This window comes from Trachemys scripta, chromosome 3, assembly GCF_013100865.1.
Source record: "Trachemys scripta elegans isolate TJP31775 chromosome 3, CAS_Tse_1.0, whole genome shotgun sequence".
Classification (NCBI taxonomy): domain Eukaryota; kingdom Metazoa; phylum Chordata; order Testudines; family Emydidae; genus Trachemys; species Trachemys scripta.
The window spans coordinates 136,483,943-136,763,546 of NC_048300.1; the positions used below are offsets into that span (position 1 = coordinate 136,483,943).

General features: G+C 42.1%; 4 protein-coding genes across 9 annotated transcripts in view; 3 read left to right on the forward strand and 1 right to left on the reverse strand.

The window, feature by feature from the left end:
- The window catches only part of ANKRD6 (ankyrin repeat domain 6), a 160,826-nt gene extending 117,072 nt beyond the window's left edge, over positions 1 to 43,754 (reverse strand). For all 5 annotated transcript variants that reach the window (XM_034766043.1, XM_034766038.1, XM_034766044.1 and 2 more), the window contains exon 1: positions 43,658 to 43,754. The gene's annotated coding sequence lies outside the window, so the exon portion shown is untranslated. The remainder of the gene's footprint in view (positions 1 to 43,657) is intronic.
- Positions 43,755 to 51,023: 7,269 nt separating this feature from the next.
- On the forward strand, positions 51,024 to 80,470 carry RRAGD (Ras related GTP binding D). 2 transcript variants are annotated; one of them, XM_034766047.1, is made up of 7 exons: positions 51,024 to 51,303; positions 64,887 to 65,182; positions 65,678 to 65,877; positions 66,668 to 66,782; positions 72,605 to 72,747; positions 76,112 to 76,260; positions 78,645 to 80,470. In XM_034766047.1, exons 1-7 carry the CDS (start codon positions 51,174 to 51,176, stop codon positions 78,794 to 78,796), a joined length of 1,185 nt encoding a protein of 394 aa, XP_034621938.1. In that variant the 5' UTR covers positions 51,024 to 51,173; the 3' UTR covers positions 78,797 to 80,470. The 2 variants fall into 2 exon arrangements, with proteins under 2 accessions (XP_034621938.1, XP_034621939.1); XM_034766048.1 differs by having other exon boundaries at positions 51,166 to 51,303; positions 65,081 to 65,182.
- Positions 80,471 to 100,939: 20,469 nt separating this feature from the next.
- UBE2J1 (ubiquitin conjugating enzyme E2 J1) lies at positions 100,940 to 162,005 on the forward strand. The gene is made up of 8 exons (XM_034766049.1): positions 100,940 to 101,091; positions 121,124 to 121,197; positions 127,472 to 127,603; positions 130,082 to 130,166; positions 133,174 to 133,279; positions 144,839 to 144,968; positions 148,859 to 148,993; positions 161,195 to 162,005. The coding sequence occupies exons 1-8, from the start codon at positions 101,061 to 101,063 to the stop codon at positions 161,462 to 161,464; spliced, it is 963 nt and encodes a 320-aa protein (XP_034621940.1). The 5' UTR covers positions 100,940 to 101,060; the 3' UTR covers positions 161,465 to 162,005.
- Positions 162,006 to 171,617: 9,612 nt separating this feature from the next.
- Positions 171,618 to 232,349, forward strand: LOC117875644 (gamma-aminobutyric acid receptor subunit rho-2). The gene is made up of 9 exons (XM_034767010.1): positions 171,618 to 171,745; positions 193,510 to 193,616; positions 210,968 to 211,035; positions 214,097 to 214,320; positions 220,562 to 220,644; positions 224,415 to 224,555; positions 224,898 to 225,050; positions 226,725 to 226,921; positions 232,041 to 232,349. The coding sequence occupies exons 1-9, from the start codon at positions 171,633 to 171,635 to the stop codon at positions 232,347 to 232,349; spliced, it is 1,395 nt and encodes a 464-aa protein (XP_034622901.1). The 5' UTR covers positions 171,618 to 171,632.
- The last annotated feature ends 47,255 nt before the right edge of the window (positions 232,350 to 279,604 follow it).

Here is a 279,604-nt window from a genome sequence, read left to right on the forward strand (position 1 = left end):
GTCAATAGCTGAATCCCCAGGGCCCATTAGGTTAAAGAATTAGGGACTCTCCAGCTGATCTGGTCAAGCAAGACTGGCTGAGTTGCTCCTGCAGCATCTCATTCTCTCATGCTTCAGGGAAGGGGGCTAGAACCAAGTTGTTTCTAAAGCATATCTAGCCAACCACTTAGAAATATTTACAGCCTGTTTTATCACATCAGAATTTGTAAATAATTTCTTAATTTGGTGTACCTAATCTTCAGCATATACCATATATAACATGAGTATCTGCTTCAAAAGTAACAAAATGTCAATACATTGAGAAAGAGAGAGATAAAAAGGTGATGTTTCCTTCTTTCACAACTATTTTTGTATACTGGAGCAGCATTATGAGTAGGATGACCAAATTTTCAAAGTGAAAAACCAAGACAGTTATAGAAAAGTGGAAGGAACGTGGGCAGCCAGACAGGAGACTATTTTGGTGAAGGGCCAGGGAGATGTGAACAGGAAGGCTTTGGCTGTTGGAGGTGCTCATGTACGGGCGGGGGGGGGGAGAGCAAGGGTTAAGAAGCAGGAGGCATCATCTAGACACTTTGTGGAGAAGACAGAATGGCAGCACACAACAATGAAAAGCTTGATGGTTCTTGAGGAACACACGTGTTTAACCAGCCTGTCAAATTTTAACTGCCAATTGGCTCTTTTAGGTGGTCCACAGCTTGCAGATAGATGCTTTACAAAAACAAGTTAGAACACCTTTTCCATAAAACTAATACACACTACAAGATAGGCCCTGAAAACAGGGACATTCCCATTTTCTGAGACACTTGCTCACCCAACTCATGAAATAAACTATACATTATTGGTGCTAGAACTAGGGGAGCTGCACCCGCAGTCTTGAAGTGGATTCCAACATATACAGGGTTTACAGTTTGGTTCAATGGTTCTCAGCACCCCCATATACAAATTGTTCCAGCACCCCTGCTATACATCCCACTGATTAAAACATTAGTCCATGCCGGGACACTGAGCTGGATTTCAATACTGTACTTCTTAAGGTGTAGTTGAGCTGGCAACTCATCATAAGAATGGGCAAGGCTTTTTTTGTTTTGTTTTTGGAAATGGAAATCGGGAGTTCAACAGATCATTATTCATCTGTGAATGAACACAATTAGTTGCAGGGGCTGGGGCTAAATGGAGAGCTAAAGTAAGCATGATTTCTTATTGTTGCAGCAGCTCTTTTCAACTACCATCCTGTCTCTAACCTCTCTTTCATTGGCAAAATCATCGGAAAGGTAGTGAAAAAAAAAATCCAACACCTGGCATCTGCCAATATTCTGTGCCATTTGTAACTGAGCTTCAGACCCATTGCAAGTCTCCTTTCTACCCTTTGCTACGTCTATATGTTTCTCTATACTAGGGTAGAAAAGAGAAGGTTCTCACCGCTATCAGGAAAGACACAATTGCATCAAATAGTAAAAGCTAGAGATTGTAGAGGATAGAGAATTGTGGATTTTAATGAGCAGGTGAAACAAACATAGGGGGTTTATCTCCATGAAAAAGATGCACTGGTGTAAGTTAAGGTATGACTTTAAACTGATTTAGTTAAAGTGATGCAAAAGGCTGCATGGACACTTGCTTTGGGTTAAACCAGGGTTATTTTGGTTTAACTTAAGTTGATTAAGAATAAGTTTAAGATAAACTATAAAAAAGACATTTTGAAAATGAAATAAGAGAGTTGGAATATGGGTTTGCACCAGTTTAATTAAACGCTGGGTTAAATTACTATTTAAGCTAATTCAGTGCAGCTTTCTTACATAGACAAGGACAATATAACAAAGCTTTCTCATTTCCAGGGGAAAAAAATCTGTGTACCCAAACGGGATCTCATACTTGTGTTTCCTGTGCTTCACCGTGGATCTTTTACATGTGATGACAGCAAGCGCTCATTTGCTGCTCTCTCCATATGATAATGCAGGGTCACAGGGCTGCTACTTTCTCTCTTTGTGAGTTTTGGGGCTTTTCCACCCTTCCTCCTCCTTTGTTTTCCCCTTAGCAAGGAGCAAATTAAAGTTTTGGGACATTATTATTTCCGTAGTCATTTTGCATATGCTCATGGGTAGGGCCCTACCAAATTCATGGTCCATTTTTGTCAATTTTATCGTCATAGGGTTTTAAAAATCGTAAATTTCATGATTTCAGTTATTTAAATCTGAAATTTCACAGTGTTGTAATTGTAGGGATTCTGAACCAAAAAAAGGAGTTGTAGGCAGTCGTAAGGTTATTGTAGGGGGTTGTGGTTCTGCTACCCTTACTTCTGTGCTGCTGCTGGCGATAGCGCTGCCTTCATAGCTGGGCTGTTGGAGAGCGGCAGCTGCTGGCTGGGAGCCTAGCTCTGAAGGCAGAGCCGCTGCCAGCAGCAGCACAGACGTAAGGATGGCATGATATGGTATTGCTACCCTTACTTCTGCACTGCTGCCTGCAGAGCTGGGCTCTCAATCAGCAGCCACCACTCTCTGGTTGCCCAGCTCTGGAGGCAGCAGCGCAGAAGTTAGGGAGGCATGGTACGGTATTGCCACCCTTACTTCTGTGCTGCTGGCGGGGCACTACCTTCAGAGCTGGGCACCTGGCCAACAGCCACCGCTCTCCAGCCACCCAGCTCTGAAGGCAGCACAGAAGTAAGGGTGGCAATACCGTGAATCCCCAAAATAACCTTGTGACCCACCCCACCCCTCTTTTGGGTCAGGACCACCCAAGTTGAGACATGCTAGTGTCCCCCGTGAAATCTGTATAGTATATGATAAAAGCACACAAAGGACCAGATTTCATGGGAAGAGACCAGATTTCAGTCCGACACACATTTTTTATGGCCATGAATTTCGTACTCCTGGGACAAAAGAATTAATTGTGATTAGCACTGTCAATTAATCGCAGTTAACTCGCGTGATTAACTCAAAAAAATTAATCACGATGAATCGCAGTTTTAATCGCACTGTTGAACAACAGAATATCAATTGAAATTTTGGATGTTTGGATGTTTTTCTACATTTTCAAATATATTGATTTCAATTACAACACAGAATACAAAGTGTACGGTACTCACTTTATATTATTTTTATTACAAATATTTGCACTGTAAAAATGATAAACAAAAGAAATAGTTCTTTTCAATTCACCTCACACAAGTACTGTAGTGCAATCTCTTTATTGTGAAAACACAACTTACAAATGTAGATGTTTTTTGTTACATAATTGCACTCAAAAACAAAACAATGTAAAACTTTAGAGCCTACACGTCCACTCAGTCCTACTTCTTGTTCAGCCAATCACTAAGAGAAACAAGTTTGTTTACATTTACGGGAGATAATGCTGCCCGCTTCCTCTTTATGTCACCTGAAAGTGAGAGCAGACGTTCACATGGCACTTTTGTAGCTGGCATTGCAAGGTATTTATGTGCCAGATATACTAAACATTCATATGCCCCTTCAAGATTTGGTCACCATTCCAGAGGATGTGCTTCCACGCTAATAAAGCTCATTAAAAAATAATGCATTAATTAAATTTCTGTCTGAATTCCTTGGGAGAGAACTGTACGTCTCCTGCTCTGTGTCTTACTCACATTTTGCCATATATTTCGTGTTATAGCTGTCTCGGATGATGACCCAGCACATTTTCATTTTAAGAACATTTCACTGCAGATTTGACAAAACATAAAGAAGGTACCTGTCATAACTATAAATGGAAGGGTAACAGCCCTCCTGTGTACAATACTATAAAATCCCTCCTGGCCAGAGACTCCAAAATCCTTTTACCTGTAAAGGGTTAAGAAGCTCAGGTAACCTGGCTGATACCTGACCCAAAGGACCAATAAGGGGACAAGAAACTTTCAAATCTTGGTGGGGGGGGGGGGAGGCTTTTGTTTGTGCTCTTTGTTTTGGGGGTTGTTCGCTCTTGGGACTAAGAGGGACCAGACATCAATCCATGCTCTCCAAATCTTCTGAACAAGTCTCTCATATTTCAAACTTGTAAGTAACAGCCAGGCAAGGTGTGTTAGGTTTATCTTTGTTTTCTCAACTTGTAAATGTTCCTTTTGCTAGAGGGTTTACCTCTGTTTGCTGTAACTTTGAACTTAAGGCTAGAGGGGGTTCCTCTGGGCTCTTTGAATCTGATTACCCTGTAAAGTTATTTTCCATCCTGATTTTACAGAGATGATTTTTACCTTTCTTTCTTTAATTAAAAGCCTTCTTTTTAAGAACCTGATTGATTTTTCCTTGTTTTAAGACCCAAGGGGGTTGGATCTGGACTCACCAGGAATTGGGGGGCGGGGGAGGGAGGAGAGGGAATGGTTAATTTCTCCTTGTTTTAAGATCCAAGGGTTTGGATCGGTGTTCACCAGGAAATTGGTGGAGAAGTCTCTCAAGGCTATCCAGGGAAGGGAATTAGTACTTGGGAGTGGTGGCAGCAAAACCAGATCTAAGCTGGTAATTCAGTTTAGGGGTTCACATGCAGGTCCCCATATCTGTACTCTAAAGTTCAGAGTGGAGAAGGAACCTTGACAGTACCAATGTGCGATTTCTAAAGATAGCTACTGCATTTGACCCAAGATTTAAGAATCTGAAGTGCCTTCCAAAATCTGAGAGGGACCGGGTGTGGAGCATGCATTCAGAAGTCTTAAAGAGCAATACGCCAATGAGGAAACTACAGAACCCGAATCACCAAAAAAAGAAAATCAACCTTCTGATGGTGGCATCTGACTCAGACGATGAAAATGAACATGTGTTGGTCTGCAATGCTTTGATTCGTTATCGAGCAGAACCCATCATCAGCATGGACACATGTCCTCTGGAATGACAGTTGAAGCATGAAGGGTGTAGGGAGCCAGGGTGGCTGCCCTCCGAACCTGAGAGTAAAGGGCCGCTCTCTTAGCCTGAGTGGGTGGGGCCAGGCCAAGCTTGCTCCACCCCCCGGAAGGGGAGGGGTGGAACAGGAAGTATAAAGGGTGGGGCCCTTATCTCAGGGCAGCACCAGGGAGGGAGGCAGATGCAGACTGCTCCCTTCAGATCCTGCTGCCACGCCAGGGGAGGCCCTGGACCAGTGGAAACCTCACCTGGAGGAAGGACTGGGGCTGCCAGGACTGCCCGCTGCCGAGTACGCAGAGGGACTGGAGGAGCCGGAGCGGGAGCTGGAGCTGCCAGCAGCTGAGGACTGGGAGGAGCTGGAGGAGTCTGAGCGCAAGGGGGAGCTGGAGCTGCCAACAGCGGACTACCCCGACGCATTGGCGGGACCAGAGGGATTCGGACGAGCAATCAGGTAGGAAGTAGCCCAGGGACAGAGCTGCACCGTGGTGAGTCTATATAGCGGAAGGACCCCGCTGACCCAATGGCGGGACCCTCATCCTGCCACTGTCAGGGCCCTGGGCTGGAACGCAGTGGTGTAGGGTGGGCCTGTGTTCCCCTACCCGGCCGACCCACGCCGGGACCTTTGCCGGCGCTCCCCTGCCTGAGGGGCGCGCTACAGACCTTTGCCGGCACTCCCCTGCCTGAGGGGCGCGCTACAGACACTGGCTGGCGTCCTTCCCGCCGCTAATTCCCCAGTGGCAGAGGTGTGACCCAGGCCGGCCGGTGACGTCCTAGCTCCCCACCGCCCCCTAGCAGGTAGGTGGACCGACACCGATCACAAAGGGACATATGAATCTTTAGTGCATCTGGCATGTAAATATCTTGCAACGCCCGCTACAACAGTGCCATGCGAATGCCTGTTCTCACTTTCAGGTGACATTGTAAACAAGAAGTGGGCAGCATTATCTCCCATAAATTTAAACAAACTTGTCTCTCTGAGCGATTGGCTGAACAAGTATGACTGAGCGGACTTGTAGGCTCTAAAGTTTTACTTTGTTTTACTTTTGAATGCAGTTATTTTTTGTACACAATTCTACATTTGTAAGTTCAACTTTTAAGATAAACAGATTGCACTACAGTACTTGTATTAAGAGAATTGAAAAATACTTTTTCTTTTATTTTTACTGTGCAAATATTTATAATAAAAATAAATATTAAGTGAGAATTGTACACTTTGTAATCTATGTTGTAACTGAAATCAATATATGTGAAAATATGGAAAACATCCAAAAATATGTCTATAAATAGTATTCTATTATTGTTTAATAAGACAATAAGACAATTCTCAGGTGTTTAAGGGGATGCTGTCAGAGGGGAAGGTGCCTGGGAGTGGGAGGAAGGTGAGAAGATTAATTGAAAGAACAGGGAGGGAGCAGGAGCGAAAAGATCTACCAGCTTCTGCTAGTTGAAGTACAAGAGAGGACTCCAGTCCCTCAGTAAAAACCACTAGAGATGAGTTTTTGATGTGGTAAGAGTTAAACTACTCACTTCTAGTGGATTATAAGAGTAACTCCATTTCCCAACTGACAGACTTTTTTTTAAAGTGTAAAAAAGCTATTTTCTCTAGTAGCTGAGAATCTGTGCCATATTTCCAATCAGATATTACAGATAAGTTAAATCCTTCTATACACAAGGATTTGTAACAGGCTGTCAGCCTCAAGTGTAGCAACAAGCAAAGCAGTATAAATTGGCTTTAGATAATAGAATGTTCAGTGTTAAAATGTGTTTGCTTTACTGTTAATAACAATTTGAACTAGGAAGGAACCTTTCACTTACACTTTAAAAGGCCTAACAAGGGAAACACTTTGTATACAATCTTGCAGTGCAACTACACTGATTTCAGTACTTTGGCAGATTAGAGTACATTTCCTTCCGCAAGAGACAAATCCACTGTTCAAATGATCCTTAGTCGAGAACACAAGACAAACTACCAGCAGGTATTATAAACACTAGAAAAAAGACACATCAATGACGGGGGCAGATGAGAGGTCTAGCAACATGCAGCGACCTTCCTTCCTCCCATACTTTCCGTTGTTCATCAGAATGGTGCACATTAGCATGAGAAAATTTGTCATATACTGAGGCAGAAAATTTTAAAAGACAGCAATATCCTTCAAATTTGTCTACTGAAGTTGGAGACATGGCTCTTCAAGCATCATAGGAGGAAACCAGACTATCAAAAATACTTATTTAAATTTTCACATCCACTGAGTATAGATGAATATGTAATCAGACAACTCTCTCAACACTGTAAAACTGATTCAATGTATTTATCTCTGGATTCTCAGTAGTGTATATATAGATAGAGAGAGAGACCTATTTTATAGAACTAGAAGGGACCCTGAAAGGTCATTGAGTCCAGCCCCCTCCCTTCACTAGCAGGACCAAGTACTGATTTTTGCCCCAGATCCCTAAGTGGCCCCCTCAAGGACTGAACTCACAACCCTGGGTTTAGCAGGCCAATGCTCAAACCACTGAGCTATCCCTCCCTCCATTATACCCATATGCACACAGCTAACAAAATACCTTTTTAGCATATGAACATCTGGATCCACATGAGCTTAGAACACAGCTTAGAATGAGTTTAGTAGATAAAGAATTACATAGTACAGGCTGTAAAATCATTGGGAGGTGGTAACAACTTGCATGCATAGTTACCGGAAAGGAACTGGCTCTCACATATCTGAAATCACTTGCATAGTAAGTATCTGTGCAAGGAGGATGGGAGACTGAGAACTGGGCTCGGCCTTTGATAAGCTGGGGCTGGTGGGGAGGCAGGGAGATTCCTCACCAGTAACCAGGGAATTTGGACTTCCCCAGAGGGAAACCCCACCCTGCTATGCCTAGTGCTTAGCTGGTTCAATGTGGAGCTAGCTGAGTCCAGAGGGGAAAGGGCAGGGGACTTTGAAGAAAAGTCTCCCCACATGGACTGGGGGGGGGCAGTAGCTTCTTTTGAGTGCTCCTCACCCACAAACACAAAAGATGGGGGAGTGGACCAGCCTGTTACCCCCAGAAGCCTGGGATAATAGGAAGGGAATCAAGGTCACCAGGCCACCCAACCTCATGGGATGTTCAGCAGGTCCAGTCTTGTTCTCAAAAATTGCACTGGGTACTAGTGTAATAAAAAGCTTTAGAACATTTAATGTTATTGCAGTATTCAAACCAAACAATATGGAATAAGAAAGTATAATTTTGTCCTTGTATCATTGGAACTACTGAAACCTAACTCTTCGAGAATCAAGGAAGTATTTTATGGAGATGTGCCAAAGTGTGGTGTTACCTATGCACAAGGCACTCTTGAATCAAACCAACTTCATCAAGGAAAGCTGCTCAGAAAGATAAGGAGGAGCAATGAAAATAATTAAGAAACACAAAGACAATTTTATGGGATGCCTCTTTTATTTACTAGGTGATGAACTGAAGCATTCCAAGAAAGCCAAGCTCCCTACTAAATCTTTTGGCCTTTACACTTACCTCTAATCTGAGGGAAAAAATTAATACATGAGCAATCTTCAAAATGTTCAATGACAACTAAAATAGAATGTAACTGTAATAGAACCTATGAAGAAAGTCCAGAATCTTTAAAACCTTAGCTAAGGTTAAGGAAGAAAGGAGAGTAGGAAAATATGGACCCTGGACTTCAGAAAAGCAGACTGACTCCCTTAGGGAACTGATGGGCAGGATCCCCTGGGAGGCTAATATGAGGGGGAAAGGAGTCCAGGAAAGCAGGCTGTATTTTAAAGAAGCCTTATTGAGGGTGCAGAACAAACCATCCCGATGTGGAGAAAGAATAGCAAATATGGCAGGCGACCAGGTTGGCTTAACAGTGAAATCTTCGGTGAGCTTAAACTTAAAAAGGGAGCTTACAAGAAGCAGAAACTTGGCCACATGACTAGGGAGGAGTATAAAAATATTGCTTGAGCATGCAGGGGTGTAATCAGGAAGGCCAAAACACAACTGGAGTTGCAGCTGGCAAGGGATGTGAAGGGTAACAAGAAGGGTTTCTATAGGTATGTTAGCAACAAGAAAAAGGTCAGGGAAAGCGTGGGACCCTTAATGAATGGGGGAGGCAACCTAGTGACAGATGATGTGGAAAAAGCTGAAATACTCAATGCTTTTTTTGCCTCGGTCTTCACAGACAAGGTCTGCTCCCACACTGCTGTCCTGGGCCACACAGTATGAGGAGGTGGTGAGCAGCCTCAGTGCTGAAAGAACAGGTTAAGGACTATTTAGAAAAGCTGGACATGCACAAGTCCATGAGTCCAGATCTAATGCATCCGAGGGTGCTGAGGGAATTGGCTGATGTGATTGTAGAGCAATTGGCCATTATCTCTGAAAACTCATGTTGATCGGGGGAGGTCCCAGACGATTGGAAAATGGCAAATATAGTACCCATCTTTAAAAAAGGGAAGAAGGAGAACCTAGGGAACTAAAGACCGGTCAGGCTCACCTCAGTCCCTCAAAAAACCATGGAGCAGGTCCTCAAGGAAACCTTTTTGATGCACTTGAAGGAGAGGAAAGTGATCAACATGGATTCACCAAAGGCAAGTCATGCCTGACCAACCTGATTGCCTTCTATGATGAGATAACTGGCTCTGTGGATATGGGGAAAGTGGTGGACATGATATATCTTGACTTTAGCAAAGCTTTTGATAAGTTCTCCCACAGTATTCTTGCCAGCAAGTTAAAAAAATATAGATTGGATGAATGGACTGTAAGGTGGATAGAAAGCTGGCTAGATTGTCGGGCTCAATGGCTAGTGATCAATGGCTCGATGTCTAGTTGGCAGCCGGTATCAAGCGGAGTTCCCTAGGGGTCGTTCCTGGGGCCAGTTTTGTTCAACATCTTTATTAATGATCTGGATGATGGGATGGATTGTACCCTCAGCAAGTTCGCAGATGACACTAAGCTGGGGGGAGAGGTAGATATGCTGGAGGGTAAGGATAGGGTCCAGAGTGACCTAGACAAATTGGAGGATTGACCTAAAGGAAATCTGATGAGGTTCAACAAGGACAAGTGCAGAGTTCTGCACTTAGGACGGAAGAATCCCATGCACCTCTACAGGCTGGGGACCAACTGGCTAAGCAGCAGTTCTGCAGAAAAGGACCTGGGGATTACAGTGGATGAGAAGCTGGATATGAGTCGACAGTGTGCCCTTGATGTCAAGAAGGCTAACAGCATATTGGGCTGTATTAGTAAGAGCGCTGCCAGCAGATCGAGGAAAGTGATTATTCCCCTCCATTCGGCACTGGTGAGGCCACATCTGGAGTATTGCGTCCAGTTTTGGTCCCCCACTTCAAAAAGGATGTGGACAAATTGGAGAGAATCCAGCAGAGGGCAATGAAAATTATCAGGGGGCTGGGGCACATGACTTATGAGGAGAGGCTGAGGGAACTGGGCTTGTTTAGTCTACAGAAGAAAAGAGTGAGGGGGGATTTGATAGCTGCCTTCAACTACCTGAAGGGGGGTTCCAAAGAGGATGGAGCTTGGCTGTTCTCAGTGGTGGCAGATGACAGAACAAGGAGCAATGGTCTCAAGTTGCAGTGGGGGAGGTCTGGGCTGGATATTAGGAAACACTATTTCACTAGGAGGGTGGTGAAGTACTGGAATAGGTTACCTAGGGATGTGGTGGAATCTCCATCCTTGGAAATTTTTAAGGCCTGGCTTGACAAAGCCCTGGCTGGGATGATTTAGTTGGTGTTGGTCCCGCTTTGAGCATGGGGTTGGACTAGATGACCTCCTGAGGTCTCTTCCAACCCTAATCTTCTATGATTCCATGATTCAAATAAGAAAAAGTAAATATAGCATTTGTTTAAAAGGGAGAATACCTTCTGTAGCTGTTCAGTTATAAATAAACTGTTCCAATTCCAATTATACAATGCCTGTAATTATAATTTTTTCATTCCAGCACTGGGTATTACGTATCTTTCTGGGTCAACTGCTGCATTTTTAGCGCAAAACAGAATCAGTATAATATATTCATCACTTTAGATACCACAAAACTTAGTGGCAAAAAAGCCCCTCAAGTAAAAGAATATTCTTATTATGCAGAAAGTCAAGTACTTTGCCTACTGACTACCTACACTTAATACAAGCAGTCCAGCACATCACTACAGGGAATAGTGAAAGCATTATTTTTGTAGATATGCTAAGATTTTGTTGCACAACTGGCACATTCATTTTGCGTTCTAGATATACTACACATTATGAATCAAAATGTTTGAAGACTATACATTGCTCCTATATTCTTATATGTCAGAGTTTAAATACATACTCAAAATAATTGCCAAATTACACATATTTCATACGTTATGGACGAAAATCGCATTTAATTACTTTGAAAGAACTCCATTTACACTTCAAAAGATTTGTTTACAGCAAAAAAAAAATCTATTTAAAAAGCAGTAGCTTATTCTGGTATCTAACACAGAATATATGGCATAGTACTATACTTCCCAATTTGCAAAGTTGTATTTTCTAGATAAAAAAATACAGCAAAAGCTGTGTTATCTGGCACTTTACCAACCGGAGAGCTCTATAAACCGGCATTTCTAATCTTCATAGAAAGTCCAGTTTATAGTCTGGTTGGTGCAGGGCCAGCAGACTCCCAACCTGGCTCCACATGGCTCCCCACAAGTGGTGACACGTCCCTGCTGCTCCTAGGCGGAGGCCTGGCTAGGTGGCTGTGCGCGCTGCCTCTGCCCACAGGCACCGCCCCTGTGGTTCCCGGCCAATGGGAGCTGCGGAGCCAGCGCCCAGGGCGCGGCCGGGGGGGGGGCAGCACGCAGAACCGCCTGTCACACCTCCATCTAGGAGCAGCAGGGACAGGTTGCAGCATGCGAGGAGCCGCCCAAGGTGAGCGCCCCCCCTGGACCAGCACCCCAAAACACCTCCTTTGCCCCAACCCCCTTCCCTGAGCCCCCTCCTGCACCCAAACTCCCCCCCAGAGCCCTCGCCCCACATCCCCTCCCGCACCCCAACCTCACACCCAAACTCCCTCCCTCTTAGTTAACTAGAATTTTTCCCTTACCAGCACCCCCCATCCTCCCAACATGGCAGATAAAAAAAAACTGCTCATTTTTGATATCTTAAGTTATATATAGAAGGCTTGAAATTTTGGTTTCTTTTCAATTTAAAATACAAAGTTTTCCTGTTTATGTTTTCCTAGAAATATTAGGAAAGTGAAATCTTGTCTTCCTTTCTCATTATTGAGGGTGTGGGAGAGGGAGGGAAATTAGGAAAATGTATCTGTACTTACCTGAAAATTTCCTCTCTTTGAATAAGGTCCACATATCTATTACAATGAGTACTTCAGCATGCTTACAAGCCTGGGGGTAGAACCAAACCTGTCAGTCACTGGCAGCAGGAGACTACTCTGCCTCCTGTTCCCTCCAGCTGAGATAATTTCCACAGCAGGCGTAATTCAAATCTACTTTCCTAATTTAGATTGTGTTAAATATACTTTGAGGAAAAAGAGAACAATTTCCTTTTACTGCAGAACATGGTAAACCCTCAAGACAACAAACCCAAATGCTTTATGTTGTCAATTTCCATCTCTGTTCTGGATTATCCACTTGTCCCCAGGGTGGGCCAGATCTATTGATGTTATTGCTTGCAGAAAGGAAATTTTCAGGTAAGCACAGATAACTTTTCATGTTCTTCTTAGCGCTAAGGTCTACAGTGCTGTGACAATGGGATTTTCATAGCAGTGTGCCTCCAGGTTGGGAAGAAGGATCATCCTTTACATACAGATAACCAAAACAAGACAAATTGTATATAAATATCTCCTCCATCTTCCCAAGGGCACTAAAGCATAGAGAAGACCTCTGCAAAAAGAAATGAAATGGCGGTGGCGAAGATTGGATGATCAGTAGGCAGAATTTGGTGAACTAATGGCCATGTAGCTGACATGACTAAGCTGTGCTGCAATTATCAGTGCTCCCGAAGACTGGACTTTGATGCTTTAGAGAAGGAAGAATATTTCTTGAATTAATTTTAAGGAACAAATGTCATGACAGTTGTGAGGACTACCTGTCTAAATTAAAAATACTATTACCCCTTTTGACCAGAACCATTAGGCACAAATTCTCTTGTAGGTTGCTCCAATTAAGGAGGAGAAATTGGTAATGATGGAGTCAGGTGTTTCTTTGATGCAATCCTGTTTATTTACAAAGAATATACATAAAGTCCTGTTTCCATGAACACTGCAGGAAATGAACAAGAAGAGATAGTTTCTTTGCTCACAGTTCCTTCCAATCCCCTTTTCCAGTTTGCACTTAGCCCAAAATCACTCTCAGATTTTCTCAGGGACACATTCCCAGTGCTCGTTCTGAATGCGTCCTTAGCTTTACTCTCTGCCCCTTCTCTGCCAAGTTGTCTGGTGTTTTTCCTGCTTCTCTCTTCACAAAACAATAGTCAGAGGAACTCCTCTGCTCACATGTGCCATGCGGGTGCCTTTGTCTTGGGAAGTGATGTGTGCCTGTGTTTGGGGTACAGGCCACTATTATTTCAGCTCTCTGGTTCCATAAAGGACCTGTTCCTTACAATGATCTTAAATGAAGGGCGGCAGTTATGCCCAACCTACATCATCACAGACACACCCTCTCCCCCATCTCAGCTTTGCCCACTGCCCTGGTGGAGCTTACAGTGGTGACACCCTAAACAGGAAAAAAATTAACAAATTACAGTCGATGCAGTCTTAACTATTTACATATCCACAGTGTGTGTTGGAATATATTCACATCATCAACCCAAGTTTTTCTTTCCCTGCCCCAAATGCCTAATAGGGGCCTTCTTTCGATGATCCCTGAGGAACATCTATTATTTCCATGGAATCTGCTCTGTGGAGCATGGCCCACCCTGTGATATTACACCCCATATGCTTCATAGAAATATTGTTATGATATGACCATGACATAACTAAGATATGTTTTATGCAAGATGGATCATGTGAGGTATCATTGAAAAAGTTATGATCACTGAATGTGTATCCAATTTTTATGCATGCATAATTTCTGTATCTGAGGTTAGGAATATTGACTTTGTAACAATTATAACTGTGTGTATATTAGGGGGAATGCCCACCAGACAGTAGGCAATCAGCCAGAATGAGCCATTTAAGAAGAACAATAGAACTTTGAAGATACTAATCTCCTACTGTCCTGAGGTGCTTCCTGAGATGTTGCTTTGACACTGTAGGGCCATTTGATGATGTCACCTGGTACAGAATACCAACTTGGACACTGCTGGTATTTTTCTACTGGAAACAAAGGGTTCCAGCCTTATGTAAATTCTATTTAAGGCTGGGGAGTAAGGCAATCAGATCTCTTCTTCATTGCCTCCCCATCCAGGAAGGAAGATTGCTAAAAACATCTGAAGGAAAAGGAACTAAGCTGAGGGAAAGGCAAGGGCTGAGTCCAGGCTGAGAGAGGGGTCTAGTCTGCAAAGAGAAATAACTAGAACTCTAAGCTACAGAAACTCTGCAACCTGCCTAAAATAACATTAAGGTGAGAAATTACATTTTGTAACCTGTTTCTTGAGTGTATTAAGCTTAGTTTGCATATTTTGTTTTATTTGTTCAATGATCTGTTTTGTTCTGTTTGCTATCCCTTATAATCACTTAAAATTTACCTTTTGCAGTTAAACTTATTTCTTGTTTATTTCAAAACCCAATTTATGCAATTCATATCGGGGGAGGGAGGGCGCCAAAAAGCTATAAATGTTTCTCTAGACATTGAGGGAGAGGGTGAATTTTTATGAGCTTGCGCTGTGCCGATCTTTCTATACAGCGCAAGACAATATTACTTTGGGTTTTATACCCCAAAGGAGGTGTGCACGTGAGTGCTGACCATTCTCTAAGCTAAGTCCTCCCACACAGAGCTGATTTCAGTCTGTGTCTGCAGCTGGGTATCGCGTTACCTTGGTGTGTGCTGGAGAAGGCTTGAGAGCCTAGCACAGCAAGAACAGGGTGAGGAAACCTGGGCTGGTGGAAATGGCAGGCTCAGTGAGACCCCAGCACATCAGGTGGCACCCCAAAACGGGGGTTCACCCCATCACACACTCATTCTGTTCTAAAGGGGAACTCATTACTGTCACAAATTTTCCAGCCTCAGTTTCCATAGCTATATTTCTAGTTTCAGGTGGCTGCCATGCTGAAATTTTGTCCACCTGATACCTTCTCAGATGGTCCTTATGTATAACTTAGGGTTTAGTCTTGGGACCCAACTGTATACACCAATTCATTTATTTCGGCCACTATTACCCATGGTCCCTCCCAAGGTTTAACTAGATTAAATCTCTTCTTTCCCCTACGATTGTGGAATCAGACAAAGGACCCTCTTTTCAAAGTTTCCCCATATGACATTACTAGGGTTACCATCCATCCGTATTTCCCTGGACATGTCCAGCTTTTTCATCTTTAAATAGCCATCCGGGAGGAATTGGTAATAAGGTTAAAAGGTCCGGGATTTTTCCCCCTCCCCTCCCATCTCCTCCCCTGCATGCAAAGTGTGGCGCGGCTGATTGGGCGGCTGGGCCTGATTGAGTCGCTCCCATTGGCCTCCAGCAGCCAGAGCCCCTCCCCCGCTCCCCTCCTCCCGCTGCCTCAGCGCTCTGCGGGGGAGGGGGATGTGCGTGCGGCAGCATGTTTTGCCTCCACATGGAGCCAGCGTCTGCCCGGCATGGGCATGGTAAGGGGAGTCCCAGGAGGCAGTCAGGGAGCAGGGGGAGGGTTGGATGGGTTGGGAGTTCTGGGGGGAGCCTGTCAGGGGGCGGGGGTGTGGAGAGGGATCAGAGCAGTCAGGGGACAGGGGGGATTGGATGGGTCACAAGTTCTAGGGGTCCTGTCAGGGGGTGGGGAGTGGTTGGATGGGGCGTGGAAGTGCCAGGGGTCTGTCTGGAAGCGGGGGTGTGGATAAGGGTTGGGACAATCAGGGGACAGGTAGGGGGTAGGGCAGTTAGGGTGGGAAGGTCCCAGGAGGGGGCAGTCAGGGGACAAAGAGCGGGGGGAGGGTTGGGAGTGGGGCGGGGCTTCCCCCGTCCTCTTTTTTGATTGCTGAAATATGGTAACCCTAGACATTACATCATTGAGTCTTTTCATTTTATCAGAGGGTATCATCAAATTTTCTCTAGAAAAGATTAGAACTTTTTCGGTTTTGGACTGTAGGGTTTCTATACAGTCCAAATGGTACAAATTCCTTTGTTCCTTGTCAGGAACTCCCTACCAGAGGTTCACTGGGGTCCTTTCATCATGCCCAAATGTGAGGAGTACTGGGGTACAATTTGTACTCTCTTTGATAGCTGTTCTATAAGTATTCAAAAGAAAGGGGTTAGGCTGGTCCAAGTCCCTTTTGTGCTGTTCTACAAAGGTAGACAGCTGAACCCCCCAAGAATCCAATTGAAACTTTCCACCATCCTATCAGATTGTGAGTGTGCTGGGGTGGTGAGAGTTTTGTGGTTCCTTAGAATCTCAGAAGCCTACTGAAACACTATGGATTCAAAGTTGCTCCCTTGATCCATGTGTAACTCATTCATGACACCAAATCTGGTGGAGAATTCCTTTAGTAGAACCTCTGTTACAATCATAGCATCTTGGTTCCTTACTGGAAATTCAGGCCACTTTGCAAAGTAGACTATGGCTACCAACAAATATTGATTGCCAGACTCCATCTCAGGCAAAGGCCAAAGCACATCAACAGCAATGAACCCTTGTAAGGATAAGGTCTTTTCCTGTAGCCATATTGTAAGGTCTGAGGCCTTTGTCTGCAGCCATATTAAGAGAGCAGAAACCAGAAAGTCACATCCTCACATTCCATCTAAATCACATTAAAACAATGAAATATTGGCCTGTTAAGAAGGTGATCCTGTCCTAATAGTACACATCATCACCGGATAAAGAAACAAATCTTAAGATGGTTAAAGAAAACTTTGTTTGATGGCATCCTTTCTGGCAAGAAATCACTTATCAACAAGTTGTGGTTGTGAAATCCCTACTTCTTTATTGTTTTGTCTTTATGGTCTCCATTTCTCTATTGTTTATCTGTATGGTCTCTGTCTGGTTCTTTGATTGCTTCTGTCTGTTACATAACTAATTCTGCTAGTCATAAATCAATTAAGATGGTGGAGTATGATTGGTTAAATAATTGTTTTACAATATGTTAGGATTGGTGAGTAATATTTTAGTAAAATGATTGGTTAAGTATAGCTAAGCAGGACTCAATTTCACTATATAAATTCAAGTATCAAAGGGGTAGCCATGTTAGTCTGTATCCACAAAAACGAGGAGTCCAGTGGCACCTTAAAGACTAACATTTATTTGGGTATTCTTCAGATGCATGGCATATAAACTGGAGTCCAAGAAGAAGGAGAAGGAGACCAGCAGAAGGAAGAGAAGAATAACAAGGAAAGAAAGACCTGAAAGAAGAACTCACAAGATCAAAGCTGCTAAGAATCCTTTATGACCGTGACATGCAGCAACCAGAATCCAGACGAGACTGACCTTGCCTGGCCAACAGGTAAAGTCCACCTGCATGAGGAGGACTGGTGAGCATACACATACTAAACATACAATGCTATTCTGCTTGGTAATTGTTAATAAATAGAGGATAAGGATATTATTGTGTAAGGCTTTTTCACTGGTAAAAGGTCTTGCAAACCCACAGAAGAGTACACCCTGAGCCCTAAGAATTGGGCAAGGGTGGGTATTTAAATTAACCAGATTACGCCCTGGGAAAAGTTAGGTGCCTTTCGCCTGGAGCCCTAGGAACTGGAAAAAGGTGGTGGTGCCTAAATTAGCAAGATTACACCTTGAGCTCACAGAAGGGTAAAGGTGGATGCCCTACAGTGTGTGTAACAGAGAATTTTGTGTGGGTAACAACTCATTGGTGTCCCCACAAGATACTGAAGTCTTAAACAAACCTCCTTTGCAATGTAAGCATCACATTTTCCCCAATAGAATTTTTCTCTAATCTTGAACAACGTTTTTACAACTTCAAAATGTCCAGCAGTTTTAAAATCATGACATAATCAAAGGACCTTTTTCAATGAATCTGATACAACCAGCTGATACCTGAACTCATCACCCACTGGTTTTTTCCACATCTCCTATAAAAAGCTCTGGAGAAAGAAGATCTGATTGAGCAGTTGGCCACTGTGGAGGCAGAAAAAACTGGTGGGAACTTCAGGAGGTTGGACATTTCCCTGCTGTCAGTGACAGACAAGTCAGGGTCTGCTCCCAAGCTGCCCATTGTAACAAATCTGTGGACCTTAGCATGAAGAAGAAACTTTTTGGAGGAGTCAAAAATACAGAGCAGCAGCTTTTTCAGCCATTAATTAGAGGGGCAATGATGGTGAATTCTTAACAAAATGAGTTTTTCTCCAAATGTTTCTGTTAAATAGGAGCTAACAGAAAACAAACAAACAAAGAGAGTTTTAAATAATGGAATAAAAATCACTTCTCCTTTTAAGGTTTTATTTCTTTGACCCTTACAATGTCACATAATCCTACTAGTTCTCCAGTTTTCTATAGTCTTCCAGGATACTGTTACACCTTCAAGAATGGAGTTTGAAAGATAAGTTTATTAAATTTAGTTCTGACCTTTGAGGAACTTACTTCCAAAGTGTGGTAGAACTTGCCAGTGTAACAGGCACTCACTTCTCTCAGCTGCCTGAAAACACTTGATACTCAAGTGCCCCGACCTGTCTTTAAAATAACAACTCCCATTTCTCTGCTTACATAATACTTCACACATCTATGAACAAAAACAAATACATTTACTACATATATTACATTTTTCCATTAGCATTTCACATCCATTGCACCATTCCCCTTTCTCCCTGGACTAAATCCATTAATCCTTCTGGTTTATCCAGACCAGAGCATAAGGAAGTGTCACAAGACAATAATTAACAACTTCTCCCCCCTACACGAAAGAAGGCAACAAAAGACTCAGTAACAAAGATTTAGTGCCTCAGTGAAAAGTTCTGATTTTACAAGATTCATCACAAACAAAGTCCTTTATTCAGTATCAGTCTTGGCATTTTTGTCTCTCTCACACACACAGACACTCTCTGGAATGTGTTGCAGACTACTGAGCGAGAAAGAGGATAATTGGTGACACAGCAGAAAAAAAGTGAAAAAAGCAGTTCTGAACCCAATCCTGCACCTACTGTAGTGAATGGGATTTCTGCTATTGATACCAATGTGGACAATGGTGATATAGTGTACTTAGAATTTCAGAGGACCTTTGACAAGGTCCCTCACCAAAGGCTCTTAAAAGCAAAGTAAACTGTCATGGGATAAGAGGGAAGGTCCTCTCATGGATCAGTAACTGGTTAAAAGATAGGAAACAAAGGGCAGGAATAAATGGTCAGTTTTCAGAATGAAGAGAGGTACATAGCGGTGTCCCCCAGGGATCCGTACTGGGACCAGTACTATTCAACATATTCATAAATGATCTGGAAATGGGTTAATAATGAGGTGGTAAAAGTTGAGATGATACAAAACTACTCAAGATACACCTCTACCCGGATATAACGCGACCTGATATAACATGAATTCGGATATAACGAGGTACAGCAGCGTTCCGGGGGGGGGGGGCGCTGCGCGCTCTGGCAGATCAAAGCAAGTATAATGCTGTTTCACCTATAACGCAGTAAGATTTTTTGGTTCCCGAGGACAGCGTTATATCGGGGTAAAGGTGTAGTTAAGTCCAAAGCAGACTGCAAAGAGTTACAAAGGGATCTCACAAAACTGGGTGACAAAATGGCAGATGAAATTCAATGTCGATAAATGCAAAGTAATGCACATTGGAAAACATAATCCCAATTGTACATATAAAATGAATGGGTCTAAATTAACTGTTACCACTGAAGAAAGATCTTGGACCCATTGTGGATAGTTCTCTGAAACATCCACTAAATGTGCAGCAGCAGTCAAAAAAACTAACAGAATGTGAAGAAAGGGATAGATAATAAGATAGAAAATATCATATTGCCTTTATATAAATCCATGGTACGCCCACATCTTGAATACTGCGTTCAGATGTGGTCACCCCATCTCAAAAAGGATATATTGGAATTGGAAAAATTACAAAAATGATTAGGAGTATGGAACAGCTCCCATATGAGGAGAGATTAAACAGACTGGGACTTTTCAGCTTGGAAAAGAGACAACTAAGAGGGGATATGACACAGGTCTATAAAATAAGACTGGTATGGAGAAAGTAAATGAGGAAGTGTTATTTACTCCTTATAATTCAAGAAATAGGGGTCACCAAATGAAGTTAATAGACAGCAGGTTTAAAACAAACAAAAGGAAGTATTTCTTCATACAATGCACAGTCAACCTGTGGAACTCTTTGCTAGAGGATGTTGTGAAGGCCAAGACTATAACAGGGTTCAAAAAAGAATTAGATAAATTCATGGAGGATAGTCCATCAATGGCTATTAGCCAGGATGGGCAGGGATGGTATCCTTAGCCTGTTTCCCAGAAGCTGGGAATGGGCAATAGGGGATGGATCACTTGATGATTACCTGTTCTGTTCATTCCCTCTGAAGCACCTGGCATTGGCCATTGTTGGAAGACAGGATACTGGGCTAGACGGATCTTTGATCTGACCCAGTATGGCCGTTCTTATATTCTTATGTTACAGAATTGCTAAAAGGTCTTTTTCTGCAAACTTTTGATACATCCAATAATATTGATCTAGAAATTATCTAGTGACGTGACTGAACAGTGGGCTCTACTATTATAATTTCAGGGAGACTAGAACCTGGACTTAATAGATTTAAGGAGTGGGACCAGGGGTGAAAGTAGAAATAGGGACTTACCGGTACAGGGCTGGGTTGGGGCCAGCTCTGGCCCCCGGACGGGGCGGGGCCTCGGGCGGAAGGGGCGGGGATGGGGGGGGTCAGAGCCAAACCCTGGCCTGCCCTGTACTGGAAAGTGCCCTCCCCCTCCCCCACAGGGGTAGCAGCGGCAGCCGGGGGCTCCGGCAGCAGTTTAAAGGGCCCAGGGCTCGGCCGCCACTACCAGGAGTCTCCGGCTGCCACTGCTACCCCAGGGCTCCAGCAGGAGGACTCCAGGGACTATTTAAAGGTCCCAGGACTCCCCTGCTTCTACCGCCCCGGCCCTTTAAATAGTCCCCAGAGCCCTGGGGTAGCGGCGGCGGGGCTCTGGCAGCTATTTAAAGGAGCCCCACCGCTACTCCAGAGCTCCAGCAGCAGGGCTCTGGCGGCAATTTAAAGGGCCTGGGGATCCAGCCCCTCTCGGAAGCACGGAGTCTGAGTGTAGCAAAATCCTTTTAATAAAGGAGGGAAACAATGCGGCATTATGTTGGGGAAACACCACAAACAGGATTCAGAACACAAACCATGCAAGTTTGACAGTGTCCTTTTCCCCTCAGGGTCTTAAGTCAAACAACTCAAAAGTCTCTGTCCCTGGTCAGTGCAGCCCCAGAGTTCAAAAGTTTATCTGCAGAGTTTTACCTCCCAGCCTGGGTGGCAATGGCGGAAGGGGCACGGGAGTGTTAAGGGGCACTTTACGTGGTCCAAGGCCGACTGCCCCACCTCTCTGTAGGGTTCTGCTGCAGCCTTCACCTTGAGCCACTCCGCCAGCCACTCCACACAGCTGTCCCGCGAGCCACTCCAGCCGTCCTGCAAACTGCTGTGCTCCGCCAGCCGCTCCGCTCCACCAGCCATCCCGTGAACTGCTCCGCTCTGCCAGGCGCTCCGCTCCACCAGCTGTCCTGTGAGCCACTCCTGCCGTCCCGTGAACTGCTCTGCCAGCCACTCCGCAATATATTTTCAGGCCCCCCACTACTTAACACAGCACTCAGTGATTTCAGCTCTTTAGTGATTTCAGCTTTTAGTAGGGGAGCCTCAGTGCTGGTGCACCATTAGCCCAAAGTGAATTCAGCTCAGTAGCCTGTAACTAGACTCAAAATTAGCTCTGATATTACACAGTGGAGAGAGAGAAGGGGGTGCAACTGGTGTTTCAGGGCCTCAAAAGGGGCCCATACTATCAGGTACAAATACCTGTCCCCAGCCTCTCTCAATTCACTGGGTTGTGGAACCCATGTCCCTTGTCTAGCAAGTGCTACTTAGTTGATGGTGAATCCCTCTGTCATAAAACAGTTCCACTGTACTTGATTCACATAATCAGGGTAACAAAAGTCACTGTCCCTGGTCAGTGCTTTATTCTTCCTGCCAAATAACAGAGAAACTGGGGATGCCACAGGAGCCAAAGTGACCATTTGGGCTGCTGTGGGCTCATGCTACGTGGGGTGGGTGTACCTATGCAAACAAGATCAGCCCCTGAAGTTCTTTTCCACAACTCGCCACAATTCACCACCAGATGTCAGGGTAGAGCTCATCCTGACTCTGCTTACAACTGCATAATCATTAACAACATTTACAGCTGTGCAAGCTACTTGACAGATTCTGACAGACATTTACGTTCAGCAGTACCTTCCTCTATACATTTCCATTTGTGGAGTAAGGTTCTAGTCAGTATGAGAAAGGGTGACAGAATTTGGGCCTTATATGAGTAATTCGAATCTTATGCTTCAGAATGTGAATTGATCATTTTCATATATTAAGAAGGATTTCCCATAAAGATCCTGCTTCCATGTACAGTGCTATAGTTAAGGTATTTAAATGGAAAATATGGAGAGGCACAGCTTATATATAGCTTTATGTGTAAGGCAAAGTCATGCAACAGAGAACATTAAAAGAAAACAAAAGTACACAGAAATGGATATACAAGAAAACACTCTATTTTGCTTTATGAATTAGTTGGTTATAATTACAAATGGGAAAGCTAAAAAAATATAGCTGTCAAAGTTCACTCTTGAAGGAGTTAAGTCAATGCTAAGTTTGAAAAGTCAATCACACAAAAATTAGGAACTGCTAGAATTAAGTGATTCAACTTTTAATTCTAGCAATCTTTCTCTAGGGTTTAAATTCAATGCCTCTGCATCATTCACTGTCCACCCTAGGCACTGAATGAGACAGGGGTCCTATGGAGCAAAGACTAACCAGCTATTAAAAAACTGACCTTTAACATTTTTTAATATGATTTCTAAGGATTTGTAAAAAGAAACCCCCCCAAAATTGCATCATGTGCAACCACAGTGACCCACCTCTAGGGTCATCATCAGGGTTTAAACCCAGGACCTCTGCCACTTGAGCGAAGGAGTAACTGATAGCTGTAGTGGGCCATTACCCTTTATATAGACCATGCACTCCAGAGGAATGAGACAAACATTTTGCCAGTACCTTACACAAGTATTTGCTAGACAGGAGGAGAATTTGGGGAATCGAATTCCTGGGTTCTTTTCTGGACTCTGGAGGAGAATGGAGTGTAGTAGTTACATGAAGCATAGCCAAGCACCTAAGTTTAGCACTTTCATCCTGAAAGGCAGTGTAGATGTAGACAAGACTTGGATCTCCCACTTTAGAGATAGGGTTCTAATTCCCAGCTCTGCCTGGGGTGACACTTTGCCTCTCAATTACCCCATCTGTAAAATGGGAGAAAAATATATTTGCCTGACTTCTAAGGTAGAAGTATAAAGCCTGGTTCAATAATAAAGGGTGACAAAGTGCATAGATTTATTAACACTAATCAGGTGAAGAGCTGGCCTATGTTGCTCCTGTGTCTCATCTGGAACTCAAGATCTGTGGAGCTTGGAGCATGCTCAATGGAAATGGAATTTTTCAGAGCTTTTAGCAGCAAGCCTCTAAAAAGTTCTACTGAGCATGTGCAAATGGAGATCGTAAGAAAGAGATACCTTGGCCAAATCTAAGGAGATTTTCATGGGGCAGCTAAAGACGCTACTCTGACCCCTGCAGTATCCCATTGCCAAATTTCAAGTTCCTGCTCCAAGATACTAAAGTCCTTCAAATAAACTATATGAGAAACTTTTAACATTAACCAAACTACCTCTGTTCACCAACCCTCATTTTCTGAGACAGCTGAGCCACTTTTGGTTGAAACTTTCAAAAAAATTAGCCTGAGGCAGAAAGCAAGTATGGGAAATTTCAGCCCAAACTGTTAAAGTTTGGCAAAGTTATAAACAACTGAAAACAGGCTTACAATGAAAAGTGTTAGGCAACCTCAACTACAGGTGTTGCTGCTATTTCCACCTGTAGTGAGCTCTTCAAGTTTCTTCTTCCAGCAGTTGACAGGCATAAATGAAGTGAGTGAATGAGAGACCATGCATTTCACATTGTTTTTCTTTAACTCTTCAAGTTTTATCCAACTCCCTTTCCTGCAGGGCTCAAATAAAGTTCAGTTAATTTCAGCCTACCTCTTGGACTCATTTCACCTGCATTTAACAAACCTTCCCTAGACTAGGCAAGAGGGCTTATTGACACAGCTGTTCACATGTTCATGGGATTGCACAACTGTTATGTTCTCAAGTGAGCAGAGATTCGTCATACTTCTCAAAAATACTTAAAATCCATATCCATTACATATAATGGTTTTCCCAAAGCAGTTTTCAATAGATTTGAAGTCTGGGCAGAAACGCACATGCCTTGTTCAGCCTACTGTTGTGAAACCTATTAAAACCACTTAAACTTAGTGTGTTATGCAAAAATCTCTACTTTTAGCAAAGTAAGGGGAACAGCTAAAATAAATTGATTTACAATTTTAGTTCTCACACAACAATTAAAGACAAGATTGCAAGGTCCTCGATATTTTTTTACTTCCTCTAAAATTTGGAATTAAAATCTCTGCTGGTGCATCTCTCTCTCTCTATGCATTTATAGTGCACTCATCTGCACTTTTGCAAAAGTCTATATACAGGCACCTCAAGCAAGAATCTAATTATATAATTTGTGTGCATGCACACGCACTAAAAAAATTAAACATACTATCCTGATATAGAATAAAAATATTTTTATAGTCAGATATCACCATAATAATTTTTTTCTTTTTTTCATAAATTAAGCCAGCTATTTTAATGCATTTTTACATTCAAAATGCCCCTTGGGTTCTATGAAGACACATACTAACACATGAGCTAGATCTGCACAAATGCAAATTTCTGTTTTGTTGTCTGGGTTTGGGAAAGTTTGGGGCTGGAATTGGATGGATTACGCAACACTGTCCTAGGAATTTAGTTCATTAGAAGATTTTTGCTTCATCAAGATGTACTAGAATGATTACATTATATAGGTAACATTTGCTGATTCTGAAAGTATGCCCTAATGAGCCTAGAATCAAGGTTCCACAGTATATGCAATGCACACTTATTTCAGAAGACAATCTTGATTCAAGGGTGAATAACCTTGCTAACAGAAAAAGTTTTGAAGAATTATATCTACTAAAGGCCTTAGGTTGCATTGATCTGCCCCACATTGTGTTCGCTCTTGTATCTTTCAAATGGAATTAGTGAAGCTTAAATCATTTGCAACAGTCTTTTCAAACTCCGTACCTTTCAAATGCCTTGGATGGTAGGCATTATGGGAGGTTCCTAACCACACACAAGACACTTTGTGATATTACTGACCTGTCTTTTGACCTCTCAGCAAACATTTTAAATATCCTTAGCACAACTATAAGGGAACAATGCATCATTAAACTGTTAAAAGAACCTGACTGTGTTTCTGCATTGCAGTGAACAATTAAAGGTCTTATGGGGCTTACTTTGGGAAAACCTAGTTTCAGGGAGTTTCAGCTTTAAATGTAAACTGCAAAGCCTAAATGAGAACTCAATTAAGAACAGATTTTTGTGCTAAATAATTACACTTTGTACTTACATGGCGCTCCAGAGATCTCAAAGTTCTTTATACAACAGATGAGAAAACTGGAGAGAGATTAAGTGACTTGCCTTGTGACTGGTACAAAGAAAGTCTGGAGTACAGCCTGGAGTACAAACCAAATCTCGGCTGCCAGTTCCATGTTCTAACCACTGCCCCCAGCACTCAGCAGGACACAGAGGGCATTCAACATTTTTAACTTTAATTCCTAAAATATTATTTCTCCTCCACACTAATTTTCTAGTATAGCCTGATTTGCTACATGGAGGTCTTAGTACCAGAAGATTTTAAAGTGATGAAAATTAAGTTTTAACTTTTAAAGCTTCCTTTTCTGCAGAACTCCCCCAGTTTAGGGAGCATTAAGTGCATAAGTCAGTGCTGAATTCATTTTTCATCTTGGTTTTGTAGTTCACCTTTAAGAGATCGTGCTGGGATAAAATATATATGGTCTTAGCCTAGGACCAACAACTATTTTGAAAGCTCAGTTTCTACACATGCAAAAATCAATTTAACTGAGTTGCCCTCCTGCAAATAGCTCTATGACTCTCTGATGAGAAACTACCATAAATTCCCCAGTTCCTTTGATCTTTTTGACACTATTTATTAAACCAATCTTTCCCCCATTAAGAGCGGCCATCTGTGGACCTAGTATTTGAAGTTTTCTAGGACTGCACGTCAGTGAAGCTCACACATAATTTTGCCTAATTGAACTCTGCTTAGTTCAAAAAACAAAAACATAGCAACACACACACACAAAATACCTTCATGTTAAGCATTCAGAAACCTACAGACACAGGCACTTGAATACATTTCAAAATGATTACTCGTGATATTCAAAAGCTCCCTCCGAATAAATAGGTTATGGATAAAAAGCCATCAGCACACATCTAAAATTCATTTACACTGGATCACTCCATATAAACTTATGATTACTTGACCATGCACATGCATGTCAGACACACTACAAGAGATGGCTGTTTATATAAAAATCATAAAATTCAGAGATGGAAAAAAATGATTAAATCATCTAGTCTATTCTTCTGATAATGTTGGATATACTCCTCAAACAGACATATAGCAAAGTTAAGAGCTTTGGATTGGAAATCTGAACTACCCCAAATTTATGAATAGGTGGCAAATTTAATTTGTAATGGGACAGTAAAACCCCAGTATGATGCTGTTTTAATTTTTTTTTTTTTACAGAAAAACATTATAAACACAAAAAGACTACATTAAAACAAAATTAAGTGTGCCAGAAAACTAATTTTAACACGAATGGCACACGTCCTGTTTCTGATCCTAAGCAATTATCTGACTATTTCATGTAAAAGCTAGCAGATTCACAATTAAGAGTGAGAAATTCACCATATTTCTTTCAATCTCTGTGTGAGTACTGTATATACTCTTGTCTACTTCCTTAATTTATCCCGGTGCCTTTAGACATTGGAAAAGTGGGAAAATTCACTGAATTGTAAATTTTGTTTTAGTTTTTTTTCCCCTTGGTCCATTGTAAATAATGTTACAATCTCTCATAGTGACAGGGCCTAGATACAACTCTGATAGGCATTTATAATGTGCCTAAGTTAGATACACCTTAAACACCATGTGACAATCCTGCCAGCTGTACAAACAAACAAAAGAAAAGTTAGGTAGATGTTACAAAAGGTCAAATCTTACTTCTAATGAGTGTTGCATAGGGGTTACCTGCAGGTAATGTTACAGAGACCCAAAGAAAATACTGCTGGACTTAACTTCTGTTACTAATGTGAATCTACAAAAGCATGCCATCTGCTATGCTGCAATATGACACCTAATCGGGTAGAATGAAAATCTGCTGTGCCAACAGGAACTTAGCATAGATAAAACATCATCACTAATGGGCAAGTCATTTTAGGAGATAATGGCTAAACTTTTTCCTCAGAAACTGAGATTCTTTTCCAAACTGATGTCCCCAAAAAGCAGTAATCTCACGTCAGTCCTGGTTTGAGAATATGTCCTAATAGTAACATACACAGGGCCCCATGCCAAGAAACACATGGAAGTGGAAAATCAGCAAATTTATACTCATGAATTTTCCTTCTAATTCTTCCATTGTGGAAGGAGAGGGTTGTGGAAGTGGCAAGAAATTCACCTGCAGTTCTGAGGGATCTGCCAAAGGCAAGGGGTATCTGTGTTGGTCCCCGTGCCTCACATTACCACCCAACTCCTTCACCTCCTTTATCACCCCTTGAAGATACCTTGGCTCCAACAGAATCCAAACTGCCAGGGTCTCCATAGACTGTCATTACCCTGAAACCCCCAACCTTGGGGACTGGGGTCCCCTCCAGAGCACAGGATGAATCTGTACCAAATTTGCTGATCAAGTCTGCTATAACATGATGCTTTGCCACATACATTTGGGAGAAAGAAGAATCTGGAGGAAAGGAGCTCTGATATGTAGGCCGCATTATCACAGTTCTTGTAAAGTCAGCAACACTGACTGTAAACACTGCATAGAGCAGCCAATTTTAAGATACGCAGTTCGTGCTCCAGTACCATTGCACCCTAATGTATCTCCATGTAGTCCTAGTCCCACTACACGAGGAAGGAGTATTACAACTGGTCATGAGCACCTGTGCTATGGCTAACACATAAATGCCCTGAGATTTCAGCATTCCTTGACCCTTTACCTCTACTATTGGAAGGAACCAGATCGAGAAGAGAGCTCATCTACACTGTAAAAATCTAGAATGGTGTTACAACACAACAGTATTCCAACATGGCTAAAACAGAGTTTGGTGTTGTGGTATAAAGAAGATTAAATCCTATACCTGGACTGTGCCTTGGCTTTGGACCTTTTCACACTGTAACATGATGCAGGAACATTTTGGTTTTGACCTATCAATTGTAGAAGACCGAACTATGTTTTACCTGTATTGGTACAGTACTGCTTTATCACCAGTTCCCACCAAAATAGTAAATTTCATAATACATAGATGGGACATTGGGGAGAGGAAGTATGGAGAAAGGAAAGGGACTTCTGGGTTCTCCTTTTCTTTGCTTTGCTTCCAAACTGTCTCATTTCTGCTTGGCTGGCTATAGGCCTGATGGGGGAGGACAGCAGGTTAAAAAAGAAAAGAATAAATAATTTCTTTGTGTTACTCTTGTTTTACATCCCTACATATGTCTGAATCAGTAATCAAATGAGAGCTTAGATTTTATTTTTATTCTGTTAACTAATCCAGTTATTGTAATGTATTGTGCAGTTACAGGTATGTCTCTATTCAACATTTCCATTAAGAAAGCACATTAAGATTGTTTACCATGCAAAGCTATTTTAGTCAGGCTCTCCTAGGGTGACCAGATGTCCCGATTTTATAGGGACAATGCTGATTTTTGGGTCTTTTTCTTATATAGGCTCCTATTACTCCCCATCCTCTGTCCCGATTTTTCACACTTGCTGTCTGGTCACCCTGGGCTCTCCTGATGAGGCCTTGAATAACATTACCATTAAAACCAAGTACCCTCTCCTGCTGATTAATGAACTTCTGGAACAGGTCAGCTCAGCTAAATTTTTCACCAAGCTCAACCTGTGCGAAGCATACAACCTGGTTCACAGCCAGGAAGTAAGACAATGTTCCACACCAATACAGCCACTATGAATACTTTTGACCTTTCCATTGCCCTGGCTACATTCCAACACTTTGTGAATGGCATTTGTAAGGACATTCTAGACCAGTTTGTTGTAATCTACTTGGATGATATTCTCAGCTTCTCCAAGAACCCGACACTGGACAATCACACATCCAACAGGTACTGGAGTGCCTCAGGGCAAATGGCTTATGTGCAAAAGGTGGGGTTCTGGTGTCAGCCCTGGGGTGGTTGGACTACAGCTGTCCCCTTTATTCCATCCCCCCACCTCCTAGGTGTGCACAGCCATGCTGCACAAGCCCCAGCCACCCAGGACTGACAGCCAGAGCTCTTTAAAAAAAAAAAAAAAAGAGGCACACAACTCACACCTCCCTTGACACATTCCTGCACCTCCCTTGGGAGGCCCACCCTTCAGTTTGAGAACCGCTGATCTAATCTGACCTCCTGCACCTTGCACACCACGGAATCTCACCCATGCTCTCAGGCACCTAACCTCTGGCTGAGTTACTGAAGTCCTCAAATTATGGTTTAAAGACTTCAAATTACAAAGAATCCATCATTTACACTAGTTTAAACCTGCAAGTGACCAGTGTCCCATTCTGCAGAGGAAGGCAACCACCCCCCCACCCCCGGGTCTCTGCCAAGCTAATGCAGGGGGAAATTCCTTCTTGACTCCAAATATGGCAATCTGTTAGACTGAGGGTGTGGGTGAGAACTCCACCCTGGATACGGACTCAGTAGTAAGGCTGCACCCAACCCTGATACAGTGCAAGGGCTGGGCTTGCCCCAGAAACAACCCAGGGCCCTGCCCCTCTGCGCCAGGTGCACCAGGTGTGGGTGGGCAGGTTCAGCCCAGCAGCATAGTAGTAGTCATCATCCCAGGTGGTGCTGGTGATTCAGCTGGAGCTGATGGGGGTTAAAATGTCTCTGGCCCAGGGCATTGTCATCCTGATCCTGAGAGAAGGCCCTGTGTCCCAGAACACAGCAGGCACAGCCGTCATGATGGGGAAGCCTAAGTCTGTTCTTCGTTTTGTTCTTTTGAGGTTTTCCTCTGTGATTCTGCACCCCATATTCTTCATAGTGATATTATTGTATCATTATAGCATAATTCTGATGCATTTCATGCAAGATAAGTCATGTGAGGTGTCATTGGAAAAGTTATGATTTGCTGAATATGATTATCCTATTTGCATGCATGTATCAATTCTTTATCTGAAGTTATGAATGTTGACTATGTATCTGTATTTCAAATGTAGTTACACCTGGGTAATGCCCACTAGACAAGATGTTTTCTGCCTAGGTAGTGGGTGAGGAAAAGCCTGTTCAGAGGAATGGGCCATTAGGAAAAAAATAGGCCTTAGAGAAAGCTTATCTCCCACTTGGGGATTAGCCTTCTTGAAAACACTCCAAACAGCCTGTGAGTAATAGCTGCTATGACCCTACAAGGACATGTGATCAAACCACATGATGCTGGACTCCATCTTGGGATGTAAGTATTCTTCCACAGACTGGTCTGGGAACCAAGCTTTGAAACAAAGGGTTCCCGCCCTATGCAAAAGCTATACAAGGCCAGGAGTGACATCTGGGGTTCTTCACTCCCCACACAAGAAGACTCCTGGAAACACCTGAGGAACAAAAGGCTGAACTGGGAGAAGGGCTGTACCCAGGCTAAAGGGATTTCTAGCATGTGAATGAAACACCTAGGGATTCCAAGCTGTAAAGCAAGTGCAGTTTGCCCCTTAAGAATCTTCAGCCTGCTTGTATCATTTCTTTGGATATAAATTAACAGATTCTCACCCTATCTATTGGTCTTAATTTATGTTTTTTGTTTATTTGCCAGGTAATCTGTTTTGATCTGTTTGCTATGCCATATAATCATTTAAAATCTATCTTTTATAGTTAATAATTTTGTTTTTTTTTAATCTAAACCAATCAGTTGGAGTGAAGTGTATGGGGTCATAGTGTAGGGGCAAAGGTTGTTGCATATTCCTCTCCACATTGAGGGAGGGGGTGAACTTTATAAGTTTACGCTGTACAGTTCCTTGTGCAGCACAAGATGGTGTAATTCTGGTATGTGCCTGGAGAGCTGGGAGTTGCCTTAGCTGTAGCCTTCCTATGCAGGAGCTGGTCAGAGAGCCTGCATGTAACTGCAGCTTGGTGTGTCCCTACACCTGTATGTATTCTGGTGAAAGTGCAGGTTGGAGGGCTCTGCAACTTGTCACAGCTGCACAATGTGAGAGGGAGCCCCAGCTGGTGGGTCAGGGGACTCAGTGATACCCCAGTTCCAGGTGGCACCCCAGGAGGAACCCATCACATCCCCACAAAATCTCTCTTTTAAGGACCCAAAAAGGGAACAGCCCATCCCCTCATTATTTTGTCCACTATTTAGGCTTAATATCCAACATATCAATTTTGGCTCATTAACTTCTGGCTCCACATCTCCTGTTTTGAAATAAGCATAATTTCAACACAGTCCTTCAATCATATCAGTAGACCTTTTAGTTTAGACTAATTCAATTTTTCTGTCTCCCTTTTACACTTTTTCCCATCAACATTTGTTATTATAGGTCATTGTAATATCTTATGAACTTTTTCATACTTTTTTACAATTAAGCTCACAATTTGGGTAAATTTGAGACCCAATTGTCACATCTCCTCCCCCTTCTGCCAAGGGCTATTCCAGCTCTTGGATGTCTACCTGCAACCAGTGTTCCCTCTAATTTTTCCCCACACATCACCTCCATATTGGTGCACATAACAAAATTCATGTGGTGGGAGTGGGGCCAAGGGGTTCGGAGTGTGGGCAGGAGCTCAGGGCTGGGGCAGAGGGTTGGGGTGGAAGGGTGTGAGGGCTCCAGCTGGGGGTGCAGGCTCTGGAGTGGGGCTGGGAATCAGGGGTTTGGGATACAGTAGAGTGCTCTGGGGCTACAGCAGGGAGAGAGGGCTCCCCCCAGCTCGCTCTCTCCCTGCAGCAGCACCTGGGCTGGGCAGGGAAGCGCCTCTCCCTGCCGTGGCAGCTCCGGGTCTAGGGCTGCAGGATAGGCATCTCTCCTCTGACAGGTCCGGGCCGGGTCCACGGCCGCCCCACACGCAGCCTGGGCTGGGCCGCCCTGGCAGATTTAGGGCCAGGGGAGGGGCGTGCTGGCCGTGGCAGGTTGGGGGCCAGGCTAGGTTGGGGCTGGGAGAGGGGTGTCCCATCCTCAGGCGGGTTCCCTGAGTGCCTGCACAGCACTAAGAAGGCTGCTGCACAGCTTATAGGGAACTTAGCCTGCAACCTCCACAACATATCACCCCCAGATGCATGGACAGTCAGAATGGGTGAGTCAAATTTTGGAGCAATATTTGTGTTTTTATTAATTATCACGAGGATGACTGGATCCTACTTTTACCCTTTGCAGAATTTGCATGTAACAACTCTGATCACAAATTCACCTGCTAGAGCCCCTTCTTTTCTAACTATAGCTTTCACCCAATTCCACCCATCCCTACAACCAACTTCCTACATCCCCACAGCCTTCAATCTGCTTCAACACCTCCACCACATCCAGGAGGAACTGAAACCCCAGTTGGATGCTACCAGGAAGGACTGTAAGCACTCCGCCAATTGCCATTGTCAAGTCAATCCTCCAATTACTGTTGGAGACAAGATATGGCTCTTCACACGACACTTGGACACTTTCCATCCCTCCCACAAACTGTACTGGTACCTTGGCCCCTTTCTGGTCTTTCAACACAGCTGGTGGCCTTCTGCCTCCAGCTTCCCCTTCCGTGTTTCATGTGTCCCATTTGAAGAAATGCACCCAACTCCCTCCCTGATGAACACAGACTCCTCCTTTCCCTCTGGTCATGTTGCAGGGACAAGAGTACCAGATTGTTTCCAAGATCCTTCAGGGAAAGCTCCTATACCTCAAATTGTAGTTCACCAGGGGGGCACTCTTTAGTGTAAAAAAAAAAAAAAAAAACACCTTTCTCCCCACCAAAGCAGTGTACTTGAAATGTACAATAATTCTTCCAGAGACATGTAGAAGGATAAAAAAATGTTTCAACACCTTACATTCTTAACTCTCACAAGAACTGGGAAAATAGGCAGAGCAGCATATGTGCCTGTAATAAAAAGAACCCATGCTGTAGATGTTTGGGTGTGAAGATTGTTCTGCCTAGAATAGGAAAACTGATCTGTAATTACCTGAAAATATCCTTGAACTACACTGTTCCACAGATCCATTACAATACAAACTTCAGTCTGCTTGCAGCTTGTGGGGTAGAACCAGACCTGTCAGTTCTACCTCCTGATGTCCCAGTTGAGAATTTTCAAAGGATAATTCAGATCTACTTTTTAAAAATTACAGATTGTGATAAATATATTTTGAGAAACACAACAGTTTCTACCACCTAATGACAACAAACCCAAATCCTTGGAATTGGATGTCATGTGCCACTAAAATGTTAAATTTCCATCTCTTTGCTAGATGATCACTTTGTCTCCAAGGTAGGCCAGATCTGTGCAACTTATTACTTGAAGAAAAGATATTTTCAGGTAAGCATGGATACATTTTCCTATTCTTAGTGTTAAGTTCCACAGATTCATTACAATGGAATTTTCATAGCACTATGTCCAGGCTAGAAAGCAGGGCCATCCTTTCAACATGGACATCCAAAACAAGGTAGACTATATAAATATCTCCTCCATCTTACTTGGCACTAAGGCTTTTCTATGGTGCCCATCACTACAGCAGCTGAGTGCCTCATAAATACTATGTTCACAAAATCCCTGTTAAGTGAGGTGGTATAGTTATCCCATTTTACAGAAGGAGAGCTGAGGCACAGAAAGATTGTCAAAGTATTTACTAATTTTGGGTGCCCAATTTTAGATGCCTATGGCTTGAGTACTCAGAGCACTTAGTATTATATAGAGTTTTGTGTGTTTAAAGTATGGTTCCCAATTATTTCAGTTGCAGCTGGGAGCGCTCCACACTTCAGCAAATCAGACCCTAGGACCTCAAGCTGTGCTTCCAGAAAGTGAGGAGAAAGTTAGTGGCCACATATGAAAAGTTTCGTTTAATTAACTTGACTAGCATCCCAGAGGGAGACTCAGTGGAAGGGATACAATCCACTTCTCCAAAGCACCATTCTATGCCTTAACTACAAGAGCATCCTCTCTCTTCCTGCAAACCACTGCCTCACTCACTTTACCCCTTTCAACTTCTGCAACAAATGAGGCAGTGGTCCTACAAGCTTAATTCTGGCATATCTTTACCTTTGAGTGCTTCACTTTGCAACCTTAATGTTCTCTTAACATAGTTGTTTTGGAGGCAATAACTAGACAGACTGGAGGGAGACAAGAAAAGAAAAGGAGGAAGCTGGAAAAGAGTTTGTTACAGTAATCAAGTGAGAGATTATGCCCCTAAGAGCTCCTCAGTGTCAACTGGCAGAGGGCCCACTATACAGTAACTTGGATGCACTCGCTATCCCACGCTGTCATAATATGTATCTAAAGGGTGTCATGTAAGGTATCATATGTAAAGTGGTGACATGCTGGTCCCCAAAAAAATCGTGTGATAGATGTATGGGTTATGTATAAAGAATTAGGTATGTGTACTAGAAATGTGTTCTTAAAATACACCTTGGAGGCAGTGCATAAATGCAGTCATCCCTAGACAAAGGAATGTGGATTTACCTGTCTGACAGGCTTGATTACAGGTTGAGGACAATTAAAGTACAATTACATATAAAGGTAAACAAAATTACCAAGCTAAGAAGCAACAGAGGAAACAATTTAGTGAGCATAGCAGGTGTCCAAGTCTGCACTCCTGGGAAGTCTTCCTGGCTCTTGAGACAAGATAATGGACGTGAGAAAATATGAAGGGAAGGAAAAAGGACATTCCTAGTTATCCATCATACAGGGGACAAAGGGAACAGCCCCCTCTGAGCATAGGAAGAATGGCCCCCCTCAGCCTGAAGGGCAGGAACTGCTGATAACTTGCTGTAAGTGACAAATGGCAACTATAACGTGCTATAATTAAGTTTTAGGCACTAGAAAGCATTTTTTGTATGTAAACAAGCCTGTCTTTTCCTCATTTAGTATCACTTAAAACCCTGTGCTTTGTTAATAAAAACTTATTCTTAGTTTTACTATAAACCTTCTGTGAGTGACCCATGAGGGACTGGACACAAGACAGACAGACACACACACACACCCCTCTGGGGAACTCGGGAACTGGGTTCACTGATTACCTTGCCTTGCAGATAACAAACATGGGCAGAGTCTTGAAGAAGAAGTTGTGAGTGACGCAAAGAGGAAGGGAGCTGACACAGTCTAATCTCCAGTAAAATTCACATTTGCTAAAGCAGAGGGGTAACAGTGGCTTACAGTTCTGGGTGTCCAGTGCAGATCATCACAGAGAACAGCAAGATGAGGAGAATAGTTTTATTAGGAACAGCAAAAAAAAGTCCCAAATTTCAAATGGTTTCAAGCATTAATCTCTAACTTCAAATGTTTATGAATTAAATCCACCATGTTGCAATTCAGCAACCATCAAAAAAGATGGTAACAACAACACTTTCACAATTCACAAAACCCAGATGATTGAAGTAATTTGTGCAAGGGCAATAGTAAGTCAGTGACAGAGCTGGGAACAGCATTTGTCTCCTGGTATCACCATAATTAGAAGCTATAAAAACTTTCAGGAACAATGACATTTTCTAAGCAGAGGTTCATTAGTTTAAGACACAAAGTTAATCTGTATTTGTATTCTTTTTATCCCACTGTGCTGGGCACCAATAATTAGAAAATACCAATTTTATATAGATAACACTTTTTTTTTATTACTATATTACACAAAATTATAAAGCTAGAGCCAAAATTCCTGGTCATGCATATTTTCACTGCATAGTACCTAAAGTTTCAGTTACTAAATGCATTACATATGAACTCGAATAAAAGTTCTAAGTCATTCTTTGATTATTCCAAGATCGAAAGCAACTGGCTAATAAAAGGAATGATACGGATTTCAACAGGCAGAAAGTGAAGTATTTCTTTTCATACTAACATCAAGATAGCTTGGCCTAATCCCAATAAAATATCCAGTTTAATTCCTGTAGAAAATGTCAAAGTCATTAGTTGCTTTAACAAGTTTTATTTTTAATTTAAACTTAGTCGATGAAAAAGTATATTTCCCTCAAAGTATTAATTTTAGGGAGGCAAACCAAACTTGGGAGTGGACTACATCCACCCTGATTGAATTGGCCCTGTCAACACTGGTTCTCCACTTGCAAAGTAACTCCCTGCTCTCCATGTGTCAGTATATAATGCCTGCATCTATAACTTTCACTCTATGCATCCGAAGAAGTGAGGTTTTTACTCAGGAAAGCTTATGCCCAAATAAATCTGTTAGTCTTTAAGGTGCCACCAGACTCCTTGTTGTTTTTGTAGATATAGACTAACACGGCTACCCCCTGATACTTGACAAACTTCAACTAAGTATTTTGCTAGAATGTGCAAACCATCTTAGATGTCAAGGGCTTTCACTATTATTCATTTCTGTCTCAGCCACTCCTTAGAATATTAAGCCTTTAAACACTAAATAAGTGTAAACAAAGACTTCAATGTTTTGTTCTGTATCATTAACTCCTAATAGATTCTGAAGATTAAGAACATTTTAAAGAATTAAAAAGATTTCAGCAATAAATGCAGTTGTTTCAGAATTTCTGCTCCATCTCATGTCATAACTCATCCTTGGCTTTAAGTTTTAGCTTGAGTTTCACTGGAGCCAAACACAAGAGAGGCACAAAACTAATTTTAATTCCATGTGAATTCCAGCAAATTCTGGCTTGTAATGTAAATTAGCTTCACATATAACATATGCATGTCAGTCCTGTTTTATTTATTTCACTTTGGCACTAAAGCAGTGGAGGTGTTCAATTGCTAACCCCAGGCAGCTGAGTATGATAATTTTTTTGTAATTATTCAAATAGTTCTACACACAGCTTACACAGTATATCTTGTATGAACATATCCACACTATCTAGGACTTGGTTGTAAAATGTCTTCAAATAACTCTTGGAGCCAGAGAACATGTATATTTTTGCCTCCTTTAAGGAGAGTTGGCTCACACCTGTGCTTAATCAGCTTCCTCCCAGCTGATGCCAGTGACTTGTAAACTGAAGCCCTGAAGAAAGAGGGTCTTGAATCCTGTGGAGAATGTTCTTTGGTGCACAGTTAGTCCGCCAGCATAAACCTACTTTGCTACTGCCCACTCTCTTCCAACTGCAATTATATTTCTTCTTTTCAGGGCTGGGTGATTTTGGACAAGCCACACATATGCCTTCTCCTTCCCCTCCCATCAATATAGAGAACTAAAATTACTTATTTCCATTTTTATTTGCCCAGAGGAATTACAATCCATTTATCCTTACAAAGGAAATATCACTAGGCTCATTCCACAAGTGAAATAAGGCATCTCATTTGTGGTTTTAAATAAAGTATTGCCTCTGGTTAGATGTTAATCTGATATACCTCTAAGGCCTTGGCTACACTTACCCGCTAGTTCGACGGCTGGAAATCGAACTTCTGGGTTCGACTTATCGCGTCTAGTCTGGACGCGATAAGTCGAACCCGGAAGTGCTCGCCGTCGACTGCGGTACTCCAGCTCGCCGAGAGGAGTACCGCGGAGTCGACGGGGGAGCCTGCCTGCCGCGTGTGGACCAAGGTAAGTTCGAACTAATTCGAACTAAGGTACTTCGAACTTCAGCTACGTTATTCACGTAGCTGAAATTGCGTACCTTAGTTCGAATTAGGGGGGTAGTGTAGACCAAGCCTAAGGAAAGATATAGCTATAGGCTCTCTGGAAGTTCATCTGAAGTCCTCATTGTTAATGGAAAAATAAGGAATTGAAGATTTGAATAGAATAGAAATAAATAAAAATTTAGCACTCACTTATTTTGCATTCAAGGATTTCAAAGTTGTTCAATTAAGTGTCACAACATCCCTACAAAGTCGATAAACATTATTGTTTCTATTTTACTGAGTTAAGCTCTGTCCACACACCAACCTATATCAGCAACACTTACATTGCTCAGGGGTGTGAATATTCAGCCCTCGAACAACATAAGTTACACCGATATAAGTGCTCGTGTTCACAGTGCTGTCAGCGGGAGAGCTTCTCTCCCTGACATAGCTACTGCCACTCATTTAGGTGGTTTTATAATGTCAATGGGAGAGCTCTCTCCCATCGGTCTAGAGCAGCTACATGAGTGATCTTACAGCAGCACAGCAGCACTGGTACAGGTGTGCCACTGTAAATTCGCTAGTGTAGACATGACCTAACCTTGAATTAGGCATACTAGATTCAGACCTTCGGTGTTGCCTGTGTATAGTCTGAAGGATCTAAGCCATTATCATACATAGAGAAATATCTAGTAAAGCTTTGTTTGTTTTTAGAACGACCATAATTAGTCTTGTGCAGTGTTGTTGTAGCAGTGTCAGTGCCAGGTTTTCAGGCAAGATGGGTGAGAATGTATTTTATTGGACCAACTTCTACTGGTGAGAGACAAGCTTACACATAGATCTTCTTCAGGTCTGGGAAATGTGGTGTCACAGCTAAACAGAAGATGGAATAGATTGTTTAGCATACATAGTTTACCTTGAATGGTCCTTCGAAATATGTGTAGGGCCCTTCATTTTCAGTTATTTTATTTTATTTTTCCCAGGATTTATCAGTGTTTATTACCACAAAACAGGTGAAAATCAGTGCAAAAATATTAATATTTTATAGGTAAATATTGGGGTTTATTTTGGTGGGCAGGAAGACAGGAGAAAAAAAGAGTACTTGGTAGATTAATACTGTTAATTCCGTTAATCAACGTGGTTTGCTGCAGAACTCAAAACACAATGCCACCTCTGAGTTTAAGAAAACAATATCTCTCTAATCCCCAAATAAAACTTTTCATTTGAACAAACAGTTTACTGTTGTAGACTTAAAACTATTAGCCTATAAATATTTACATTTAATAATTGGGACACATCATTTGCAACGCATACACTCAACTTCATCCTTTTTTCCTGTTTTTTTAAAAAACCTTTTGAATACTTCCTTGTGTTCTGAAATGTATTCTGATACAGATTTTCATTTTCTTCTCAGTTTAGTGTGTCAAATCTTTAAACCATTATCTGCTAACAGCTTGAAATGTGTATGTGGTGGGCGTGAGATTCATCAGTATGTTCAGTATGTTCAGATGCACATGCACTTCAGAGCTTATGTGCGTGCCTGTTTGTTTAGTGTGGGTATCTTCTAGACTAATACATAGCCTTACTTCAACAGGCAGCTTTGCATATACACACACAGACAAATGTATCATCATAATACATATATCTCATGCAATGTATTGTATTTTCCTAATAAAACAAGTTTTTATATATATATATTTGAATGATACAAAAGTAGGCTAAAAGGTCAGAAAAAAAATTAATATGTTTTGTAAAACTGAAAACGAAGGGGCTTAAATATGTGTTAAGTGACCCATTAACACCCCTCCTGTCATAGGGAGGAAAGAAAGGAGGGGTTGTTAGTGGGTTATAGATTGTTGTATTAAGCCATAAATCCAGTCTCTCTCTATTCAGCCCACAATTTTTAGTATCTAGCAAAGTTATGAATTTAAGTCATTAGTCTTGTCAGTACTTGGGCTGTGACCTTGTAAAAGGCGATGCCCTGATGTACTGTTATTCCCACACAGAGTCACATTGAAATCAAGCAATGTATAGGTTTCAGAGGGGTAGTCGTGTTAGTCTGTATCAGCAAAAACAACAAGGAGTCCTTGTGGCACCTTAAAAATTAAGGGCTTGTCTACACTACCGTGCGGGGTCAATCTAAGAGACGAAACTTCAGCTATATGAATAGCGCAGCTGAGGTTGACATACTTAGATCTACTTACTGCAGTGAAGCCACTGCAGTAAGTCGACAGCTGATGCTCTCCTGTCGACTCCGCTTGCGCTTCTCGTTCTGGTGGAGTACCGGAGTCAACAGGAGAGTGCTCAGCAGTTGATTTATTGCGTCTCTACTAGATGTGATAAATCGACCCCCACTGGATCGATCACTACCCACTGATCTGGCGGGTAGTGTAGACAAGCCCCAATAAATTTATTTGGGCAGAAGCTTTAGTGGGCTATAACCCACTTCATCAGATGCATGGAGTGAAAAATACAGTGGGCAGGTATAAATATACAGCACATGAAAAAATGGGAGTTGCCTTACCAAGTGGGGGGTCAGTGCTAACAAGGCCAATTCAATCAGAGTGGATGTGGCCCATTCCCAACAGTTGACAAGAAGGGGTGAATATCAACAGAAGGAAAATTACTTTTTGCAGTGCTAACGAGGCCAATACCGACCTGGGGAAGTGAAGAAACAGACTGACAGAGCCAGAAGGGTACCCAGAAGTCACCTACTACAGGACAGGCTCAACAAAGAAAGCAACAGAATGCCACTAGCCATCACCTACAGCCCCCAACAAAAACCTCTCCAGCGCATCCAGCATCTAGACAGTATTTGGTCCTGCCATGAGGGCAGGGGACTGGACTCTATGACCTCTCGAGGTCCCTTTCAGTCCTAGAATCTATGAATCATCAAGGATCTACAACCTAACCTGGTGGACGATCCCTCACTCTCACAGACCCTAGGAGACAGGCCAGTCCTTGCTTACAGACAGCCCCCCAACCTGAAGCAAATATTCAACAGCAACTACACACCACACAACAGAAACACTAACCCAGGAACCAATCCCTGCAACAAACCCCATTGCCAACTCCGTCTGCATATCTATTCAAGGGACCTAACCACATCAGCCACACCATCAGGGGCTTGTTCACCTGCACATCTACCAATGTGATATATGCCATCATGTGCCAGCAATGCCCCTCTGCCATGTACATAGAGACTGGACAGTTTCTACGCAAAAGAATAAATGGACACAAATCAGACATCAAGAATTGTAACATTCAAAAACCAGTAGGAGAGCACTTCAATCTCCGTGGACACTCAATAAAGACTTAAAAGTGGCTATTCATCAACAAAAACCTTCAAAAACAGACTTCAATGAAAAACTGCAGAGCTGGAATTAATTTGCACCATCAAATTAGGCCTGAATAAAGACTGGGAGTGGCTGGGTCACTACAAAAAGTAATTTTCCCTCTGTTGATACTCACACCTTCTGGTCAACTGTTGGGAATGGGCCACATCCACCCTGATTGAATTGGCTTCGTTAGCACTGACACCCTCCCCCCTTGGTAAGACAACTCCCATCTTTCATGTGCTGTATATTTATACCTGTCCACTGTATTTTTCACTCCATGCATCTGATGAAGTGGGTTATAGCCCATGAAAGCTTATGCCCAAATAAATTTGTTAGTCTCTAAGGTGCCACAAGCAATGTATAGTAAGTAAATGGCACTCCACCCGGATGCAACCTTCTTAGGATCTGGGCCTAAAACAGACCACCATCATGTATGTGTTAAGTCTGCTCTTCTGTGGAATATATCACAGCCATTGGCACATTCTTCCCTCTTTGAAGATAAACTGATTTACTGTAATTCAAGGGGCTTCTGTCTATTAAAGAACAATATGTACATTCATCAACATCTGAATAGCTCTACAGGTAACTGGAGTGAAACACACTGATCTTCCTTTCTGCAAGATACTTATTGAAATTGTTTTTTATCTGCCCCCCACCATCACTTTCCTTCAAAAGGAAGCAAATTCAGCACCAACCTATATGCACTGTCAAGTGTTGTCTGTGAATGATTATAAGCCATTTTATATAAATCTAAATAATCCATTCACAAATAACTTGAAATATGGATACTCTTTAAGATGGAACTCAGCCAATGCTTCCTGCTCTAATGCCTACACTAACTCACAGTATGCTAAATGTTTACTATGTTAGTGTTGGCAATAAAATGACTGCTGCAAGCCAATGGCACTCCAGATCATCCATTGATGGAAACAGCATATAGCCAATTATAACTGAACATACTGTAATCACAAGGTGTTAAATCCATGGGAGCAGTTACTACATGTAATAAACAAATGGAAACATTTGTCAGTTTTTATTAGATGTCAAGAAAAGGAAGGGTGACTTTGGGCCAGATTTCCATTTCTGAATAGAAGTCACTATAAAAGCTTGAAATGCTGACATTAAAGCCACTTAAGCCCTGATCTTGCAATCAGACCCATGCAGACAAACCCCCTCTCTCTCTGTGGAGCCACAATGACTTCATGAGGACTTTGCACAGGCATCACGGTCACTCACCTTCAGAGATCCAGTTGCAGGATCAGGACTTAGTGAGGAAATGCATCCAAAATTATCTTACTATTTAAACACTGCAGATGGTAAAGCCTCACTCTGTCCCTGGCGTAAAACAAACAGTTTTATAATATTAAGCATCAACTGGCTCCAAGCTCACTCCCATCCAAACACTTACTTAGAACATCCAGCAGGAAAACCTCCCTCACAGTTCATATCAACCTTTAATTTTGTTCCATGCCTCCAGGCAGCCTAAATCACATCCCAAACCAAAGACTGCTATGACTGACGCAAACTCCTGAAAATAAGGGCTTTCATGATGAGCGGGGCTGATAAATCATGGTGTAGTAGCAAATACTACATCTACAGCACAGAGTATTTACCAGAGAGAGAGAGAGAGTGCCAGAGAAGGGGGGGAGGGGGAAAGAATCACCAAACTATCTTCCTGCGGGGCTGGAGGGCGTAGATGGGTGTCCAGCTACCATGAAGAGGGACCTTTGTGTCCTGACTGCCTGTTTACAAGGAGCACCTCGGGGGGCACCTCCCATCGCTGCTGTCTCAGAGGAAGGAGAATGCAGCCACCTGGGACCCAATCCTGCAGTCCTCCTGACTCAACTCCCAATAGAGCCACTGAGAGTGGGGCTCGAGTCACCACTGCGGAACTTCGCCCCCGGGGGAGTCGAGACCGGGTTCTCCCTGCGACACGGAAACTAACTCCCGCCTTCCCCAAGGAAGGGACGCGGCTCTCCGGCCGCTCTCCCGGGGAGGGGACGGAGCCAATCTAGCTGCTCCTCGCTCTCCAGGTCGTGCTGAGGAAAAAGCAGCCCTGGAGGGACCGAGCCGCTGCTGCATTAACGCCCAGCGCCCCACGCCCTCCGCTTGTTTACAAGCAAGGACCAAGTCCCGTGCAAGGCGGGCGGGGGATTAGGCTGCAGTCCAGCTCCGTTAGCAGAGAAGTAATTCAGACACCTGCCGAGCTAGCAGGGCCACCACACGCCGGTCACTCAGCCCAGCCCCTGCTGGGGAAAGGTCCCCCCCGCAGAAAGAGTCACTCTTAGCTAGTAAATGGAGGGGGGGCGCGCAAAAAAAAGTCCTACCTTTTCCTCTGGCTCCCGGGAGTCGGCGGTGCGCTAGCCCCGCCTGCGTGGCCAATGCGGTCAGGCCGTGCAAGGGGGGTTTCCTGCCTCCTCCTCGGGGACCTCTCCGCTTGCTCCTCTTAGCTCCCTCGGGACGGCGTGAAGTTCCTGCGAGCTCTTGCTCAGATTCCCTCCGCAGGTAACTAGCCCCCCCTCCCCATTGCTTTCTGCAGCAGCGACACCCAGCGGCCGTAGCGGGCAAGGACAAAGGCCGCCGCAGAGGGTGGGCTGGAGGAGGTGGCTCTCATAGACTTGCGGGGGGAAGAGTGGGGACCCACTGACCACAACCATGGCTTGGGGGGACGGGGGGAGAGGAGAAGAGAAATGACATTTCAACAGAAAAAAAAGTGTTAAGAAACCCTTCCATTTCCCAACCAGCTAAATCCACCACCCCAGACTTATAATAGAGGATCTGCAGCTATGTCTACACTGGCACACATGAACAGAGTTACCAGCCTATGTACATGTTCAGGCATGCTCCCCATACACACATATGCTGTGCTGGTGTCCTGGAGTGCATTAGTCACTCCTCATTGTATCTGGGGATTAGCTCTGCCAGGCCAACATCTCTTTCTACAATTGCACTCAGTCACTCTCCTTGGGACTCCACTGCTCCCTCTTCATGACTTGGCCCACCAGCCACTTCACAGTAGTTTCCCCTTTTGGGGGTGGGGGCAATGCTTTCTCCATCTCTCAGGACCCACTGTCTCAGGCAGTCTTCTCATTCACTGCCCCTTAAGGGTGCCACTTCCTCAGGGGCTGGCAGGGAAACCCAGACCAGGGACCCTACAACAAGGTCTGCACAATCCTGAACCTTACTGGTGTACCCCTGGGCTGCTTCCAGGGCCGGCTCCAGGGTTTTGGCCGCCCCAAGCTGCCAAACAAAAACAAAAAAGCCACGATCGCAATCTGCGTCGGCAATTCGGCGGGAGGTTCTTCGCTCCGAGCAGGAGTGAAGGACCATCCGTCGAACAGCTGCACATGCCGCCCCAAGCACCTGCTTGGTAAGCTGGTGCTGGCCCTAGCTGCTTTTGGTCTTGGGTGGGTGTGTCCTGAGAACAACTGCTGCAGGCTCACACTGTGCTGTTCACTGCTACTGGGCTTTATACAGGCCCCTCCTAGTCCTGTCCAGCTGAGCCTGGTCCCTAATTAGTCCCCGCTCCCTGGCTCCTCCCCCCAGGTGCAGTATAGCTGGTTAATTGACCACCTGGCCACCTTAACCCTTTAGGCTTTGTATGGGGTGGACACCCTATCACAGCTGGACACAGGCATGATGCTGTGTACACACATATACCTTCATCCACACTGCACTGTTGTTATGCAATGTTAGCGCTACCATTTCAGGAGTGATATGCCAGGTTTTATGCCTCACAGGGGACACTTTAGGAACTAGTTTGTTGTGCATTGTTAGTACTGTCCCCCACCTTCACACATTGGTCAATGGTAGTTCCTGATCACATCGTCCCTCACTGTTATTCCCTGCCAAACTGGGTGGAAGACATGGAGCAATGGGATGATGTGGTTCTGCTTCTGCTCCTTGTCATAGGACAAAAGGTTATGCAGTGGAGTAGGTATAATCAGAGAGATGCTGGATAGAATTTGAACAGATTTTTATGACATGTTGAAGATGGCTGACCTGGAGGGTCAATGACAATTCATTCAGCTCATATGGCACAGATATAGTAAATGCTGGTGTTGCCACAATCTGCTCTTGGATGGATCGTCTCTTTGGATACAAGAGAACCAGTATGGGGTCATGAGATCACAGAGTTTTGGAAACCTGGGGTGATCAGCAGTGGCTTCAGAACTTCCAAATGAGGAAAGAGATCTTCCTGGAGCTGTGTGAGGAGCTTGTGCCAAACTCCCAGTGACAGAACATTTGATTCAGGGAAGACATACCTGTGCAGGAGCAGGTTGCTACTGCCCTTTGGAAGCTGGCAATACCAGACAGATAAATGTCCATTGCAAACCACTTGGGGATTGGAAAATCCACTGTCAGCATTGTGGTTATGCAGGTTTGTGAGGTAGTTAGCACTGTGATCTACTTATGGGTGTGGCAATAATCAAAGTTGCAGAAATAATAGCTGGATTTGAGGAGATGAGGTTTCTGAACTTTTCTGGGGCTATCAATGGCACACACATCCCAATACTTTGTTCACAAAAAAAAGGGCAAGTGAATATGTGAACCGAAAAGATTACTATTTGCTCATTCTGCAAGGTTTAGTGGACAGATTTAGAGGCAGATTCAAGATGTTGAAGAAATCAAGATTGTACTTGAAGAAGGGACTTTATTCCACAGAAAGGATATGGTTCTCTACAGTGTGTCTGTACTGATTGTTATTTTTGGGGACACTGCATACCCATTCCTGCTTTGGCTCATTAAACTATACCCAACATCATTTACCCTGGAAAAAGAGACTTCAGTTATAAACTCAGTAATTGCAAAATAGTCATGGAGCATGCTGAAATCTTTTTGGCGCTTCCTATCCCATCTGGATGCCAATTGGACAATGCTGGTTTGTATAATCATTGCATGCTCCACATTCCATAACATTTGTGAGAGTAAAGAGGAGTGCTTCTGTCTTGAGTGGGCTCAGAACAAGTCTGGTTTACAAACTGTGCACACTGGTCTTGGTCCCCAGCGCACAAGGGAAATCAGGGATGCCAGATGTGCCATCTCGGCACAGCAAGGAGACAGAAGATGATATATGACCATGCTGAGGGACATCTTTACATCTTATACAGCTGCTGGAAAAGCATATGGTGGAACATTGGCATGTACATATGGGGCTCCATACTTTATGCTCAACAGCATCCTGTGTGGCAGCAGGAGAAGGAAGAGGAGGTGACAGTTTACAGACAGGTGCAGTGGCCTCAGAAGCAGAGAGACCCTGAATTCATTTGGCTACCAGTTCTATGAGCCTCTTCATTAGGGAATGCTCCTTTTCCTTGTGGGCATCATCCTGTTCCTTATGGCGTGGCTCCTGCGCTATTAATTGGTTCATCAGTGTCTCTTCCTGCTGAAGAGCCCAATCCTCCCATGCCTTGAGGTACTAAGACTGCTGCTAGTTCCTCTTGTCTATCCCTATGAGCAGGTCTTCCAGCATCCTTCTCTATTTGCCTCCACTGTGTGTGGGGTGCTGCTCCTGCTCTCCTGGCAGAATGGTTTCCCTCTCAGGAGCCAAAGGACCTGCTGATTCAAAGAGAAGCACAGCATATTTTCTTTTCCTTTAGAAGTAACTGAGTAATCTCCCGACATAACATAACTATGCTGTAAAGGTTACAATTTTGTTACTTGTCAGCATTCCAGGAATGTGACTGTTAGATTTTCCTTGGTTCTCAGACAACTTTTGCAGCCCATGAGGAAGGAGCAGAGGCAAATAATGGTGCGATAAATGTACTTATGTTTTTCAAATATAAAGTTTTTATAGTGTCTCAAGGGGGTCGGGGTGGCAGTTCCTTCCAGGGGCTATGTTACCAGTTTGCAATCTCTTCTTTAAAGGCTGGGCAACATCTGGAGAACATAATGGTTTTCAAGGTACCAGAATGGAAAAGAGAGGTGGCTTTCCAGTCCTGTGAAGGAGATCTGGGAATCTATGCCAGAGAGATGTTTCTGCTAATGATTACCCCTACATATTGCTAAATGGAAGGGTTTGGTCAGCTGTGAATGTGGACCAAGCAGATTTGCACTGCCACTGAACCTCAAGACTCGGAGTTTCTACTACATCAGAAATTTGCTGAAATATGCTTACAGGATTGGGAAGTCATTCAACTGGAAATTAACTATATTCTCAGCAGCTTGAATGAGAGTGTCACTTAACTGGCTGTAGAACTGAGTCTTCATTTCTTCAGGAGCAAGTAGTGTTGGGGCGTAGGTGCTTGTTACTGTCAGAAAGTTGTTGTGGGACAATAGTATCTGCAATGTCATTAGGAGCTCAGATATTGACATAGGTTGCTGTGGTAGTTTATTAGCGATGGAGTTTGCTATTGCGAAACCTACCCTGTGTAGGCTGATGTTTTGATCTGCCTTGTAGCCTGACCAGTAGAAAGTGTATTATTTTTCTCTAAATGTACCACTGTCATTTAGTCTAGTCAGCAACATCTATTTGATACCAGTATACCTCTTTTTATACAATTGCAGTTCTTCTACAGGCTCAATTTTCCTTTGAGCCAAGTAGTGTGAGAACGATCCAGCATCCAATTGTCAGTTTCAGTCCGTTTTTAAAATTGTTTCTCTCACTTAAAATGGAGATCCTGATGATTGTGGGAAACCAGCCAGGAGTCGGTGAGAGGCGAGCCTTTTTTACCCCCAACTTTTATAGGGGCCTCCTTGGATTGAGGCAAGTGAGGCCTAGTTGCCTAAGTAGGACCTCTGTTTCCATCACCGAGCGAGAATCATGCAACCATCACACCTAGACCGCTCATGTGGAGATTGTTGACTACCAGCTTTTAGCTTCTCAGGCCTAACGGGAAACTCACATCATGAGTCTTTTTGTAAGGGTTTGATGAATGATGATGGGAGGGTGGAAACTGTTGGTACCAGTAGATTGTCCACACAGAATAGTTTAACATGCAACCTGTGGTGCATCGTAGCAGGATGCACGCTCTGGGATACCGCAAACTTTACCCAGAGGATAGCCAAGGCTCGAAGGCTGAAGGGTGCTGCATCTGCCCCGCAGTGCCTGCTAATTTGGCTATGTGGCTCCTGACATTGTCTAAAGAGGGTCCTCTGCCAGGCACCTGGGGTTTAATGGCCATTAATCCATATTAGGATTCTTCTGCCCATTTGAGCCCTAACTGTTCACCCTGCTACTTATGAAAGGTGTACACTTAGATTCACCAGTCCCAGATCTAGATACTGGACGTTTAGCCCAGATGAGGACCTATAGGAAAGGCAGGGGTGGTCTTGAGGTGAGGCTGTAGGTGGGAGATTTTCCCCTATGCTGCTATGGCACTATGGTATCACTAATTGTGTCTGTGCCTTCATGTTTGATTGCCCATGTGTATAAATGGGTGCAGCTCTGAATATGCATTGGTGTGCATGTGTGAATTAGTAGATGTAGATTCTTTAAAATATGTGAAAACTAGCTTCCACTAGTGTGTACATCAATAATTTTGTGTGTGTGTTGTGCATGTGTTACAAGAGATATCTTTCTCTGTAAGTACAGTCTATAAATGTGTGAGTATACAATATACCAGGGCCTGTATGTGTTCCTGAATATGTGTGAATGCCAAAGTGTATGGGTCTAAGAGCCATCTGTAAATGACATAGTGCACGACAGTGTGCACAGTATGGCAATGAGTATGTGGGAACAATGTGGGGTATGCTGGGTGGGTGGCTGGCCTGGGGCACGGCTCCGCATGCACAGTGTGGCAGTGCCTGTCTGTAAATAACGGGATAAGCTGTGGGTGTGACTGGCCTGCGGAACAGCTCGCTGTGCACAGTGTGGCAGTGCTCATCAGGGCTGTCCTTACCCATATGCAAACTACGCAGCTGTGTAGAGCACCAGGAAATTTGGGGCAATTGGGTGCCCCGAATTTCCTGGTGCCCTACGCAGCTACGTGTTGCTCCAGCAGCCAGCCCAATCCCCTGGCCGGCTGAGCCGGCCAGGAAATCTGCCCCCGCCCCTGTTCTGCCTCTTCCCCAGGGCCGGCTCTAGGCACCAGCGTAGGAAGCAGATACTTGGGGCAGCCAATTCAAAAGGGCAGCACTCCATCCGGTATCGGGGTGGCCCGTCCGCTGAATTGCCGCCGGAGAGGAAGAGAGGGAGGACCTGTCGCTGAATGGCTGCTTGGGGCAGCAAAAAAACTGGAGCCAGCCCTGCTCTTTCCCAAAGCACCTGCCCCTGCTCTGCCCCTGCCCCTTCCCACCCCTGCTCCGCCCCCACTCCACCCCTTCCCAAACTACATCCCGGGAGACTGCAGCAGGGGTCGGGCACGCCCTGCACTCACCAGGTGGCGGGAAGTGGAGTGACCAGGCCCCAGCTCGCTCCACTCTGCCAGCTCCCAGCCGCACCGCCGGTGAGTGCTGGGGGGCGGTTCCCCCATCCCCCAAGTCCCAAGACTGGGAGCCAGGGGAGTAGAGCGGAGTGGATTGGGCCCGGGTCACTCCACTTCCCGCTGCCCTGTGAGTGTGGGGTTGGGCCTGCCCTGCAATCACCGGTGGCAGGAAGTGGAGCGACCTGGCCCCAACCCGCTCCACTCTGCTGGCTTGATCTGGGGGAAGTTTCCCCCCTGCCCTCCAAACCTGCTCCTGCCGTCCCCCCCCCCCATGGAGTCCTGGGGGCCACACACCCCGCCGTGGAGGCCTGGAGACACCCTCCCTGTGTGGGGGCTGCACCAAAATGCCTAGGTACGGCCCTGGTGCCTGTGTCTGAATGATGGAGGTAGGCTATGTGAATGGGTGGTCTGGGGCATGACTTGGTGTGCAGTGTGGCAGTGCCTTTCTGTGAATAATGGGGGTAGGCTCTGGCCTGGGTGTGACTGGTCTGGGGCACAGGTCAGTGACATGTGCACAGTGTGGCAGTGCCTGTCTGCGAGTGACAGGGGGAGGCTGTGGGTGTGACTGGCTGCCACCTGGGGCACAGCTCGGTGTGGCAGTGCCTCTCTGAGAGTGACAGGGGGAGGCTGTGGGTGTGGCTGCCTGGGGCACAGCTCGGTGTGGCAGTCAGGGCCGACGAGACGGGGGGGAAGCCGGTACAAATTACAAGGGCCCAGCGGTCTGGAAGGGGCCCGGCTTCTCCCACCCCCCTCGTCGGCTCTGTTTAGCCGGTCCGCCCTTGCTGGGGGGCCCGGAAAATTTTTTTTCACTGGGGCCCGAACCTGCTCTCGGCAGCCCTGGTGGCAGTGCCTGTCTGTGAGTGACAGTGGGGAGGCTGTGGGTGTGACTGCCTGGGGCACAGCTCCCTGTGGCAGTGCCTGTCTCTGAGTGACAGTGGGGAGGCTGTGGGTGTGACTGCCTGGGGCACAGCTCCCTGTGGCAGTGCCTGTCTCTGAGTGACAGTGGGGAGGCTGTGGGTGTGACTGCCTGGGGCACAGCTCCGTGTGGCAGTGCTAGTCTGTGAGTGACGGGGAGGCTGTGGGTGTGACTGCCTGGGGCACAGCTCGGTGTGGCAGTGCCTGTTTGTGAGTGACGGGGTGTGTGACTGGGCTGGCTCGGCGCGCACAGAGTGGCAGTGCCCCTGTGCCAGTGCCGGGGGCTGGCGGTGCGTACAGCCGCCCAGGCGGAGCCGTGTGCCGAGGCAGGGTGCACGGCCCTGCCCTGCCCTGCCCTGCGTGTGCAGAGCGTGGCGGCGGTGCCTGTGTGAGTGAGTGAGAGAGTGACCGCCCGGCTGTGTCAGGTGACTCGGGTCACGCAGTCTCTCTCGCTCGCTCCTCGGGGAGGACGCGGGCTCTGGCTGCCTGCTCCGGTCCAAGCACCGCCCGGCCCAAGACCCGCGGGGAAGGGACCGAATCGGAACCTCCCGCGACAGCCGCGATGAGCCAGGTGCCGAGGATGCCCCAGGAGGAGGAGGAGGAGGAAGATGAGCTTGTTGGGCTCGCGGATTACGGGGATGGGGCCGAGTCCTTCTCGGATGGAGACCCGGAGACCGGCGCCGACGAAGCGTGTGAGTGCCCCGCCGTGCCGGGGAGGGCAGCGCCGCCGCCACCGCCGCAATGCCTGCGGGGCCGGGAGCCGACCCGGTGCTGGGTGTGGGGGCAGGAACTGATTGTGTGGGATGGGAAGGGGCTGGCGCTGTAGGTGGGATGGGAAGGGGCTGGCACTGTAGGTGTGGGGGGATGGGGCAAGGCAGGGGCTGGCTGTGTGTGGTGGGAAGGGGCTGGCACTGTGGGTGTGGGGGGATGGGGCAAGGCAGGGCCGTGCACCCTGCCTCGGCACACGGCTCCGCCTGGGCGGCTGTACGCACCGCCAGCCCCCGGCACTGGCACAGGGGCACTGCCACTCTGTGCGCGCCNGGGGTGGGAAGGGGCTGGCACTGTGGGTGTGGGGAATGGGGCAAGGCAGGGGCTGGCTGTGTGGGGTGGGAAGGGGCTGACATTGTTGGTGTGGTGGGAAGGGGCTGGCACTGTGGGTGTGGGAGATGGAGCAAGCCAGGGGCTGGTTGTATGGGGTGGGAAGAGGCTGACACTGTGGGTGTGGGGGATGAGGCAAGGCAGGAGCTGGCTGTGTGGTGGTGGGAAGGGGCTGGCACTGTGGGTGTGGGGGGATGGGGCAAGGCAGGAGCTGGTTGTGTGGAGTGGGAAGGGGCTGGCACTGTGGGTGTGGGGGGATGGGGCAAGGTAGGGACTGGCTGTGTGGGGTGGGAAGGGGCTGGCACTGTGGGTTTGGGGGGATGGAGCAAGATGGGCTGGCTGTGGGGGGCAGGGACTGGGGGTGACTGGCTCTCTCGGGAGGGCGCAGGGAAAGGTACTATGGCAATGGGGGACTGGGTCTAGGTGTGGGGGAGCAGGGAATGGGGCAGGGCAAGGGCTGGTTTTCTGGGGATGGGGAGGAGATGGCTCTGGATGGGGGGATAGGATAAAGCCATCGACTGACTGGAGAGGGGGCTGGGGCTGGGACTGGAGTGGCTCTGTGGGGAGGAGAAGGCAATGTGGGGATGGAGCCTGGCTGTGGATGTGTGGGAAGGGGCAAGGCAGGGGCTGAGTGGGGGGTGGAGTCATAGAATCATAGAATATCAGGGTTGGAAGGGACTTCAAGAGGTCATCTAGTCCAACCCCCTGCTCAAAGCAGGACCAATTCCCAACTAAATCATCCCAACCAGGGCTTTGTGGGAGAAGAGGCTGGCTCTTTGGGAATAGGGGGAGGGGCTGGCCCTGAGAATGAGATAAAAGAAGGTGTTGGCTGTGTGGGTATGGGATGGGACAGGATTTGGTGATGGGGGTATAGGATGGGGTTAGGGTCTGTTTTGGGAGGGTAAGGGATACTGAGTAGGGAGGTAGAGCAGTGATCCTGTATTGTGGGGTGGGGGAGAGTAAGCAAGTTTGAGCATGTCAAAGTTGGCTGTGTTATGGGGTAGGAGGCAGGAAGGGAGAACAAGGTAGTTGTATGGTGAAGGGAATGTATGAGGAATAGGGATATATTAGGAAGTATGAACAGGAATGGATGGAAGGACATGGGGACTCAGTGTTCTGATGGGGAGAGGAGAGCAGCACTGGTTATATGTTGGGGAATGGGAATAGGAGACATTCAAACAGAAAAACATCTCCATATAGTACTTGCCATGTCTTCTGCTGTGAAAGTTTTCCATGTATAATATAATGGACATGGCCTGGTGATGTTTCTTTAAAGTGCCAAGACACGGGGAGGACAGATGTCAGGCTATAAAAGGCAGCAGCAAGCAAAGAGCACTGTATCCAGGGCTGCTCTGCAGCTGTGAATGTCAGTCCCCAGACTTCCAGGCTCTGCTTAAATGTATGTGTGACCGTATGCATATATATGTTGCTGTGGGTGCCTGCATTGCCATTTGCTTTATCCATCAGTGCATGTAGAGGCAACAGTGATGTTACAAAACAAATGCTTGTTGGGAAATACGTTACAAAAGATTACAAAAGAGGTAGGCCAGGCCAACACCTGTTGCTTTCACTTAGAATGTGCACTGTTTTCCCCTTGAAACACTGTTACATTTTACAAAGGAGCTTGGAGAATATTGAATATTTCAGGGGGTTGCTTTTTAAGTACATAATACAAAGCCAAATATTCATTGATATACAGACTGATATGGTGTAATAGGTATTGTTGCTTTTAAAACCACTTAAAACATCCGAGTAACGGATTTTCTGTGTTAGTGTGTTTATTTTTTGAAACTACTTATTTATTTAGGAAGTTTTAAGAAGTTTACAAATCCTTGCCATGTAAATATCAGAAACAAAACAATTTATTACAACAGTTAGCTTTTGTTTAAAGAGATATTATACAGGACTATATTAATCCACTTTCTGTTTAACAGGGTATTACCATATTACAGAATGAACATCATTATAACACTTATGACATTTCTAGTGATTTTTATTATATTGAGTGAAATCTTTGTATACACATTTAACAGACCAGGTATGTCTATCAATATATATCAATATTCAAAAAAAATTAGACAGGTGTACTGGTGTTTTTGCAGGTGATTGTACTATGTCTGAATATTGAATAAAATGCAACCAAATAGCTCTGTCCTCTGTCTATTTTGCTGGGTACATAATTTGTGTGTTAATTTTTCCATAACCAGAGCCTTCCATATTTTTGAAACATTTCTCCATAGTTGAACTATTTTTCTTTTTACAATGAGATGCTACCAATAGCCTAGCAGCTACTAGCAGATGAGAGATTAATTCTTTATTTCTTTTGTGTGACCATTTCACTAGGAAGTCCCAAGATGATTACCAAAGGATCATTTGATAATAAATATCCAATAGTTTGTGATATGTGGCTACAGATTGCATCCCAATACTCTCTAATGACTGGACATGTCCTGCATACAATCTCATCTTTCACCACAGTTTCTCAACATTTATTTCCATACAGTCTCTCTCTATTTTTAACCTGACTGGTGTGAGGTACCATTGAAACAATATCTGAAGGACATTTTCTTTTGTTGTGCTACAGATGGAGGTTGCTGGTCCTCTTTGACAAATCAAACCCCATTCCTCTGGAGTAATTTGTCTATCCACATCTTTTTCCCAATGTGTCATATATGAACACTTTTGTTAGGAAAGCTGTCTGCAAAGATTGATATAAATTAGTTATAATTTTTTTGTTTTCTAATCAACAGCATGTTTATTTGTAAATAACTAAATTTGGGTAGAGTTTAAGACTTGCTGTAGACAAGTAATCCAAAGGAACTTACTGAGAAGAGAATGGTGATTATTTCTCAGTAGACCCTTGCTGTCACTGCAGCAGTTAAAAATACCCAACAACTCTAGAAAACATTTTTTCGTAGTAGCATAGTAATATTATATTTAACTGATGAAAACAGCTGTGTCCCAGAAACATCTGAAGGAGGCAAAAGCACTGAGGGAGGAAATCTCCATGAGGATCCCCTTATGGAATTTATTCTCTGTTGTTCCTTCAGGGTACCCTTTTTCCCTTGAATGAACCATGAAACCCTCTTCTAAACCGGATGGCTCTCTGGAATCCACAAGTGGGCAGGGCAATTCATAGAGACTCTATGCCTCCATGCAGGCTCTGGCCACCAACAGCTCTCTTGGAAATCCAGTGGATCTGGCCTGCCTGTTGCTTCTGAGACCTGCAGAGGGCAGAGTCTCTATAGAGGGAGCCTGGAGCTGTGTTATCTCCTTTACTTAACTTCCACTGGGCTGGAGGGAAAGATGTCTTTCTCTTCCCCTTGGCTTACCCTTACCATTCTCCAGGACTCAGGGAGCAAACTCTGCAAAGATCAGAGTCATGGATCCCTCCTTCCCATGAAAGAGGAGTGGAGGAAGATCAATATATGGCAGATAACTTTTTCCAAAAGTTATTAGTTTGCTTTGTCCCTGTACCCCACCATATCCACATAGGGGTTATGATTGTACATGCACAGGGAGTTTCTGAACATATTGTGGATCACCTCCCAAGACTAGTAGTTACTTGCCTTTTGGCTGAACAGTGGAAAATGTTAGTGCATAAAACACAGCAATCTTCCAGCTTTCCACATATAATCATTCTTTGTTCTTCCATTCAAAGACCTCAAAGCACTTAATTTTGTAAAGCCTCACAACCCACTTGAGCTGTATGTAATAAAAAATCTTCTCACTTGCAGTTGGGAAACTGTACTACAAAGCACCTACATGACTGGCCCAAAGTCATACAGGAGTAGAATGCCAGATCTGGAGGGTCTGTGCAGAGCAGAACCCAGATCTTCTGATTCTCAGTCTGTTCTTTAGCCACAAGAACATCATCCCTCCCCCACCCTCACTTCTAGTATGTATGAACTAGGGTTGTCGATTAATCACAGTTAATTCACGTGATTAACTAAAAAAAAATTAACCATGACTAAAAAAATTAATCACAATTAATCACGGTTTTAATCACACTGTTAAACAATAGAATACCAATTGAAATTTATAAAATATTTTGGATGTTTTTCTACATTTTTGAATACTTTGATTTCAATTACCACACAGAATACAAAGTGTACAGCGCTCACTTTATATTATTTTTATTACGAATATTTACACTGTAAAAATGATAAACAAAAGAAATAGTATTTTTCGGTTTACCTCATACAAGTACTGTATTGCGATCTCTTTATCGTGAAAGCTCAACTTACAAATGTAGATTTTTTTGTTACATAACTGCACTCAAAAACAAAACAATGTAAAACCTTTAGAGCCTACAAGTCCACTCAGTCCTACTTCTTGTTCAGCCAATCACTAAGAGAAACAAGTTTGTTTACATTTACGGGAGTTAATGCTGCCCGCTTCTTATTTACAATGTCACCTGAAAGTGAGAACAGATGTTCACATGGCACTTGTAGCCGGCATTGTAAGGTATTTATGTACCAGATATGCCAAACATTCATATGACCCTTCATGCTTTGGCCACTATTCCAGAGGACATGCTTCCATGCTGATGACACTTGTTAAAAAAATAATGTGTTAATCAAATTTGTGACTGAACTCCATGGGGGAGAATTGTATGTCTCCTGCTCTGTGATTTACCCGCATTCTGCCATATATTTCATGTTATAGCAGTCTCGGATGATGACCCAGCACATGTTGTTCATTTTAACAACATTTTCACTGCAGATTTGACAAAACGTAAAGAAGGTACCAATGTGAGATTTCTAAAGATAGCTACAGCACTCGACCCAAGATTTAAGAATCTGAAGTGCCTTCCAAAATCTGAGGGGGACGAGGTGTGGAACATGCTTTCAGAAGTCTTAAAAGAGCAACATTCCGATGTGGAAACTACAGAACCCGAACCACCAAAAAAGAAAATCAACCTTCTGCTGGTGGCATCTGACTCAGGTGATGAAAATGAACATGCATTGGCCTGCACTACTCTGGATCGTTATCAAGCAGAACCCATCATCAGCATGTACGCATGTCCACTGGAATGATGGTTGAAGCATGAAGGGACATATGAATCTTTAGTGCATCTGGAACATAAATATCTTGCAACGCCGGCTACTGTGAAATAGGCAAGGGATATATTGTAATTGTCTCCCACTATTGGGGTGGGACACAGGATAGGGACTTAAAGAGGACTATTTGAAAGAAACTTATCAGTTAGCATCTCCAGTAATGTGATGAAGCTAATATGGTATATGCTATGTACTATCCTCACTAGTAGAACACAGTAAAGACTACATATTGCTCTCAATGATTATCAACTCTCTGAGCAAGGCTTTTGTCTTGCTTTTTCTTTATAATGCAGTGTGTATGCCAGTGGCACTGTATTAATATGTGCAAAACTGCTGTTGATATCTGAAGTCTGTCATGGCCTAAAAGCATCTCCATTGTGTAGGAAAGTGCTTCTGGATAGGTTGTTTTGCACAAAACTTGATTTGTGAATACTTCCGAAGGGCACATAGTTTAACTAGCATGACTTCTGCAGTCTGGTTTTTCATGGTTGCAGATAAAAATTAAAATAAAGGATCATGCTGCCCTCCAGTGGAAACTGTTGACATCTTTAGGATTTGTTCTATGTGTAAACCTCACTTTTATAAATGTTAGCCTTTTAAGTAAGAAATATCAATAATTATACTAATTTTATTCTGTAAAGGGAAGAATAGATTTTTTTCCCCACTGCCAGAGTAAGTGAAATGTGTATATTAGTGTTTATCATATCATAACTACAATTCAGAACCTAGTCTGGAAAGTTGTAGTGACGTATCTACAGGCATTTCTGTGGCAAGCTGGGGAGGGCCTTGTCATGTGTGCAATAAAAAAGAATGTGGGCGGACAATGTATCGTCCCGTTCCTCTACATATAAGGAAATCTCTAATCTTCTCAAAGAAAAATGCTCTAGCAATTCTGCCATCTCGTCATAAATCTGAAAATATAATTTATCTGTCTCCATCTCTGAAACTTGAAAAATAAGAAAGATAAACTGCAGTCCTAAAGCAATAGAATTCACATCAGTTGTTTTTAAGTATAGTTTTAACATTAAGCAGTCTTTAAATTAGGATTCCAGAAAAAGTGTAGCAGTTTGGCAGTTTACCTAATATGACAATTCATTTAAAAATTCAAGTAATTAAGAATAATTGGTTTTGGACAATATAATTTTTTTTTATTCTTTGAAACATGCAAAAAAAGCACAGCCTAGAAGGAACACAAAAGACAGTCTTTCGTTCAAAGTGTTTTTTATTAAATAAATCATCAAACAGGTTTTCACTTATGATCTTGAGTTGGCCAAGACAGTTAGCAAATTGCCCTATATAGGTATAGCTACACTGTAATTAAAAAACCGCACTGGCCTGTGTCAGTTGGCTTGTGGGCTCAGGCAAAGGGGCTGTTTAATTGCAGCGTAGATGTTCAGGCTTGAACTGGAGCCTGGGCTCTGGGCCACTGTGATGTGGGAGGGTCTCAGAGCTTGGGCTGCAGCCCAAGCCTGAATGTCTTCACCACAATTAAACAGCCCCTTAGTCCCAAGCCTTGTGAGCCTGAGTCATGTGAGCCAGCTGCAGATATCTAATTGCAGAGTAGGCATACCCTATATAAACACATGTACATACACATTGATGCGACTGTACTGTACATTTTGGAGCACTGGGAATCTTTCAAACACCTTTTTTTCTTTTTCTTTTCTAGGAAAAAACAAACTATGAAGTCCCAGAACTTTGGTTTGTTTTATCCACAAGACCATATCTCCAGCAATGGAATTATCACAACACCATGCTAGGGCAGTGGTTTGTTATTTATGAAGAAGAAGGGGTCCCTTCCTTGGCCCTCCACTCTGAATTGCCAACACCACTTTTTGCAGCAGTTATGTTTTACTTGGAGGGCTTTCATCCATGTATTATCCAACCTGACACTGTTTAACTTGTGGTATCTAATGGGATCATAGTACAAGGTGGTATGAGTACAGGCCTTTTAAAATTATCTAAAAATCATGGGATCCAGGAGTTACAGCATCATCTGCACTTAACCTCAGTCATTCTGATAACACTATGTCACAATCAGCGGCTGCCTAGTCTAGCTGCTCTTGAGCCAGTAGGTGGTGCCAATGTGATGCTCTGTACCAATACAGACAAGATGTTAGTTCCCCTGGAATAACACTTGAATAATTAACACAAGACACATAACAGGTATGTACTACATTTTTTTACATGCCTGATGTGCACACCCCAAGCATGTGTACTTCAACTAACATACCCAATTTATGGAAGAACATATAGGCTTGATGACAACACATTGCTTACACGTTATAGGTGAAATTCACCCCAGTGCAGAGAATCTATACTACTTCAACCCCTCTTAGGTTCTTGTGTAACCTGTACTGGCATGAATTTTTCCATCTTGCAAACAAAACATCAATTTATATAACATTAGTCATCAAGAGGTGCCTGTACTTATTTAACTTTAATAGTATTTCACTTTGAACACATATACTTGTGTAGCGATAAGAGTACATTAGATGACTACCCTAGAATCTTTTATCATATCATACATAACTATCTCATACAGTACTTTATAGAAATGGGGCTGAGCTACAACATTTCTTTCTGGATTTCAAACCTTCCAAAGCTGGGAGATGGTTGAGTTTGGGGGAGTTAGTTCAGCTCATTAATTTTTCTTTGGAAATTGGAGCTGAGTTTGAATTTCAGATCCTCAGAGTTTGACTCTGGATCAAGAGTTTTGGATTCAGTCCCATCTCTGATTACATACTAAATGCGTGGTGATAAGAAGATGACGTTCAAGTATGCCAGTCATTGAGATAATTTTCCTTACCAGATTCACTTAAGAGTGCTTCCCTGAATTAAGTCAATTATGAATTATGACAGTGTCATTAGTTGTAAAATGTTTATTGGGGAATCAGTATTGTGAGTTAGACTGTATCTCAGGTTCATACAGTCCAGGACATCTTTTCTGAAAAAAGATCTCATAAACCTCTCTCATTGTCAGATATCTTGCAGGTCTCTCTTCCCCAATAACTTTATTTCTGCTGAAGGCAGATATATGGTCCTCATCAGCAGTCAAGAACTTGCAGGATCAAATCCTTCATTTGCCATTCCTGAATTCATTCATTTTGAATTTTGGTACCTTTTCATGAAGGTTGATCATTTGTCTAAAAAGTATGTTTTTTTGGTTTTTGATACAAAAGATGTTTCCACAGGAGTGAAGGAAGATGAGTGATTGTTATACATACTATACTTGAAGAAAATCTCTCTTTGTTGCTATAATATACAGTAACTCCTCGCTTATTGTTGTAGTTTTGTTCCTGAAAAATGTGACTTTAAGCGAAATGATGTTAATATTATTTGTTTAAAACTTATACTGTGTGTGTATATATATATATATATATATATATATATTGTTTGTTTAAAACTTATACTGTGTGTATATATATACACACAGTATAAGTTTTAAACAAAAAATACATAACATATACAATATATAATATATACAATATATAATATAGTCTTTTGTCTGGTGAAAAAAAAATTCCCTGGACCCTAACCCCCCCCATTTACATTAATTCTTATGGGGAAATTGGATTTGCTTAACATCGTTTCGCTTAAAGTCGCATTTTATATATACACAGTATAAGTTTTAAACAAACAATTTAATACTGTACACAGCAATGATGATTGTGAAGCTTGGTTGAGATGGTGAGGTCAGGGGGTGGGATATTTCCCAGGGAATGCCTTACTGCTAAATGATGAACAAGCACTCGACTGAGCCCTCAAGGGTTAACACATTGTTGTTAATGTAGCCTCACACTCTACAAGGCAGCACAAATAAAGGGAGGGGAAACAGCATGGCAGACAGAGACACACACAGCGAGAGAGATGTGCATTGCCTCTTTAAGTATGCTGATCCCACTCTAAATACATTGCCTTTTAAAGTAGATCAGCAAATTGAGACAGCAGCTGCTGCTAGCAAGCTCCCTCCGTCCTGAGCCCTGTCGTGTCCCGCCCTTGCTCTATGGAGATGGGATAAGCGGGGGGAGGGGGAGGAGGGGCAGAAGCAGTGGGGAGGGGGACAGCAAGCAGGAGGCTCCCGGGAGCAGCTCCAAGGCAGAGGGCAGGAGCAGCACATGGCAGTGGGGGGAGAGACAGCTGAACTGCCGGCAATTGATAGCCTGCTGGGTGGCTGCTGCACAGGGAACTTAGGGGAGTGGGGAGCTAATGGGGGGCTGCCGGTCCAACCTGGTTCAAAGCCCCCACCAGCTAGCTCCGACAGGCTGCTCTTTCTGCAAGCAGTGGACAAAGCAGACGGCTGACAAACAACATTATAAGGGAGTATTGCGCAACATTAAATGAGCATGTTCTCTAATTGATCAGCAACGTAACAATGAAACAACGTTAACCAGGACGACTTTAAGTGAGGAGTTACTGTATCAGTACACTGCGCCAACAGTGAACTAACATGTCTTTCATGGTGGGTGTGAGAGTTCCTAGTTGAGGTGTTTAGTTGTTGCCAGCATTGTTAGTCTGCTACAACATTTGTTTTCTGAGGCAGACCACTGTCTGCTGCTATCTTGATGGTTCATGTATGCTGTGCTCATGTGTCTCTTTCCTGTATGTGCTTTATGGTACAGACGAAATGTTGCAGAAGTGCATGAAAGTACTTTGTAATTATATCCAGTACCACCTTTCAGCCTAAGGTCTGAAAACATTTTAAAAACTCGTAAGCTTCATCTAAAGCTTTTTATCAATTTAACCATTTTGGTTACCTGTATAATTTACTGAAAAAGTTAATTTGTTATGTCCCTTTGTGTGGATACTTAGACCGGTACACAGGTGCTTATACTGCAATACTTTATTCCTCTAAATTTCACCTCTGATGAAAAGCAGCCACCTCTGGAGTTTAATACAAGCTGTCCAATAGCACACAGTAACATCTCTTCTGTTGGAGATGGAACTTCCAATAGCCCAATGAGCCTCACCGCTGTGCTGAGGCTTTGGTTCAGTACTGACCTAGAAGGAAGACTGCTGCCTGCTAAGTTGCCACCTTCACCTCCTGAAGCACCTATGGCATGTATTTTCTTTAGAGGCTTACAATCCTGCATAGGATGGTATGTAACTCTAGTAGACTGAGTCAGCAACAAAAAGTACTACCCTAATATTAAATATACTCTCCCCCCCACCCTCTCCTCTCTCCCACAAACTGGATAAAGCCAGTAACTGTCTGGATAACCAACAGTAATCCTTGCTATTGGATAAAGAGAAATTAGATTATTTTAAAAAACATTTAAAAGTATTTCAAGTTCAATTAGACAATAAAAGGACAGTGATATTAGAATCACATTAAAAAGCGACAAAGAGTTCTGTGGCACCTTATAAACTAACAGACGTATTGGAGCATAAGCTTTTGTGGGTGAATACCCACTTCACCCACGAAAGCTTATGCTCCAATACATCTGTTAGTCTATAAAGTGCCACAGGACTCTTTGTTGCTTTTTACAGATCCAGACTAACACGGCTACCCCTCTGATACTAGAATCACATTGTTGATGCTTGTGGCACCTTAGAGACTAACAAATTTATTAGAGCATAAGCTTTCGTGGACTACAGCCCACAGCTATATGCATCCGAAGAAGTGGGCTGTAGTCCACAAAAGCTTATGCTCTAATAAATTTGTTAGTCTCTAAGGTGCCACAAGTACTCCTGTTCTTTTTGCGGATACAGACTAACATGGCTGCTACTCTGAAACCAATAGTTGATGCTGTTCTTAATTCTTATCTTTTGCATAGAAATGCAAGGAAGATCACTAGGCAAGTGCTTTCTGAGTCTGTGTCAAGATCCACAAAATTATCCCTCTTGAATCAAAATGACATAAATGGAGGCTAAACTGCAGCCTGGTAATCCCTTTCTCTTTGCATTATTAATGGGATCATCTTTTTTCTACCTACATCAATACTGTGACAATCTGTCTCTGGTGTTGTTTTTGAATGCTATGGCTATTAACAGATAACATGCCCGCACGTATGCATAGATACATACATCATATACAAGTTTTCAAAGCTGGATTGCATGTGAGAGAATACTGTCAGTTTTTTTTTAAAATAAAACCAAATAAGAAAGAAGCAAATTGTTTAAAACAAAGCATTAGTCCAAAAAGAAAGATGCTTCTAACATTTCTTTGATAGTTACTGTGCATCACAATTGGGATAGAAGGGCTGAGTCATAACATGAGAGTGCAATAGAAAACTATCTTGGTTTGTTTTTTTAGTTTGAGCTGCAGTGGCCGGTGTTATAAGAATGAAGACTTTTAAGCTAGAGCTATGGACAATAACTCCTCCACACCAAAAACTACCTGATAATTTTATTATCTCTGATTCTTTTAGTTTGTGAGAGGCTCGCTGGTCTCCACCTCATGCACATATACCTGAGGTGATAGATCATAGTGTGTATTAAATCTGAGCGAAAAGAAGCACGTGCCCCAAAAGAGTTTATTATCTAAAGACATGGTATAACAGGTGTGTAAAATAAGCAATCAGGATGGGTGGATGAGGTAACAATAACAGAAGCATGTTTCATCATGTATTGGCTTATTACACCTATGAACTGTTCACACAGCTAATCAACAGTAATAGCAACCTGCTACCTACTGAACCATTTTCAGTCAGCAGTGACTTGTAGGCATTGCCGTAGAGGTGCCTTTTTAGGAAAGATCTGAAGGAGAATAAGGGGGTAGCCATGTGGATTTTGAAAAGGAATCTTTCCCTTGTGTATAGGTAAGCATAAGAGAAAGTGTGAAGGAAGCAGATAAGCAGGTGATGAAGACTGGCATCCTTGGCAGAGCAAAGGCAGGGGTTTACCTCATAATAGAACAGTTAATTTGGTAGATCTAAATTAAGAAAGGCCATAAAAAAATCAAGGAAAAGTTTGTATAGTATTTGTTGCAGTGGAGGAGGGAGAGCCAATGGAGGGACTCAAAGAGGGGAGTAACGTAGTTAGAGTGACGAGCCAGGTAGAGTATCTTAGCAAAAGTAATTTGAACAGAATTGCAGGGTTGCAGCATCAAGGCCAAAGGGAGTATCTATTCTTAAGGTCCTGCACTTCAAAACAGCTGATGCAGGTAGAGTGAGAGTCTGAAAGGTTGCTGGGTTGCAGACTTACTGTATAAAAATGGTTATCTTGCTATGGCTGTAAGGCTTCAAGCTGGGGAGAAATGAAAAGCGATTATGCTTCTGCCATTATATCAATTATGGGGTACATTTTAAAACCCTCTTTTTGTCATCCCAGTCACTGCAAAGCATGTTATCAATTTACACCGTGGAAAAATAAGTCCCTGCTGGGGACTTTCAACACACATCTGATTTCCCCTCATGCCCTACTGTACATCATTTTAAAATGTTCATTGAAGCTTCGGTCCTGCAAATGCACAGCACACAGAACTGTGATTTCTTCAGTGGGAGTTTTGCACATGATGATTTGCAATATGAGGTCCAAAATTGTCAGCACTGATAGGTCTGGTCTATTAACTCTGTTCTGATGCCAATTACAGTGTAGTACAATAGTAACACACCAAATTCTCATTCTAGGGCTGCTGAGCATCCTGGCTACATGGCGGGCATCAGTGAGCAGTAAGATAAATAGTGAAGTGACAGCAAGGAGTGATGGTCCTTAAAGAGTGTACATTCCCTAACTGGATGCTGGTTATTTCTATTACTCCACAAAAACACAGCTGAAAAAATATATATCTGATTATAATGGAGATTAGACCTAGATGTTTTTAGGTTGTGGGAGGCATGAAGAGTTCGTTTTTGGGTGAACATGTGTGTTTGATGCCACCTAATTGCTCTATACCCAGGTATCTTTTTTTCAGATGAGAAGTAGTAGGTTCTCAAACAGTAGTTTAGGAGGGGGAAGAAATTTTATTTTAAATATCTTTCTTTCCACTTTCTGAGATTTGGCAGTTGTAGTCTAGATGTAGATGTAAATGCACGTAAAATAAAGTAGTGTAATTAACACTGCAAATGTAAGTAAGTGTAAAGTGCATATAATATAGTATTTAATATAAATACAACTGTTGTAATTTATCCCTGCTGGAGTGTATCATTCTTCTTATTGTGTGGTTTATTCAGTTCTGGATTTCAGTGACCCCTTCAATACTGAAGTTAAGCCAAGAATCCTACTTATGGGACTGAGAAGAAGTGGGAAGTCTTCCATTCAGAAAGTTGTCTTTCACAAAATGTCTCCAAATGAAACCCTTTTCTTGGAGAGCACTAACAAGATCTGCAGAGAAGATGTTTCCAACAGCTCCTTTGTTAACTTTCAGATATGGGACTTTCCTGGGCAAATTGACTTCTTCGACCCTACGTTTGACTATGAGATGATTTTCAGAGGCACTGGAGCACTGATATTTGTCATAGATTCTCAGGTAAAGAGAATATTATAAGGGTAGTATTCAGGCCACCTGTTTGTCTTAGTCATTTTTCTCCTCCAGCTATAGGCAAATGGAATGCAAACACAGAGACAGTCAAATTTTCCAAAGCACGTAAGGCACTTAGAGCCTAAGTCCTATTGACTTTTAATGGGATTTAAGTGCTTTTGAAGATGATAGCCACCAATTACAATTAAGTTGACAGAGTTGGTTATTTTTTAACCTCTTTTTTGCAAATAAAGGTTCAAAACCTAGTTTTAGTTTTTATTTTAAATGCAGAAATAACTAGTCTGCTTTAAAGTCTCTGGTTCCGTGCATGGACTTGTTAGTGATGGCAATTGGGCTTTTGTGCAGGTATAGGCCTTTATGTTCACAGAAGTTTAAAACAAAGGAATTTTAAACTGTAGAAGTCTCTGCAAGTATCTTATAAAACTTAGCTTTTGTCTCATAACTGTTTGTCATAAGTTGTGGGTTTTATTTTTCCATTATTAGGATGATTATATGGAGGCCTTGGCTAGGTTGCATCTCACCGTGACCAGAGCTTATAAAGTGAATCCAGACATAAACTTTGAAATCTTTATTCATAAAGTGGATGGTTTGTCTGATGATCATAAGATTGAAACCCAAAGAGACATTCACCAGAGGGCAAATGATGACCTTGCAGATGCTGGATTGGAGAAAATTCACCTCAGGTGAGAGAAGCAACTGTGCACACAGTCTGCTGGAAAAGAATAAAAGCCATGTTTAATGCTAAAGTCAGAAACCAGAGCAGCCTATCTGATAGACAGTTTATCACTTTCTAATCTACTGAAGTAGCAGGCAACAAGAATTTATTAGATATGACTATTAAGGGAAAAGATAATGCCTTTGACTAATTCAGTCTGTAGAAAGAGCAGATTATTTTGGAAAATTGGAAATAATGCACTTCAACAAACTGGGAGCTACAGGACAATAGAAACTTTAATGCAGTTCTTGGGACTTGTTGTGAAATAAAAAATGCCATCATAATGATATAGTGCTTCACAAACATGCTAATTCATAGAATAGCTAATCACTTTGGTGGCACCTTTTCATTGTTAATTTCATCCCTACTATTTTCAAGATGTAAAGCAATACATAAAAGCTATGTAGTATTGCTCTCCTGGTATACAGAAAATGCTTTCCAGAGGATATTGAAGTGGGAACTAGATCATTAAATTCCATATATAGAACAGCTTTGCAGTATCTATGGTTTCATGTATTCATATTGTATACTGTCATGTTAAATATAGCCCTGAAAATATATGTTGTTGTTTTAATTATTGACTTCAGTTTGTTGAAGAACTGTGTTTTAGAAACATTATGCAACTTCTGATCACAAGGGAAAAATGCATAACTTCAAGTACTTTTTGTGTTTCAAAATATTTTACATGCCTCATTATGACAGATTCAGAATGTTCCTTTTATATGGCTAAAAGGAAAATATGGTGACATTTTTTCCAGCTTTTATCTGACAAGCATATATGATCATTCTATATTTGAAGCCTTTAGCAAAGTGGTACAGAAACTGATTCCACAGCTCCCAACACTGGAAAACCTCCTTAACATCTTTATCTCAGTAAGTACTTTTGTGTACTTTCTAGATTTTTGCATAGAACTGATTGAATACAAGAAAACTTGTGATTTATTCTGTAACAATTGAATCCTAAAAACTGCGAAGTGCCTTTTTGAGAGATGCTGTGCACACTGAGTTTCAAGTGAAGTCAGCAGGAATTTAGGGTGTCTACCTCATGCAGGATTTGGGCCCAAATCACTGCAAAATGTACAGAACAATGTAGCTGCATTTTTTCTAAATTGAAAATATTTTGAGATCATCAAATTATTTTTCAAGGTTAGATGGCACTTAGAGTGAGCTGACAGTCATCCCTCATCTGTTTAGACATTGGTTTGAATGTGACCTAGGTCTATGTGGTATGGCTTATGTTTGTTTGTTTTTAAATAGCACTTGACATTTTTATAAATTATAAGGCCAGAAGGGATCATTGTGATCATCTGCTAGACATCTCACCTGCTGCATAACACAGGCCAGAGGTCTTCCCTGGATTAATTCCTGTTAGAACCAGTGTATATTTTTTAGAAAAACATCCAGTCTTGATTTAAAAATTACCAGTGATGGTGAATCCACCACAGTCTTTGGTAAGTTGTTCCAACAGTTAGTTTCCCTCACTGTTAAATTTGTGTCTTATGTCTCATCTGAATTTGTGTAGCTTCAACTTCCAGCTCTTGGAACTTGTTTTATCTTAGTCCATAACTTTGAGAACAAATAAATGATAATTAACTGATCTTCCAGCAGACTAGCAGGGTGGGTGAGACTTTACAATTTGACAGGGTGGGGTGAGAAAACGGACACAGAGAAGTTAAGCGAGCTAGTGAAGCTGCAGCCAGAAATACTGGACTGCTGGTCAGTTAACGCCCATTCCCAATCTCCCGTTATCATAGAAAGTGATTGAAAAGGTGGTGGTTGTTCAGTTCCAGAGGCACTTGGACAACAGTACTAAAATACCTTGCTGAGCATTATACAAAATCTAAGACAGATAGCCATATAGCAGTATCCTGAATAGGTTCCCATTTGGGTGACAGCTTTCATTGGCGTTGACAACATGCCAGTTGCTAAGACTCGGGATCATAAATAATCTTATATTGGGATCAGCTGCCCGTTTTGGAACTAGCAGAGGATTTGTGCTGAACCATTCTGCAGCTCTTGAGATGATTGACCATAGGCTGTTTCTTCAATGACTAAGGGATGTTCTGGTGTGTCTGGAGATGCCCTGTAGGTGTTTTCAGTCATGCCTAGAATGCAGGAATCAGTTGGTAGTGATGAACAGTTCTTTATCAAGTCCTTGAAAAATGGTGTCCTTGAAGGATCTGTACTGTATCTCCCATGTTGCGCAGGGTATATCTTGCCAAGGAGGTTTGTCCAACTCGTAAACACAGGGTAAATATAATCAGTAAGTCAGTGACATACAACTGCCTATCTCTTGCCCTATGCACCTAGTAAGCTCTGCAACGTATGAACAACACTGTCAGCGTGATGGCTCAGAACTATCTTATCTTCAGTGTGGGGAAAATCAAATTCTTACTCCTGGGTAGAGGTAATCAGATAGCAAAATTAAGAGACTTGTTCTTCCTTCACTTCAGAGATGATAAATCAGATTCAGAATCTTGATATCAGTTTTGATCAGGCTTTTTCCATAGGAAGCCATGTGTTGGAGATAAAGGGTGTTTTTTCAGTTGAGCAATATGCACAGGTTATGTTTTCATTTATCCCATTAAGACCTTCCAACAGCAAAAGTGATCTATTGTTGTAATGATTCTGGGGTTGGAGCAGTTGGAGCAGAGTTTCCTGTCACTGGGAACTCTTTCAGAATGCAGTAATATATTTGCAATCATGATCATAGTATGCCTATCCTGTAGTCTTTATAGTCTACCTACCACTTTACAGATAGCCAAAATAAACTTGCACTGTTGGTCCTTAACTGTGTAGGCCTTTGCTACATACAAATTCTTCCTTTTGAGCCTTGGTCATAGGGATATTTGTTGTTTGGTTTTGTTTTTAGTAGGTGATTGGTTTTTGTTTATTTTTTATCAGTGTCCCCTAGGATGTAGAATTTGTTTGGTCCAGGGGAGATAAAAATCAATAACTTTTGAATTAAAATAAAAGTAAAGCTTGCTTTTGTTGTTCATATTGGATTTTGTTGTTGTTTAAATCTGACACTCTCTTGAAAAACTGAAATAGATTGTTGTAAATCCAATCTAAAAGGTTCAGCTCAAAATCAGTTTAATATGTTGGAATGGATCAATATGTAACAAAAAATGCAAAATACTAGCAATCATTATGTGTCCTGTACACTAGATAACTTATTGAATAAAAATCCTAAATACAGCTGTATGAAAACATGTTACAGGCCTGACTGTGGAATGACTTCTGATATTCCTTAAAACTCCATATATATTTAGGGACAAATCCTGACCCCCTTCACTTTGAGGATAGCCACACATTTTGTGTCTGTTCCTTGTTTAGATAAATGTCTTACATCTTAGCTATCCCATCAATATTAAGCAACACATCTTGCATTTCAGCTATTGAATATCTTTAATCAATCCATAGAGTAAAGAAATGTACCAGACATATTTGATTACTGAGGAAATGGTTATTTGTTTGTTTTGTTTTTTGCTTGCAGATATTCAGCAAGCAGAAGGAGGCTAAATGAATGAGAAATTATTCATTATGAATTACACAGCTATATTGAGAACTCTTGGGAAAATCTCAGTCCCAGAGCATTCTAAGGGGCAGGTACTGCAAATACTCACTACCGGACATAATCCATGTGAGTAGTTCCATTGAAGACAATGGGACTGTTACCAGGCATAGTGCTTGGTAGGCATTTTGGAGCATGGAGTATGTCTTTCCTTTATGGAAAACACTTAGCATGTTTTAGATTTTAATACAGTCTAAGTAATAAACAATTTTTAAGGATTATGTCCCAAATTACTTGTGAATGCTTAGATCCTTAGTCTGCTGCCGTTGAAGACAGTGGCAAATTCAGTGGAACATGGAGTGGGAGCAGGTATTTGCTTTTGTTCTGTTGTATGGCATCCTGAACACTTGAGAGAAAGTAACAATATCTATGTTTTAAATAGCATAATCCTTCATGTGACGGGAATGTACTGGTAATGTCTTTTTAACTTTCAAGCACAGCACTAAATATTTTGTTGAATGTAAAATCATAAACATAAAGCATTCATTTCTAACATGCCAAGTTCAGTGGTTTTGTTTCATTCTTACAACCAGGGCTTTGGAGCGGAGCCCAGAGCTGGAGCATGGAGCAGCTCCGGAACAGTGGAGCTGCAGGTTTTTACCTGGAGCTGGCACGGAGCCAGAGCACTGCTCCAAAGCCCTGCTCACAACCTAACTCACATATACTATATATATGTACTATATACCGATGAATAAGATGAGTAAAATTATCAAGCACCTAAGTGCAATTTCCAAAAGTGACGTAGGGTATGTGTGCAGCACAGCTAGACTCCCATGACTGGCCTGTACCAGCCAACTCGGGCTTACGGGGCTTGGGCTGCGGGGGGCTGATTCACTGTTGTGTGGACATCTGGGCTCAAGGTGGAGCCTGGGCTGTAAAACCCTGCAAGGTGGGAGTGTCCCAGAGCCTGAGGCTCCAGCCCGAGCACAGAAGTCTACACAGCAATGAAACAGCCCCGCAGCCCAAGTCCCATGAAGTTTGCAAACCTGAGTTGGCTGGCACGGGCCAGCCTCAGGTTTTTCTTTCCTGTGTAAACATCTCCCTATGCACTTGGGATCCTATGTCTCATTGGAAGTCAATGGGATTTAGGCCCCTAAGCCACTTAGGCACTTTTCAAAATTTTATCTGATATCTATGAAAATTAAAAGTAAATATTCTCCATTTTTACAAGAATTAATTTTGTTAAACCAGATGTCAGCATAAAGAGATGTACATGTTACCAAGCCAAAGATTTAGCTTCGTGGATAGGGAATATTTTTCTTCAAAATACATCAAACAGTTACTTGTTGTTGGCTCTAACACCTTCTGATGAAAGTGACGTTTTCGTTAAGAAACTTTAAAGATAAAAAAGGCTAAAATTGATTTTTAAATTAAGCTTCTCTACAATAGATTTAAACTGGTCGTTTTAATCGCCTTAGTTTAAATCGATTCACCCTAGCTTCACCCCTTTTAAATCCAGTGCAGCTGGATATTACCTCTTCCTTCCATTTCTTTTTCCTACTTATGTATTATCACTCTCTCATATTTGTTTAATATGTTTTCTTTTAAGGTGTGTTTACATTTTTGGATATATTTAGAAACTATTTTTATGTTGTACAGCACCTTTCTTGTCTGTGAAGTGTTGTGGGGTACTCTGAAAACAATAAAAGAAACCTTATTTAGAAGCAGGCCCAAACTAGAATCACAGGTGCATGTCCCTGAAACTTCAGTGCTGATTTTTTTTGAGGTAAAACAAACTTGATTCACTTTCTTAAAAGCAAAACAGTACACTAGGCACAATCCCCTCGAAGTCTGATAGAGTATTGGCAGTGTTTTCAACAAGGGCAAGACTGAGCCAATGAGATATTTCAATCATTCTTCCCACACTTTCCTAAAAAGTAACATAATGCTGATATTCCATGCACTTCCTATTATTATTACTGGAATATTTTAGGGTATTGACTTGTTTCTATACCTTACCTAAGTAACAATATATAATGATATTGATCCTTCTCTTTTCATATTTTCAGACTTCTTTCTCTGTGTATGTGTACCCTTTTTTTTTACTGTCACTAATTTGATCTGAGCAATTTCCTCTTCCCTTCTGAATTCTCTCATCCACCCTCTCCTTTCTCCACTATAGGTATACTGAAATATGAAAAAGCATTTTTCTAAAAGTCAGATTTTCTTAACTATGTTGATTATGCCCTCTTAGATTATAAAATTCTGAAGATTTTAAAAATCTATTTTACATTTATCTATATGATTTTTCTTTATTCTGTATTTCTCACACTTGGAAATACAAACTAGATTAGTCATTTTCGTTCTTGTTTATAGAACTTTCCAATTCAACTCATGTATGAAACTATACATTTAAGTTTCAAACACTGCAGGAGACTAAAATAATAGGGGAATTAGATAATTTTCAGTGAAATTAAAATCTTGTGTTTTTGTAAAACCTGAATTTTTAAATGAATTTTGACATCTGCTGAAGTTCATGAGGAATTTTTGTGTCAAAATGAATTTTTTTTTCTTTTTAAATTGTGCAGATGCCATTTTGGTCAGATATGACAATCAAATGTTATATTATATTTTTGTTCTTGGGTTTTGAGGTATTCTAAGATATCCAGAGTGTATAGTTTGTAAATTTCAATAATTGATTACTAGAAAGTGTTATTAAGAACAATCTATGGTCTATATTTTCCCATTGAAATAAAAGAAATTCAAGCCCATGAGACCAATTATTACTGATGGGAGTTCCCAGGATTAGTTCTCTTTGTGTTGATGGATGAATCAGAGGTCCTTTAAAATTAAGCTGCCCAAAATGTTATGGGATATTGTGCTGAACCATACCCTGGGCTGAAATCCCTTAATTCCTGGAAATAGGAGAAAGGTGGCAGGAAGGTCACTTTAATCTATAAATATTTGTTAAATAGTTCTTTTGAAAGAAAACAGTACTGAGTGAAATTTAACTGAGTTTGTCTCAACTACAAAAACTGTTCATCAGAGGTTTTCAAGGCTTCTGGAATTATGGAATTGCTGTAGCACCAGTTCAGACCCATATTAGGCAGCATAAATGGACTTATACATATACCTTTAAAGAATATTTTAAATATTAAAGAATATTTTTCTTTGTTTATAGAATTCTGGGATTGAGAAAGCATTTCTGTTTGATGTAGTCAGTAAAATTTATATTGCAACGGACAGTACTCCAGTGGATATGCAAACTTATGAGCTCTGCTGTGATATGATAGATGTTGTTATTGATATTTCTTGTATCTATGGGTAAGTAGATTGTTGTTAATCATGCTTGTTAATCTTCTTTAGCCACCTTATTAGGCTAGAATATATTATACGGTGACTAAAAACTGAATGTCCTACAGATTGGAATGACTTTGAAACATTGCAAATTTACAGGTAACACAGTACTGTATGTCAAAGTGAATGGGAAATCACCTAAAGTATCCCAAATACATGTAATCCCATGGAGACTTTAAATATGCTATGATAATAGCTATGGCCTTAACTAATTCACGGTCCATTTTGGTCAACGGTCATAGGGTTTTCATGGTCATAGGATTTTAAAAATCATCAGTTTCATGGTTTCAGATATTTACATCTGAAATGTCATGGTGTTATAACCATGGAGTCCTGACCCAAAAAAGGGTTGGGGGAGGTCTCAAGGCTATTGTAGGAAGGTTGTGGTGTTGCCACCCTTACTTTTCCGCTGCTGCTGACGGAGGTGCTGCCTTCAGATCTGGGTAGCCGGAGAGCAGCGGGCAGCACAGACATGAGAGTTGTTTGGTGTGTGTGGGGTCATCACTTTTTGGGGAGGAGAAAGGGCTGGCCTTACGGGTGGGTGACCGCCTTTGGCCCCATAGTCAGAGCGTGCTGTGGGTCTTCCCCCTCCCCCCCTCGACCCGCCAACCCAAGGGCCCTTTAACCGTCGAGTGCTGGGGAGGGGCAGTGCTGGGGACAAGGTTCCGGAACCTTTGTAGAAGTGGGTGACCACCAGTACCAGGAAGGCTGGGGGCCATGCACCCCATTTTTAACATGGGCGTAGTTTGGGGGTGGGGTGGTGTTGCCCCCGTAAACTGCAAACCTAGGGCAGACATGGATCGGCAGACACAGATCGGCGCTGGCAGCTGCCCCACTGTGAAGTGCAGCCCCTGCTGGCGTCACTCCAGGCCTGCCCGTGGCTTGCAATTTGGAGGGGCAATGCCACCCCTCCCCCCCCAACTATACCCATGTTAAAGTGGGGGAGGGACATGGCCCACTGGCTCCCTTGGTTCTAGCGCAGTTGGCTGGAGGCACCCCAGCCGGGATCTCCTACCATGTGCCAGACTCCAGCTGCTAGTCCCGGCTGGGCTGGGAAGGGACGCGTCTTCCTCTTCTCTTGCAGGGGCTGCTCCTGGTGCTGGGTCAGACCCACTTCCAAGAAGCTGCCTGGCTGCAAGAAGCTGTGCTCCTGCTCCCTGTACAGTGACCCCTCCCTCTGCGGTTGGGGAGCAATGGGGGCAGGAAACGGGGTGGGGGCGCAGAGCTTCCTGCAGCCAGGGAAGGTTCCCAGTGGTGCATCTGACCGGCCCCGGGAGTGGCCTCTGCAGGAGAAAAGGAAGTCCTGTCCCTCCCCAACCCCGCCAGGGCTAGCAGCTGGAGCCTGGCGCATGGTAGGAGCCCTGGCTGGGGCGCCCCCAACTCTGCCCTTCCCTGGCAGATTTCACAGGGGAGACAAGATTTCATGGTCTGTGATGCATTTTTCACAGCCATGAATTTGATAGGACCCTAATAATAGCCATTAAAATAGAAATGGGGAGCGGACCATCCTTTTAAAATGACATTATTTTGTGAATCTCAGTGTTGAATTTCACACACAAATGTTTGCCATTTTGTTTTAAAGTGAAGCTCCCATTACTATTGTTGTTTAGTTTGCCATCAAATGGTACTTGAGCATATGCTACTCCTTGCCTCCTTCCTCCCCATACTCTTGTTCTCAGCTATCTTGACTTTCATTTTCCCATCTCCTTTCATTAGCAATCATACACTTCACTGCTGTAACTCTAAATCTTCTAAGGTACCTGTTACAGTTTGATCCTGAGATGTGTGGAACATCCAGTGTTCCGACTGAAGTCAGGATCATAGTGAGGTAGAAATAGTGCATCCTGGAACACAGCCCTCTAAAGGTTAATCCATAAAATACTCAATAGAGACTGTGTGGTGGTCTTTGGTACCTGCAAACACTACAATAGGGTTTTTAACGATAACAAGTGGGCAAAGCTCTTTCTGAAAAAGACCCTATCTTACAGGTAGCATTTGAATCATTTGCCTGGCTCTCAAAGTTTTACAGCTCTGTTAAATGTACAAAGCATAGTTTTGGCTGAGGTAAAGTACACATTAGATTTTTAAAAAGGGAGAAAAAATGTAGAATTTTCTTAAAGTTTATATTTTATTACAGATTGCATGAATTCAGATGCTTAACTAATCTTACAAAAGCTTGTGCCTTGCAGATACATATAATAATTAAGGATCAGTTTCTGTGACATTATATTTTAAGGAAAAAGCTACTGCTGTGTACATCAAAAATAAACAGATCTAATTTATTACTTGTTGTGTACCATTAGTGGACATGGCACCTTATATACGTGTGCAAAAACTGTGACTGTCCCATGTGCTCTTTAAATAACTGTTTAGCATTTGTGACCAGTTAAAAATCTCTATTTGTCATCTTATTGAGATATAGTGTAGTTTAGAGACATAAGGTAAGACTTGAGTATACAGATTTTTTTTAATTGATTAGGATTATTTTAGCTTGCAGAAAGAGAGAAGTGTAAATGATCGAGACATTAAACTGCAGAGAAGCTGCTCTGATGCACATTTGACCTTTCCCCAAATACAAGACCAAGATGACATATAATAAATTGAAGACAAATGTAAAAGGAATCAAAGGAAATGCATATCCACAGAATGTGGAATCTTGAACTTGCTGCCCCAAGATATTGATGCAAATAGTTCATGAGACTGGGGCGCATTACCCATTTAGAGTAATAAAATTGCTATGTGCATTTACACTACTGGGATCAAATTACAAGGTTTATCACAGGTATTTGCTGATTATCAGCTTGAGTCAGGAAGAAGTCTCTCCTCTTGGTATACTGTTGCATAAGTGGGAGCGTTGTGGGGAATTTAATGTATTGACCTGAACTATCAGTCAGGTGCCACTGCCCAAATCAAGTTTCTATACTCAGAATTGTCAGGCCAGAACAGAGTAATTGTTTCACAGTCTTTATTTGAACTAAGGTCAGACTGTTGTATATTAATAAAAATGCAAACAAGTTTGTGGTAGATTGGTCTATAACAGACAGGAAAGTGTGGTTTACTTCAGATATGTGACAGTCAGGATATCTGGGTTCTGTTCCCAGCTCTCACAGACTTCCTATGTGACTTTAAACAAATCCTTTAATCTCCCTCTCTGTCTCAATTTTCATATTGTGTAAAATAAGGATAATACCTATCTCACAGAGAGAAGCTATGAAGCTGAATTTTTCATAAGCACATTTTGAAATATTTAGATGGAAGGTTCTATATAGACAGATAATTCAAATTTGTCCAGGGACTTACTACATGTTTTTTTTTTAATTTTGCCACTTAGGCTCAAAGAAGATGGTGCGGGAACACCTTATGACAAAGAATCAACAGCAATCATAAAACTGAACAATACAACTGTCCTTTATCTAAAGGAGGTGACAAAATTCCTTGCTCTTGTTTGCTTTGTAAGAGAAGAAAGCTTTGAGAGAAAAGGTATTTTTAATTTTTTTGTAGTAATCTATTTTTTTACTTCATATTCACAAGCTAATGAGTAACTGTGGAGTTGTCCCTTGATGATGTTATGACTTCTAGTGGTATCACAAATATAAAATAAAAGCATAGTTTGATATGTTTTTAATATCATTGTGCTTAAAATTATGAGGTGTTTGTGTTGCCACTCATATAAGATGAAATGATAAATATATTAACAACTTTCCTGTATGGGAAGAAAGCCATACAATTAAATGTCAAAAGCAATAAGACTTCCATTTATACTAATACAAAAATAATGTTTCAGCACATCTTCGCTAACTTTGCATTGCACTTATTGATATAAGAATATGTAATTGTAATATCCTATCCACAGAACCCAAGAGAAAATCGTTTGAGTCCTTACTTTTCAATAAGAAAAGATTTGTTTTGTTTTTGCCTCTTTGAGATTTTTTTTTTTAATTGCATGTTTGGAAACCAGGCAGTTTTCAGGTTTTGTATATCAGGTACGAAGCTTGTGAGTAACCACTCTGACTCTTGCCAAGGTGAGTATTAACAACTCTAGTTCACTGTCCAGCTGTTCATTGGCTAGTGTGCATTGAGCTGTTGGTCTTGGTCAGATTCCTAATGGAGAGGTGTCTGTGTGTCTCCCAACCCACCAGTATTGTTGGTTCTAATAACCATACTTGACAGTCTCATAGACTGAGCTGTGGAGAATGAACTATTGTCTTAGCCCTAGAATGCACCTCCTCCCTCTCAAGATGAATGTACGTAAGCAGGTCAGCAATACTGGTGCTATCCCTGTTCAGTGAATTGATTAGAGGACTTGTTTGTCTCATTTTACGGAATTCCAGTCATAGTGGGTATCTTATCAATATAGAATGAGTGATTGGTGTTGGTGTGACTATATAGCTCTAGTATATTTGGTGTTGTCAAACTGGGATATTTCCTCAGCACTGAAGCTGGAATTAGCTCTTATATTTTTAATATTATAAGTTGTGCTAACACTAATAGTCATGAAATTGTAAAGAACTCCAAAGCAAGTCTGCCAGGCTTAACCCAAATTTTGCTGTGCTAATACTACTGTGTTAAGACCTTCTCCATTATATCCTTTTATTATAGTGAATTTTTCTGTAACTATGCTGCATTATAGTGTGCAAGGAGTGTAATTTTGGGGTACTTATTGAAAAGACTACACGTTAGAAAACAAAGCATGTACTGAACAAACAATGCTTAACGGCCTTGGTGCTAGATCATTCATTATTTTATATAGTTTTATCATGTCCCCTCCTATTCATCTCCTTTCTAACAATCCCATTATTTTCAATCTCTCTTCATAAGAGTCTTTCCAGGCTCTTTATCATTTTTTTCCACTCTTCTCTGAACCTCCCTCTAGTTCAGCAATACCCTTTTTGAGATTGGATGACCAATACTGCATACACTATTCCAGATGATACTGCAACATTGATTAATATAAAAAGCATTATAAGATTAACCATCCCATTCTTTATGCAACCTAATGTCTTGTTCACTTTTTTTTAACATATTTGTACACTGATCAGAAGTCTTCACTAAGCTGTCTGCAGAGATGCCCAGGGCCCACCTGTGAATTGATACAGTTAATTTAGAACCCTGTTCGGTGTATGAGCAGTTTTACATTTTTTCCTTCCAATATGCATTACTTGGTATTTATAGACATTGAATTTCATTTGCCATCGTGTTGCCTATTCACCTATCTTGTTTAGGTCTCCCTGAAGTTCCTCTTACTGTTAGTCAAGACCAGGTAGGACTATGTCCAGGCTACAGTGGCACAACTGGGACTGTAGCTATAGTCATGCAGTGTACAAGCTTCCTATACTGGTGGAAGGGGTTTTTCCATCAGTGTAGTTGATTCACTCTCTGAGAGGTGATAGCTAAGTCGATGGAAGAATTCTTCCATTGACCTAGCTGCATTTACGGTGGGGGTTAGATCAACTTAAGTACATTGCACATGGCACAAAACATTTTCCAGCCCTGAATGATGTGGCTAGGTAGATCTAATTTTTAGGTGTAGACCAGGGCCAAGTTAAATAACTCTGTCATGTGCAAATTTTGCTACCTTCTTCTGTCTCCACCGCTTCTGCTTTTCAAATCATTAATAAATATATTAAATAACATGGAAATCTAGGACAGAATCATGAGATAATACAATGTAAATAATTCAGTTTTAATATTAAATGTGCTTTTGCAGTAAATGAAAAATCATTGTCCATAAGATTGACCCAGTTAAGTGAGTCATTAGTAAATAAAATATGGAAAATAAGTTAATTTGATACTGTATTTTAATATTGTATAAAGATTTTAGAATTTAAAATTCTTTTTTCCTTTTTGTCTCTCTCTGTTTCTAGGACTAATAGACTACAACTTCCATTGTTTTCGCAAGGCCATACATGAAGTATTTGAAGTGAGAATGAAAGTAGTAAGATCTAGAAAACATCAGAGCCAGATGCAAAAAAATAAAAGAGCCACCCCTAATGGCACACCTAGAGCACCACTGTAGCTGAAGTTCTAATGGCATTGTTGACAGCAAGGCTCTTGTTGCACTGACTGAAGGGGAAGAGAAATGGGACTGATATATTACATGGATTTTCCTCCCAACCCCTCAAAAAGGCACCATTTAAACATTTTTATCCAGTCAGTTTTTTCATATACAGTGAGCACTTTGAGCAAAATATTGTATATAAACATTGAGGTGAATATATGTTCTTGTAAGAATTCTCTTAATATATGCTGTAAACTTTTTTCCAGACCATGTTAAGAAAAATCAGCTGTGACAGAAATGTTGGGTACATAATTTGCACTATTTTCGTGTTCTCCTCGTGGAGTTAAACTTTGATAAACTTAGTTTTTTATGCTGATTTTCATGCATGGTGTCAGGTAAAATATATAGTGTAGTTTGTAGCATGTATATAAACAAATTGTTTACTAAACAATCAAGAAAACTTGATACAATTACTTTTTTAAAAATTATGACAGAATACATAACATTCATACAAATCTAACTTCATATTTTTTTTTTCAATTTGTAAGTTGAAGAATTCTTATTTTGAAGTATGATAGCAATAAGAGCCTTACCAACTGGTAGGTAAAAATTAGGTTTTGTAAAACAGGCCTTTGGCTAAACTCTACCCAAACTGCTCCATAACACTGGTAATGCCCTCTCAGTTGGGCTTTTTATTATAATTTACCTCAACATATATCTCTAAAATAACTTTCTATACAGCTATTATTTTGTAATACTGCTTTATGTTGCATTGGTGTTTTTATAACATTTCAGGAACAGGGTGTGTAACTGAAGGATTTTATTTATATGCTTAGTTTGAGAGTTGAGCCTCTACAGTTGGAGGAAGAAAAAGGTTGTATTTCATTTCTGCCATACCAATATAATATAAAGTTTCAGGTATATTAAAGCATTAGAGGAAAATCCTAAAGTTGCTCATGCTGGAGCCCAGTTCTACTTGCTTTACTTGGGTCAAATCTCCCTTTGATTTCAGAGGGAGTTCTTAAATAAGGACTGAAGTATTGGTCTCTTTTACTCTAATCTACATAGATGTAGCTACTTTCTGTTTTAACACTGATCACAGCGGCAGATCTGTTCTTGCAGCAATTACGGCACTACCCACCCCATAAAGGAGGGCAGGGAGAAGTAAAATATGCCTTCTCAATTCTGTATTCATTTTATAGTTGTAGCTTAAAGAATAGCTTTGCCAAATGAAAGAGCACACAAGGGAGAGCAGCTCCTGTACCCACGCCTCCCTACATAGGGCTTATGTGCACATGGTTCTAGAACAGCTGCAAGAGTTGACTGAATAACCTCATAGCCAGAAAAGATAAGGGAGAAGCACTTTTGAAAGTTTCCTTTGTTAAAAAGTACACATTCAGTTAAAACAAATTAGGGTGACCAGATGAGAGATGTGAAATATTGGGACGCTGGGTGCTGGCGGAGCAAAAAAACCCCCCAAGAGCCGGTGGCGGAGGAAAAAACAAAAGCAAAATGCAAAAAAAATCCAAGAGCCCCCGGAGCATAGGAAAAATTGGTGGGGTCTGAGCACCCACCGGCAGCTCCACGCCCTGCCTCTACCTCCCCTGAGCTGGGTGCTGAATCCTGCTTCTCCCCCCTCCCTCCAGCGCTTGCGCCACCATACAGCTGATTAGCGCAAGCCTGGGAGGGAGGGGTGAGGAGGAGGAATGTGGTGTGCTTGGGGAAGAGGCGGGGCCAGGGCGGGGATTTGGGGAGGGATCCAATGGAGCAGTGAGGGGGCGGGGCTGGGGCGGGGGGGCATGAGCACCCTCTGCCTGTGCACCGGGAGGCAAAATATCGGGACAGTTCACGTCCTGACTGAACATTGGTCGGGACGCAGGACAAACAAGTAAATATCGGGACGTCTGGTCACCCTAAAACAGATTGTAATGCTGCACTTTTAATTGTGGACTAAAAGCACCAGTATTTTTTGGCTTATGACAGAAATGGAGCGTTTTTACCAACAGCAAACATAGTCATTGAGAGACTTGCTGAATACATACACTGTATTCTGTTATAAGCCCATCTTGGAACGTCTTATGCAATTCTTTAGCTTTTGTTACTGTGCCCAACATCATGGTAGTAGAGTGCCAGCTGAGATGGAAGATAAGAATGCAATATGTCTAAGTGAATATTAGTCTAAGGAGAAACTATTGGCTTTTAACCCTTCATTGCTGCCTAATGTACATGATTTTTCTGTTTATCCTTTAGCCTTCAGTGGTTCCTTTGGTCTGAGTTTATTGGACAGAAATGGAGTATTTTAAAATAGGAATTTAATCAACAAATGGATACTTTCTAGTGTATCTGATAAATATTGTGCAAAATATGCCAAATGTATGGTTCTGAGAGCTATCTGAGTGCTTGGGAGAGATGGAGAGCACTTCTAGTACCCAAAAGTTGTGGAGGGGAGAGACATCAGTGTGAGGAATAGGGGCTGCAGTGGTACATTGTGGTATATTGGTTAAAAAAAAAAAGAAATCGGAAGCTCCTATACTAAACTTTATATTCCCCAAATGAGAAGTGGGTAAACCTTACCTGGGACTATATTATTGGCAGAGGTTCAAGAGGGGAGAGTGCTCCAAAAATACCAGGGAGAGTGAGCTCCTCCCATTGTTACCCCTCTGACACTAGGTGGGGTTTTTTGTGGCAGTGTTGGAGACAGCTGCCCCCAGCCTAACCAGTAATACCTTCTTTGGGAGTTAATAGTCATGTCAAGGAGCTAATAGAGGAGGTATCTGAGCCTCTAGCTATTATCTTTGGAAAATCATGGGATACAGGAGAGATTCCAGAAGACTGGAAAAGGGCAAATATAATGCCCATCTATAAAAAGGGAAATAAAAACAACCCTGGAAACTACAGACCTGTTAGTTTAACTTCTATGCCAGGGAAGATAATGGAGCAAGTAATTAAGGAAATCATCTGCAAACACTTGGAAGGTGGTAAGGTGACAGGGAATAGCCAGCATGGATTTGTAAAGAACAAATCATATAAAACCAATCTGATTGCTTTCTTTGATAGGATAACGAGTCTTGTGGATAAAGGAGAAGCGGTGGATGTGGTATACCTAGACTTTAGTAAGGCATTTGATATGGTCTCGCATGATATTCTTATCAATAAACTAGGCAAATACAACTTAGATGGGGCTACTATAAGGTGAGTGCATAACTGGCTGGATAACCGTACTCAGAGAGTAGTTATTAATGGTTCCCAATCCTGCTGGAAAGGAATAACAAGTGGGGTTCCGCAGGGGTCTGTTTTGGGACCGGCTCTGTTCAATATCTTCATCAATGACTTAGATATTGACATAGAAAGTACGCTTATTAAGTTTGCAAATGATACCAAACTGGGAGGGATTGCAACTGCTTTGGAGGATAGGGTCATAATTAAAAATGATCTGGACAAATGGGAGAAATGGTCTGAGGTAAACAGGATGAAGTTTAATAAAGACAAATACAAAGTGCTCCACTTAGGAAGGAACAATCAGTTTCACACATACAGAATGGGAAGAGACTGTCTAGGAAGGAGTATGGCAGAAAGGGATCTAGGGGTTATAGTGGACCACAAGCTAAATATGAGTCAATAGTGTGATGCTGTTGCAAAAAAAGCAAACGTGATTCTGGGATGCATTAACAGGTGTGTTGTGAGCAAGACACGAGAAGTCATTCTTCTGCTCTACTTTGCGCTGGTTAGGCCTCATCTGGAATATTGTGTCCAGTTCTGGGCACCGCATTTCAAGAAAGATGTGGATAAATTGGAGAGGATACAGAGAAGAGCAACAAGAATGATTAAAGGTCTAGAGAACATGACCTATGAAGGAAGGCTGAAAGAATTGGGTTTGTTTAGTCTGGAAAAGAGAAGACTGAGAGGGGACATGATAGCAGTTTTCAGGTATCTAAAAGAGTGTCATAAGGAGGAGGGAGAAAACTTGTTCATCTTAGCCTCTAAGGATAGAACAAGAAGCAATGGGCTTAAACTGCAACAAGGGAGGTTTAGGTTGGACATTAGGAAAAAGTTCCTAACTGTCAGGGTGGTTAAACGCTGGAATAAACTGCCTAGGGAGGTTGTAGAAGTTCCATCTCTGGAGATATTTAAAAGTAGGTTAGATAAATGTCTATCCGGGATAGTCTAGACAGTATTTGGTCCTGCCATGAGGGCAGGGGACTGGACTCAATGACCTCTCGAGGTCCCTTCCAGCCCTAGAATCTATGTCAGTGAGTGCCCCCCTGTATTCTCCCCTCCATAGCACTTCCAAAGGGAGGATTTGGGCCACAGTGTATGCATATTTGTCTCCCTCTTTTGTTGCAATGATGTGTCAGGAGTATCAGTCTTCACCACTTCACTTCTCTCAGTTGTATCTGATTATGTGGGGCAAGAAACATCTCCAGTGCTGCCCATGTATTGGACCAGACACTTCAAAGAATGCTACTGTTTTTTTTCCTGCCATAGAGTTGCTGCTGTGGGAACCAGGACTGAAAAGGTTAATTAAAGTATCTGGTTTCCTTATGTAAGCATCCACATTTTTCCACTAAACATGCAATCACAGTATCATATTTGTATGTGCACGTGGAGACACTGTCAACTTTTGTCATGACTCTTGCAGCTATCATACAAAACTTCCAATTGGATAAAATCAGGGTAAAAATCAAATAATCTTACCATGTTACAAATAATATGTTGGATTATTAAAGCTGAAAGATCTGAAAGAATGTTAAAATAAAACTACTTTTGTTGTTCACTTTTTGCATTCCTCAGCTTGGATGATGATTCATCTTTCACTTTTGATTAGTCAGTTACTAAAAAAAAACCCTGTTAGGTACTCATGTACTACCAGGAGTCTGAACTGTTTGAGCAGTGACGCATAAGGGAGATTTTTTTTTTTTTTTTTTTAAAGAACATGGGGTTTCCATTCTGTTTCTTTAAATTTCATGGTCATTTTACATTTTGTAAAAACAAGCCTTTGCACAACCTAAATTTAGGGCTATATTTGAACAGACGGTGCCCCTTTAAAATAAATAGCTTGAATGTCCTTTATACATTTTTTTACTTCCAGCTGCAGGAGTTGGTCAGTATTAACATACAAATTTCCATCAACTTGATTTTGTGGAGTAGGGCTATATAACTAATGCAGTAAGCAGAAGCCCAGAGTACATAAATGCAACTGATAGCACTATGATTTCTTTTAAGAAGTTAAAATCTGTCCTGTCTTTCTGGGACCGGGAAGATTTTTTAAGATTACACTATAGAATACCTTTCTATAATGCCGTGATTACAGGTGCAAAGTGCATTATTGAAGATGTGTGTTCAGCAAGAAGGTGCTTTAGTGATATGTAATTGAAAACACAGTCACTCAAGAGCAGGGTTGCCAACCCTCCTGGATTGGCTGGGAGTCGTCTGGAATCGGCATCAATCTCCCGGTGACTATTGAAAGCAATCCGGGAGATTTTAATAGATACAGTACAATTAATGACATTATGTCATATAGAAAAAAATCTCCCAGAATAGCTTCAGTCAGAATTGACTCCTTAAGAGTTGATTTTTTTTTTTTTTTTTTTTTTTTTTTTTTTTTTGGTGTTGGAACAAAATAGTTTCCAGAAAATATTAAAATTGTGACTTATATCATGAGGCCTGAAGCTTCACTCTGGAGAGGTGAAAATACTTTGTGAAAAGTTTGAGCCTAATCTGACAAGGTATTATGGGACAAGGTGGGTGAGATAATATCTTTTATTTGACCAACTTCTGTTGATGAGAAACTCAAGCTTACACGGAGCTCTTCTGTAGGTCTGAGAAATGTATTTGTGTTGCCAGACTGTAGAAGAGCTGTGTCTAAGCTCAGAAGCTTGCCTCTTTTACCAACAGAAATTGGTCCACTAAAAGATATTACCTCGCCCACCTTGTCTCTTTAATAGCTTGGGACCGACATGGTTACAACACTGCATAAGGCATTATAGAAACGTGGGGGTGGGGGGAGTCTGCACATTTTCAAGCTTACTAACAATTTTTTAGTTGTGTAGTATCTCAGAAATGACTTGCCTTATAAACCTCAAATCCATTTTTAAGCACTTTCAAAGTAAATCCACTATTTCAATAAATTGAGGAATTAGTAAAGTTAAATAATCCTATATAGGTCACCATGTACAGTATCAATTGTTTGCTTCTGAGAGACATTTCTTGGATCCTTTTCTTTTCAAGATCTTTTAATAGTAATCATTACAATTGTATTAAATTTGTTAGGAGATTTTAAACTTCTCAATTGTTAGCTAGCGCTATAAAGAGATAGTAAATAGCTTGGGCCTGGTCTACACTAGGCGTTTATGTCGAAGTTAGCGCCGTTACATCGAATTAACCCTGCACCCGTCCACACCGCGAAGGTATTTAGTTCGACATAGAGGTCTCTTTAATTCGACTTCTGTACTCCTCCCCGACGAGGGGAGTAGCGCTAAATTCGACATGGCCATGTCGAATTAGGCTAGGTGTGGATGGAAATCGACGCTAATAGCTCCAGGAGCTATCCCACAGTGCACCACTCTGTTGACGCTCTGGACAGCAGTAAGAGCTCGGATGTTCTGAACTGCCACACAGGAAAAGCCCCGGGAAAATTTGAATTTGAATTCCTTTTCCTGTCTGGCCAGTTTGAATCTCATTTCCTGTCTGGACATCGTGGCGAGCTCAGCAGCACTGGCAACGATGCAGAGCTCTCCAGCACTGATGGCAGTGCAATCTCAGAATAGAAAGAGGGCCCCAGCATGGACTGATCGGGAAGTCTTGGATCTCATCGCTGTGTGGGGCGATGAGTCCGTGCTTTCCGAGCTGCGATCCAAAAGACGGAATGCAAAGATCTATGAGAAGATCTCTAAAGACATGGCAGAGAGAGGATACAGCCGGGATGTAACGCAGTGCCGCGTGAAAATCAAGGAGCTGAGGCAAGGCTACCAGAAGACCAAAGAGGCAAACGGACGCTCCGGATCCCATCCCCAGACATCCCGTTTCTACGAGGCACTGCATTCCATCCTCGGTGCGGCCGCCACCACTACCCCACCACTGACTGTGGACTCTGAGGATGGGATAGTGTCCACGGCCGGATCCTCGGACATGTTAGCGGACGGGGAAGATGAGGAAGGAGATGAGGAAGACGAGGCAGTCGACAGCGCTCACAACGCTGATTTCCCCGACAGCCAGGATCTCTTCATCACCCTTACAGAGATCCCCTACCAACCCTCCCCAGCCGTTACCCCAGACACAGAATCTGGTGAAGGATCATCCAGTAAGTGTTGTAAACATCTAAACATTTATTTGTAACAGAACATGATTATTAACAATTTAAAAAATGGGTTTCTCATGATTAGTTTGATTAACTTAACGGTTCAGTCATGGGCAGTGCAACTATTTGAAAAAAATCTAGCAATGTCCGGTTTTGCATGATTGTCCTGCCCACGCCGCTCTACTGTTTAGTCCCTGCTACTGCAGCTACAGTAAGATGCGGTCTATATGTCCGGGGATGGAGCAGAAATCCTCCTGGGACATCTCAAGGAAGCTCTCCTGCAGGTAATTTGAAATCCGCTGCATTAGGTTCTTGGGGAGAGCGGCCTTATTGGGTCCTCCGTAGTAGGACACGTTGCCGCGCCACGAGACTAGCAAGTACTCTGGAATCATTGCTTGGCACAGCATGGCGGCATACGGCCCTGGTCTTTGAAGGCTTTCCCGGAGCATTCTCTGTCTGTCGCTCTCAGAGATCCTCATGAGGGTGATGTCGCTCATGATGACCTGCTTTGAATGAGGTAGGGGAATGTTAGTGTTGGGACTGCTTTACCGTTCCTTTACAGAACTGTAACCGCTGGTTTGCAGCCACGCGGTGGAGGCGGGAGAGGGTCAGCCGAAAGGGATCGTTCCCGGGGACAGCCGCGAGGGTGTGGGACAGGAGCAGACTTCCTGCTTGCCGGATTGCTGGCAGCAGGGACCGACATTGATTTCAATGTGAAATGAGGCCATTGCTAATATTAAAGTTTTAAGCTGCCACGAATCTACGGCTTACCATGTCTGCGTGCAAGAGCAATTCCGTTGTCCTGACAGGGTTCTCAAAAGTGCTCTGCAAAACCCCAGACACTGAATGCGAAGGCCGAGAATTCGACCTTGTGCTGAGTGCGCATGTGATAGGTGCTGTGCATGGTCCTGTTCACAGAGAAAGACTATGTTCTTTGTTCACAACTACATTTATCTTTCTGAGGAATTCACTCCCTTTTTCCCATTCCCACAGCCCCATCTGCGACTGTCTCACAACCTAGCCTGTCATCACACTCCCAGAGGCTAGGGAGGATTAGGCATAAGAAGAAGAGGACACGGGAGGACATGTTCTCAGAGCTTATAGCCTGCTCCCGAGCCCAGGCAGCACAGCAGACCCAGTGGCGGGAGAACTTGTCCCAAATGCACCAAGCCAACATGGATCGGGAGGAGAGGTGGCGTCAGGAAGACCAGCAGGCGACTCAAACCCTGCTTGGACTACTGAGGGAGCAAACGGACACGCTCCGGCGCCTTGTGGATGTTCTGCAGGAACGGAGGCAGGAGGACAGAGCCCCGCTGCAGTCCATCTCTAACCGCCCTCCCCCGCCACCAAGTCCCATACTCCCTTCACCCAAAGTGCACAGAAGGAGAGGCGGCAGAGTCCCTGCTAACTCTCACTCCACCCCTGCAGAGAGCTCGAGCAGCAGAAGGCTCTCAGTCCCCAAAGTTTGACAAGTTCTTTCCTTCCCGCCTGACACAAGCCCCCGTCCAAGTTTCACTTCCCAGTCCCATGTGTAGTTGATAATAAAAAATATGTTTCTGTTAACTACTGTTTCCATCATGTTCTTTTGGAGGAGGGGGGGGAAAGGGGGTTGGTAATTGGACAGGACAGTCACCTTTGGCAGGGTACATAGTAGGGGGCAGGCACAGCAGCAGGGCACATACATAGTGCAGTGATGCAGTGACTACTTACCCTGGTTAGTCTGGGAGGTTCTTTTCATGTTATGTGGTGGGGGGTGGGTTGCTCTGTGACTTTGTGTCAGGGGAGGGCAGTTAGAGATCTTAAGCGGCGGTCCTTAGGCAGGATCACAGAGCCACACAGCAGGGGATCTGTAACCGTCCCACCCCTGCCACAAACTCACATAGACCCCCCATACACACAGTCCGTATCAGGAGGGGTGACAGGCTCCGTTGAAAGAACCATCCCACCGCAGCGGAGCCTGTCAGTCCTTGAGTTTAGAAGCTGCATTCGCGCGACTACACTACACCCGCTCCGCACCACAGTCTGCGTCCCAGTTTTAAAAAATTCCCGCGAAAACAGTATTAAAGAAAACGGTGTGCTTTAACAAAGTAGAACTATTTTTATTTTGAAACGTGTGTTGGAAGTGGGGTGAAGGCTTCTCTGTACACAAAATTAGAAAGTCACAGGTTACCCTGCTCACTCAGGAACTTTGCTTTCAAAGCCTCCCGGATGCACAGCGCTTCCCGCTGGTCTCTTCTAATCGCCCGGCTGTCTGGCTGTGAGTAATCAGCAGCCAGGCTAATTTCCTCAACCTCCCACCCCGCCATAAAGGTCTCCCCCTTGCTCTCACAGAGATTGTGGAGCACACAGCAAGCTGCTATAACAATGGGGATATTGGTTTCGCTGAGATCACAGCGAGTCAGCAAGCTTCTCCATCTCCCCTTGAGACGTCCAAAAGCACACTCCACCACCATTCTGCACTTGCTCAGCCGGTAGTTGAAGAGTTCTTTTTCAGTGTCCAGGGCACCTGTATAGGGCTTCATGAGCCAGGGCATTAGCGGGTAGGCTGGGTCCCCGAGGATGACTATAGGCATCTCCACATCCCCAACAGTTATTTTGTGGTCCGGGAAGTAAATACCTTGCTGCAGCCGTCTAAACAGACCAGAGTTCCTGAAAACACGAGCGTCATGAACCTTGCCCGGCCATCCGACATTGATGTTGGTAAAACGTCCCCTGTGGTCCACCAGTGCTTGCAGCACCATGGAAAAGTAGCCCTTTCTGTTAATGTACTGGCTGGCCTGGTGGTCCGGTGCCAGGATAGGGATGTGAGTTCCATCTATGGCCCCACCGCAGTTTGGGAATCCCATCGCTGCGAAGCCATCTATGATCGCCTCCAAGTTTCCCAGGGTCACTACCTTTGGCAGCAGTACATCAACGATTGCCTTGGCTACTTGCATCACAACAACCCCCACGGTAGATTTGCCCACCCCAAACTGGCTCGCGACTGACCGGTAGCTGTCAGGCGTTGCAAGCTTCCAGAGGGCTATGGCCACTCGCTTCTGGACAGTCAGGGCTGGTCGCATCCGGGTGTCATTGCGCTTCAGGGCAGGGGACAGCAACTCACAAAGTTCAAGGAAAGTTCCCTTCCGCATGCGGAAGTTTCGCAGCCACTGTGATTCATCCCAGACCTGCAGCACTATGCGGTCCCACCACTCAGTGCTTGTTTCCCGTGCCCAGAATCGCCGTTTCACAGCATCAACATGACCCATTGCCACCGTGATGTCCTCGGCGCTGGGTCCCCTGCTTTCTGAGAGGTCTGTGCTACTCTCAGACTTCAGGTCATCACCGCGTTGACGTAGCCTCCTCGCCTGACTTTTCTGCATCTGCCTCAGGGCAACCTGTATGATAAGCTGCGAGGCGTTGAGAGCGGCCACAACTGCAGCGATGGTTGCAGTGGGCTCCATGCTCACAGTGCTGTGGCGTCCGCGCTGTCAATGACTTGAAAAGTGCGCGAAATGATTTCCCGCCGGCGCTTTCAGGGAGGGAGGGAGGGCGGGAGTGATGGACGGATGACGACAGTTACCCAAAAGCACCCTGGCCCCTTTTTTTTTTACCCAGAAGGCATTTGCGGCTCCACCCAGAATTCCAATGGGCGGCGGGGACTCCGGGAACTGTGGGATAGCTGCCCTCAGTGCACCGCTTCCAATGTCGACGCTTTCCCCGTTAGTGTGGACTCACAAAGTCGAATTACTGTCCTTAGTGTGGACACACACGTTCGACTTTGCAATATCGATTCCAAATATTCGATTTAAGTAAAATCGAACTACTCTCGTAGTGTAGACAAGGCCTTGTTTCCTGTCACAGTAAGTGTGTTTGAAAATATCTTGTTCAACTGTGAGAATTAAGGGCCAGACTGCGCACACTGAGCAATATTCACAGGGGTAGTCCCATTTGAGTCAATAGGACGATTCGTGTGTAAGAGGTTCACGGTCTAACGTAAGTGACTATTCTGGAGATGATAATGCTAAACTGAAGAACTGAATGATGGCAAACCTACAGCTGTAGTTCTGGCTAATCTTCCTGTGTGAAAGTTAGAAAACTGTTCCCAGAGAGTAGTTATCAGTGGGTCACAGTCATACTGAAAAGGCATAATGAGTGCAGTCCCTCAGGGATCAGTTCTGGATCCAGTTCTGTTCACTATCTTCATCAATGATTTAGATAATGGCATAGAGAGTACACTTATAAAGTTTACAGACAAAACCAAGCTGGGAGGGGTTGCAAGTGCTTTGGAAGATAGGATTATAAGTCAAAATGATCTGGACAAACTGGAGAGATGGTCTAAAGTAGATAGGATGAAATTCAATAAGGACAAATGCAAAGTATTCCACTTAGGAAGGAACAATCAGTTGCACATATACAAAATGGGAAATCACTGCCTAGGATGGAGTACTGCAGAAAGGGATCTGGAGGTCATAATGCACCACAAGCTAAATATGAGTCAACAGTGTTGCAAAAAAGGTGAACATCATTCTGGGATGTATTAGCTGCAGTGCTGTAAGCAAGACACGAGAAGTACTTCTTCCTCTCTACTCCGCGCTGGTTAGGCCTCAACTGGAGTATTGTGTCCAGTTCTGGGTGCCACATTTCAGGAAAGATGTGGACAAATTGGAGAAAGTCCAGAGAAGAGCAACAAAAATGATTAAAGATCTAGAAAACATGACCTATGAGGGAAGATTGAAAAAAATGGGTTTGTTTAGTCTGGAAAAGCGAAGACTCAGAGGGGACATGAAAATAGTTTTCAAGTACATAAAAGGTTGTTACAAGGAGGAGGAAGAAAAATTGTTGTTCTTAACCTCTGAGGATAGGACAAGAAGCAATGGGCTTAAATTGCAGCAAGGGAGGTTTAGGTTGGACATTAGGAAAAATGTCCTGTCAGGGTGTTTAAGCACTAGAATAAATTGCCTAGGGAGGTTGTGGAATCTCCATCATTGGAGATTTTTAAAAGCAGATTAGACAAACACCTGTCAGGGATGGTCTAGATAATACTTAGTCCTGCCATGAGTTCAGGGGACTCAACTAGATGACTGCTCAAGATCCCTTCCAGTCCTATGATTCTATACTGTAGTATCGTAATGCCATATGTTCCCCTCACTAAGGAAAGCCTATGAGTAAAAGTTTAAAGCTAAGGAAAACTGAGAAGTCTTCACATAAGGGAAGGTGACTACAGCATCTTCAGTAGCTTAATCTAGGTCCCGGAGCGCTATAAATTGTGAACAACTGCAGTACAACCTGAAAAATAGGATGGAAGTGGGGAAGGAACAGGAGGCCAACTACACCTAGCAATTTTCCTTGCAAAGCAGTTATTAGATCCAATAATATTATTAACCAAAATCAGTTCTGGCTATGAAACTCTTATTTCTGCTCTCTGCAGTGCTCTGGATACATACCAGAAACATTCGCTATTATTTCCATATCTGGAAGATGCGAAAACTAGAATATTGAGAGACCTGAAAGCAAGAGCACCCAAATGCAGCCACCCAGTCAGCAGTATGCAAGTCCTAACACAGGCTTTCATAAGCTCCTTCTGTACTTTTGAACCACTATTCAGTTAATTCTCTGGCTACAACCTTGTCCTCCCAATGTGTGTTGTAGGTATCGGTGGTGCATGTTTCCATGCTATCAAAAGAAATAACAGTTTTAAAAAGGAACCCCACAAGATGGTACACCACAGCTTAACACAAGGCATTTAGTTGGAGCATGGTAGATATTTTTCTCCTTCCATGTTGTTGCTCTATGGGAGATATAAATCTGACATAGGTCTTTTCCATCCCTAATTTCTATCAGGTTATCTTATCTGTTCTGATCAATGTTCCTTACACTATATTCTCTCTTGCTGTGTTCAGTCTAGTTCTAAATTGAAAATAAAATGTCTTCCACTGCTAATATTTGAAAAATTGTTTTATAGTTTCATAGACCTCACTAGCAGGAAACTTTTTTCTAATATTTATCCTAAATGTTCTTACACTTAGCTTCAATCCTTTTTATAATTTAAACTGATTTAAAACTATGGTGAAAAGGGAAAACAATATCGTAATTTGATATAATTCCTCCCTCTTTGCAAACAAAAAACAATTTTTTCTTAATTTAGACTTCAGACAATGAAGACTACTCTAAACTACTCAGGACAAAGTTCTGCTTCAGCCAACCAAATCAAACAAAGCTTGTTTCTTAGTTCTTTGTTTCATTTATGCGGTACCACTAATTACAAAATGATTTGGCAAAGCTCTCGGTTTCATGACACCATAGTTTTAGAATTAAACTCAGTGGAAACACAGTAATCTTTCCCCTGGAAAGAAGGAGCTGTGTATCTGTATAGTTATTATTGAAGCAGATGTACCAGGTCTGACTTCATAGAGAGGACTTCAAAAGCTAAGACTACTAGTTTGTCAATAATAACAGTCACAAGAGTGAAATGTCTGCAAGCTGCATCAAAACTTTTAAAAACACCATAATAAAGGCTCAAATTAAATATACCCCAAATTAAAAAAAACAGAAAGAGGACCAAAAAAATGTCACCGTGGCTAAACAACAGAGTAAAAGAAGTGGTTAAAGACAAAAAAGCATCCTTTAAAAATTAGAAGCCAAATCCTACTGAGGAAAATAGAAAGGCACATAAACGCTTGCAAGTCAACTGTAAAAGTATAATTAGGAAGGCCAAAAAAAAATTTGAAGAGCAAATAACAAAACGCTCAAAAACTAACATCAAAAAATGTTTAAGTACATCAGAAGCAGCAAGCCTGCCAACCAATCAGTGGGGCCACTGGACCCTAAAGAAGCACTCAAGAAAGACAAGGCCATTTCGGAGAAGCTAAATGAATTCTTTGCATCGGTCTTCACTGCAGAGAATGTGAAGTAGATTCCCACATCTGAGCCATTCTTTTTAGGTGACAAATATGAGGAACTGTCTCACATTGAGTTGTCAATAGAGGAGGTTTGGAACAAATTGATAAACAGTAGTAAGTCACCAGATCAGATATTATTCACCCAAGAGTTCTGAAGGAACTCAAATATGAAACTGTGGTATGTAACCTATCACTTAAATCAGCCACTGTACCAAATTACTAGAGGATAACTAATGTGACGCAATTTTTTTCAAAAGGCTCCATAGGTGATCCTGGCAATTACAAGCCAATAAGCTTAACTTCAGTACCAGGAAAACTGGTTCAAACTATAGTAAAGAACAGAATTATCAGACATATAGATGAACACGATATGTTGGGGAAGAGTCAACACAGCTTTTGTAAAGGGAAATCATGCCTCACCAATCTATTAGAATTCTTTGAGGAGGTCAACAACCATGTGGACAAGAGTGATCCAGTGGATATAGTGTATTTGGACTTTCAGAAAGCCTTTGACAAAATCCCTCACCAAAAGCTATTAAGCAAACTAAGCTGTCATGGGATAAGAGGGAAGGTCCTCTTGTGGATCAGTAACTGGTTAAAAGACAGGAAACAAAGGGAAGGAATAAATGGTCAGTTTTCATAATGGAGAGAGGTTAATAGTGGGGTCCCCCAGGGATCTGTGCTGGGATGAGTGCTGTTCAACACATTCATAAATGATCTGGAAACAGAGGTAAACAGTGAGGTAGCAAAGTTTACAGATGATGCAACATTACTCAAGATAATTAAGTCCAAAGTAGAGTGAAAAGAGGATCAAAAGGATCTCACAAAACTGGGTGAGAGGCAACAAAATGTCAAATGAAATTCAATGTTGATAAACAGGGCCAGCTCCAGGTTTTCTGCCGCCCCAAGCGGCGAGGAAAAAAAAAAAAAAAAGCTGATCGCGCCGCTCCATTCTTTGGTGGCAGTTTAGCGGCGAGTCCTTCACTCCCTCTCTTCCTCTTCAGCGGCACTTCGGCAGCAGCTCAAAGAAGAAGAGAGGGGCTGAGGGACCCACTGCTGAATTCCCGCCGAAGACCCGGACATACCGACCCAATAGCGGACGGAGTAACGTCCCTTTGTATTGGCCGCCCCAAGCACCTGCTTCCTTAGCTGGTGCCTGGAGCCAGGCCTGTTGATAAATGTAAAGTAATGCACATTGGAAAACATAATCCCATCTACACATACCAAATAATGGGATCTAAATTAGCTGTTACCACTCAAGAAAAAGATCTTGGAGTCACCATGGACAGTTCTCTGAAAATATGCGCTCAGTGTGCAGCGGCAGTTAAAAAAGCTAACAGTATGTTAGGAACCGTTAGGAAAGGGATAAATAATAAAACAGAAAATATCATAATGCCACTATATAAATCCATTGTATGATCACACCTTGAATACTGCATGCAGTTCTGGTCACCCCATCTCAAAAAAGATATATTAGAAATGGAAAAGGTACAGAGAAGGGCAACAAAAATTATGAAGGGAATGAAACAGCTTCCATATGAGAAGAGAATAAAAAGACTGGGAAAAGACGACTAAGGGGGATAAGATAGAGGTCTATAAAATCATGACTGGCATGAAGAAAGTGAATAAGGAAGTGTTATTTACCCCTTCACATAACACAAGAACCAGGAGTCATCCAATGAAATTAATAAACAGCAGGATTAAAACAAACATAAGGAAGTAATTCTTTACACAACACAGTCAACCTGTGGATCCTGTTGCTAGGGGATGTTGTGAAGGCCAAAACTATTAACTGGGTTCAAAAAAGAATTGGATAACTTCATGGAGGGTAGGTTCATCAATGGCTATTAGCCAAGATGGTCAAGGATGCAACCCCGTGCTCTGGGTGTCCCTAAGCCTCTGATTTCCAGATGCGGGGACTGGATGACAGAGGATGAATTAATTGAAACTGCCCTGTTCTGTTCATTCCCTTTGAAGCATCTGGCATTGGCCATGGTTGGAAGACAGGATGCTGGGCTAGATGGACCATTGATCTGACCCAGTATGTAATGAGCACAATATAATAATCTATCAATATGTATTCCAAATAAGAGATAGCTGTTCAGTTTTATAAGGGGTACATGTTATAAAAACTATATAAATTAATATATTAGTTTTTAAAAAGTTTATTTTGGTTATTTAAATTCTTTCAGCCAAACGCCTGAGTTGAAAGGCTAGAAATTGTAAATCAATAAAGCAATGTGTTTTAAATGTTGTGGTCCTTGGTGTCAGTGGGGGATACTACTTTTTAAAAGAAACCATTATACTTTTCCACAAACTTTTGAGATCTCATAAAACTCCCTCTGAAGAAATTATTTGCATGTACATTTAAAAGATTAAAGTATACCTCTACCTTGATATAACGCTGTCCTCTGGAGCCAAAAAATCTTACCGCGTTATACATGAAACCGCTTTCTATCAGTATTCGTGTTATATCAAGGTAGAGGTGTATATAAAAATGCAGTTATTTATATAGGCTCTAGTTAACAAGATGTTATATTGCAATTCCTCTTGAACAGACCAAATCCCTGCTGTATGAAAACCTGAGTCCTGTGTTGAGCTGGATCAGCCCTTGTCCCCACCTGCTGGGAGCTGAGAGGCCGGGAAATGGAAGGGATATTTTTATTAGCCATTCTCACATAATTACTTGACCTGCAGGAGAAAATGAACAGTGATTCAATTTCACATCAGTTAGTTTAATTCACTAATATTCACAAGAGCACAGAAAAATGTATCAAACCTAGATACAAAATATGCATTAACCATGCCACTTTCCTTTACCAGTATCAGAAACCATGTGTTCGTGAGCTGATTGTGTAAAAAGTAAAAATGTGATTAATCTCTTTTTCTGAGGTCTGATTCATGATTTTTTTTAATATTTGGGGTCAGCAATAGTGGTGATCCTAAGTGTCCTGAAGGAGGTCACTATTTATGAAGAGCTGTCAAATCTTGTTTCTTTCTCTGGTGACTTCATATAGAAGGAAATATTTGTTTGCTGTGGCAATGTAAATACAGGTACATTTTAGTTCTGCGTGCTACAGCTGAGCACTTTTAGTTTTACAGCATGGGAAATAGCCTAGTTAGATCATGTGACAGCGTGTGCAGGTCCAATGCAGTGTTGCCAACATTTGTGGCCTTACGACAAGTCTCATGATATTTGATGTTTTTACTTAAAGCCCCAGCTCAGTCAAGTGATTATATGAGAATCTCACCTTTCATTTAAAAAACAAAGTTTCTAGACCTCCAGGTTGCAGAGAAGCTTGTAATGGTGTATGATGAAGGCTTGGAAACAGAAGGCAAATAATCCCCTCCCCCTCTAAAATGTAATTTAAAAAAAAATCATGATATTGGGGGCCCTGACTTTTGAGGTTGGCAATATTACCTATGGAAATAGTGAAGGGGTGCTTTCAGCCCTGGTACACACGGTCCTTCAATGGGAGGCTATTACAAGCCAGCAGGTAGAATGGAGAGTTGTGGAGTTAAAACCTAGCTTCCTACATGTATCTAAAGGTAATCAAGATGTGCAGTTAAACCTAGTATGGTTACCCATGTTCTCAAACTGGCAAAGATGTAATTTAATCAAATGGAAAAAACTACAATGGATTCCTACTTTTTAAAAATTAAGACTGTATTTGGATTGTTTCCGAAATATTTAGTCTGATGTAGTTATGATGACTGTGTATTTCTTCTTCTAGCTAGAAACTAATTGTTCATATTAAGTGCAGGTGCTTCCTTTGTGAGCTATATTAAGTGATGCTGTAACCGCTGTCAAGCACAATTACCATAACCCAAACAGAGACAACAGTCAACTCATCTAAATATTACTCTATTTGAACTACACAAGTATTCACCTGATGACACCTTTATTTAAAACGCCCTTCAGCAAGGAGGATTTTAAATTTCTTTACAGATTTTGGGCAAAATACTGCCCTTATTATAGTGGAGAGTGAAAGGGTCTGGCCCTGTAGTGAGTCCCAGAGCCATTCGACTAGTATGTGGCAAGATGACTCAGGATAGCCAAGTGAGGGAGGATGGGCAAGTTTGTGTGCTGTGCCACTCCTTACTGATCCTTTAAAAACAAGTGGGACAAATTCACATGCACCATTCCTAGTGCCTGCAACATACCATCTGAAGATGTCAGACCCCTAAAATGCTGATGAGAGAGATTGGAGATATTTCAGAGGACTGAAAGATGGCAAATATAGTGCCAATCTATAAAAGGAGGAACAAGGACAACCCAGGGAATTACAGACCAGTCAGTTTAACTTCAGTACCCTGAAAGATGGAGCAAATAATTAAGCAATCAATTTGCAAACACCTAGAAGATAATAAAGTGACAAGTAACAGTCAACATGGATTTGCCAAGAACAAATCATGTCAAACAAAACTAATAGCTTTCTTTGACAGGGCAACTAGCACTGTGGATGGGGGGAAGTGGTAGATGTGCTATATCTTGACTTTAGTAAGGCTTTTGATACAGTCTTACATGACCTTCTCATAAACAAACTAGGGAAATATAGTGTAGATGGAGCTACCATAAGGTAGGTACATAACTGGTTGAAAAACCGTTCCCAAAGAGAAGTTATCAGGAGTTCACAGTCAAGCTGGAAGGGCATATCTAGTGGAGTCCCACAGGGATCAGTCCTGGTTCTGTTTCTGTTCAATATCTTGATAAATCATTTAGATAATGGCATAGAGCAGGGGTCGGCAGTGGGGGCCGCGATTGGCCGAACCTGCCGCGACAGCAGGTAAATAAACTGACCCGGCCCGCCAGGGTGCTTACCCTGGCGAGCCGCGTGCCAAACATTGCTGACCCCTGGCATAGAGAGTATACTTATAAAGTTTGTGGAAGATTATCAAGCTGGAGGGGTTGCAAGTGCTTTGGAGGATAGGTTTAAAATTCAAAATGATCTAGACAAACTGGAGAAATGGTCTGAAATCAACAGGATTAAATTCAATTAGGACAAATGCAAAGTACTTCACTTAGGAAGGAACAATCAATTTCACACATACAAAATGGGAAATGACTAGGAAGGAGTCCTGTGGAAAGGGATCGGGGGCTATAGCGGAGCAAAATCTAAATATGAGTGAACAGTGTCACATTGTTTCAAAAAAAAAGTGAACATCATTCTGGGATGTATCAGCAGGAGTGCTGTAAGCAAGACATGAGAAATAATTCTTTCACTATTTAGCACTGATGAGGCTTCAACTGGAGTAATGTGTCCAGTTCTGGGTGCCACATTTCAAAAGAGATATGGATACATTGTAGAAAGTCCAGAGGCGAGCAACAAAAATGATTAGAGTTCTAGAAAACATGACCTATGAGGAAAGATTGAAAAAAATAGTTTTGTTTAGTAGGGAGAAAGAAGACTAAGACTAAGAGGGGACATGATAACAGTTTTCAAGTACATACACGTTGTTACAAGGAGAAGGGTGAAAAATTGTTCTCCATAACTTCTGAGGAGAGGACAAGAAGCAATGGGGTTAAATTGCAGCAAGGGAGGTTTAGGTTGGAATTTAGGAAAAACTTCCTGTCAGAGTAGTTAAGCTCTGGAACAAATTGTGTAGGGAGGTTGTGGAATCTCCGTCATTGGAGTTTTTTAAGAACAGGTTAGACGAACCCCTGCCAGGAATGGTCTAGTTATTACTTAATCCTGCCTTGAATGCAGGAGACTGGACTAGATGACCTATTGAGGTCCCTTCCAGTCCTACACTTCTATGTTTCTATGATGATTATGCACCCAAGATTGGGCCATGTGTTCTTGGACATTACCTACACAACAATGGGTCCTTTTGTGCACCAGCTGATATAGTAGCTAATCTCTCAGCCTAATGCACTTCTGTGTTCTGTATTTGAATCCTGCCCTCCTGCTGTAAGGGTGAGTCATGGTGAGAGACAAGGTTATATACGCCCTGTTCCTCCAACTACTGCACCCTGTATACATAAAGATCACTTGTCTACTACTGAAATGCAGCTAACTCTTAAATTGCCATGCTATGCCAACAACACTATGCAACAATTTTAGGAGTAGAAAGTGAAGAGTAACTTTTGGAATTGAAACTAAAAGGTAATTAAGTAGGCAAAAATGTACAGGTGTGTTTAACCATTGCAGTGTTCAAACTTTCTGCTTGAGACTGGTTTTCACTGCTGATGGTTTACAGAGGGACATAGGATATGAGAAAGGTGAGATGGGAAGGAAAAGATATGGAGGTAGGGACAAGAAATAGGGAACAATAACATAAATGATAAACCTGGCACCAAGACCAACATTTTCAAACTTAAGTGACTAAAATTAGGCATGTCAGTAAAAGGGGGCTGATTCAGAGATGCTGCTAGCCCAGAGCTCCCACTGAAGTCAATAGGAATTCAGTCGTGCTGAAAATCAGGCTACTTTTATAAATGTAGGTGCCTATTTTCTTATTATTTATTTGCATTATCATAGTGCCTAGGTGTCTCAGTCATGGACCAGGACCCATTGTCCTAGGTGTGGTACAAACACAGAACAAAGGACAGTCCCCCTCCCAAAGAGCTTTCAATCTAAGTAATTAGGTCAGTATCCCAGGTAAGGGTGCATAAGCACAGGGGAGGTATTGGGAAGGGTATGTGGGATGAAGGTGTTATGCAAGGTGGCACTGACAAGGGTATAGGTGATGGGGATGTAACAAGGCAGGGAAAGTATTGGGAGAACTATAGGGAAAGTATCAGCAGTGGGGATGTATCAGGGTGAGAGAGGTATGATAGGGGTATCAGGGAGAGGGCAATATGGGCAATAAGGTGGTATTGCGCAGGATACTGGGGATGGAGGCACTACTGATAGTGGGGTGATTGGGGTGGTATTGGGGATTGGTATTGGAGATCAGAAGGGATCAGGTATGGGGCAATGTCAGCAGTGCGGGCTGTATGAGGATAGAGGTGTTCTTGGCAGTGGGGTTGTACTAGGGTGGGGGAGGTATTAGGAGTGATATCAGGAATGGGGGCAACATTAGCGGTGAGGTTGTGTCAGCAATGTAGGGCCTGTATTGGCAGATTGTGGCCAGTATCAGTAAGGGTGCAGGAAGTGTATCAGGGTAGGGGCAATATCAGGAGAGGCATCGGGGATGAGAGGTTGTATTCTTGAGGGAGAAGGGGAATCAGTGATGAGGACCGTGCTGGGGTGGTAACAGAGATGGGGGCAGTATTAGCAGAGGTATCAGGAATAGGGATGGTATCAGGAAGAGGATCGGGTATGGTATCAGGAAGGGGATCTGGGATGTGGGAGGTATCAGGATGGGGGCCAGGCATGGGGGACTTTATTGGGGGTGGTGGTATCAGGGATGGGGCCAGTATTAGTAGGGGTATTTGAGATGGGTTAGTATCAATTGGGCTATCTGGGAGGGGGCAGCATCAGGAGGGGGATCAGGTAGGGTGACCAGATGTCCTGATTTTATAGGGACAGTCCCGATTTTGGGGTCTTTTTCTTATATAGGCTTCTATTACCCCCCACCCCCTGTCCCGATTTTTCACACTTGCTGTCTGGTCACCCTAGTTGATCAGGGTGGTATCAGGAAGGGGATTGGGGGATGAAAGCTGCATTGGAGGGACAGAATCGGGGATGAGAGTGGTATTGGGAGGGGGATTGGGTATGGGGGGGCTGTATCGGGGATAAGGGACTGAGGATAAGGGGTGCGTATTAGGGAGAGTATCAGGGAGGAGGGTAACAGGGATAAGGGGCAGAAAACGGGGATGGGGCAGTATCAGGAGGGTTATTGGCGGTGGGGGGGGGCTATCAGAAGCGGGATCGAGGAGAGAGGCGGGTATTGAATGAGGATGGAGGCAGCGTAGGGAGCAGCACCGGGACCGGGGGCGGTACGGAGGAGGGGGGGCGGGGTATCAGGGCGGGCAGGGCCCCTCCCTGCCGGAGTCACAGAGCGGCCGCTGCCACGTCAGGGCAGTTTCCTGCCGCGGCCGGAGCCGAGTCAGCAGTAGACGTGCGAGTCCCCGCCCCCGCCGCTGCACAGCGAGGAGCGGCCGCCGGCGGGCCGGTCGCAGGGAGCCGCCGTCCGTCGCTGGCCCAACGTCCCCGCCATGGAGTCCCGCTACAACCTGAAGAGCCCGGGTGAGCGAGCGAGCGAGGGGCCGGAGTGGGGAGGGGGCAGCGGGACCCAGCAACGTCTTCCGGGTCCGTCTGCCTGGGCGGGAGTCGGCAGCCGGCTCCCTGCCGCCCTGCGCTGGGGCAGCGGCTGGCGGCCTCCCTCGAGGCCTCGGCGGCCCCGGGTTGGGCAGCGGGAGGAGCGGGCCGGGAGCCCGGCCCGGAGGCGCTGATAGGCCGGAGCGGGATCTGTGGCGGTGTTGGCGGCTCGGAGCTCCCTCAGCCCCAGGGCGACGAGGTCGGTTCATCGCCCTGCCCGCGGCGCTCTCGGCCCCGGGGGAGACGCTGACTTGGACCAGCAGCAGCAGCGAGCCCCTTCCCGGGGGCGGGGAAATGGCTGAATCTCATTCCCAGGCGGCCCTTCTCTCCAGTGGCAGGGGCTCTGGGCGTTCACTTTCCCCCCAGGCCACAGCCTCTGTGTGCCCGCCACCCTCGCGTACCAGGCACCCCACTTTCCCTCTGCCCACCTGCGTCCCCCAATCCCCTTCGCCAGGAGTTCTGCCCCCCATTTCCCCCATTGATGGCCCCCCATTCTCCCCACTGTGCCAGGGCTCCCTTCCCTCTTCCCCGCACTGCAGGGTCCCCCATTCTCTTCCCTGTTCCCTTCACACCAGAGTCCTCATTCTCCCCCCATGCCAGGGGCTCTGTTTCCTCCAACTCTTCCTCATCAGGATCCCTCATTCTTTACACCAGTGGCTCTCAACTTTCCAGAGTACTGGACCCCTTGCAGGAGTCTGATTGTCTTGTGTGCCCCCAAGCTTTACCTCCCTTAAAAACTATTTGCTTACAAAATCAGACATATAATATACAGAAGTGTCACAGCTCACTATTCCTGAAAAATTATGCACTTTCTCATTTTTACCATATAACTTAAAATCAATTGGAATATAAATATTGTATGTAGATTTCAGTGTATAATATATAGAGTAGTCTGGGTTGCCAGGTGTCTGGTTTTTTACCGGCATGCCCAGTTTAAAGGGGACCCTGGCAGCTCTGGTCAGCACTTATGGTGACCAGATGAGAGGAAGAAAATATCGGGGGGGAGAGGGGGTCGCAAAAAAAAAAAAAAGCCGAGTGTTGCTGGCGGAGCAGGAGAGAAAAAAATCTCACGTCTCTTTTGAGCACCCTCAAGCGGAACCTGCTGCCTCCCCTGCCAAACGTCCCAGCCCCGGAGTAGCAACCCCCCCTCCCCCGGGCTGCACAGTTGGGGGTTCTTCGGGGCCACAGGCACTGGCTGGACGCCCAGTTTCCTTCAGCCTCCCCCACACGTGTCCTAGTAGCTTGGTCCGAGGCCTCTCTCTGTTCCGCCTTCACCGGCTCAGCCCAGCACCTGGCCCTCAGGCAGCCTGGCTGGACCCGTCCCTGATGCGAAGCATGTGGTTCCCACAGGGCTTCTCCGGGGTCTGCCCCCCAGAGCTCCCCGTGATTCACCGCCCTGGGGCTCTGCCGCGGCCTCACGCCCTGGGGAATTGGTGACATTACCACGGGGCTCTGCTATGGCCCCGTGCCGCGCCCGGTAGCCTCCGGAGCCCAGCCGGCCCTGCCCCGCAGCCCCCCCCATGGCACTCAAGATTCTTGGCAAAGTCCTATGAGCGGGGTGGGGGAACCGGCGGCTCCCCACTGGCCATGGCATCACTTCCGGCTGAGCGGCCAGTAGTAACTCCTTCCGGATCCGGCGGGGGAGGCTGGCTCGTGCCGGCTGAGCAGGAGAGAGAGAGAGAGAGAAAAAAAAGCCAAGTGCTGCTGGCAAAGCAAATATTGGGACAAAGTGCATCCTTACCAAAGATCGGTCGGGACGTGGGACAAACACTTAAATATCGGGACGGTCCTGTTTTTATCGGGATGGCTGGTCACCCTATCAGCACTGCTGATCAGGCCGTTAAAAGTCTGGTCGGCGGTGCAGCGGGGCTAAGGCAGGCTTCCTGCCCACTCTACTCAGCGCAGCTTCCGGAAGTGGTGACATGTCCCTGTGGCCCCTAAGCGCAGGGACTAGGGAGGCTTCATGTGCTGGCCACGCCCCGAGCATCAGCTCCCTTTGGCTGGGAACTGCGGACAATGGGAGCTGTGGGGGCGGCGCACACCACGCAGAGCTGTCTGGCCGCACTTCCGCCTAGGGGCTGGGCATGCTGGCCGCTTCTGGGAGCAGCGCAGAGCCTGCCTTAGTCCCACTGCACCACTGACCAGGAGCCACCTGAGGTAAGCGCCGCTTGGCTGGAGCCCACACCCAATCTGCTGCCCCAGGTCGGAACACCCTCCTACACCCAAACTCCCTCCCACACCCCCAGCCCTGAGCCCCTCCTGCACCCAAACTTCCACCCGGAGCCTGCACCCCAAACCCTCTCCCGCACCCTAAACCTCAGTCCTGAGCCCCTCCTGCACCCCAAATCCCATATCCCTGGTGCCACCCCAGAGCCTGAACTCCCAGTTGGAGCCCCCACCGACACCCTAACCCCGTGCCCCAGCCCGCAACCCACTCCTGCACCCCAAATCCCTCATCCCTGGAGCCCACACCCCCAGTTGGAGCCCGCACGTCTGCCCCAGCCCGGAGCCCACTCCTGCACTCCAAACCCCTTGGCCCCAGCCTGGAGCCCCCTCCTGCACCTCAAACCCCTCATCCCCAGACCCACCCTGGGGCCTGCACCCCTAGTCATAGCCCTCACCCCCTCCCTATCCCCTGCCCCAGCCCGGAGCCCCCTCCCACATGCTGAACCTCTCATTTCTGGCCTCACCCCAGAGCCTGCATCCCCAGCTGGAGCCCTCTCCCTCTCCTGCACCTCTGCCCCAGCCCAGTGAAAGTGAGTGAGGGTGGGGGAGAGCGAGCAACGGAGGGAGGGGGGCTGGAGTGAGTGGATCCGGGGCCTCAGAAAAAGGGGCGTGGCAGGGTCTCAGGGAAGAGACTGAGCCGGGGAGTTCTGTTTTGAGCAATTAGAAAGTTGGCAACACTAAGAGCAGTATAAACAAGTCATTGTCTATATGAAATTTTAGTTTCTACAGATATCGCTAGTGCTAGGCAAATATCTATATGAGTTGATGTACCCCTTCATAGGCGCTGACTCCGTGGGCGCTCAGGGGCAGGAGCACCCAGGGGGAAACATTAGTGGGTGCTCTGCACCCACAGGCAGCCAAGCTCCCCCCCCGCCTCACCTCCTCCCCCCTGAGTGCGCCGCGTCCCTGCTCCTCCACCTACCTCCCAGCGTTGCCTGCCCGATTGCCGCCAAACAGCTGTTTGGTGGCGTTCGTGCACTCCAGGGGCGGAGGGGGGGAGGAGCAGGAACGTGGCATGCTCAGGGAAGGATGCAGGGCTAGGGCGGGGATTTGGGGAAGGACTTGGAATAGGGGCAGGGAGGGGGCAGAGTTTGGGCGGGGACTTTGGGAAAGGGGTTAGAATGGGAGTGGGGCCGGGTGCAGAGCAGGAGGTAGAGCACCCACGGGAAAGAGGGGAAGTCAGCGCCTAGGTACCCCCTGGAAGACCTCTGAATGCCTGTTGAGAACCACCACTTTACACCCTGTCTCTCTGTGTGTGTCTCCCTCTCCCTCCCTTCCTCTCTTTCACTCTTTTTTTTTTTTTTGAGAGAGAGAGTACTTCCCTCCAGATTGGATGGTGCCATCTCACCCCAACCAGGAGGCAGAATTAATTGCACTGTTAATAATAGAATACTATTTATTTAAATATTTTTGGATGTTTTCTACATTTTCAAATATATTGATTTCAATTACAACACAGGATACAAAGTGTACAGTGCTCACTTCATATTTATTTTTGATTACAAGTATTTGCACTGTAAAAAAACAAGAGAAATAGTATTTTTCAATTACTTCAAGTCAAAGTTGCAGAAACTATCAGAAGTCTGCATCCCAAGAAAGGGGAAAAAATTCATAGGCAGGAGTTGTAGACCAAGCTGGATGAGCAAGCATCTCAGAGAGGTGATTAAGAAAAAGCAGAAAGCCTACAAGGAGTGGAAGATGGGAGGGATCAGCAAGGAAAGCTACCTTACTGAGGTCAGAACATGTAGGAATAAAGTGAGAAAGGCCAAAAGCCGTGTAGAGTTGGACATAAGAACATAACATAAGAACGGCCGTACCAGGTCAGACCAAAGGTCCATCTAGCCCAGTATCCTGTCTACCGACAGTGGCTAATGCCAGGTGCCCCAGAGGGAGTGGACCTAACAGGCAATGATCAAGTGATCTCTCTCCTGCCATCCATCTCCATCCTCTGACAAACAGAGGCAGGGACACCATTCTTTACCCATCCTGGCTAATAGCCATTCATGGATTTAACCACCATGAATTTATCCAGTTCTCTTTTAAACGCTGTTATAGTCCTAGCCTTCACAACCTCCTCAGGTAAGGAGTTCCACAAGTTGACTGTGCGCTGCGTGAAGAAGAACTTCCTTGTATTTGTTTTAAACCTGCTGCCTATTAATTTGGTGACCCCTAGTTCTTGTATTATGGGAATAAGTAAATAACTTTTCCTTATTCACTTTCTCCACATCACTCATGATTTTATATACCTCCATCATATCCCCCCTTAGTCTCCTCTTTTCCAAGCTGAAGAGTCCTAGCCTCTTTAATCTCTTCTTATATGGGGCCCGTTCCAAACCCTTAATCATTTTAGTTTCCCTTTTCGGAACCTTTTCTAATGCCAGTATATCTTTTTTGAGATGAGGAGACCACATCTGTACGCAGTGTTCAAGATGTGGGCGTACCATCGATTTATATAAGGGCAATAATATATTCTCAGTCTTATTCTCTATCCCCTTTTTAATGATTCCTAACATCCTGTTTGCTTTTTTGACCGCCTCTGCACACTGCGTGGACATCTTCAGAGAACTATCCACGATGACTCCAAGATCTTTTTCCTGACATGTTGTAGCTAAATTAGCCCCCATCATATTGTATGTATAGTTGGGGTTATTTTTTCCAATGTGCATTACTTTACATTTATCCACATTAAATTTCATTTGCCATTTTGTTGCTCAGTCACTTCGTTTTGTGAGATCTTTTAGAAGTTCTTCACAGTCTGCTTTGGTCTTAACTATCTTGAGCAGTTTAGTATCATCTGCAAACTTTGCCACCTCACTGTTTACCCCTTTCTCCAGATCATTTATGAATAAGTTGAATAGGATTGGTCCGAGGACTGACCCTTGGGAAACACCACTAGTTACCCCTATCCATTCTGAGAATTTACCATTAATTCCTACCCTTTGTGCCCGGTCTTTTAACCAGTTCTCAATCCGTGAAAGGACCTTCCCTTTTATCCCATGACAGCTTAATTTACGTAAGAGCCTTTGGTGAGGGACCTCGTCAAAGGCTTTCTGGAAATCTAAGTACACTATGTCCACTGGATCCCCCTTGTCCACATGTTTGTTGACCCCTTCAAAGAACTCTAATAGATTAGTAAGTCACGATTTCCCTTTACAGAAACCATGTTGACTATTGCTCAACACTTTGTTTTTCTATGTGTCGGATAATTTTATTCTTAGCTATTGTTTCGACTAATTTGCCCGGTACCGATGTTAGACTTACCGGTCTGTAATTGCCGGATCACCTCTAGAGCCCTTTTTAATTATTGTTGTTACATTAGCTAACTTCCAGTCATTAGGTACAGAAGTCGATTTAAAGGGCAGGTTACAAACCTTAGTTAATAGTTCCGCAACTTCACATTTGAGTTCTTTCAGAAGTCTTGGGTGAATGCCATCTGGTCCCGGTGACTTGTTAATGTTGCGTTTATCAATTAATTCCAAAACCTCCTCTAGTGACACTTCAGTCTGTGACAGTTCCTCAGATTTGTCACCTACAAAAGCCGTCTCAGGTTTGGGAATCTCCCTAACATCCTCAGCTGTGAAGACTGAAGCAAAGAATCCATTTAGTTTCTCTGCAATGACTTTATCGTCTTTAAGCGCTCCTTTTATACTCAATCATCAAGGGGTCCCACTGGTTGTTTAGCAGGCTTCCTGCTTCTGATGTACTTAAAAAACATTTTGTTATTACTTTTGGAGTTTTTGGCTATCCGTTCTTCAGACTCCTCTTTGGCTTTTCTTATTACATTCTTACACTTAATTTGGCAGCGTTTATGCTCCTTTCTATTTGCCTCACTAGGATTTGACTTCCACTTTTTAAAGGAATTCTTTTTATCTCTCACGGCTTCTCTTACATAGTTGTTAAGCCACAGTGGCTCTTTTTTAGTTCTTTTACTGTGTTTCTTAATTTGGGGTATACATTGAAGTTGGGCCTCTATTATGGTGTCTTTAAAAAGCGCCCATGCAGCTTGCAGGGATTTCACTTTAGTCACTGTACTTTTTAACTTCTGTTTAATTAACCCCCTCGTTTTTGCATAGTTCCCCCTTTTGTAATTAAATGCCACAGTGTTGAGATGTTCTTCCCACCATAGGGATGTTGAATGCTATTGTATTATGGTCACTATTTCCAAGCGGTCCTGCTATAGTTACCTCTTTGACCAGCTCCTGCGCTCCACTCAGGACTAAATCTAGAGTTGCCTCTCCCCTTGTGGGTTCCCGTACCAGCTGCTCCATGAAGCAATCATTTAAAGTATCGAGAAATTTTATCTCTGCATTTCGTCCTGAAGTGAAACGTTCCCAGTCAATATGGGGATAATTGAAATCCCCCACTATTATTGAGTTCTTAATTTTGATAGCCTCTCTAATTTCCCTTAGCATTTCATCATCACTGTCCTGGTCAGGTGGTCTATAATAGATCCCTAATGTTATATTCTTATTAGAGCATGAAATTTCTATCCATAGAGATTCTGTGGAACATGTGGATTCACTTAAGATTTTTACTTAATTTGATTCTATATTTTCTTTCACATATAGTGCCACTTCCCCCTCCCCCACATGACCTGTTCTGTCCTTCCGATATATTTTGTACCCTGGAATGATTGTGTCCCATTGATTGCTCTCAGTCCACCAGGTTTCTGTGATGCCTATTATATCAACATATCCTCCTTTATCACAAGGCACTCTAGTTCACCCATCTTATTATTTAAACTTCTAGCATTTGTGTACAAGCACTTTAAAAATTTGTCACTGTTTCTTTGTCTGCCCTTTTCTGTTGTGTCAGATTCTTTTTTATGTGAACGTTTATCATCTGATCTGGCCCTTACATTATCCTCTTCCATCCTCTGCTCCTGACTATAACCTGGAGATTGTCTATCATTAGACTCTCCCCTAAGAGAAGTCTCTGTCCGATCCACATGCTCCTCTGCAGCAGTCGGCCTTCCCCCATCTCCTAGTTTAAAAACTGCTCTACAACCTTTTTAATGTTTAATGCCAGCAGTCTGGTTCCACTTTGGTTTAGATGGAGCCCATCTCTCCTGTTTAGGCTCCCGCATCCCAAAAGTTTTCCCAGTTCCTAATGAATGTAAACCTCTCTTCTCCACACCATCATCTCATCCACGGATTGAGACTCTGAAGCTCTGCCTGCCTACCTGGCCCTGCGCATGGAACTGGGAGCATTTCTGAGAATGCCACCATAGAGGTCCTGGATTTCAGTCTCTTCCCTAGCAGCCTAAATTTGGCCTCCAGGACATCTTCCCTATGTCATTGGTACCTACATGTACCACGACCGCTGACTCCTCCCCAGCACTACACATAAGTCTGTCTAGATGCCTCGAGAGATCCGCAGCCTTCGCACCAGGCAGGCAAGTCACCATACGGTTCTCCCGGTCATCACAAACCCAGCTATCTACGTTTCTAATGATCGAATCTCCCATTACTAACACCTGCCTTTTCCTAGTAACTGGAGTTCCCTCCCCCGGAGAGGTAACCTCCATGCGAGAGGCAACCCCGGCACCATCTGGAAGGAGGGTCCCAACTATGGGAAGGTTTCCCTCTGCTCCCGTTGACTGCTCTGCTTCCCTGGGCCTTTCATCCTCCTCAACAGCGCAGGGGCTGTCTGGCCGGAGGTGGGACAATTCTACAGTGTCCCGGAAAGCCTCATCAACATGCCTCTCTTAGCTCCTCCAGTTCCGCTACCCTGGCCTCCAAAGTCCATACGTGGTCTCTGAGGGCCAGGGGCTCCTTGCACCGATTGCACAGATACGCCACCTGCCCACGGGGCAGGTAATCATACATGCTGCACTCAGTGCAGCCCCCACTCTGCAGCTGTTCTTCTGCCTGCATTGTCTCCTAGTTAATGAAAGGGTTGTTTAAGCAAGAAGTTTTGAATGTAGTTTGGTTTATTGGTTTTAAGGGAAACAGATGGAACTGGCAAGGGACCTTGCAATGGGAATTAAAACCAATAGTAAAAGGTTCTATAGCCATATAAAGAAGAAGAAAACAAAGAAAGAAGAAGTGGGACAACTAAACACTGAGGATGGAGTGGAGGTTAAGGATAATCTAAGCATGGCCCAATATCTAAACAAATACTTTGCTTCAGTCTTTAATGAGGAGCTTAGGGATAATAGCAGGATGACAAATGGGAATGAGGATATGGAGGTAGATATTACCACATCCAAGGCAGAAACCAAACGCAAACAGCTTAATGGGACTAAATCTAGGGGCCCAGATAATCTTCGTCCAAGAATATTAGAGGAACTAGCACATGAAATTGCAAGCCCATTAGCAAGAATTTTTAATGAATCTGTAAACTCAGGGGTTGTACCGTACGACTGGAGAATTGCTAACATAGTTCCTACTTTTAAGACAGGAAAAAAAGTGATCTGCGTAACTACAGGCTTGTTAGTTTGACATCTGTAGTATGCAAGGTCTTGGAAAAAAATTTGAAGGAAAAAGTAGTTAAGAACATTGAGGTCAATGATAACTGGGACAAAATACAACATGGTTTTACAAAAGGTAGATCGTGCCAAACCAACCTGATCTCCTCCTTTTGAGAAAGTAACAGATTTTTTAGATAAAGGAAATGCAGTGGATCTAATTTACCTCGATTTCAGTAAGGCATTTGATACAGTTCCACATGGGGAATTATTAGTTGAATTGGAAATGATGAGGATCAATATGAAAATTGAAAGGCAGATAAGGAACTGGTTAAAGGGGAGACTACAACGGGTCATACTGAAAGGTGATCTGTCAGGCTGGAGGGAGGTTACTAGTGGAGTTCCTCAGGGATCGATTTTGGGACCAATCTTATTTAATCTTTTTATTACTGACCTTGGCACAAAAAGTGGGAGTATGCTAATAAAGTTTGCAGATGACACAAAGCTGGGAGGTATTGCCAATACAGAGAGAGACTGAGATATCATACCGGAAGATCTGGATGACCTTTTAAACTGGAGTAGTAGTAATAGGATGAAATGAAATAGTGAAAAGTGCAAGGTCATGGATTTAGGGAGTAATAAGAATTTTTGTTATAAGCTGGGGATTCATCAGTTGGAAGTAACAGGGAAGGAGAAGGACCTTGGAGTATTGGTTGATCACAGGATGACTGAGATGCCAATTTGATATGGCCGTAAAAAAAGCTAATGTGGTCTTGGGATGCATCAGGTGAGGTATTTCCAGTGGAAATAAGGAGGTGTTAGTACCATTATACAAGGCACTGGTGAGACCTCATCTGGAATTCTGTGTGCAGTTCTGGTCTCCCATGTTTAAGAAGGATGAATTCAAACTGGAACAGGTACAGAGAAGGGCTATTAGGATGATCCGAGGAATGGAAAACCTGTCTTATGAAGGGAGCCTCAAAGAGCTCGGCTTGTTTAGCCTAACCAAAAGAAGGCTGAGGGGAGATATGATCGCTCTCCATAAATATATCAGAGGGATAAATACCAGGGAGGGAGAGGAATTATTTAAGCTCAGTATCAGTGTGGACACAAGAACAAATGGATATAAACTGGCCATCAGGAAGTTTAGACTTGAAATTAGACGAAGGTTTCTAACCATCAGAGGAATGAAGTTCTGGAACAGCCTTCTAAGGGTAGCATTAGGGGCAAAAGACATACCTGGCTTCAAAACTTAGCTTGATAAGTGTATGGAGGGGATAGTATGATGGGATAGTCAAAGATCAATTAATTGCCAAAATTAGGCTATTAGCGGTAAATATGGCCAATGCCCTGTAATGGGATGTTAGGGTGGGATCTGAGTTACTACAGAGAATTCTTTCCTGGTGTCTGGCTGGTGAGTCTTGCCCACATGCTCAGGGTTTAGGTGATCGCCATATTTGGGGTCAGGAAGGAATTTTCCTCCAGGGCAGACTGGCAGAGGCCCTGGGGGTTTTTCGCCTTCCTTTGCAGCGTGGGCACAGGTCACTTGCTGGAGGATTCTCTGAACCTTGCAGTCTTTAAACCATGATTTGAGGACTTCAGTGGGTCAGACATAGGCTAGGGGTTTGCTGCGGGGGGGCGGGTGAGATTCTGTGGCCTGCGTTGTGCAGGAAGTCGGACTAGAGACGATCATAATAGTCCATTCTGACCTTAAAGTCTATGACTCTAAAGACTCAGAGAAAAGAATGCTATAGACTGAACCACCAACACTACATTCTGCAGCAACCTGGGATATCCTTGAAGGTCTTTCCATTCAAGTACTAAGTATTTGCTGTCTAAGAAAACAAGTAATTTCCTGGTAAATCTATTCCTGTTTAAAAAAAAAAAAAAAAAAAAAAAAGCTGCTGACAACTGCACAAACTTTAGAAAGCCAGGAATAAGTTTACAGTTTGCATCTGTGTACAGCATGCATTACAATAGGGCCTTTCATAACATGAACATACACAATGATAAATTCTGAAGTTTTAAAGCAAAGATAATTATTACTTAAGCAAACACAAAACACCAGAAAAAATGCTTAAAGTGAAAATCTTTTCTCAAACTCTCCTCCCGCAGACTTTCAATGTTTTAAATTGGGGGCCAACACCCTTACAATAGTTAAAAAGAATTAAAAATAGTAGTCACTTCAGACTGGTTTGTCCAAACCGTAGTGACACTACAGATTAGCAGCTAGTCATTTTCCCCATTAGAATAGATAGTCATAGGTTCTAAGTTGTAAGTGAAAATCCTAACTAATGTGTGAGACTGTTAGTGAATTATTTATAGCACTTCTGTTTTTCAGGGTATATTAATTTCATTTTTAGCATTTTTCAGTTTTATGCAGATATTCAAAAACGGGTTTTCAGGGCTTACATTATTCATTATAGTGATATATACTATAATAAGTAATATCTTTATAATTTTCCTTAGCACACTAATGTAGTTGTTTCAGACAGTGCTATGTTAAAGCGCACTAGGTAACCTTTAGTCAAGTGCACACCAGCAGGGCCTACACCGACCAATAATGCACAATATGTTAGTGCACTTTAGAAATCACACCTCCATAGCCTACATTACTGCTTGATGTATACATGCCCTTAGATAAACTCTGGAACTGGTTACTTTTATTGGATTAACACCAATTTAATTATTTTTATATCAGGGTATTTTATCAGTCAAAACCTAAAATCAGAAGCCCTAATTACGTACTGTAGAAAGTGACTAAATCCACAGGAACATATTCAGATAAAAGATATCCTTTATGCAAAACCAAGAAAACCTTTATAAGTTCAGTTTAAAGCATTTATTTGAAGCCTAATCAAGATTACTTGTACATTTCAAATCTGGTGGGAAGTTTGATCTGAAGAATGAATCACAAAATTCTCCTATAAAAATGAGAACTGATATTTAAGCCAGGTAAATAGCACCTCTGACATGTCAGATTAGCTGCAGCAGGTTTCAATATAAAATTTATCACAAGGATAAAGGAAAGCAGAGCATCTGCTCTAGAAATGAAACTGAGTTAGCAGAACAATTTTAAATATGGTTTTAATCCTGTCCATGCTAACACAGTTTAAGCATATTTTGCCTAGCCAAGGTAGGCAGTCAAATCTGTTTTTAAAATGCATTTCTATCTAGAAAACCTGGAGTTTAATCAGTAGAGTGAGTGTCAGTGGATGATGGTGACATTTGAAAGTGGATAGACAAATCTGACAGAGAACTGAAGTGTTTGGACAACGAAGTCCTTGAAAAGTTACTTTTGATCATTTTTACAATGTACTCCAAGTAAAATTAACCACATCTTGACTATTTTACACAAATCATTTACAAAGTAACCATATTATTTATAAACAGAACATTTTTAAGCCATCAAATGCAACAATGTAGTGATACTATTAAAAAGAAATAAAAAAGGGAGTCACCTGACTAACAAAGTTCTGAACTATGTAAACACAAGTAAATGTGTATCAATTTTCTCTGGGAGGAGATGGCTTGAGCCTTAGAAACTACAGATAAAAAAATAGGATGAGGAGACAGTCTGAAAGCTGTGTCTTATTGAGGTAATATAACAGAGACCTTGAAATATCCAAAGATTGAATTTCTTCTCTCCTGAAGAGTTTTGGAAAGATAACTGGTTAAATTAACAGACTAATACAAATAAAAGTCCAACACAACTTTGGGACTAGAGTTGGGATGAGTTCTCAACATCACTCTATCTCTATGAAAAGTTATGTAAAAAGGATCAGTCATAAGAGCCTGGTATTTACATCAGCCAGAAGGGTCAGAAATGGAGGCTAAAAAGGCTGCTTTGAGAGTAAGGTTGTGTAAAGTGCATTCAGAAAGAAGCTCAAAGGGAGATTCCATAAGGTTTGGAAGGATAATACTGAGATCCCAGATTGGAGGTGGTTCTCTTGCTGGTGGATATGCATGCAGTAACCTCTTTAGAAATCTAGATACTGTGGGGTGAGGGGAAAAAAATGAACATGACTTTATGGGTGGGTAGTAAACCAACATCACTGCAACATGGATTTTGACTAAATTGAATGAACAAGTTCAGAATGTTTGAATTAGGGCTGTCGATTAAACGCAGTTAACTCATGCGGTTAACTCAAAAAATTAATCACAATTTAAAAAATTAATCGCAATTAATCACAGTTTTAATAGCACTGTTAAAACAATAGAATACCAATTGAAATTTATTAAATATTTTGGATGTTTCTCTACATAAATAATTTATTTACATATAAAAATGTGTTGTAATTGAAAGTGTATATTTTTTATTACAAATATTTGCACTGTAAAAATAGTAATAAAAAGAAATAGTTTTTTTCAATTCACCTCATACAAGTGCTGTAGTGCAATCTTTTTGTTGTGAAAGTGCACCTTACAAATGTAGATTGTTTTGTTTTTAATGCAGTTATATATATTAAAAAAAAATGTAAAACTTCTGAGTGAACTTGTAGGCTCTGTCCTACTTCTTGTTCAGCCAATCGCTAAAACAGATAAGTTTGTTTACGTTTATGAGAGATAATGCTGCCTTCTTATTTACAATGCCACCAGAAAGTGAGAACAGGCATTTGCAAGGCACTTTTGTAGCTGGGATAGCAAGGTATTTACGTGGCAGATATGCCAAACATCCGTATGTTCCTTCATGCTTCGGCCACCATTCCAGAGGATATGCTTCCCTGCTGATGATGCTCTTTTTTTTTTTTTTTTTAGTGTTAATTAAATTTGTGCTTGAACTCCTTGGGGGAGATTTGTACATCCCCCTGCTCTGTTTTACCCACATTCTGCCATATATTTCATGTTATAGCAGTCTCAGATGATGACCCAGCACATTGTTCATTTTAAAAACACTTTCACTGCAGATTTGACAAAACACAAAGAAGGTAGCAATGTGAGATTTCTAAAGATAGCTACGGCACTCGACCCAAGGTTTAAGAATCTGACATGCCTTCCAAAATCTGAGGTGTGGAGCATACTTGCCTGCCTATGAATTTTTTCCCCTTTCTTGAGAGACAGACTTCTGGTAGTTCCTTCAACTTTGACTTGAAGTAATTCCAGGCCTCCTCCACCTTTAGATCCACAAGTTCTTCAGTCCAATCCACTTCCCTAACTAATTTCCTTAATTTTTTAAAATTAGCCCTTTTGAAATCAAAAACCCTAGTTAGATCTGTTTTTGTTTATCCTTCCATTTAGTTTGAACTGAATTAGCTCATGATCGCTCGAACCAAGGTTGTCCCCTACAACTTTTTCTTCTATGAGGTCTTCACTGGTCACCAAAACTAAATCAGCTCTCACCCATAGCGCTATACTTCCCAGGTCTACAAAATGCCCTGACAGATCTCCTGAGCAGACAGCTTTCTGTGGATCATGAGTGGCCTATGAGTCCGTTATATGAAACATCTTTCAGGGAGGGGGCCAATCATCAGGAGACCTCTGAGAAAAAGACAGGAATAAGAATGTCCCAATTTCTGCTTGAGGTTAGGCCTAGCTCCAAGATCCTTATCAGGCACATTCCTCATTGCATTGTCTCCAAGCATGATGCATACTTACCCTCCCACCCCTCTGATTCAGAGGCTGTTGAAGAATTTAAGACACCCATGGTAGCATCTGCTTGGCCAAGACAATTCTGGTACCGGGATCTTGTGGTCTTGTCAACTCACCCTCCCAAATCCTAACCTTTTCTGTAAGACTTCATCTCCCAGGAGAATGGGAACATTCTGTATTCAGATCCAGCCTACCTCCACTTCATAGCCTGGATATTGGCTGGATGGATTGGCATGAAAAGATCTTGTTTTTTGGATGCTCAAAACATCTTAATTCAAAATATAAAGGATTCCACCAGACTAATATATGCTGCCTGGTGGAAGAAGTTCTCACTTTTATCTGGGTACATTTAGTAGCTATATGGGCGACGGGTATAATAGGTGCAGTTGCCGCCCACCGGACACCTGGCCCGTGGTGGCCCTGCCCCTTCCCCGAGGCCCCTGCTGCCTGCCGGTAAGTCCTCCACTGTATCACTCCCCCCCACCCACCCACCCGGAAGTCCCTGCTGCTCACGGCGTCCCTCCTCCTCTTGTTAAGGGAGGGTGGTGTCAGTGCTCCGGCATGTGGGGGGCAGGGCTGGCAAGATAGCCTTCCCAAAGCTGGGGTTCACCCGCCGCCCAGCTATCACCACCGTTTCCGGGGATATATAGTTTTTCCCATCCAGTTGTGACTATATTCCTCAAGGGCCCTACACATGTTTTTCCATCGATTAGGGAGATGCCTCTTTCCTGGGACCTCAGTGTGGTCCTAGCAGGTTTAATGGCTCCCCCGTTTGAGCTCTTGACCACATCTTTGCTACATTTATCCATGAAGGTAGCATTTTTAGAAGCAATTGCATTAGACAGAAGAATTGAGAAAATACAATCATTTACAGCAGATCCTTCATGTATGATTTTGTATAAGGATAATCCTTAGTCCCCATCCCAAGTTTTTGCCTAAGGTAGTCACTGATTTTCATTTGAAACAAATAAATTTAAAACTTCTCTTTCCCAAACCATATATCTGTCAGTGGGAGGCTAGATAACACAGGATATTCTTAGACCGCTATCATACTCTGTGTATGTGTGTGTATATATATTTATATAAAATTTAGCATCTCTCAAGACTCTAGTGTTTGCAGACAGGTTAAAGGGCCACACTGTTTCAACTTAAGGACTCTCAGTGCATTAGGCTCAGTTATGTGCTAGCCAGTTTAGATCTCAGATTAGGGCTCCTCTAAGGCTCAGGCTGCATCTGCCGCTTCCATGAGCACCATACCCATCTCAGAAACATGCAGAGCAGCAACTTGGGGTTGATTTCATGCCATTATGAAGCACTATTGCCTTGTTGAAGCATCCAGATCTGATGATGCTTTCAGGAGAGCTGTGTCAGTAATTGAGCATGGTATGCAGAACCCTCCCTCTAGTGGCTGGGACTGATGAAACCTGCATGCTGAAACTGAGAAGGTGTGAAAAGCTGATCAGGTGGCTGCTCTGGGTGTCTCTTTGTTTGTGATTCTTCAGGCCAGGCTTCCATGACTTAATAATTTGGCACAAATGTTTCTGGAGGAAAAGATGAAGCTCAATATGAGTGTTTCCTACTTTAGAGATGGGCATGGGCTTTGGAGAATGTCGGTATTCAGTGTGCAGAATAAATGTGACATTTCAGCTATTTCTAGAGGAGGGAGATTTTTAAAATTTAAATAATTTTAGAATTACAAAATGAGATTCTTTCACAAGTAGGATTATATCACAGGATTTGAAAAATCATGCATCCAGGGTGAGTAGGAAATTTTCCAGGACAAGTACTATCAGCTTCTGTAGACTCTAACCTTTCTTTTTCTTAAGCATTATTATTAATTATTTGTATTTCATTAGAGACTAGAAGCATCAACTAAGATCAGGGTCCCATTGTGATATGGACAGTACAAACATACAGAGGGAGTTCCTGACCTGAAGAGCTCACAGTCTAAATAGACATGACAGACAAAGGTTAACATAGAGGAACCATTGTTATGGGGAGCTGAGCCACCAAGAGATTGTGACTTGCCTAAAATCACAGGGGAATTCTGTGGCAGAGCTAGAAATTAAATCCAGGTCTCCTGAATTACCAGACAGTACTTTAGCCACCCAGCCATCCTTCACTGTTTCTAGCACTTACGCTTGTGAAAATAACCTTCTAAGTGTAAACTGAGATTAAACTGTTACAGTGCTGTCTTCCTAAGTCTGTAGACTGATTGCTCCAGTGTTTCTCCATCTACTCAGAACTTTTCCAAGCTGTGTGAGAGAAAAATGACCAAATCATGTTTGTTTTCACCAGGATGGATTTGATTTAAATATTTATTTATTTAAAAACATTTTTGCTGTTAACAAGCATGTTGTCTCTGGAGACACAAATCCGCAGTTTGGGAACTGCAAAACTAAGCATTTCTGATGGTATCATCTAGACTGAGCACTGAGTCTCATTGGGTAGATAGAAAGATTAACCTAAATAATCTATACAGAAGCCACTGGAACCCCATAAAATTGGGTCCCTAATCCATGAACTATTGGAACTCATTTACAAAACTTTTCTTAAACATTACATGAATATATTGTCTCATACTATAAAATTAGAATTTATAATCCCTATTCCATGATGAGATATCTTTGAGCTATAATGTATCTTAATTAAAACTATCTTTAGATAGTTTTTCCCCTAAAAAAGCATTTTATCAAAAAAAAAAAAAATCTGATGTTTTTATTTATTTATTTTTTTTAATCATTGATTTTTATCCACCCTGGTTTTCACTTCCCTTTGAGGAGATGTGAAACTAAAAGGAACCAGGTCAATATGCTATTGCTTATAGTTTTCACAAGCCACAACAAAAGTGTCAGACCCCTGGTGCTATTCACTATGGAAGGGGACTAAAAATTAAGTCTGCGGGAAGATTAGGCCTAGTTTTCACTTACCGGCTGGTCCGGCGGCACGCCATCGATGTTCTGGGATCGATTTATCGCGTCTGGTTAAGACGCGATAAATCGATCCCGGATCGATCCCGGAAGTGCTCACAGTCGGCGCCGGTACTCCAGCTCGCCGAGAGGAGTACGCGGCGTCGACGGGGGGAGACTTCCGGCCGCGTCTGGACCGTGGTAAGTTTGGACTAAGGTATTTCGAATTCAGCTACGTTATTAACGTAGCTGAATTTGCGTACCTTAGTCCGAAGTCCGGACTAAGTGGGGACCAGGCCATAGAGTAGCATGCACAACTTCTCATCCCTTGCAATATCAAGAAAACTGCAAGAGGGATGGAGTACAGGAGACCCCCTCCACACTCATAGCATCCAGAAAGTTGGCAGAAGTGTAAAAGTGTGAGAGGTCCACCCTTGTAGTAAACATGAGCATAGGTGCCGACTCCGTGAGTGCTGCGGGGCTGGAGCACCCACGGGGGAAAAAAAAGGGTGCTCAGTACCCACCAGCCATAGCTGATTGGCGACGCTGCTGATCTGCTGTTTGGTGCCTCGGGAAGGGGATTGGGGGAGGGCAAAGAACAGCAAGTTGTGAGTGGAGGCCTCGGGAGTCTGGGGGTGGAGCGAGGGCAGGGGCCTTAGTGGCTGGGGATGGAGTGAGGGTGGGAAGAGGTGGAGCGAGGGCAGGGGCTTTGGAATGCCCCCCCCCCCAGGCGAAAAATAAAAGTCAGTGCCTATGAGTATGAGGCTGAGGGTGGAAGAGGAAACACAGAGAGCTTCCTTCTCTTTCATTCCAGTAGTCAGAGAGGGTTGGGTGGGTGTGGGGCTTCACACTTACCAAACGCTTATTACTATGAGAGTGTTATGAACGATAGAGCTACCATGCATGGTCCAGGGACAGTACCCTGATAGAAATCCCAGCACGCGTACCTTTCCAAGCAACTGGGAAGGAGTGGAGGCTATCTCTTCACCTAGCCTGATTAGCAGTCCCCCTCCCCCCCCTGTTTTTCATACATCTGTGTCTATTAAGTTTGGTCTCCTGTCTACTAGGCATCTGGTTAACTTTCCACTGTTGACCATGTAGATATGCGTGAGAGTGTACGAGAGGGGAGAGAAAATTGATGGGATTACTGACAAAAGAGAGTGTTGAGGGGAGAGAAGAAAGGAGTTACAGAAAACATACAGGAGGAGATAGAAAACATTTCTGTAATAATAGAAAGAGATGAGAGGGTGGAGGCAAGAGAGAAGGAAAAATGGAAATATACTGAAAATAACTCAAAAAAAGATCTGTTTTGAAGGTTGGATAGGGAAATGGAGTGGAGTAAAGACGGGAAGGAAAAAACACAACCGAAGCAAGAGAGTCCTAGTAAATAGGGCTGGTCAAATAGTACTTAACAACTATATTATTCAGTGAATGTCACTGGCATTTGTAAAATAATTTCATTTGATACTTTTGTGGTATTTGACTAGCACTAAAGATAGCTAAGTACTTTTTGGCAGTTATAATATTAGATGAATACTGTAGAATGTATTCAGCATTTTTTCCCCACTATTTGATAAGCTCTAATATTAAGTTACATCTTAAAAATATGATATAGAATGTTTTACATATTCACAATATTTTACAAATAAATACAGCATCCAACTGTTCCACTCCTCTAAATTGCAGGAGGCGTGGCATTGGTGAGGTATGGCGTTGGGCCTCAGTGCAGAAAGTACTTAAGCATGTACCTAACTTTAAGCACATAAGTAGTCCCCATTGACTTCAGTGGGACTGTTCATGTGCCTGAAGTTAAACACGGGCTTAAATACTTTCCTGAACTGAGGCCTTAGTGTGGGAATGGGGGCACAAGTATTTTTCATCCTTACTGGTAGGCTTAGTTCTCAAGGTAGGGTAAATGTTTCGAGCACCATGTATGTATGGTTTCAAATGGCAAAATGTAAAGTATATGATGTGTATGTCCATGTACTTTCCAGTGTTCAGTCCTCTCGTAGAAATCTCTCAATGATTTTGTTTGAACTGTTAAAGACAATAGTTATGTAACTTTCCTGACTGTTAGCGGTCAAGGTGTCAAGTTTTTTAGGGCTTGTCTTCACTAGTGTGCTATATATATCGTTATATATCAGTTCAGCTGTGCTGATGTAGTGCGTCTGGTGAAGATGCACTATGTTGATGGGAGAGTGGTCTCCCATCGACATTATTACCCCACCTCAATGAGATGTGGAAGCTACGGCAGCAGAAGAGTGTCTCCCGTTGACATAGCCTGGTGTAGACAGCGCTTTAAGTCAATGTAACTTACGTTGCTCAGGGGGTGATTTTTTCACACCCCGGAGCAACGTAAGCTACGCCGACTTAGGCAATTGCTGAAATGCAAGGAGGTTCTTCTTGTGATAAAATGTAATGATAGGTATGCCTTGTTCATCTGTGTTTATTAAAAGCGATTGTGAAATCCTAGTACATTTTTTTTATATTTCCACCCCTCAGCTTTAATGTAAGGGCTGAATTAATAAATCACATAAAATTTACTCATAATGTCCAAATACGTTATTTGGGAAACTGTGAAACTAAATATAATTTTTCTCAGAACTTAATGCTCTTAGGATACAGGATTTAATGAGTCATATCTGAGTAATTCATCATGTGTATCTTGGAGAAGAAGGAAGTCAGGTGGGAGAAGCATGGTGTTCTAGCCCATATAAGCTGCTTTGTTAGATGAAGTGACTCCTTCAAGATAGTGCTAACAAAATCTTCTGTATATTTTTTTTTTAAGGGAGCTTTTCATATTGATATACCAAATTTCCTTTTTCAGCTGTCAAACGTTTAATGAAAGAAGCAGCCGAATTGAAGGATCCTACAGATCATTACCATGCACAGCCCTTGGAGGTTAGTTCCTGTGTATATTCACTGTAGCTGCTCGTTTGTGTCTGCTGTATAATACCTAATATAATTTTTCTGCCTGGTTACATTGCTTTAAGTCCATACATAATATTTAATTTTGGTTTTGGAGATTAATAGACCTTATTAAAATGGTCAGATTTTTATTTTTTCCTTGAAAACTATCAGGAACATTTTAAATCTAATGACATGTCATGGACTTGACTCATCAGTAAAAAGTACATAATAAAAATTAAGATTATATCTAAGGGGTCATGTCACATTGTTGCAATATGTTTTTCCCCTGGGGATTGCATAACCTCATAATTTAAATGTGAAGTGGTTATGCATCCAAAAAGAAATTCATGTTATGTTTTGAAGTTACCCTAGCAGAAAGTTTAAGGCTAGATCCTGTAATTGGAGTGACATGTGTGCAGCCCTGTGCATACATAGGAGCCCATTGAAGTAACTGGTGGTTCAGTATGAGCAGAAGGGAGCAGTTGCAGAATCTCACCTTTTTTAAAAAAAAAAAATTCTTACCCTAAAGATGCTATCTATGCTGCAGTCTCAGTCCTGGACATTTTATAAACAGTCAAAAATTTGAGGAAAGGAGAAATTCTAGCGCTGACAAGAACGAAACTTAAAAAATGGTTATTTGTATCTATAGGCTTGTGTACATAGAGCAGTAATGCAGACTTTGGGGGTGTGATTTTTAAAGTGCACTAAAGCAGCAGTTCTCAAACTGTGGGTCGGGACCCCAAAGTGAGTCGAAGCCTGAGCCCTACCAACCCGGGTCAAAGCCAGAGCCCAAGGGCTTCCGCCCTGGGTGGTGGGGCTCAAGTTACAGGCACTCTGCCTGGGGCTGAAGCCCTTGGGCTTTGGCCCCCCTGCCCAGGCCAGTGGGGCTCAGGTTTTGGCTTTGACAGCCCCTCTTTTTCCCCCCCTCTCTCCCCAACCTGGGGTGGCAGAGCTTGAGTGGGCTCAGGCTTTGGTCACCCCTCCTGGGGTCGTGTCGTAAATTTTATTGTCTGAAGTGGGTCGCAGTGCAATGAAGTTTGAGAACCCCTGTACTAAAGTGTTGCACAGTAATTTGTTCATGTAGACTTTGCTGGTCCACACTAAAGGTTCCCTAGTGTGCTTTAAGATAGTGCTGTTTGAAACAGTACTACATTCAAGTGCACTAGGGGAACATTACAAACAGATTACTCATTAGAATGTATAGAGAGAGAGAGAGAGCGCCCTGAAAACCCCTAATTTTTGGACATCTACATACAACTCAAAAATTTCTAAAATTCTAAAAAACAGAAGCCCTAATGTTGGGACTTCGCCATTTGGTGGAATTTTTGCAAAAAAGCTTAGTGCACTTAGCATACTTAGAGCACTTAACATGCTTTTGCGTGCTATAAAATACAGATTATTGTTACTGGTTAGCTTTTGTTTTTACTTGCAGTTTTTCTCCTGGATAATGATTTTGGTAAAATATTAACTTTCATTTTTTTTTTTTTACTTATATTTCTGTTTTAATTCCAGTGTTTTAAACCAAGTTTAGGGATAAACACCTGGATTTTTGTAATAGTAAGAATAAGAAGGCCTATTTCAGGATGTTATTTGCTGGTATTTTGTATGAATGTGCTGATTGCTTGTTAGGACAATCTCTCTCTCTCTCTCCTGGGGAGAGAACAGTGAGAAGCAGAACCTGAATAGATGTTGATAGTATCTCCCTCTGCTCCACCATGTACAAACTGTACGTCAGCTGCCTGGCAGCCAGGATCACGGAGTGGACAATGACCAGGGGAGCTATCAGCCTGGCCCAGAAGGGCTTCATGCCATCGGAGGGGTGTTACGAGCACAACTTCCTGCTCCAGACCGTCATTCAGATGACCAGGAGAACGTGGAAGCAGTGCGTGGTAGCATGGCTCAACCTGGCCAACGCCTTCGGGTCCATCCCCCATCATCACATCTTCGACACACTACAGGAGTTTGGGATGCCGGAGACCTTTCTCCACCTGATCCGGGAACTATACGAGGGCTGCAGCACCACCATCCGCTCGGTAGAAGGGGAGACTGCCGAGATACCGATCCGCAGCGGCGTGAAGCAGGGTTGCCCCCTCAGCCTGATCGTTTTCAACCTCGCCATGGAGCCGCTCCTGCGGGCGATCTCCGACGGCACCAACGGCTTCGACCTGCACGGCGAGAGGGTGAGCGTCTTGGCCTACGCGGACGACCTGGTCCTGATCGTGGATGACACCGAGAGGCTCCAGGGCATGCTCGACAACATTGGGAGAGCCACGGACTGGACAGGGCTCCGCTTCAATGCCAAGAAGTGCGCGACCCTCCACGTTGATGGGAGCAAGAGGGACTCGGTACTGACGACGGAGTTCCTCATCCAGGGCGAGTCCGTCGTCCCCCTGGCGGAGGGGCAGGCGTACCAGCACCTCGGCATGCCGACGGGCTTCCGCGTCCGGCAGACGCCCGAGGACACCATCTGGGAGATCCTGCAGGATGCCGCCAAGATCGACGCATCCCTGCTGGCGCCATGGCAGAAAATCATTGCCCTCAACGCCTTCCTGATCCCCCGCATCGCCTTCGTCCTGAGAGGATCCGCTGTGGCAAAGGTGCCCCTCAACAAGGCAGACAAGACCATCTGGCAGCTGGTCAAGTAATGGCTGTCCCTGCCCCAGAGAGCCAGCAACGAGCTCGTATACATCAAGCACAGGCACGGTGGTGCCAACGTCCCCTGCATGGGAGACCTGTGCGACATCGTGGTCGTCATGCACGCCTTCCGCCTCCTGACGTGCCCGGACTCCAAGGTGAAGAACGTCTCGACGGCCGCCCTGCACGCCGCCACCGAGAAATGAATCGGCAGACCTCCCTCCGACCAAGATGTGGCCACCTTTCTGAGCAGCTCCCTGGACGGCGAATTCGCCCGGGACAGGGGCGATCTTGCCTCACTGTGGTCCCGCACCCGCAACGCCATGTGCTGACTGGGGAAGCGACTGGGCTGCTGCTGGAATGGAGCGAGGAATGACAGGAGCTGGGAGTCCTGATACTGCGGATCGGAATGGAGGACAACACCATCGTCACCCCCGGAGCCAGAGGCACGCTGGAGAGATCCCTGAAGGCCGCCGTCCATGCGCTGTAGGTGGACACCCTGAAGAAAAAAACGGACCAGGGTAAGGCCTTCGAGGTGACCAGCTAGTGGGACTCCAGCAATCACTTCCTCCCCACGGGCAGCTTCACCCGGTTCGCCGACTGGCGGTTCATACACCGTGCCTGGCTGAATTGCGTCCCCCTCAATGGAGCCATCCGCCACGGGAACCGGGACAAACGCTGCAGGAAGTGTGGGTATGTCGCCGAAACCCTGCCCCACGTCCTATGCTTCTGCAAGCCCCATGCCAGAGCCTGGCAGCTGCGCCACAACGCCGTCCAGGACCGCCTAGTGAAGACCATCGACCCGCGCTTTGGAGAGGTCACCGTCAACTGCGCTGTCCCAGGCACCGACAACCCCCTGCGCCCAGACATCGTCGTCGTCGGACGAGGTTGGAAAAAAGATCATCCTGGTCAACGTAACGATTCCATTCGAGAACAGGACCCCGGCCTTCCGTGAAGCCCGAGCCCACAGGCTCGAAAAGTACGCCCCCCCTGGCTGACACCCTGCGGACAAAGGGCTACGAGGTGCACACCGACGCTCTGCTCGTTGGGGCCCTGGGTGCCTGGGACCCATGTAACGAATGCGTGCTGAGGACCTGTGGGGTAGGCTGTCATTATGCGCGGCTCGTGAGACGCCTAATGGTCTCGGACACTACACAGAGCACGTCACCGGCCACCGCCAATACTGGGAGTGAGCCGGGGAGACCTCGTGCACCCACAAGGGGGAGGAGACCTATAAACCCCCCCTGCTGGACTTTATTCCCTGAGCCCTGAACCCACCGAACCTAACTGAATCCCACCACGTGAGGGTCACCCCATCCCCATTACCCAGCCCACTTACTTATACCCATGACTGTCTCTGCTTTCTGTATGAGTGTTGGACCCTCACTGCTTGTTGGCTGTATCTTGATCCCGCCCACCATTTACCCCCCCACACCCAATTGGGGACATTGCAGTTATATATTTTGTGCTGCCCAACACCAAAATACGAACATCCCCCTATACGCTGTATGTTACCTCCAATGACCAATAACTGACGCTTCAAATTTTCTGAATCATTTATTTTTCAAATATTATCTAATAAACTTTTAATTCTGTCCTTTCAAGAGTGATAAGTAGGTGGGCAAACATAGAGCTGTGATCTAGCACTCAGCATTAGTCATGAGTAGGGATGTGACTTTGTCACAGTGTTGGTCACCACGGTCACCAGAACCTGTGAATTTTGCTGTTGATTTCAACTCAACTGTGAAAACAGTGAGCATGTCTTAATTAACAGGAAGCAATCATGACTTTTTCACGGTGTCAGCGGAAGTGAAAAAGTTAAAATGATTGGAATATGCAAACCTTTGAATAATGGTAAATAGCGGACAACAACAACGGCAACAAAATATGAGTAAAAATTGGCAAAGTGCTAAGCAACGAGCACAACAATATTCTCAAACATTTAATGAAAACAAAGGGAAGTTATTTTGTATGTAGTGCAGCATACATGTTGATTTTACTAGAAACACTAGCTATGACAAGAATCTGGAAAGTGCAACACGTACCAACAAGAGACATTACAAGTGAAGGAAAACAGAAATCTGAAACATCAGAAAACAGCTGTTTACTACTAAGATCGAAGAGCAGCTTTAAGGAGATATGAAGCTTTCAGAATAATAGAAGCCTTTTCTGCTTCTTGCATACCCTTGACAATTCAAAACTCAGAGGGTTTTCAGAATGCAATCTGGAACACACATTGGAGTTATACCTAGTGCAGACCAGTTCAGAAAGTTTTACTTAACGAAGAATTTTGAATATGACATTCAATAATTGGAGAGACAAGGTGGGTGAGGTGAGGTAATATCTTTTACTGGACTAACTTCTCTCGTCTCTCTCACCAATAGAATTTAGTCCAATAAAAGATAACTTCTGTTGGTGAGAAAGACAAGAGAAGTTAGTCCAGTAAAAGATGCTACCTCACTCACCTTATCTCGCTAATATCCTGGGACTAACGTCCCAAAACTGCATACATTTAAGATTTAAAAGAAAAATTGCATGGCTTTGAAGGAATCAGCGTGGTAGCAGATGAAGCTATTGATGCTGAAGACAGATATGTACTCGATATTCTCGCCATCCTTGGCCGAACAAGCAGTGACAACAAAGCTACTTCAGCTCCATGTGAACAAAACAAGCTGGAAGTATTTTTGTTGAGCTACGAGGTTTTGGAAGCAGTTAATTTAAAACAGTAAGCTAGGCAATAAGGGAAACTGTTGTTGAGAAATTCATAATACCATTTGATTGCATGACAGATAATGCCACCTATATGGTGAAAGCTTGGGATTGAAGTTTGAAACCTTTATTTCTAAATGCAGTACACCTGATGTGCATGGTGCATTTGCTTAACCTTGCTGGCGATTTGTGGATGAAAATACTTTTAAAAGTAAATGCATTTGTTGTGGCTATAAAACAAGCTTTCACTGTCTGCCCTGCAATGAAAGCACAGTTTTGTATGTTTCTAATTGAAAAAGGGAAAAGTCCTTGCATCCCACCAACCTCTGGATGGAATAGCTGGTTCAGAGCATCTCTTTATCATCTTGAATATGCTGAGGATTACATTTCATTTTTTAGAAAGGGGAATGATCATAATAGTTTAATGTGTTGCAGAGGTTAATCTCTGCAAATCTGCATAAGTTAGAGGCTCTGGAAGAATTAGAGGCTCTAAAGGAGTTTGTACCACAAATCATGAATACTTTCATGGGTTATGAAGAACCCACAGTTCAGGCTCATTAGGTGAAAAATAACTGTGATCTTGTGCTGTGAGCTGAAAGCTTTGTTGAAACTTACCAACATCCAACAACCAAAAATTGCACCTCTAGAAAGCACAATAAAAAATAAGTCATACATGGAAACTGATTCAACCTCCCACTTTTGCCATCCTGCTGCTGCTTTTTTCAGTGCTGTATTGCTTCTTAACTGTAGCCTTTGCAATGCTGCACTGTCATATAGTAGTTATCCTCATTTAGCTTTCTTCTGATTTTGAATTTTTGCTATGCTACAGAGCTACAGTCCATGCTTATTTTAATAAAGTAATGATTATCTGTTTTTGTCCTGCTCTCTCTGACTTGTGTGCTCTTGTTTTTTTGGTTTTTAGGATAATCTTTTTGAATGGCATTTTACTGTTAGAGGCCCTCCAGATTCGGATTTTGATGGAGGAATTTATCATGGACGAATAGTACTACCACCAGAGTATCCCATGAAACCCCCAAGCATCATTCTGTTAACAGTAAGAGTATTTAGCAGTCATCCTTTATGTATGGTCATTTCAATTAGAGTAACCTTAAAAGACGTTAACAAATCATTTTTGGCAATATGAGAGAGAGTTCACTTAGAGAAAAGTGCAGAATTGTGGCTTTTTATTTTGTTTATCCACTTGTATACCTGTAAATGAGACTAAATGAAAAATTTGAAGACTATTTATGCAAGATTACATACATTATGGAAAAACCACTGTAGGATGAACTGAATTTAGTGCTTTGACCACTGAAAGAGGAGGGAAAATAGTTCCCCTACTGCTGTGGTAGGAGGCATAATGCCATGCCATTTGATTCACTTTGGAATAGTGATATAGGCAGGGACAGTTACCTATGTTGCTTGCTGAAATGTTATTTATAGTAACTGTAATGAAATATCTGTTTATTAAAACACTTTAAGTTCTTATTCCAAGGCCAGAGAAACAATGAGAAATAGTGGATGAGCAAACAAACTGAGTGATCTCGTCTTGAGAGAGGTTTATGATCCAGTTTCAATTGACATCAACAAGAGCTGCATGTGCCCAGCACCATGCAGGACCTTGCCTCAAATTTGTGTCAGGAGGATTTTATTTAGTAAATAATTCAATATTTGTGTGTGTGTGTGTGTATATATATATATATATATATATATATAAATATATAAATAAAGAGTATTAAAGTTGCAAAGACAAGCACTTAAAACTTAAGAAATGCCAGAATTAAGGTTACCTATGCAACCTTAATTCAGAACCCTTGTGCATATGCATTAAGATTCAAGAATGGAAAAAAATATGTGATCATGTAATTAAAGACTGTATCATAATTAAATTATATACAGGGGGCCATATTGACCCCTCTACTTGGGTCGTCAGCAGGGTTTTGGACTTTTGGATCTACCGAACAAATCTCTACCACTTGAGTTAATGGAGTAACTGGTAGTAGTAGGCTGTTATCCTCTATGTGGACCAGCTACTAGAAGGGGATGAGACACATGCTTTTCTAGTAGGTTTCACACCTGTTTGTTGACAACAGAGGAATGTTAGATGCTCAGGATTCCTGAGTTCAATTCCAGGTTCTGAAGGGGAGCTTGCTACAGTGGTTATGGACCCTTCTGTTTCTGTGCCCTCAGCTTGTTCCTGTCCTCCTCTGTTCCTGTACACCCCTGGTTCCTGACCCTTCAGCCTCTGCTTCTATTCATCCCCACTCCCTGGGTCCTTTCCTCTTCCTCTGCTCCCCTCTACCCTCTGACTCCTGCAGCCTCTTCACCTACTCTGCATTCCATTTTGCTGCTCATCCTTTACACTGGCTGTGTGTCAGACAGGGAGCATAGATAGTGCAGGAAGGACAGTTTCACTGCTCTCAGTCCTGTGCCCCGAACCACAGTGAACCCCAGCAGCTGGGAGGAGTAATTGCAGGGAAGATCCTGCTCAGCCCCTGGAACACTGAGGTGAAGCATGCCCAGTGCAGATGGAATCATCAGAAAATTTAGCTGCAACACTCTGTCAAGCCTCTAGTAAGCATGTGCAAACTGAGATTTTTCAAAGGGTTATAAATTGGTCAAATCTGGATAATTTTCACTGGGATGGCAAAAAGCACTTTCCTGGTGTCAAATTTTAAGTCCCTCCGAAGCAGAGAGGTGCTAGAGTTTCTGAACTGATTTTTTTTTTTTTTTTTTAAACAAATGTTAACGGGCAAAACAATGTATTTTTTTCCTAATCTCATTCTTGGAAACTGCTGAACTGTTTTAGCTATATTCATCCGAAGAAGTGGGCTGTAGTCCACGAAAGCTTATTCTCTAATAAATTTGTTAGTCTCTAAGGTGCCACAAGTACTCCTGTTCTTTTTGTTTTAGCTGAAACTTTCCCCTCCAAATCAGCCTCTCGTGAACACTCAACATGGATTTGAAAGTATCAGGCAACCTTAACTATAGATGGTGCTACCAGCTCTGCCTGTATATATAACAAGAGCTAACCTTTCACCTTTTGCCAACGCTTAAAATATGTTTTGGCAAAAACGTGACCACATCATAGTGACCTTAACTTCTAAATTTTTTTATATGATTCAAAAATTTGATTATGATCACCCATTATTAATCAATTCCAGTACATTTTCTATAGTATTCTTGGCTTTTAAATTTTGAAGTTATTCTCATTTGTCATATGAAATGTTGCAGATCTTAAAAGTGAAATACAGAACTCACTTTTGGAGGATTTCTGCTATTTGTTATGTTTAAAAGATATCTTACAATTGTCTTCAGTGCTTTGTGCAGACAGCAGCAAGGGTGGCTTCAACAAATCTAATCTAGCTTTATATTGTTGTCATTTGTTCAGTTGTTATATGATGTTTGCAAACAGATTTACTTGAAAAGATTTTTACCGTTTAGTTTTTTTGGTAGAAGCTAGTTTAACAAGGAATATTTGAGTTGAAGAATGTCTTTTTTTGTTTTTCTTCCCGGACTCCCTTCCCTGAAGGCCAATGGCAGGTTTGAAGTAGGGAAGAAAATTTGTTTAAGCATCTCAGGACATCACCCTGAAACGTGGCAACCTTCATGGAGTAGTGAGTATTACTTAACATTCAATGTAATTCTTCTTCAGCAAAACATTGATGGACACCAACAAAACTAGTTTTCAGAATTATATTCTTTGTGAAATTATCCATTATCTTATCTCAGTTTTATACTGTGCTCAACAGCATATCATTTAAGCACATTGCTTGATATATGGGCCAAGCTCTGATAACATGCAGAAGAATTTCTTCTACTTACTCCCCTGACCTCAAGGAGACACTGGAAATAACATTGTTTCAGCTTCTGTCCCTTATAGAGAAATAAGTAGAATGGAGGGAAGAGGCACATGGTTTTAGTGTTGTCATTTTTCCTGGATAAGTTGATAACTACACTTTGAATTTAATTCATTTCTATTAAGCTCACTTAATTGTAAACAAATCTTAGTTGAATTGACAATGGAATCAATATCTTATTATAGTATCTATTGATCACAGGATTAAAAAAAATAAATTCCAAGACAATACCTTATTTGCTGAATGCCAACTAATTGTATGTTTCTCCAGGGGTAAAGTAAAGGGTACATAGGAGTCTTGGCTGGTGCTGTGAGCACTTCCTCTCCTGTTTCAATCTAATTTAACCCTTCATGCCACTTTCTATTCAAGTTAGCAGGGCTGGCCTTTAGGGTCTGAAAACTCCAAAGCTATGCCCCAACTCCATTTTTGGACCCACATACACGTCCATATTAATCTCCATTTTTAATCAGAATAGGAAAAATAGCCACTGAATTTATGGAGGTCACCTTGGTGTAAATTAATCACTAGGGTTGAAATATGTCACCCTAATTTTCCATAAACAACATGGGTTAGTCACAGTTTCCACCACAGTTGTCTGGAACTAGCTGTTGGGACCTGTATAGCCCATGATCATAAGTCCCATGGGTTTTCTTTTTTTATGGATGCCAGGACTATGGCTACCACTGACACTAGGCTGCCTTGAGTTCTGCAGATTAAATGGTTCCTCTGCTGAGTTGGCAAGATAGTCTCTGGCACAAGCAGGGATACTGCACGGTTGCAAGCAGCCAAGCCAAAGCAGACAGAAGTAGGAAGGCTGTCTCCCCTCAACTTGAGCAGCAACTACAGCATACTGGAAGGTGGAACCTGGTCTCCCACCCACCCACCCTCAGCAGCACCCTTCCTCAGTCTTGTGAGAAGAGTGGAAAACAAGAAGCACCATAGGAGAAGTCTCCTAGGGAGAGAGTAAAGGGGGCTGATCTCAAGGGAGAAAAAAAATGGGGTACCCAGGAAGGGGAAAGGTAAGGTAGTATGTTTGAGATCAGTGAAGGGATGTAAATTGATGAGAGAGGGAGGTATAGGGAGGACTCGGAAGAGACAATGGAATACAGATGGGCTCAAGGGGGTGGGAGATCAAGAGAAGTATGGTGAGCTATTGATATTTATTTGCCCCGGGTAAACGAGCAAGTAGAATTTTACATGACTGCGTATATAAAACATTTTGAGTGTTTTAAATTTATAGTTATGAAAAATACTTTGAATCCTATTTTAATTCCTAGTCTGGTCACTTTAAGTTTTCCTTCTGAATCAGCTTGAATAGCAATATAGGTTGGATATTAGGAAAAACTGTCACTACGAGGGTGGTGAAGCACTGGAATGGGTTACCTAGGGAGGTGGTGGAATCTCCATCCTTGGAGGTTTTTAAAGCCCGTCTTGACAAAGCCCTGGCTGGGATGATTTAGTTGGGATTGGTCCTGCTTTGAGGAGGGGTTTGGACTAGATGACCTCCTGAGGTCTCTTCACTCTAATCTTCTATGATTCTATGAGTAGTGTGTGGTCAACTGAGTAACATGATTTGTAATTCTGACATGGCACTCTGTACTAAATGAACGCTATAAGGAGAGGGGAGGATCCAAGACCCTGAGTTTAAAATGACTGAATGGTTTTTGCTTTTTGTAAGTCTCACTGCACTATACTTCTTATACCTTTGCCTGAAGTGGGAAGAGGAGGAATCATGCAGCAGGATGCATTGCAGAAGGACCCATCTTTTTATGTCCCCCTCCGCTCCCTCTATCACTGTTTGTTTTTATGCCATATTGTTGTTAATTTGTCCCTACCCTGGCTGTAAATTTCACACTTAAATATACTGAAAGGATTAAATTCTATGACCAGAGTATTGTGGAAACCACGGCTCATAGAATTGTGCATGAATCAGCATGTTCTGCTGAAGCAGAATTACAGCTATGAACATTTTGACGCTGCAGAATCGCAGGAGTTCTATTAGCAGAACAATTTTTCAGTCTCTGCTTAATAACTTTTAAACTTTTTTCAGCAATTGTTGAGGGCTTTTGTGGGCAGTATATATGCTGCTGTGGTATTTATTATCTGTGGGTTTGTATGTTAATTTTCCTAGGTAACACTTCTGTGATTGCCTATTTAATTACTGTTATGGTGCCTTAAATTTTCATATAGGCATTGTTTTATTATATATAATAAACAGTTGTAATAAATCAAAAGAAGAAACGTACACATGACAGGTATGTTATGTTCGTTGCAGACGCACAGAAAAACTAGTCCTTGTCCCGATGTGCTGACAATCTAAGGCCCAAATTTAGCAAATAACTGTACGTAGGCCATGCCAACTTAATCTCCTTATTATCGTCCTTTTCCACCCTATTTCCTCCCTCCTTGTTTTGAACTCAACTGTTCATTTTGATCCATTATTTCTATGGGCCTTAGCCTTTCTTTTCTGTCTTTATCCTCTGTCCCCTTCTATCAGCCATCACTTCACCATCTCCCCTTACGTAACCCTTCCATCTGTGACTCCTTGCCATAAAAGAAAAGGGATTTTTCTTGTATTCTCCTTATTTTTTGTATACTATTTTTGTTGGTTTTGGTGTGATTACAAGAAATTCTCTTCAGACAGAATGGAATCTTTATAGGCAAAACTCATTACTTTTTTTTTTCCTCCACAAAGTCTAGACTTAATTAAGTAACAATTCTGGGAAAAACTTAATTTGAATCTTTATTTTTTTCCCAATTTCAGTAAGAACAGCTTTACTAGCCATTATTGGTTTTATGCCAACCAAAGGAGAGGGAGCCATAGGATCCCTAGACTACACACCTGAGGAAAGAAGAGCACTTGCCAAGAAGTAAGTCTTCTTTTTTTAACATCTCCAACAATCTTTAATATAAAAATCATAGATCTGTAGGAAAGAGGATTCCCCTTTCCTCTGATCTGGATAATCACTTCTGGGATTGTCAGTCAATTGGAAATAAGCAACTATATATCAGGATTATTATTATTATTGTTAATTTATTTCTTCAATGCCAACAGTATGCTTGTGTCAATGTGACTACATTTCTGGTCTTGTTTCTTTTCCTAAGTTGGTTTTGCCTTCAACATCAGTTCCCTTTAAAATTTTTATGTCTGTGAAGACTTTCTTTCTGCACACCAGGCTTATAGGCTGTTACCTTATCATGTAACATCTGTGAGAAAATGGTAGGAGTGCTAATGCCATCTGTACATTTGTTACTGCAGCCCAACAGACTGTTTTGCCAAACCGATTTCTTCCTAATAAAAAGAGAAGTAAAAGGAAAGTGATAGTTTTCAGGACCAGTGACTGGTCTCAGAGGTCTAATTGCAGAATTAAGGCAGTGGATCAATGGATCTTCATTTTGCATATCAAGGCAAGATCCCTTGCTCACCCTTAGAGCTTCTTAACTGGACTTTTTTTGAAATTCCAGTTCCAATGAAGGGAAACTCTAAATTGTCTTATTACCTTAAAGGTGAAATGGTTCTGTGGAGTCACTACCTTTATGTCATAGTAGAATCTGAATAATAAATATAGCTCTTAGAAGCAGGTAGTAATATAAATTTGTTGGTGACAAGTTTTCTCCTAAGTGGCAGTGTCTCTTAAACTACAATCCCTTATTCTCTTCCATGCCTTGACATTCAGATTTAGTCGGGCATATCAAGCCAAAAGACCAAACATCGCAATGGAAGGTTGATGTGAATTTCCATTTCTAGAAGGGGTGAAGACAAAGTATGTGTGTTACCTAACATTGAGAAAAATCTTTCAGCTACTGTTCAGAAAGATGCTAAGTGCACAAAGTCTGGAGTTGTGTGGCCCAGTTGAAGATTGAGCAGTTAGTTCTCTCTAGGACTTTCTTCTGAAAGAAGACGTAATCTCTAAGAAAGGTACACCTCTACCCCAATATAACGTGACCCGATATAACATGAATTCTGGTATAATGCGGTAAAGCAGTGCTCCGGGGGGGGGCTGCGCACTCTGGCGGATCAAAGCAGGTTCGATATAACACGCTTTCACCTATAACACGGTAAGATTTTTTGGCTCCCGCGGACAACGTTATATCGAGGTAGAGGTGTATTAGCAAAACGAGATACTTTATGATGTATTTGCAAAGTGATTAACAATAGCTTATATGTAGGTGTTTGATATCTTACATGGCTAGAGCTCTGTGGATGAATTTACAGGATATGCAGAGCAGTATTTCTGACCAGAACTTCATTTAATGGAAGTCCTTTAAGAAAGTAGACCTTGGTCTTTTGGTATTTGGCTTCCTCAATGTTGCAGTCTTAATCTTAAATAAGACTTTCATTAATGTTATGTGTTCAGATGCGACAACACTTTGTTCATTCAACCACACTGCCCAATGTGAAATGTCCTAGATTACACCACCTCTGCCTGCCGATTCCAAAGGATTGAGTCAGTAGAGTAGTTTTTGAAGTAAGGACTCAGCATTGGACAAAAGGCTGGTACTTAGAGTTTTATTACCTTAACACTCCTGAGATGCAAAGAGATCACAACAGATTCCACTTGCTAATAGTTTTGAGCATCCCTCTTGGCGGCAAGAAGGTAGTGAAGGAGTAAAGTGGGTCAGTATATCAGTGCCTTGACACAAAGGCAGTGTGGAAAGCTCAGCTTCATTTCGGAGGCAGCATGTCAACACATACAAGATTAATAAGAATGGAGAATTCTAAAGGATAGCTTGTCAAAATAAGGCACCCAGGAACTGCAGGTCCTATTGTGACTGAGAGTCCCTGATACTAACATCTGTCATCAGTCAAAGCAACTTGCTTGAGAAACTATGTCAACCTCACTATGACTGGATCATCCATCAGATAATCCATCATATAGATTTGGGAGCACAGTTAGTAAAATGTTCAGCCAATTGGTGTGTGGGGGACAGTCTGGATCTATTGACCTTTTATTTCAACAAGGATGTTGAATATTGTGGCATCTGATACTCTGTTGCATTAAAGAAATACCCACGTTGCCTCTCTTCAGACCATTCTAAACACAGCTGCGTAGATGATCTTCCTTGTCTATTGCACTGATCTTTCTTGTCCATTCCTCTGATCATATTACCCTCAATCTTTTTGAATCCTTTAACAGGCTTCCGCATTACTACCACATCAGATTCAAGATTCCTTTTCTCACCTTCCAGGCCCTTAACCAACTCTATTTATCTGTCTTTTCTCTTACCACATTGCTCCTTACTCTCAGTGATGCCAGCCTGGATTCTGCACACATCCTGTCTCGATTTGGGGTGCAATTCAGACCAATGATGATGTGTCACTGCCTGTCCTGTAGCCCTGGGTGCCTTAAATGCTCTGCTGCTGTGGTTCACAGCTCAGGCACCAGTTGCCAGCAGACAAGCATGCAGCCCTGGTTCAGCACTCTGACCCCAGCAGTCTGCCTGCAGCACAACAGCCCCACCTTGGTCTCCACCAGTCTAGGTCCCTACTTGCAGGGTGACCTCCAACACCCTCCCAGTCCCAAATTTCCCCAAAACCATCAGCCCTGAAATGGGCAGCTCTCCTGTAACATTCAGAAGAGTAATATGGTCCTCTGGTCCTTTAAAGAGACAAAACCAGAGCAACTTGTTGCCTTAACTGGAGTTAATGGTCACTTCAATTCAAACACAGCACTGGCTTGGTTTAGATTAAAAGTAAAACAAGTTCATTAACAAAAGGAGAGTTTCTAAGTGAGTTCAAGTACAAGGGATAAAGACAAAATAGTTACAAGCAAATGAAAGTAAAATACTCTCTAGTGGCTAAGACATAACTCAATAAACTATTGCCTTGGTTCAAGGTAGATTTCTTACCGTCTTTTCTTTCCTGCCATGACTGTCTCTTTCTCAGTCAGGACCTTCCACAGAAGTACAAGGTGCTGGTTTCCCTTGTCGTCTTAGGTGAAAGATCTTTGCCTAAACAGGTTTTTCACCTATAGTCAGCACCCAGAGACTTCAGCCACCTTGGCTGAATGACCCTTCTTTCTCAGCTTGCAAGAGCTGTGGCCTCTTGTGTCTGTCCAGTGATTGATGCCAAGATGGCGTCTTCTCTTCCTTATGTCTTCCCAAACTCACTGTTTCATCCCCGACTCAGCCTTATGCTGTTCTTCCTTTCCTGTGGACTTCCTATCCCATTGCTGAGTCGTACATAAATGGGGCTTCGATTGATTTTTTTGGTCACACCTTGCTTAATTTTATTTGAGACAGGTAGATGGCTGCCTTCCCTCCTGTGTGTGGGAGAAAACCTATTTCACAATTATATTAATCACCAGAATGTCATTAGCTTTCATAAAAGACCTTGCTCGATACACTTTTTTATAATACAATAATATTTAAGGTTAAGATTTTGTCATTGTTTTTTTTAGTAAAAATCAGGGACAGGTCATGGGGGCCATAAACAAAAATTCACAGAAGCCTGTGACCTATCCCTGACTTTTACTAAAAATTATTGAGACAAAATGGGGGATGAGAGCCTAAACCTGGCTGCTGGAGGGGAAATAGTGGGAAGGGGTTCAGCACCTGCCACTGCTGTGGCTGACACTCTGGGCTCCCCCTCGGAGCTGTGGGGCCGGTGGCAGGGAGCTGTGGGGGGCCCCCCCTGCCCGGGGTCTCCCCGCTGCCAGTGGGGCTCAGAGCTCCGCCCTGGTCGCCTGCAATGGCTGAGAGCTGTGAACTGGCGGCTTGGAGCTCCGGGTCCCTCCACTGCCCACAGCAGCCAAGAGCTGCAGCAGCCCCTTACTGCCTGCAGCGGCTCAGAACGCTAGGGCCTCCTCTGGCTAACAGCTCCAGCCCCACTGTCCAGGGCTGAAGCGGAAAGTGTCACGGAGGTCTCTGGAAATCATGGAATCTGTGATTTCGGTGACCTCCATGACATAATCTTACTGTTAATAATATTGTATACAATCAGTTGATTATATTAGTTATCATTTGAAGTTCAGTCCCCTGTTTTTATAGTTCAGAGGCTATCTTACCACTCACTAAGTTGATGGCTTTGTTTGCCTTTTATGTAACTATGCCTTCATTGTGTCTGTCTGATGATGAGGCTGGTCAGACAGTTACGCATTCTTTTGTCTAGGGCAGAGTGGGATTATGTATTGCTTGTCAAACAAATTTTAAAACATAATTCTAGCATGTATCCGTAACTCTTTGTGCACATCCCATACGTACATCATGCTAGAATATTAATGATCAGTGAGTTACTCATTTTCCATTGATCTCTTACATAACTCCTAGATACAGATGATGACAGCAGAGTGTGAGGTGTAATGAGTATGTCAGGCCTGATAGGAATTGCTGATACAGAGTAGTGAACCCCCAGTGGGCCTTGGTATCACACCCCCATGTTTATTTTTCAAGGAGCCTTGACTTTGCTCCTTCTATCATGGCATCCTCTACACACACAACACATTACTTCATCTGATTAAAAAAGTCACTACGTTCTCCATTAAGTCCTTCCTCCAGACCCGTTTCTGCAGTGATGTCTGTAATAAATTAGCCAGTTAATTATGATTAGGTGATTAGGTAGTTGGAGATAGTATATTTGCATTGTGTTTATATTCCTCTTTTCCTCCCTTTATGTGTTGCTTTTCTCCTTAGATTGTAGCTTTTTCAGGTGTGTACTGTGTCTAGCATATTGTGGGTGCCACCAAACTACAAATACTAAATTTTCTCTGCTTTATGCCTCTTTTCCCCCTGATGGTCTGCATTGGTAGGAATATGAAATTAGCTGACCTTTTCAATCTCTAGATTCTATGAGAGCCCAGTGATTTTAATTGCTCTTGCTGGCCAGAAGGTTTATGCACCCGCTTCACTCTTTAGCCCCATTGTACAAACTTCTGGTTCTCAATCTTCTTTTGCAAAGTACTTGTACTCCAGAAATAAGAATGTCTTTTGCTGTTGTCTTGCCTTCTGAGGAAAGAGCATTTAGAAAAGTATGTATGTTATCCACAATGATCTGCACCAGCATTTACTCCAAGTGTTTTATTTGGGACTCATTGTAGAGAGTGTCACATTTTTGCCTGCACGTTGTACAAGTCCAGGAATGTTTGTCAAAGAAAATACCTGATTTTGATAGTGTTATATTTCTGTCAGCATCATGTGGACAAAGTATGGGTTCGTCCATTATTTGTTCTTTAAGGTCATAGTGTAGATTAGACCACAGGCTAAATTGCAGGATAGGGAAAAGAGATGGCTGGAGTTAATATAAGATACAAGAGGAAAAGTACCAAGAACTTGCCTGTGGGTGTGGGTGGCTGTGGTGGGGGGCGGAGGGAGAGAGACGTGTATAGCAGACAATGTCTATAGTATGATAGAATCATAGAAATGTAGATCTGCAAATGACATCGAGCCGTCATGTAGTCCATCCTCCGGCACTGAGGCAGGACAGGGTATAGCTAGACCATCCTGACAGGTGTTTTCTAACCTGTTGTTAAAAACCTCTGATGTGGGGGGTTCCACAGCTTCCCTTGGTAACCTGTTATGGTACTTAACTATACTTATAGTTAAAAGTTTTTCCTAATACCTAACCTAAATTTCCCATGTTACAGATTAAGCCCATTACTATTTGTCCTACCTTCTGTGGACATAGAGAACAATTAATCACTATCTTCTGTATAATAGCCTTTAATATATGTGAAAACTATTATCAGGCTCACCCTCCCCCAAGACATCTTTTCTCAAGACTAAACATGCCCAGGTTTTTTTTTTTAACCTTTTCTCATGGGTCAGGTTTTCTAAACTTTTATCATTTTTGTTGCTCTCATCCGGACTCTGTCCAATTTGTCCACATTTTTCATAAAGTGTGACACCTAGAACTAGAGACCAGCCCCAGCTGGAGTACTCACCAGTGTTGAGTAGAGTTGAACAGTTCTCTCCTGTGTCTTGCATACAACACTCTTGTTAATACATCCCAGAATGATTGGGGAACAAACGCTAGTAGCAATAATAGGGCTCAGATGTTCCTAGATGTGCTTGCTGATCAATTCCTTTATCAAGTGGTAGCTGAGCCGACGAGGGGGGAGGCCATTTTAGATTTGATTCTGGTAAGTAGTGAGGACCTTGTTGAGGAAGTGGTAGTGGGGGACAACTTGGGCTCCAGTGATCATGAGCTAATTCGGTTTAAACTAAATGGAAGGAGTACCAGAATTAAGTCAAAGACTAGGGTTTATAATTTTAAAAAGGCCAATTTTAACAAATTAAGGGGACTGGTAAGGGAAGTGGATTGGGCAAACGTATTAAGGGATCTAAAGGCAGAAGAAGCCTGGGATTACTTTAAGTTAAAGATGCATGAGCTGTCAGAGGCCTGTATCCCCAAAAAGGGAAAAATATTACTAAGCAAGAGATTTAGACCGAGCTGGATGAGCGACCGACTGAAAGGGGCGATTAGGAAAAAACAGAAAGCGTACAAAGAGTGGAAGAGGGGAGGGATCAGTAAGGAAACTTACCTTAGTGAAGTCAGAGAATGTAGAGATAGAGTGAGAAAGGCCAAAGGCCGTGTAGAGTTGGACTTAGCGAGGGGAATTAAAAGCAATAGTAAGAGGTTTTACAGCCATATAAATAGGAAGAAAGCAAAGAAAGAAGAAGTGGGACCGCTGAAGACTATAGCCGGAGAGGAGATTAAAGATAATCTAGGCATGGCGCAATATCTCAATGAATATTTTGCATCGGTGTTTAATGAGGCCAATGAAGGTATTAGGGATACTAGCACCGTTACAGAGGGGCATACAGGATGGGGGATTACCGCATCCGAGGTAGAAACAAAACTAGAACGCCTTAATGGGACTAAGTCGGGTGGACCGGACGATCTTCATCCGAGAATATTGAAGGAATTGGCGCGGGAAATAGCAGGCCCATTAGCGATTATATTTAATGAATCTGTAAACTGGGGGGTGGTCACATTAGACTGGAGAATAGCCAATGTGGTTCCTATTTTCAAGAAAGGGAAAAAAAGTGACCCGGGTAACTATAGGCCTGTTAGTTTAACATCAGTAGTGTGCAAGGTGCTGGAGAAGATTCTGAAAGAGAAACTAGTTGAGGACCTTGAGGTTAATGGCAAATGCGATAAATTACAGCATGGTTTTACGAAGGGCAGATCGTGCGAAACGAATCTGATCTCCTTCTTTGAGAAAGTAACGGACTTATTAGATAAGGGAAATGCGGTGGACCTAATATACCTGGATTTTAGTAAAGCGTTTGATACAGTACCCCATGAGGAATTATTGGTTAAAATGAAAAACATGGGGATCGATATGAAAATCCAGAGGTGGATAAGGAATTGGTTAATGGGGAGAATGCAGCGGGTCGTATTAAAGGGTGAATTGTCGGGTTGGAGGGAGGTTACTAGTGGAGTGCCTCAAGGTTCGGTTTTGGGACCCATTTTATTTAATCTATTTATAACTGACCTCGGGACCGATTGCAAGAGTGGGCTGATAAAGTTTGCGGATGATAGGAAGGTGGGAGGAGTTGCAAACTCGGAGGAGGATAGGGATATTCTGCAGGGAGACTTGAATGAGCTTGTGAATTGGAGTATCAGAAATAGGATGAAATTTAATAGTGAAAAGTGTAAGGTGATGCACTTGGGGATGAATAATAACAATTTTAGTTACAAGATGGGGACGCATTGGTTAGAAGTAACGGAAGAGGAGAAGGACCTAGGGGTCCTTGTGGACCGCAGGATGACTATGAGTCGACAATGTGACGTGGCGGTGAAAAAAGCCAATGCGGTCTTGGGATGTATTAGGCGAGGTATATCTAGTAGGGATAGGGAGGTCCTGCTTCCGTTGTATAAGGCGCTGGTGAGACCTCACTTGGAGTACTGTGTGCAGTTCTGGTCTCCCATGTTTAAAAAAGATGAACTCAAACTGGAACGGGTGCAGAGAAGGGCGACTAAGATGATCAGAGGAATGGAAAACCTGTCGTATGAAAAGAGATTAGAGGAGCTTGGGTTGTTTAGTCTGACAAAGCGAAGGCTGAGGGGGGGATATGATTGCTATCTTCAAATATATCAGAGGGGTTAATACAAGGGAGGGAGAGGAATTATTCCAGCTTAGTACTAATGTGGACACGAGAACGAATGGATATAAACTGGCCGGGGAAAGTTCAGGCTTGAAATTAGACGAAGGTTTCTGACCGTCAGAGGGGTGAAATATTGGAATGGCCTTCCGAGGGAAATGGTGGGGGCGACGGACCTGTCTGGTTTTAAGATTAAGTTGGATAAGTTTATGGAGGGAATGGTTTAATGGTAAAACATAGTAGCCAAGGAAAACCAAGCAATGGTACATGAATAGCATAATGGCCAACAAGGGTCAGGCTAGAGACTCTTGCCTATATGCTCGGGGTATTACTGATCGCCATATTTGGGGTCGGGAAGGAATTTTCCTCCAGGGAAGATTGGCTCAGCCTCTGGAGGTTTTTCGCCTTCCTCCGCAGCGTGGGGCAGGGATCACTAGCAGGAGGGTCTCAGCCGATTGAAGTCACTAAAACACAGGATTGGGGACTTCAACGGCAGAGTCCAGGGAAGGGTCTTGCGGCCTGCAGCATGCAGGGGGTCAGACCAGATGATCATAATGGTCCCTTCTGACCTTAAAGTCTATGAGTCTATGATTTTTCTCAATTGCATCATATTGTTGACTTACAATGAATCCCAAACTCAATATAACCTACAGATTCTTTTCAGCAGTACTACCACCTACCTAGTTATTCTGCATTTGATTTTTTCCTTCCTAATTGTAGCACTTTGCACTTGTCTTTATTGAATTTCATCTTGTAGATTTCAGACCAGTTTCTCCAATTTGTCAAGATCCCTTTGAATTCAAATCCTGTGCGCCAAAGGGCCTGCTAGTGTGGTGTCATCTACTAATTGTATAACCTTACTGTTTATTCCATTATCCAAGTTTGTGAAAATACTGAATAGTACTGGACCCAGGCAGACCGCCCTGTGGGACTAGATGCATCCTCCCAGTTAGACAAAACACATTGATTGCTGTTCTTTGAGTCTGGTTTTTCATCCAGTAATACATCCACTTTATAATTACTTCGTTTAGACTGTTTCCCTCGTTTCTTTATGAAAATGTAATGTGGGACTATATCAAAAACTTTACTAAAATCAAAACATGTCAGGTCTACAACTTCCCCCTATGCACTAGGGACCAATAACTCTGTCAAAGAAGACAGTTAGGTTGGTCTGGCATGATTTTTTTTTTTCCTTGACAAATCCATGTTGGCTATTCTTATTACACTATTATCCTCTAGGTGCTTACAAATTGTTTAATAATTTATTCTTAGACTTTCAGGCCAGAAGGGACCATCATGATCATCTAGTCTGACCACTGGCACATTGCAGACGACAGAAACTCGCCCACCCACTCCTGTAATAGATCTATCACCTCTGGCTGAGTTACTGAACAATTCAAATCATGATTTAAAAACTTCAAGTTACAGAGAATCCACCATTTGCTCTAGTCCAGTGGTTCCCAAACTTGTTCCGCTGCTTATGCAGGGAAAGCCCCTGGCGGGCTGGGACAGTTTGTTTACCTGCCGCGTCCGCAGGTTTGGCCGATCGCGGCTCCCAGTGGCCACAGTTCGCTGCTCCAGGCCAATGGGAGTTGCTGGAAGCGGTGCGGGCTGAGGGACGCGGCAGGTAAACAAACCGGCCCAGCCTGCCAGGGGCTTTCCCTGCACGAGCGGCGGAACAAGTTTGGGAACTACTGCTCTAGTCTAAACCTGCAAGTGACCTGTGCCCCATGCTGCAGATGAAGGCAGAAAATCTCCAGGGTCTCTTCCAGTGTTAACCAGTGGAAAATTCCTTCCCGATCCCAAATATAGCAGTCAGTGGGATGCTGAGTATTTCAGCAAGACCCACCAGCCAGACACATGGAAAGAATTTTCTGTAGTAGCTCAGAGCCCTCTCCATCTAATGTCCCATCACCAGGGAATATTTGCTACTAGTAGTCATAGATCGGCTGGCACCATTGTAGGAATCTCATCATTCCATCCCCTCTGTCAATTCCAGGAGAGGCAAAGTTGCTTTTGTAGTGAGCCAGCCACTCCCAGTGCCTATTCAAGCCCAAATTAATGGTGTTAAATTTGCAAATGAATTTTAGCTCTGCAGTTTGCACCGGACTCCTTGTTGTTTTTGTGGATACAGACTAACACAGCTGCCCCCTGATACTTGACACCATGCAAGGCACTAAATTTAGCCGTATGGAGTGGAAATCCATCAACCTCATAAAAAAAAACTTGCACAGATACAGACACAAATCATCTTAGTCTCCAAGTGCAAACAGATGGACATCATACTAAATGGACTGAAGGTAAAAAATCCATTGCAATCGACATACTATACTGACTATGGTTTGAGAGATTGCCACACACTCTCAAAGAAACTGAGGAACCACCTGATCAGCATCCTGTACAGCAGACAGGAGAAGATCAAGAATGAGCTCTCAAACCTGGAGACTCTCATACAAAACCAACCTTCCACACAAACTTCCACGTGGCTGGACTTTACAAAAACTAGACAAGCCATTTACAACGCACACTTCACTTCTCTACAGAGGAAAAAGGAAAGTAAACTGTCTAAACTCCTATATGCCACAGGGAGCTACAACAGTGGTACCCTTAACTCACCCAACAATATTGTTAATCTATACAACCACACACTTAGGACAGACTCTTCTGCCGGGCTATTTCGGGGACTCTCTTTCTGCCCCACAAAGCTTCGTAACTCATTAGCTTCCTTGTTATTTTTTTTTTTTTAAGTTTTGTGGAGAAATAAAAAACATTCTGAAACTACTTCTAAATAATTTTTGAAAGGGTTAATTTAAAAACCAAAATCTTGGCTATACCTAAATGAGGGCTATTTGCTATTTTGGGGATTTGTGTGCGTGCGTGCAAAGGCCTGTCATTGAAAGTCTACTATTCGCATCACATAATGAAAGACCCCATCATAATACACACGTGTAATGTAATAGAGTCAACGCTGTGATAGGAACCTTAAGTCTGGATTTAGTGGGTATAAAGTTTCTGTGTTGTTGCAATACCATGGCTTTTTGCATCATATATTTTGCTGGTTCTGATAATTAATTTAAACAGACATTAATAATGTTGGTAATATCTTTAATATAATAAGAGGCCACAGAAATATTATGAAAACTGGGAGTAAATATTTTCCAGAAATTAACTCTAGGAAAGAATATATAGAATTCTAAGCCCAGATTTTTCAACACTGCAGCCAATGATGGTTTCTACAGATTTATAGCATACTTTATTTGTAACTGTTATGCTAATTCTGGCACCCCAAGTGCTTTGGTAGGTTGTCTTAGTGTTTCTTATTTTTCAAGAAAAACATAGTTTTAAATGGACATTTTCTTGTTTTAAACAATTTTATTTATCAGGTCACAGGATTTCTGCTGTGAGATATGTGGCTCAGCAATGAAGATAAGCCTGTTACCATTAACATCAGGAAGTGCTTCAAGCCAGGCTGACGAAGAGGCCAAGGAACTTGCCAGACAAATTAGCTTCAAGGTAGACTATTTGTAATTTTTCTTTGTTTGATCATTTAATTTGAGGAAACTGCAAGTGTAGTATTGCTATGAGGAAACAAAAACACTGAGAAAATGCTTACATTGTAACACAGCAGCACTGCATTGTACTGCTGTGCAGGAGACTTGATTTCAGGGTAGGCTGTGGGAAAACACACTTCCCACAGATGGTACAGTTGGTTTCTGGGAAGATGCAAACTGATGTGTTGTCCAACACAAGCACCGACTGTGGTTCAGTGACAGTGGTAACAAAGGTGATAGTAAAGGTTGCCTAACCATGTTGATTCTAACTCCCTGTTTTCAGTTACTAATAGCTTGATGAAATTTTCCAAGCTTAGTTTAGTTTTTGCTCAAACATAAATAATTTTGAGAAGTTTAGACAAACACAGTTCTGATGATTTTTTTTTTTTTTTTTTTTTGTATATGAAGAGAGTCAAACATATCCTTTTTTCATTATGTACAAAAAAAATTGCAAACTTTTTTTCCCCACAAGCTGCACAGCTGAAGAGACCGAATGTAGAAAATTGGAGTCTAGTATGGATAGGGCTCTTAGCAGGAAGTGCCTTTTCAGTGGTCCAGTGAAATCGGGTTTTTGTTTAGCCAAGTATGATCCTTAGAAAGTAGCATGCACAATATGCTTTTCACTAAACTTAAGAAAGTGAACCACTGAGCAAGACTCTGCTGTACCTGGAGGCAGGGCTTTCTTAACTGTAGTGAAACATGTACCTCAGTGTTGCATCTTATACAAAAGACTACCCATTGACTTCAGCGTGATCAGAATTTCACCCTGAATCTCCAGTAGAACAGTTCCTCCTAGCACTGTGCTATGATATTGGTTTGGTCTAGAATCAAAGTGAATATTGCCACCTGCTGAACAACCAATACCAATTTTTGCAGCACTTCTGTGTTTTTTAGTAGTCTCCCTTCCAAATATGGACCAGGCCTGATTCTGTTCATAATCATATTTTTCATATGGCGATCTCAAAACACTTTACAAAGGTGGGATAGGGAGGAGAAATACAGGCACAGGGAGTTAAAAGTGACTTGCAAAAGGCAAAAAATTGGACTGTGCCCTTTTTGGTTCTTTCTGATGTATAAATCCTGAAAAGTGTGTGGGATTTTTGTTTTGTTCTTGTTTTTAAATACTAGTTTTTAACAATAGAAATATTAGAAATGTCAAGTCTGCTCTTTTTTGATTTAACAGATTCCCTGGTGATCTTGGCTCACAATCCATATTTTTCAGAGCTCTTAATTGAAAAGTTATGGGAGTACAATCTTTTAACAAAACTATTTTAAAAGTGGTTTTTCTCAGGGAGTTGAGTTGAACAGGAATCTAACAAGCAAACAAATCCACCTCATAGCCTAAATAAAATCTCTTCCCCACTCAGTTAAGTTTCACATTTTTAAAGATGACTTCTATCTACCTATCAGACTTACATGACACCTGTCATCAGGGTATTTGTGTCTCACGCTCTTTATGTACTTATTTATCCACACACCACAGGGAAGTACTATTATCCTCATTTTACAGAGGTGAACTGATGCGCAGAGATACTAAGTGACTTGCTCAAAGTCACATAGGGTAGAGAAGAGAATTGAACCCAGGTCTCCTGAGTTCCAGGGTAGCAGCCAAGCCACTGGACTATCCTTCCTCTCTAAACCTACTACAGAACTAGGGGTCTATACACTTCTAGAAAAAAAATGGGTTAGCAACACCTGAATTTCTAATGTATAGCACAAGCCTCCCGAAACCCTTTCAAATTGCATTCACACATCAGAAGCAAAAAAGGGCACAATCCAAGTTTTTTCCTTCTACGCCTATTGCCTTTAAGTGATTTGCCCAAAGCCATGGAACAAGACTGGCAAAGCCAGGCATATCTTCTCACTTCCAGTTTTCTGACTTGATTGGCTCACAGCACCAGGTCAGATTTTCTTATTAACATTTGTCTAATACAGACTACTCTTTTGGTACACCCACAATAATTGTGGGAATTACCATTGAGGGGTGTAAGAACCATTGGGATTTCTAATAATGGATGTATTCCATGTTAGCATTTGGAATAAGAAAGAACTGTTGCTATACGCTCCTCAGGAAAAGCCTCAGTCTTCTGCAAAGTCCTGTGTCCAAGCTATGTTCCTATGTAGTGCACCATATAACATGCTATTGTTGTTTGACCAACATTTGAACAAGTAGTATATTTGATATAACTGTGTTACAAAAAGCCAGCCTATCTAAATGTGAAGGGAATAGAATATATTGATCAGACAATCAATATATTCAATTCCCTTCTCTACCCTATTGATCAATTCAGTGGAATTGATCTAAAGATTCATTTCAATTTTAAAAATAATAGGAACAATTTCTAGACCAACTGAAATGTTAGGTGTTCAGGACCTTGTGGTATCAGACAGAACAGCAAGGCATGATCAACACAAGGGAACAAGAGCATAGAAGAGAAAAGGGTTGCATTAAAATGTCAGGAGATAAGCTCTTGTTATTTACACAATTTATTGGTTCCTAATCCATTGCTTGCACTTTTTAATATTACTACTTATATTTGCATTAAAAAATATGTATTTAATAAGATTGGAGAAAGCAAATTCAGTAGCTTGAGATTCAGACACAGGGCATGGGAAGTGTAACATTGCACTCCTCTACCAAAGTACTTTATCTACACTGCATGCTGCGAGTTAAATTGATTCAGACCAGCTGTTTTTACTCCTAGTTATGTTCCATTGGTAAAGTGTTCAGCTCAGGAGAACAATGCTACTTTTCTCCCTCTGCTATGACCCCATTACCAGTCACCATTGAGATGCCACTTTCTCTTGAATCTTCAAAGTGAGAACACTGTTAAACATGTAGCACTTCTCAATGTTAGACATTTTATAGATGCTAAGATACAGTTAATGTTTTGATGTTCTCTTATCCCATTTGCATTGAAAATTAAGGGCCTAAGCCTGTAATGTGCTGAATGCCTCTCGTTCCCATTATCGTCAATTAGGTTGTAAAGCATTCAATACCTCACAAGATATTGGATTCTAATAGTGTAGAAAACAAACAGTTTAATATTCTTGAGATGTAATATTTCTTATATCTTTATGAAATGAGGTATTGTTTGGGGTTCCTCTAAGCTAGGATAACATCCCTGAAGAATTTCCATTCCAGATATGAGCCCCCTAAAGACATTGGTTGTGCTTTTATAGTTTGAATAGCCAGCTGTTTGCTGTTGGTCCCATCATGGTTGGTTGTGGTAGAGAAACAAGACATAGTGTTGACTTCTGCTTTGGTCCAGTTCAGCTTTTCCAAGAAAAAGATGTGGCAGTAGAAAGCTTGAAGGCCTAATATATAAAGGCTTTCCTTTAACCTGTAATACATTAGAAAAAATACTCTCAAACAATCAGTGCTTTCATAAGGATTCCCCAAAGTGCTGTCAAAGTTAGTGAGACCATGTAAGAAATATAACTTTTACAAAATGTTTGGCATTTATTTGAGAGTTTTTTTTCTCCTCTGAAGGATGCTTCCAATTTTATTCCTTATCTTATACCCCTTTTGGATGTTAACATCCACCATTGTATACAAGCAAGTGAAACTAAAAATCAGAAATGTGTCTGCAGGTTTTTTATTTGTTTTTGTGCATTAGTAGACTTACTGCTTGTGAAAATAATTTAGAATTGCAACACCTCCAGAAATTCCAGAAACATTGTATATAGCTTAAACATAATTTGCATGTCTATTGATAAGGATTCAGTAAATCTCCTCATATGCTGTAAATGTTGAAACAGATGCTCCATAATAGATCAAATAAACCACATTATAGTATATTATAACTAATTTGATCTCTCATCTGAAATGTACAAATGTATTCCCTTTAGGCTGAAATCAATTCATCCAGAAAGTCTATCACTGAATCCCCAAACACATCGGAATTGAACCACTCTGCCACCTTACCTGAGCCACGACAGGATGGTATAAGTAGAGCATTCCAGAACCCAACCACCAGTACAATGGTATGATGTGTTTAATAAATCTTATTAGATGTGAGTGGATTCGCAAATGGAGGCCGGGATCTGAAAACCAAGCAATGTGTAGACATGTCTAGAGAATTATTTAGCTGATCTGAGACTTTTTTTAAGATTGTGGAATACTTAGTTGTGTAAGAATATATAATAAGATAGGTGAATTTCCTTATTTATATGATGATCAGGAAAAAAACTTTTCTTTACACATTTAGTAAACTCTTGAAATCAATACTTTGACCGAAGAGCAGTTAACAAAATAGACTATGTATACCAAAGTAGAAATTATGTGGAGAGGGCACATGCCATTGCTTTAATAAAAAAAAAAAAAAAAAAAATTTGGCCCCGAGTCACCAATTACTAATTATACTAACATAAGTAAAATTATCATTGATGTTGAAATCTCGCTTACCATCCTCCTCCAGCCTCTCCATCTGTCCACCTTGTGAGCTCATCCACTTCCAACTATTATCTTCCCTTGGTCACAGTCCATCTCTTTCCTTCCTTCTGTGTATAAACAAGATCTCATCTCCCCAGTCCTTAAGTAGGACCATGGGGTGGCTTTATTATCTTTCTAGCCACTAGTCTTTCCCTTCTTTGCTTTATTTCTAAACTCATTGGCTTTGTCTGGACTAGGCTTTCAAATATAATGTTGGCACTTATCAGGATAACCTAGCCTTTAGTTTGATTCTTTTAGCACATTAAAGACAACTGTGTCTTATTGATAGAAGACTCTTAAAAGGTGTTAGTTAGCATGTGTTATGTAATCTTAAATTCTAGTCTAGACAAAGCCATGGAGTGGGCTGTCTGTAAGAGCTGAAATAATTTACTGACCTTATACTGAATGCCGAGTCTATCTACTCTAAACTGACTGTTATCCTATGCATCTAAGTCATCCCTAAGCTAAGTCTCAAGATGGATACTTCAACCTTGTCTTTTCTGCTTCCCTTGGTATGGCTGGTCATTTCCTCCTTCTTGATATCCTGTCTTTTCTGAGCTTCTGTGGCACTGTCCTTTCCAGGGCTGGCTCCAGGCACCAGCTTCTCAAGCAGGTGCTTGGGGCGGCGGTTCCGGAGAGGGGCGGCACGTTCAGGTATTTGGCGGCAATTCGGCGGACGGTCCCTCACTCCGCCTTGAGGGGGCCATTTAGAGATCTGGGGCAAAAATCTGTCTGGGGATTGGTCCTGTTTTGAGCAGGGGGGTGGACTAGATGACCTCCTGAGGTCCCTTCCAACCCTGATATTCTATGATTCTATGACTGACAGTTTCCCCTTCATTCCTCTCTGCTGGATTCCTTTGGGCTCTGTTCTTAGGCTCCCTCTTCTTTTCTCTGTGCACCCCATCCTTGGGCAACTTCATCCAGTTACATGGGTTTAATTATTAATTCTGACTGTTGAGTAGACCTCTTTAGTTTAGATCTTTGTTCTGCACTTCAATCTTGCACCTCTTTTTGTCTCAGTGATGTCTCTTAGATTATAAGATTTTTGAGGCAGGGATTGTGTCTTCTTTCTTGTATATAGAGAAGCCCTGATTGGCTTCTCTATATACAAGAAAGCCCTGATAGTCACTCATCTAGATGGCTTGACATAATCTCAAAATCAACATAGCCAAAACAGAGCTCTTAACCTTTTCTCCCCAAGTACCGCCACTAATTCTATTCTCTGTATTGGTTGATAACAGCACCACCCTCCCTGTACCTGAAGCCCATAGCTTGGAGATCATCTTTGACTTTGCCCTTTCCTTTGCTTTCCTCCTCCAGGCCATAATAAAATAATTTCACTTCCATAACATTTACCAGAAACCCACCCTTTATTGACGATCTCAACAGCCAAATTCCTCAACTGCATCCTAATAATAAACAAACCTCAAATACCACAATCTCTTCCTATATCTTTAAGATATTAAGCACGCTTGCTCTTGTGTGCATGCACACATACTGCCAGCCCATCCAAAATGTTGCTGCTAGTGTCTAGTCTAGAATTTACCTGTCATTTCAATCACTACCTGGAAGGCCCTGAATGCAATGGAACCCCCTGGGCATCACCATACTTTTTGTGGGGACTCCCATCATATAGTTGATTTTGCACTGCTGAATGCTGGTCTGATGAATCCAGAACTGTACAGATCCACCATACACTGGGATATGCATGCAGCTGCTAGAGAGGTTATGGCATTCTTTGGGCTGCAGTAGCAATTGCGGAGCACAATCTATTAAGAGAGATTCTGCTTCCCAACCCACACAATGTTTACTCAGGCTGGATATTGAAGAGGATTTAGCCCTTAGTTACTTGTGCATTTAATTTAAAAATGCCAAAGGATGCTCCTTGTGATAACTTCACACAGGGCAACACAAGTGAAACAGTACTTCCCCACTATAGAGCTTTAAGAGTGAAGAGGACCATGAGAGGGTTAATACTTGAAGTAGATACCACGAAGTGAGGGAGTCTGTAGAGGCCATTTCTGAAAATTAGACCTAAGTGACCTGCCTAGATTTGCCCAGGAGTCTGTGGCAGAACTGGGATTAAAACCCCAGATGTCCTGACTCCCAGTTCTGTGCCTTAACCACAAGAGTAGCCTTTTTCTTTTTCCATTTCTTCCATTAATTGCATGTTATAAATAAATTGATTATTTTCTTCTAGTGTTGCAGCATTCAGTAACTTGTATCATGTGTTGGTTAAAGATACACAAATGTTTATGGTATCTGAATACTACTGTAGTTTATTAAGAAGGTTTCAAGAACTTTATCCTTCTACATACTGTCCCAGTCTCTTACACCAGAGTGTGATATTCTTATGTACAAGAGGCAAAAAAGTATGTTTGCTGTGATTTGCAGATTTTCTTTTAATTAAATAAGATTATGTTCCTGTTTTTAGAATCTCTGCAATACATGTGGCTAAGTAAATGAAAATATTACTTCTTACCATTTTAAATAAATTGTGCAATTTATTATGACATTTGCATGTTAATACTGCCAGGGATAGTGTTTATATAACCCAGCCATTCTGGAAGTGCCTAAGGCCTGGTATTGGGCCAGGGCAGCTGCTGTTGTGACTGCTTCAAATGCAATCTAAATTCACTGATAAATTGTAGACAAATCTCAGATAAGCTGTGGTGGTTTTTTTAGCAACGATGGGCTGCAAATTGGTTTAAAAAAAAAAAAAAAAAAAAGTCAAATCACGTCAGACCATCTGTTGCATCTTGCAGTGCACTTTCCAGCTACGTGGAAATACAAGCATGCTAATAGCATGTATTTTTCCACAATAAGGATTTCTTCCAAATTTTTCAGTTTCAGAATAAGCCATTTGATTATATTCTTTTTACCACAAATCCTGGCTCTTAAGAGTATTGAGTTAATTAAAACTAATTCACTGGAGTCAACAGAAATAATCACAGGCATCTTAGTGTTTGTTTCAATTGTAAAGGAAGTCTTTTTAAATAATAAGAATTTAATTATTCCCATTTCTAATAATACTGTTTTCTTCAGTAGATTATCAGTTCTTCTGCATGCATAGCTTTTTTCAGAGCAGTTGACAGATATGAAATGATTAAAGCTTTAAACTTACATAAACATTTATTTATTGCATGTGATGGACTGCTGTCAAAAGTAGATTAATATTTTAAGGGATCAGATTGTCCATCTCTCTGCTCGTATTGCTTCACTAAGCATATGTTTCAAAAGCTGCCCATGTTTCTGAGCCACCACCATTTGGGAGTAGGAACCAGTTTAATAAACTGTCCATTTCAGTCATTGGGGAGTGAGGAGTCATCAAAGCTGAACAGAGAGAAAATGAGATGTGAAATGTGAAGAGTTGTATTACAGGACCTGCTCTTATTCTTTCTTAGGGTAAACTCATGCTGAAGCTAATAAAAGCCTACCCTGAGCAAAGATAGTAAAAATGGGCCCTGCTCTGCTACTAGGAAGGTGAGGTAACCCAATGAAATTCAGTTCCATTTTACTACCAGGCATTCTTTCTCTACTACGGCATATTTTTGTTCTCTGGGAAGGAGTTTCTTGCTGAGGAATAGGACTAGGTGTTCTTCCTTCCCTACCATTTGAGAAAGTACGGCTCCCAGCCTTACCTCAGAGGCATCCATTTCTAGTAAACTTGTTCTCAAAGTCTGAGGCTACTAGCGCCGGATTACTGCAGAGGGCTGTCCTCAGATCTGCAAAAGCTTCTTCAGCCGCGCAGGCCCATTTCACTATGTCTGGGCCACAGGCTTTTATGAGGTCCATCAATGGGTATGCTCTGGTAGCAAAGTGGGAAATGAATTGCCTGTAGTACCCAACAATCCCTAGAAATGCTCTGACCTGTTTCTTCTGGATCAGTCGAGGCCAACTTTGTATCGCCTCTAGCTTTTTTAGTTGGGGTTTCACTTTGCCTCTCCCCACAATATACCCAAGGTATTTGGCTTCCACTAGACCTATTGCACACTTGGAGGGATTCACAGTGAGACCCACTTTCCTCAAGGTATTTAGTACTGCTTCCACCTTTTCAAGGTGCATCCCCTAGTCTGGGTTATGTATGACCACATCATCCAAGTAAGTGGCGGCTTACTTGGCATGTGGATGTAACAGCTGATCCATGAGCCACTGTAAGGTTGCAGGAGCCCTGTGCAATCCAAAAGGGAGGACGGTGTACTGGTACAATCCTTTTGGTGTCGAAAAAGCAGTCTTTTTGGCTTCCCTTGCCAGAGGAATTTATGAATATCCTTTGGTCAGGTTGAAGGGTGGACAAGAATTGTGCTTTCCCCAGTTGGTCAGTTAGCTCACCTATTTGATGTATGGCGTCAGCATCAAACTGGGACACCTCGTTTAATTATCCGAAGTCATTCCAGAATTTCGTAGTGCCATCTGGCTTAAGTACCAGAATGATTGTAATGCACCACTGACTATGGTACTCCTAGATCTAACATCCTCTTAATTTCAGTACTGATCTCTTCTCTTTTTGCCTCGGGGATCCGATATGGTTTAACCTTCACCTTTACTCCGGGATCCGTGATGATGAACTTCTGTGGTTTTGCCTGGCTCCTCAGAGAACACACTGTGGTTTCATTCAGTCATTTTGATAACTTCTGCCCCTTGTTCAGGGGTCAATTATGGGGATATTCTGGTGGCGTCTCTAGGGCGACCACATAAGCTTCTGTCTTGCCGGGGCTTCAATAGCTTGACGTGGTAGAGTCTGTTAAATCTTATAGTCAATATCCCTGACGGCTTCTTTTACTTCATATAGGCCCTGACATCTGTTCAGGAGCTTGCTTTCAGCTAAAAGAACAGGAGTACTTGTGGCACCTTAGAGACTAACAAATTTTTTAGAGCATAAGCTTTCGTGGACTACAGCCCACTTCTTCGGATGCAAATAGAGTGGAACATATATTGAGGAGATATATGTACACACATACAGAGAGCATGAACAGGTGGGAGTTGTCTTACCAACTCTGAGAGGCCAATTAAGTAAGAGAAAAAAACTTTTGAAGTGATGATCAAGATAGCCCAGTACAGACAGTTTGATAAAAAGTGTGAGAATACTTACAAGGGGAGAGAAATTCAATGTTTGTAATGGCTCAGCCATTCCCAGTCCTTGTTCAATCCTGAGTGGATTGTATCTAGTTTGCATATCAATTCCAGCTCAGCAGTCTCTCGTTGGAGTCTGTTTTTGAAGTTTTTCTGTTGTAAGATAGCCACGTGCAGGTCTGTCATTGAATGGCCAGACAGGTTAAAGTGTTCTCCCACTGGTTTTTGAGTATTTTGATTCCTGATGTCAGATTTGTGTCCATTAATTCTTTTGCGGAGAGACTGTCCAGTTTGGCCAATGTACATGGCAGTGGGGCATTGCTGGCACATGATGGCATATATCACATTGGTAGATGTGCAGGTGAACGAGCCCCTGATGGTATGGCTGATGTGATTAGGTCCTATGATGATGTCACTTGAATAGATATGTGGACAGAGTTGGCATGGGGCTTTGTTACAAGGATAGGTTCCTGGGTCAGTGTTTTTGTTCAGTGATGTGTGGTTGCTGGTGAGTATTTGCTTTAGGTTGGGGGGTTGTCTGTAAGCGAGGACAGGTCTGTCTCCCAAGATCTGGAGACGGATCTCCCAAGATTTGGCCAAACCGGACAGTCTCTACGCAAAAGAATTAATGGACACAAATCTGACTTCAGGAACCCTGCCTTTTTTGAGCCAGATATACTAATCTGCTGCAACACAGACCCAGGTTCTGACCCACACCCCCAAAGCTGCAGACATAACTGAAAACGGCTTAGAAAGTGCTCCTGTTTCTAGCACCCAGTCACCTAGCTCCCAATGGGATACAAACCCCAAATAAATCCATTTTACTCTGTATAAAGCTTATACAGGGTAAACTCATAAATTGTCTGCTCTCTATAACACCGATAGAGAGAGATGCACAGCTGTTTGCTCCCCTAGGTATTAATTACTTACTCTGGGTTAATAAGCAAAAGTGATTTTATTAAGTATAAAAAGTAGGATTTAAGTGGTCCCAAGAAATAACAGAGCAAAGTAAGTTACCAAGCAAAATAAAACACTCCAGTCTAAGCCTAATACAGTAGGAAACTGAATACAGGTGTAAATCACCCTCAGAGACGTTCCAATAAGCTACTTTCACAGACTATACTCCTTCCTAGTCTGGACCCAGTCCTTTTCAGACCAACATTGTGGTTTATGGCCTGGGTCCAGCAATCACTCTCACCCCCATAGTTGCAGTCCTTTGTCCCAGTTTCTTTCTGGCATCTCTTTGGGGTGGAGATGCCATCTTTTGAGCCAGCTGAAGACAAAATGGAGAGGCTTCAGGGCCTTGTATATTCTCTCTCTTGTGGATGGAAACCCCTTTGTTCTTCTGTGCAAAATCACAGCAACAAGATGGAGTTTGTAGCCACCTGGGCAAGTCACATGTCCATGAATGATTCAGCTTTTTGCAGGCCGACGCAATTGTTTACATTAGTTTGAACGTTCCCAGGAAGGCTCAGATGTGGATTGGCGTCTCCCAAAGTCCATTGTCAGTTAAGTGTTTCTTGATAGGACTATTCTGAATAAGTGCCCAGTCTCAAGAAGCTTACCAAATGCTTCTCTGATGCTACTTAAAATCAAATACATTGAGATACAAGTACATAGCCAGTAAACACATACAGACTGCATAATCATAACCAAATTACAACCTTTCCATAGACATCTTACTTGACCTCCATTGTACAAGATTTGGTGCAACGATAGGACCTTGGTTGTCACAGTGATCTATACGGTCACAGTTCATGTCAATAACGTCACACATGGTATGTCTGTTGATCAAGATTTGCAAGAGAATGAAGCATAGCTGCAGGGATGGAATTTGAAGTGGAAGGCTGTGATGTTATTAACTTTAACTTGGGGGAGGTCGGTGTTAAAACACTTTTATTTGGGTGCAGTGCACTGTTAAAAAATAGCCTCTATGTCAAATTATTGGGCCTCTTCAGATTAACTAACACCTAGGTTTCAGATCACCTCTGAATCCTCTCATCAGTATCTCAGTCCGGGAAGACTCAAGGTTTCCCCTCCTTCCTCCAGGATAGGAAGATCCACCAGTATTTCCCAAGTCTTATGTTTACCTTTGGGAGCCAGCCCCTTTGAGCCTGTCACTGGTATTTGCCCAAGGGGCACCAGCAAATAGCTATGCCACAACTTGCACCCTGCTGTTGGGTTTCTGTCTCCCCTCAGTCTGATCCCTGAGGGATGTCTACCCTGCATCTGGGAGTGAGCCTCCCAAGCCAGGTATACAAACTTGTGGTAGCAAGGCTTGCGCTAGTATGTGAAAAATAAATTGATACTTAGATGTTGCGACTTGGGTTGGAGCTCAGGCGCTCAAGCCTATCCTTCCCCTGCCTAGGCTTGAGAGCCCGAGCTCTAGCATGAGTCACAACATCTCTACAGCTATGTTTAGCATGCTAGTGTGAGTCTGTTGACCAGGCTGGGAGATTCACTCTCAAATGCAGCGTTGACATATCCTAACTTCTCCCAATGACATTTCTGTGCCTGGTTAAATGTGCTTATCTTCCCTGTAAAGTTGAGCAACATTATACCTGATTTTCCTGTATATAATCACTGTGTCACTGGTATCCCAAAAGACCCTGATGACCTTTTAGCTACACACTCCTCCAGATCCAGTTTAAACAAGCAGAGTTGATAGCTCCCTGTAATAGCTGATTTGCACACATTTCCGACAAAAGCATCTTCTGTGCCTGCCCTCCTCCCCCCACTAAATCCAGACTCAGATTCACACCGGTATGAATCCCATGATCATTCTCTCTTCAATGAAGAATATAAATAAATATGATTCACCCATCAGAGGTATGCAAGAAGTGTGAACCAATCCCACAACACGTCCTTCATACCAAACCATCAAAGATGCACAGCTTCAGCCTTTAAGCCCAGCTGCAACCTGCCTGCTGCTCTCCTACCTTCTTGAGGGTTCAGTGCACTATCAAATGCCTGAAAATCCAGACATCCACCTTGTTTTTATGTCATCTGAACACTACAGGCAGAAAAGGTTTAGCTCATATTCGCCACGTGGGCTGCTCAGTCCCCCAGTATAGAACAGGTTGAAAATGGAAATCTGGCTTTTTTGAGCTAGAAGAGGTCTTAGAGGGACCCTAGAAACAGCCACACTCAGAGTAAGCTTAGGTTGAGGTTAATGTTATGTTACTGGTTTTAAGTTACCAATACAGGCACATCCTAGGAAAGGAATGACTTTGGACACTATTTCAGAGTCTGTATGCTCTTGGAAGGATGGGGTAGGGATCATCCCACTTACAGGCACTCCCATCACATTTTTACATGGTTATCTTTCGGCCTTGGTATTAGCCATCACTGACCACCTCATTGCCAACAATGAAATTTTGTCAGTACAGCTGGCATTCTGATAACGGGATCCGTTTATTAAAGATACAAAACTGAGTTGAAACTAAGTGCTCTATGAGCCCCCTGAGTGGAAACAATGGTTGTGAGCCATGAAATTATCAGCATTCCTTCTTGGTTCCTTGCTACATCAACAACTCTCTGCTGTCATTATTTCCAGATTAAAAGACAATGACTGTCTCCCATCCTAGGTCTCAGCCAGGGAGATGCTTGATAGCAAACTGGAGCCAAACTGGGGTTTGGCGGGGTCCAGCCAAAACAAGGCAAAAGAGGGGGGCAATTTGGCTGCTCTGCGACCTTCCCTCCCTGCTGCGGGCTGAGCCCTGCCAGGGTGGCAGCCAGGACCTTGACCCTGGAGTGCACTGCGGGGAGCCAGGGGACAGCTAGCTGCCCAGACCTGGAGCTCGCTGCAGGGGATTGGGCGGCAGCCAGCTGCCTAGACCGGGAGCCCCACTGGGGGGGCAGCCAGGCCCCTGAACCTGGAGCCTCCCGCGGGGGTGCAAGCAGCTGGCTGTCTGGACCCTGAGCCCCACCGTGCGGGACCGGCAGGAGCCTGGACCATGGAGCCTGCTGTTTGGCAGGGCAGCCCAACTGGGAGACGGTAGCCAGGAGCGCGCTGCCTGGCAGGGCAGTCTGGAGCCTACGGCCTTTAGCACACAGCTGAGCTGGGCTGCAGCTGTGTCCTAATTGGGCCACAGGTTGAGAACCTTTAAACATAGATTTTACAGTTTTACAAAGAAACCCTTCTAAATAGCCAAGGATGGCACACACTAATCATTCTGATCCCATCTTTATGATAATTGATAATAAGGATTAGAAATGTTTCCAAATAATATAAATATATATACAAGGCCTCTTATTGTAAATAACATAGAATAGTCTGTAGGTAGACATATTGGATGAACAACATGATTTTTCATTTTGGGAAAATGAACCCCATTCCCTTCTTAGTGTCCAACTCCTGCATTTCCTGGCTTCACTGTTCTCTCGTGGTGGTGGATGTAGTTGTTTCTGTGGATCTAAAGTTTCAAAATCTAAAAGTCTCTAAATCTAATTTTCTTTGGCCCTAGCGCCATCTGCCACCCAGGACAGACCTACAAATCAATGGGATATGTGCATAATTTGCCCTTTGCTTAAAGAGTGGTCCTAGGTCTTCCTTAGAAACATTCCTGTAGGCTCAGTGCATGCCTGAGTAGGTCCTTACTGCTGTGTTGCTGCAGTGGAAATCATCTCTGCTGTTGAAGAAGCCATACTCATATAATGGGGAAAGGTCGGTATGGCTGTGAGGGCACTCTAGGATACGTGAGGATGGTAGGAGAGCTGGCCAGAACTGTTTGGATTTGAAGTTCTGTACCCATTTAAACCCCTGCTGGAAATGTCATGTAAAGGAAACTTAAAGGTGAATCTCTGGAGTTCCGGAGTCCTTTGTCCTATTACGTAGGAGGGTACAACATATCCTCATGGACATTAGGATTTCTTTTCAGTACATGTCAGTGTTTCTTTTGTCAATCATTAGTTTTTATTGCACACTGAAGTCTCCTTGTGGGAGTTGTAGTTCAGATCTCCATTCTCTGCTGTTGGCCAGGATACCTGGAGGACCATGTGTCTCATAATGCAGTGTGGATTTCCCTGTGACCGAGCTGCATGGTGCATTATGGAAGATGTCGTCCAGCCAGGAGAGGTCAGGCTCCCAAATTACAACTCTCAAGAGCCAACATGTCACTATGGGGAAAATTACAGTGTAATACACACTGTCAATACCGCATTGAGTAACCAAGACCGCCGACCAGGGAAATAACCCACTTCCTTCCCTGAAGAACCAAGGGATGCGCCCCACCCATGTACTTATCCACTACACCGATACTGACTTGGACTCCTTATTCGGGGTGGTGTGCCCGAGGCCTCTTATCCACTGACACTTTAAAAACCCTTGCAACCCAATCTGGGTCTATGCAGGTTATGCGATATGTATGTATATTCTCATCCTTGCAAACGATACCTGTAACCCCCCATAACCCAAGCCTGATCCCAGATGTGCAGTACCTTGCCTCTTAACTCGTGTATATTTCATTTTAAATATTAACTTTAATAAAAATTTTAAATTTGAACTCAGTCAAACAAAGCATTTTGGTTTAGTTCAGTAAACCAAAATCAAACATTTAGATTTTTTTCGTGAATTGGGCTGAAAGCAAATTTTGGGGTTTCCTGTGACATGGAAATTCCTAATTTTGCTCCGCTTTGTATACTATTTTTATAACTTTCTTTATGGCCAATTTCATCCTTTAACGTCAGTTCCAATATAATTTGCAGTGTTTTCCATTTGTGCAGTGTAAACCATTTGTGCTTAAGTACCTAGATGCTATGGACTAGTTTAAGGATAAAATATTTTATTTAACCATTTAAAATATTTCACTTGAAAACATTGTTGAGATAAGGGGACACAAAATGTGAGGTAGCCATTATGACAAAGAAAACACAAAACCATGGAGTAGAGACCGCTTTTTAGACACAAGTTTTAAAACCTGTAGAACACTGCTTCTTACACACACTGGCTTGGAATTTCATGGGGAATCAAGTATCAGAGGGGTAGCCGTGTTAGTCTGGATCTGTAAAAAGCAACAAAGAGTCCTGTGGCACCTTAAAGACTAACAGATGTATTGGAGCATAAGCTTTTGTGGGTGAATACCCACTTCGTCAGACGCATGGGGAATCATTTTATCTAAATGACAAATACCTCTGTGCTCCTTCTGTGCAGCAAGGGAATGAGCAAAAGTCCAGAAACTGCATAAAAATAGTGGATGGTGCAACATAGCAAGGAATTGAATTATGTAGTTAGGTCCTGTGGTACATACTTCCTGAGGCAAGGTACTAAGTTGACAGGCAAATTGTTGATGTGCATAGTTTAATGCAGATAATTTCTACATTAATGCCTCTTTACAATATCCAGAGACAAACAGTGGGAGCAATAGCATATGATAGGCAGGAGTGGTGATTGTCTGTACCTTATGTAGTTGGGATGACAGTGGTTGGGAGAACAAGGCTGGGAGGTGTGTAGAAGGATGTCTATTCTGAATGTTTGGCTAGAGAGCCATAGGGTTTGGAACAGTGCTCTATAACAGAAGTTGGTTGAAACTATACCATAAAGAGGCGATCACCTGTAGCTGACTTTCAGATAATAACATTATATTGGAAGAGTAGGCTTTGCTCTTAAATGTAGAGGTATGTACATTGCTGATGCACGGACTGTCTCGGTTTAAAAACAATATTCACTTTTTTCTTTTTAGTCTGAAACTCAGAATAACTCCACACCACCTAATCAAGAGCATACTCAGCCTATATCTAATAATACCTCCATGAGCCCTCGCCAGCGCCGTGCCCAGCAGCAGAGTCAGAGAAGAGTACCATCTTCAACTAACTTTAATCAGGTGCAGCAACCAAGAGTCAACACAAGCCACACTGGATCAACTGTTCTGATTGTCCTTCTGACTTTAGCATTGGCAGCTCTTATATTCCGACGGGTATATCTGGCCAATGACTATATATTTGAGTTATAAGATTGTCTCTGTCTTAAGCAGTGACTTGAATGCTTCATTAAATATTCTGTATTGGGTATGACATGAGAACTGTTTACAGAAGATTACTTTTTTATTTACTCTTTTAAGTCCTTACGAATGTTAATATACCTTTAGGTACATTGCTTTGTAAGGATGACAAATGTTGACATTTCTATGAATACTAACAACTGTTAATGATCCATGAACACTCACGAGATACTTGGAGAAACAATTTGGTTGAATGTGAGCATAATATGTAAAGGGTGGGGGAAAGAAAATATCATTTGTGGCTACCTTATTTATTGATAAAAGGAGGCAATTAAAAAAGAGAGAGGTTTAACACTTTTTCTCTGTGGAACATGGGTGCAGATAGTCACCCATATCTGAGTGAGTATAAAAATTTACGTTGGAGAAGGACTTTTAAAAATGAAACGCAGTGTCTATGCGTTGCGTGTGCTCTTAATTCAGAGGGGGATAATATTTTGTAACCACTTTTATTTACAATAAGACAATTCTAGAAAAATGCATGAAATGTTGGTTCTCTGTGGGGGGGAAAAAAGGGGCCAGAAAATAGTTTGCTTTATTTTTGTTTTTTGTTTCTAAATTTTTTTGAAAGTTAGATTGGATAATCTTTTGCAAGATTTGAATGTCGTCTTCTAATACTCTCAATTGTATATCTTGCTTTTTTAAATTTGAAGATTATATAAAATGTCTATTATTGCGATAGTTATAAATATGTAATATAATTATTTACCCAGAGCTATTGTCTTTTAATTATTCCAGAAATATACATAATGCATTACATTGAACGTTTCATATGTGCTGTTATTTCCTAAAAAAAAAAAAAAAAAAAATCTAAAAATTTTCATGCTGAAACACTGCTAGGCATGTGCAAGCTTGAGGGAAGCTTTCATGAAACCCTTGGCTCTAATGAATTATCTCAATTCAAGACTCATTTGCACAATTATTTTTCTTGCGCCTCATTGCAATACTTCAAGAAAATTTAAAAGTTTATAAATACCTTTCCAGCATATTAAGATTACAGCATTCATGTGTATATCACCATTTATTCATTGTAGGTGCTGGCACTTCAGATGGGGTAGGGTTGCCAATCCTCCAGGATTGTCCTGGAGTCTCCAGGAATTAAAGATTAATCTTTAATTAAAGATTATGTCATGTGATGATGCCTCCAGGAGTACATCCAACCACAGTTGGCAACCCTAGATAGGAGCCCTCTGGGCTGATCTTGAATTCATTTAGCCATAAAGAACAAGTTCAATGGGATAATCATTTCCCCATTATCTGACTGTATTGATAATCAAGACAATCTACCATTGCTCATTTAAGACCCAACAGAACTTCAGTAATTTTCACTTTACTAGTGGCAACTATGATAGTTCTCACTAAAGCCAGACTGTCCCACCCTATTTCTTAGCAAAGATAAGAATGCTGTAGTCAGCTCTCATATTAACATTACAAAATATTCTACATGCTAATGTACTCCGAAGCATTATAAATAAGTGAAAATTAATGGATAAATTACATCTTTTATGTAGTGTCCTGGTGTGTGTGTGTGTGTGTGTGTGTGTTTAATTTATTCACTTGCTAACTTGCAAAATTCAGAAATGGATTCCCAGTGGTTATTGTGAATTAGTGCTGCTCTGCTATACATGCAAACAGGATGTATATACATCAAAGCATCTTAGTTTAATTAAACATTTACAATAAAAGTATATAGCATGTCTAGATAGATCAGCAGTTATTTAAATCTTGCATTGTCTTCAAATCTGGAAGGAGGACAATCCGGTTTCCTGTGGTGAAATGAGTAAAAGTATTTTTCTGCAATAAGTATATTAGTTTTGGTAGGAATATATTTAAAATCTATAGACCCCGTATTCCTGAAATAAAAAGTTGTTTTTTCCTAGTTGGTGCATTGTTTGAATGCACGTGTTCACATTTGCAAGCCTGGGCCCAGATTATCCTTTCCCTTACGAGAGGGCTCTGAAGAAAAAACCTTCAGTAGGATGGATATCCTTGCAGAGTTTCTTCCTGATTGTTCCTCTGAGAGATTTGCTGTCACCTTGCAGAACAGGCCCTGAGGCCCACCTTCAAACCCAGCAAATTCTCAGGGATACATCCATCAACCAAATTCTGCTCTTGCCCTTTTGCAGCAGAAACTAAGTAAGGCTGTTGCACAAAGCCCTCTGTACCCAAAGATAGGGGCAGGATTGCGCTTTTTTTTTTCATAGATTCTAATTCCAGAAGAAACCATTGAGATCATCTGGTCTGACCTGCTATATAACACAGGCCATAGAACTTCCTAAAATAATTCCTTGAGCATATCTTTTAGAAAAAACATTCAAGCTTCATTTAAAAATTGTCAGTGATGGAGATTCCACCACGATCCTTGGTAAGTTGTTCCAATAGTTACTTATTCTTACTGTTTTATTTCCAGTTGAATTTCTCAAGCTTCAACTTCCAGACATTGGCTAGCATTAGACCTTTCTCTGCTTGTTTGAAGAGCCCATTGTGATACTGTGTAAAAGAAAGGTGACCATGTTTATGGTAATGTATCATCACTGATGTATCACCACTGTTACACAATTGTGATAAATATTATACAAAGTATGTCGTGTAACATATCATCGGAAAAGTTATAGTCTAAGTATGATTGTCCTGTTTAAATGCCAAATGCCATATACCATCATTGTATATGAAGTTATGAAGCTTTGCTCTGTATTTGTATCTCAAACCTGTTGTGTTTCTGAGTAAACCCCTCCACGCCCCAAGACAGACTTACACCAAGGCTAGCCAGCCTGCTTGATGGCCCATTAAGGACAATCAGCTCTTCCAGGGACCCCTCCCAAGGTCTCTTCAGGCACATGTAGGCAATGAATGCCTCATGACTCAGCAAAGAACATGTGACCCAGGACTCCATATTTGTGCCAGTAACTTTCCATTCACATGTGCTGTGAGTGTAAATTGCAGACTGTGACAACATTCTTTGTCTTCAGTCCTTCTCCATTTCTCTGGATTGTGATTTTTCTAACAAGAGGGGAGCTTTGAACAAAGGACTGATGACCCCCAATCTTTTTGGGTGATCCAGAGAGAGACATTGCAAGGTAGCAGAATTACCATCACTACTATCATCCTGACCTCTACAGACTTGGAAATCAATTGTAATGTATATGATTCCTTAAACCATTTAATAACTCCCTTCTTTTCTTTTTTTTTAAATAAATCTTTAATTAGTTTACTAAAGATTGGCTGCAGTGTGGTATTTGATGAGATCCTGAAAGTACATGTTGACCTGGGGGTGAGTGTCTGATCCTTTGGGATTGGAAGAACTGAACGTGGTGAATTTTGGTGTTAAGAACCTTTCATCACCAAGTCCAGTTGTCTGGTTGGTGATTGGGGGTTGGAGTGCCTAGGGTACTGTTGTTTGGCTCTCTGTGAACTAGTGCGTGATACAAGAGTTCACTTTTGTTACTGGCTTGGTGAAATCTTATGATAGAATAAACCACCAGTTTTGGGGTATTTCTGCCCTGTTTCTTACAGTCTGTCCTGAATTTGTCATTCTCAGCTGTGACCCATAACGGGCAAAGTCACATTTGGCGAAGTCTTGGGCAGGATACACATCATCACAGGTGTCAATTGGGCTTTGGCTCAGAACCCCACCCTATGTAAGACTTAAATTTAATATTGAGAGTTTTAAGGGTTAAAGATTAGTGACCATGAGTGAGTCACGAGCCTATGAAGCTATGAACACAATGTAAGGTCCATTATCCTCACAATTTTTTATGAACACAAAAGAACTAAAAAATGATGTGAAGATAAGAAAATGGACCTTACAGGGAATATCTCAGATCAGGAGATGACCAATTTGCTCAGAATAGGAACAAAAGAATGCAAACGCTGGCACCAGTAAAAGCATGAAGAAGAAATGCCAGAATTTAGAATGAAGAAGAAGGCTGAGGATGCAGACGAGAGAGTGTCCCAGAGACACTGAGCAGAGGCTGAAATTGAAAAGGAAGCTCACGGAATGTGAATGGAACAGCTGGAGACTGAGAGAGATGCTCATGAACTGCAGCTCTGAGTCCTAGACAGGCAGAAGGAACAGCAGCCACAGCCTGAAATTCCATCTTCTCTCAATAAGAGAGACTGACATAAACTCTGCCCAATTCATAAAGACTCACTGACAAAAAATGCCAGTGTGGACAGCGCTATATCAGTGGGGGACATCTCCTGCCAACATGGCTACTGCCGCTCATTGGGGGTGTGGTTTAATTATGCCTCTGGGAGTCTCCCATCCGCATATTGCTGTTACGCGGAGACCTTACAGCGGTACAGCTGTGCTGCAGTAAGGTCTGTAGTGTAGACATAGCCTCAGTCTTACAGGCAGCAGATATCACTAATGAATTTATAGAAAACCGAGCTTGTGAAGGGTGTAAACCCCAGGAGAAAGGTAATCCCTGTACACCCCAGTAAAATCTAACCCCAACTTTATTAGAACAGCTCATGGGAGCCTGGAACATAAATCCTCTCACCTGAAGGGGAAACCATCAATCTGCGACCCCATGCCGTATAAAATCAAATTGCCCAAAGCTTAAAAACACTCCACAACCTGCACCAACAAACACCACAATAAATTCTAATGCTGTCACTTTGTTTACAAACGCTACTCATATAAGCTCCAGCATTGCACCGTGAGTCAAATGCTAACCTTGCAGGTGTTAATGCTGCCACTTTAATTCCAGAATAGGTGGAGGAAGAGGAAAGCATCCGACCTCACAAATTATATTAGGACTAAGATGTGGAGGGGTAGTGAGGAATTCATAAAGAATGCAAAGGTCAGTGGAATTGTGTGTACTTGATGGTGAGATTCAGCCTCTGATATTACCTTAGGTAAAAGGGAATTGGTCCAAGAGGGAGATTTGTTTCCAGATAAGAGTGTGAACATACTGGCTTTTTCTGTGCTTTTTGTAAAAGCGCTTTTGGCCAGAATCCCCTTGAGTGGAAATTTTTTGAAGATGATATGGTGGTTGGTGTTATATTTATTACCTGCCTTGTCTTGTCTTGATTGGTGGTGATATTTCAACTATGTTTAATCAGGGAATATCGTGACCAAGTCACAGGAAAAGAATGGTTCTGATGCAGGTTCCCTGCATGATGTCAGTGAGGGAAATTGTGGGCAACCCAGGATCTGCCCCACCCCTTCACCAAAGCCCCACGCTGGTCACTCCACACACACACACCCCCCCCCGGAGCTTGGGGTGCAGGAGGGGGCTCCGGGTGCAGAAGGGGTAAGAGGTGCTGGCTCAGTAGGGGGCTCAGGGCTGGGGTTTGGGGTGCAGGAGGAGGTTTGGGATGCTGGCTCACTATTTGGATTGCAGGATTCAGGAGCCACATTCATGAGGTTTATAGATGAAGTCCTACAGGGACTAGCTAGCCATTTTCAGCAGTTCTTGGCAAGATCACATAAACCATGTGGGAATTGTGTTACATAGGCTTAGAGAGGCTAACCTGACAAAGTTTCTAAATGCAAGCCTCAAAGGTATCATACCTGGGACACAGTGCACAGTGGGCTGGTTTGCCCTGAGCCTATTAAAAGCTGGCCTGCGCCTACAACAAAGAAGCAGGTCCAATCCTTTATTATTTTTAAAGGGGTTCACTGATATTGTTGCTCCCATAACAGACCTTATAAAGAAAGGGAAGCCTGACAAAGTGGTGTGGATGGAGGCCTGGGAAAAGGACTTCCAGAGCATAAAAGAAGCCTTATCTAAAGAACCTGTCTTAGCCAGCCCTGATTTTGAGAAACCATTTCTGCTATGCACTAATGCTTCCAATATTGGATTTGGAGCAGTGCTAATGCAAAAAGGAGAAGGTGATAGGAGACACCCCAATTCATGTGTAAACAAGAAACTGACACCAGTGAACAAAATTATGCAACTATTGAAAAGGAATGTTCTGCAATTGTGTGGGCTGTTAAGCAATTTAAACCCTATTTGTACAACAGAAGGTTCAACGTATTAAGCAACCATGCACCTCTCATATGGTTGCAGAGAGCTAAGGGAACCAATTCCAGGTTGCTTTGTTGGAGTGCAGCCTTACAGGAATATGAAATGAACATAATTTATATTAAAGGCAAAGGAAATATAATGGCAGATGCATTGTTGAGAATGGGGAACTCCTAAGATGCACCCAGCAGTGTCTGGGACACCCTCTTCTACATCAATTTTGCATTGGGGGTGTGACCATGGAAGGTGACCATGTTTACACTAAACCACTGTTGCACAATTGTGATAAATCTTATGCAAAGTATGTCATTTAATGTATTATCCGAAAAGTTGTCTGCTATGTACGATTATCCTGTTTATATGCATGTGTCATCGTATATGAAGTTATGAAACTGCTCTAGGTTTGTATCTCAAACCTGTTGTGTTTCTGGGTAACACCTCCAAGACAGATTTACATTAAGGCTAGCCAGCCTGCTTGATGGCCCATTAAGGACAATCAGCTCTTCCAGGGACCCCTCCCAAGGTCTCTTCTTCAGGCACATGTAGGCAATGAATGACTCAGCAAGACACACGTGACCCAGGACTACTGTTTGTGCCAGTAACTTTCCATGCACATGTGCTGTGGGTATAAATTGCAGACTGGGACAATGCTCTTTGTCTTCAATCCTGCACCATTTCACTGGACTGTGATTTTCGAACAAGAAAGAAGCTTTGAACGAAGGACTGATGACCACCAATCAGGGCCGGCTCCAGGGTTTTTGCTGCCTCAAGCGGTGAAGAGGGGGAAAAAAAAAAAAGCAAGCTCCACCATGCCGCTTTCTTCTTCGGCGGCAATTTGGTGGCAGGTCCTTCCCTCTGAGAGGGACAGGGACCCTCCGCCGAATTGCCACCGAAGAGCCTGACGTGACGCCCCTTCCCCTTGGCCGCCCCAAGCACCTGCTTGCTCAGCTGGTGCCTGGAGCCGGCCCTGCCACCAATCTTTTTGGGTGATCCAGAGAGACATATTTCAAGGTAGCAGAATTACCATCACTGCTGTTTTCCTGATCCACAGACTCTGAAATCAGTTGTAAAGTATATGATTCCTTAAACCATTTAATAACTTTCTTTTCTTTCTTTTAAAATAAATCTTTAGTTAGTTTACTAAAGATTGGCTGCAACGTGGTATTTGGTGGGATCCTGAAAGTACATGTTGACCTGGGGGTGAATGTCTGATCCTTTGGGATTGGAAGAACCTAACGTGTGATGAATTTTGGTTTTAAGAATCTTTCATCACTAAGTCCAGTTGTCTGGGTGGTAACCAGGGGCTGGAGTGCCTAGGGGACTGTTATTTGTCTCTCTGTGAACTAGTACAATGATACAAGAGCTCACTTTTGTTACTAGCTTGGTGAAATATTATGATGGAATAAGCCACCAGTTTTGGAGTGTGTCTGCCCTGTTTTTTACAGTCTGTCCTGAATTTGGCACTCTCAGCTGTGACCTATACCAGGCAGCGTGACAACCATTAATAAATATTTGTTCGCCGGGTAGATGCTTATAAACTGTAATCAAGGCTCCCCTTAAACTTCTCTTTCTTATGCTAAATAAATTGAGCTCTTTGAGTCTATCACTATAAGACATGTTTTCTAATCCTTTAATCATTCTTGTGGCTCTTTTCTGTACCCTCTCCAGTTTATCAACATCCTTCTTAAATTGTGGACACCAGAACTTAACACGGTATTCCAGCAGCAGTTGCATCAGTGTCAAATATGAGTAAAACAACCTCTCTACTCCTCTAGATTCCCTTGTTTATGCCTCAAGGATTGCATTAGGCCTTTTGTCCACAGCATCACACTGGGAGCTCATCTTTGTCTGACTAGCCCCCAGAGCCCCCAAATCTTTTTCAGAGTCACAACTTCTCAAGATAGAGTCCCCATTCTTTGTTCCTAGATGTATGCATTTACATGCACCCACCACATTTTTGCTTGCACCTAGTTTACCAAGTGATCTGGATCACACTGTATCAATGACCTGTCCTCTTCATTATGTACCACTCCTCCATTTTTGTGTCATCAGCAAACTGTATTAGTGATAATTTTGTTTTCTTTTAGGTCATTAATAAAAAATGTTCAATAGTGTATGAAAAAATCCAATCTCTGCGGAATCTCACTAGAAACACACCTGTTCAAAGATAATTCCTGTTAACTTTTTTTTGAGACCTGTCAGTTAGCCAGCTTTTAATCCATTTAACGTGTGCCGTGCTAATTCTAGTTTTTTAATCAAAATGTCATGTGGTATCAACTCAAACATCTTACAGAAGTGTAGATATATTACATCATCATTATTACCTCTATCAATCAAATTTGTAATCTCATCAAGAATGATAGTTTGACAGTATTTACTTTCCATAAATCCGTATTTATTGGCATTAATTATATTACCCTCCTTTATTAATTGAGTCCTGAATCAGCTATTCCATTATTTTGCCCAGAATTATCTTGCTCCTTAGCCAGCTCTTTTAAAAAAACGTGGTTGCAAGTTATCTGGAATTCTTAATTTAAAAATATTTAATATTAATAGCTACTGTTTAACATCCTCCTGAGACACCAGTGGAATGGAGAGAGTGTTACCATAAAATATGATTACATCATCTGTTTTTCCCCAAATACAGGACAGAAATATTTATTGAACACTTCTACCTTTTCTGCATTATTATTGACAATTCTGTCATTTCCATCTAGTAATGGTCCAATATCATTGTTAGGATTTTTTTTGTTCCTAATATACTTAAAACAAAAGCAAAAACAAACAAACAAAAACCAAACTCTGCTGGCTATACACTTCTCCTTGTCCCTTTGCTTCCCTTATCAATTTTCTATAATTCCTAGTTTCTGATTTATATTTATTACTATCAACTTTTCCTTTCTTCCTTTTGTTATATACATATTTTTTATGGTTGCCTTCATTTCCCCACTAAACCAGGTTGATTTTTTTTTAATACACAGGGCTATAATACAACACACACCCAACGCAAACACCCACCATGCTGGTCTGGGTTTTATTCTCTTGGTACATTATAAATGTTCGTGTTCACTTGCACCTAAATTACTATTAATTTTTAGTTCTGTGATTCTTTCCTCTTCATCTGTCAAGACAAGGTATAATATTGAATTCCCCTGCCTTTACTGTTTAGTAAATAAACAAACTTCAGAATGACACCTGAAAACATCCTCTTCCTTGTGATAAAAAGCAGCTGCTGTAATGTCTTTTCATGCTAATCTCAAAGCTTTTTAACAGATTAAGGTCTCAGTCCCACAACCCACTACTCACATGAGTAGTGACTACTCACATGTACAAAGTTTCTTGCATACTTTCATATTTGCAGGATTGGAACCGTAGAAGATTTAGTTACTGAGTGTCCTAAAATCCAACAATATTTTATTTAATTTTAATTTTTAACAATTTAATTATTAGAGAAATCCTAATATTCAAAATAAATAACCACTTTAATGCTGTTAACCTATGGGGGGAAAAAATTCTTTTGGAAGAATTATGGGCTTTTAAAAAAAATTTGACATCACAGAAACAGCATGCTGGTACAAATTATACTACACAGTTGACTAACTGTTAACTGATCTAGAAAAAAATCAAATTCCCTAAAACTATACTAAAATATGTACAGCAATGCAAAGTGTACTGATCTTAAACACAAAACATATTGGCACCACCTTGTTAAAAATGTGTATTATAGTGATAAAAAATCTGGGATCCCTAATGAAAAGAGACAGCATGGTTTTATACAGTCTGACAGAAGGATAGTACAGTTCTGAGATTAGCGGCTTGAACAAAAAGCTGGCATGTGGAATTGCAGTCTTTTTATATAATGACTTTTGGCAAATATCTCCTTTAGGACCGAGTGGAAATGTTGTTTGCCAGGAGAAACTTCTTCTTGAGTAATGGCCAATCACTACGCAGTGATGAAGGATGAGCTTCGAGTGAGAAGCCCGCAAAAGCCAGTTTAAATTATTAAATCAGAAAAGCAGTATTTTTAACAATGATCACTCTGACAAACACACGACCCTGGAATTATAGCTGATTCAATGTTTAAACTAGGGTGGATTTGTACTGCAGGAGGTTATTGGAGTGTAGAGTGTCTCATCACTCTTTTCCATAAAATGCCTTATTTTGCAAAACTCATTTTATTACTCTTTTGCTTTGTCCTTCTTGTGGAGAGCAGAAAGCACAGGAGGAGGAGGTGGACAGGTCAGCTGGAGGTGCAGAAGGCAAGGTAAGGAACCTTAAAATATATAACTCTCTTGCTCTCACTACATATACACTAGTGAAAGTAATACTGTATAGATGTATACAGTCAGTTCAGTTAGATGTGTACATAAAATTTGCCTATTTTAATTGTATATGTGACTAGCTTCTATGTCTTCTGAATAACCTTATACAATCTTTACTGCTATCTTCAGATTTAACTGTAATTGGTCATGTTTCTAGCAGCTGTCATTGGTAACCTGGCCATTGATTGTATTTTAGTGAACACAGTCTCAGACATGCACACACAATACTGTAGATACAGTAAGAATTGAAGGTAGATGTAGAACAAGGGTTCAGCCAATTCAGTTTTAAATATCCTCCCAGCAATAACACAAGGCTTTATTTGAAATGAATCTTTCAAAGTGCCTTCTATTTTCCTGTGGTTGTTTATTTAAACATCTCTATTATGCAAATCCACCTGAAAATGCATTTCATTTTCTCATGAGAACTTGTGGGGTTTTAGTTAGTGTGCATGGTATTCTTACTGCAAGAGAGTATATACTCTATCAGCTTTGTAAAGTTATTCTGCAGATACATTTTGGAAAATTATGTCGGAACTTTAATATACTTTTTATGGTATTAATAAGGCAAGTGTGCACCAAAGAGGTAAAGGTCTTAGTGAAGTTTGTTAGATTTAATATTACTGAGACTGGGGACGAGGAGAGATTTACATTAGAAAAGATAAGCTTCCAAACCTGCCAAGCAGTCCAGAGAATATTATCCTTTTTTGTATAGAGTTATGTCATCCAGTGACAATTATATCTTAGACGATTGTTTGCTAGGTTAAGAGCTTGAAAATAAAGTTGGGTTAATCCATCTTATTAAATGGAATCACTCTGACTGTACACAGTCATCTTTTTATTCATTTTGTATTGTTTGGCATGGCACTGTGAACATACCTTTTTATCTACAGAAAGGGCTGAGATTCAGTAGACATTTTGCAGCAAATGTATTATGAAAGAAGCAGAGAGGCTAGTATTGTCTAACATTACTATTGGTATTTAATGCAGACTATGCAAGCACATGTTTTTAGTGACAAAATTTATTCTCTAATTAAGACATCTAGGGCCTGATGCTAAACCATTTACACCAAAAGGAATGCTTTGCCACTGACTTCAAAAGAATCTAGTCCTTACTGAATGTAAATCTGAAGCATGCTGGGCTTTCTTTCAGAATATTTGTTTGCGAAATCTAATGATTCACCATTAGTACTTGCGTGGGATTCTTTCCTATATAGTTGAACTCTACCTTGAAAAGTTACAAAGCAGCATAAACTGCTAATACACATTTTTACAGTCTGAATATTTCTCTTTTCAAAAGTACTGCCACTCTCTTGGTTAATAAGTTGTTATTGGAAGGTTTCTCTCTTCGCAATTATTCTTGACATTTATTAAAATAAACTATTACCTACCCCCACTGACTTTTGCAAAGTTGTAATAGTAGAGAATTCAAGAAATAGTCAAACTTTTTTCTTAAATACATGGATTATGCACTGTAGAGGACGATAGATATTACTCGGTTTACTGTGAATTAATGATGTATAACAAACAATGTGTTAACCAATGAAAGGATAAATCATTATATTTCAAAAGTATAAGGAACAGTTTTTATGTCTTTCTCCACAGATGTTAAATAACCACCAAAACTATATTTGTATACTACTTAGCATAGACCACTATGTCCTTGTGATTTATCCATATAAATTTCTTAATGCATTCATTTAAATGTATGTAAAATGAAGTTTATTTAGAAACCTGAAAATGAGAATCACATTTCTTTTTATTTATAGACATTTCTGTAGTGCTCACTGTTAAAAACATTTTATACAGAGTTAAATAGTAACAGTAACTTAAATATTCCTGATTATTTTGTACTGCAAAACTCTGGTTGTCTTGTGTTAAAACCAAACCTGTGCTGAAAATTGCATGGTGCTGGACTTTTTTGCCTGCAGTCAAATGAAACCCAGTTTCAATGTCAGATTGCCATTTCTTATAGAGAGAAACAAAAATAAATGGGTCTTTTATTTTTTTTATTTTTGTACCTGCCTCATGCATTCTGCTTTGTATTTCTCTTGCTTCTTTTTCTATAAATACATTAGGCAAGAAAAATATTTTCAACTATTGGAGTCTATATTTAAAAGTTTTTCCATTTTCCATCTTAGGTAAGGTGCCGGTCAGTGTAGTATATGTGCATACTAAAAAGCCATGTATGTTAATGGGAGTCTTTACATGACTTCAAAGGCCTTTGGTTTTGGCTCTATTAACCCAAAAATCTTTCTGCTCCATAATTTGTGGTTTGATGACTTTTTAGAGTGTTATATTCAAGGATCTCAAAGAACTTTGTTTAATATTACGTGACCCCCTTAGTTCCCAGAATAATGAATATTAAAGATGGGTAAACTGAGACACAAAGCGATTAAGTGATTTGGCTAAAGCAAAACAGCAGAGCAGTGGCAAAGCCAAGAATAGAAGCTCGCCCCTTGGTTCCTTGTCCTGTGTTCTATGTACATAGCTTCTTCTATCATTTTAATTACATGACACCAAACACAGCTATTTTAAAAGAATATTAAACCAATATTGTTAGAGTTGCAAAGTCAAGCACTCAAAAGCTGGAAAATTCCTGAATTAATAGGGTGACCATCCGCCCCATTTTTAAAGGGACAGTCCCATTTTTGGGGGACTTTTTCTTATGTAAGTGCCTATTATTCCCCACCCCCTATCCCGTTTTTTCACAGTTGCTATCTCCCTTGTGAGTATGCATTATGATAGTCTTTAATTACATGATTACAAGCAATTTTTTTTCACAAGGCCTCTGCCTCATTCAGTTCACAGAATGGACTGGGATCAATATTTTTCATCATTGTTCAACGTGTGGCATTAGGTCTTATTTATTGCATACTATTCAGACCCTGCTCTGAAGACAAAATTAATAATTTCCTCATGGGCTTTTATATGGTGCTTGTCACTATAGTATCTGAGTGTTTCACAAACATTATTGAATTTATCTTCACAAGATCCCTGTGAGTTGAGGGGGTGATATTATCCCCGTTTTACAGTTAGGAAACTGAGGCACAGAGAGTAAAATCAAAAGTATCCACTAATTTTAAGTGCCCAATTTGAGATACCAAGGACCTGATTTTTAAGAGTACTTAGCATTATACAGCTCTTTATTTGTTCAAATCACAGCCACCATTGACTTCAGGTACAGGTCTGTGTGCTCAGCACGTCTTCAAATCAGATCCCAGGGTCTCAAGTTGTGTACCCACCCAGAAAATGAGGAACACACAATTAGTGACTACCTGTGAAGAGTTTGGTTAGGGGCATGTCTACATTGCAGCTGGGAGGTCTGATTGGTATGAGGAGCTGACTAGCTCAGCTTGAGGTAGCACATAAAAAATAGAGTGTGGATGTTGTGGCACTGGCAGCAGCTTGATCTACCTGCCTGATCTTGGACTGAGACGGTTGGGTGGAGTTGGGCTCCAGCAGCTGGCCCGAGCTGCCACCAGTGCTGCCAAATCCACACATTTAGCATGGTAGCTCGAGCTGAGCTAGTGTGAGTCTGTCTGCCCATGATGGGAATCACACCTCCCAGCTGCAGTGTAGACATACCCTCAGTGACTTGCTCAGCATCGTACAGGAACTCTGTGGGAGAGGCAGAGATATAATCCAGTCCCCCAGGGCAGCATTCAGCAGCCTTAACGGACGAGACCAGGCTTTCTGTCGTGGTAATCCCTTGCCTCATTCACTACACACCTCCCAGCTTCTGCAACAAATGAAACGAGTCTTACAGATAACAGTCTCCTTCACTACACTACCCTGATTACTCCCTATATCAGGTCTATTCTGTGCACTGAATGAGGGAGGGGTCTTGTTGGAAAGTAGTTTGTGATCATGTAATTAATAATGTTCCTTTAACATAGTTTTTGTGTGTAATTTCCTAAGTTATTTGCAATTACAAAGTTACAAAGACATTCTAGGCAACTTAGATTTTGCAACATCTATGCTTGGTAATTTTTCACAAGGATGCATAAGAAGCCCAAACCACTGTTAGACTGAGAAGAAAATTGTGGTATTTCTTCAGTAAGAAAGGAATCAAAACCACCCATTTGATTATTTGAAGTTTACTGAGTTATTATTTATCATTCTTTTTATGTAAAATGAACATGTGATGAGTGGGTCAAAGGGAGAATATATAATAATCCATATGTCTTTCAGCAAAGGCAAAACCAGGGGCTCATAACTAAAACGGACCTAGAATTGCTAACATAATAAAGATTTGAGATTTCACCAGTTTTCTCAGAAACAGAACACTAAATGAACTGCAGAGTCAAAACATTTATGGAAGTCAGAGTTACACCAAGGATCAATTTGGTGTATTCTGTGTGGTGTGGCAGAGCTCCTTCTCTGGCTTGGTGGATTCCATGCTTCCTCTTAGCCGGGGGTGGGGAATTCCTCTCTCCCTTGGAATTTCCCCACATCCCTGGGTTTATTGTCTTCACCTTGTCAGAGCAGAGGTTCCTCCCAGCCTTCCTGACAGGGGAGGGGAGCCTCTTAGGCTCTGGTAGCTCCTCCGGGTGTAGTGTCAGCAGGCCAGACACCCAATTCAGTCTCTCCCCTCTGGTGGGGTCTCTTCCCCCAAACCTCTAGGGCCCAGAAGGGCTGTACGCCTGGTTGGGCAGGGTTTCCCCTGCTTTTCACCTGTGAGATGTTCTTTCTGGCATTTGTCAATGTCTGCACCATCCAGCTCTCCAGTAGCACACCTGCTCCCCACAGTTCCTATTGCACGTGCCTATCTGACTGGAGGGGAGGCTTTTAACAGTTTCTGGCAGGCACTTGATTGGCCCCACATGTCCTAATTAACCTGGAGTACCCCTGTTCAATTACCAGGGGAAAAGGGACCTGCTTATCCTGGGGCTAATATACCTGCCTTCTACCACTTTCCTATACCCCCTGGAGAAGGGGGGGACCCTATGGAGGGGGGGGCACAAGGCCTGAAATGCTTGTGCACTCAGGTCCATGTCTTCCACCTCCAGGCCCTGCAGAGACTCCTTTATAGTGCAGGTAGCCGGCATGGAGCACGCTGGCACATGCCTTCCTCTGCTGCCTCCGAGGGCTCCAATCTGACTGGCAGCTCTTCTATCTCCATCCGAGTGGTCTTCTGCAAGAATTCTCTGAGCTGCCAGTCTTCTACTAGGACTTCCTCTGGACCTAGACGCTGGTCTCAGCGACCAGGTCTGTGTTGGCCACCGAGGGGATAGATCTCCTCGCAGAGCCCCTGCTACACAATCTTCAGTTTCACGTGCAGGTGGTGGAGTCTCCCTTGGTGCACCAGAGGTTGGTCCTGGCAGAAGTCACCAGGATCGGAGACCTCCTGGACTACGACCGGGGGGACTGGTTGGATCCCCTAGTGCTAGGTTGGCGCATGGGGCTCTCCACCCTTTGGACACCCTGACGCGTACTTCGGGAGGTTGAGGCCGCCTTATTGCCTACTACTTGGGTCTACCTCGAGTGGGTCCTGCAAGAGGGCGCTCCCCACCCACCCCTCACCCTAGGCCCTCTGGATCTTTCCATCCTGCCCCATTAGCCCTCCCAGCCCCCTTCTCCTCCTCATACCCCGAGCCAGCTGTGTGCTCTGCAACCAGTTTGCTTCCGAACCTCACCGAGAGAACAACTGTACATGCTCGTGCTCCACACGCTTCATTTCCCGACCCTTGCGTCCTGTCCAGACACCAAGTGGCGGGACCTATTACCAGCTCTGGAGGGTGGGGAGCCCCGGAAGGCCAGCTTGTATTCTACCCTAGTGTGGTTGCCCGCCGGGGATATTAGCTGGCGGCTACTACATGGAGCCGTGAGCACGGGCGTGTACCTGGTACGGTTCACCTCTATCCCCAGAACCCGCCCTTTCTGTGGTGTATCGTCAGTGCACCAGGTTGCAGCCCCTCTTCCGGCTCCTCCAGAACCTCTTATTGAGGTTCTGGCTACACTTTTCCCTGCACCTGTTTATTTATGCACACCCTATTCGTGGCCCCATGAAGTCCAGGGACCACCTCGTGAACCTCCTCCTGGCCATGGCCAAGTGGCTATTTATAACACCAGGAAGAGGAGGTTGGCTGAGGTGGGGCTGTGTGACTGTAGGGCCTGTTTTGGTTCCTTTATCTGCTCACGCATCCAGGCAGAGTTCCTCTGGACGGCGTCTGCTGGCTCCTTGGATGCCTTTGAGGAGCAGTAGGTGCTGTATGGGGTTCTCTGCTCAGAGTCCTCTTCAGGTTCCCTAGTTTTGACCCTTTGACCCCACGCCTGCTCCTGTTTTTTCCTTTGTTGTCTCCTGAACTTAGTTGAGTTCTGGGCTCAGTAGCTCCTCCCCATGCTGGGGGAGGGGCTTTTAGTTGTGGGCGGGCTTACGCCCACCCACTTCCCAGCACCCAATAGGACCACTCTCCTATAGCTGTCTGGCCTGACCCCATCTCAATAGATGACACACAATACAGTAAAAGACAGGTTTGAGACATTCTTTTGGGATATAATGATCTTGAGAGTTTGGTACCACTGATGTATGTTTTTTTTTTTTTTTTTTTTCCTGCCAAATTTGACACCTGTTCCTTGAAGGTTCTCTTAGATAAGTCATTGATCATGTACATTTGACCCGTCTTGCAAGTACACAGGGAATAACTTTATACTAGGGCTGTCGAGTAATAGCAGTTAACTCACGCAATTAACTCAAAAAATTAATTGCGATTAAAAGAATTGTGATTAATTGCACTGTTAAACAATAGAATACCAATTAACATTTATTAAATGTTTTTCTACATTTTCAAATATATTGATTTCTATTACAACACAGAATACAAAGTATACAGTGCTCACTTTATATTATTATTTTTGATTATAAATATTTGCACTGTAAAAATGATAAACAAAAGAAACAGTATTTTTCAATTCACCTCATACAGGCACTGTAGTGCAATCTATCGTGAAAGTGTAACTTACAAATGTAGATTTTTTTCGGTACATAACTGCACTTAAAAAAAACCCAACAGTATAAAACTTTAGAGCCTACAAGTCCACTCAGTCATACTTCTTGTTCAGCCAATCACTAAGACAAACAAGTTTGTTTACATTTATGGGAGATAATGCTGTCAGTTTCTTATTTACGATGACACCTGAAAGTGAGAACAAGCATTCGCATGGCACTTTTGTAGCCAGTGTTGCAAGGTATTTACGTGTCAGATATGCTAAACATTCGTATGCCCCTTCATGCTTAGGCAACCATTCCAGAGGATATGCTTCCATGCTGCTGATGCTCGTTAAATGTGTTAAATTTGTGACTGAACTCCTTGGGGGAGAATTGTTTGTCTCCTACTCTGTGTTTTACCCACATTCTGTAATATATATTTCATGTTATAGCAGTCTCGGATGAAGACCCAGCACATATTCATTTTAAGAACACTTTCACGGCAGATTTGACAAAATGAAAGAAGGTACCAATGTGAGATTTCTAAAAATAGATACAGCACTCAACCCCAGGTTTAAGAATCTGAAGTGCCCTCCAAAATCTGAGAGGGATGAGGTGTGGCGCATGCTTTCAGAAGTCTTAAAAGAGCAACACTCAGATGTGGAAACTACAGAACCCGAACCACCAAAAAAGAAATTCAACCTTCTGCTGGGGGCATCTGACTCATGATGATGAAAATGAACATGTGTCGGTCCACTCTGCTTTGGATCGTTATCGAGTAGAACCCATCATCTGCATGGACACATGTCCTCTGGAATGGTGGTTGAAGCATGAAGGGACATATGAATGTTTAGTGCATCTGGCATGTAAATATCTTGCAACGCTAGCTACAACAGTGCCATGCAAATGCCTGTTCTCACTTTCAGGTGACATTGTAAACAAGAAACGGGCAGCATTATCTCCTGCAAATGTAAACAAACTTGTTTTTCTGAGCGATTTTGCTGAAGTAGGACTGAGTGGACTTGTAGGCCCTAAAGTTTCACATTGTTTTATTTTTGAATGCAGTTATTTTTTGTACATAATTCTACATTTGTAAGTTCAACATTCATGATAAAGAGATTGCACTACAGTACTTATATTAGGTGAATTGAAAAATACTATTTATTTTGTTGTAATTGAAATCAATATATTTGAAAATGTAGAAAACATCCAAAAATATTAAAATAAATGGTATTCTATTATTGTTTAATAGTGCGATTAATCACGATTAATTTTTTTAGTCGCGTGATGGCTCTGCTTTGTACACATTAAGTAGAGCCCTTGAAGTCCAGGGGACTACATAGACGGGTAAAAATACAGGCATATGTGATTATAAGGCAGGGGCCATTATTTATAAATAATTTATCAATCAATATAACTGTCCACTGAAATTTAATCTGGTGTGTCTATTTCTGCATCTGGAATACTGTGATTCAGTGACATTCTGTATGTCTACCTCTCTGTGCTTTCCTTTTCACCCCTCAATTACAATCTTCAACAGCCACACTTGGAAAAGGATGGAGTCTCTTTTTTCCAAATGCTGAATATGATATTAATTTAAACAAAGCACTATGGAAATGGAGTTTGATTTGAACTTTTGTTAGTTGAAAAGAATTGGCCAAGATTTTCAGAAGTGCCCAGGGATTTTGGGTACCCAACTTGAAATATCTAAAAGGGGCCTGATTTTCAGAAAGTCCCGAATATGCGCTTGGGGCTGGGCATCCAAAAAGTGAGGTACATAAAACCACTTGTGAGTTTTGAATATCCTTGCCTATTTGTTTACATTGCTGGGAAGGCTTTCTAAATTGATGTTCTTCACTTGAAATGCATAGCCAGCTTCAAGGGAAAATGAGATTATTGTTGTTGGTACATTTTTCTAGAGTAAATTACTTTCCAAATTCTCATTTAAAGCAAATTGCTCAGAAGAGTAATAAAGTTAAAGTGTATGGGAAAGAAGATTACTAACGGCAATGATTAATTGAAAAAGTTAAAATATTGTGAGTATTGTACACCTTAATTATGTTTAATCAACCTCGAGTTTCATTTTACTATGGTAATATCCATGAAGAATTAGTTACAGTACCTAATATTAGAAATGTGCATTAGATACTGAAGTATTAACTACTGCTTGGTATCAGTATAGTACAGTAGATACCGAAGGAAATTGGAGGGCTACAAACCACAAACCATCAGCATGTTGCAACACAAGCCTCAGCATGCCATGCTCTATTTGCATGTGGCTCTCCTTTCGGTTGAACAAGGTCATGTAGATGGTGTATCACAAAACATCTTACAACTACAAAACAGCATTGCTCCTGGAGAAAATAGCAATTTAAAACCAAAAAACCCAATGGACAGATGCATGTGGTTGGCAGTGATGTCAACAGAACCACAGTTTGAATGGTTGATTTCTCCTTGAACCCAAGTACAGTTCAGATCATAACAGTTATTCATCTGGTGTGATTAACATAGTGACTATTTCTTTTGCACAAATGCTTGTATTTTACATAATAATATAATTTACCATTGTACAGAACTTTGTATCCCTAGATCTCAGAGCACGTTACATAGAATGTGTTGAGAGCACAGACTAGTACTTGTGAATAGCAGTGGCATCAAAGGAACCAAGTTCTGAGTGACATTTATACCATTATTCCCCCATTTGGGTCATATCATTGTAAACTGGGAGATGAAATGACTTGCCCAGTGTCACACAAGTCAGTGGCAGTCAGTAATGTCTAAGCCCTATTCCTTCCTACCAACCTTTGTCTGTATAATTGTCTATATAGATCGTAAGTTTTCCAGAGCTGGGATCTTTCCTCCAGAAGAACCTGTAAAGCTCCAAGCACACATTAGTTCTGCGGCTCTCTGCCATGATCAGTGGCCAAATGGCATTTCTAGTGCTGAAGGCCACTGTGCTGTATCCTTGCACTCAAACATACTGGCCCAGTTCTGCTCTCACTTATACAGATGCAGCTCCCATTGATTTCATCATAATGATGGACAGTGTACAATATACTTTTTGCTCCCACAAGCCAAAGATAACCGCATAACTCATACATGGCAGAGAGTGAAGTGAAGCCAAGAGTGGGATATGCAAAATCATTCCTAAAGCATGAAAATAAAATGTAAACTTTGTTGCCTGGTGTAACACCCATACCAAAAGAGAGTTTCTCTGCAGAAAAAGCATTCTTGTGTGACCTTTATTTAACACTATAATTGTCATTGGTTTTGCTGGTGGTTTAGCGTCTGATGGGTGTTGGGTGGATAAGGAATGCAGGGTCAGGACCACAGTAAATGAGGTTTGATTTACTGATAGTTTGCATGATCAGTGTGACGATTAGGGACTGGGGAGAACAAGGGGTGTAAACCCCAAAGAATATGCAATTGATTCAACTGATTGTATACAATATTACTGTACTATAAAAGGGCATTGAATAAGGTATTTTATGAAAGCTGGTGGTTGATATGATTGTGAAGTGTATGTATGAACACTATATGAAGAATTATGGATACTAACTAAGATTATGCTTTAAGGTCTGTGACCAAACAAAGGGGGAAACAGGTTTTCTCCCAGATAGAAGGGAAGGCAGCTATCTGTGTCTCCAGTGCATTTTGGAATCAAAACAACAGAAACCTCATTTATATACAGATCAGCTGGGTGGCGGGAAATCAACAGGAAGGGAAGACCAGCAGGAGATCATCCTGACTCTGGGGACAAAACAATGAGTTTTGGGAAACATTAACAGAAGCCTTTTTGTCATCCATCACTTTGGGGACATAGAGAATTGTGAGCCTGTGAAAGCTGGATCCCCTCGCCTGAAGGGAGAGGATGCTGGTAACTTGATATAAGTAAGAAAACTGCTTAAGCAAAAATTGTAACTTGTTAAGATGAAGTTTTGTCCCAAGAAAGTTTTGTTTGTAACCATTCCAGTCTCTTTTCTCTTGCTGTGTACCTCTTAAATCTCTGTTCTTTGTTAATAAACTTATTCTTGTTTTATTACAAAATCATCTCAGTGCTGTGAATTGAAGTGGAGTGTGAGTCTTCAGCTAACCTAACAGGCTGATGTGTGCTGCCTCTTTGGAGGCAGCTAACTTCATAACTTCCATTAGTGCCCAGTGAGAGGGGCTGAACTCTGCAGGGAGATGTCCCAAGGGAACTCGGGAACTGGAGTTTACTGATTGTTACCTTCAAGGCAAGGTTTGAACTGACACACATCTTAGGAGCAGCAAAGTTCACTCATGCTGAAGCAGAGCAGAAACACGGGGACTCACAGTTCTGGGTGTCCTAAGCAAGACATCACAATGGGTATTACACAATATCAGGAACAAACCATATTCTACTTTATCTGTGAAGCAGACTAAAAACTTGAGCAACAACATTGATAACAAAATATTAGCACATGAATCTTTAGGTGGGAATATTAGCACAAAATATTCCCACCTAAAGATTCATAGAAAGCTTTAATTTTTGTAAGATTAAGGGTCACAGACACCAGCTGATCCAGGATATGTAGAACATGTGATAGTGAGCAGTGTGGAATACACTTTTATTTACACTGGTGAATGTCAATGCCCATGAACTGCCTTTGGATTTGTTTCTATCCGCTACTGGGGAATTGATACAGTTTTCCACACATTCTGAAAATAAAATTGCTCCCATCAGTTAGGGGCTGAATTCTCAGGTGGACTGCAGCAGTACTCGTCACACCTGAAGGTAGGGACAAAGATGGCTGGCTGTCCTCTGGGATCCTAGAGACAGCAGGGGATTGAATTCGTCACTCACATTAATTAGAGAATCCTCACTGGCAGTTTAGCAACACCCCCAACATGTCCCCTAGACTGGGGAGCTCTGAGGGCTTTATTAGAGCCAGCTTAAAGCCGCCCAGAGATTCCCTCAATGCTCAGCTGACTTTACTATGTGTAAAGGAGAGATTAAATTTTGAATGTCAATCCAAGATAGTTCGTAGTTATGACAGATAGCCATGTACTTCTTTTAGTACATTCTGCTCCATTTTGCATTTAGCTTCCACTGTACAACTGTAGCTGTGGTGCACTTTGTTATATAGAAAACCAGAAGATACTGATCTTAGGGCTGCTGGTCTGCACTACTGGGAGATTGACACTGCTGCAATCAATGGAGCAGGAGTTGATTTAGTGAGTCTAGTGAAGATCTGCTAAATTGATGGCAGAGCGCTTTCTGGTTGACCCTTGTACTCCAGCTCCCCGAGAAGATTAAGGTAAGTCAATGGGAGAGCGTCTCCCATTGATGCAGCGCAGTGAAGACACCGGGGTAAGTCCACCTAAGCTACGTTATTCACGTAGCTGGAGTAGAGTAATTTAATTCAACTTACTCCAGTAATAAAGACAAGCTCTTAGTACTTCTTTTGTATTGGATTTACCAAGTGTGTTATCCTCTCCAACTTTCTGTACCTATTCTGGAAAGGTAATGGGGCCTTTATTTAGCAGTTTTCAGAAACTGTACTGGAGACAAGGAAGGTATTCACTGAGCATATTAAACTAAAATCATATTAAGAAATAGGTAATAGGCATTGCCATACTGCATCAGATCAATAGTCCATTTAGACCGGTATTCTGTCATGACAGTGGTCAGCATGAGATGCTGTAGAAGAAGGTGCAAGAAAACCAATAATAGACAATTATAAACTATTCTGCTTATAAAGAATTTTTTGTTTTTACCCTATCAGTGATTGGCTTATGCCCTGGAGCTTGAGGGCTTATGTTTCAATTTTTTTTAGATCTCATCCAATGTAGCCCTGGAAAGTTCTTATTATCCATATAAATGTCAAATCCTTTTTTTATTTTTCCTTGTTTTAGTTTTTTTGTTTTTAATCCTGCTAAGCTCTTGGTCTCAGTGCTATCTTGTGCCAATGAGAAGATAATTCTGACTAGTTATATATATAGTGACAAAGTTCTGTCCTTGACTCCGTGGGTCCTGCGTTTCCTTATGGATTTTTGCTAGCCTCACTGTGACCCTCCACATAGCCCTTCTCTCTCTAGAGGCAAGGGTCACAGTCTACTGAGCCATTTTCATCATAAGCCAGCAAGGGAGGTGAGGAGAAACAACCCTCCCTCACACAGTCTCTGTTGTCTCCCAGTATCAGTGATTAATCAGGGAGGGGAAGGGGGAGCCCGGGCCCACCCTCTACTCCAGGCTCCAGCCCAGGGACCCTAAACTTAGCAGCTATGAAAGCTGACTTTTTGGAAATAGAGCATGTACAATTCCCTGGGCTACTTCCTCACAGCAGCCCCCACTCAATATCTTCTTCACAATTACCTCAGGGCCTCCTTCCTTGCACCTGATATGGATTCATACTACTTAGTCCCTCCAACAGCACAACTCCCTCCTATAGCTCCTGGCACCCACCCTGCACTGACTAATTGAGAGGCTTTTAACTAGTTCCAGCCAGTCCTTAATTGGCTTCAGGTGTCCCAATCAATCTAGCTGTCTCTCCTGCCTTCTAGAAGGATCTTAATTGGCCCCAGGTGTCTTGATTAACCTGGAGCAACTGCCATTTGGTTACCATTTGGTTACCATGGTACCAGGGATTTGTTTAGCCTGGGGCTAACATACCTGTTCCTCACTACTTTACTGTTGCCACCTGGCCTTGCCCCATCACAATATATACATATAATAAATAAAATTTGGCACTTTAAAAGGGCTACTTCCAGAAGCCAAGAACAATTATGAGCAAACACTGGATTTATTCCTCAACTCACCCAGAAGTTATGGGCTTGATGCAGGAACGACTTGGTGAAATCCTATCGTCTGCATAATGCAGGCAATCAGGCAATATAATCACAACAGTCCCTTCTAGCCCTAAAATTTTTGCATCTGAGTTCCAAGGGTGCTGTGTTTGTGGGGGGTTTTAAAATCCTTTTGTCAGTTTTAAATTCGTTGTCTTTTAATATCATTCAGTACTCCATTGTTTTAAGTATTTTGAGAAATGTAAATAGAGAGCACCCAGCTGATTTTCTCTAGTATTCTTTGTTTTCTATAACTCTGCCATGTCCCTTCTTTCTCATCTCCTCATAAAAGTAAATGGTGTCAGTTTTTTCAATCTGTCCTCATGTTGGAAGTCTTTCTATGCCTCTAATCATTTTGGTTGTGTATCTCTGGAGCCATCTATTTCTGCTTTATCTGTGTGAGCTGGAGTGTCCAGAATTAAATATAGTATTCCAGGTGAAGGTGTATCATTGACTTATATGGTGGCATTATAATATCATCAGTATTGTTCATAATATTCTTATACAAAACTAACATTTTGTTTGCTTTTTTGGTTATTCCTTTGATTATTCATATCTTTGGAGTAGAAGGTTTTCACTGAGCAGCTCTACAATGATGCTCAGGTCTTTCTCCTGAGTGGTTAATCAGAATTAACTGTGTATGAATAGTTACGATTCTTCCTCCCAGAGTGCAATACTGAGGATCATAGGAATTGCCTTACTGGATCAGAACTGTGGTCCATCTAGTCGAGTATCTTGTCTCCAACAGTGGCTTACACAGAGGGAAGTTCAATAAACCCTAAAGTAGGCAGTTATGAAGTAACCTTCCTCCAGAGAAAGTTTCCTTCTAACCCCTACCAGTTACTGTTTGGCTTTATATTCCTATCAAAACTCCTGTTTGTTAGAATTCTGGATATTTTTCTTGTTCATATAAATGTCGAATCCTTTTTTGAATCTTGTTACGCTCTTAGCCTCAATGGTAGCTTGTCCTTGTGTTATGAGGCTAAGTGTTCTCAATCTACTTTCTCTAAAGCATTTATTTTTTGTATACTTTTATCATGTTTCCTCTTATCGACCGCCTTTCACAATCTTGCATGATATGAGAGTTTTTCCATGCCCTTAATCATTCTTGCTGTCCATCTCTGATTTTGCTATCCCCTTTTTGTGCAATTAACACAATATTCCTAGTGAGGCTGTACCACTGATTTATATACAGGCCTAATATTTTCATATTATGCTCTTTTTAGATGTGTGGCAATTCTCCAAAAAGGGTCATATTTTTGGAGTTTAACGTACCCAACCTATGCACACCCATATATCATTTGAAAACTTATCGTATGTATGTGTCGGTGAGTGATGATGTGGAGCTGTCAAGTGGCGCTGTAAGCCTTTAGGTGAGGTGAAACAATGGTACCCAAAATTTCATAGATTTCATAGATTCTAGGACTGGAAGGGACCTCGAGAGGTCATCGAGTCCAGTCCCCTACCCTCATGGCAGGACCAAATACTGTCTAAATCATCCCGGATAGACATTATCTAACCTACTCTTAAATATCTCCAGAGATGTAGATTTCACAACCTCCCTAGGCAGTTTATTCCAGTGTTTAACCACCCTGAGAGTTAGGAACTTTTTCCTAATGTCCAACCTAAACCTCCCTTGTTGCAGTTTAAGCCCATTGCTTCTTGTTCTATCCTTAGAGGCTAAGGTGAACAAGTTCTCTCCCTCCTCCTTATGACACCCTTTTAGATACCTGAAAACTGCTATCATGTCCCCTCTCAGTCTTCTCTTTTCCAAACTAAACAAACCCAATTCTTTCAGCCTTCCTTCATAGGTCATGTTCTCTAGACCTTTAATCATTCTTGTTGCTCTTCTCTGGACCCTCTCCAATTTCTCCACATCTTTCTTGAAATGTGGTGCCCAGAACTGGACACAATACTCCAGTTGAAGCCTAACCAGCGCAGAGTAGAAAGTTTCATTTTTTTTGCACAGTGGCAGAAAAATTGCAACATGACTGGCTACGGTTTTTACTGTTTAGGTTAATTTCAACACTTTAGTGTGGTGTTTATTTGGTCAAGGCTTCCAAACGACAGTGTATTAAAAGATTTTTCTTGGTTTTGCGTAGGCAAATATTTTTTCTCAGAAACGATGAAGTTGTTTAGTATCTGGCAAAAATGGCGAATATCAACATTTTGCAACCTACTAACATGAAATGTTTTCATATCGCATATTGGTTATTGTCAATGTAGCTCACAATTGATTATAATAGTTTTCTGTATTTTCAATTGAAATTTGCTTGCCAGATCAGTCTCACATTGAACGTTGGGCACCAGCATCAGTAGCTTGCATACCCATAGTTTGTATGGCATAATGGATAGATATAAATGTACAACAGAACCTCAGAGTTACAAACACCAGAGTTACGAACTGATTGGTCAACCTCTCACCTCATTTGAAACCATTAAGTACACAATCAGGCAGCAGCAGCAGAGACAAAAAGAAAGCAAATACATTATACAGTACTGTGTTAAACGTAAACTACTTAAAAAAAAGGGCAAGTTTTTAAAAAAAAATTTGACAAGGTAAGGAAACTGTTTCTGTGCTTGTTTCATTTAAATTAAGATGGTTAAAAGTGACATTTTTCTTCTGCAAAGCAATGTTTCAAAGCTGTATTAAATCAATATTAAGTTGTAAACTTTTGAATGAACAACCATGACGTTTTGTTCAGAGTTACGAACATTTCAGTTATGAATAACCTCCATTCCCGAGGTGTTTGTAACTCTGAGGTTCCACTATACATGAATTCCTAATGTAATGCTTCTCCAGTGGTAAGCTTTTGTACGTACAATGTAGCATATGGTCTGCCTGGTAGAAGGTTTTAATTTGTATTGGCCTATAAATGCTGTACTAGCCTATGAAATATTCTAGAAACTAGCTTTTTAATTCAGTGACATTTGTGCACCAGAAAGTATTAGTATTAGAGATGGCAATACACAGCTTCATATTATGAATATGCAAAAGCTATGAGAGAAAGATGTGGTCTAACAGCAAGTAGAGAAGACAAAGTCCATAAACAAGTCCTTTCCCCTGCACTGAAGAGGGATGAAGAGCATGTTACAACTCTTAGCAACCATATCATCAACAATATGACAAACCAATTTGACCCTGAATCATCCAGAGATGCTTATCAATGCATCTACTGGACTATATGTAATATCAGATGTACAAGAGTCTCTGCTGAAAATAGCAGATGTTGGTGAAGAACAAATGGAGAGATCTGAAAGAGATGCACTTGATTCTAATGGGACATGTAGTTTCTTCAGCCCAATCAAGAAATCTGGCATCAGAACATTTGCCAACATGGCCAAGAAGATCAAATGTAAGGGTAGGTCTATACTTACCTCTGGGTCCGGCAGTAAGCAATCGATCTTCTGGGATCGATTTATCGCGTCTTGTCTAGATGTGATAAATCTATCCCGGATCGATACCGGAAGTGCTCGCTGTTGACGCCGGTACTCCAGCTCGGCGAGAGGAGTACGCGGCATCGACGGGGGGGCCTGCCTGCTGCATGTGGACCCGCGGTAAGTTCGAACTAAGGTACTTCGACTTCAGCTACATTATTAACGTAGCTGAAGTTGCGTACCTTAGTTCGAAGTGGGGGGTTAGTGTGGACCAGGCCTGTGTCTGATAAGGGAGGGACAATCATAGCAACTAGCAGTCCAGGAATTGTTTTCTGCAGAGACCTGTCCTGAGCAAGATGCAGAGATAATGTTTCAAGATAATGTTCTTATGTCCCTCTTCCATGCTGATAGAACGATGAGAAGAACAGGCAAAACTGAATTAGGGCATCAGCTGGAAGCGCAGGCTGAAAGAATCCATGAGCTAAGACCATGCAACAAAGAAACCACTGTGTACATCAGAGATGCCATGGCTGAAATACAAATGATGGCTGTAGACAAATTCCACACATTGGATGAATTGGTTGCTGAATAGTTGAGGCAGGTCCTAAAAGGATTTGACAAAGCTAATTCTGTAATCAGTCATTGACAGATATGACAATAGTAACTCTGTGAAAACTGCAAAAAGACAGTGCTGGACAGGATCTAAGGTTGCATGCAAGAAATGCTAGGTGATTGGTGGATTCCCTGTGCCTCCATGGAAGAAGTTTCTAAACATGGCATCCAACAAGCAGTCACTTGTAAAATTCCTCTGTGATTATATGGTTCAAAAAGCACCCGAGAATATAGAAGTACATCCAGCACAGGCATTACTTCTTATAGGGGGCTTTTCCAATAGCAAAGTAGCAAATTCCATCATCCATAGAAGCACTGAAGAAGCCCAAGATTTGTACAGTACTCAAGAGTAAGTGCACACATGGATGCTTCTGTATGCTCTATGTGCCTATATGACCTTTTGGTCTCTCGGCGTGAAAGAAAGCATAATAATTAGGTCATCTGATACAGGTGTTTTGGTGCTTGCTGTTCATTCCTTTTCAAAAATGGAACATACAGATAACACATGGATTGAGACAGGGACCATTTCCAGGACAATTGATAAGCATCACTTTATACCAGTGCATGCAATTTGTGACGCGTGCACACATGACTTCTGCAACATACTTCCAGGAGTTCATGCATTACCAGGATGTGACTCTGTGTTATCCCTATTTGGTATTGGAGGAAAAATCTGTGTTTAATGTTGTCAGAATAAAGGGAGCCTACCACTTGAGAGATCTTGTCATATTGGGAGAAAGTGATGGACAAGCCACAATTTCTGCAGCAAGGAATTTGATAGCAGTGGTATATGACCAAAGCAAGAAAGAAAAGGAGACCCACAAAGACCTGAATTGCTTGCACCTCAATCAGTCCATTAAAAAGGACACGTCACTGGCCAAATTCCCACCATGTCAGGACAGTTTTGAAGATCATGTCAGAAAAACATCTTGGCAAACCAAGGTTTGGATGTCTTCACGCATAGATAAACTAGATATTGAATCACCTTTGCAACAAGGATGGGAAAATGTGGATCATGAACCTACATCCTATATTCTTCAAGGGCCCAATGACATCTGCGCTTCTACAAAATCTTAGTTGTACCAGTAGGGGTCACTGCGCAGTCAGCTGTGTCTGTAGTCAGAACAATGTTCCCTGTACAGAACTGTGTAAAGGCAATGAAGATCGTGGTAATCTATTCATTCTCGACAGAGATCATAATGATGAAAAAATTGATGATGATGATGATAACTAGAAATGTCACCAGCGCTATTACATTTCAATGATACTTGTACAGATTTATTGTTAGGTTTTCTTTTACATTGTTGTTGTGATGTTTTGAACTCACAAAGAAATACAATTTTATGTCTTGCAATAATACATAGTCATAGAAATATTTGCATTCATTTCTGTTAGTTTAAAATGATCATTTTTAACATGTAGATGGTGTCACTATTTATCCCTGTTTCTTTGGTAATAGCACCACTTGACAGCTCCACATCATACCTCATCTTAAAGTAGACATAATAAGATTTCAAATGATGTATGATGTGCATGTATGTAGAGAGGAGTACATGAAATTAATCAAATTGACTCTGTCTGCCGCTTGCCTAATACCAGTTTCCATGTGCCACTGTGCTACCCACTTTGTTTGGTTGTCCCGAAGTTCCTCACCAAATTCTTTAATCATGAGTAATTTAATAATTTCAAGTCAACTACAAATTTTGCCACCTCTTCTGTTCACCTTTTCTCCAAGTCATTAATAAAGGTGTTATACAACACCGGTCCTGGTACAGATCTTGGGCCACCCCATTGCTGGCCTTTCATCATGGTAAAAATCCACCATTTATTCCTACTTTGTTTCTGCCTCTTAGCTAGTTTCCAATCCATAACAGTATTTTACACCTCACCCCATGATTACTTAGTTTCCTTAATACACCCCTTTGGTGAGAGACTTTGTCAAAGGCTTTTTGAAAACCCAAATCAATTTTATTAGCTGTTCTCTTTAATTTGCTATTTTGTTGACTTAAAGAACTTTAACATATTAGAGAGATACACTCTTTTCTTTTACAGAAGCCATGCTGGTTTGGCTCTATCAGATCATGTTCATCTAACTGTTTAATAGTTCTGTTCATAATTATTATTTCAACTAATATACCCCCAATGAAGTAAGGCTTACACTGGTTTATAATTCTCTAGATCAGCCCTACAACCTTTTTCAAAATAGATGCAACATTTGGTACCCTCTAGTAGCATAGCTGATTTTAATAAGAGTGCAACTCAGTTAACACCCATGGAGTTGCGCATATCTGTAAGTGAGCACAGAATATTGGCCAGTGTTTCCACCTGTTCATCATCATGCCCTAATTAACTTTATATGCAAACAGACAACACCAGTATTTAACACACATGCTGAGAAACACTTCTACCCATAGACCTGATCCTTACTGATTTCAGTGGATCATTCATGTGTTTATTTTTAAGCTCTGTTTTTGTTGGAAACTTCTCATCCTCATTTGGTGTCTTTTTTTCTTGCATTCACTATTGCCAACACAGAGTTCCAATTCCTCCACTCAAGTTCTGCCTCTACCAGCCAATGACCCCCCACAAACAAATGGATTTAACTGTCCTGCCTCACCCCTTTTATTTTCTTAGTAACTCTCTGATCATTAATTGCAGCAGTATTTAGATCTTATAAGGTCTCACTTCCAGGGCAAAGGGGTTCAGAGATCTTAATTATTCTAATCCTTCCTCCTATATTGATGTGGAACTGTTGTGATTGCAGAATCGGATTTTCTCTTAGAGGTGCAAGGGACAGTTAGCTGACAGGACTATAATTGAATTCCCAGTGTATGCTGGTTGGTTAATTTTTTCAGCCCTTTATTCAGGGGCTTGTTGCTATCTCCTTACTGTGGTTGTAGTTTGTGGTATATTCCATTATATCTGAATGAAAAATGAATTCATTTTCTCACTTGCTATACAGGGCAATGGAGGACTAAGAATTAAGGTAGACTTCAGGTAGAGTGAGAACAATGCAATACTAATACCCTGGAGGGAATGGAGTGATTTTATTACTACTAAGGTTTATGGGAAACAAGCTTCCCCCGATCCACACGCACAGCTCCCATTGGTACAGTGGACTGAGAGCATCATATGACAGTGCATAAGTATAGTCAAACAAAAGTGAATCTACAATAATGTCACCTTGATACTGTATGAAGTGTTGTTGTAGCCATGTCGGTTCCAGTATATTAGCAAGACAAGGTCATATCTTCTATTGAACCAACCTGGTGAGAGAGACAAGTTTTTAAGTTACACAGAGCTCTTCTTCAGGTCAGGTGTAGCTTGAAAGCTTGTCTCTTTTACCAACAGAAGTTGATCCATTAAAAGATATTACCTCACTCACCTTGATAGTGGGCAGACCTGTTTGAAGTCCAAGTCACATCAGTTTAGTTTTTAGATCGAACCCTATTTTTACTATAGTCAGCACAAAAGAAACAACGTAGCAGCAGAAAAGCAAATGCTTCCTAGCCTACCTTGAGTATCCTCAGCAAAATTACCTGCTACACTCTCATTCTAGAATCCTTTTGACAGTAATGATATCTGAAGTAGAAAGAGCACAGCCTGATTCTCAGAGACCATGCTGAAGTTGCAGGGCTGGCAGCGGAGAGAACCTTGTTAGACTTAGAAATGGACATTAAAAATATGGCTGTGGACTGTATGCATGGTAATTCCATGCTAGTAGCTGCAGCAGGGCATCCCTGTCTCCTCCACGCTGCCTCCCCCGCCACCATGCCCAGAAGTCCTGCTACTCTCATGGTAATTCCGGCAGCGGGGAGCTGCTCAGACAAAACTACCATACATATTGCTCCTTAACATCGCATGGAAACCAGCGAGACAAAATAACTCTCATCCACTAAGGTGTCATCTTTTTAGAGTCACTTCCGGTACAATGATTACAGATCTGGTGTAACAAACAGCCCTGTTGTTCATCTTTTACAGCCACATCTATAAGAAGAATCATGACATGACCAAAACTCGGAAAGGAAAAACAGAACAGCTTTTGAGAGTCGATGACCACGATTTCACCATGAGGCCAGCTTTTGGAGGTAGGAATATTGTTCTGTCTATTTTTCAGTTCATTTGTTTTGGGAAAATATCTCTGAGCCAGATTGTTCTCTCCTACCTCTGTGTAAGGTGGAAAGAACCCCAATACCTTCAGTGGATACTCCAAGGTAACTGTAGCAGACTTTGGACTCCAGTACCCTAGGAGAACAGACAGACTCCTTTCTATCGGTAAGCTCTCCTTCAGTTGAGTAGTGCTTCCAAGAGCATGGATCTGGACCTTTTCTTAAATGATATTTCACTCTGCTTGAGAATTGTGTCTAGAAGGGAAGAACAGCTACAGTTATTAGTTGGATGTTTATTTCTAGTTGTGAAGAAGGCTCATGATAAGCTTCTGAGTTGACATGATTAAATCATAAAATAATTAAACAGATAAATCATCAGCCAGGTCACTCTGCATGCTCACAGAAGAAACAGAATAGTTTTGTCAAGTTGTAAACCTGATTTCTCATAATCTTGTACAACAACTTAGGAGGAGGAGGAACCAGGCCCACCAACAACTTTCCATCCTTTCCCCACTCATCAACCACAGGAATTTGCTTAGGAGCCACCCTCTTGATTCTAATGGATGATCCCTGCTCGCTACTCCAGAGGTAGATCATGGCAGCAGTGGCGATGGCAGCCCTGACGTAATCCTCCCTGTAGCTGGTTCTAGCCCAGAAAAGCTACATGGGAAAAAGAAGAGCAGGTGAGGGGAGAAGCTGCTGCAGAGGGCAGAGAGCTAGTTCCTGCCACCACATATCAGGAGCCAGCAGATCAAAGATGCCCCCTCAGTCTTCCTAACAGACAACTAGGTTCTGGAAAGCTTCGCCTGTCCTCTTTCAAGCGGCTACCAGGCTAAGGTGACCACATGTCCCTAAAAACTAGGAATGTTCCGGTATTTTGCCCTGCTCCACTGCTCAGACTGAGTCCCTGGCCCTGTAAGTCAGCATCAGTCCTCCGCCTCCTTATGCAGAGTCCTTAAAGGAGGGAGGTCAAGAGGTAAAGGTTTTTAACTACAGAAGTTTTCCTGTAACTGCTTCTGGTACAGCAACTTTTCTGGTTATCTGTTTTTCTCCTGCTTCCAAGCAGGAAGCAGTGGTGTAAAACACTGGCTGCATGCATGCAATGATGTATCCCCTCTGATGACTGGCTTCAGTGATTATAACAAGCCTATTATTTATCTATAGCTACAGGAGTTCTCCTTTAGCTCAAGCAGTAGAGGGCTGTGTTTTGGTGCTGAAAGGTTTGGGTTGGATGGATCCCCCTATTGATGGAAATGAAAGGGCAGAAGTAAAATGCTAAAACTGGAAAAAATAAACCACTTGGGCTTGTGCTGCTAACGACCCTCCCAGAAGTGAGGAGGGCAAGTTCAGACACTCATGGCTGTGTGAACTGCCTTTCAAATGGAGACACGCTGTACTGATAATTTAGGAGAAAGGGACCAGGCATTCCTTACACAACATGGCACATTTTTACCAAAGGAAACAAGGGTAAAAAACTCCAGCACAGACCTGTATTTACCACATGCTCACGTTAGACCACATAATCTGAAAGGCTGTGCTGACTGTAATCTATATTCCTATTTTGCTATGACTGCAGTGGTTGGCAATTGTAGCCATATTATTCAGCATTATATTAAAATGTTGTTTAAAGTCAGAAAGAAAGTAGAAAAAAACGTGTTAAGTATGGTTGTGTTCTCAAAACAGAATGCAAAATGGCACTGTAGGATCCATGTTTATCTCCCAATGATTCCAGATCAAATGTACTCAGTTTACAAGTAATAGTTCAGGCTACACTCAGCCAACAAATCTATTGTGTAAGAAGATGCTGTATTGTAACTCTGTTCAGAACCTGAAATGAGTACAGAGTGCAGCAGCCTGTTGGTTAAGTGGAGCATGTCACTGTGAGCACATGACCTGGACTTCTGGAACTGACTGGCTGCCTATAGGTTTCCTAATGGAGTTGAAAGTGTTGATTTTGACCTAAAAAGCCCTACATTGCCGGAGACCTGCCTAGTTGAGTGTTGCAGCTCTCATGATTTTATTGTGAGTCTCATGACTTTTGCTGTTTTACTTAAAGCCCCAACTTCTGGAGTCATGTGTTTACATGAGAATCTCTGCTTTCATGGGGGAGAAAAGCAGTAAGTTTCTAGTATCAGAGGGGTAGCCGTGTTAGTCTGAATCTGTAAAAAGCAACAGAGGGTCCTGTGGCACCTTAGAGACTAACAGAAGTACCTGCCTCTGGAGATTTCCATTACTTGCATCTGAAGAAGTGAGGTTCTTACCCACGAAAGCTTATGCTCCCAATACTTCTGTTAGTCTCTAAGGTGCCACAGGACCCTCTGTTGCTTAGTAAGTTTCTAGTCACTGTGGTAGCAAAGAAAAGCACATGATCCATGTGCACTCTAAAGGCTCAGATACTGGAATGCAAACAAAAAAGAATTAAACATCTTTTATTGTTAAAAATCTTAGGATTTTCAAGCTAGCCTCATGATTTTTGAACACTTGAAGTAGACAGTACGGCACTGTCTCTCTCTCTCTCTCTCTCTCTCTCTCTCATGATACTGCTACAAGTGTGATGAAGAGTAGGACTTGGCTTGGAATCTCCTTGTTTTATACAAGAGGGAGCAGCTAGTGGGGTATTCTCCTGAGGCAGGCACTCTACTTTGGGATCCGTTCTCCTCACTTGGTCTGAAATAGCCTGAATCAAGTGATCTCCAGGAGATGTTCTTTCTGGCGGGGCTGCTATGCATTTGGTGTGGAAGGTTCTTGGGGAGGCTGAAGGACAAGATTTTGTTGTGCTCTGTGCTGAAGTTCTAGGTTTTATGGGACCTGCTGCTATTGTTCTATTGTATTTTCTTCTGTCTTTTATTGTATTTTTAATATTTTATCTGTGTGCCCAGAGCCTGAGAGAGGTGTCTCTTTGTATGTTTCACACCTAAATAAATAAAGGCGTGTTTACATTGTCATTCTTTTAACTTTAATACAGTGTATTTTAAATATTTTGCCCAATTTAACAGAGTATTTTAAAAAAACAATACAATCTTTAGGATCCTGCAAGATCCTAAAAACCTGAAGCAGTTTTTGCAAAATCAGTTACTTCAACCCAATGTTCATCAACTTAATGAGCAGATTATTGGAAGCTGCATTTGAAGACATTTCAGAAAATTGCACTTTCAGCTTCAGAGATGAGATTTTGCAAGCATCTTGGCGGGAGGTGGGGAATGGATGTGGAGACCATGTTTCTGTAATTTCTGCTGAAAACAATGACATCTCACAAAGGCCTTGTTTGAACTAGCAAAATTGCCCAAGGCTGACAATGGGTGTCAGTAAATGGGTGCAGCTGAACAGGATTTAACTGTGTATAGCTAAGAACTAACCTTGGCAACAACTTAATTATATTAGACTGTAGGCTATGTAAGCACCAATCAAATGCAACCGGACAACTTTGTGACAGGAGCTGGATGTTTAGGTTCCTGTGGTATCAAAAAATCTTGTGTATATTTCTAGTGCTAAAATAAATCATATAGAAAAAGATTAGGAAAAAATAGAGTAAATTAACTGGATATATTTTTTTATATCCAGTTTATATTTATATATTTTTATTGTTATGCATTGTAAAATCATAGGGCCTCATTCACCACTGCATTACTCCAATGGAGTTATACCAGTGTAAAACTGAAGTCAATGGGGCCTGATTCTCATATAATCTAAGGCCCTTTTGTCCTGCTCAGGGAGTGTAAAGGGGCCTTAAAGATGGGTGTAACTGTAACCTGTGCCCACTGTAAGGCCCTTTTACACTTCCAGAGTGTTGTAAAGCAGAGTAACATACTGTGAATCAGGCCTATAACTTTATGTTCCAAATGAAAATGACTGTCATCTCCACACAAACCCAAATAGAAATATTTCCCAGGGTACCTAGGCAGTAGTATTAGATTGTAGTGAAATCATGTGTCATGTAGCATGTTTGTAAAACCTGAGAAAAATGAGCAAGAGTTATACAAGGAGAGACTGGGGAAGAATATTAGAAGGCAGGTGAAGTATCCAAGAAAAGTTATCACTGTAAAGCGCTAGAGCAGACGTTATGTAAGCAATGTTATTAACAGCCCAACTGTCATAGTTAAGTCTTGCCTGATGTCAACCCATTAGTGACAGCTATTGGGTAAAGTGATAATGACAAAGATTGTTGCTTTACTAATGTTCTATGCAGCCTCCTCCCGTCCTAAAATAGATTGCATTTGTTCTGACCCTTTTGGAGTTATCTCCATGCCAGTGACCTTGCTCAAGCCAGCAGATGTTCAGGTATTATTTACAAATATTAATATTTAAAGATTATGTAAATGTTTTAGTTGGGCTCTCTTCTTTAAACACCCATGTTAAGCGTTTCATCTATGATGTTTCATATTTTATAGGGAGCCTGTGAATAAGCAGCTTTAGTTGATACTCAAAATAGCTGTACCTTCTTTGCTGAGAAACAACCTAATGCTCATGTTATACTTACCCATATAGAATGTCAACTAGATCTTGCTGCACTTGTTGAACAATACTTTTATCAGCACCTATGGACAGTTTGGTGACTGAAGGCATAAATGGCTCACATAGGGTTAGTGTCAAAGGTTAGGGTAAAACTCACTTCTTCTGCAATGATAACCCAGCAGTAAAATGGGAGAAAACACAAACAATCCCCCTCTCTTCCCCCAATACAGTGATAGTCAACCTACTGAATGTAGCCTGTGTCTGAACTTAATTGATTGTACCTGTTTTAGGGCTAAGCCCACACGTGCTGAGCACCCACAGTTTTGTTTGTCTTTAATGCCTCTTGAGACCAAACCCATAGACTAAGGGTAGGTCTACACTTACCTCTGGGTCCAGCGGTAAGCAATCGATCTTCTGGGATCGATCCCAGAAATGCTCGCTGTCGACGCCGGTACTCCAGCTCGGCGAGAGGAGTACGCGGCATCGACGGTGGAGGCTGCCTGCCGCGTCTGGACCCGCGGTAAGTTTGAACTAAGGTACTTCGAATTCAGCTACGTTATTAACGTAGCTGAATCTGCGTACCTTAGTTCGAAATGGGGGGTTAGTGTGGACCAGGCCTAAGAGCATATGTTGCCACAGCATTGTTAGTTCAAGGTATAACCTGAGTGTTAACTCTAACCTAACTCCCATCTGCACACACAAATCTCTAGCTCGAGGTAACTGTGGCTTTATCATTGAGCTAGCTGATCTGTCGGGGGAGGGGAGGAGGCTGAAGTTCAAATGCCGCTAAAGCTCAAGTTCTAGTGGGGAGTCCACAGTCCATGTCTTGAGGCACGGACTGTGGAAGGACACTGTTTACCCAACAAAAAATAAATAGGAGTTTATGGGGTGTACAGAATCACCAAAGACTGGTCCCCACTCACAGGCCTCAGAACCCAGGCTTCAGCCCAAGCCCCAACAGTTACAGTGCAATTTTAGCTCTGCAGCCTGACCCCCTCCCCCAGCACAAGTCAGCTGATCTGGGCCAGCAGCAGCCATGCTTCTATCACAGTGGAGCTGTACCCTTAGTGCCTAACTGTCATTGATTTCCATAGGAGTTGGGCACCTAAGCACTTTTGGGGTGCTCAGATATTACAATAACGTGCGCCATATCATACCTAACATAGCTAGATCTGTTGGCTTATAGCTGGAGCTATAACAATTGACACCAGCTGAGGCTCTGCTCCCAACCCCAGAATTCAGTCTCCAGGATTGTTAATCTGGCATCTTTCCAGAGCTCCAAAATTCAATCAACATTTTAAAAATAAAATGTAGGGAATTTAGCGCTCGTGAGCCAGGCACAGTACACTGCTGTATACATTTCTCCACAGAGTTTTGCCAGCTGAAATTAATCTGGGGCTGCAGCTATTCCTGCTATTACCATCCTGGACCTGGTTTAACAGCAACTGCCTGTTGTCGGAACTGTGAAGTGGTTTTGTGATGTACACAATCTGGGATGAAATCAATGCTTGTTTTTCAATTCTGACCTAACTCAGAATTTGAACCCAGATCTCTGAAGGTGCAAAGCAAGTGTCTATCAAGGAGTATCTCATGGTCTCTTACAAACCCTTGTGTTTCAGCAGAGTTGCAGCATTAAAAAAAATGAGCACGTCCATTGTCTCAGAGGTAGCATCAAGAAAAATTGGTTTTAAGATGAATTAGAGAGCTATTAAAGTAGCACTAAGACACTCCAGGGCTCTTTAAGCTGTCTGTTAACAAATGTTTCAATTGTTCTAAAAGCCCAGTGGCTCACAGTGCATCATAAGCATGCTACAGCCAGACCCAAACAAATTCCTTAAACATAGCAACACAAAGGAGCAGACATGCAAACTGAAAGCCCTGATCCTGCAATCACTTGTGCACATGCTAAACTTTAGTCATTTGAGTAGCCCCACTGATGTCAATGAGACTACTCAGTAAGTTTAGCACGTTAAGTGTTTGCAGGCTAAGACCCAAAGCCTCTCCTTAAGCCTCAAATCTCAATCCTGCAAACATTTAAGCACATGAATAAATTTATTCACAGGAGCAGGCTTACTTAAATTATTGCTCCCATTTACTTCAATGAGAATGAAAGGTGCCCAACACTTCCTAAAATCAGGCTACTTCCTTGTTGCTATTATTTGTATTACAATAGTGCCCATGGACCCCAACTGGGCTCAGTGCCCAGTTGTGCTAAGAACATTTATGTCAACATGGCCCCAGATGGGTTAGGTGCCTGAATGTGGATTATGCATCCAAGTTTGAAAATTCTGTGCAGAGATATAGACATCTAGGGGCAGGTCTACACTTCTGCTTACGTTGATCTAACTTACGTCGCTCAGGGGTGTGAAAAAGACCCCCCCCCCCGAGCGACGCAAGTTACAGTGACCTAAGCGCTGTCAACACCGGTGCTATGTTGGCAGGAGACGCTCTTCCGCTGACATAGCTTCTGCCTCTCTTGGAGTTGGAGTAATTATGCTGACGGGAGAGCGCTCTCCCATCAGCATAGAGCATCTTCACCAGACGTGGTGCAGCCAATGTAGTGCTTCTAGTGTAGACCTGCCCTAGGTATTTACAGTATTAAACTACAGGTGTAGTTGATAGGTTTGAATAATGTAGCGCTCTTGTATTAAATGAAGATCACGTTATACAATAACAGGACAAGCCCTCTTCCTTCCTTGCATTACCACTCATCCCATTAGAGGGGGAGGGAGGAGTGGGAGGGCTCATCCCCTCCCATCTCTGTACCTCCTCCAGCTCCCTTTCAATAGAGAGATTTTCTTTGTTTGCTCCTCATTAGTGGCAGTGGGTGGGGAATTTGGCTAAGCATCTGGAGCCTTGGTGGTTGAACAGTTTAGTTTGCAGAGAGACAGGATTAAAAATGTAGCAGTTTCCTAATGATCACAAGGATTAGTGAGACCAAAAATCTCTTGACATCTTTCTATGACTGATCAACAGCTGTTTAATTCAACAGTATGTTCTGTAGCCACACTGACCTTTAAGTATACCCAGGGTTTGTTGCAGTTTGAAGAGAGTATTTGTTGCTGGATTTCTGTTTTGCTTTAAATATTGTAAGTAATTAATATGCAATTCTTCACCAAGTGTGAAAAATGTATGTTGATCTAAATTTTGAAGAGCCATAAGCAAAAATCCTACAGTCAGAAAATCTTGAGACGTTGCTATATGTTAGTTTTACCTTACAGCTTCACATGCAGAATTCTTGAATTTTTGGCAGATGTAAACCAGCATAAAGAAAATTGGGATTTGGTTAAAATCAGTCTGTAGGAAGTTCACATGGCTTTAGGTATTGGAGTGTCATCTACTATGGAGGGACTCTGAGAACTGGTTATTAAGTAACATAAATCTATGTGGGTAATTCCAGGAACACAGTTAATGTAACAACCAGAGCTGATTTCCAAACTAGTGTATGGAGTTTGGCAGCTTTGCTATGCAGTTTCTTAGACTCTCACTACTCTACTATAAATTGATGTGCATATGCATTTTGTTTGAGTTTTTTTCAAGCCCTGAAGTAGGGAAGAGATGATGGCAAAGAATTGGACAAGAATATGACATATACTTTTTGCATATTATGTTGCCATGATAATCAGAAATATACTGATTCTGTGATCAGGCAGGGAAATGGGTAGATTCATCCAAAGGAAGTGGCTCTAGATTGTTGCACACTTGTTACACTCTGGAATTTAGTGAGAAGAGTTGAGCGGTATCACGTGCTTGTTCATAACACAGAGACCCGAGGATTGAGTGTTGTAAGCTGACGATCTCTAACATAATTGCCTGAATAAACAATCCCCTCTGCTGAAGAAATCAGTGTGTTTTGCAGGATGTTTGTTCTAATTTTCCTGTTAATGAGATCTCTTTATATAGAGAGCTTTTAATCAAGAAATGCAATGGATTGTTTTCCTAGCTCTGCCTCAGACTTTCTGTGGTCTTGGACAAATCATCTAATCTCTCTGTGCATTGGTTTCCCAATTTATAAATATGGTGATAATGTGTTCAGACTAATCAAATAAATGTTTGTCTGGCATGTGTGTATACGTAGGTAATAAATATACATCTATTGTTAAAATTTTATAGTATTGTGCAGTGAGACTTCATTTTCCAGAGCACAAATATTGTGTAATTTTTAGTCATACAATTGCTGTAGCATATCGATTTACATAGTGATGTGGAGAGACAGGGAATTTAAATGAAAATTACAAAGTATATGCAAAATAAATGTGTGGACAGCACCACAGTCTTGCCCTGTCTGTGTCTAAATCTTGCTGATTCTTTCTGCATAACATCTCCAAGATATGGCCTTTCTCATCCATCTACACAGCTAAAACTCTCGTCCAGGGTGGTGTTATCTCACGTTTCAATTACTGCAACATCCTTCTCTCTGGCCTTGACAAACACAATCTCGCCCCACTTGTCTTCATGCAGAATGCTGCTGCAAAGATAATTTCCTAGCCCATCACTTTGACCATATCAATCCCACCCCACTGAATCTCTCCATTGGCTCCCCCTTCTCTGTCACATCAGACATAAACTACTTGCCTTCACTTTCAAGGCCCCTTATGGCCTATTCCCAATCTACCTATCATCTCTTATTTGTTACTGAGGTGGTGACTCCGACCTCCAATCAGCCCATGATGCCTTCCTCCATCACCCTCTTGTTACATTTTCAGAAAGCACCTTCCTGGTTTCTCCCAAACTCCCTTCATGTTTGGGAGGAGCTCCCCATAAACATCTACAAAGCTACCTCATTATCCGCCTTCAAATCCCATCCTTAAAACTCTCCTTGGCCATGATGCCTACAAAACAGTTGACAAAGCCACTGGTCTGCTGAGAGCACCACCTGTCTTGATGAACAGTAATGTCTCGTTGTTTCCTGCTGCTCTCCAACCTGACTGTCTGTATCCATCTGGGGTCTTTTGTTTTATACTTAGATTGTAAGCTCTTTTGGGGCAGGGACTATCCTTTGCACTGCGTTTGTACAGTGCTTAGCACATGGGGTCTGAGTCCATGGTAAGGGCTTCTAGGAGCTATGGTAATACAATTAACTAATAATAATTCCTGTTTCTCTCTTATAAATCGGAGTGCAGGCTACATGGGAATTCATACCCATTTGATTAATTTCACTAGTTCCCTGCTGCTAAATCAAACTAACCATGCCATCTGCATTTCTGTACTATTCTTTGCCTCTTTGCTACCCCACCTCCAACTTCCCCTTATCTGTATCTTCACTCCCCTTCTGCAACACCTCCTTTCACTCACTCCATATGCTTGTGCTCTCCTGCAGGCTCCCATCTCCTTCATCTTCTCGTAACCTCAGCTCTGCACATGTGCTTAAGAGAGGGAAAAGAAGAAAAACAATGATAATTGCCATTGACTTCGGTAGGAATCTGCCTGAGAAAAGCAAAGTAAACATTTCTACTTAAATCAATAGAAGTAATTGAAGTCAATTTTACTCAGACTTTCCCTCAGTAATATTTGAGTTAAGGGCCTCAGGATTTGGGTTTGCAGGTTTAATTATTTTTCTTCTTCTCCCTCTCTATCTATTCCATACACTCTTTTTTCGTTACCTCAGGATCTTGCTCTTACTTAACTATGGGGGCGGAAGGAAGCAAAAAGAGAGTCATCAATGTAAGAATATGATAAACACCAATCTAAGTCCTCCCCTCCTCATGACTCCTGAATGTGTCCATCTTTAAACTGAACACCCGGAGAGGGGATGTCTTTATTTTGGGTTTTGTAATGTATCAAAAACACGACAGATTGAACCGTTAGGGGTGGCCCTTGCACTTGGATAATCGCCATTTATCTCAGCACAAAACTGAGCCCTGGATGCACAAAAGTGAAAAAGATGATACAAAATTAGAGTGCAGCACTATCATTTCATTTTCAAGGGAGGTGTAGAGAGTTTTTTTGGGGGGGTAAATGTAAATTTATGTTCCCTTTCCTCCCAGCTGCTGTTCTTTTTTTGTATCTGTATTCTATGTTCAGGCACCCATGTGAACTGCAGCAGTAAACAGACTTTGGATGGGATTTGATTTAAATCATCATAGCTTGAATTAAGCCTTTGTATGCAGAGTATGGAATCTACGGTGAGGATTTTGTTTGGCATTTACATGAATTTTATGTGAAGCTTCTCACACTCTGGTGGGATCCAATGTGAAGTACTGTGAACCATCAGCTTCTTTTTCTTTTCACGCAAGATTACACTGGCAAGCCTTTCATGATGGGTTCTCTCTTTTCTGTTAGTACAGAGCCTGGCACAACAGGGCACCCACTTAGTGCCCAGTCCTATGATAATATACGTATTTAGTAACAATAAATAATAAGTGCTTTCTACAGCAAAAGCCATATTGCACCTCTGCCCTAAGAACAAAATCTAGTTTGCTGTTGGCACTAGAAATTTCAAAGGGCTTGGGGACATGGTCCTGCCCCCTTCCACAGTAACCAGCAAAGCTGAGCATGTGGAAGTCGGACATAGGGACAGTTGTCACCATGCCTGCTTTGTGTCCCTGGAGTCTTTCTGGCTGAGTTGTCTACAATGCCTCCGGGGAATCCTGCTGCTGCATGATCCCAGTGAAGGAAGCAGCTTTGCCACAATATAACCCCGAATATACAAAGACCTTGAGGGATGGATGTATAAACAACCAAATATATTTGCATGATCATAAAATAACTTGATCCTTGAGATATTTAATTAAAGTCATTTCACTGCTGTCTGGATTAAGGCTTTCTGAAAGTCAGACACCAACAATTTAATATTTTATAATCCCTCCTTCTGCTATGTCATCTACTGTAATATTATTGTGCCTGCTTCTGTGTCAGGTCTAAATCCCTATGGCACTTAGTTATTCTGCTCACATAAGGTTCAGCATAAAGCTGTGTAAGAAAATGAATTAATTTAAAAGCCTTCCCTTACTGTCATACTCAGAGCAGTGATCTTTTCTAACAAACAGGCTGGAGAGACATATCACTGGGTCGACTAAATTAATATTGTTATAGTGAATGCATGCTGTCTATCCAATGACATCAAAGGAATTAATAAAAAGACTATTATTATTCATTCATACCATGGCCCACAGTATGGCATCCCTACATGTTTGAGCAAAGAAGAGATATTAATGAACGTTAATTTTATATAATGGCTAATACCACAATTGTGTTTCTACCCCACTGATTTTACTGCAAGTCAAAATGACCTTGTTAAAAATAGAAAAATGATGATGTTAACTACTTGAAAGTCTACCTTATTAATGAGATCTGGAATTAACTGAGAAGGAGCATTCCTTTACGATGTTATAAATATGTTTTTGTCTTAATATTCAACATTTTTTGATAGTAATGTGTTTAATAATTTTAGGTCATTTGATAGTCTAAATAATCACAGAGTTGAATAAGGTGTGGATGTGTCCAAGGTTTAAACCAGTATAAACAACTTCAAATGGGAAATCAACGTATTAAAATGCCACATGTATGATATAAATTAATTGATTGATTTCACCTTATTAGACTCCACAGCTAGTCAATTGAAGAGGCTGAATAAACAGTAAAATACTAAAACCTGCTGATTTATAAAGTACTTGCACTTAAAAAAAAATTAAGTCCCCATTACAGTTTACCAAAAACATAACTTTACAAAATTTCACTATGGCGGTATATGTGAAATGAGTTGATGGTTAACGAGACTGACTAGTTTCTAGTGTCAAGTATCAGAGGGGTAGCCGTGTTAGTCTGAATCTGTAAAAAGCAACAGAGGGTCCTGTGGCACCTTTAAGACTAACAGAAGTATTGGAGCATAAGTTTTCATGGGTGAATGCCCACTTCATCAGACGTCTGATGAAGTGGGCATTCACCCACGAAAGCTTATGCTCCAATACTTCTGTTAGTCTTAAAGGTGCCACAGGACCCTCTGTTGCTTTTTATAGTTTCTAGTGGACACATGTTCCTATCGCCTGTAGTGAACTATTAATTTAACAGCCTTAAGCAGTCAGCAGCAGCACCTCAAAGTGTGAAGGAAACCAAAGGAAAATACATGACAAGAAGTAGAGCTTAAAAAAGGAAAACAGTGAAAATAGATCTGAAAAGAAAATGGTGTNTCATTAGCGGGAACAAACGTGGCACAATCACACCATTTTCTTTTCAGATCTATTTTCACTGTTTTCCTTTTTTAAGCTCTACTTCTTGTCATGTATTTTCCTTTGGTTTCCTTCACACTTTGAGGTGCTGCTGCTGACTGCTTAAGGCTGTTAAATTAATAGTTCACTACAGGCGATAGGAACATGTGTCCACTAGAAACTATAAAAAGCAACAGAGGGTCCTGTGGCACCTTTAAGACTAACAGAAGTATTGGAGCATAAGCTTTCGTGGGTGAATGCCCACTTCATCAGACGTCTGATGAAGTGGGCATTCACCCATGAAAACTTATGCTCCAATACTTCTGTTAGTCTTAAAGGTGCCACAGGACCCTCTGTTGCTTTTTATAGTTTCTAGTGGACACATGTTCCTATCGCCTGTAGTGAACTATTAATTTAACAGCCTTAAGCAGTCAGCAGCAGCACCTCAAAGTGTGAAGGAAACCAAAGGAAAATACATGACAAGAAGTAGAGCTTAAAAAAGGAAAACAGTGAAAATAGATCTGAAAAGAAAATGGTGTGATTGTGCCACGTTTGTTCCCGCTAATGAATTCCTTCCCAGCCCACAGTAAATGTAGTGGTTGGTGTGTGGGCAAATGCTACAGTTGGATCAGAAAAGATGTAGGGATCTTCTTAGCTAGCATGCACTTATTTGATTTGCTACTCACCAGCTAGTCCTGTTTTTTCAGGGGTGAACAATGTCCACACTAATTAAACAGGTAGACCTAGAGAAAGGGTTCTTAAACAATTTCTCAAGCCTTGTCTACATTAGGAAAATTCATTTTTCAGCTCCATCAATGCTAGCAACAATGGAAATATTACCTGCCATTCACTTATTCTACAGCTTCCACTATCACTACCACCCCTACACTGGGGCAAAAAAACATATACTGGGAAAACCTGTACATGTGCACTCATAATGTGAACAACTCCACTCTCACTTTAAATTTTGTGGGCTGCCTCACCTCCCATTCACCTTAACATCCCGGTAGCCACTAAAGAAATCGCTCAATTGGGAAAGTAATATAAAGAAAGAATTTTATATGTTCTTATCTGTCGTCAATAAAATGCAGCAGCTGGGAACAAGGAGAGCCAGCTCTGCATGGACCACCAAGTATCTACAGACCACAGCTTGGGAGTAACTGACCTAGAGAACAGTCTATTCACTAATCTTCTCACGCCTGTCTTCTTTTAAAGTCTAATGTAGGCAGATTGATAATCTGGGAAGTTTTTCCCATTTGTTTTCAAAGAAAATGAGCTACTCACCACCCGTTGTGCTAGACAAGGATTTGTCAGCTATTAAAGTTATACTCTGTCTAAGTGCATTTTGAATTCTGGGGTGATTCTGATACAAAAATAAATGCTTGAGTTGCACAGTCACTGTCTCTGTTTCCAGTACAGGGATGGGTTCTCCTTCACATATGCAGAGATTTCATCAAAGATATTTTCTCACTAAGAGGCAGATGAGCTTGCCTGAACAGTGCTGCCACTACAGCTGTGCAGGAACTGGAATTTCCCTCCCGTGGAAAATTTCTCATTCAGAAAAAAAAAGAAATTAATTGCAAATCAGAGTAAAAAACCAGATCTGCAAAATTTCCCATGGGAGGGACATTTTCAAAAAATGTCATGTTGGAAGAACCAAAACAGAATTTAAAAAGTTTCCTGTCCCACCTTCCCAGGCTTCCTGGCTCTGTGGCAGCCTGTCAGGTGAGCTAGGGAGATTGGGAGCTTGTAAACTGGGGCTCACAGGGCTTCTTGACTCCTCACCACCAGACCCTGACTGAACTGGGCTTGCATAGTTGCTTAATTCCAATGACATTAGGCACTTACGTAGTTTCTATTCATTTGTATGCACATTTAAACCTTCAAGTATGAATAAAATCTGTGCCATGCTTTTCCACCTTTAATGACTCCCTCTTCATAAAACTCAAATCCTCCCTGGCCCCATCACCAGGGCCCATAAGACAACAAAAGTAGGTGGTGATAAGTAACAGTCACCATGGATTTGTCAAGAACAAATCGTGTTAAACCAACCTGATAGCTTTCTTTGACAGAGTAACAAGCCTTGTGGATGGGGGGGGGAAGCGGTTTAGTAAGGCTTTTGATATTGTCTTGCATAACCTTCTCATAAACAAACTAGGGAAATACAGCCTAGATGCAAACATCATTCTGGGATATATTAGCAGGAGTGTTGTAGGCAAGACACGAGAAACAATTCTTCTGCTCTACTCCGCCCTGATTAGGCCTCAACTGGAGTATTGTGTCCAGTTCTGGGTGCCACATTTCAGGAAAGATGTGGACAAATTGGAGAAAGTCCAGTGAAGAACAAAAAAGAAAAATGATTAAAGGTCTAGAAAACATGACCTATAAGGGAAGATTGAAAAAATTAGGTTTGTGTAGTCTGGAGAAGAGAAGACTGAGCGGGGACATGATAACAATTTTCAAGTACAAAAAGGGTTGTTACAAGGAGAAGGGAGAAAAATTGTTCTCGTTAACCTCTAAGGACAGGACAAAAAGCAATGGGCTTAAATTGCAGAAAGGGGGGGGGTTAGGTTGGACATTAGGAAAACTTCCTAACTGTCAGGGTAGTTAAGCACTGGAATAAGTTACCTAGGGAGGCTGTGGAATCTCCATCATTGGAGATATTTAAGAGCAGATCAGATAAACACCTGTCAGGGATGGTCTAGATAATACTTAGTCCTGCCATATGTGAAGGGGACTGGACTAGATGACCTCTTGAGATCCCTTCTAGTTCTATGATTCTATGAAAACCAGTACAGTTGCAAGCTGGGATTCTGTGGGGAGCTTGTGCAGTGCATTCCTCACCTCATGCAGCTGTCATCTGTTGGGCTCCTCTATGGCATCATGAAAAGTGTTTGAGGAAGGCAAGTTGTGGGGAGGGGGAATGAGTGGCATGTGTGTCTAGTGGATCCACAACTACATGGATCCACCTGCAACCCCTCAACAGAGTAGGCAGGGCAGAGTACCTTCTGCTTCAATGGGCCCACTCTAATGCTTCGAGGTAAGCACATGTTGAAGTATGTTGCTGGTTGTGGTCAGACTGCTCAGCACTTTTCAGGATCAAGCCTAAAATACATACATGAAATTCCACCTCACGTGTTTTTGTCCAAAGGTGGAATCCTTGTTAGCACATTCAGTAACTCAGGCTAATATTTCTCAGACTGTTGCTATACTTCTCCAGAACACCACGGCTACTGAAAAACTGCATGAATTCAGAAGACTGTAGCAGGCTGCAGCAATATAAATGGAACAGGTGAGCTATGTCACTTGCAGTGCTCCTTTAACTCTGCCCTTGCACTGTATTGTACCACAGTGGGATGTGTCAAAGAACTGGCAATATCATTGCAGGTGGTCCAGTCGTGGTAATCAGCCTGGATTCATGCCCTGCTGATACTGTGCTGACTTATCCCACTGAAGCACCTGATGCTGTGTAGGAACTCCCCTTTTCTACAACAGAAATGGATACAGACGTTGGAGTCCGTGTGCCACAGCAGAAATGGCAGTAGGGTAGATGATACCTTGCAAGCTAAAAGCCCTATTGCATTCTCAGAACAGAGGTTTTCTAGTTGTCTTGGTAAATGTATGTTATTTAAAGTGCTTGCTATTGGAATTAGTTTTCATGATGATGTCATTATATTATTATTTAATATTGATATAAAAGTAGCACTTACAGATCAGGATCCGGACCCCCTATTGAGCTAGGTACTATACAAACACGGAGGTGTCATAGTCCTTGCCTGGAACACAAAATATGGCTTTGTAACAACATCAAATTCTCTAAAGCACAACTAAACCAACTGCATAATGACAGCGACTTCAAATTAGGGACAGTTGAGCACTTTTTACCTAACTTCAAGCACACCTGAATACTGAAAGTTTGATTCAGATTGAACTTCTTTGAATTCAAATTCAGTTTAGGAGAGATTGGAAAAAGGAGGGAGAGGAGAGATTATTCACAATGGACAAAGGAATGAGAGAAGAGGAGAAAGAAAAATCTATTAAAAAATAGGGTGTAAAATGGAATATGAGTAAGATGAGCAGAACTGGCCCTATGAGAGTAATTGTCCACTGTGAAAATGGTATAGTTTCTAGTAGCAAGGGAGTTTGCTTTTATTGTAGAATGATTTCATGCTTATTTATCCTTTGTGCAGTGTCTGGCTGTTCATTTTGGAATGACTGAAAACTTTTTAAAAGTAGTCTCCAACAAGTGACTATTGTTTAATAATCAAAGAAACACATGGCAATTTGAGACCAGAAAATGACAGAGCTCTCAAAAATTCACACAAGATGAATGGAGCTTGTCACATTGTGAGGGTTTTTTTTTTTTCCATTCCTTTTATTATCAGCAAAGTGAAATCTCAAGGATTGTGGTTTCTTCCTCTTATTTTCTTGTATCTTCGTTGGGATTTCTTTATAAAGAACTAAGATTTATAATGGGCTAGCTGTGCATTAGGAACCTTTCCAAAATGTTTCACCCCCCGCTATGGATGAGCCATACACAGGTAGAGTCAGTGTTGGAGACATGCAAAGGGGGAAAAAAAGATATTGGGATTATTATTCTGGCTGTCTCGTCAAGGAACCACAGGTACAAGAAATTACAACATTTGAACACTACTGTATTTTATAAAGGTAACTAAAGTCAGATGATGTAAAAGGATAGTATTTAAATGTTTAAATCTCATTCTACCACAGGTCCTGCCATTCCTGTTGGGGTAGATGTACAGGTTGAAAGCTTGGACAGTATTTCTGAGGTCGATATGGTATGTAACACTCTTTTAAACCTTTGATTATTCCTAGTCAGGGTAAGTCCCATATTTGGGTTTCAGTTTATCTGTCAGATGCAGGCAAATGCAGTAAAAACAACTTCTAGCAATTTTGAAAGGCCCATAATCAGAATTAAAGTCTTAATAAAGATAGACACTGTTCAAAGAGTCATCATGAGGACGTGAGATAAAGATGATTAAAATTGCAAGGGAACAAAGACCTTGAAAAGTAAATGAGCATGATCTTGGTTGATATGCAGGAGTCAGGAATATGAACAATTGCCTGCTGTGCTCATTTCATTGTACCGCATAGTGAAATTCATGTCACTTGGGTTCAGGTAGCTATAATAACTCTTGTGAGGATCATGAAAGCCTTACTTATTTTTAAATTTATTATGGAACCAGAAAATCTATTATTAAATGTATGGATCTGTGAGGAACATTAGAAGAACTAATTAGTATCATAAATCAAAACAAGCTGCTTCCTACCTTCTCATCTCTAGAGGCAGGCCTTCCAATTCAGAATGGACTCTGCCTCTATTTATGCTGAATTTGTGATGGACAACCAGATTTCAGTCACCAGTGATGTCACTCCAGAGCTTAGCAACAGCACTAAATTCAGTTGTAATTTATTCTTATTGTGTTTTTTTAAAAGGAAAGAAATGTGGATCCAATTATCAACTAATAAGTGTTACTGGCAGTAAAAGGTGTATGTGAGAGAGCTATCCTCTGAGTCTCCTGCTTTAGCTTCCATGTGCGGGAGAAAGATGGATCAAAAAGACTGGAGAGAAAAAGAAATGGGGAAAGGAGGAGGAAAAAAGAGGGAATCTTCTCTTTTCCACTCTCCCTTCATCCCCGTCCTCACTGTTCCTCTTATCATGGAGTGTGGAATCTAGGCATAATCTGCAGGGCTAAGAACAGGGTTTTAGCTTAACATCTAAACTCCACAGTATTTATGTCTTTAATATAAACTGTTAATATTACTGTCCTGTAGTCCTTTTGTGCCACCATCGTTCTGGCTTTGCTGTACAAGGGGGCATATCACAAAATGAGAAAACAAGCCATTTTCTCTTTTGAAAAACTGAGGATCACACCTAAAGCTAGAATTTTTCCCTTTAGGTTGTAGTTACAGTGTTAAACATACTGCTGAGGACAGCTTGCTTCGTATCCTATCTGATACAAAACAATTTATAATTTCCTCCATCAATAAGAATTGAAAGATTGATTGGACTTTATCAAGCCACAGTTGGATCCTCATTATAAGAACTTGGCTTGTGAGCATTGATATTGAAAGCAGGGATTTGCTATGGGTGACGATGTGGTGGAAAACCTACAGAAAGCAACCAGTGCAGAGGAACCAGATCTCTGTTGTTTCAAGATAATATAGCAAAACTATGCCCTAGGTAGCTCATTAAATAATACACTAGTCTTTACCCAGGAAGACTTTCATCTAGATCAGAGGTCCCCAAACTGTGGGACGTGCCTCCTAGGGGGGATGCAGAGGAACATTCAGGGTGGCATGGCTGGGGCCCGGGCCAGGGAGGGAGCACCACCCAGCTCCGCTCCTGGCCCTGGCCCCAGCTGCTGGCCTTAGCCCCTGGCCTAGGCTCCGGTCCCAGCTGTGTCCCCTTTACCTCGTCCGTGTCTTCCCCTTCCCAGAGCTGGGTCCCCACTCCCAGCCCCAGCTCTAGGGAGGGGAGTGTGAGATAAAAAGTTTGGGGACCTAGGTCCTTGCCCCTCAGAAAGCTGTGAATTCTGCTCCCTTTTCCTTCGAGCTACATCTCTCTGACTGCCTGGGGCATTGTTCCTCAACCATAGGATGAGAATTATTCCCACTGAAATTGTATCCTTGTATCCTGTAGCAGGAGAATAGGGCCCCTGGCCAGTATAGGTTTAGCCTTTTAATAAGAACATTTCTTAGCATGCTATCCTGGTAGCCCACCCTTTTAAATTTGGGAAAGATAACCAACTGCAGCCCTAAATTGATCATTTTGCCTCTGAGAGTTACAGATGGCACCTTCTTTCCTCCCAGCTAGTAAGTAAGAAGCTGCAATAGATTAGACTGGCTCTAGTAGTGCCGTGGGACCATAGGGATTGCTCAACCAGATTAGCTCTCGGTCCATTAAATCAGATACCTTTAATCCATCAACTGTTAGCTACTACTGCGTCTATGATAATCTGACTGCTTTGTGGGAAAAGAGACTAAGATGACATCAGCCAGTGACCACACCATCTCAACATTGTGTGTGTAAAAATGAGTCCTTTCAAACATGCTCTTAGTAAGTTTTTTTAACAACTACTGCACCATTGGGAAAAAAAAACTGTGTGGGCTGCTCTTACTCCAGCCAGGCAGGCAGGGCTTTTGAAACTACTTTTGTAGCAAATTGCTTAATGGGGACTATAAAAATAATTACATGTTAATCTCTAAGCATGAAGGGGTTATTTAGTTTAAGAAGATGCAGCTGCCAGGTTGGGGTCAATGGCAGAAACAGATGTTTTTCTTCATGCTGCTGCAGGTGTTTTCCAATATGGCAATAATATGATTATTTCTCTAGGATACATTGCTCAGTGTTCAGACTCATACCTTAGCTAATTTGAACAAGATTTTGTTTTTTCAAGCAGACTGGGTATATGCTGGGTATATGACATTATGCTGTCAGGATTCAAAAAGCCTGTACTGATATAGAGATATGTATTTTCCTTTGAAGGTTGAATTTCAATGTGTCCTATAGACTAATAGCTTCTAAGGAATACCTGCTACAAATTGTATTAGCATTGTTGTACTTGGCGGGATTGCATTGATATCTGCATGTTACTCTGTTAGGGTGTTTGTAAGGTAGCATACAAAAACGTATGGACTGTGGAACTTTCCCAGAATGCTTCATGTCTATGGGAAACTGTTCTGTGGAATTAGTCTGAGGAAGAAAACCATGTTTAGCAGAGAAGAGATTCAATCTGTATGAGACATATTAGTAGAACAATAGATGATTCCCTTTCTAATGTTTGGAAGGCAGCATTGTGATGCATTCTTTCATGGTTTTCTTTTTTTCTGGTGCAGGACTTTACTATGACACTGTACTTAAGGCACTACTGGAAGGATGAACGCCTCTCATTTCCTAGCATCACTAACAAGAGCATGACCTTTGATGGCAGGCTGGTGAAGAAGATTTGGGTTCCAGATGTCTTCTTTGTGCACTCCAAAAGATCATTCATTCATGACACAACCACTGACAACATCATGTTGCGAGTGTTCCCAGATGGTCATGTGCTATACAGTATGAGGTAACCACACAATCTAACTCACTGTCTGTGAACAGCCATTTATTGTTTGCCCAACTCTGTTCTGAGTCAGATTTGCTGAAGATAGGAATTGCCCTTGCAACATTCCCCAGGGTATAATCTGGACTGTTGGACAGCTGTGTCCCTTCAAATCTCCAACCTGGGATGCCTTTTATACTAATTTGCTGTGAGAGCAACCACTCCTGGTCCTGCTCTCACATAGTCTCTAGCATGCAAAATAATTCCCAGCTGAATTACATGAATGCTCTGACCAGCCATTCATGAATTACATTACAGGGTGACACCAGCAACTTCCCAGTCCCAGACCTTTCCCCAGAAATGTGTGTCTTGTACTGCCCAGCTCTTCTACTGGACAATGGAAGCTCATATAAAGTCCTTCATTTCATCAATGGAAAATGATAAACAGAAACCTTGTTATCTCAAGTGGAGGTTCCCCAACATGTCAATCCAAACACAGGCAGGTTTAGATAAAACAATAAGCAAGTTTATTACCACAGAAAGATAGATTTTAAGTGATTGCAAGTAATGAGGCATAAAGTCAGAATGGGTTACAAAGAAAATAAAAGATAATATGCAAACTAATATCTAACTTAGCAAGCTAAATGGCTTGAAAACCAAGGTTTTGTCTTACTATAGGTTTACAGCAGTCTGTAGTGGCTGAAAGGCCAGGACCCCTCCCCCAGTACGATGATGGTTCCTTTGTCTTTCAAGTGTTGTAGCTGCTGTGAGTAGAGATGGGGGAAGCGAGGTGATTTGGAGGCCACTGTTTCTCATTCTTATACCCTTCTCCCCTCTTTGAGGATTATCTCCAGCTGGGGGTCATGTGACAGCCAATCTGTTTACATGTAAACCCCCAGCTGTTCCATTGTCAATATATAAAGTGTTTGCTCACACCCTTCTTCCTGCCAAAGAATGGCCTCTTACCTAGATGATAGTTCATAATAGTTCATCTGATTATGCTGATACTTGGCTGGGGCGCCAGTGTGTCTTTTGTCCGTGAAAAACTGGTTTGGGCCTGCCTTTCTAACTCTGGAATATGTTACAGCAATGTTATACAGCAGAATCTTATAACTTTATATATAATGTTGATACACATATTTTACCAGGACAATGTTTAGTACTGTAGATTATGAGCTTTCAAATGATACCTCACAAGGCATACTTTGTACAAAATTTATCACAGTCTTTTAAAAATGGTGAACATGGGGTATAGTCTGTCACACTTCTGAGTCAGATTTGCTGAAGATAGGAATTGCCATACAGGATCAAGCAAGTGGTCTATCTGGTCCAGTGTCCTGTTTCCAACACTGATTAGTACTGTGTTTCAGAAGAAGATGCAAGAATCCACATGGTAAGAGATTATAGGATGATCTGCTCCCAAGGAAAGTAGCCTCCTAACCCTCAATGGTCAGAGAATAGCTTAGTGCATCAGGAGTGTTTGTCTTTCAGTCAATATGTGCTTTAAATTAGGCTCTGCAGTACACCAGATGGTGACATCCAGAACTGTCAATTTTTGCTTCATATTTGCTAGAAAAACAGCCATTCTCTTTGTTTTCTGGCGTAAGTTGCACATCCCTACCAAGCTTTAACCAAAGTTAATTGAGGCTAAAGTGGCTGCTAAAAGATGTACCTTAGTAGCTGATTCTCAGGCAGATTACTGGCTGAAAGAATTCTGAGGCAACACCCCAGTAGTGCATCAGGGACTTGGGTTCCTCCAGATGGATAAGATAAGAAGTATGTGTTGGAAAATATGACCCAGATAGGTAGGAGAACCCAAGGGCTGCAGGGCTTTTCAGAGTTCCTTTAGACCAAGGTCGGTAAAAATCATTGATTTTTTTTTAATTAAAAATTGGATTTTTTAAATTTAAATTGGATTTTGATTTAAATGGGATTTCTTTTAATGTAAATTAAATACAGGGTTTTTTTAAAATACACTTATTTAAAATTAAATTCAAAATTAGGACAATTTATGTTAAGGCCAAAAGTTAAAATAATCTATTGAAATAATTTAAATTAAATAAAAATAATAATATTAAGTAGTATATATTTGCTTGCAAGGTTTAAAGAAAGTCAACCCACTTTACCTGTTGGAAGACACTGGTGAAGCACCTGAAACCAGAATTTGTTGAAGTGCTAATCCAACATTTGACAGCAAGTAGCCTTTTCTGCAGTTGCAGGGAGAATTTTTTTTTTTCATTTCCGTTTATTCAACAGTTCACTGACTAGCTAATTCAAAGTTAAAAAAACAATGGAAATTGAAAAAACAGGAAAGCTTGTTTTGCCTCTTCAAATCTATTAATAAGAACTAGATGGGAAAGAATGAGATCTACTAGCTCTAAAATCTCGCCAGACTTGAATACCAGAAACAATCAGTTCAATTCACTAACTACAGGTAATACTTCCTTTGTTTAATAAATTAGTTGGTTTTAAATGCAAAACATGTTTCAGTAAACTTACTGTATTTTTCTTATGGATCCAGGATAGTTAATGTAGTTTTATTTAACAAATAAAAAAAATTTGAAAATGCATTTTAAATTTAATTTGAATTTCCATCCAAAGAGCTTGACACAAATCACACACAAAAATGAATCGTCATATAATATACAGGATCTGCACTGTTGACCATTTTCTAACACAAAAAATGTAAAAGTTAAGAATCTGAATAAATGTAAGTTAAATGATATCATAGCTTAAATAAATGTATATAGATACAGTGTATCCTGGTTAGCAAGAAGAAGCACCAAATTTACAGATTCATAGATTCCAAGGCCAGAAGGTATCGTTGTGATCATCTAGTCTGACCTCCTGTATAACACAGGCCATAGAACTTTCCCCAAATAATTCCTAGAGCAGAGCTTTTAGAAAAACATCCAATCTTGATTTAAAAATTGTCATTGATGAAGAATCCGCCACAACCATGGTAAATTATTCTAATGGTTAATTACTCTCAGGGTTAAAAACGTACACCTTATTTCTAGTCTGAATTAGTCTAGCTTCCACTTGCAGCCATAGGATAGTGTTAGACCTTTTTCTGCTGGATGGAAGAGCTCATTACTAAATATTTCTCCCCCATGTAGATATTTATAGACTGTAATCAAGTCAACCCTTAACTTTCTCTTCATTAAGCTAAATAGATTGAGCTCCTTGAATTTATCACTACAGAGCATGTTTTCTAATGCTTTAATCATTCTCATGGCTCTTCTATGAGCCATCTCTAATTTATTATCATCCTTCTTGAATTGTGGGCACCAGAACTGAACACAATATTCCAGCAGCCAATACAGAGGTAAAATAAGCTCTCTCCTCCTACTCGAGATTCCCTTGTTTATGAATCATCCCCAGGATCATATTAGCTCTTGGGCCATAGTGTCACACTGGGAAATCACGTTCAGCTGTTTATCTGCCATATCCCCAAATCTTTTTCAGAATCACTGCTTCCCAGGATAGTCTCCCCCATTGTGTGACTATGGCCTATATTCTTTGTTTCTAGATATATATGTTTATATTTAGCCATAAAAAAATGCATATTGTTTGCTTGCTCCTAATTTACCAAGTGATCCAGATTGTTCTGAATCAGTGTCCTGTCCTCTTCATCATTTACCAGTCACCCAGTTTTTGCATCATCTGCAAACTTTATCAGTGATGATTTTAAGTTTTCTTCTAGGTCATTGATATAAATGTTAAATAGCATAGAGCCCAGAATGGATCCCACAGGACCCACCTGGAAACAAACATGCTCGATTATGCTGTTTATAGTTAGATTTTGAGACCTATCAGTTAGCCAGTTTTTAATCCGCTTTATGTGTGTCGTTTTAATTTTATATCATTCTAGTTTTTTAATCAAGATGTCATGTGGTACCAAGTCAAATGCCTTACAGAAGTTTAAATACACTGGACCCTCGCTAGAACGCAGGATTTGGGATCCATGCATGGTACCGCGTTAACGCGGGGACAACGTTAAAAGGAATTGCATTTAAAGTAATTAAATTTGGGATCCATGGCTGCGACCCAATTATATGTGAATTCGCACTATATAGAGGCGCATTCTAGCGAGGGTCCGGTGTATATTACACCAATACTATTAACTTCATCAACTAAGCTTGTAATCTCATGGTTCTCACTACCATGAGGATTTTGAATGGGACCCAATCCAGCAAGCAGCTTCAGAGCAGACCTACTGAATCAGTCCCTATGGGTGGGTTAGGTAATCCACAAACCAGGGGAAGGTAGGTGGAGGATCGCTCTAGGGCTTAGAGGGGAGATAGGCATCTGGGTAGCTAGAGTGAAGCAGCAATGTGCATGCCCAGAGGCAGAAACTGGGGAATTTTTATAATGAAACTTTAGGCACTGAGTGAATTTAGGCACCTACCGGGTTAGGTGGCAGCCAGGAAGGAGTTTTGTGGATTATAGTGAACCCTACAAATGGGAGTTAGGCACCCAAGTCTGGTTTAGGCTCCTAAGTACCTTTGTGAATCTGGGCCTTAGTTTCTCTATTCCTGATCTGTAAAATGAACATAATAGCACTTCCCTACTTCACAAGGGTGTTGGGGAAGATAAATACAATAAAGCTCATGAGATGCTAAGATGCTCGGGCAACGGGGGCCATATAAGTACCTAAGTGAGAGAGAGAGAGAGTAGCCCAGGATAAGGGAATGACATGTGCAATGCACATTTGTTTTAATAAAATAATTATTTTTCTTAGGACCTATTGCTCATCAGTTTCAACGTACAGCAGATAAAAAAACTGGACACATTGTTTTAATTTGCTTCACAATATCATCACAAGATTAAGATCAGGTAAACGTGCACCTTGGCAGCATGAATATACTCTCCTTGTGGTCTTTTGGCAGTATGCATAGAAGCAGGGTTCACAAAATCACATTAGGGACTTATTAATTCAAGACCATTTGGTCTATACTGCACATTAATCGAGGGGATCTCTTATTGACAGGTTGAGTTTCTGTGTTCTCTGACTAATGAATTGTTAATAACTACATGTATTAGGAAATAAAATGTCAGATTGTAATGACACAAAGTTATACAGTATTTAACTATGATGGACAACACTGTAGAGAACTATGAGAAATTGTTATCATGATAGCAGCACTGTCTGAGCTCCAAAAATCTGCTTTGGCTAAGTTCTGTTCTGGTTTATAAACAATATAACTCCAGTTACTTCATTGGGGTGATCGGTGTGTAGGTCGGAGCAGAATTTGGCCCATAGCCCTTTGATCAGCAGAAAGGTTCTTTGTCACCATCTGAAATGAACCAGGGAAGCAGTCAGAGGCGGCATAAACAGGACTATAAACTTTAAAGTGATGACTCACATCTGGACTGTTCCTACTGAATTTAGAGCCTCACTTCAAATCAGTTCATAAGTAAAAAACCTCCTGGTTCCCTGGTAAAGTAACTTTAGGGCTGATTAGATTCAGATTTATAAACTCAAGCTGTGATTGTTTCAGATCCCGAGGTCAGATGTGAATTTAACAGAGGCAAATCTTACTACTGGAAAAATAGCTGCCCCCCATTCCACCAATAATAATCAGTCCTCACAGTTTAAACAAGATTGATCCAGCACTAAGAAAATCAGCTTTCCCTTAATAGTAAATAGATCAAGGGGCCTTTCATGCTATTGTTGCTGATTTATGCATGTGGAACTCAGGCAGGTTTGTTGTAGTGACTGAGGTGGAGTGAAGGTAAAATAAGGAAAGAACAGGAAGCGGGACATAAAGGAAGCATCATACTCTGGAACCCAGTGAAATATTTTTTTTTATAAGAAACCAATTTAATATAAGGCAGACATCCAATAAAACACACTCAGATACACTAAAAATATTATTATTGTTTGCTCTTTGAGTTGCAGTAGTGTTCAGAGGCCCCAACCTATTACAACAGTTCCTGGAAGTTACTCTAACTGGACTAGAAGCCAAACTGCTCCACACCAACCATGGAAATCATGAGCGTACAGATGCGGTGTAAACCTTCACATGGCCTGTGCATATCCAACCATGTCTATATCTGAAGGGCAGGGCCTCTGTACCTGACTAGGAAGTTTTAGTTCTTTTATGTTAACACATAATACATAGTTTCTGTTTTTAAAGCTTGGAAATGATTTTTATATATTTAAAATTTATATTTTCTGTGCCCTGTGACACATTTCCTCTACTTTCTCTGGACTATAGCGTCTCTTTTAGGAAGTGACCTTTCCTCTTTGGATTTCTAGGATCACAGTGACAGCAATGTGCAACATGGACTTCAGTCGATTTCCCCTGGACTCACAGACTTGTTCTCTGGAACTGGAAAGCTGTAAGTTGTATAGACGTTCTTAGCTGCAAGTCCCCCTTAACTGACTGTACGCATTGGTTGGTTATACATACTTCAGAATAAAGAAAAATAATATTTTGGGGCCTGAGTCAAAGCCTGTTGAAGTCAATGAGCGTCTTTCCACTGAGTCAATGGGCTTTGGATCGGGTCCTTATTTGTGGAGGGAGGGAGGGAGTGAGTGTGTGTGTGTGAGAGAGAGAGAGTTTGTAGTAGATGACAAAGAAAAAACAACAAAAGTCAAACTAGGGTCCTACTCCATGGGCTGGTGACTATTACAACACATTGGCTTGGAGGGAAAACTCAGAATTTCTGCTGTGTTGGTTGGCTCTGTTTGGGAGATGATGTTTGAAACCATCATGGAGGACAGTTAATAATTGCTACTCTTTTCAATTTATGTACCTTTCATCCCCAAAGACTCTAAAGTGCTTTACAAACGATAGGCCTGATCCTGCAAGTACTGAAGTACATGAGCAGTCCCACTGAGTTCAACTTGGGTAATTCAGTTCAACTTAATGGGACTCACCAGCGGCATGAAGTTGCTTTCATGCTTAAGTGCTAGATTCACAAAGAAACTTTTAGGTACCTAGAAAATCACTGGGATTTACAAAGCCTGGGTTAGGCATATAGGCTCCTTATTCACTGAAAATGACTCTATTCCAGGTGAGTGTCCTATCCCCTGGATAGGGTGACCATATTTCCCTATGCTGAATACGGGACACTTGGTAAAATTACTCCTATTCAAGCGAGTTCAACGGCAATCCATCAGAACTATGCAGTACAAACGTTCAAATTAACATCAAGTTGACAGCACCCGTTAAGAAATACTGCGTAGTTGGATTCTTTTTATTTACATTCTTATCTTTAAGGCTTTAGGGTTCACACGGGAGAGGTGACACACACACACTCCCATACACCTCTCTCACACGGGAGGTAACTGACCAACCCACCCGACCCTTCCTGCCTGGCACGCTCTGCCCTCCATGCCTGGTTGAGCCCCCGGGACAGACCTGCCTCTCCTGGTACCTGGTGCTGCATCTTCCTGAGGCAATAAGTGTGGGGGGTGCGGCATACAGGGTCACATACCCTCCCCCCCCCAGATTTCTGCCAGGGTTCACACCAGAATGTGGCCAGCAACAGCCTTTCAGCCCTGTGTGGGAGGGAAGGGACGGAAGCGGCTTCTAGCCGCAGAGGGAAGGAGGGGAAGGGATGACCTGGCTCCTGTCTTTGCAGAGCTCATCTCTTCTTCTCCCACCCTCCCATGGCTGGAAGCAGTTTGTCCCTTCCTGCCTGCACAGTGTTGAAAGGCAGCTAACACCTCCAGGCTGCTGCTGGCCAACAACATAACCCAGCTGCCTCCTGTCCCCGCCAGCTACAGCGTGGGCAGGAAGGGGTTAAGCCCTATGGATGCATTGTGCACCAGGGCCCAGAGAACCTGACTGCAGGGGCTTCACCAAACTGGCCAGAGAGATGGCTCAGCAGTGCAGGGTGCCTAGGGAATGGGACGGAACAGCCCCATGGTCTGTGGCGGCAGGACCCAGGGCGGGAGGGTGGGGGGTCAAAAGGATGCTAAGCCCCTGCCCTGGGGGTTGCTGTGGAACCTGCAGGTTTGGGGCATGAACAGCAAATCGCTTTTCCCCACCCTCGCCACTCCAGAGCTTAGCTGAGGGGCGGAGAGACTTCCCTGTACAAGCGTTGTGTGGGGCTTTGGCACATGCAGGGCTTGCCTCCTCCTGGCCAGCACCCCAAGCTGGAGGGTCTTGGGCTACCCTGGGACCCCAGCCCAGCCAGAGGAAGTGGGGGAAGGAAGGAGCCTGCTGGCCAGGCTGCTGGTGAGCTCAGTGCTCTGACCAGGGGCTGGTTCTCCACACAGTGCTGGGAGCAGGACATGCCCACCGATGGGGATATGGAGGAGCAGTGGAGTTGGGGGGGGGGGGGGGGAAGGGACAAAGCAGGGAAAGGACAGTGAGGGGGGAGCACATAAAGGGCTGATGGATGGGTAACAGAGGTGACATGTAACTGGCCATTGCCTGGCACCTGCCTACACTCACCAGCCACCGCAGCTCGCAGCATGCAGCCAGTGCCATCTGGAAATGGGAGGGGGAGGCAGGCCCTGTTTGCCAAAAACTGGCATGCAGCAGGGGCTGTGCTGATGGACCAGCAGGGGATTGGCTGGCCCTGCGTGCTGCTTTGCCCCACCACCAGCCTTGCACCCCCACCCCCATCGTTGGCCACTGGACACCCCCTCCCCACTCCCCACTGGTGGGAGGGCGGCTGGCGAGCAGGCATCTGTCCAGCAGCAGGACCCATCAGTACTGATGGGGGCGGGGGAGAGACAGAATATATGGGACAATTTGCCTGTTTTTAAGAAAAAGTTGGGACACCTGCAGGAGGGCTTAAATATGGGACTGTCCCTTTAAAAAAGGGTTGTCTGGTCACCCTACCCCTGGACTAAAAAGTTATGAGGGAAATCCTCTTTCTCCTCCTTCGGTGTTTTGTGTAAGCCTGTCTATACGGGCCTCATTGGGTAGGTCTGAGCAAGTTAGGCAAAGGAAAGCCTATCTTCTCTAGGTTCATGCGTCACTTTAGGGCTGACGTCTGGATGCCTGGCATGGGGCTGCAGTGCACAGGTGCAAAGGCAGAAACATAAGTGTTGAGGGGACTTTTACTGGAAAAATTTAGGCACTGAGCAATTTTAGGTGAATCTGTGAATCCCACTGGGGCCTGATTCTGGGATTGAGGCACCTAAAGTGGCAATTGAGTGCCTAAATCCTTTTGTAAATCTAGCCCTAAATGTTTTAAACAACAGTGTTTCCACTGCTATCCTTGGGAGACTATTCATCAGTCTCTCAAGACCAATTACCTAATTGTTCTGATGTTTCGCCAGGTATTTAGCCAAAATTTTCCTTTGCTAAATTTCCTCCCTTTTCTTCCTCGTTATGCTCACATAGCATACTAAATAATTCCTCTCTCTTTTGTGTTTATACCCTTCAAATACTTGTTGATTTGTTACCTACAGTGATACCTCTCACCTTCAATTACATCTTTCAAATAACATTTTAGATGGCTCTCTCTCACTTTCCCCCTAAATTTGGCCAGATTAACCATAATTACTTCCTATAATCTTTCCTCATAAACCCATCTTTCCAGCCCCTTAATCAATTCTGGTGTTCATCTCTGAATCTTCACCAATTTTTCAAATTTTTCTGGTAGTGTGGTGATCAGAAATGTACAATTCTAGTTATACTCCAGTGCTGTATAAAGGCGGACCTGGAACATGACGTGATGTCTTTGGTTTGGCTTTTTGTGCTGCTACATTACATCGTATGGCAAGATCCTTATTTAATCTACTGTCCATTAAAAACTCTATTTATTTGGCATTACTGCATTCCAAAGATGTATCTGTGTTTCAGGTTATTTTCTGCAAATAAATTCATCTGCATTTTTTCCAAACAGAATTCAATGTTCTTTTCCACAAATACTTCCAACCTCTCTAGTACCCTTTGCATTATTAGTCTGTCCTCACTAGTATTTGTGATGTTCCCCAATTGAGAGGCTGATCATGCACCAGAGTCCATGAAACGTGGACTCCTGCACCATGCAGATCACAATGCAGGATTGGGGCCTTAGAATCATCTGTGAATCTCACTAATATGTTCCTTATCCACACAGTTACTTTTTATACTGACTGTTTACATGAAATATCCTAAAGCCAAGTCACATTGTGTCTTTTTTTCTTTTCTTTTTTTCTGAAGATGCTTACACTGATGAAGATCTGATGCTTTACTGGAAAAATGGGAATGAATCCCTGAAAACTGATGAAAAGATTTCCTTGTCTCAGTTTTTGATACAAAAGTTTCATACTACTTCCAGACTCGCTTTCTACAGTAGCACTGGTATCATTCTTCTTAAAATGGTTTTATTATTCTTTTGAGTCATTGCCATATATTTATAGCTCAGTGTCAAACATTTGCCAGGTGAAATTTAAATGAAATTTCTATAAGAAGTACTTGAGTAATAGTCTCTTCCCTTTGCCCTTGTCATCTTTGGGATTGTAGATCATTACAGTCTATGTGCTGTGAACGATGCGAAGAAAATAGAATTCCCCCTCCTCCCGTATATATTCACAATTATAGGTTGTCTACTCTTATAAAGTAAATATGATTTGCTGAAAGATGTAGCAGCTCTGTATGTGTCATTAAAATGCTCTTCATGACACTTTTTTCCCCTCCCAACAGGATGGTACAATAGACTGTACATAAATTTCACTTTACACCGCCACATCTTCTTCTTCTTGCTCCAAACCTATTTCCCTGCCACTCTAATGGTCATGCTATCGTGGGTGTCCTTCTGGATTGATCGCAGAGCTGTACCTGCTAGAGTGTCATTAGGTGAGGGCAATTAACATCAACCATGAATGTGACAAAACCTTTGAATTTGGAGGAATAGGGGGAGGAGGAATTCTCTGTTTCATTTGTTAAATATGCTAGGAAAATACATATGTATTTTATCTGATAGTTAAAGAACTTTAAGGTCTGTAGTTTGTCTTATGTTCTTCATTGTTGAATTGCTTCTTCATGATTGATAAATCTTCCTGATCTGTATTTAAATCAGGGCAGAAGATGGAACTGTATTTTAAAAAGAGAAGGAAGCAGAGAAAAGAGATTCCAGTGTTTGTGAACTAGTGAATCAAGAAAAAAGAACAGGAGTACTTGTGGCACCTTAGAGACTAACAAATTTATTAGAGCATAAGCTTTCGTGGACTACAGCCCACTTCTTCGGATGCACTTCTTCTTCGTGGGCTGTAGTCCACGAAAGCTTATGCTCTAATAAATTTGTTAGTCTCTAAGGTGCCACAAGTACTCCTGTTCTTTTTGCGGATACAGACTAACATGGCTGCTACTCTGAAACTAGTGAATCAAGATTTCTAATTATAGGCCCAACCTAACAGTCCTGAAATGGGCATTAAAATAAATGAGAGTTTTGTCTAATTCAGGACTGTTGAAATTTCTTTTGTTTAAAAAACAAAAAAAGAAACAGATGTGCTCAGTTATTAATGCCTAGGTCAGAGAGAGACAGAGATGTAATAAAAAGTCTAGTGTATCTCTCTGAATATGAGTGCATATGACTTCCTATAAAAACAGAGTAAAAATAGCAGGTTAGTCCCATAGTTTGCGATACAGTAACAAGCATCTGAAAAAAGCAGCGGAGTCTGCTCAAGTGAAAGGACTTCTCTAGTTTGGAATGACCTGATTAAAGTCACACAAATGCTCTTTGGCTCTGGCACTCAATTGTTAACTGGCTATTGCAAACGGTGAAAATTAGGGAAAGTATTTTACTTTTATCACCACAGAGTACCTGCTTAACTGTAAAATTTGTACTATGGATAAAGTGGATGCCATTAAAAACTTTTCAATCACCTTAGCTAAGGTGAGCACGAGGGCTTTTCTGTCACATCACACACACACACACACACACACACACACACACACACACACACACACATACACACACACACACACGATTTAACATAAATGGGTTTCAGCTTTTGAGACAATGATTCCAGTCACGTCCACTTCAGCAGTGACCGAAAGTCATTGGTCATTGATTGCTGTTTGGTGAACTGTGTAAAACAAATTGGTGCTTTCAGTGAACCAAGAGTCCTTATCACCACTGGCACCCTGGATGATAGCTAAAGCAGGAAAAAAAATGACTAAATGGCATTCTAGGCTGAACAACTTCCTCAATCTAATGAGCGGTCCCTATAGGTTAGGGCTGAAGCATCACTTCCTAATTAAACACTAGAGAGTTAAAGAGAATCACAAGGGAAGTGGTGGCTGCTCCATCACATTTAAAAATGTGACTAGACAGAGTGCTCAAGAACGCAGTGTAGGGAAAAATCCTGCATTGTGAGGCAGCTAGACAAGATGACCCAATAAATCATTTCTATAGGCTATGAGTGGTGCTGAGGACAGTACTGTATTTTGAGACAAAACTAATTAATAGTAGATGCCTTCTGAACTATATTTGGCATATGAAGTACATTTTTGTGGGGATTTTTCCAGGGATAACCACAGTGCTGACCATGTCAACAATCATCACTGGTGTAAACGCCTCCATGCCTAGAGTTTCCTACATCAAAGCTGTGGACATTTACCTCTGGGTCAGTTTTGTGTTCGTCTTTCTCTCAGTGTTGGAATACGCAGCAGTGAATTATTTGACCACAGTGCAAGAACGGAAGGAAAGGAAGTTGCGAGAGAAGGTGAGAGACAATCTTTTTACACGTGACGTTCTTTATATTGGATGTTTTGGGACAAGGAATGGGAAAACTCTGACATTTGTGGTGTGTGATTAATTTGTCTACAATGCTGAAGCAGACACGGAAGTGCTGACACCACAAAAACAGGAGTTGGTCTCTTTTGATCATTGTACAAAAGGAAGAGAGAACGAAACAAAGATCAGAACTGGGGATGTTTGCAACCTGGGACTTTGGCAGAGACCATTTGTGGAGGGTAAGAAAGGGGGAATCCAGACTGATATTTCCCTGTGGTCACCACAATTTATTTTTAAAGTTACAGCTAATGAATTATTCTGAGTGAATTAAAGACTTCTAACTCACAATCCGGTACATTTAAAAAATTGGGTTCAATAAAGGTAATAGTAGAATTGTTCCTTGGCACAAAACACACTTGAGCAACAAACAATCTTTATATTTATTCTTTTAATGTGCCATGAAAGGCCATGGTGCTAAATGGATCATTTTTATGGTTTTCACTCATGCTGTTGGGTAATTTAAAAGAATCTTTTTAAAAAATGTTTCACTGAAAGCCCATTTAATGGATGAATACCTTTTCTGTACTTCCTTTCCCAGGGTTGGTATCCCAAAGAGTTTGTGTGTAAATATTAGCTGTCTCTTCTCTAGTCAGTCTGTTCCTCAGTCCTGAATCTTCAAGATCTGTCATGAGCTTCTTTCACCTCATGCTATTCTGCCACAGTCCATTGGCCATCAATAAGCTTTCCTCCTTTGGCCCAGTTATGAAGTCTGAGGTCTCACTTAGTCTCTATTTTCCACCCCTCTAGCTGTCCCTTTGATTCCATCATTTCCCAGTTACACAAACATGCTAATAATAGTATCCCTCAACTGTCTCTCCATTTACCATTCCACCTCCCTGACACTGCTAAGGTCATTGAAGAAGCTGCTCACAACTACTGCCTTTTCTCTCTTTTACCTCAGTCTTGGATTCACTCCAATCTGGTTTCCATCCTCTCCATTGAAACTGCTGTCACCAAGGTCTCCCATGATCTCTTCTTGGCCAAGTTTAATGTATTCTGCTCCATTCTTCTTCTCCATAAGCCCTCTCCAACCTTCAGTACTGCATCTATCTATCTAATACCTCTCTGTACCCCACAATACACTGCCTCCTCCTTAATATCCTGTCCACCCTTGGCTTTTGAGAACCTATACTCTCTTGGTGGCTCTCCTGCTCTTTACAAGAGTGCTACAGGACTCTAACTGTGGTGCGCTTCTCTTCTCCTTCTACATCTTGTCACTGCGTGGCTTCATCTATTCATACAACTTCCGCTATCATCTCTACACTGATAATTCACAAATCTGCTTTTCAGCCTGCCCTGTTTCCTGATGTCCAGGCCTGCATATCTTAGTGTTTCTGCAACATACCTTGGACAGTTCACTGCCAGATCTCACAAAACATTGCTGAAATTGAACTTTTTATTTGTTCTCCTAAACCTCCTTTCCTTCGCCATTGCCATTCGCCAAATCACCATCCTTCCAAACAATGATTGAGGATTTGAACCTCTGGGTCATTTTTGACTCCCTCCTCTCCCTGAATCATGCCACTTCTTCCTTCACATTTAAAAAATATGATCTTTCTTTTTGTCTGTGCCCTGGTTATCTCCCACCTTGATTACTGAGGCAATCCTCTCTCTGATACATCTTCAATCTGTCCAAAATGCAGCTGCAAAAGTTATCTTGCTTGCCTGACGATTGGACAATGATGTTACTTTTGAATCCCTCTATATCAAGTTTAAACATCATCACTTTGTGCCTCCTCCCATTCTACACTCTATGTATATAATAACCTCCAAATCCTGACATGCCAATCCAATGCTCCTCCCTCTTTCAAATCCCCCCTGTATTCTCATTGTTTCCATGACAAATGCTTATCTAATGGTTTCTCCCTTCCAACATTGTTTAGAGGAAAAGAGAGTGAATTCAGGAAAACTATATCACACACAAAGCTTCACTTAAGCCTGCCAACTCCTCTGGGTATTTCAGTGTATCTTGATGTATCAGTGCCTCTCTATTAGATTATAAGATCTGCGGAGCATAGACTCTTTCTGTCCTAGATTCATAGATTCTAGGACTGGAAGGGACCTCGAGAGGACATTGAGTACAGTCCCCTGCCCGCATGGCAGGACCAAATACTGTATAGACCATCCCTGATAGACATTTATCTAACCTACTCTTAAATATCTCCAGAGATGGAGATTCCACAACCTCCCTAGGCAATTTATTCCAGTGTTTAACCACCCTGACAGTTAGGAACTTTTTCCTAATGTCCAACCTAGACCTCCCTTGCTGCAGTTTAAACCCATTGCTGGTTCTATTCTTAGAGGCTAAGGTGAACAAGTTTTCTCCCTCCTCTTTATGACACCCTTTTAAATACCTGAAAACTGCTATCATGTCCCCTCTCAGTCTTCTCTTTTCCAAACTAAACAAACCCAATTCTTTCAGCCTTCCTTCATAGGTCATGTTCTCAAGACCTTTAATCATTCTTGTTGCTCTTCTCTGGACCCTTTCCAACTTCTCCACATCTTTTTTAAAATGCGGTGCCCAGAACTGGACACAATACTCCAGCTGAGGCCTAACCAGAGCAGAGTAGAGCGGAAAAATGACTTCTCGTGTCTTGCTCACAACAAATCTGTTAATACATCCCAGAATCACGTTTGCTTTTTTTGCAACAGCATCACACTGTTGACTCATATTTAGCTTGTGGTCCACTATAACCCCTAGATCCCTTTCTGCCGTACTCCTTCCTAGACAGTCTCTTCCCATTATGTATGTGTGAAATTGATTTTTCCTTCCTAAGTGGAGCACTTTGCATTTGTCTTTGTTAAACTTCATCCTGTTTAACTCAGACCATTTCTCCAATGTCCTGTCTAAACTCTGACCCCCCATCATCAGTGCTTAGCAAATAATAATTCAGCCTTGCTAAATTCTACTGACCCAGAGCAGGTCATTTTTATGGCAAGTAAAATATCATTAGTTTTTTCATTATCTGTCACCATGGTAAAAAGAGGACAGTTCAGTGATGGCACAATTTATCATTTATGTCACAAATTTTCTTTCAATTGTTAATATTCCTGCACTGAATTGTATCATCATGCAATAAAGAAAGTAGGCTGAAAAGCTGATTATACACATCAAAAGTTTTTTTTTTACCCTCAGATACAAGGCAATAATAATCATTAAGGATGGTCAAGAAAATTGTGTGTGTGTTATCTCTAATGGGGTTATAGGGAAGTGTGGCTTAGTGTCTCAGTGGAATGAGGGCTCTTTAAGAGACACGAGAGACTATTGTCTATCACTGGAATAAATATTGATCTCGTTAGCCAATGCCATTCAGCTGTGAAAGTCCCAGGGGAATCCAAATTTGGATTTTTGCTCTCCCCAGAAATGGACTGTGGCAGTATGGTGGCCTGAAGTCATTCAGCACATCTCTTCTCTGTATGAGTGTGTGCACATGTGTACATGGGAATCCATCAGGGATGGATTAAGACTACGTTGGGACCAGAACCATCTAAACTTTGGGCTTGCTTTCTCCTCCTTTTATCTTCCTAGACACCTGGCAGTGTATACAACACCTATTAAACAAATCAGAGTCATTCAGCTCCTAGTCACTGTCTGTGGCCTTCCCTCAGGCCAAATCATAATCTGTCCTGGAGGCTAAGAGTTAACTGGGTCAACAGTATTTCTCTTCCTCTTGGGTCCTGCAGCAATTGGCCTGTAGCAACCTGGTGCTTACTATTGCGTCGTGGATTGGTCAACTGGGGGGCCTGATGCTAAGGATCCTTATTTAATCCTCCCCTATAATATTGGGGGGGGGATGATGGGGGTTTGAGATTAAGGAATATAATGTGACTGCTTAAAGAGAGACAAAAATAAAATTACATTTAAAAGATCATGGGTTCCACCTGTACTTACACTTGCCTTCAAGCTAAGTATAAAATGTGTTATAAACACAGTTTAAATTGGTTTTTAGTCATACAGAGTTCTAAAAAGTCCCATCACTGATGGGAACAAACTATTTAGAACAACTCCGATGTAGCCTAGGTCTGAAGAATACCACAGTTCTTGTGACAGTACTTGAACCCATGTGCATTGACCAGCCACATCATTTTGCTACAACTGGAACAGAGACAACAGTCTCTTTTTCCAGTTTATGAATTGTCTGTGAGCAGTTTGATTTGTTGTCCACAATTATTTGCCAAATTATTCTTGGTCAGTTCATGAGCAGTGTGCTTATGAGTATTTGCTATTTAGAATTCCAGAGGCATTAGCTGTTTTGATTAGACAAGTGGGATGAGTTTCACCCCAGATATTTTTCCTGTTCTCTGGCTGGATATGTGTAAGCTTTAGAATCAGGTTTCCAGAGGGAATACTTACATTTAGGACATCAAAACTTACTTTCTGTCAATATTTTTCTCATCTTTGCTTAAAATTCTGTTTCCACAAACATTACTGCCTCTTGCGCTATAGTATCCATAGAAACTGAACATGAAAAGGAACATGAAAAGGAAAAGCAGCCAGAGGGAATTGAATTTACTGGGAAAAACTTCTGGTCAGGTTTAATTTCAATCAAACCAATTTCCCATCCCTAATTACCACATAGGATTTCAGAAACCAAGCCAGACACAATATAAAGTTGCAACCAGTATGGCTAGTCAGCAACTTTTCATTTCAGAAAACTTAAGCTTTAATAGAGAAACATATCACAGTTGAACTATAATGTGCAGTCAGGGCCAGCTCCAGGCACCAACGCAGCAAGCAGGTGCCTGGGGTGGCCAATGAAGATGGGCAGCACGTTCGGCAATTCGGTGGCGGGTCCCTCAGTCCCTCTCGGATGGAAGGACCTGCCGCCGAATTGCCCCGAAGAATGGAGCGGCATGGTGGAGCTGACACCAAAGTGCCGCCGATCGCGGCTTCCTTCCCACCCCCCCGCCACTTGGGGCAGCAAAAACCCTGGAGCCGGCCCTGTGTGCAGCTCCAGTTTTTACAAGCTGTCCACAAAAAGAAAGGTATCGTCTTTGCCTCTAGTATTTTTGTTCAGTGTTTGACTATTGTTTGTTTCTGTTCTCAGTTTCCATGTACATGTGGAATACCTAATACAAAAACCATGATGCTGGATGGAACCTACAGTGAATCTGATGCCAACAGCCTGGCAGGATACACAAGAAGCCAGATAGTGAATGAAGAAGAAAAACAAGACAAAATGGTGGTTCATTTGGCCATGAGCAATGAATCTAATTCATCGAGAAAGAGAGGGCTGAAAGGCCATGTTGGCCTGCGCATCATCCAGAACACTCATGCGATTGATAAATACTCAAGAATAATATTCCCAGGCACCTATATATTTTTTAACTTGATATACTGGTCTGTCTTTTGCTAGACATACCGAGGCAGAAGCCCTTTACAGGACTAAGTGGGTGTTTTTTTTTTTAAAAGTTCAATTTGGCTGTTAAGCTAGAAAACCAATTCTCCTATTGTCCCTGTGGAGCAAAAAGCACTGGATATATCCTGCAACAGGCACGTTCATCCAAAGGCTTCCCTGAGAATTTGGTGTGTCAATTACTCTGTACGCCTGACCCCCATCTCCCCTCTGCTCTCTTGGTTTGTGCAACAGCTACTGTGTATATATATACACTGGGCAATGCTGATAGTGCCTGATGTGCCCTGGGGCCCAGATCCTCAAAGGGATTGAGGTACCAATTCCCCTTGATTTCAATAGGAGTTAAGTTCCTAAATGCCTTTGGAAATCTAGGCCAGGGAAACTACGACAAAAGAATCACCCAGCCTCCGCTGCTGGATTAAAGTGTGAGTTCCTATGACTGTGCTGAGATGCCTAAAATAGACAACGGTTAGGCTCCTTAATAGCTCAGCTTTGAAAGTTCTACATGAAAACAGAGCTCACTTTAGACCATTGTTTTTCTTTTTCCTTTGCTTATAAACAAATGGCATCTTTTTAGGATATACTTTCATCAAGCCATCAGGCAAAATTCTGCAATCCTTACTCAAACCTCCCATATGTAAGTGGGATTGCTGCCTGGGTGCAGAATTCACTCTACCAAGTCTAGGCAATTAGTTTGTTTTTAATTAAAAATTAGGAGAAATGGTAAAGTAAAGCGAAGAAACCTCCTGAACTTGGGCAGCATGAACTCTGGAGCTCGTTTATAATGGCAGCTTGGAAGTTTAAATAAGCCTGTTCACTCCTTGCAAACTGGCCTTGGTGTACAATAAATTGACCATGAGTGCTTTTCCCTCTAACGGAGGTGGAAGGTAACCAACTGGAGCCTTTGATTAGTGTACAGGACTGGGGAGTTTATCCAGGAGTGGCTAGTCTTTTTGCTTCCTTTCTTCATAGCTAGGGCCCTACCAAATCCACGGCCATGAAAAACGCGTCACGGACTGTGAAATCTGGTCGGTCTCCATGAAATCTTGTCTTTTGTTTGCTTCTACCCCATATTATACTGATTTCACAGGGGAGACCAGAGTTTCTCAAATTGGGGGTCCTGACCCAAAAGGGAGTTGCAGGGGGTTTGCAGGGTTATTTTAGGGGAGTCATACTATTGCCACTCTTACTGCTGCGCTGCCTTCAGAGCAGGGCGGCCAGAGAGCAATGGCTGTTGGCTAAGTGCCCAGCTCTGAAGGCTGCGCCCCACCAGCAGCAACGCAGAAGAAAGGGTGGCAATACCATACTATGCCACCCTTACTTCTGTACTGCTACCGTCAGAGCTGGGTGGCTGGAGAGTGGCAGCTGTTGACTGAAGGCCCAGCTGTGCAGGCAGCAGTGCAGAAGTAAAGGTGGAAATACCATACCATGCCATCCTTTCTTCTGTGCTGCGGCTGGCAGCAGCTCTGCCTTCAGAGCTAGGCTCCCAGCCAGCAGCTGCCTCTCTCCAGGTGCCCAGCTCTGAAGGCAGCACCGCTGTCAGCAGCAGCACAGAAGTAAGGGTAGCAGTACCACAACCCCCCCTCCAATAACCTTGCAACTGTCCCTGTCGCCCCCAGACACACACCTTTTTGGGTCAGGACCCTACAATTACAACATCATGAAATTTCAGATTTAAGTAGCTGAAATCATGAAATTTATGATTTTTAAAATCCTATGACCGCAAAATTGACCAAAATGGACCTTGAATTTAGTAGGGCCCTATTCATAGCTCAAAGCAGAGAACAGTGTAGGGGGAGGTCTGGCACCTCTCCAGGAACTCAAGGGCTGCCTTTATTTCTAACAGAAAAGTGCAGCCCACAGAGAAAATACTTCCCAGCATGCAGTGCACTCTCTCTCCAACAAAGCAGCTATATTCTATACTTGCCCTATTGTTTAGGCCTTTTGGAGCAAGAGGGAAGTTGCATGCTGGAACTCGTTGTCTCTACAGATGCACCTCCATTTTAAAGATAAATGTGGCCATAAGTAGCACTGTCATACTTCATGAGCTGGACTCTGGTAACTGGCATAAAAGTCTAAATTATTCTTTAGTAGCTGCTCAAGAGACCAGTCGCTTGCTTCTATAAATGGCATTCCATGCTTCACACAGTGTTGTCTCCTCTTCCTTTGCTAGTAATGCTGAGAGGAAGATATAGAATTTTGTACAAAATTGAAACAGGTCACATTTAATCTTTCCTTATTTCTTAAGGAAAATGCCCAAGCATGCTAAGCTGTAGAAGTGATGACGTTAATCAGAGCATCTGGGTGGCATGTTGGTGCATACCAGGGTGGTCAGACCTGAACTCAGATGATTCTGTGCTGAAGTTGGAAGATCACTCAACTATATGATTAAACTATACCGCTGACTAGAATGTCGACAGAGAGGATGTAAATAGTACAGATAATGTACAGAACATTAAGTCTCTTGAAATACCCTACACCTACCAAATGAAACAGCAATCCCACTTACAGAAAAAACTCCCTACATACTTATTGGGCTTTTACATTTTCGGTTTACAATAGCAGTTTTGACTTTTCTGCAGGGATTTAGTGATTGGTTGGAGTAAACTCTTCCTAGCCTATCATCAATCCCTAGAATTTATCCTGTGCCTCAATTATTGTTGCTTAAATTGCAACACATTTCAATGTTAGATTTAATCTAAATGAAAGTGATTAAAGAAACAAACTAAGAAATATATTCCCCCTTCATTGCATGTGTATGTCAGTAATGAGAGATTTATGTTGTCATAAAGGAGGAAATATATCCCTAAGATCCCTAGCTAAAACTGAACAGAAATCAAGAAATGCACCAATATCTCAAAGAAGGCATATTCCTATATCCCAGTCTCCCACCCCTTTCCTATGCTACAGATCAGGGTGTCATTCCAATGATGTAAAGAATACATTTCATAATAGCAGTTTGAGATGAAAACCAACCACCATTATTATACAAGAAGAACTATAGAACTATTCCACAGAGTCTTAATAGAGATGTAATTCCTTATTTAATCAAATGCATTTCCGAGTATTAGCATTTTAAAATAAAATTTTAGCCAATCAGAAACCAGTGTTCTATTTTAAAATGCTTTCACGGATCAGTTCTTCTTTGATTGGCTGATGTAAGACAAGAGGAGGAAGGAAAGTCGTGTGATTAAATCAGAGAAATGGGAAGCAAGGGACCTGGATTTTATTCCAAACATAGCCACAGGATTCTTGTGTAACTATGGGCACTTCATTTAGCCTCTCTGTGCCTCAGTTTCCCCATCTGTCAAATGGGGAATAATACCTACCTCGCAGGGGGGTGATGAGACGTTGAATTCATTAATATTTGTGACGCACCTTAAGATCTTTGGCTGGGAGGCCCTATGAAAGTGTGAGGTATTATTATTAATGCACACTACAGATCTGTTCTCAGAGTGCAATTGATCAATAATGGCAAATTGAACACCAATTTCTATCAGATAAAATGATTTAATCTACATGAGTCATTTGGGAGTACAGAGATAATGGGCCACTTTTATTATGGGTGCAATGCCATTGGTTTCAGTGGAGTTACACGAGGATAAATTTTGCCCAAGGTATTTAAGTGAATTCTGTCACTGGATAATGTCTGCTGCTATAAAAATATATATATCTTGATTTTACTTTGACATTTATTTTTATTAAATGTCTTATCTTCACCTCAGAACTTATCGGGTGGTAGGAAACAGTTATTCAGATGCTACATTCTTCTGCACTGACATTCTCTTACTTATATGCTACCTAATAAACTTCCTCTGAGGAGGCTAAGTTTAGCTTATTTAGTATGTATGCATACATGTGTAATGGAGATATGTGCCTGCTGTAACATATCTACATTTGTTTCTAGCCGCTGCAACTATCCAGCCCAGATAATTGCTAAGGAGAGAGTTTGATTGTTACGGAAAGTTAATTTGAACACTGCCGTGTTCTTGTTTGAGATTTTTAATTATTATATTAACCAATAGATGCAAATAAAGAACAAGCCATCAGTGATTCACACACATTTGTAATAACTGTGTTGTATTTGCCTGCCAACAAGGAGGAAATGAACAGGACAGGGTGCAAGAGCAAATCCTAAAAGGAGGGGTGAAATTAATAATACAGTTGACCATCCATTTCTCTTAGGTAAAAGATTTCACTGACCTGCGAGATGATAGTGTCATTTAAACCTCTATCTGCAAGAACCTATGGCCAAAATTTTTAGAAATGGGTGTCTATACTTAGACTCAAGTCCATAGTTAGACACCTAAATAAATAGTCTGATTTTTAAGAGTGCTGATCACCTGCTGCCTGTGGCACCTTTTACAATTAGGCCAGTTATTTAAGTGCCTACTTAAGGGTGATATTTTCAAAGGTATCTAAGGGATTTAGCTGCATAAGTCCCATTGACTCTAGGCACCCATTTCTGAAAATCTTGGCCCAAGTGCAAAAAAAAGAAAAGAAAAGAAAAAGGAAACCTTATTCCACTCCACAGTATCAAACCTTCCCTCACAGTATCAAACCTATACAGACAATGATACCCTTATAACAAAGGCAAAGATGGTAGTTGGGACATGGACTTATGTTAGACAAATATACATATTTTTAGTAGTTATATACTGTATATTAAACTACCAAAAATTAGACTCAAAAGAACATACAGACACTGTCAGATTGATGAAAAGCTTTTACTGTACTGCCTAAGGGTTAAGAAACATTCCCCTGTGGGCAGCTTATTCCATAATTGTCCATTATGGGTTTTCTTGCACTGGTATTGATCAGTGTGGATGACAGATACCAGACTATATGGACAATTGGTGTGACCCAGTTAATTCCTATATTCAAACTTGGTGCTAAAACCACAAGTGGATGGGACAGGCTGAAATCATCATTCCATTCTGTTTCATGAGATATTTTATGAACTTTTCACATTATTTTCATTTTACCTGCAAGCTCTGATAAATGCCCATCTTTCAGTAGTGCAAAATAAATAAATAAAAAAAACTACATGCTCCATTTGTAATTGGTTTTAAATATAAAACAGGCTTTAGCTATTGAAGAAATTCAGGTAAAAGGGCGTCTTCCAGCAGATTATAAGCATTCAAGACTCCCATGTAAAATTAAGCCATTAATCATGATTATAATTGCAAGCTACACAGAACTCTGGAGACACTACAACCCATAGCTGAAGAAAATGCTGACAATTACTCTGTATTTATGGGCCGCTATTCAAAGGCACAAATGGCAGCTAGGACCCCAGTTCCCAGTTGGATGCCTAGTGCCCCTTTGTGCCTTTGACTAAATCTCTATCTTAATTACTAATGGAAAGATGAATCTGCTCTCAGGACGCAGCTGCCCCATCTTAGCCATTGTGCCTAATGAAGACAATATGACTGCATGAAAATGCACATATAGACCACTACTAGACCTAGTGCATAATGACAATGCTCTGTCAGGTTGCCACACTAAAAAAGTTACATTCAGACAGTCTGACTGAAAAAGACTCTGACCTGCTAAAATTAAGAGACTGCAAAATGTACCTAAAGATGTTAGCACTATTAAAATTAAAATGTAATCCAGTCTCATGCTAAGCTGATTAATTTCTTTTTTTTTTTTTAAACGGACATTAATGTATCAGGGTCAGTACTTCCATGGGTAAAGGGATTAAAATTTCAAACAAAGCAAGAACACTGGGGATGAGGAAAGCAAAGAGAGAACAATGCATCCGTGTAAGGAAACACCATTACAGCCAGCTCTGTTTCTTCACCATCTTTTTCTTGCAGCACTATAGAGTTACCAGACAGCAAGTGTGAAAAATAGGGACAGGGGCTGCGGGGTAATAGGTGCCTATATAAGACAAAGCCCCAAATATCAGGACTGTCCCTATAAAATTGGGACATCCGGTCACCATAGGCACTACATAAGTGATCAACAGCAGAAGCTGGGAGTAGTACAGGAGTACTGTAATCAGAGGACATAGCCATTAAATACCCCAGCTTTGGATTGTAAATTGCCCTCTGTGCAAGGGACTAAGGGGATGGAAGGTCCCTTGTATTCCGCAGTGTGGGCTAGCTCAATGGCCAGTCTGTGTGCTAGGGGTAGAGTGTAGGTTTAGAGGGGCCTGGAGAACTCAGCAGGTGCAGAGGAGCCATAATTCATGAAGGTCCGGCACAGATTATGCCCACCCCACCACCCCCATCAGCTGGCTGCTCCTGGCCTGGCATAGCTATGCATTACCACTTACTCACAGCATGATGTAAAGCCCTTCATGATGAGCTGAAGCCCAATTTTTAAAATTTCACTCTTTTGGGAAAATATGCAAGATATGTCGTTGCCGGTTTTCCAAACTGCTTTTCTGCCATGAGTCTCCTAGGTCTCTTCTAGTGTTGATATGTGCACTTGGAACCAACAAAATTAGCCTAGCAAAAGGGCCTAGGAACTTAGTCTATGGAAAATGCATAGAAATGATGTAAAGATAGATTTTACTGCTCTACTTGTCACACAGAGTTATAGAAGAGAATTGCATGTTTAGCTTAGAGGGAATGTTCAGCTTAGAGGGAATGTTCATTCCAGAAAAATGAAAAGAGAAGTTAATTGCTATGACAGTTTGAAATTACTTTAACAAATACATTTTGGGAACTGGGACATAACATTGAAGCAGTAAAACTCCCCAGCCTCCAAGCTGTTTCCAGTTTATCTGGATCTGTTAGTGTGGTCCAAGCTCACTTCATCCAGGAAATATTAGACCTTCTCTATTAAGCTGTATATTGCTAGTGTTCACGAAGGAGGACTCCTTAGGGACAGTGGGCATTTGTAGCTACAAAACCCTTCGGGTCTCTGTCACATTCTCATAACAACTGCCATTTTTCACAACATGAGGCAGTCATCATTTGGATGACACTAAATCGGAGGAACTGTCATGGATGCTTCAATCCGTGTTCAGACAGATTGCAGATTTGTTACACGTTTTGCCCAAAGATGCGGAGGGAAGGGGAAGAGCTTAAAACCAAGGACTCTATTCTCAATAAAAGATGCAAAAGTCCAGAACAATCTTATAATGGGCCCCATTAGGTGTTAGCATTTAAATGCAGCGAAAGAAATGGTAATTCACCTGAGTTAGGTGTACACAGTGCCATAAACATACACATAAGAGAATCCCAGAGTCATGCACCAATCATCAGGACATCTAGATGCCAAATTCAAGGACTTCAAACTTCTGCCTCGTCATGGTAGGACTCTGTTCGCCATCGTCCAACTCGTGGGAAAGTTGGTAGAGGATTTTTTTAATGCCCATGAAAAGTCAGTGTCTGGATGTGCTGCGTCAGTCGAAAGATGGCAGCTTCAGCAGCATAGCGCCTCCTAGCACCATGCTGCGGCAGTAGTAGAAGTAGAGGTGCAGAGGATACAGAGCCTTTTCCTGGGCAACCAACACCATTGGCTGTAGCATAGCTCTCCCTACACTGCGTTAGGGCAGTGGTGTGCAGTGCGGGAGCCAATGTAGTGACCACAGCACTGGAAGGCATATTAATCCTTTAACTTCCTGTAAAAAAGGGCATTACAGGATGCGCTCTTCCCTTTTTTATCAGAGATTGTGACTCCAAGGGCCACCCTATACGAGAATTCCTAGTAAGCCACCATCTATTGCAGGGTACAGTTTGGAGCAAGCCACCACCAGGGTAGGCAATGTGGCCACCCCAGCCCCATTTTCCCCTCTGACTCCAGTTGACTCACATACACCAGAAGTTTTTATTAACATACCCGGTACAGGAGTCTGCTTTATTATGCCATTTTGTTGCCTAATGGAAACAATCCCTTTGGCCTGGCCAGGCCCAGGCAGCTCTTCACAAGTTCCTTTTAAAATTCAGTTCCTGATGGTTTTGCAGCATCAAGTTCAGCAGAACAAGGCTTCAAATTGCTCCCTTGTTCCTGTTACTATTTGCAGTATTGCCAACTCCACATGTTCAAAAAATCATGTGTTGGGCCTCAAAAATCACAAGATTTGGTTAAAAATCATGTTATTTCAAAAAATAAATCAATCTGGGGCTCATTTTCTTTTCTTTTCTGAGCTTTCTGGAGGTAGTTGGATCATGATTTCAAGCTTCTTTGCAACAATGAGAGCTAGGTATTTATTTTTGATTTTGTATTATTTAAATGAAAGCTGAGATTTTCACCTAATCACATGAATCCAAGAGCTGGGGCTTTAAGCAAAACCACCAAATATCACCGGTCTCATGATAAAAAAAATGTCACTAGAGTTAACAACACTACCGTGACGCTCTCCTCAGAGAGCCCAGAATCGTAAGCCAGTATGTTACCCCTCTGCCTCAGCAATAGAGAGCTTTACTGGAATGTAAACTAAGGGTAAGCTCCCTTCTACTCCGATTTGACAGCCTCACCAGCAAATGCCTTGGGACTTTGCCAATCTAAACTTTGTCTTGCAGGTAACATTCAGTGAAACCCAGTTCATGAGTTCCCCAGAGACATTTCTCTGTTGTGTTCAGTCCCTCTCACTGGACGCACAGAAATGATTAAGTCTGCTGTCTCCAAAGAGACAGTACACACACGCTAGCCAGTTAGCCCTGCTGAGGACACTTTTTACCTTAATACACAGCACTGAGATGGTCTATAGTAAAACTATAAATACATTTATTGCTAAAGAACACTGATACCAAGTAAGAGAAAAAGAGATGGGCACGGTTACAAACAAAGCAAAACACAATACCCTTTCTAGTGTCTAAAACTTAATATTAGCAAGCTACAATCTTTGCCTAAGCAGATTTCTCACCTACATCAAACTACCTGCATCTCTGGCCCATGGCAGAAAGATCTACCATTCACAGAATACACCAGACAGAGTTCTTTTCCCTCACTGGTCTGTGGATGCCATGCGGGCTTCCTCGTCCTCTCTGGTCAATTTGCTTTTTTGACTGGCTTAATCACTTTGTTTACCTGAGCTGTAAATGTACTTTCATTGTCCTTTGCTTGTAATCAAGCCATGCAGGCAGGTAAATCCACATTTCTTTGTCAAGGGCAGGCTTGTTTATCAATTCACTCCAAAACGTAGTTTAAGAACATATTTCCAGCCCTCATACATAATTGTTTATATACAGCCTGTACATACATCACACAGTGAAATTCAAGACTACTGTGTCACTAGATTTTATAGGATACCTTATGAGACACTGTTTGGCTAAATATTCTGACAAGAGTGGGTTGGGTGTGCCCTTTGCCAGTTGGCAACTCTTAGGAACACAACTACATTTGGTTCGTCCCTGAGCCCAACATGGTCTCTTTTAGTCTTTCCCTGTATTCACACAGTCCTTCTGGCCCCTGTATCACAGCTCTAGTTGGGGACATCCTGGTTCTCTTAGACTTTTCTCCCTAACGTACTGTAGAGCGCCATCCCATATGTCCTGCTCCTGTGATCCCAGTTCCTTCTCCACAGGGGACTGCTTGAACCCTGGCAAGCTTTCTCAGCTGACCACTATTGTGGCTCTACAGTAAGAGTGCCTTCTGCCTCCCTGCAACTCTTCCTTCACTGTGTAAACAGGCAGCCCATCGTATACAGTCACCTCCATGCTGCTGTCATGTGACCCTTGGTCACCTCACCTGGTCGTGAAGCCATAAGACCTTCAGAAACACCAACTAGGAAACTCCAGCCAGAATGGTGCAGCAAGTCTCCTCGCTAAAATGGGATACTATGAGCAATCACACCCAATCTGCACTCTCTACACTGGCTTCCCATAGAATACAGTTTCTCATACTCAAGGTTTTGATCCTTAATGTCAAGGCACTCAATGGTCTGGGTCCAGACTATGTAAAAGAATGGCTAAATCTCCATGATGAAGACCCTGGTTGACAATTCCACTTTTCATGCACAATGGAATGTTCTACAATAAGGTTAAAACTCATCTGTGCAGGATACAAACCTTTCTTGGGGACAGGTCTGAGACTGCAGAACAAATTGCCATGGAAGTGAAGGACCATTATAAGGGAGAGAGTGTTAGTGTTGGCCACCTCCCAAATATATTGGGTAAGGTGATTTTGATCCCCAATTAAGAACGTAAGAATTATCATACAGCCCAAACCAAACCAATCATCCATTTAGCCAGTATCCTGTCTCTGACAGTGGCTGGTACCAGATGGTTAAGATGGAATGAATAGAACACGGCAATTTATTAAGTGAGCCATTTCCTGTCATCTAGTTCCAGGTTCTAGCAGTCAGAGGTTTAGGGACACACAGAGCATGGGTTGCGTCCCAGACGATCTTCGCCAATGGTTATTAATGGCTCTATCCTCCATGAACATACCTAATTCTTTTTTGAACCCAGTTATACTTTTGGCCTTCACAACATCCCCTGGTAATGAGTGCATTGTGTGAAGAAGTATTTCCTTAGTCTTGTTTTAAACTTGCTGCCTATTAATTTTGTTGGATGATCACTGCTTCTAGTATTAGGCAAATGTGTATTCTTTATTCACTTTCTCTATACCTCTATCACATCCCCCCTTTAGTCATCTGTTTTCTAAGATGAACAGACCCAGCCTTTTTAATCTCTCCTCAGATGGCAGCCGTTCCATATCCCTAATCATTTTCGTTGCCCTTCTCTGTACTTTTTCCAATTCTAATATATCTTTTTTGAGATGGGGGTGACCAGAAATGCACACAGTATTCAAGGTATGGCCATACTTTGGATTAATATAGTGGCATTATGATATTTTCTGTTTTATTATGTATCCCTTTCTTAATGGTTCCTAATACTGTTAGCTTTTTGTTGTTGTTTTTAACTGCCACTGCACATTGAGTGGATGTTTTCACAGAACTGTGCCCTATGACTCCAAGATCTCTTTCTTGAGTGGTAACAGCTAATTTAGATTCCATCATTTTAGATGTCTAGTTGGGATTATGGTTTCCAATGTGCATTACAAAGCATTTATCAGCATTGAATTTCATCTGCCATTTTGTTGCTGTTACCCAGATTTGTGAGATCCCTTTGTAATTCTTTCCAGTCAGCTTTGGATTGAAGGAGTTCTCACCTTCACAACTTTGTTCTAACAACAGTAGAAATGAAGAATGTGTAGCTCAAATTTTTAACTGAAATATCCTTATAACTGCAAAGCTCCATGATGCCTTTCCTGAAATTAATGAATAAATACAAACGGTGGAACATATTCTGTGGATGTTATTTCTCTCCCCCACCCCTATACAGCCTTCACAGAAATAGAAATTACTTACCCATGGAATAGGCGCAGCATAGACAATGTCTCAACAAAACTGTTCACTTTACAGGCTTTCCAAGGCTAAGATTTACCTGGCCCTGAGCTGGCCATTGCAGCTGAGAGACATGGGGTTCTTGCTGTATCCTATGCAGATGCTAACGAGGCTTTTAAAGGTCATGGAAACTGGCATCACTGAGAGTTTAACAATTCAGTCAGTTAATCACTGAAAGCAGGCTTTTCTACAGGGTAAAAAAGTGAATTGTTCAGTCCAGTAGCAGACAGGTAGGTAGCCAGAGGCGGATTAGAGGTTTGTTGGGCCCTGGGCCAGAGCAAGTTGGGGGCCCCTCCCCACCCCTTCCACCTGCAATCCCCCAGAGTTCTTGCTGGGGAAATTAGGTCAGGGCACAAGAGCTTTCCCCACCCTGCCCAGTGCTCCTGCCAGGGAGCAGGGTCAGGGCACAGGGCAAGGCAGAGTGGATCAGGGCACAGGGGTGCTCATTTTTCTAGAAGCCCGCCAATTGGGCATGGGTCCCACTGGCCCAGTGGCTAATCCGCCACTGTAGGTAGCAGTCCTACTCAATAGCTTGCCATTTCCCATGCTAATCCCTTACATTTCTTCTCCCTCATTCTCTTCCATCCTGTGCAGAGCAGAAGATATCTGAGCAAAGAGGGCCTATTCCATACACAGACCTAGGGAGAATGATCTGACACTGGTATTTGTCCACTTGTGGGTTGTTTTTTTTACCAATACTTAATTAAACTTTATTGGTCTGACTAAAGTTTGGAACTCAACTACTCCTATAATCTGCTTTTTTTAATTTAAACTCTTTGGTGCATTCTGACATTACAAGTCCCAGCACATTTTGGTCAATACCCTAATGATAAATGTAATCCCTTAAATATGGCTGCATCCTTTTCCCTTTTCTTCTTAGGGGCATGGGTTGTGGTTTTACCTAGAATGGTGCCTGGTGCCTTCACTCAAGGAAACCCCGCCTAGTGCAGAGACCATGGTGTTCCTGTCCCTAGGGACAATGTTTAACAGTGAATCTCATACAGAGGCGTGTTAGTCAGAGTAAACAAAATAAAATAGCTACCACAATTCCCAGCATAATAAAACACTAACTGGGGCTTTATTAGATATGGGGAACTCAGGATAGAGTACAATAGGAAAAGGGATTAGGATAATAAAAGATAGTTAACAATACATAGTCTACCCCCACCCCAACATTTACAGCCGTACAAACCACCCTGCTCCCTCCCAGCACCTGCAGAGTCAAATAGTGAGTTTAGGCTCTGCCTTTGATGGGTGGTTCAGCACTGAAATCGGTGGCTGGCTTAAAACACAGCAGCAAAATAAACAAGGATGATTTTACAAAGTCTCCACAGCAAGGAGGGTAAGATTGTCCTTGTGGCTCTCTGGTCTAGATTCAAATGCGCAGTTAGGGCTCGCTTTTGGTAACCGGACATTGACTCTCTCCTCAGCCTCCTGGGTTCCCGGTCTCTGCTGAGATGATACTGCTTAATGTCCCAGAAATCTCAAAAGGACTCAAAGTCTTCCCTTGGTTAGGAATGTGGAGGGAAGAAGGGTGCACCCTGGCTGCGTAGCTTTTCTCCTTGCTATACACCAGAAACAGGCAAGACCAAAAGTACCACTAATCCCCTTGTCTCTGGGCTCTGGCTTATGGTTGCTTCCCTAAGTAACTTCCAGCTTGTTCTATCTCTGCCCTGGACTCAAGGCTATCTGGGAAATGGAATCATAAGCCTCTGCCACCATTACTGCTGTAGTCCAGGGGTGAGTTCCCTAGATGGTCAGTGTAGTATTTCAGAAGACTCCCCTCCAAAGGGGCACCCCTCCATAAATAATGACATCAAATAGAACTTTTAAACTTAAGATCTTTTACAAAACCCCTTTGCAGAGAAAGAGAAGCTTTATCAGCTCTGTTTTTCAGGTGAGGCAAAGATCAATTAAGTCATTTGCCCAACACACACAGCTAGACAGTAGAGAAGCCAGTTCTAGCTGGGCAGGCATATATCCTGCAGACATGCACATGGGGGAATGCATGCTCGTGCAGTGGTGCATGATGGACTTCGGGGCTGAAAATCAGGCCCTGTGTATATCTGTGTAGACATATATGTGCATTTTCTTACTATGTGTAATATAATAAATAAGCAAAATGGCCCAAGTTCAGTGAGGGCAGCATGTTAATAAACTGTCATTACCAACAGATGACAGTTGGTTAATACAGATTAATTCCTAATGAAGAAAAAAACTCTTTATGTAATGTAATGCTTTTGGCTGTGGCTCAAAGGTTGTGATCATCCACCCACGGCAAACCTTTAAATCCGGCTTTGTTCCACAAGCAAAAAACCCCTCCAAATCTACCAGTTTTTCAAGTTACAATTCAACCAGCCTAAATCAATTCCAGGAGCATCAGATTTGTTTCCTAAATAGTACAATATGTTAAATTATAGATAGAGTTCTCTTGTATGTATTCTCAGCTTCACTTCAAGCTACTAGGGGTAGTCAATGGGATAGTGGTATAGAGAATTATATATAGACCACGTACAGAAAATAGCCACTTTGAATTCCTTAAAAGGATTGCACCTGTAAGGCATAGCCCCATATTGGAGGGATGCACAGGGGCGTCTACTGCAGTGGGAGACCCAGGAGGAATTGTATCCGACTCAGCAAGATTTCCACTTGGATTATTGGGCAGTGCACCCAGAAGCATCAGTTCTGCTGTCCTTTCTAAGGGTGTGGTGTGCACCCCATTTCTGGGGAGGCTAGTGCTGCCAGCAATCTCAAGCCACAGAGCAAAGACACAATGGTGTGGCTTCTTGTGCACTCAAGCAAGGCAAGGGCCTTAGTCTGGTCCTTAATTTTTGTTATACACAAGAAAACAGATAGCAAAAAGCAAGAGGTCAAAACAGTTTAGGAAAACAATATTTTTCATAAACTACAATCATAGAATAGAATCATAGAATATCAGGATTGGAAGGGACCTCAGGAGGTCATCTAGTCCAACCCCCTGCTCAAAGCAGGACCAATCCCCAACTAAATCATCCCAGCCAGGGCTTTGTCAAGCCGGGCCTTATAAACCTCTAAGAAAGGAGATTTCGGCAATAGTTCTCCAGACTTCTCAGCTGTAGGGGGCCACATCCTCAGCTGGTGTAAATCAGCATAGTTCCACTGATTTCTGGCCCATAGTCTATTGGCAACATGCCTGCCTACAACAAACAAGTGAAAACCCTGACATTTTCCTGTTGCATGACCACCCCCAACTCCACCCGCAATCAATCACAGATGGATTTTGCCCTGTCACTTCAAAAAGAATTATTTATGATAATATATTTTATGTAAGAAAATAATGTCACTGTCTTTAAGGGAATTCAAATGTCAGTGGGAGTTGGCTCCTTTGGGCACCTCTGGACAACATCCTGTTCTCTAGTGCTCCTCCAATCTGTTTCAGTGCTGCATTCACAGATGCACATTTGCAGATCCACCAACCACAGAACCATGAAGCACCCTATGATTCTGAAAACAGTCCTGAGAGTTTGAGAACCCACCCCCCAAAAGCCTGAGGCTTAGGCCAAAACCAGAAGTGATCTGAAATTACATCCCACTCAAACATCAATAGAAATTGAAGGCTACAAGTAGGTTTGCCTATGACTCTGTAAAGGAAACATAAAATAGTTGATTCTAATATTGGAAAGAGAAGTTGTTTCTGCGTTTTATACAATATAGCACAGCACAGAAATGGATAACTTAAAAGGGCCAGTCTATACAAGTCATGCTGTTACCTAAAACACATAGGGCCTGGTTCTCAATTACTCCATTCCTGCAGTTGGGACAGAAACAAAGGCAAGGAGAGAGGTAAGGCAGCTTTAAGCCTACCTTTACACTACCTGTATTCTGGGGATGTGCAAGGCCCTGCCCAGCCCCAGCAACCTCTTTCTTCTGCTGTAAAGCATTGCACAGCCAGCTCTTATACCAAATGCCCCCAGTGAGATGGGAGCAGGGCAGAGCACAGCTCTACTCAGCCTGTTCATACGGGCATATAACTCCAATCAATTAGAGCAGCCCTTAGGCTGCTCTTACTTCAGAGCTGAGGCAGCATAGGGAGCATAGCCAGCTTCTTGACAGCTCCTCCCCAAACGCTCCCATACCAATCAGATCTCAGAGCAGGAGAGAAATCGGCCCAACATTTTCCTTGGTAGATGTCAGCCAGTGAAAACTATTCTAAGGTGCTTTGATTTAGTTTGTCGTCATCATTCTCATGATACGTGACTGTTGTTTCTCTGCGGCAGGCACAATGTTGCAATAGACATTTCAAATGATAATGCTGTGGGGGGAAGATGTTGTTGAAAGAGATTATGCTGCTGATAAACAGCATGACTAGTTGCAACCTGAAACAGCTAGACTCAACTTAACATAGACAGTGTGAACAGAAATGGAATGTGGTTGATATCTGATCTAACCAATGCCCAAGGGAAAATCCCCTAAAAGTGCCGGTCCATAAAAGGAAAGACTGTCAATGGTACCAGAAGCTTTAAGAATGTGCAACCCAGGTGGCTTCCCCAGCTGTTCATCCACTCCCAGAATTATCATGCAAGAAAGAGGGTTGAGTGTACTGATATTAGCAAAAGGGTTGTCATCATCACGCCTCGCTACAAGCTGTTCTCACATGCATATATGCCATCATGTGCCAGCAATGCCCCTCTGCCATGTACATTGGCCAAACCGGACAGTCCCTCTGCAAAAGAATAAATGGACACAAATCGGACATCAGGAATGGTAACATACATAAGCCAGTAAGTGAACACTTCAATCTCCCTGGTCATTCTGTTACAGATTTAAAAGTCACTATCATTGAACAAAAAAACTTCAGAAACAGACTTCAAAGAGAAACAGCAGAACTAAAATTAATTTGCAAATTTAACACCATTAATCTGGGCTTGAATAGGGACTGGGAGTGGCTGGCTCACTACAGAAGCAGCTTTTCCTCTCCTGGAATTGACACCTCTTCATCTATTATTGGGAGTGGACTACATCCACCCTGATTGAATTGGCCCTGTCAACACTGGTTCTCCACTTGTGAAGTAACTCCCTGCTCTCCATGTGTCAGTATATAATGCCTGCATCTGTAACTTTCACTCTATGCATCCGAAGAAGTGAAGTTTTTACTCACGAAAGCTTATGCCCAAATAAATCTGTTAGTCTTTAAGGTGCCACCAGACTCCTTGTTGTTTTTGTAGATACAGACTAACACGGCTACCCCCTGATACTTGACTCACATGCATTGTTTGTTTGGGGAGCTGATTGGTGAATGATTCCCAAAGCTACTGAAGGAGAAGAGCACATTCCGTGATGGACGTATTTGTTGATGAAAGGGGCAACTTTCTTCTCCCATTTTAAAACTAGGTACTAAATACTCTAGGATGTTGGAGCTTTAGCTGGGGGTGATCAATTGCCAGTGGAAGAATACAGACCCTAGTCCATGTAGTCTAAACCAACATTTCTCAGTTGTGTGGGCCACATTCCTCCCGCCATTTCCGGGAAGGGAAGTTACGAGTTTGAAATTTCATTACAATTTAAAGGAAAGAAAATCACAGTTCGCCACTCCCTGCATAACCTTACCCTTCAAGATCAGGCATTCTGTCAACCTCTCAAAACACAAAGTTATAGTGGGTTATTAGTGTTATTGATTCATTTTTTTATGCTTATAGTAAATGTAAAGGGGTTTGTAACAGGGCCAGCTGCCACCTGAGTACCCCCATGTGCCAGCGGTTGCTCCACACTGCCCTGCCTCTTTCCTATTCTTCAGGGCCTCTTAAGAACACCACATAATCTCTCTTGCCCAATCACAACCCTTTTTAGAGTGTTTTTTTAATCAACACAAAGTTTTAAAAAAAACTAAACAAAAAAATCTGCCACCCCGCCTTAAGCTGGGGACAACCCCTCTCCCTAGAGGTACTGGCCCTGTCTCCTCTCTGACTATCTGGAGGAGACGCAAGACCTGGCCAGTGTGTCCCAAAAAACAAAACTTTCAGCTGGATGTTCTTACCCAGCGGCGTCAGGGTGTGGAGGCTTCCTCCGCTCCCCGGCAGGTGCGCCGGGTGGGTAGAGCGGGGCAAGCCCCTGCGTCCTGACCCTGCTCCCCCAACAGGAGCACTAGGCAGGCAGAGTGGGTCAGGGTGCACCCATTTTTCCAGGGGGCCCCCAGTTAGTGGGGGCCCCATTAGCCAAGTGGCTAATCCGCCACTGCATATAAGGAAGGGGGCAGGAATCACCCCTCTTTCCCCAGGCTGCAGAGTAGTTATAGTGATGCTTCATGACCTCGTATCCTGCTCCTCCATGAAGTGGGACCCACAGGGTCCATATGTCAGCAAGCCCTCTTGAGATCCACTCCTAGCTCCTTATCTAGCATGGCCCCGTCCTACCTGTCCCATCCACTTCCCTAGTAGAACTACACCTTTCTGGGACATTCTTGTCTTGGGAAGTATGGAGTACTAATACCCAACAGGGATCGTGTCATCCCTTCCCCTCCCCCCACACCTACAAGGGGCAGAATGTCTTGGTAGGTTAGCATTCTCTCTCAAAAAGTTGAAAACACAAACACACCAAATCTCTGCCACAGGAAACAGCTGAATCTAAAGCATAGTCTAGACTACACATGCCGTTTTTTTGGAAGGAGTTTAAGAGGCAGATGGCAGTAGAGGAGCTTATATAAAATGATTTCCACATCATGAGTACAGTATGTAGCCAGGGTATAAATCTGTGAATCAAGACAGTTAAAAGCTGGAAGCAAAGAACTATTTGTGCATTTAAAGAAAAACAACAAGAGCACAAAGTCATGTCATTCTATTTCCTACAATCTACTCTATATATAATTTTCTAAAAATGCAGTCGTTTCCATATTTGATAATGGAAAGTCAACTCTTTTCTTGTAAGAAACAATGCTCAAGTTTGATCTTTGATACCTCTTGATTTTCTTATACTTTGAGGCAAAGGCCATGTACTTTCTGCAGACATGTGACACCTCACCTATTCAGCATGAGAGTAGGCCAATCACATTCTCACCCATCCAGGGCTGAATTTTATGAAGAGACTTTTCCTGCCTCTGGGCTGAAGTCATGCTGTTGTGCTACAATCAGCAACCTCAAGTCACAGCACTTTACTCCCCAGGCATCTTGGCTACTGAGTGTCAAGCCACTGCCCCACTTCAACTGGACAATTCCGTTCTTTAGGTATTGGGATTTTCCCCTGAAATAAATAATTCTTTTCCTTTAAAAACAAAAAAGTTGCCAGCAGCTCAGCATTTAAGGCAATCCTGAAGTTGTGGAGTTGGGGCGGTGCCTTTAAGGGCTCTGCTTCCCAGACACAGTCTAGGCAGGGTGCTGTGAAGCTCTTGCTGTTGCGTACAGCCAGTTGGAACTGGACACAGAATAAATCAGACCTGTTGCAAGCTCCTTAAAACAACGAGTGTTCACGAAACACCCCAACAGTAACAAATAGGTCGTGTGGAAGAGGGAAGAGGAAAGATTTTGCCCCAAACCAGATCTCATTTTCAAGTCTCTATTTGACTTAACCCTTTCGTCTAAAAAAAAATTAATCAAATAATACATTTATGTATCAGAGTGGTAGCCGTGTTAGTCTGTAACAGCAAAAACAATGAGGAGTCCTTTAATTTGTTAGTCTCTAAGGTGCCACAAGGACTCCTCGTTGTTTTTACATTTATCTATGATTTTACTGTGGAAAATTCCTCAAAAATGTCTCTTGTAGAATATTTTTTAAATGTCATTTAATTTTATTTTTTACGGTTTAAAAAATGATTTTAGCACTAGTGAAAGCTGTTGGCCTGACTGTCCTGAAGCTCAAAACTTCTGTTTATCCACATAACAGGAAAATGATAGGCAGTGGTAAGAAAGCTTTCCCAATACTGCCCCTCCCCTCAGACCTGCACAGCACTTCCATTCCTGGCCCTCTGCTGAGACTGCCAATAAGGGGTCAGTTAATACCAACTGTGTATTTTGAGAGCCATCCCCCTTACGTCAGACCCTCCTTGACCTTTTCTCACATCAATGGAGGTGTCTTCTTTTCATGGTTGTGTTGATTATTTACCCTGAAGCAGACAGAATCCAGAAAGTGTCATTTATGCTAAAGGAAGGAATCCCACTCCATTTTAGGGTCTTTGCATGAATAATTTCACTGTTCCCTTTAATTTTGGACTCTGTCCTCCACCTGTCCCTCATTTGGGTCTCATCTGTTTCAGAATACAGTATAAAATGGAGCCAGACTTGCTCCCATTGAAGTCATTGGAAAAACTCCAATTGACTTCTGACAGGTCTGAACTAGCCCCGCATGTATTCAAAGAAGCGTATGGCAATGCGTACAAACTGAGCCATTCTTTTGGAAGTCATAATGCATAATTCTATCAGAATGGGTTGGGTTTTTTTTTTGAAGACTTTTGGAAAAGAAATTGCAGTTTTACTCTGCCTCAAGTAGGGGGAGACAGCTCTGTACCAGTTTTCCCCATGGAGAGAATGAAGTAGGTTTTTACTGTGATCAAAAGGACACATTCCATACTTTTATTAGTGACATTTTTAGGTTGTTTTTGTTTTTCCAGATAGGAAAGTTTTTTACTCAGTACAGTAACTGGAGTTCTTCAAGACATGTTGTCCATATGCATATTCGACTGATAGTGTGCATATGCCTCATGCACTGGAAATCAGAAGTTTTTTAGTCAGATGTACCAGTGAGGTCCACATGCAGTCTTCAATCCTTGTGCTCCTCTGCAAGGGCATATCAGGGCAAGGTGCACCCCCTGCCATTTAGTTCCACAGAATCTCTTCTTATGGGAGAACTCTAAGGTAGATGGGATGGAAGGGCAGGTTGTGTAATCTGCATAAGGATGACTCACCATGAAGAACTCAAGTTACTTTACATAGTAAGTAACTTTCCTTTCTTCTTTGAGTGATTGTCTATCTGCACATTCCACTGATGGTGTCTCCCAAGGAGTAATCACATTAAGGAGGTGGGAGCTCAGAGTAGTTCGTGAAATAATGACTGAAGGACATTTTTGCCAAATACAACATTGGATCTAGAGGCATAGTGTCATGTGAACGTGTGGACTGATGCCCAAGTAGCTGCCTTACAAATGTCTGATATTAATAAGTTTTGCAGTGATGCTGCCGACGCAGCTTATGCTCTGGTGGAGTGTGTCCTGACTGTGGCTAGTGGGTCTACCTTGGCCCCTCATCACATGTTCTAATGCAATCAGAAATCCAGTTATGTAGTCTCTGGGATGAAATTGTAGAGCCCTTCATCCTTTCTGCAATAGATACAGTCTTGGAGATGTTTGAAACTGTTTTGTTATATTCAGGTAGTAGGCAAAGGCTATTTTCACATCCAGTGTATGCAACAATGCCTCTGATTTGGATGTGTGAGGTTTTGGAAAGAATACTGGTAGATGTATTGGTTGACTGAGATGGAATTCTGTGACTACCTTGGGAAGGAATTTAGGATGAGTCCTCATCAATCCTTTATCTGGGTGGAATACTGATAGGGTGGGTCAACCATTAGTGCTTGAATCTCATCTACTTTTCTGGCTTCTTCTTTCGTATGTATCACAAGTTGATATCTAGATTGTTCAGCCATCTAACTGCTGCATCATCGAGCACAGCAGGGTGTTGCAGTCCACCACCCAATCTTCTAATTGTGCACTTCTCCATCACAATTTGACCATCTGCTCCGCTGCACTGCAGTTACACTGTGAAGATTGGACTAATCCAAATTTCTGTGTTGTGACAGTCAATCTGGCTGTTCCAGTCAGCAGCCTGTTAAGCCTAGTCCAGATCTGGGTCCCAGGTTGCAAACATGTGAATCTAAGTTAGGGTTCTGAAAGCCATCAGCATGCCTGTCTCTGTATCCCAAAATTGCTGCCATACTGTGAAGACACAGCTGTTGGCCCTGATATACTGTTGTTCATCCGAGACTGGCACTGGGCCAGTAGCACTGCCAAGAGTGCCTGAACAGCTACTGCAAAAGGATTTCATGGAGTCATTTGTGGCAAGTCAACAGGGATGGGAAGTGTAGGTATTTTCTTCTGGAGGTGGGTAGCTCTTCTCAGAGGGAGTGTGCATTGCTTATTTGCACCTATTGGAACCATTGTCAGCCTTGTGCACAGCAGATTGTTTTAATCCGTCATAGGCCTCCATGCAGTTTTAAGGGTGATGGCATCTCGTCAAAGTTTTGGAGGAGCTATATGAGCCAACACATATAAATTGGATGTTAATGTGTGGCTAAGGCAATCAGCAGCAATGTGGGTAGCTCTGTTTAGCGCTGAATTAAAGAGGTGTGTATACCCACTTTTGCCTCAAACTGCTGCACATTATTCCACTGGAGCAAATACCAGCACCAGGACTGAGGTTCATAAAACATTTGCCTTTGCTCCCCAGGAGGGTCCTGCAGGCCTCTGGATCAAGGCAGTTCAGGAGGTGATCTTTTTATTTGCGTTCTAGATAGGACTAGTATGTTAGACTACAGTCCAGTTTGACTCCTAAGTAAGTGACAACTGACTGCAAAGGGAGCGGGCAATCCTCAGTACATACTGTGAGGGGTTGAGTGGCCTGGCAATTGATCAGATGGAAAGCAGTGGCCACAGTCTTAGACTCACTTAAGGCAAGTTTCCTCTGATGAAGGTAAGTGGCCAGAGCATTCCTGTCCTGGCTAAGGGACCCTTTGTGATCATTACCCACATTGGCAAGACAGATGTCATCCACATATACATACTTACCAGCCTTAGTTATTGATAGGTCATAAGTATACAGGTTGAAAAGGAGAGGCGCTAAAACAGATCTTTACAGAAATCCTTTACGGATATGCCTAAAGACAGCTGACTGTTCTCCAGGGTGCAAGATGAAGCTCCAATTTGTTATCAGTTTCATGATGAACCACTTTTAGTTCCCTCAAGTTTAGTATGAATTGAAATTATCTTCCAAATGAGTCCAAACACTATTTCCAATATAAAAATCTTTCCTCTCTCAAATTATCTTTTTAAACTTAAATTAATTATCATTAAAGAAGGTATTGCCTTTTCTTCTTAATAAATTTGGAGAGGTTCTTGTCTTCCAGAGTTTGGTAATGAATTGCTTAAGAACTGCCACAGAATTAATTAATCCCCAATTAATATAAATATTTGTATCCTCATATGACTCTTTATATTAGTAATGAATTATAGCATCAAATTTGACTCCTGATTTGTAATAAAACAGCTCACTATTTACATAATGGTATCAGGCAATTATTATATGAAGGACCTGCATCTAGATACAAGACATTTCCAAACAAATATCTCAAAGGAAGCTTATCCCATGTTAAGAATTTGAGGGACAAAAAGGTTTCCACCTTTCTGAGAAAAAATGAATTAGAAGTAACCAATATCTTCTGTAAGACATATAATTGCCCAACTAAAATTTCCTTAAAGTTTAAAGAATGAATATTTAGAGTATTGATAAAAAAATCCGTTTCAATAGGAATATTTCTGGAATTCTTTGTGTGGATTTCAAACTAAATTTTCTCTTTGCAAAGAGGAGGGGGCCCATCACTCCTCTTTTGACTATTTTGAATAAAGAACAGCTTCACATTCTTTTACACAATCAGGTCTCTTTCTAAAACATTAGTATCCTAAGAAGTTTTCTTGAGATAAAGATCATGTCTATACCAAATTGGTGACTTGTACAAGGGGGAGTTGTTCTCTTCTTTAAGACACTCTTGTTGGTTGTTTGACTTTTGACCTCGATTTGGTTCCTTGATTTACAGTCTGCCATTTATAGCATATTTACAATTAAAGACTCCTATTAAATATTTTATGCAAGTCACAAATCACAACATTTATGTACAACTTTCAAAACACAATATAAAATAAAATATAGAAAGTTAAAGCAAAACAGAAGTTATAAAGTTACACTTCAGAGTCAGCATAAACACACCAAAACATGGCTTTATGGCTAAGGAGGGCTCATCCTCTTTGACATTTTTGACGCTTATCATGCATTGACAGAAAGCAGAGATTACTCAGGAATTTCTTTAATTAGCTTGAACATTTCATTAAAGTAAGAAACCAAAAACATAAACAGGTGAGCTACCATTCTCCAAGCATCTATGAAAATACCTGCAAGCATCTCCTTAAATTCGATAAAGATAAAGGCAATCTTGTAATAATCTAAAGTTTTAATAATACATTATAATAGTTTTAATAACCATTTTTTATCAATATTGAGGTCTAAACCCATGAATTTTCTGAGTATCTAGACTGTTTTAAGTGACACCATTCTATTAATGTTTTTGTGAAGCACACTATGTTCAGTTTTCCTCTCTGTCTTAATGCAGTGTTTGGTCTGGAGATCAGCCAGCATAAAGTCTGCAGCCATTCTCCTAATGGGTCCCTGACTATCTCACAGAACTTTTCTGCCCTTAATTACTGATGATTCTAAGCCCTCTGTGGCCATCTTTCTCTAATACAGCAAAGCTCTTTTGAATGGTCTCAGTGAGTGCAGTCTGATCATTACAGTGAGATGCATTCAGATTCATACAGCTGGGCTTGACCTGGTTTGGAAGGGAAAAAAGGACGAGTTGATGAAATCATGTGGGTTATGAAGGCTGGCCGTTCTATAGCTCAGCTCATCTTCCATATTACAATCCCAAGGCAGCAATCCCTCTTGTCAACATCTGGCACTTGAATTCTCCTTTCTGATCTTTCATTTTTTTAATATAATCCCTGTTTGTGACAGTTCAAGGTTTCTCTTGTCATTGCTGAGCTGCCTGTCCTCTGCTGAATCATCACTTCAGGAAGCAGTGCTTTATCAGCTAGTAATAATAAATAATAATGGGGATTATTTCTCTTGAGCTGTCACTGACTCCAGTCACGATCTGCCAGCTTTACTTTATTCCCTATGATCCAGTCCTTGCCTAGGATCTTGGGGTTGTAACGGCAAAGAGTTGAACTTTGATCTTTTGACTAAAGATATCTGGGTCTCTCCTTAATAGCTTTTGCTTTCTCCCCCAAACTCAGCATGATAAATTCCTGTCTGAGAATAAGAGAGTCCATTGGTCCCGCCCCATGGACAGGTGTTTAACGACTCCTGGCTAGCGCAGAACGAGAGCTCTTTTTCAGTTTAACCCAGGAATGGAAGCTCAAGCAGCAAAGGAGGAACCTTTAATGTGATACTTCATTAAGAATGTCTATATGGCTCCACTGAGACAGCTGTGCCCTGGCTGCATTCTGCCAAAGGAGAGTGCTAGCTAAAAATCCAGGCCATGAAATAGGAAAAAGCTGCAAGACTAAAAATATCTTCATTTCTTACAGACAAGTAGCTTAAAAGCATCAGAGCAGATTAAAAATAAAAACTCCCCGGCTCTGGCAGGTTTAAATGAGGAGACAGTTGAAGACAGTAGGAATGTGTGCTGATTGTAGTAGTATTTCTTGAATGCTAGCAGTGTGCTCAGCCTTGTAATAATATTTGCCACGTATGAGCATTTTCAAATACTTACACAAATATATGGGGCCAAATCTTCAGCAGCTATAGAGCAGCAAACCTCCATTGAAGTCACCAGCCAGTTAACACCAACTGAGGATCTAGCCCTCTGTCCCTTAGCAAAGAGCTTACAATCCATGTAAGGCAAACCACGGTGCAGTCATATAGACTACAGCAAAGTACGGTACAAGCTTGATGGAGATGTCTTGCAGCAGTCATCCGTGAAAGGGTTCTGGAAAGCAGCATGCTTTCAGAGGGGATCTGAAGAAGGAGAGGAGGATGGTATGGCCCAAGAGAATTGGAAGAGAGAAGCAGCTACGGAGACAAGAGTGTAAGAAGGATACAAAGGGAGCGTTGGCAGAAGCCACGAGAGTTCTAAAGACGTCCATGAGCAGCAGATAATGGATACAATTACTGTAAGTAACACACATCTGGGAAGCCAAGACTAGAACTCTGGGTCCTAAAGCTCCTAAGCACATATATTTATGAGTTGAGCTAAAAATTAGTCTGTAATAGTCAGTAATATTAGGTCTCATTACTCTTTGGGCCACCCACGAGAAGACAACATCACACATATAAGGACTGTACATTACGGGGGAAGTAGGAAGGATGGGGAATAGAGGTGTAGGCCAGGATGGAGATTATATTAACAGATTCTCTTAAACCCACATGAAGTTTAATCGCTACCTTATATTGGCCCCAAGGAATGAACAACCCATTATTGCTATTCCTCTTGGAGGTTGGAAGTGGGACAGTTTGTATTGGCCTTCGTCTGTCCTGCTGATGCTTTGGGAGTCTCTCTCATGACCCAGCTGCCAAAAAAAAAAAAAAAATAGCCAAGTTGTCTACTGCCTGGTTTCACCCTGACTAGCACTACTGTCCATCTTAAAACAATTCTCTCTCCTAGCTCTTGCAAACTTTCCTTACCAGAAAAGGGTCAGTGCATCTAACCAAACACAGCAAAGCCTAAACTCAATTCACACCTTCACTCATTTGCATAATAATTAAATGGTTTTAAAATAAAAACAAAGTTTCTCACACTTCCACTATCATACAATATGGAAGGCATTACTGAAAGTCTGTGGCAGAAATGGGAAAAGAACCCAGAATGCCTGACTCCAGGTCACTGCTGCTCTAGCCACTAGACAATAATCCACAACTACCCAAAAGCATAATGATTAAAAATAAAATCAATCCTCACCACTAAGACATTGCATGAGTAATGTTACATGACAGTTTCCTGCTAGAGTTTCACCAGGGTGTTGAACTTGGGCTTTCCAGTTCGTGGTACAGGCATTGCGTGGCTTAGTTAGTGTGGAGTGTATGTAGCTGTCTTACTTGATTATAGAGTAGGCCAAATTCCCAGATAAATTTGTATTAATGAAACAAAAGCATTTCTAGGGAAAAGTTTTTTTTCATAGATTCATAGATTATAGGACTGGAAGGGACCTCGAGAGGTCATCGAGTCCAGTCCCCTGCCCGCATGGCAGGACCAAATACTGTCTAGACCATCCCTGATAGACATTTATCTAACCTACTCTTAAATATCTCCAGAGATGGAGATTCCACAACCTCCCTAGGCAATTTATTCCAGTGTTTAACCACCCTGACAGTTAGGAACTTTTTCCTAATGTCCAACCTAGACCTCCCTTGCTGCAGTTTAAACCCATTGTTTCTGGTTCTATCCTTAGAGGCTAAGGTGAACAAGTTTTCTCCCTCCTCTTTATGACACCCTTTTAAATACCTGAAAACTGCTATCATGTCCCCTCTCAGTCTTCTCTTTTCCAAACTAAACAAACCCAATTCTTTCAGCCTTCCTTCATAGGTTATGTTCTCAAGACCTTTAATCATTCTTGTTGCTCTTCTTTGGACCCTTTCCAATTTCTCCACATCTTTTTTAAAATGCGGCGCCCAGAACTGGACACAATACTCCAGCTGAGGCCTAACCAGAGCAGAGTAGAGCGGAAGAATGACTTCTCGTGTCTTGCTCACAACACACCTGTTAATACATCCCAGAATCATGTTTGCTTTTTTTGCAACAGCATCACACTGTTGACTCATATTTAGCTTGTGGTCCACTATAACTCCTAGATCCCTTTCTGCCGTACTCCTTCCTAGACAGTCTTTTCCCATTCTGTATGTGTGAAATTGATTTTTCCTTCCTAAGTGGAGCACTTTGCATTTGTCTTTGTTAAACTTCATCCTGTTTAACTCAGACCATTTCTCCAATTTGTCCAGATCATTTTGAATTATGACCCTGTCCTCCAAAGTAGTTGCAATCCCTCCCAGTTTGGTATCATCCGCAAACTTAATAAGCGTACTTTCTATGCCAATATCTAAGTCGTTGATGAAGATATTGAACAGAGCTGGTCCCAAAACAGACCCCTGCGGTACCCCACTCGTTACGCCTTTCCAGCAGGATTGGGAACCATTAATAACAACTCTCTGAGTATGGTTATCCAGCCAGTTATGCACCCACCTTATAGTAGCCCCATCTAAATTGTATTTGCCTAGTTTATCGATAAGAATATCATGCGAGACCGTATCAAATGCCTTACTAAAGTCTAGGTATACCACATCCACTGTTTCACCCTTATCCACAAGGCTCGTTATCCTATCAAAGAAAGCTATCAGATTGGTTTGACATGATTTGTTCTTCACAAATCCATGCTGGCTGTTCCCTATCACCTTACCACCTTCCAAGTGTTTGCAGATGATTTCCTTAATTACTTGCTCCATTATCTTCCCTGGCACAGAAGTTAAACTAACTGGTCTGTAGTTTCCTGGGTTGTTTTTATTTCCCTTTTTATAGATGGGCACTATATTTGCCCTTTTCCAGTCTTCTGGAATCTCTCCCATCTCCCATGACTTTCCAAAGATAATAGCTAGAGGCTCAGATACCTCCTCTATTAGCTCCTTGAGTATTCTAGGATGCATTTCATCAGGCCCGGGTGACTTGCAAGCATCTAACTTTTCTAAGTGATTTTTAACTTGTTCTTTTTTTATTTTATCCGCTAAATCTACCCCCTTCCCATTAGTATTCACTATGTTAGGCATTCCTTCAGACTTCTCGGTGAAGACCGAAACAAAGAAGTCATTAAGCATCTCTGCCATTTCCAAGTTTCCTGTTACTGTTTCTCCCTCTTCACTAAGCAGTGGACCTACCCTGTCTTTGGTCTTCCTCTTGCTTCTAATGTATTGATAAAAAGTCTTCTTGTTTCCTTTTATTCCTGTAGCTAGTTTGAGCTCGTTTTGTGCCTTTGCCTTTCTAATCTTGCCCCTGCATTCCTGTGTTGTTTGCCTATATTCATCCTTCGATATCTGTCCTAGTTTCCATTTTTTATATGACTCCTTTTTATTTTTTAGATCGTGCAAGATCTCGTGGTTAAGCCAAGGTGGTCTTTTGCCACATTTTCTATCTTTCCTAACCAGCGGAATAGCTTGCTTTTGGGCCCTTAATAGTGTCCCTTTGAAAAACTGCCAACTCTCCTCAGTTGTTTTTCCCCTCAGTCTTGATTCCCATGGGACCTTACCTATCAGCTCTCTGAGCTTCCCAAAATCTGCCTTCCTGAAATCCATGGTCTCTATTTTGCTGTTCTCCCTTCTACCCTTCCTTAGAATTGCAAACTCTATGATTTCATGATCACTTTCACCCAGGCTGCCTTCTACTTTCACATTCTCAATGAGTTCCTCCCTATTTGTTAAAATCAAATCTAGAACAGCTTCCCCCCTAGTAGCTTTTTCAACCTTCTGAAATAAAAAGTTGTCTCCAATGCAGTCCAAGAATTTGTTGGATAGTCTGTGCCCCGCTGTGTTATTTTCCCAACATATATCCGGATAGTTGAAGTCCCCCATCACCACCAAATCTTGGGCTTTGGATGATTTTGTTAGTTGCTTGAAAAAAGCCTCATCCACCTCTTCCACCTGGTTAGATGGCCTGTAGTAGACTCCTAGCATGACATCTCCCTTGTTTTTTGCCCCTTTTAGCCTAACCCAGAGACTCTCAACACTTCCGTCTCCTATGTCCAGCTCTACCTCAGTCCAAGTGTGTACATTTTTAATATATAAGGCAACACCTCCTCCCTTTTTCCCCTGTCTATCCTTCCTGAGCAAGCTGTACCCATCCACACCAACATTCCAATCGTGTGTATTATCCCACCAAGTTTCAGTGATGCCAACAATGTCATAGTTGTATTTATTTATTAGCACTTCCAGTTCTTCCTGCTTATTCCCCATACTTCTCGCATTTGTATATAGGCATCTAAGATACTGGTTTGATCTTTCCTCCCAGTTTTGTCCTGACTCTCCTTTCTCTCTGCCAATATAGCCCACACTCCCTCTCGTTTCTGACCCATCTCCCCGGTCTCCATGTTCCCCACTTACCTGTGGTAAACTTTTTTCTTCCACATTTTGAATGTGCTGAATCTGAAAATGTTGTTTACCAAGCTGAATTTTGAACTTGAAGGCGAGTAAAAACAAAAACGGCTACCATATGTAACTTAAAAAAGCAAATAGAAAATAAAGGATAAGTACTAAATATGGAATATGTTCCTAATTTCCTATCAGAAAATGCAGGAAGCTGTTTCTGTTGAAGAGCATACTCTCTGCTTCCTCTGGTCATGCGATGGCACGCACTTGAATTTTGTTGGCTTTGCAGTAAGGATGATGTTTAAGATTAAGTAAACTAAATACTTTTCAGGTATTTTTGATATGTGAAGACATTAAATGCACTGCTATGCATTATACAAAATATCATACACAACATAGTATATCACATCACTTATTTTTGTAGGTTCTCTTTCAAAAATATAAGTTATTATTAGCACTACCCACTAACCTAACCTAAAGCTGACTTTTGCTTACAGTGTGAGTTGGGTATTGATTTAGATACCCATGCCACAGCACAAGCTACATAATGGTAATTTATTTATGTATTCAATATTCATGTTATAGTTATTAATTATATTTATATCATCAAGTATTCCACAGATGAAACTTTGAGGCAGTCTTGAACCTGAATATTGCCTCAACAGTATCTTATGAACAATGCCAACAAGTAAACAGGGATTGGCTACAACAGAAGAGGCAACAAATGCAAGACAAACTCAGGGACTACCAAAACAGGGATGCAACTGACAGAATTCTAAGAGCTCTTCAATCGGATTGCAGGCAATTGTTACTTTGGCCACAAAAAACGAACAAAAAAGCCAACAAACCTGTTATGCAATGTACATAGATAAAGGTAAAATTGGAAGACTTCATCAACAAGCAAAAGTGAGCTGCAACCCCAATCTTGTATTACAATCACCAAAAGCTTTACAGTGCTTCAGAGCAAGAGTCCCCCCAGTGAACTGTAGTCTGCATTTTCTGCCAGGTGGGAAGTTCCAAACAAAAAACTTTCTTCTGTAACAAGATTCAAAATAAACAAACAAATACTTACAGCAGCAGAGTTTGAACACGACCTCAGTGGATGTTTAGATGGTGTAGGTGACCTTATAGCCTCAGAAGGGAAATACCACCCTAAGCATTTATTGAGAAAAGTAACAAAAACTAAGTATGAAACCACTCATTGTGGTTTGGCAATGATTGGGCTTACTAATGAGTTAAAACATGGTGCAGAAAAAGGCCACATTTTGGAATTCTCACAGGTATGGACTCATTACTGTTTTCTCTCAAATGGACTCATTACTGTTTTCTCTCATTTTTCTGGCAGAGACGTCCCATGTTCATTTGTGAGTCATATGACAACTTTCAGAGAAAAACATTCTACGTCTTGATGGTGCTTATGAGTTCATTATCTTACCTGACCAATCTGCTCAGTGCCTGTCAAATTCCATCACATCTCTTCCTCTAAATTGTTTGACAGTGCAGGAAAAGAAAATGTATCAACCATTCCAGTTTACAAGACTGAGCGAGGAGATGATTTTCTCTCAATTTAGCATTGAAATTATTCTCAGATATGCTTGCTAATCCTGGGCTAAACATCAGTGAGAAGAGGCACTGCCTGTGTGCCAAAGAGTGTATACATGTTTTTGCGACTCCTCTTGGGTAACCAGTCTATTCCTGAAGTCAGGGAATTTGAAGGTAGTGGTGATGAGGAGGAGGAGAAGAAAGAGAAGGAAAAAGACAGAAAAGACACTAAAGAATATGTTGAAGAAGCATATGAAGATGAGAACCAGAAATCATATAAATGGTCCATGATGTTAAGTATTGCACAAGATTTCATCTACAGTGTAAGTGGAGGTAAGAAGTGGATACCCAAACGTGTTGGGTTTGGAAGCACCCTTCAATAGACCAAAAGATCAAAAAAATGTGTCTAGGTGTTTCACAGTGCTGGGCACGATCAGCTACAAGAACATACTTCGAGTTGACACAGCACTGGCCAAAAGCATACTGATGACAATGAATGGGGATGGAAAAGTGATCCCATCAAACTTGGTTAAAGGAAGATTTACAGATTTCACTGCAGCTAATGCTGATATAAAATGAGTGTACACTTGATGAGCAAAACACTTTTCATATCACATAGTATGCCACCTGGCAGAAGACCCGCATTTGATCTGATACTGCAGGACATTGAGCCAACAAATCATGTTACTCTGAATGTCCCAGATGCAATGAACACCATCTTTTCTGCTAATATCACAGAAGGTACAGCAGAACCAAAATTCAATGAAGATGTCCTGGTATAGTGGTTTAATGGACACATAAATGATTGCCAGTCAGCTTTGAAAGCACAAACACAGGATATGGCATTTTCCCTCAAACATCAATTTTAAAATCTAAAATCTGGATGGACAAGTTTTAATGAAAAGTACAGCAACAATTACTCTCCACTAACAACAAACAGCTTCATGTCTATCATTCAGTCCCCAGCTCATGAATTGATGCACTGAATACTGTTGTGCAAAGATTTGCACAAGTCACACATTATCTTTAACAGAAACATGTAGTCTTGACAGTTGATCAAGCACTCTTCCCTGCTTTGAGGAAGTGAAAATGGATGTACCAGAATATAAAAATCTAGATTCCATGCTTAGGAGGTTTACACATAACAATGAACTTCCTAAACATGCTGGGGCAGCATACTCAGGATTCTGGATTGTCGAGTGTGTGGACTGGAATTTTAGGTAGACAAACAATAGAGCATGTAATTGCTGGTAAAGATTGTGCAAAAGCCACTCATGCTCACATGAACACTCTACAGGCATTGTGGCAACTGTCATTACCACAGCTTCTGAGCTATCTACAGAAACATGAGAAGAAACTCAACGAAAATTTTTTGGATTTTGCAAAATCTGATGCTGCAGAAGACTACAATAACCTAGTGCGTATTCTGTCATCAGCAAGTTTCTATGACCAGATGTTATCGTTTGTGCTAAGCAACATGGACAACTCAGTTGTGAAAGGTTCCAACCACAGCGTCTATCACAGGGGTGGCAAATTTTTTGGCCCGAGGGCCACATCTGGGTATGGAAATTGTATGGCTAGCCATGAATGCTCACGAAATTGGGGGTTGAAGGGCAGGAGGGCTCCGGCTGGGGCTAGCGATGAGGGGTTGGGGGTGCAGGAGAGTGCTCCAGGCTGGGACCAAGGGGTTTGGAGGGCAGGAGGGGGATCAGAGCTGGGGCAGAGGGTTGAGTCACAGGAGAGGTTTGAGGGGGGCAGACTCTGGGTGCCACTTACCTCCAGCAGCTCCCAGAAACAGCGGCATGTTCCCACTCTGGCTCCTATGTGGAGGTGCACCCAGGCAGCTCTGCACGCTGCCCTGGCCCCTGTCCACAGGCGCCACCCCTGCAGCTTCTATTGTTTGCGGTTCCCAGCCAATGGGAGCTGTGGGGGCAGCGCTTGGGGTGAGGGCAGGGCCGGCTCTGGCTTTTTTGTCGCCCCCGGCAAAAAAGCCCCCCCCCCCCCCCCCCCCCCCCCCCCCCCCCCCGCGGGGAGCGTTAATGACACTTAATAGATTCAAATTATTCACTAGTGAGCCAGCTTCCAAACACTGCAAAACATTGCAAGAAAGGATTTGTCTACAGAAGCAATTCAGGAAGCTCTGCCGAATGCAGAAATATTTGGCCAGGAGCAATTGAATACCTTTGCTCAGGAAAAACTCATGACGCAAAGAAGGAAAGTGCCCATACCAAATTCTGTGATCCACTGAAAAAGACAAGGGCTTTGATGTTTTCCTCTCTGTGCAGTTGGAAAAGAAAAGAAAAGGTAGTCACAGTAAAGTCTGATCATTTCATACTACAGCACATCATTACTGCCTATAATGCAGGAGGTAGAATAAAAATCATGGAAATTTACTAATTTTTCAAATTGACTTCAGATTTGAACTACAATTTAGATGGTGAAATATTCAAAATTCAATTTGGTGAACTTTTTTTTTCAGATTCAGCACATTCAAATTATGAAAGGTAACATGTTTCCCTACTTTTCCCCAAAAATGCCTCCTACATCTTATTTTATAGAAAATGTGGCCAGTCTATCGCAGACTCAGTTGGCTACATCTTTTCTTTTTCTCCTCTAGATGTTTTACAATCTTTACCTTTTAAACAGTTACTAAGTTATCAATGGAATTTAAACCACAAATCTTAAGCACTGAATAACAGTACAGGATCATATACTAAAGTTACCTCAATTATTTAAAAATAGTGAACTAGCAGTTTTTCTTTACACAATATTTCTTAACATAAAGAATATGTTCCTTCAGAGGTGTTAGCCATTAGCCAATATTCATGGATGTCTGACCATTAGCAATAAAGAGACAGTGATTTGCAGGTGGAGTTCAGAAAGTGGAGTTGAACATGGCAAATCTGGAACCTCTGATGCCTGACCGGGAAGCCATCCTGGGTGCTTTAGTGAATTATGATCATAATAAACATACCAAAGGATAGGTACTGTAGAAAACATGCATTTATCTATTTTAATATACAGAAATTGCACAAAATTAAACCTCAAATGAATACCTGCAGCCATGTATAGACATCTTGCTGGATATCATGAATTAAGCAGAGGCAGCACTTGAATTGTAGACCCCTAAAGAAAAGCATGGGGTGTTGCATAAAATGGGTTGGTAATTCAGTAGGTGGCACTTTGTCCTCCAAATTTTTACTGAATTAATGTCACAAAATTGTGTTAAGGCATAATATGGGGTGAGAAGTATTACCTTCTGTCTTGATCTGAGTGAGGCAAGTGGGATGCATTTGGGTGACCAGATGTCCTGATTTTATAGGGACAGTCCCGATTTTTGGATCTTTTTCTTATATAGGCTCCTATGACCCCCCCACCCCCTGTCCTGATTTTTCACACTTGCTGTCTGGTCACCCTAGATGCACTGGTGTATTGTTAATCACTTACTATACGTGCTCATTTGGAAAATTCAGTAATTCCAGTGCTTCAAAAAGTTACCTGTTGATCCCCTCACACCTGCAGTCTCTGGTCTACCTTAAGAGAATTTGTTAGCAACATGTTATTCCTTTAAATTAAATCCCAGTCAGCACAACTCTATTAATAAAGTATTAGTCTTATAGCTTCCCATATTCCAGCTTCTGGTATTCCAGACAAAGAATAAAAAGACAATACTAAAAACATGGAGCCAGATCCTCAACGGATATAAACTAGCATATACTGATTTACACCTTCTGAGGATCAGGCCCATAACATTTTATAAAGACATGCTAATATTAAAAAAACAATAACACAAACAGAGCAAATGGATGTTTTGAGAGTTGAGATTTAGGGAGACAAAGAAGGGAATTACAGCAGCCAAAGTAAGAAGAGATGAAGGTTAATCCAGGCTGCATCCAGTATAAGAATGTTGACAGAAAATTGGTTGAGATAGTGGGCTAAAATCTGCCCTTCAATTTATCAGTTTAAATCTGGAGGGCAGAATAAATTCATGCTAGTGAAGTCACTTTGGGTTTACAGCACTATAACGACAAGCAGAATTTGGAATTCTGTTGCAGGTGATATTCATTGTAATCACGTATATAGATCTGGAAAGGCATAGAGTTCAGGGCCATGTGGAATGCCTACTATAAATTCCTTATAGCAGGAGCAAATGTGAAATTTGACTTGAGAAGGGAGAGAGAAGTAGAGTTCTGAGTGAGTGTTTTTTATTTTGTTTCTTTTTTGCTTTTCTAATCAGGATACCAGTTTTAGATACTTTGTGTGGAAAGGTATGGCAAATCTAGGCATTAATAATACTGAAGTAGCCCAAAAGGACCGAAACAGGAAGAGGGATAAGCTCTAGGTATTGTCTACATATTATTGGTTGAATTCAGAAAGGAGGTAGCCAAAAAGGATGAGACCAAGAAAAGAAGGGGAATCCTGCAGTGCTCCATAATGGAAATTTCTAGGTACGAGATGTGTCCATTGCCAGTCACAGAGGAGAAGTGGCATTAGCAGGATAGCATAGGTAAGGAACAGAAACCAGGAAATCAGAGCAGATCTAGTCCATGTCCAGAATTTACAGAGTATTGTTTCAGTCCATTTTGAGTGCCTTAGATTCCCAGATGTGTTGGAGAGTCCGGCACTAAAAGGGGCTATCTGTTAAAGAAGAGATTTTCCTCATCAGTGGTAAATAAAGCCCTGTGCACACAACACTCTAGGGACATCCTGGGGCCCCATCATAAAACATATGCTGAACCCCTCTTCCCCCCCGACACACACACTATATGCCACTAATACCAAACAAGGTATCTCTGATAGTCTGTAAAAAACACCAAAATCATGCATATTTCAACATTTTAAAATGTCTTTTAAAAATGTTAAGCATTATTATAAAAGCTTATTCCAATTTTAGCAGCAAAACCTCAATATAAGAGGTCAAATATCCTGTCACACAGGATAATCCAGCAAACAGAATGCAAATAACACTGCAGAATGATCAGAGACAAAAGGAAGCAATTCTATAAAACAGCACATTCATAATTTGGAAAACTTCAGACATGGAATTTGGTCTGCATGAAAGAACTGCGATGAAGAAACGGAACCATGCAACAGATAAAGAAGACACAGAGTAAAGAATGCTAACAAAAATTAAATATTAAAACATTTGTCTCTTATTGCTTTGGTGCTTCAGCTCCTCTCCAAAACAAAATATAAACATAGTTGATTTTTAATGTTCTAGTGCGGTAAAGTTGTTATTAATTTGAACAGAGCAGTGAGGAGCAGCACCCAAAAGCATTAGTTTCAAAACACTGCAGTTCACTAAGCAACATTTGTCAGCTGTAGAAATTCAGATTTCTGCTTCCTGGCCAACCACTGCAGGGTTGGCATATTTCCTCTCTTTATAAAATCATAGAAATGTAGGGTTGGAAAGGACTTTGAGAAATCAAGTCCAGTCCCCTGCACTGAGGCAGGACTAAGTAACCCTAGACCAGCCCTGACAAGGGTTTGTCCAACCTGTTCTTAAACACTTCCAGTGACAGGGATTCCAGGAACTCCCTTGGAAGCCTAGTCCAGAGCTTAACTACCTTTATAGTTGGAAATTTTTCCCTAATATCTAAGCTAAATCTCCCCTGCTGCAGATTAAGCCCATTACTTCTTGTCCTGCCTTCAATGGACATGGAGAACAATTGATCACCACTGTCTTCATAACAGCCTTTAACATATTTGAAGATTTATTAGGTCCCCCCTCAGTCTTCTTTTCTGAAGATTAACATGCCCAGTTTTTTTTAACCTTTCCTCATAGGACGGGTTTTCTAAACCTTTTGTCATTTGTGTTGCTCTCCTCTGGACTTTCTCCAGTTTATCCACATATTTCCTAAAGTGTGGCACTCAAAATTGGATACAATACTACAGCTAAGGCTTCACCAAATGCCAAGTAGACTAGGACAGTTACCTCTCATGTCTTACATATGACATTCCTGTTAATACACCCAAGAATGATATTAACCTTTTTTGCAATTGCATCACATTGTTGACTCTCATTCAATTTGTGATCCACTATAACCCCAGATCCTTTTCAGTAGTACTATCACATAGTCAGTTATTCCCCATTTTGCAGTTGTAGATTTGATTTTTTCTTCCTAAGTGAAGTACATTGCACATGTCTTTATTTCATTTCATCTTGTTGAATTCAGACCAATTCTCCAATTTGTCAAGATTGTTTTGAATTATAATCCTGTCCTCCAAAGTGCTTACAGACATCTGCAAATTTTATAAGCATACTCTCCATTCCAGTATCCAAGTAATTAATGAAAATATTGACTAATACCACACCCAGATTGACTGCTGTGGAACCCCACTAGTTACGCCCTCCCAGTTTGACTGCAAACTATTAATAACTACTCTTTGAGTGGTTATTCAACCAGTTATGCACTCACCCTTTGTAATTTTATCTAGACCACATTTCCCTAGTGTGCTTAGTAGAATATCATGTGGGACTGTGTCAAAAGCCTTACTAAAAATCAAGTTATATCATGCCTACTGCTTCCCCTCATGCACTAAGCCAGTGATCCTGTCAAAGAGGTAAATAAGGTTGATGTTGGCATGATTTGTTCTTGGCAAATCTATGCTGGCTATTCCGTATAGCTAAAGTTAAGATTCTGTCACAGGCATTCTTAGTAAAAGTCAGGGACAGGTCACAGGCAATAAATAAAAATTCATGGAAGCCCATGACCTGTCCCTGACTTTTACGAAAAATATCCTGGGCATGGGGGACCACAAACAGAGCACTGCTGGGACTTGCATCTGCTCCAGCCCTGCCACTGTTCCTGTGGCAGAGGCTGACTGCTGCTGCTCCAGTTCTAGGGGGACTGACCCAACTTCAGCCACTGCTCTAGCGGTGGGCCGCCAGTCAGCTGTTCTGGCACACACCTACACCCCCATCCGTTGCTCTGGCGCTGGCCCGGGGTTGGTCACTGGCGAGCTGTTCCAGTGGCCGCTGCTCCAGCAGCCCTGGGGCTTACAGCTGCTCTAGCCCTGCCTCAGAAGAAGTTACTGAGGTCCCAGAAAGTCACGGAATCCATGTCCTCCGTGACAGAATCGTATCCTTACTTATAATCCTATTATCCTCTAGGTGCTTACAAACTGATTATCTAATAATTTGTTCCAGTATCTTTCCAGGTATTGAAGTTAGGCTGAATGGTTTATAATTCCTGGGGTCCTCTTTGTTCCCCTTTTTAAAGACAGGTACTATGTTTGCCCTTCTCCAGTCATGTGGGACCTCATCCATCCTCCATGGAGTTCTCAAAGATAATCGCTAATGGTTCCCAGATTGCTTTTGTTAGTTCCTTAAGTACCCGAGGATGAATTTTATCAGGCCCTGCCAACTTGAACCTAACAACCTCTAACTTACCTAAATATTCTTTAACCTGTTCTTTCCCTATTTTGGCTTGCACTCCTTTCAACTTGTTAATATTAATTGTGTTGATTATCTGGTTACCTTTAACCCTTTTAGTGGAAACTGAAGCAAAATAGTCATTGAACACCTCTGCCTACTTGATGTTATCAGTTATTAGCTCTTCTTCCCCACCAAGTAGAGGATCTACACTTTCCTTTGTTTTTCTCTTGCTCCTAATGTATTTAAAGAACGTCTTCTTATTGCCTTTTATGGCCCTTGCTATGTATAACTCATTTTGTGCTTTAACCTTTCTGATTTTGACCCTATATGCTTGTGCTATTCTTTTGTACTTCTCCTCAGCAATTTGTCCACCTGTCCACTTTTTGTAGGATTTCTTACTGATTTTCAGGTAATTAAAGAGCTCCCGATGGAGCCATATCGGCCTCTTACTATTCTTCCTATCTTTCCTTCTCATTGGAATAATTTGCTGTTATGCCTTTAATACATTTTCCTTGAGAAACTGCCAGCTCTCCTGAACTCCTTTTTTGCTTCAATTTATATAGCATACAATCCATTTAGGGATTTACACTGGCTTAGAGACACATGTACTATACTTTGCCTCTATTTTATTTGTATTCTTTGATAAGCAGGCTTGAATCAAAGATGTTTTGGCACTTTTCTTCCCTCTGATTTGATGTTGTTGCTCTGCCAGATTTCATAAAGATTTTATTATTTGTTATTATTAGTGATTTCTTAAGTGCCCCCAAAATGTCCTAGGCACTCACAAAACAAGTAAAGACCCAAGCTTTGCTTAGAAAAGCATGCAAGCCTGATTTGATATAACACGACAAGTGGGAGGGCACAAAGAGACAAGATTGAGGGGAAAGGATGACAATAATAGATATCACACAGTTACTTAGGGCCAGCTGGTGTTCATTGGTATAGCTCCAACATTGATGCAGATGTATGCCAGCTCAGGAGTTGTCTTTAGTATTTCAAGTGACATCCTCCTGTTAGGGAGTGTGACGGGGCGCACTCGCCCCTCACTGAACAGGGAAGGGTTAACCTTACATTGTGGGTCGAGGTAGCCACACCCGCTTTACTCTACTGGGCATGATCCATTTGCACTGGTATAAAAGGGAGCAGCTCAGCTCAGTTGAGGCTAACTGCTAGGGAGGAAGGATATGCTCCATTGGCTCCAGCCAAGGATCAGCCAAGGCCTGAGATGCTGTAACCCAAGCAGATGCTTAGGTACCTACTGCGACCCTGCTGTGTCAGGAGTCACAGGGGACAACACAGACTGGGGAACCTGGAGACAGCAGAGATGCTCAGACTGTAGCCATGGGAACTATGGTAGGAAGCAGTCCAGGGAAATAAGATAGAGGCCTGGTTGGTGAACTGGAGTTGTGAGTGAGCATGTTTCAGTTGGATACTGTCTCGCCCCTCCCCCCCGCTGACTCAATGGCCCATGCCCCTGGCACTACCAGGGCTCTGGGCTGGAGTCCAGTGGAGAGGGAGGGCCTGGACCCCCCCTCACCCCCAGGGCCACCACCCTCTTCCTTGTGTGTGGTGCCCCCTTCTGGACTGACTTTGGCCACTAGGCCTTACTGCCCTGCTGAGAAGGTCAAACCTATGGACTTTGGCTGCTAGGTCTTACAGCCCTGCTGACTATTGATGTTGGCCAGTGGGCCACATTGCCCTGCAAACTGGGGTGAGTTTGCTGACTTTGGCCACTAGGCCTCACTGCCCTGACAAGAAGGGTGAATCTATGGACTCTGGCTACTAGGCCTTATTGCCCTGTCTTCCTGGGGTGACTGGACTGATTGTGGCTACTAGGCCTCACTGCCCTGCTAAGAGGGGTGAACATACTGACTTTGGCCATTGGGCTGCACTGCCCAGCTAGTAGGGGTGAATACATTGACCCTAGCCATTAGGCCTCCTTGCTCTGCTGAGAAGGCTGAATCTATGGATGCTGGTTGCTAAGCCTTACTGCCCTGTCTTCTTGGGGAAAAGGTACTGATTGGGGTTACTAGGCCTTACTAACCTACTAAGAGGGGTGAATCTATTAATGCTGGCCATTGGGCCGCATTGCCCCATCTCATTAGAGTAAACTTACTGACTGTAGCCCATGGGCCTTACCACTCTGCCAACTGGGGCCAATTTATTGACTCTGGCCATTGGGCTGCACTCCCCTGCTAAGAAGGACTAATATATAGACAGGGGTTAGGCGTGTGATGCGATGCACTGGCCCCGCACTGAACAGGGTTTTCCCCAACCCTGTCACAGGGAGGTTCCTACCTCTTCCCCTCTCTCTGCACGTCTGCTGATCTTTGCAACACATGCAGACAGCAGACCTAATTACAAAACCTGCCACTGGGATATGAGTATTTCCTTCTTTGTACCTTCTAAGGAAATATTTTCTTATTTCCCTTTTACCCTGCATTAAAAATAATCTCTTCAGTACAAACATGACAGCTATATTTTCCCCATCTTTCTGCCCCCTAACATCCATGGAAAAGTCTATTTCAAATACAAAGGACAAAGTTGTGGCTGTCCAAAACAACAACTGTGCCATGATGGAGGCCAACAGTGAACTTTACTAGTTGCTAGATGTTCCAAAATATCATGAGATCTGGGCTAAATCCTTCATTGGTGAATGTTTTGTATCATCAACAACTGTGAACTATTTATTCAAGGTACTTTTATAGCCTCATCTCCTCCCTCACCCACCCCCGGTACAGGACAGATAGAGAAAATACCACCACAAAGCGAATGCAGCAGAACAATTCCCCAAAGTTCACAAGTATAGGGATCAAAGGGTGATAGATGGACCATAACCCTTCATTGAGTCTAATTTTTAAAAAAATAATAATGCATTCAAGGGATAGACTGAAAGGCACACTCCTGGCAGTCCGCAACCCACCTGCACAGTGCTGCTTCATAAAGAAGCAGAACTTGAGAGAGCCAATAAGTCTTCCAACAACATCATTTCAATTAGTTGGGTCCACTTGCTGTTCCTCCAGCTATAACAAATAGCTGTTCAAATTCATGTTGAATTTACTAAATTGTTTTGGTCCCAGAAACCCAAAAGTTTTTTAAAAATTGAAACATTTCATTTTTAAAATGCTTAAATTAAATGTTTTAACTTTTTAATTTGAAATGGCATTTCCTGTCAAAATTTCATTCAAATTTTATTTAAGGATTTAACCTAAAAAAAGCCCAAAATTTAGGTTATTTTTTTTCTACAGTTTTTCAGAACTACCAGTGAAGTGAAAGATCATTATAATTCTCACAGTTCTAGTCAAAGTCACATGGAGATGAAGTGACATGTGTATCAAGGTTTGCATAACAAGCTCTAATATTCCAAGGAGTGACACCCATTAAAAATATCTCCATTAACGGGCTCTTTTAAGAGTGACTGGTACAATCTAGATACTGTGATAGTTCCCGTGCCTAAAATAACAGTACCAAGTCCTCCATGTTAGCCAACTGAACTCTAGAGTCATGCACTTCACTGCAGTGTGTTTGTCCCTTTGCCCATATGTGATCCTCCGGGCATTAGAGATGCACTCTACATAACACTGCAACATCTTCATCACCATGAGATTTGTGAACCATCAAATAATTTAATCACACAGGAGAAGGCCAAGATCATGGAAGGTTTATAACTGTGGGTAGAAACATCATTGTGGTGAACGGTCTTATATGGACCACCTGCTTTCCCATCTAGGACAATGCAACTGTTTTTGGTTTGGTACAGTACCTAGTTGCTGACATGACTTTTTCCCTGACCTTACCTCTATTTCAGACAAGGTTGTGGTTATAGGATTCAGAATAAAGGTGCCTTAAGGCAAAATGCACTTTTTGTTCCAGCTGTGCTGTCATTTTGGAGATAGACTGGTTCTAACACAAATGTGGTGCTCAGTAAACTTACAATCTGTTTATAGCACAAAAGCATATGCACAGAAGGACCATTTCAGTCCTGAAACCAAGATACATCTTTTAGGTTGTGGGACTCAGAATTTCAAAGGTGGATTTTATGGACAGCTAGTACATGACTCATGGATTTTATTCCTGGCTCTGCCACTGACTTTCTATGTGGACCTGGGCAAATCATTTAACGTCTTTGTAGCTCTCTCTCTCCCCCCATCCATGGAACAGGCATAATAGTCACCAAACTCAGGGATATTGTGATATTTAATTAAATATTTGTAAAACATTTTGAGATTTTTGGATGAATGGTGTTGGATATGTACAATTATATGTACCCATATTATTGTTTATATTACCTCTAGGGGCTCAAACTGTTCAAGTTGTTGGAATAAAGGTGGCAAGTTTAGTTCAGGACTAGAGCTGGGTAAATAATGCAAAAAATTTCAGTATTTACAAAGGCTCATCCTATGAGATAACAAACAACTTCATGCTATAATCTGACCAGGCACAACTAAGCAACAATTCAAATGTACAGTATTTGCAATCAATCCCTAGAGTAAACAATGGAAGATATTAATTGATCAAATTTGAATGATAAATCCATATGAGGAAATCAGTCTGTTCACGGCTATTCCATAAGCTGTACAAGAAGAAAAATGTGTTAAGTATCTTGTTCATTGAAAATTATTCACTCAAGTCTGTTCAGTACCCACAGGGCCTTCTATCCACTGAATAAAAAATGCCGTCTGTTTTAGTCTCCAGCATCATGCAAAAATCCCACTTATGGAAAGCAGGCAAAATTAACCCTCAGCCTGCTAGTAAGTTTGATAGAATAAATATTTAAAGCCAACAGATTTATTCCTTTAAAAAAAATGGTGACCTCTTCATCTTAATTTTCAAATGCCTTTCCCTCTCCCCTCCATCCTTGTTTTACTTCTCAAAGGCCTGCTTTGCGCCTTCTCTTAAGAAAATTATGGTCTAAGATAAACCTTATTTCTTCATCTTAAACAGCCAATTTTCTACCCAGATTCTGGAAGCCTGGGCACTCAGAAGTCAGTTGATGCTGATTAAAGAGCACATAATATTTTAGGGCCCAATCCTACTCCCAACGTATTCATTGGAGATTTATTATTAATGTATATTGCAGACTGTAGCACCTGGAAACCACAGCCCTATGCAAACATAACAAAAAACAGTTTTGCCATTAACTTCCATGGGAGTTTAAATGGTCCCAAATTTATGGCTTTTTATTGTCGTGTTGATCCTGGGGCATAGCTGATCTCCTCTTCTAACCAAGGATGCAGCCAGCTCACCAAAAACTGTTATCAGTTACAGGCTTGCTGATTTCCTAGCTCCTTGTGGTTCTCTGATTTCTTGGAGGCTACGAGGGTTGAATGGTGGTCACTGGGAGCTGAAGCTGGGCAACAATCTGGAGAAGTGATGGCTTGGACCTTGACCTGATCACCTTCTGTGTAAGGATTTTATGTAGACATACAGAAGAGCTCTGAGTGTGAGACTAAGTGATGTTATTTTTCCGTAGCCAGAGACACTGAAGAACTATCCAGCTAAACTCTCAGGCAGAGGAAAGTCTGAGTAATTTAGACTGATTTGCCCCTTTGTTAATTTCTGCAATTGATTATTGTGATCTTGTCAGACAAGATAGGAAAATAGGAATTTCAATACTGGATCTGTGCAGGGTTCATCTAATACAGTATAATCTAATGGAAAGAGTACTGGACTGAGACTCAGGAGACCTAGATTCTATTCCTGGCTTTGTTGCTGACTTACTGTGTAACCTTAGGCAAGTCACTTTGCCTCTCTGTGCCTCGGTTTCCCCTCCTACCTTGACTTTTGTGTGTCTTTTCTATTTAGGTTATAAGCTCCTTGGACCAGGGATGGTCTTTGACTTTGTTTGTACAGTGCCTAGCACACCTAATAATAATACTCCTATCTCTGACCATGGCCAATACCACCTGCAATAATCCTCATAACAGACAGTTATGGAATAGATTGCCCATAGGGGAAGCTTCTTCCTAACCCCCATCAGAGATTTGCTTATGCCCTGGAGCATGGAAGTTTATGTCCCCTGTATTTTATCATCATATCCAATGTAACTGTGGATGGTTTCATTATTCATAGGAGGACACGTTTGCACTAGCAAGGATCAGACTCATCAAGTTTCTTCTGTATGCCAATGATACACCTCTACATCTCTAGCCCCACGGACCCTGCATGTTCCATGTCTGCCCTGGAATAATGTTTGAGTGATATTATCATCAGCTACCTCATCCTGAGCCCTGGTAAAGCAGAGGTTATGACTCACTTTCCCTTCATGTACCAAATTGAGGTGATTTGCTCAGGAAGAGCAAGTCAGGTTAAGAATCTTTGCATCACTTTCAACCATTCTCTTTCCAGGGAAAACCTTTTGTTGGATGTGGCACAATTTACATAGTCTACACCCTTATTTATTCAGTGACAACTTTACAAAAGCCGCACATGCCCTCATGATTATGAGATTCAATTATTATTGTATTCCCTCTTGGTGGAGCTGATAGCAGGGCTTCTCTATCACTTGCAGCTTGTTCAGAATGCAGCAGCACATTTGCTCCCATTCCCTGGTGCCCATCATAGCAAAGACAATCACCTACTCCCCACCTAAGACTTGATGGTGGGGTATCTAAAAAGTGGCTGACATATGAGCACAGCTAACTATCATGATGAGATTTAAGGAGGAAACCTGTTAGCCACCCAAGGCCTACGCCATTAGGCTTTGACACCTACCAGGGCCCGTCCAACAATTTACAGAAAGCCAAGACAAATCTCACAGGATGAGCACATGAAGTAAGTATTTTTGATCTCATTATGATGGATAAAGAGAAATTAATCAGTGGACTAGAAACTGGTGGTTGCCTTGGGACCAAAGATTATGACCTGGTTACATTCAATGTGGACAAACAGAGAACTTCACAGCCAGTTACATACATACTTGATGTGATATTAGTTGTGAATGTTTAGACCTGCCACTAGGGTGCACACTGCTAAGAGACAAAAGAATGTGTAACTGGAAATAGAGTCAGTCAGGCTTGCATCCACCCTAGCCATGGTCTGCTGGGTCTCTAATCCAGATGGTTATATCTGACCCAGCCTTTTTCCAAATACCACCCTAGCAGAATTTGATTTCCAGCACCCTCAGGGTAAGCAGATTCCTGAGGTTCTATCAATCTTCCAGCTTGGATGAGCAATCAGAAGAGAAACAAGTTAATACCTTGCTCCATACAATGGTACCTGCAGCAGAGGACATTACACTTTCCAGAAGCCTCACAGCTGCTCAAATGAAACAGAGCAATACAGTTAAACACACATTTCATGCCATGCTTCAATACAATTTCTTGAGCAGGCACAATTTCACTTATGCAAACAAGAGAAGCATGAATCAGCAAATGACTTCATAATAGTCCTGTACAACCTAATCCAACACTGTGGCTATAGGGAGATGAATGAAGAACTTAATCAGAGACAGGATTGTTGCAGAGCAGAGGGACAGCCAGCTATCAGAAAGTTTTCAGAATGATCCTAACCTCACACTAGAAGCAGCCAAGAACATAGTCCTCCAAAGCCAATACATAAAGCAACAGACTCTCCTCAGGAATAACTAAGGAGCAGGCCACAGAGACATGGGAAGGAAAATACCTCAGGATGCTGGCGCAATACACACCCAAACCAGTACAAGCACAAAAGGATCCAGAGGAGCTATACTAACATGGAGTAAGAGAAAAGGAATACAACAAGAGCATGATATAATGCCCATGGTATGGCAAGCCACCTCACAGCAAACTGCTCTGTCCAGCAAGGGACACCACATGCAGGAAGTGTCTAAAAAGAGGGCATTATGCAGCAGTCAGATGGCCTAAACATATGGTAGCTGCTGATTTTCAAGAGGAGGATCCAAAAGACACAGATTGCACACCTTGTAGCCAGAGATGACCAAAGAGAACCACCATGGATTACCACAATCTTCTTGGGAAAGTACAGACTAGACTTCAAAATAGATTCCATGGATTTCAAGGCCAAAAGGGACCATTGTGATCATCTAGTCTGCCCTCCTATATAACTCAGTCCATAGAACTTCCCCCAAAATAATTGCGACAGCATACCTTTTAGGAAAACATCCAATCTTTATTTAAAAATTGTTTGTAATAGAAAATCCACGACCCTTGGTAAATTGTTCCAAAGGTCATCCAGATATTTTTGCATGATATTCTGGTCCTCCACCGTGTTGGCAATACCTACTCACTTTGGGTAATCCACAAATTTTATTAGCACACTCACACGTTTTGTGCCAACATCATTAATGAAAATGTTAAACAAGATTTGTCCCAAGACTTATCCTTGAACTCCACTAGTAAACTCCCTCCAGCCTAACAGTTCACCTTTCAGCATGACCCATTGTAGTCTCCCTTTTAATCAATCCCTTACCCACCTTTCAATTCTTGTATTAATCCTCATCTTCTCCAATCTAACTAATTTCCTATCTGGAACTGTATCAAATGTTTTATTGAAATCCAGGTAGACTAGATCTACTGCATTTCTTTTATCTAGAAAATCAGTTATCTTGTTAAAAAAAAATATCTGGCTGATCTGGCATGATCTACCTTTTGTAAAATCAGGTTGTATTTTATCCCGTTTACCTCTGTCTTTAATTACTCTTTCAAAATGTGTTTTAATACCTTGCATACAGCTGAAGTCAAACTAACAGACCTGTAGTTTCCCAGGTCACTTTTTTCACCTTTCTTAAATATAGGTACTATATTTACAATTCTCCACTAATAGCATACGTCCCCCTATGTTTCTCTTGTGGCCTGTGACATAGAGGTCAGACTAGATGATCTAATTGTCCCTTCTAGCCATAAACTCTGTATACCAGCTGAGGTGTTCAATAGAGCTATGACAACTTAAGTCAACGGAGCTATGACAATTTATACCAGGCAAGAATCTGCCCCAAGGTCTTTAAGAGAAATCAGCCTGAAGAGAAGGTGGTGACTAGTTGTCCTGGTATAGGGTGCGAATTGTATGCATAGCGGGCATGTAAAGAAAAAGTATTGGTGACAACTGTGGAAGAAATGGAGGACTAGGGTAAATTTGGCATCAATGGTAGAATGCAAGGGATAGTAGCAATGTGATAAGAGATAAGGTGTAGATCGACGCAGAGCTGCATAGGGTCATGAAGCCATGAGTTTAAACT

What these genes read in the sequence shown, in the direction of transcription:
- RRAGD (XM_034766047.1), top strand. Translation starts at nt 51,174, where the DNA reads ATGAGCCAGGTGCCGAGGATGCCCCAGGAGGAGGAGGAGGAGGAAGAT. An exon ending in GACCGGCGCCGACGAAGCGT is followed by an intron (nt 51,304 to 64,886) that starts GTGAGTGCCCCG and finishes TGGTTTATTCAG; the next exon opens with TTCTGGATTTCAGTGACCCC. An exon ending in TCCTTAACATCTTTATCTCA is followed by an intron (nt 66,783 to 72,604) that starts GTAAGTACTTTT and finishes CTTTGTTTATAG; the next exon opens with AATTCTGGGATTGAGAAAGC.
- UBE2J1 (XM_034766049.1), top strand. Translation starts at nt 101,061, where the DNA reads ATGGAGTCCCGCTACAACCTGAAGAGCCCGG. An exon ending in CAAGCATCATTCTGTTAACA is followed by an intron (nt 127,604 to 130,081) that starts GTAAGAGTATTT and finishes CCTTCCCTGAAG; the next exon opens with GCCAATGGCAGGTTTGAAGT. An exon ending in ACCCAACCACCAGTACAATG is followed by an intron (nt 148,994 to 161,194) that starts GTATGATGTGTT and finishes TTTTCTTTTTAG; the next exon opens with TCTGAAACTCAGAATAACTC.
- LOC117875644 (XM_034767010.1), top strand. Translation starts at nt 171,633, where the DNA reads ATGCCTTATTTTGCAAAACTCATTTTATTACTCTTTTGCTTTGTCCTT. An exon ending in CATGTGCTATACAGTATGAG is followed by an intron (nt 214,321 to 220,561) that starts GTAACCACACAA and finishes TTGGATTTCTAG; the next exon opens with GATCACAGTGACAGCAATGT. An exon ending in ACCTGCTAGAGTGTCATTAG is followed by an intron (nt 225,051 to 226,724) that starts GTGAGGGCAATT and finishes GGATTTTTCCAG; the next exon opens with GGATAACCACAGTGCTGACC.